The sequence below is a fragment of the Ammospiza caudacuta genome, chromosome 15, assembly GCF_027887145.1.
Source record: "Ammospiza caudacuta isolate bAmmCau1 chromosome 15, bAmmCau1.pri, whole genome shotgun sequence".
Classification (NCBI taxonomy): domain Eukaryota; kingdom Metazoa; phylum Chordata; class Aves; order Passeriformes; family Passerellidae; genus Ammospiza; species Ammospiza caudacuta.
Window position 1 is genome coordinate 16,293,095 of NC_080607.1, and position 288,358 is coordinate 16,581,452.

Genomic DNA, 288,358 nt, shown 5'->3' on the forward strand with positions numbered 1-288,358 from the left:
GGATTTCCAAGATTGTAAGTATTCCCACATATTCCTCTCACTTTTCTTTAAGTGTTGTAATATTTCACAGCTAAGTACATAAAAGAGCCCCCATGGCCTGGGGTGTCAGACAGTGGCTACAGGAAATGCAGATTCAGGCATTTTATCAAGCTGGACTCTGACAGTTTTGATCATACCATCTCATGGCCTTTGATTTTGATTTTTCCTAAATGGAATCTATGACTTTTACATTAGTGGGGATTTTATGGAGTCAGCTTACTTTACAGTTTAAAAAGTTATTAGAGCATACCATGAAAGAAAATACTTTTGTCCCAACTGTGCATGAAGAGTATTCTATTACTTTATTTGCATGGAAGATCCTTGCATTATGTTTCCATTTTAAACTCTCCTATTTGATTAATATTTTTTATTTCTTTTTCTTTTATAGTTTATCCCTTAGGTTGGATGAAATGAACTCATGAGAAGCCCTCAGAAGGCTGTTTGGAAGAGAGAAGGAGAGAGCTATTTTTAGTGGAGCTACAAACAGGAAACCACCAGTGGCCAGATAAGATATTAAAAATTTAAAACTGTCGAAGCACCTCATCCCCAGAAGGACACGGATCATTTCAGGTGCAGTTTTTGACTTCCATGCTTGCTGTTTCCTTGTGACTTGTCAGTCCTGTCCATACATTTCTTCCCAGTTTGGGGCTGGGAATTCCCACTGTCAGGCCCAGATGAGAGGCTGGGACTGAGCCTTAAGTTGCTGTTCCTGTTAAAGATCTGAGGAGAGAGGAGGTTTTGTGTTCTCAGTTGCTGAGACTGCAAAGCAGTAACAAACACAATCCCAGCACTAAGGACAGCAGAAATACTCTGAAATCCAGGATCCACCTGTTCTCTGGCCCACAAAACTTACAAGAAAAACAATTTAATGGCTTGCCTTCACCAGAGCTGTGTGGTCACCTCAGGCACATGAAAGCCTAAGTGCCTCAGGGCTGTTTGGTTTATTATTGATTTGATCATTGTCTTGGTGACAGTTAAGCATTGCCTTGGTGACAGTGAGGATGTCAGCACTGATGACTAAGTGGCCACTTCCATGCGGTACTTTGTGTATGACAGAGTCACAACTTTTATTTTCAGGTTGTGGTTTCTTGAAACCATGTCCAAAGATAGCTGATGGAGCACAAGATTTCTGAAACAAAGAGTTTGACAGAAATTTTGGACAAGGGAACAAGGTCTGAAGACCATGAATTACATTTGTGATTTAATACAGAATTCTGACCATGACCTGTCCTCGTTGCACCCCACAAATATTTGAGAGCACAGTGTTTTTATAGAACTGTTGTCATCTTTTGAATTACACAAGAATGACTGGAAGAGAAACATGATTATCTCCAAACAACACAAAATCATCAGCATTTTCAAAGTCCTTTAGAATTTGTGGTTTTGTCTTTAATTGTGCTGTTACTGTGCTTGCTCATGAGTTGTGGGAGATAACATGTGATTATCATCTGCCTACTTGATCACATGCACATTTGTGATGCTTGCAAGAGCAAACATTATTGGCTGGGATCTGTCACACTCTCAGTTCCAGAGACTGTTTCCCAGACAACAGCACAGTCCCCTTGATCCACGAGCTGTGCACCACTGTGGACCTGTGCTCAGTCTAACACCTGGTGGCAGCTGCTGCTCCCACTCCTGACACAGACAAGATGTTTGTAGAGCCATAATCCAACTGCCTGAATTCTGCAAATCAAGGTAACTGCACAACCTAAATTAAAAAGTCCAAATGAGTCAAACAGCACCTACCTTGTTACAAATTCTGAGTCAGTTTTTAAATTGAAACCAGATCATTCCTTGCCAAAAGCCATTTAAGGGCCATGTACCTGTTTCAGCCCTCTGCTGCCACACATAAAGGCAAGCACAGCTGTGCAAGGTGGTAAATCATTTCTCTGCAGTAATTGGAGAGTGTTAAAACAAAGGAGCCCAGAGGGCAGGTGGAAGAGTGAGTGTCAGAAGCAGCTCAGGCCAGCTGGGTGGGATCCTGTGTGCAGGGCGTTTGCATTTTGGATGTTGTCAGGTGGGGGAGGAAGCTGATAAGAAAAATAATTATTTGCATTCAAATTATATAAACAGTGCCAGAGCCTGGTTAGTGTAGGCAGTGTTAGACAGAGTGTTTCCCAACTGCAGGAGATGTATCACATGCTGGGTAAGGAAGGTATATGAGGCAACAGCACTCTGAAGGTGTGCAGCTCTAAACCTCTTGGCACATTTTATGGCAGAAAAATAGAAAGGATCTGAAAATCAAATGGCTGTCCCAGATCACTCAATTAAAAATGCACATTTTTAATATGACCTAACTTAAACTCTGTGTTCTGAGGCAAAGATAATGTCTGGGTTTGAATTTACTGGGGAAAGGGGGCAGGATACTGGTGGGATTTGGGCAGGGTTCTTCAAGGTGTGCAGGGGATGGGAGAGATGTTAAATGGCAGGTAACAAAATCTCTGTCTCCCCTTGATGTTCTTAGCTCCAATCAGCTAAAACTGAGTGGCTGTAGCAGCATCACCAATCAGCAGTTCAGATCCCAAGCTGTCCTTCCACATCAGGCCACAGGTTTCTGAAGATCTTATAATTAATTCTTTTGTTTTCACTTGTTGAGAACAACTTCAAATGTGAGTGGAGTATTAAATGGATTTTGCCTATTGATCCTGTGATGCTCAGTCTGAATACCCTGTAGGTTTGCAGAGGGGCTCTCTGGGGTGTTCCATTCCCTCTGTGGGCACCATGGGAGATCCACAGGAGGATCTTTGGGAGATTTACCACCTTCTATAGCACTCTTTCATATCCCTTCTGACTGCAACTCTGCTTTCAGAGCTCCTCCAAGAAAAAACAAATTCATGGTCAAGATGAAGAGGCCATTCTCTCTCCAACCAAAGACTGCCTAAAGTTTTTAAACATATCCCTCCCTCACTTTCTCAAGAAGTTGAGAGCTTCTTCAACTGCATTCTGTGAATCATGTCCTTGGCTTTTCCATTAAGTACCAAAGGCTCTTATCTGACACTGAGTGCACAGGTTCACAACAGGACATTTGCACCCTGAATTGTTCTCAGGTTACCTGAGAGCAGCTTGATTGAAATCACATCCCAGAGAGTTGTGCAGTGTAATTGTAGCTGTGATGACCAATATCTGCAAAGGGGAGAAAAGCTGCTAAATCACAGATGAGGACTTGTGCAAACTGAACTCTAAAAGCCTGTTCTCACAGGGACACACAGGGAGTGGAATACACACACAACACATGTGATCCAGCCCCCTCTCGTGGTTTTTCCACACAGAAGGCAGGAATTGACTCCAACTGATTTCTTAGTAGTGATATGAACACCTGCATCTCTTCTCTGAAAGCTGATGGGGTTACTGGCATTTCACTTCTTCTTAGGGAGTGACAGGTATTAGTCTGAAGATAGAAAATTATAATCTGTAAAAATTTTATTTGTATTTCCTAGGCAACTTGATGGCTATTTCTGGTAGAATATGAAGGAGTAAGGGAAGGGGATTTGTTGGCTATTTCTATGAGCTGTTTTTTCTTCACACTGAGGGAGACAGCAAATACTACAGGATAGAAAACAAAATTCTTCTGGTCAACTGCTAAAGTGCAGAAACAAACACAGGCATTTGGTGTCTTGCACTGCTCTGTGTTTTAATTGAATTAAACAGAATTGCATGGTACAAACAAGTCAGTGCTTGTCAGCAGGTGGAGAACAAATGCTCTGAACTGAGAGAACTGCTGCAGGTCTGGCTAAAGCCAAGCTGGTTCCAGAGGGTGTTTTGGGGTGCACAGCACTGGCCAAATCAGCCCTGATCAGTTGTTCTTGCTCTGCAGCACCAGCAGGGCCTTCCTGTCATTTCTCCATGTCATTTATGGCCCACTGTGCAAACAGAAATTTTGGTGCCTTGTTCCTCACATGGCTCATCCTGGCCACGTGAAGAGCTGTCCCAGAGCCACAGCAGCAGCCCAGGACAGAAATAACTGTCCTCAAGTGGCACCAGGGCCAGCTCCCCCAGGGCTGCTCCCCTGCCCGAGGCTGGGAGGTTCATGGAGCTCAGGGCTCCCCAGTGCTCTTTGCTGCATTCTGCTCCTTCCCCTCTGCCCTGGGCCAAAGGAGGGCTCCAGGCCTCAGGATGAGGAATTTGGGACAACATCTGCTCTGAAGGAAGGTGAAGGGCTCTGGGGTGGGAGGGGAGATTGCTGCAGCAGTGGGAGCACTGTCAGGACTCAACATCAGCAGTGAAACTGTTAATGCTTTGCAGAGGAGGTAAAACTGGTAAAAAATGCTGGTTACTTAAATAAAAACACATTTTCAGTATTGAAAGGGAAATATTTTTATTCCATTAATGTTTCTCTGAAGAGACAGAAATGCACCAAAGCATGTTAATCCCTGCTACAGTGTGAGCTCTGTTCTCACCTAATAAATGTCTCATCATGGAAACTCATTTGTGTCTAACACCACTTTTCCAGAATGTTCTGTAGTGGTGGCATTTCCTCATTGGTGTCTTCTTTAGATATTAATCAGAAATCTGGAAGGATCAAAATTACTTGAACAAAATTCCTATTAAATTATGGGCAAAAATGGAGGAGTTGGTACCACCCTGAGGTGTTGCTGTGCTTTCTTTCTGTCAATAAAAGTATTTTTTATTAAAAGCACCATTTGATTGATGTGACCTTGTCATGCAGGGATGCATTATGACTTGCCAGGAATTAATGAGCCAATTCTGGAAGCACTGAAAGGGAGCTGTGGTACCCAACAAAGTTTTCTGTGACAAGTACATTCAGGAAAATACAGCCAAGCATGAGGAGGCTGATCCTGAACTGACAGCTGATGAAAGAGTGTTTGTAGCTGGGCAGCCATGAGGAATTGTACCATGGAAGTCACTGAAGAGGTATGTCTGGAAAAGAAAACATTGACAATTTTCTATCATTACAACTGCCAGATTGACAGAGGGAGTGGGAACTAGTTTTTCCAGCTCAAGAAAAGAGCAAGACTTTTGAATGTTTTTTATTAATATTGCCTGTGAATATCAATATTTCACACCAATAAAAGTTGGATTTTGAAGTTCCAATAAAAAGGAACTGCTGTGTTACTGCAGCACAGCCATATTTTAGAATATGACAAGGGGGAAATACACCACAAAATACAATTTTCTGAAGTGTAAGAAACAGTGAACACCTCAGCTGTCTGTGAGAAGTGCAGAGCTGTGATTCCTGAAGCAGGGCAGCAACCAGAGCCCATGGCAGGGAGCACAGCAGGTGAGCTCAGAGCCTTCCCCTCTCACCCCTCCCTGTACCATCCCTGCAGTGTCACCTCAGCTCTGGTGACCCATGATCAATGGCACTTCAGGCATTCATTTCCCTCACAAGTGCAGCCTGAGTCACTGCCATTGTCACCAAACCCTTCCCAGGGTGGAATTCAGTGACATTTTGTGCTGCAGAGTGCCCTGGTTGATCTCTGGAGCAGGGCTCTAAACCAGAGTGCTGTTTGCCTTCCAAATAGAAACACAATACCTGGATTTTCACATAATAGTGTAGGCTTGATTGGGTTTGACAGTCTGGAGTTGTGGTACCCACTGTGGAGAGCAGGAATGACCTGGATACAATGCTGTAGATAAAGAGACTTTGGGGTTGTGAGTTATTTCCTGATATTTCCGCTTTTTGGTCAAAATTAGGAGATTTTTGTGAGGCTGCTTAAAGGGAACAAGTCTCACCTCCCTTCTGGCAAATGTGGGTCTGGCAATACAAAATCTTCATGCCTCATAGAGCTTGGGACCCCAGAGCACTTTCCCACAGAATTCCCAGAGCAATTTCCAGTATTTCTTAGCCATGCCAAGGGCATTGCTCTGCCAAAATCTGAAACACAGAATCACAAGGCCCATTTCAGGCATCAGTTGCACCTAGCAGCTGTGAGCAAACAGCCCCGGAAAGGCACATGTGGACTAAGGAATCTCATCATGGGTTTCCACAGGTTTTTATGTTCTCTTGTCCACCATCATCATCCTCGGGGATCATTTTGGTACTGCCTGGGACTGGACGAACTCAACTGACAGAATGGTTCATTTTATTTTATTAGTTATTAGACAGATACTGACAACACATAGGGACAAAGCCATTGGATGTTATGGTATATATAATGTAAATAATTCTAATATTTAGGATGTGCCACTTCTTATTCTGCAGTTACAAATGCACATTTCATTTTCCTTAAGTCTGGCTGTTTTATTTATAATTGTGTTATTTCTCTTACAGGACAGGTTTATAAGTAGTTCCACACTTGATATCACTCAGATATAGAAAGCTACTTTAACAAATCTCCTGTTAAAATAGCCTGAAGTTTACATGAGCAAGAACTGCTGAAATCTAGCTCCTAATCTGCACCATATGTTGGCATGACTCCTTCTTGGAGATGACATTTTGCTTTGCTTCCAGTAGATAACTTTTCTTTTAAAGGAAAAAAAACCTGACGAGAGGCTACAGGCAGCCTGATGGATAAGGGGTGGGTATCTGCTGCAGGGTCCCTGCCTGTTCCAGGGTCACTGCCTTCCACAACTGTGTCACACTAATACCTCTCAAAATGCTTTGCACTTTTAACATCCTTTGCAAAAATCACTCGGTGGGCACTCATGCTACAATGGATTTAGAGCTTCCTCATAATCTCCCAGCAGTAACCCTGTCCACTCTGGCAGATCAGCAGAGTTAGCCACGTTCAGGAATAATAAGGTGAAGGAGTCAGGGAATATAGGATCAAGATAGGTATGCCCAGAAAAAATGTATTAGTTAACAGCTCTCAATTAAATATTTGCTACTAGCTGAACTTCGCATATCTCATTGAACAGCAGCCTCTCTGCAGCAGAGCTGCCGGTTCACGTCGGGATGCACAGACAGGGGATATTTACTGCGGGTGAGCGCTCCCAGCCCGGCCGGGGTTCCTGGCACGGCGGCGGTGTCAGCCCTGTGCGATCCGATCTGTGTCGGGGACGTTTCCCCTGTGCTTTTCCACTGGGGCTATTTCTGTGCGGTGAGGGAAGCACAGAGGTCACTCGGTCTCTGTTTGTCACCAAGCCCGCTCGCTCCGAGCCACGGCAGCCCGGCCCTGTGGGGCTTTCAGAAGGAAGCGCTCGGTGGCGCCGAGCACGGCCCGTGGCCGCGTTTGGGGCAGTGCCGAGCACGGCCGGTGCCTGTGGGTGCCTCTGGGGCCGCGCCCGCTGCTTTCCGAGCGCCGCCAGTGCCGCCGCTCCCTGCCCATGACCGGAGGCGCTCGGGGGCAGCCCCAGCGCTGCGGGTTATGAAACCCTTACGAAACCTCTTACAAAACCGCCGGGCCGGGCCGGGCCGGGCCGCGCCGCCGCTCGCGTGACGTCACACCCGCCTGCGCGCCCCCTGCCGGCACATCGCGGTAACGGCCGTGCTGTGACGTCATCGGCCACTTGCGGCAGTGCTGACGTCATCGGCCACCACACCCAGCCCGGGCCCCGCCGCCCCTTGCTGCCTTGCCCTGGCGCGGTGGGGCCGGGCTGGGCCGTACGAGCCCGGCCTGAGCGGAGCGCGGCTCACAGACCGCACCCGCCCGTGTTTGCGCGAAGGGCGGCGGAGCCGGCGGTGCCACCCCCGGGCGCGCCCTTCACGCCCAGCCCAGGCCGGACCGGGCCGGGGGTCACGGGCGGCGCCCGGGGCCGCCCCAACCTCACCCCGAATGTCCCCGGCCGGGCACGGCCCCGGTCACGCGGTACACGCCCCGTGACGTCAGCGCGGCGCCGCGCGGCGATTGGCGGGCGCTGTCCGCGCAGGCGCGCGCCGCCGGCGGCAGAGCCGGGCCCGCGGAGCCGAGCGGCGGCAGCGGCGGCTCCGGAGCGCGGCCGGGCCGGGAGCGGCCCCGCAGCCATGAAGATCTGGACCTCGGAGCACGTGTTCGAGTAGGTGCCTGCGGGGCGGGGGAGGCGGCCGGGCCCGCCCCGAGAGCGGCGGGACTCGTCCGGCGGGCCGGGGGCTGCGGGGACTGCACCGGGCCAGGGCCGCGGCCTCTCGGCTCCCCTGACCTTCCCCCGGGCTGGGGGACGCTCCCGGGGCCGGTGCTCGGGCTGCGGAAGCTCGGCAGGGGCTGAACCTTGCGGGGCCAGCGCGCTGCCCGCCCTGAGCGGTGCCCTTGTGCTGCCCCCGGCTCCCGAGCACCGTGAGGGCCTGCTCGCTCTGGGGCTCGGCTGCTCCGGACTCCTGTGTTAGAAATGATCTGAGGGAGAACTCGTTTGAGGGACGTAGAAACTTTAATGGATCACTCCAGTATTATGAAAATCGGGATAAAGGGCAGTCTTTTGGCATCGTGTCACGGGGGGAAAAATCTTTTCCAGTTATAACAGAACCAGCACACCCAGTTAATCAGGTATGTTGTGTTTTCATGAGCACTGCCCACTCAACGAAATAGAGGTTTTTCTTCGGGGAAGGACACAATCCTATTGCAAACCGAGTGTGCAACTCGGTGTCCTGCTTGTGTTTGTGCAGTCACCCCTGGGAAACTGTGATGACAGCCGCCATGAGGAAATACCCCAACCCCATGAACCCCAGCGTGGTGGGAGTGGATGTCCTGGCCAGGCACGTGGATCCCAGCGGGAAGCTGCACAGCCACCGGCTCCTGAGCACCGAGTGGGGAATCCCGGCCATTGTGAAATCGGTGGGTGTTGTGTCACAGGCCACGAAGGGACACCGCAGGGAGGGGAGGCTCCTGAGCCAGCTGCTGTCATAGATGTATATCGTTTCACAACTGTAATGGTTTAAAAGTTTAATGGCTTAAGCATTTATGTACGGGGAAAGCTTAACAGCACCCTGACAGCCAAATCTGCACCTCAGGCTGCTTCCATCTGGAAAATGAGATCTACCTCAGCTAAATAGCTTTGTTTTAAGCTAAACCCTACCTGTGTTCTCTTGGTGTCTGTTCAATGCAGTAACCACTGCATTTAAAGGCATGAAGAATTGCAGTGGGTTGGTGGAATTGATGCCATCTCTGTTTGCCTGTCCCCAGCTCATTGGCACCTGCAGGACAAGGACATATGTGCAGGAGCATTCTGTTGTTGACCCTGTGAAAAAAACAATGGAGCTTAAATCCTGTAATGTAAGTAGTTGTGTTTATGCCTCTCAAATGGAACACACCTTGTACTTATAAAAAGGAAAATTATCTTGAAAATAACTTGAAAATTGCATTGGAACAGTACAAGTTAAAGGTTTAAGTAACGTGGTTAGAGTTGATCAGTTGTGGTTTTCAGGAAGGAGCTGCTTGGCTTTTGGATCTTGTCACTGCTGAGGCTGTGAACACACTGATGAGCAGGAGGAGTTTTGGGGGAGGGGATGGTGTTAAGAAAAAATGTTTTAAAGCCTCTTGGTGTAGGTACAGTGTGACTGTTTTGTAATCACATGATATTTTGCTCTCTGTAGTATTCTGTTATTTGTATTAAAGGGTAATCCTGTCCTGTGTTCTACAGATTTCATTCACAAACCTCGTGTCAGTAGATGAGAGGCTTGTCTATAAACCACACCCTCAGGAACCACACAAGTGAGTACCCCCCTGCTCTGAGATTGACTGGATTTTGCTTTGAACGTGTCCCTGGTTTCCCTTGATCAGAAGATGAGGGTTACATGGCTTTTATTTACAGTAAATTGTCTAAACCAGGATTAAATGGACTGTCACTTCCTGCAGTGACATTGGTTCTGCAGAGCCCTGGGAGACTTTGGGTCATTCTGTGCTGGAGTCCAGTCCAGTTTAGGGTGTGAATTTGTGCACATCTGCAGTTTTCAGCTCCTTGTTCCACATTTATGTGCTTTTAGCCTCTGATTTTAGAGGTTTGTGTTTTGGTGGTTGCTTGGTGTTTTAACTTAGAGCTTAGTGAGTCTGTCCTGCTGTAAGTGGTGACAGTTCTGAAAGATGGTTCTAGGGATTCTAACATTGGAGATTTTCTGTCACAACAGTCAGAAATGTTCAATCCCTATTGTTGAAGGGGATGTTTTAATACTTTTCCAGTATTCAGTAACTCCATATCTGCTGTTTCCACTCTTAACATGCTGCTGCTAAAGATGGGAATGGCTGAGAGCCCCAAAGGGAGGCTGGGACTTGCCAGGCACCCTTGGGATTTATTTGAGAGGTAGAAGCATAAAGCAGTTACACAGTGTGGCAGTGGGTTGTGTTCAGGGGGCAGGAAGTTCTGTTACAGAGCAAAGCTGATGAGGAATGTTCTTGTGGGGGAGGAGGGGGTTTCTCTTTTAAACTACTCAGAGTAATTCAGTTTCCTGCTCTGTTCCAGAACCATTCTGACACAAGAAGCAATAATATCTGTAAAAGGTGTCAGTCTCAGCAGTTACCTAGAAGGGCTAATGGCAAACACAATTTCTTCCAATGCTAAAAAGGTAAGTATGGCCTTTGTGTGAAATGTGTGATCACTAGCTAAATGTCAGAGGGAATAAAGATCTCTGCTTTACCTTTTGGCTTTGTCAGCAATCTTAGAAAGGAGCCCCATAGTTCTGCTGCCTTTACTGCAGAGACTGAATGCTCAGCATGCTGAACTTACTCTTGTTTTCCTCTTGTGAATGGAGATCAGATAAATTATTATTGGCAAAGCTCTCTGAATCTTCACTGGAGAAAACATCTTCAAGCAGCGTGACACTGTCATTCTTGTGCTGCCCTCTTGATGCCATCTGTTCATTTTTGCAGTCAGAAAGGAATGTATGAATACACACTGAAATAGTCATGTGGGAGCAGTGGAGCAGTGTTTTAGCTGAGTGTGTCCTCTGGCTATCCAAGGATACCTTGAGTTCAGCCTCAAGAATGATAAAGCAGTCTGGATAAAAAGTATTTTATGGATCATAATGTGAGAACTGCTGATATAAGGAATTGTTTTCATGAACTCAAAGGCAGAACATGTTCAGCAGTAGTGCAGTTATTGAAATAACATCAGAGGCATGAACTTCTGTTCTTTCCTTTTTCAACTACTGTGACTTCAGTCATTTGCAGTAAGAATTTAACTGACTGACTTATTCACTGAGATTTGCACTCTAATAAACTTTCCTTTAACTGTAGGGCCGTGAAGCATTGGAATGGGTCATTAAAAGACTGAATGCTGAAATTGAAGAGTTGGCAGCTTCAGCACGAGGAACCATGAGGAATTCCATGGCAGCAGCAGCATTTGTAGAGAAATGATGATAGCTCTTAGACCTGTGTCACTAATGAGGCTGAACGACCTGCAGCCTCTCTCCAGGCCTAGATACATGTATCCTTTGTTATTTAAAGGATGTGTGTATGAGGCATGTTATAAATTTAATTTGGAGAATTTTTCCCAAGGCTGAGGCTCAAAGGCTATTTAATATATTGGGTCAGCTGGACCGATGAAGAAATGAATTTAAGTGTAGTTCCTGTATTTACATGAACACTAACTTATAATGTTTGCAGATGTGAAATAGCCTCATTTAGTGCTGAGGCTGCATATGGTGGAGGACACTGGCATGTTAGGCTAACTTTTATTTTTTTGTGTGACTTATGGACTACCTCTTTTGGGACCAAGCCCAAAATTAAGCAGAATGGTTGTTCCAGCATTGTTCTTTTTGTTGATTTTTGACAGTTGTGTGATACAACTTGGTTTAACAGAAAGCTTATTACTTGATGCTTGAAATATAAAAGAATGTACAAATATTTTTTGATAACCTTTTTAACTTGACTGATTGAACTAACACGGTACTCAAATTGTTTTTCAGGCACTATAGGTAAAACATCAAAGTGTCTCTTACCTACCTATCAAGACCTAAATCCTGCTCCTAAATGCAACTTCAGTGAGCTGGGCATGCAGTACCTTAAAGTCAAATTTTATCTTAAACTTCTGCAATAAATGTCTCCCTTTTGTAAAAGCCCATTACATAAAGGTACAATAAGCACAGAGCCTTAAAATCTTGTAAGCTGCTACAGTAGTGGGTGTCAAAGAACCAATTAAAGACTAAAAAACCTTTGTGAAAGTGGCTGAGGAGATACCTAACCAAAAAAGGAAATAGTATTTAGCAATATACTTAAGTTGATCAGAAATAACCTGTCCCATCCAGTGGCTGTTGTGTTGGGCTTCACTTTAACCGGAGTTCTGAGTTCCAGTTCCCTTCACCCTTTGAGCTGATTTGCTCCCAGTCCAAGGCCCTGTGTGTTCCCAGGGGTGTTTCCTGGTACTCCCTGCAGGTTCCTGGTACTGTCACAGTCACTCCCTGAGGAAGGGAAAGGTCAGCCCTTGGCACGTGCCAGGCTGTGCCATGCAGGCACTCCCGGGCACCTCACGGGACTCTGAGCCCCTTCAGGGGGAGCAGGAAAAGGCAAAGGCCCAGCCCAGGGGGAGCTGATGGGGTATTTTGGTGCCCAAGGCTCTTCCTGGAATTTTGTTTCTAAGCTTACAAGTGATTTCAAGGCTCTCTCAGCCTTTCTGAGCTGTAGTGTCACCCTGCCCAGCATATTTGATTTTGCATGCCATTTCTGTTAGATCAAATTGCCTATTAAGTACTGTCTGCTTACAGAGCTTCTTTTAACAAACAAGAACACTTCCATAAGGTTTGTGCTGGGGGAAGAAAACAGGAATATAGATATGTAACTTTTAAAAATTAACTATTCTAAACAGAATATTTTTCTAAACAGAAATGGCTTGAGACTACCTTACTAATTTAAGTCATTGAAGTTTGCCATACTTTTACAGGAGATTATTACAACTGAAATAACATTTCAATTTTAAAAGTGTATGTGAAACTTCTGCAAAACTGTACCATCATTTCTGATGAAGATGCTTAGCTTGAAATTCATTATATATGTTTGCTCAGCCATTAGCATCGTTTGATATCCTAAAGTCAGTTTTTTCATTTCCAAATTTTTCTGCACTAGGGACTGCATAGTAGAACTCACAGTTTGGCCTTGCACTGAAAAAAACCTTACTGGTTAATTTCTACAGGCATTCAACAACTTCTTAAAAGATAATAAATTTCTTTCTTCTATTTTATTTATATGCCTGCATTCTCATTCTGTCAGAGTATGGCTTTCTGTATGTGGCCATTTTTAAATAAAATTTTGTTTCAATTCTGGCTAATTCCTGAAACTTTCTGGTCTATTTGTGTTTTAGAACTGTGAGGTGAGTAATCTAAAATAAGGAGGCTGAAGGTGAAGAAATCCCTGGAGTGAGTGGCTTTTTTTGAAATGCATACCCTAAAATGCACATTCACAGCTGCTGTGGTCGTTTTTGCTTCTCAATAACTCAGCTTTTCTGCCAATGTGGCTTTAACTAGCAAGCAGATTTCACAGTTTTTTGTGGAGCATCCCTCCTGTGGAGAGATTTTCACGGGCTGAGCTGTGTTCAGCTTTGCTGCAGCCAGTGTGGGTTGCTGTGGGTGGGTGCAGCACCACGGGGAGAGGGCAGGGCAGGGAGGAAATGGGGCTGGAAGGAATGGAGGAAATGGGGGGGAGACAGCAGCTACAGCTGGAGAGCAGAACTGAAGGGCCAGGAGGAAAGAATTTTGAAAAAAGGGGGAAGGGACAGGAAGTGTTAGGACAGAGGTGGAGGGATGTGCTGTGAACAGATCAGTGCTGAGGGCTCTGATGGATCCCTGCCCACCAATGGGCACCGGCCCCTGCTCAGCCACAGCTCTGAACCACAAGTGCCAGCCAGGGTTTGCTTCAAAAATAAACCAGAAAAATTGTAACCACCATTTCCTACAACATTGCTGATCTGTCTCCTGTGGTCTGTACTTGCATTAATATTTCCAATAAATGTCAAATATAGTAAACATGAGCACCCACTGTGTGATAACTGCAGCATTTCCAATCTCCTGGCCCTGACAGAGCATTGGGTCAAAGGGAAGGTCAGCAACCTGCTGAGGTTCATTTTAATGGAAGAACTGAAAAGAACTAAAGAGCTTGTGTGGAAGCAGTGAGTCATTTTAGAATCCTTCCATTTCTTAAGGTGGAGGTTGTTCTTTCATTTGCCACAGGATCTGTTAATTTCTATCTTAAATAACTCCATAGCTTTGCTTTACAGGTTGCTGTAGAAGTGAATTATTCTAAAGGTAAGGCTACATGTTACAACCAAGCTGAACTAATGGCTTACCTTAGGAGGACCATGGGCACCAGCTGTGGACAAAATATCTTACACCATGATGCTGTTTTGTTGTAACCACATTTAAAAAGTAACACAAGTCATTAACCACATGAAAACAGGAAGTAATACACAAAATTTTTTAAACTTGAGTGTACCTGAATTCTGCTCTGCAGATCCTGGGTCCTCCTCAGGCCATTTATGCCAGATTTTGTAGAATGAACAGCTGAGACTTGGATGACAATGCAAAATTATTTTTACTTTGAATCCTGGTGTCCAGAAGTTGAAAATTAACATCTTCATCAAGTAACCTTCAAAATACTGTCCTGTCATAGAAACCAGCACAGAACTGCATCTCCCTCTCAAGATTAGAGCTGATTCCAGTCAGGTGTTTGCTGGCACTGTGTGCAGGGCTGTGCTCAGACAGGAGATTTAGCAGGGGATGACTTTATTGTCATCAGCATGGCATCATTGCCAGGGGCTGTGCAGCAGATTAGGGTCAGCAGCAGAGAGAACAGCAGAGCTTTACCAGCACAGCCCAGAATGGCTTACCCAGGCAGAGAAAGGAGGTAAATCCACAGCTACCCAAGGTAGGAAACGTTGTTACTGACCTCTATGTTTTGTACAAAGGTGACCATAATTCCATGTTTCTTGACAGTGTTATTTCATAGGCAAAAGTGCAATAACTTCATTATTTTAAATTCAGACAGAAAGAACTCAGTGAAGAGCTGATGGAATTTATAGACTGTTGGACACTGGTTTTTTATTGTATTGTAATTTGCCTTTGTTTTTTAATATTTGTTCTCCCCAGTAAAACACACTTGAGAAAACTCTGAGATTAAAGGTAGTCACAAAATTATATTGTTTTTAGATAGCAAGGGATTTTTAAGGGCTTAATTACTTTTATTAAGAATACAGGGCAGCAAGAAAACTTGTTATTTCATTATAAGTTATGCATGTTTGGAAAAAGTCATTTGTTTTGCCTTTTGATCTATAAACATTGTACTCTTGAAAGAATTGCAGCCATGTTGCAACAGCTCTTAAATTGCAGAAGCATTATCTATAAGTGTTAATTATATTCAGGAACTTTTGGGGGTCTCATCAATGGTATAGAAGCAGCTCTGTTTTTAGCATGGCAATTTTTGCATTGTGCTAAACCCCCACAATTTAATGTTTGCACAGTAGGGCACCCCTCAAGCTCAGTGGCTGCTCAGCAGACACTGCCTCAGTCGAGAGGTGACCTGGGTGGGAGTTGCACCCGTGGTGATTAAGTTAAATCCATTACACTCTCATCTGGCCGGGGGTTGTGTAAGAGCAGGGGCAAAGCTGGGGTGTGTTCACTGCAGCCTCCTGTACCTTGCACTTCTGGGTCCATAAAATGTGACTGTGACGAGGGAAGAGCTTTTTGTGCCTCCCTGTGCCTGTCTGGAGAGGCAGCCACGGGTCTGAGTGCTCTGAGCTTTGCAGCACAGTCTGGAGATGAGAGAGGGCAGCTGTGGATCAGCCTCTTGATCTACTCACACTATAATTAGATGCACCTTTTTGAACTGAAATTTAAGCTGTTCTGTTCCCTTTTTAATCATGTCTGCCTTCTATCACAACTTCTCTTTATGATATTTTTATTAAACAATTCAAACTAGCACAAGTAAAAAAATTATTGTTACTATACAGGTTTTCTATCCAGAGGTATGAAAGAAAGGTAACAAAATAAGATCTCTTTTTATCTGATAACAGAACTGCTGTTGCTGAAATGTGTATTTCTCAGACACAGAATCAGTTTAGCAAATTGTTAGCTTCCAAAAGCAAATCCCGCACATGCTACACAGAAAGGTAAATCTGGTTGAACAAGGACAGGCATGTCAGGAGAGAAGATTGTCTGCAACTGTACATGTGATGCTGTACTGGTCCCCTGGAAAGGCACAATGTTCTCAATAATTCTGTGGGCTCCTGTTACTGGAGCTTTTCTGCACCAAAAGAGAAACTACTGAGACCAAGCACAGAGTTTGAATCATTATTTTTAAAAAATTGGAGGGTAATGCTGTCTTTTTGTTTTGGTGTGATGATAGAGATATTTTATTTAAAATATTCCTGATTTAACACCCATCATGTTGGGGATTTATTTGGCTTTTCAGTGTCATCTCTTCAACCTACCTGGACCTACTTGGTCTCACTTTTTTGGCCTCCCTGGACCCCTCCAGTGCCAAGACTTTAGCCTCCTTGGAACTCTTTAAAATCCCCTTTTCAGATTCATTGGATTTATCCAGTCTGAGCTCTTCATCCTCTGTGGAATTCTCCAGTCTCACTTCTTCATCCTCTCTGGACCTTTCAAGTCTCACCTCTTCATTCTCCTCAGACTTCTCCAGTACCTCCTCTTCAATCTCCTTAGAGCTCTCCAGTCTCACCTCTTCAGACTCCTGGGAGCGCTCCAGTTTCTCCTCTTCAGTTTCACTGGACCTATCAAGTGTCACTTCATCAGGCTCTCCAGATCAGTCTGGTGACAGCTCCTCAATCTCTTTAGATCTCTCAAGTGTCACCTCTCTATCCACAGATTTCTCCAGCCCTACTTCTTCACTCTCCCTAGACCTCTCCAGTCTCACTTCTTCGTCCTCCACAGATGTTTCCAGTCACAGCTCCTCAGCTTCCCTGGACTTTTCCTGTACAATCCCTCCATCCTCACCAGGTGTGTCTGAGTACAGCTCCTCCACCTCGTCAGAATCTCTAGACCTGACCGATTTGAACTATTTCATGTTTCAGCGCTCCTCTGGATTATCTTCATCAGCTCCTGGGGATGTTCCCAACCTCATCTCTGCCCCTTTCCTGGATGTCTCCAGCCTCACCTTTCAGGATGCTTCTCCCCTCAGCCCCTCAGTTTCTCTGGACATGTCTAACCTGGCGTCCTTAGTTCCCCCAGACCTGTCCACGCTGACATTCCTGGATGTTGCTAATCGCGCTGCGGCGGCGTCTCTGGATCTGTGCATCTGACCTGCCAACCCTCCCCTCCTCTGCACCTCCCTCTGTCCTGCCAGCTTCTCTCCTTTATCTGCCCTCCCCTTTCTTCTCTCGCTGAAAATTCCTACCTGAGGAAAGTTTAGGGCTTTACAAAATGTCTCCTGGCATCTAAACTGGGCATGAAAACAGGTCATGCAAATCTGTAATGGTGCCTTGGAACAGCTGCATAAACATCAACATTTATTCTGGAATTTTTGTAGAGCACAGTTTCTGTCACTGACTGATATCCAGTCATGGCTGGTGCCTCACCCAAAGGTTTGGCTTTTTCAGTTCATGCTGAATTTTTATCTATCAAGACCAACAAATAGTAAATAGAGCTAAATGTGTAAGTAACAGCATCCAGGTTGTGTATCTCCATTATGGATTTGCATCTGAGTTAATTTCACAGAATTGCAGGCAGAGGCATTTCACAGGGAGATACAGAGAGAGAAAATGTGGTGGGAAAAGAAAAATGTGGAGCAAAAAACAGGTGAGAAATGGGTTAGGGAGAGGAAGCAGAGAAGCTGTGGAGCAGGAATAGAGGGGTACCTAGCTGGGAAAAAATGTCCAACTCTACTGGCATGGTTTTTCTCTGCCAAGCCATCTATGGCGCCTGGGCTGCCCATGAGGCTTAAAATAATCTTAGTGCTAATTATTTTACCTATCAAATAATCAGATGTTCCCATTAAAGAAGCATGTCCCATCTGCATGCTACATCCTCTTTCTCAATATTTGTAAATACTGCAGTTACTTGTCTTGCTGCTTAAGTAGCACAGAGCAGCTTCCCAAAATCTTTGGTGCTCTCTTGTATATTTTTGTTATCATTGTTATGACTGGGGCTTTGAAGCCAAATATATTTCCTTTCAATATCACTGGCACCTTTCTGTGTTAAAAGTGCAGAAACATGTCTGTCATAACAAATATTTTAATTGGAAAGCTTTGCTCCAATATGCCACATCTCTCACAAAATTAAAATGTTTCACACAAAAATAAAGAAAACAAATGTATAATGTAAGAATTGTTTTCTGCCTCATTTACACCAGTTATTTCTTCAAAATTAGGTAGGAACAATTGCAATATGTGTATTTAAGAAATTAACCCAAAATTCTATAGGAGCTGAGTTGTTTAACAGTTAAAAAAAATACTGATCACTGGTGCAGATCTCACTGTTGTATGCTGGTGAACAATTTTTCTTTTTGTTCTGGTGGCTCTTCCCTGACATTACCATGTCATGGGTTGTTAATGGCAAAGGTTCTGGACTAAATGAGATCTCTAATAAAGCTGAAAATTACTCTGTGCTTTAAAAATTGTTTGACTTTGGATAAAAGGAAATAAAAGAGAACAAGACAGAAGTGCAAGGATTTGTTTAATAGCCAGTATTTAATTTCCTTAAGTATTTTTTATTAATTATTTAGATGAACATTAGGTTAGGACCAAATTGCTCACCTATCAAAAATTATTTGAATCTTCGAATAGCTTTTTGCCTATTATAGCTGGGAAACTGACTATTTTTTCTTTGTGTCAATAGCTTCTAGTTTGCTACGTTGTCTTTTATGTGTTTGTTTAGAGGAAATGATTGAATTTCAGGTGTTTGTATCAAGATCCAAAGGAAGCCCATGGCAAGGCACTGTGTCCAACGGGACAGAACTGTCACAGCCACACAGATCAACTCCAAAATTAAAACAGTCTGTTTAAAAAACATCACTGGCTCCACATGCTTGTAAAACGTTTTCTTTTTAATGTCTCATCTAGAAAAAAACAAGAAGCGATGGCACAGAGGGGTAAGAACAGATTTGGATGCAAAAGACACCCATTTAACTTGCTCGGATTCTTCGATTACAAGAGGATTTCTAAGGAAGGAGTTAATGTGTAACTAACAAAGTGCTCTTTAACCAGCAATGAGCCTCACAGAAAACTTGGACTTTAACTTATGTTCTTTAGGTATTTGACATCTCGTGTATTTCTGGCAAATGACCAGCACTGAACCGACTCTGGCTGGTTTTGACAGCCAGGCAGGCCCCGGCCGGCCACAGGCGGAGGCGGGACGCTCCCATGCCGGGAAGGGCGCGCACCTTCCCGCACAGCTTCGGCCGTGAGGAGCCGGAGCCCGGCGCGGACCCGCCATGGCCCCGCGCAGCCCCCTCACGGCCCGCCCGGAGCCGCCATGGCCCCGCCCACCGCCCCTCACGTCCGCGGGGCCGCCCGGGCCGAGGGGAAGGGGCGGGGCGAGCCCGGGGCGCGTCAGGCGGAAAGGGCGGGAGCTGCGCCCCGGAACGGAGCCCTCTGATTGGCCGCTGGCGGAGGCGCGCGCCCGCGACGGCGGCGCGCGTGGGCGGTTCCCGTGCGCTGATTGGCCGGCGGGCACGTCCCCTGCGGCGCGCGCTGACCTTGCCCGCGGAGCCGCAGCCATGGTGGCGTACTGGCGACAGGCCGGGCTCAGGTACGGCCGCGGCGGTGGCTCCGCTGTGAGGGAGCGCCTGGCGGGGTCACGGCGGCGCCGGGGGAACGCGGGGTTGGGGCGGGGGAGGCGGATTTGGGGCCGGGCCCGGATCTCACCGCCCTCTGTCCCCCCGGCCGCAGCTACATCCGCTACTCGCAGATCTGCGCCCAGGCCGTGCGGGCCGCCATGAAGCCGCAGTACAAAGCGGAGGCGGAGAGGGCAGCGGTGGCCACGGTGAAAACGGTGAAGCCCAAAAAGGAGTGAAATGTAAGTGGGTGGGGTGGGCCGGGTGCGTGGCTGGAGCTGTGTAGGGCAAGAGCGGCGTTAGCGGTGACTGTGGCTGCTGAGTCCATTAATCCCCAATACCTGGGGATAATCGGCTCCGTTTCCAGCCGTGGGAGGGATCGCGGCCGGTGCGGGCGGATGTGCGCAGGTGTTTGAGCTGGGTACGGGTGGGACGGGAACAGCCTGATCCCATCCGTGGGGTGAGATGTGCTGGCTGTCAAACCCCGCATTGAACCTCTTGGGGTCTGGTCACACTTGGTATGGGCTTACACAGAACAGCTGCGGCTCTGCAGTGACACTCACAGGGTTCTCTGTGGTTTTCATGTTTCATACTTGCTAGGCCAGCAGGCAGCCTCTCTGAACTGCTCCTTCCCCTGACCAGCAAATTCGTTGTATGGGTTATCTGCTCTGTGTGAGACAGATGCTGCTTGTACCTTTATTTGTGCCATTCCATACATCACAAGCAGCTGAAATATTTTCTGTTCTGGATAGGACAACTTCTATTCCTCATGTGAGATTAAATAAACCTTTTGTTTAAAGTGTATCTTGTACACATTCTTGAATTGAATAATTTGTTTTTTTAATCTCTTGTAGGAGCTGATCTGTGGGGAATAACAGCAAACTGCAAAGGCCAGCTGCAGACTGCAGTAGGCGAGCTCAAGACTGCAGTGTAATGTCACCACATGAGCTGTAGAACTTGCCTGTGTATGTAAATTGACATGCTAATAAATGTAATTTCTGAATGTGTGGAAAGTGTAGTTCCTCTTGAAACAAAGTTTCTGTTCTGCAGAGACATTTACTTTTCAGTTCTGTTAAAATAAAAGGCTGCTTTTAGCACAATCTGGACATTGAGTAGCCACATTGTTTATTTTTAAGCCTTAACTTTTTTTGGGTTTCATGCTGATATTTCAGGTGCATAAATGAGTGAGAGATTTGATTGTTGTTTAAAACTTTTATGCCTATTTTATTTAAATTATTACTTTGGAAAAAATCATGGCTAAAAGCTGTATAAACTGAGAATGTAGCATATGGATTTGAAAACTGGAAGCAGGATAATTGTGCCATGGATGTGCTGCTGGAGATCCAGTCTCCAAGTCTGAGACACTGAGCAGTGAATCAGGAATTGGGAGAGCTGGTGTCATGTAAGAGATGGGGAAGGAGACACTGGAATCTGAATTGTTTATGCTGCATTTTCCTGCTGCTGTGTGTCCTCACAGCAGGGATGACATTGTCCCACTGCACAGGAGGATTGGCTTCAGGTTCCTTCACCAAGACTGAACTCAAACATGAGGCATTACTTTCTTCAGAGTACAACAACCTTTGTTAAACCTTTTCATTTAAGAGTATAACTAATTTAATTCAAAGTTACTTCTTGCAAGAATAAACTATGGGGGTTTGTCTATCAAATGTTTCAAGTATAAAACTTTTCATAGAATGGTATATAATCTTTATTTAAAATAATAATATAAATACATTAAGTAGGCAGCTGTGATGGCAAGAATTTTTTTTAACGAAGGCAAAATAAGATTTTGTTTTAGTGACTGCCATAGAATTTATATTAACAAACTACAAACCATTCTATGTCATTTTTTGTTGTACTGAATGTTAGGAAAAAAATTTACAGTAGTTAGTACCTAGGAAAAAAAATGCCACACCAAAACTTTTACACAATGTCACAACTTAGTGTGCTAATGTAACTCAACCTGTAGTTAGAAACAGAAACAAACCACACCATGATAATGAATACAAGCTCTGCAATAATATAAGCCAGCAATGTGATAAAACAATTAAGAGTACTTATAAAATAAGAATGTGCATATTCAGTCATTTGCCCCCTGTTGTTTCTGCAGATCTACATCAGTCTGTGGAGTGATAAAAGAGTCACTGCCTTTGGAGGCCTCAGAGATGTGCACATGATCCTAAAACAGTAACGAGTTCACAGTCAGCAGGGACTGTGTTTTCCTGACAATAAATACTTGTGATGAGCTGACAGCACATTTTGCTATTGCTTAAGATCCTGATCTATATACACTGGCCCAGTGGCTGTATGGTACATTCAGTATCTGGTGATTGTGTTCCAAAAGTGAATCCATTTATACAGGAAAGGCTGGTGTGAGATGACGTGTCCTCATAATGGATTGGTTTGAGGAGAGATTCCATCTCAACAGTTGTTCAAGACAGTAAAGCAGAGCTGCCATGAATTTCAAAAGCACTGTGTTGTAATATCAGATATACTTGGCCAGATGCACAGAAGTTCTGAAGAGATGTGTTATTTTGGGTATGCAGATGATGACTATTGCTCGTCTCTAGTGAATGTGAACAGGTTCATTTGAAGAATATTTTGATACTTTTTACTCTGCTTCCTTTTCTGGCTTGGCTTCTGCTTCCACTTCTACCTCTTCAAATTCCTCCACGTCTGCAGTGGCATCCTGGTACTGCTGGTACTCGGACACGAGGTCATTGGTGTTACCTTCTGCTTCAGAAAACTCCATCTCATCCATGCCTTCCCCCGTGTACCAGTGGAGAAAGGCTTTCCTCCTGAACATGGCTGAGAACTGCTCGGACACCCTGATGAAGAGCTCCTGGATGGCCGTGTTATTGCCAATAAACGTGGCTGCCATCTTCAGCCCTCGTGGCGGGATGTCACACACGGCCACCTTCACGTTGTTAGGGATCCACTCCACAAAGTAGGAGCTGTTCTTGGTCTGGACAGACAGCAGCTGCTCGTCCACTTCCTTGGTGGACATTCTGCCCCTGAAGATGCAGGCCACGGTGAGGTAGCGCCCGCGGCGGGGGTCGCACGCTGCCATCATGTTCCGGGCGTCGAACATCTGCTGGGTGAGCTCTGGCACCGTCAGGGCCCGGTACTGCTGGCTGCCCCGAGCTGTCAGCGGGGCAAAGCCGGGCATGAAGAAGTGCAGGCGAGGAAAGGGCACCATGTTCACCGCCAGCTTCCGCAGATCCGCGTTCAGCTGGCCGGGGAAGCGCAGCGAGGTGGTGACGCCGCTCATGGTGAGGGACACCAAGTGGTTGAGGTCCCCGTAGGTGGGATTGGTGAGCTTCAATGTCCTGAAGCAAATATCATACAGAGCCTCGTTGTCAATGCAGAAGGTTTCATCGGTGTTCTCTATCAGCTGGTGGATGGAGAGGATGGCGTTGTACGGCTCCACCACCGTGTCCGACACCTTGGGGGAGGGCACGACGCTGAAGGTGTTCATGATCCTGTCGGGATATTCCTCTCTGATCTTGTTGATGAGGAGCGTCCCCATGCCTGAGCCCGTGCCACCACCAAGGGAATGGATGAGCTGGAACCCCTGAAGGCAGTCACAGCTCTCACTCTCGTTCCTGACCACATCCATGACGTTTTCAATCAGTTCAGCACCTTCTGTGTAATGGCCCTTGGCCCAGTTGTTGCCAGCACCTGAATTACCTGTGAACAGAATTACAGGAAGAACAACCACAAAGTTAACAGGAGAATTTTTGAAGGACTTGCAGGGCCCTTTTGGGACAGCTGCCTGCAGTCAGTTTGCTGGCAGTGTGCTGTGCATACCATGGATGAAGTTGTCAGGCCGAAAGAGGGGCCCGATTCTGCTGGAGCGGACACTGTCCATCGTCCCAGGCTCCAGGTCCACCAGGATGGAACGGGGCACGTATTTATGGGCTGGAACAAACAAAATTAATGCAAATAATTACTGCTAGTGGTCAAAGAAACAGGCTTACAATACACTCTGGAAAGTCCAGTCCACCTAGAGTGGTTTAGGCTTTTTGTGGGTTTTTTAATTACTTATTTTAGCCTCCCTGTTGGCTCTGCTGAGCACTTACAATAAGCCTCATTGAAGTACACGTTAATTCGCTCCAGCTGCAGTGGTGAATCCCCACGGTAGTTCCCAGTGATGTCAATGCCATGTTCCTCACCAAGCACCTCCCAGAACTGCAAAAGGAAAGAGGTACAACACACTGAGAATGATTTTTTTATTTTCAGCATGTGTTGAGCACCAGCTCTGGGAACTGTGCCTGAAGCAGGGGATGCTCTGCCATTTATGTACCAGATCAGAACAGGAATCCTTCTCTCTCTCTCCCAAATAAATCTGAGGGAAAAATTTAGCAGACCATTTATGCTGCTTAGCTATGACCCGTGCGCTAATAGGTGGCGGCCCTCAATTTGTTCTCTTTATAGTAAAAGAAAATTGATGTTAGTTTAAAATTTTAAATAACAATTACTACTTGGTATGAGCTTACAAAAACATTGTGAGGGTGTGGATTAGGGAGAGTTGCTCTGAGTCCTCTCATGGCACAACAAAGCTGGCACAGGCAAATTTGTACGTGAGCAAGCCTTTCCTCAAACAGCTGCTGCTCCTAATTGTCCTATCTTGACACTCATATGGATGTGCTCTTGTGCTGGGCTCTTATCTGGGCAGCAGCCACAGCAGTGTTCATGCAGACACACCCACCCACTGCAATGACCAGGCTATTCTAATATTAAAGCTCTCCTGGGTCAGTCCAGTCCCATTTTGAGTGTACAAATACACCACTGTCAACAGGTCCATGTTCCATGGTTCATGTTCCATTAAAAGGAATCAAGGTTAGGCGTGGGAGAAGCGAGGAAGAACAAAACAAAACAATCCCTCAACTATCCCATGTCTTAAAAGACCTCCCAGCCCAAAATAGATAATTTTGGACAACTTCCTACTTATCAATTAAAGAAAAAAAAGAAAGTATGGACATCACACAGCATAGTAATTGAGGGGTAATTTTACTCCTAGCCCAGAAAGTCAGCAATAGTGACTACTCCCTCTGTCACAGCATCCAGTGTTTGAGCTACACAAAAATACTCCGAATGACACCTGTCTCTCACAGGAGGCCAGTGACACTGTGTCATTCTACACTCTAACACAGGTCATGCTGTTGGTTAATATGATCCCATATGATCTTTAAGACCCCTTCCAACACAAACCATTGTATGATTCTTTGATATTGAAGAATAAAATGTGGCAGAGCTGCTGCATGGCTGAGCTAAAGTACCAGCAACACAACTGCACAGCCCTGGAATTACTGGCTCTGTCACTTGTATCTTGCAGGGGATGTGAGTTCCCCTGGGAACAGAGTCCCAGCAGGAATGCTCTGGTGCACCTGCAATCCCTGGGCCATGGTTATTGCAAATGAACATTAACCTTAAAGGAACAAATCCAGCTTTTGGTTTAATACCAAAATATAGTCATGGTTCCCTGCTAACCTGCCATGCTTCCCCCCACTGAGTTACAAGGTAATTGTCCCCCCAGAAGTGCCCATCCACTGATGATGTGTGACCTGCTACCTCTGATCCCTGCCAGTAATCAGTGTTGAAAAGAGACCTTACCTTGGATCCAATTTGGTTCCCACACTGGCCAATCTGCAGGTGCACGATTTCACGCATTTTGTGTGGCTCAGACCTGCCGGTGGCTTCAACCTCACCCAGGCTCTGCAGCTCCCCAGAACGAGCCCTGTGCCTGCTGCTCTATCAGCTACACCCAGCACAGCCCGGCCCAGGGGCCCTTTTATACCCCAGGGAGTGTCACAGCCAGCCAGGGGAGTAGCCAGCCCCAGGCTCTGCACCAGGAGCCCGGGGCCCCTGCCCTGCCTGGGTGCAGGTACGGCAGCACAGGGGCAGCACCTGTGCCTGGGAGAGCAGCACTGTCACCTGCACCCTTCCCCTCTCTGTGCCCCACCTGTGCCTGGGAGAGCAGCACTGTCACCTGCACCCCTTCCCCTCTCTGTGCAGCATATATGTGCATATTCTGTTTGTGGATGTGCACATTCTGTTTGTGGATGTGCATATTCTGTTTGTGGTACATTATTCTATATTAAACATAATATATATACAAATATATGTGCATATGTAGAGATTATAGCCCAAAGTGAGTGATCTTAATTAATTAAGCACATGTGCTTCTGCCACATAATTTAAATTTTAGCATCATATGAGTCATAGAGGACAACACCCATAATAAAAATGGTAACAACTTGAGAGCAGGATTGCAAGGCAAACTCCAGTCACTAACAAGCATAATTCCTGATGTTTGACTGCATGGAGGAGGGAAACAGGAGCAGGAACAAAAGATACTTTGTAACACATAAAAATAATGCTGTACCCTCAGTGATACATGGTCCTTAAATACTTATAGGAATCCATCATATTTAGCCAAAACTTGAATTAACTTGTGATTAACTTGCACAGTTAACTCTCCCTCTCTCCCATTAAGAATACAGCATTTCTAATGTTTCTTAATTTCTTATATTTCAGGTGTGCTTCAGAACTTGCCAGGAACATGCTAGAGGTGAAAACCCCATTTCACTGAAGCTCTCTGAAGTGAACTGTAACATTCACTGAGTGAAACATTTCCCTTGCTAAAGGAAACGCTGTGAGGCAGAACAAAACACAGCACAGTCATGTTTGCCTGCTGATAACCAGCACCAGTATCACTGAGCAGCAGAAACCCAGGCTAAAATGACTTGTGGAAGCCTAGAGCAGTTTCATGACATGTCAAGTGACTGTCGCTGCCTTGCAAGTGTTCCTTTTAAGGATGGGGAAAGGAACTATAATTTGGAAAGCACCTTAAAACTATTCAGCATAAAATGGTGAAAGTGGAAGCCTTGACTCCCTGAATGTCACTACTCAACCACTTTATGGGTTGCTGGAGATAAGGGATTTCTGAGCTTCCATGTGGTTCCAGAAGAAAAATCAGCTTATTCCAGGCTTCCCCTCCACTTGATGACTTCCCCCACCAACCAATGAAGGAACAGACAACTGCTCCTGACACAGAGCTCAGCACCAGAAGTGCATTAAAAAAAAATAGAGAGCAAACATCTGTCATCCTCTGCCATGCTGTGAGCACACTGATTAGGGAGCAATAAAAGGAAGACTTCAAATGCAGGTAGATTCATTTTGTTTCCTTAAAACACAATCATTTTATCATTTTCAAAAGATAAGTGGAAAGCCAGTTTACCCAGCAAGAGACACAATTCCTTCTACAATTCCCTAAGAAAATTCTGAAAAGGTTATTTGGACACTTACTTAAAAAGCATATCTCATTTTATTTATGCACATTTTGTACTTGTTTCCTCCAACCATCCTTAGCTAAGAGCAGCAATGCACATCTGAGTTGTATATTCAACTGCTGCATTCTGAATAGACATTGACACAATGCCAATAACAAATACTAAATAAATATAATATAAAATATGAAAAATATATTAATTTATAAAAATATTAGATAATATAAATTAAGAATATGCAATGTATTCACAATAGGCACAGCTTAGGAAGAGGCTGAAGGTGCTAATTCACTGTCCAGAACATTTAACAAAATAATTTCAGCATTAAATAAATTCACTGAGCACATCTCACAAGGAAAGGCAGAAAAGGGAAGCAAAGAAATAAGCAATCACTCAATAGGGGTTTTTCCTCTTGCTGAAAATAGCTCCCCAGAATCATGTGCCTCCTCTGAAGTGCTTCCTTATAGAGCCTTAAACATTCTGGCAGATGACACCGGGCAGCCGAGATGTTTGTGGGCTTGGGCCTCTTTTCCCTCTCCTCCCCATCTGCATTTCTGTCTGAGTTTATCCACGGCCGGCCTAGGAGGGGCTGTTTCTGTGGAGGTTCAGCTGCAGTCCCTGCTCAGCCCAGCGACCCCCGGGCCTGTTAACACGCGGGGCTCCCAGCAGCGCCACGGCCCATGTGCAGCTGCAGATTAGCGGAGAGAGGCACCGCGGAGAGGGGCTGAGCTGGATGGGCCGGCTCTCAGGCGCTTTGGCACGGGGGAGATTAGGAGCAGCCTGGCACTGGGCACAGCTGGGGCACTGGGCACATTATCAGGCTGCCACTGCTCGCAGATGCCACAGTCCTGCTGTTGGGCTCGAGCTGAGACCACAGAGACACCAGGCTTTTGTGGTTGCTGGGCTATTTGTTGTTGGTTTTGTTTCCTTGGTTGATTTTTGGGTTTTTTAACACTACCCCCAATAAACATGCATGTGCAAGGAGGCATTCTGGGATACTCTTTTTTTATGGTTTGCTTGGGAGGAGCTGGCTTTTCAGAGTAGCAGAGAAGATTGTTGAGAGGAAAGCCTATTCAGTTTGAGATAAGCCTGGCTACAGGGCATCAGATAATTTTACAGAGATCTGTGAATGGCTGCCAGACAAGCTGATGCAAGTCTTAACTACCCTGGGCTAACTGAATCACCCCTAATAATGATACCAAAACCAATGCATTCAACTCACAGGCTCCATTCGTGCTCTGCTGTTCCTTTTCCTGTGTTTGTTCTCTGTGCCTCAGTTTCTCTGCTCATCGTGTGGAGCTAATAAACCTCAGGCCCTCTGCAAAAAGTGCTGAAAGCTAAGGAAGAGAAGCTAGGAGGGGAGAACTGTCTGTGGTTTAGTAAACCTGTTTATCAAACATGAAAACTTCTATCTAATGCATGCAAAAGAGACTGATAATCCACTCACACAGTCACTAGAAGCTTCTGCAGGAAAATTAGAAAACTATTTTTACTATTGACTAAATCTTCTAGCAAATAATAAAGAACCTTCAGATATTCAAGCCCTAAGGAGCAGCCTAGAAAATGGACACCGGCCTGTGTTCCTTTGCTAATTGTAGCATTAAAGGGCTTGAGAAATCCAGAAATTGGGACTAGGAAAAAAAAAACAACAAACAAAAATCCAGTCACAGTTTCTGGCCACAGTCTAGCACAATGCTGAGGTGTTAGGCCAAAGGTGAAGAAACCTGTGACAGGGCCTGTCCCAGACACAATCACAACCCATGTGACCGAATTTTTGAGCTGGAAGCGCCACTGGGGGCTGGGACGGCGGGATTGAGTTGGCTCCTCGTTCCCCAGAGCTCCCTCGGACACGCTGAGGCGGCACCGAGGAGGGCGCGGGGCCGGCCCGCTGTCCCCGCCCGCTGTCCCCGCCCGCTGTCCCGGCCCGCTGTCCCCGCCCGCTGTCCCCGCCCGCTGTCCCCGCCCGCTGTCCCCGCCCGCTGTCCCCGCCCGCCGCAGGTGAGCCCAGCCCAGCCCGGCCCGGCCCCGCCCGTGCCTCCGCTCCTCCCCTCCGCCCTCAAACCCCGGCGCGGTCGCAGCCCGGCAGCCGCCGCTGTCCCAGCATGGCCCCGCCGCTGCCGCCCCTCATCGCGCTCCTGCTGCTCTGCGGCTGCCTCTGCCCGCCCGCCCGCGCCGGGCTGCACTTCAGGGAGGGGCAGCACTGCTACCGCCCGGCCCCGCGCAGGGCGCCCGGCCTCAGGTGCGCTTCGCTGCCGTGTGCCCTCCGGCTCCTCACGGGTGGCACGGCCGGGGCTCGGGAGGGTTCGGGGATTTCGGGGGTGCCCGGAGAGGTCTGGGGGATTTCAGGGGTTCCCGGGGGGTTTCGAGGGTGTCCGGGGCGGTCTGGGGGTGGCCGAGGGGTTCGGGGGTTTCAGGCGTTCCCTGAGGATTTCGGGGGTTCCCGGGGTGTTCGGGGGCTCCCGGGGCCGCTCTGGGGTCCGGGATGGGCCGAAGGGGGGGGGGCGGTCACGAGACCGCGGGGCCGGATCGGTCACGTGACGCCGGCGGCCACTCGCGGGCTCGTTGTGGAACTCGGTGGAATCCGTGGGGTTTGATTTTTTGGTTTTTTTTTTTTTTTTTTTTGTTGCTTGTTTGTTTGTTTTTTGTTTTGCTTTAAATAACACCCGGCCGTCCTGCTCCGGGGGATGCCGGCGCTTCCTCCCCGTCCCGTTCCCCCTTCCCCAGGACCTACCCCCGCCCGCACGAGTACCTGGACGTGTCGGCGCTGCCGCGGAGCTGGGACTGGCGGAACGTGAACGGGGTGAACTACGCCAGCACCACTCGGAACCAGCACATCCCGCAGTACTGCGGCTCCTGCTGGGCCCACGGCAGCACCAGCGCCTTGGCAGGTACCCCCGGGCTCCCCGCTGCAATCGGGAGTGTTTGGAAGCAAAGGAAGTTTAGATTCAGGTTACTGACAGCTGGTGTAAGGTGCTAAATCACTGCAGGGACTAACGCAGCAAAACTGAGGCTGAGGTGCCTGTGAATACACCAGAACAGTGGGAATGCCCAAGCTGAAGGCAAGGAGGGTTGGTTTCAATAGGAAAAGCAACCAGAGTGTGGCTGTGTCCACCTTATCCAAAGGCAGCAAGGGGGGAATGCTGGTATGTGGTTAAAAACCTGTTGGCAGAAGGAATGTGGCCATAGCTCCTCCCAGACTGCTCTTTTGGTCCTGGGGTAAGAGCTGGAGTTTCTGCCCTTCCCTCAGAGGTGTGGTGATGGCAGCCAATGCAAAAGAGTTGTCAGGTCTCCTTCTGGTCCCTCACTAGAGCAGGGGCTCTCCAGCCATGCTGGCAATGAGGAAATGAAACAAAGTGCCTCTTGTGGGATATTTGCTGCAGGAGCCCTGTCACTGCATGAACTGACCCCCCAGCAGACACTAAATCTGATTTCAGCCTTTTTCTTAGTCAAGGGGAAGTAGTGGTTTGCTACAGATGGAGAAGTAGTGGCTCTAGAGAGAATGCATGATTTGCATGCAACAGCTTCGTGCTGGAGAAGCACTATTTGCATAGGGAGGCTGTAGGAAAATTATCTGTGAAGGGGAAACAGCAAACTGGGGAGAAGGGGGCAGACAAGGCAGGTGTGAGCAGACAGCAGGAATCATGCAGCACACAAGGATGTGGACAGGTATGACACCTGCCAGCATGGAGTGAAGGACTGGGACAGTAAAATACAGCAGCTTGCAGGAAGATTAGGCTGGGATGATAGCTCCCTGTTCTGTCGAGTTTATTTGAATGTTGTTGGTACTAATAGGATTTAAAGTAACTACAGTGGCATCAGTTAAAACTGTTAATGCAGAAAAGCAGTTTATAAATACTCGTCAGGAAGCTTTTCTGCCAAGTAAGCTTCTTGTTTCTGACAAAAGAATGCAGCAGGGTGGTGGTGCCTGCCTGAGATGGCAGGATAACAGTGAGATGCTGGTGTAACAGCAAGGAGATAAGTCTGAAAGCTTTCTCCTGCATTTAGACTGTCTCACAGAGCCAGCAGCCTGGCCTCCATGGGCTTATGTTTATGCATGGGCTTATACATAAATCTCTACTCCTCTAAAAGATGATGCTCAGAGCTGTTTTGAGATGTGTATTTGAAAAGTCTTCGCTGTCAAAGTCCGGAAACAGATCTGGAAGTTTTCAGAAGCTGTGTCTTGAATTAAAAGAGGTTTAGGGCTCTTCAAGGCCTTAGACAGATCTTACTCATCTCCATGTTTTTGCTGAGTTTTTAATGGAAAAACCCCTCCTAATGGAAACCCACAACAATAGCTCAGCCTCTGGTTTGAATTAGGTCAGGCTGTGTTCCTCTCTGCAGACAGCAGAGCCTTTCCAACCACAAGTGCTGCAGTCTGCAGCCAGTGGCAGGTTCAATGGAGAGGAGAGAGTTTCAAAAGCAGCTGCAATGTGCAGCCACCCACGAATTCCAGCAGCAAACCCCAGTTTCTTGTCCTTCCAGACCGAATCAACATCAAGAGGAAAGGGGCCTGGCCCTCTGCCTACCTGTCTGTGCAGAATGTCATCGACTGTGCTGATGCTGGCTCCTGCGAGGGCGGGGACCACTCGGGGGTCTGGAAGTACGCGCACGACCACGGCATCCCCGACGAGACCTGCAACAACTACCAGGCCAAGGACCAAAGTAGGGTGCCTCTGCTTTGCTCTAGGGTTTCTTCCCAGCTTTGACAGATCTTAGTGTATTTTAAAAAAATGGTTTGGGTTTTCAGAGTACTGGTTCCTGCTGTTTGACTGATAGAGCAGGTTTTCTTTACCGGCCTGTGTGTGTCTCCTGCTCCAGACAGACAGGGTAGCACTAAATCGTGCTCAGGCAAGTTTGCACAGCTGAATTGTTTTAACTTAATCTCTTAAATCTGTGACACACAATCTCTAATGTACTGAAATATTTACAAGTGTCACCTCAAGCTGAGCAAAGGAGAAACTTAACCTTTGGTCATGTATGACTGGAATGGTTTCTCTATGTCCTCAACAAAGTATTTATACCTGTGAAGTAAAGAGCAGTAAGTGGTGATATAAAGGGACGTTAAATGTGGTTTCCAGAAAACAATTGAGTTCACCAGAGAGAATATGTATTAATAATTACTCTGAAGTTATTAATATCTGCCTCAATTATATTATAAAAGCTCAGTGTCCTACAATCACTTCACTTGAAGAAAACATAAGAAAAATCCTGCAGATTACTTTCAGTGGTAATGTCACCTCTGTTTTGCAGAGTGTAAGAAGTTCAACCAGTGTGGAACTTGTGTCACTTTTGGAGAATGCCATGTGATCAAGAACTACACTCTCTGGAAAGTTGCTGACTATGGGTCTGTCAGTGGAAGAGAAAAAATGATGGCAGAAATCTACACTAATGGACCAATTAGGTAAAAAAAAAAAAAAAGATACATGAAACTCTGTGTACATTTTCACTCTAGCATGTGTCAGCAGCTCTGCTCTAACATGCAGACTCTAGTTTGTCTATAAACTGAGATCAGAATTCAAAATACAAGAAACCCAGCTGGTTTTTAGGCAGGCCCCTGCCCTGATCCCCTTGTGTGAAACCTCCTCTCTCTGTTTTCTTGCAGCTGTGGCATCATGGCTACAGAAAAGCTGGATGCCTACACAGGGGGGCTGTACACAGAGTACAACCCCTCACCCACAGTGAATCACATCGTGTCTGTGGCTGGCTGGGGCGTGGAGAACGGGACAGAATATTGGATAGTTCGGAATTCCTGGGGTGAGCCCTGGGTAAGGAGACACAGCAACACACTTTGGGCTTTGGGGGTGGGGTTTGTCACTTGCTAAACTGCAGCCTGTGGATATAAAACTGAAACTTGCTTTGGACTAGACTGCCAGTTTAAAAATGACGCCCAGCCAATCTGAAGGCAAGGATATTTGGCCAAAGTTATTTGAGTAATAACTTTCAGCTCTATCCCAAATTCTGCCTTTCAAGGACATGCAGCTCCTGTTATGGGCAGCTGGAAATTGCTGTGAGTTGTAGGCAAAAATGCAGTCATGGACCAGGAGTGGGTGAGTGGGATGTAAATTCACCCAGGCAGGTTGCCCCATGACTCCAGGGCTGCACTTCAGCTTGAGTGAATTCTCCATTCACCTCATCACTCATATTTGGCAGAACAGGCTCACCAACACACAATTTTTACAGGTGTTTCCTAATTTACAATGCAAATTCAATCCTTTACAGGGTGAAAGAGGCTGGCTGAGGATTGTGACCAGTGCCTACAAGGGTGGGAGAGGAGCAGACTACAATCTGGCTATTGAAGAGGACTGTGCATATGGGGATCCCATACTGCCTTGATTCTACATGGTACAGCTTTGTGTTTGGGTACTTTGGAAGCTTCCCAGCACAAGCTCCTCTTGTTTAAAGAATAATAGCCCAAGACTCCTTCACAGTTCTGAACAATTAGACCAGATGCAACACACAATGCCTTCAAAAAATACAGAACTGCCCTATTTACACCTTGAAGTAATTCACCCATGAAGGAGTTGTCTGCCTTGATGCACAGTATTAAAATCACACTGACTGGATCACAGAACCTGTACATGTAAATATCTATTTTTTTAAATACAAATCATGTAGATGTACTGGAAAAGTGTACTCAATATTTGGGTCTAGAGCTTCTTTTAAATTCTGTGACAGTACTGACCAAATATGTTGCAATGATGCAAAAGCCATGAAAAGTCTGGACCTGATAAATTAAAAATATTGAACCTTGTTTGCTTGACCTCCTGGTGAAATAGTGGTGTTGGAATTGTTAAATGATGAAGTTGCTTTTATCCACCAAAATTATATAATGGGAATTACTTTAGACTGTCTTTTGGTTAAACACTTCTTACTTGATTAGCCTTGTCTTTGCTCAAATTTCTTGTTTTAATATGTGATTATGCCTTTTTTCTCCTAAAGAGGCAAAACATAAATTACCATAACCCTGAACTACTCACTAATATTACAAATCAGTGCCATATCAGATGTTACTGCCTGACCTTGCTAACTGATTTAATAAACAGACTTTTTCTCTTACATGACTGGGTCTTAAGAGCTTATTAATGCAGGTGTGTGGTTGTCTCTCTCTGGCCTGATGAACAATTTTATACAGCAGTGATGCTGGTTCAAACAGCAACGGGGTATGAACAGGATTGTGGGACAGCACTGATCACAGCTTCACAAAGGGTTTAACAAGTTACAAATCATCTACAGAGGAACTGTTTAGAGGAAGTGATACCAAGCTGAACACAGGAAAGTAAAGATAAATCTTGTTTAAACTGCTGGTAAAGCTGCATGAACACAGAGCAAACTGCTCTTGATTATCACCAAGAGCTTGTATAGGGCTGGATCCTAAATTTATTCTCTGTAAGGTGAATAATTTCTGCTGTTAATTCAACAGTTTACTTAAATTACAAAAACTAGGTCACATGCAAATTTTAAATGGTGAGAGTTAGCTAGAATAACAGTAAATCTTTTATTCAAAGATAAGCAAGGAAGTTCACAACAGCCTCTAGAGAAGCAACTTTTGCCCTTTTCAGGTGATTTCCTTTGTAAATTTACATCCATCTGGACTTAGAGTTTCAGTGTCTTTTAGAAAGCAGCTTCTTCAGAAAACAGATGTACTTGGAGGAGCAAAATGTGCTTGTTTGTTGAAGAAAATTACAGTTTGTTTAAAAGTGAGGGGTGTAAAGAGGAATCCAGCCCAATGAACAGAGAGAACGAGTCATAATGAAACTGAAAGACATCTCTGCAAAAGAACAAACACCTTTATTTAAAGGTAAATTATATTGTTGGGTGTTCTCCCACAGTTTGGCATCAGCCAGGACAGAGTAGAGATCAGTATAAAAACAAAGCCACAACAAGCAGTAATGAAATTTGGGCACACGTTTCATAGTTTGGGACAGTAATGATACGGTAATGAAACTTACCAGTAACATCTGCTGCATCTATTTAGCAAGAAATAGATTCTGAAAGGTAACACACTCAGAATTCCTCTCTTCATACAAAATAACCTTGCCTGTTGCAACTCCTCTTGTGTTACACAAAACACATTTTTGTTTTCATGTAGGACATTTAAAATTCTAATATAATGCAAAAGGGAGGGACAGACATTCGGGCTTCTGTGTTGCAGGCACAGAGCAAATCCAAAAATTCCTATTTTTTACAACTTGCAATATCAAAGCCTAGAGCATTCAGGACCTATTCAGAGAACTATCTGCAAAGTGTTTTTAGTAGGAATTACCTTACCCTTTCTTCATATTTTGTTTATTACACAAAGAATCAGTGACAAATTCTGCAAGTTCTTTCAAATAAATCTGTTTCTTGCTATCCATCCTTTTCAGAACACAGATTTATACTGATTTGTGTAACAAGAGAAAGACCTTTGGTATCATTCCATTTCCCAAATGACATTAACAGTTCTCTGATACGAAACACAAACACTCCTCTGGTTATGAATTTCAGGGTCACCATGCGAGTCAAGCAAATGCCCTTCAGCCTTTTCCTCCTTGTTCAGGTTTCTTGGTTTTGTTGGGGTTTTTTTTCCCAGTTTTAGAACCTCACAGGTGGAGAGCATGGCAAAGCAGTGATCACGAGCTCTGGCCGCATTCTTGATGTTTTCCACTCCTTAGTTCATCATAATAAAGTTAGATTTGCAATGAGCTTAAAAGGAGAGAAAAAAAGACACTCTTCAGTACATTACAATGATTCTGATTTATATATTTGCATATGGATTTCTGCATTATGTAAATAATTAGGCTTTTAGAGTCTGGACAGATGTTTCTGGTTTAGGGTGGAGTATCATATCATGACAGACAACTTTCCTTCCTTCCTTTCCTTGCTGCAGTGATAGTTCCCAAAAAGCAGTATTTATCTTCACTTTCCCCACTACTACCCACAGATTCTTGATCACAGGGAAATTGCTAAACACAGGCCCCTAAAAGGGAAGTTGTCTGTGAAAACAGCTGGCAGGCATTCCTATATTTAGCAATCTTCCTCCTAAACATTATTTGCAAGATGTAACAGACACAAATGGAAGCAGGTATGGAAGGAATAAACGTGACTTACCTATGAACTCTGTGACAGGATCATGTTCACCTTCTGTTTTTATAGTGCCTGCAATGCTTTCATTCTCCAAGATTGGAAGAAAAAGCTGTACAAAGTCTGAGGTATACGGAGGAGCAATCACATCGAGCACCTGAAAGAACAGACAAAAACTGATGATTCTTGCACTTACAGGGGGAGGAGGGACATTTAATTCATATACCAGTCTTGGAAGCATACAAGTAGTTGGATGGAGAACAAGAGGTCTCAAGTGCAAGTAGTCAGTTATGAACTCTCAGGTGCTCTGTGAGTACCTTGTTACTTCCAGAAGTCAGGATCAGCAGGACCAAATCACAGCCTGGTGAACACTGAGACATTGCTCAGACTCTGACCTGAACCTGAAGTATTTCTCAATATCCAAAACACATGGATCTGATTTAAACTTGATCTCTAGCCTTCAGTAAACAGTTTTTGCTGCTGACCTCTGTCACAAAGTATCTGATGAGGGAGATGTCTGTGTCCAGCTTCTCCAGGCATTTGCGGATGTAGCTGACGACGGGCAGGACGTAGCCCCGGCTCAGCGAGTGAACCATCCTGTCCAGGAGAGTCTTCTTCAGCTCCAGCTGAGGGGAAGGGAGGGGAGAGCCAACACTTCAGAACTCGCCCTCAGAGTGTGCTATTTTTATTCATTCAATACCTGCTGTGCTACATTTTAACCACTTCTACATTAACCCTGCTGTGAGAGCAAAAGGAGTGACAGATGTGAAGAAACAAAAACCTGAATCCTCTGAGTATCACCTGCTCCATCACATCCAGCTGAGAATGTTCTGTTTCAAAGAGCTTGACAAGAAGTTGCAGAACTTGGGGATGAAGCAGCTGATGGCATGTACTGATCTGCAAACAACACAGCAAAGTGAGACCCTCAGAACTGCAATTTAAAACACAATGCACCAGACAAGTTTACATTGATGTTCAGTGCCAGACAGAAATTCATTTAGAAAAGCATTCCATCATTTCTTTCTATAATGCCCAAGTTTTCCTGGCATAAATAATGCTGAGCTGACAAAACCAGACAATTTACTCTGGATAGATTCATCTCTGCATATTTACTGCCTTACTGCAAACGACAGGCACTCAGTGTTACACAAGAAGCAGAGCTGTTCCTGCTCTCAGCACAGTTTCCAGACACTCTTACCTCATCCAGCAGGGCCAGGTGAACTGGGGTGTGATCAGTCTGCAGCTGGAAGTACCGTGGCTCTGACACTGTCCAGTCCACCCACTTCAACACCCCCATGGCCACCACTGGGAACCTACAGAGAGACATCACCTTAGCACAGCAGCATGGAAAATAAATGGAAGTTTTGTTAGGAACCCACAGGAATCTGCCATCACTCTCTCCAGTGGCACAGAAAATCATTTCTGCCACCCAAGGAGGACAAGTTGTGTGTGAAAGACAGGATTTATGAGTCATGAGAGATTCCCAGCCTCCCTGCTCACCTGATGCACTGATAGAGAGTGCTCAGTTCTGCAACCAGCTCTGATGCCCCTTTGTTCTCATTGCAACACAGATTGTGAACAGTCTCAATGGCTTTTGAGGTTGACTTGAGCTCATCCTTGTTGATGCTGACTCTCTTGTTCTGTAAAATTATTGCAAAATTGGAATGCAAAAGTTGCAAATGTTTTTGGTTATTTAAGGAAAGGAGCTTGACCTGCAATAAGCCTAGGATTGCACCTGTGTCTCAAAATTCAGACTCACATGCAAGTTTCAGAAGAATTAATTATGAGTGAGCTGAAGTACAGGGATGTTTGCTTTATTTAATTCTCAGTGCACTCAGACTTTTGTTTGATCATCAGGATCTACACTTTTTAATCACCTCAGCTGAAGGCAGAAGCATTTAATATTAAAATAATTAAACTAAGCTGAATGTATTATTTTAAACTGAGTGACTTCACAACCATACATATTCTTCAGCAGAAGCAGGCTGCTGCAGGTAAAAAAGAATATTATTCACAGAAGTGGACATTACCTTTTTCCACATCTCTACAACACTAGCTGCATATGCCAGTATGTGGATATATTTATGTTTGTGGTCCTGGTTGATCTTAGCACCTGGTTTAAACAAGGACTGCATGAAGAGGTCCAGAAATGCAGGCACTCGAATCTGGGAAGTTAAAGAACATTTTATCAGAGCCTGAGAATCATGACAGGTGACTAAGAACGGAGTTTTTGCATTTGATATACCTTGCATAGAACAAGATAAACACATTTTCCTTTTAAAGTACATTAAACAGTTTTCTGAAGAGACACAGACTTTTGAAAGAAAAAAGGGGAAAAAAAAGGAATCAGTTACAGACCGTATTTCTAAAGTATCAAAATCTTGCCTTTTCTTACCAAAACCCATGTTAGAACAATGCAGTGAGAAATGTGAAATGTATAATTTAGGCCTGTTTATAACAAACTGCTAAAGTGGGCAGGGATTTTTTTTTCTGATTTTTTTTTTGGTTTGTTAAAGAATTAATTCCTTGTAATCTTTATATTGTATGGAAAAGTTCTTTAAAAAAACACAACTTGGAATAATTAAAAAAACCCAACAAAAGTATCATGAAGCTGATGCAAACCAGAATGCAAGTAACAGCTTCACTTTACAATTCACTTACTTACAATTACAGAGGGACAAGTGAGTGCTAATTTGATTTTTGTGTCCATACAACACGAAGCACAAGGCACCCCATTTCCGAGTGCTTCTGTAACAGAAACAAGTTTCAGAGGTTACAAACAGGTGAATACTGACCAGTTCTACTGGAGGTGGGTCCATGCTTGTAAACATTTTGAACAGGACCGTGATATCTGCTGGATTCAGAGCTCCTTTGGACAGCATTGCTCCCAGAGCCTGGCAAGCTCGGGGGTAGGAGGCTGCAGTACCCAGTGCTAAGGTGATCTGACTGGCATCGTGGCCTCTGCAGGCAGAGCAAACACACACAGTCACTTATTAATTCAGACATTTCAGATGAAGTCTCACTGAGTCAACAGGGCATATTCTATGGGATGTAATGCCTTGGGGTAATTACAGAAATAGGCCTATGTTTGCCTTGTTTATCTCCAAAAAGTTAACAAAAAATAAAAGTATATTTCTTAATACACAAACATAAAGTCTTTGCTTTTCCAGTTTTAGGTTTCTCTGGTACAGGACACTGAACTTTTCTGCTGTCCCACAGCTTCAAGCCCTGCTAGAAGAACTGCTCTGTTGCAGCTAAAGATTCTCCTTTTGCTGGTGAAAGGTGATGAAGGACGAGCAAAAGCCAGCAGGGCTCGCAGGCTGTGGTGGGCTCCATGTCCCTGCTCCCACAGGGGCACTCACTTCTCGTGGGCGTAGCGCTGAACCTCCTGCGCGATGCGCCGGACGGCGGAGCCGCCCTGCTCCTCCTGCGCCAGGATGGACATCATGGACTGGGCAAAGAGGTACGTGTGTTCCCCGTGGCACACCATCTTCTGTGAAAGCACAGCACAAACCTCACCAGACAGCAAGGAAACAGCCCAGGGGCCTTCTGTCATTGCATTGCCGTGAGAGCAAAGCGGGGGAAAAAAACAAACAGCAAAATCGCAAAGGAAAAAAAACAAAGCACAAATGCCAAGAGGAAAATACAGAAAAGCACTGACACCACACAAGAAGAGATTTCTGATTGAGAACTTCATTTCTCAAATTCCAAAACTGAGAGGAAAATCTGTTCTACTCATGCTCAGTACTTTCTCTGCAGTATTTAAATACTAAGAGAAGTTAAAAGCCAGCTAAAAATAATTTTTGAGTAGTTCTACATTTCTGAAATCAGAGTACAATAATTGTGCCTGTTTCACAACACTGAAATGCTGGGTTGATTTAGATGGCAACTTTCACACTGATGTGGATGATAAGAGAATTATTTTCATTTGCCAGGGGACTGACAATACTGATCTTTAGATCTTGAAGTGCATGTTAATTACAACAGCTCTACCCCCACCTTTTTACAATCCAGTTAATAAATGTAAGAAGTGTCACAGAAGCAACCCAAAGAATTCTTAGTCACAGAATGACCAAAAAGCATAAATTGTTTTAACTCAGATATACCTTCTCTTCATAAGCTTTTGTAGGACATCAAGATTGGCTACAATCCCACAGTGATCTGTACCTCCTAACTGAAAAGCAGAACACTTCTTTTTCTTCATAAAAAAGGGGGGAAAATCCCAAAAAACCAAACTTACAGCAAACTCAGGGAGGTTTTTCTCAAGGTTTTCTTCTCCTCCATCTAAAATTGTTGCCAGAGATGTACGCAGGACTCTGGAAAATACTTCTAGTTGCTGACATGCTGTTGAAACACTGGTTATTTCCCCTTGATACCCAGCATCAGATATAAGCTATAAAAATAAAAACATCAAAGAAATCTTGTGTTATTTACATTTCTATTTCTGATATCCTACCAAATCTAGAAGAACACAGAGAATCTAAATTCCACTTCTGCATACACTGACTGGAATTCACATTTATATTGTGGTCTACAGAAAAGGAAACCAATAAACGTGTACCAAAAAAAAGCACAATAATAAAAAATGTAGCAGAGCATATTCTTTTTAATATAACATTCTTTTCTTGTCACAGAAACATACAAAACTGGCTGAGATGTTCCACTGCACCAGAAATCCAAAATTTTTAAACAGAGATCAAAGGAAAACAAACAAGAAAAAAAAATAAGATGACTCCCACACCTCAACAAAAATTGAAAAAACAGTACTTTAAACTGGGAAATTATATGTACTGCAACTTGTAGCTCAAGTCCTCCCACCAAGGTGTACTTCTACTAATTAGTATTAGCAGGAATACATAAAAGATACAAGCAAGACCACAACTAACATTTGATGCCAGAACAATTAGCCCACTATGGATATTTGGATATTCTTACTGATTAGACTTAAGCATAGTACCTTCACAGTAAAATTAAGCATTAAACAATCAGGATGGGCTTCTGCCAATTTGTAAAAAAGGTCTCTCCACGTGGTATGTGCTATCATTTGCTCAAGCCAGGCTGGAGTCTGAAAAGAAGAAAGAGATTTAAGAATGTCTTGTTGTCAGGACCATCAAAAGCAAGGCTTTTACCTCTCAGCACTCCTGTGAGCTGTTCTACAGAGCTTTATTACAAGGGAGGATGCATTCCAAATTTCCAAGCTCTCTAAACCTCTGAGGACTCCAGTCAGACAGAGCTGGTTTTCTGAAACCAGTTGTTCCTCAGCCAAAGAGCTTTGAAGACTCCATTTCCCTTCCTTCACCACTCCATCAGATGAAGGTGTGCAGGAAGGATCTTGTGTAGGGACGGGAACAGGGACTGCATGCACACCTCTCCCTCCTCTGTGAAGATGGAATCTGCTTTCCGAGGGTCGAAGTGCTTGATCAGTAAACTCTTCAAGTGGTTCTCCACAGTCTCCTGCACCTGCATTGGCTCAACACCTGCACAGAAGGAACAAAACACTCAGCAGATGCAAAGCAGTCCAGTGGAACACAGCAGCAGCATCCCACATTTTCCAATGAGAACAGACACTACTCCAAAATTTATCAGCACAGAGAAGATGAGAGGAGAGCCATCAGTTCTGCTACTGAGCCACACTGATACAGATTTACAGATTTTCCACCTTTTCCCTAAATACTGAACTGTTTAGGATCTCAGGTCACAAGCTTCCTCTTTCTCTCCTCATCAGACACAAATGCAGGAGTGTCTTAACCACAAGAGGGATTACCAGGGCTGAGGCACAAAGCCACATTACTACACACTGAAGTTCATCCTTTTAAATATTGGTTATCAGTAGTTCTGATAATATTCTACAAAATAATACATAAATAACAATGAGTAGTTCTACATTTCTAAAATCAGAGTACAATAATTCTGGTAATGTAATAATGATTACATAATTAATTCCATTATAGGATAAAAGCACTACTTATACTGCCTATATAACAGCACCCTTGCCCTTTGAATGAAATTAAAAAGAAGCTATAATTTATGCAGCTGTTTCAACTATAAAACCTTTTATAACACAGTTTGTTGGCCTTTCCTCAACATATTGCATCATTATTCTCCAAGTGGAATAAACCTATTATTATAAAGGACTTAGCCACATAAAGGATGACAACTCTGTAACAATCCACTTCCTATGTATGAACTAATTTGCCACAAATTCAGATATTTCTGACACAATATGGACCCAAAATACTCTGTATCATACCTGTCTGAATGAGCCACTCTGCCAGCAAATTGACAGTCTGTGCCACTGCAGTGTAGTTTTCAGAGAGGAGCTGAATAACATTCTCTGGAGATCCTCCTGCTTGGAAATATCTGATGAAAGAATTACAAAAGAACTATGTGAGTCATATTAAAGCAAAAAATAAATAGAAATGTAAATTTAAAGGGAAAACAACAGCACCATTTATACATTTGCACACATTTCCATACGAAGTGACACCTCAAACACACCATAACAAACATCAGGTCACACTCACCTCTTTAACGTGTTAAATATAGACGGTTCCATTATATAATCAGGCGTTGAAAATTTCTTCAGGCACTCCTGCTGAACTTCGGCATCATCTTCTCCCTCCCCATCCTCATCATCTTGCTGTTCACAAGCACAGTCAGGTCAGTCTCCCTGTCCCGTCTCCACCCACACCCTCACATTCAGGCTCTTTGTGCCCACAGCAGCACACACACCTGGGCTCAGCACTGCAATGGACCCGCACCCCGACAGGCAGTGAATATTGACGGGGAAGGTACAAAAACCCCGCACCATCTTCTCTGTTTAGCCCCGGGGCCCTGGCCCGGCACAGCCCCGGCCCCTGCCCTCACACCCGCCGCTATCGCCTCAGCCCGGAGCGGTCGAGGGGAACGGGAGGGCCCGAGGGACGCTCCGGGACCCGCCCGGGGGTCGCTCCGGGTCCCTCCCGGGGAATACTCCAGGGCTGTCCCGGAGGATGCTCCGGACCCAGGGGAACGCTCGGAGCCCGTGCCCAGGGGTTGCTCCAGGACACGCGTGGGGCTGCGGTCATCCCTCGCCCCGCTGCCCCCGGCGCTCACCGCGCCCCCGTCCGCCTCGCTGCCCCACTCGGCTGCGCTGCCCTCGAAGTAATCGGCGTCCTCCATGGCTCCGGCCCGGCCTCCCCGCCCGGCCGCCGGAACGGGCGGAGCGCCGCGGAATGGCGGGGGCGGGGCGGGAGCCCGGCATGGCGGCGGCTGAGGGGGCCTGAGGGCGGGCGGGCTCTGAGGGGAGGCGGGCAGTGGGCACACACCCCTCAGGGGGAAAGAACCAGTGGAAATGTAAAACAAACCAGGAAATGTAAAATCAAACTGCCCTGCAAAGCCTCCCAGCCCAGCAGCAATCGTGCGGGAATTGCAAGGGAAGAGGAAAGAAAAGGATATGTTGCTCCAAGGGGTGTGTTCTCCATGGAATGTGTTGTCCATGGGATGTGTTGCCCCAAAGGATATGTTCTCCAAGGGATGTGTTCTCCCTGGGATATGTTCTCCAAGGGATGTGTTCCTTTTCTGGGTGCAGCTGGACAAAAGCGTTTCCCTCCCTCCCTCCCTCCCATGGAAGCATGAGGGGGACGCTGAACAACAGCAAGTTGATAGGAATCATGTTAGGGTGGAATAGAAAAACTGACACGTAGGAAAACAAACCAAAAAACCCCCAAACAAACAAACAAAATATAGGGGTAACTTTGGAGGATGAAAGTGGGCATCTCTGAGCAGAAGAGAGGTGCTGTGGGAGCCACGTCTCCTGTTCTGGGGCGGCTCTGTAAGCAGGCAGGGCAGCCCGGGATGCAGGATTTGCTCCCCATCCTCAAAAGTGGATCCCAGAGCACTGGGGATCACCCTGGGACCTTCCTGGGGATGCTGAGCAAAGATAACAGGTCAAGAGGGTCCCCAAGGAAGGGAGGGGCCCTAGGGAATGAGATGAACAGGGGACAAGTCTACAGTGAAAACTGATCACACAATCAGGCCTCAGCAAGGAGAGGCATTAGTGAGACCATGTGAGAAAGTCCCTTCCCTTTGTCCCTCTTCAGATCCACTCCTGTTCTTCAGTTCTATAAGAGTTTCACTGTGAGAAAGGGGAAGGTAAGGTGTTCTGGGATTTGGAGACCAGCCAGGAGTTTTGCTGATTAATTATTTAAAAGGTCCTTTATTTTCATTCTGTTTCTAACTGAAAAATAGTAAAAAGAAATTACTGTCTTCCATGCATTGCTAGGTATGAAAGGCCAAAAAAAATCCTGTTCAGAAATAAAAGTTATAGGATGTCCAACAGACAAAATCCTTGTTTAAATGTGGTTGCTGTGCTAATCAAGGGATTTGCTGCGTTTCAAAGCTCAGTACAGAGAGTGTACCCAGCACCTGAGCTGCAGCACAGTGGAGTTGTGCTGTTCTGTGCTGCCCTACAGTGGTGAAGCAGCTTTTCCTGGAACACTGCTCCAACAGTCAGGAGAGAAACATTCGAGTCTTTTTGCCAGCAGGAAGGAAAAAAGACTTTTTCAGGATAAACGACACGGATTGAAGCAGAGCCACAAGGGGCAGGTTTTCCACGTTTTCCACTGCAGGCAGGGGGACGGTGAGGGCACCCCGGTGCCTGTGGTCGCTTTTTGTGAGGGACGAACTGGGAGTGAGTGCAGTGACAAGCTGAGGCTGGGAGCCAATGGAAATATCCTTGAGAAAAAGTGTTTGGCTCATCTCCATTTGGTTAGGAGGCAATTTCCATCCCATAGATGTGAGAAATAATAGTGAACTTGGAACAGAGTGATTAACCAGTCAGAGCTTCCTAAGAAAGTACCAGATCTGAATTTAATCCATCCCAAACCAAGAAAGAAAAAGCACTGAGAGTCTCATAAGAAACATCTCTACACCTCCTCTGGAGGTGATTTCAGAGTAACCATTGTAATACTTTAACAGAAGGTTCAGAAAACTTCAAATTGGAGAAAAAGTGAGCCCAGAACTAAACATTCCAATGAAACTGAATGGGAAAACCACAAGTCTGAGACTTCACAAGGCTTTGGAGGAGATCCTGGTTCTTTACAGAAAGTTCAACTAAATACACTTTGCATGACAATTTTTATATAGGCAGGAGAATCTTCCTTCCCACAACCAAAATTTGCTGTGCATCTCCTGGGCGGGACATTGGAATCTGCAGCCCAGAGAATTTCACTGTGCCAGAGCTTATGGCCTGGAACACTCTTAGCCTCAGTAAAGCATTTTCAGAGCAGGTAAAAGTTTTGTCTGGTGACAACAGTTGGACTTGTGGGACTTCAGTGGTAATTATGCTACAAAACTTCCTGCTTAATAGAGTAGAAAATGGGAACAGTCCCCAGCACCAACTGCCATTAAGAGACATAGTGGTATTAGACATTTATTACACAATTTCAGTGCCTGAATCTTAAAACTAGAAGTTTCCATCTTTATATCTTTATTTTGATTGCAGTAACAGAAAAAGATTTTCTTTTTTAATATATAAAGACTGAACAATACTCAAAGCATTTACTTTCAGCTTCCCTTGAGAAGGAAACTAGAGATCTGTAACAGCCAGACATTTGCTGAATAGCCCTTTGGAGAATTGCAATATCCAAACTTGCCTCACTTCAGGTCAATAAACACGAGGTAAAATCAGATTAAACCAAACAGTTTCAAGATATCACTTAAAATGTGATGAAATATTAAACGTACCAGAAATGGATTTTGCTAACTAAACCTCTACAATTTTGAATGGAAACAATGTCGGTCATCTCTCGGGTTTAACTGCATTCCCCCATATGGATTTTTGTTTTACGAAGTATCAGTGAAATGTTTGTGACTAAAAGCACTTAGATTTACCTGAATGTCCCTGAAAGGTTTTATTATGCAGCAACAAATGCAACAAATTTTCCCCTAAATGCATATTTGACTACATTTTATGTGTAAAATATTCTTGGGTGACAATTTCTATCTAATGAGATTTCGATGAGGCAGAGAGCAAATTTTGAGATAAATTTTGAGACAGAAAATTTGGATGCAATAAATATCGAGTGAAGGTCGGCATTGGTGTCTCTGCTGTGTGATTTGAGGAAGCAGTAAAGGCATTCTGGAAAGTGAAAATGTGTGAAGAAGAGCCAGATGTACAGGAACATGGAAAATTGCATTATTTTTTCTTTTTGTACCTTTTTGTTATTATTTAACAGAAAAATAAACAAAGTATCAAATGCACAAGTTTCAATTCCAACTATCAAAACTTGCTTGATTTTTCACCAAATTATTAAACAACTGTACTTCAGGATTTGCTGCCTAAGGGCTGAATGTAATACAGCTGATGAAATCATCCAACTTCATTTGGTTCCTTCCTAAAATATAGAAGAAAAATCCCAAACAGAAGAGCCAACTTCCAACAAAACTGTTTGCCTTTTATTCATATGTTTTTTAAAAATATCCACCCTGGCATTCTCTGTCATTCCCTCTGCTCCTCACCCTCTACAGATCCTTTTAGCATAAATTTGTATTTTTGTAATCGTTAGCCCTTTACAAAGCAGCCAATACATTCAACTAGAGTTAAGGTAATAACTTTCCAATGGAGTAGGAAATTACAGCAGCATCATTAGGCTAATGAGTTTTGGCTAAAGAGTTCTTCCTTCTCAAGCAGAGCCTCAAGACGAAGCATTTCTGTTTGTACCTTGAGTACTGGTAACAGTGATTCCAGACATTGAACACACAACACTTCACCAGGTAACCAAGAATATTCTGAGACAAAACAAGGTGGTTTGGAGGTTGCTGATGTGGTGTCATTCCAGTGTCCCTCAAATGTCAACTTAAAAGTTGGAACTGTATTTTATATACCGAGGATTGCTTTAAACACTGAGCCTCCCAATGCCCCAAGTGCTTCTCAAGATGAGCCTGTGGTGGAAACATTTTCTTGCTTTAAAGCAAGTTCCAGTTGATTTTCATGCTGATCATTAAACTCATCTTCCACTAAATTATCTCCCAGCTCTAATTGTTGTGCCTTTTTTTTTTTTTTTTTCAGTTCCTTAACTGGATAACCCTGGCCTTGTGGGATAGATTCATTCTCTGACCTTGAAAATTTGTATGAGCATGCCAGACTGGGTCACTCACCTGGGGAATGAAGATTTTCCCCCCTAAATCTCTTTTTCAGGGTCCGAGGTGATGGATTTTGAACTCTGAAGTTGTCTCCTATCTTTCTTTCTGCTCTATTCTCTCATCAACCACACTGTTACAGGAGTGAGGGGGATGAGGACAGGAGAAAGCAGCTGAACCCAGAGGCAGCAGGGTTTGGGCCATGCTGCAGGACACAACAACTGGCTTTTAAGTTTCCCAGTTTTAAATCACAATCAGGTTCCCAAAAGCTGCTGCTGGTGGCTGCTCTGGGCTTCCAGACAAACCTCTGTAAGCCAGCAGAGCTTTGCCCTGTGAGAAACAGAACTCGGGGTTAGCACCAAAACTGTCACAATTTGTTACTTCATTTTGGATGTTGTGCCTTCAAACAGTAAAAGAACAGAGATGAAAACTGCTGAGATATTCACCAGCCCTCACAGCCCCCTCAGGACACATCTCCATGGCTCCACCTCAGCACCAGTCTGAAACATTTCTCATTAATACTTTAAGTTCTATCACCCAACCCCTAATTTGTCTTTTTGTGGAAGCTCTTCTGATCCTGCCAGCAGCAAACTGAAAATGTAGCAAAAGAAGAACTGGAATGTGCCCCCCTGATGTGGCAATTCCTAACCCTGACACAGCTGCTCCTTCCTCTTGGCACTCTGGCATTTCAGTTGCAGGAATGATACAGTTCCAAAGTCACATCAAATACCAGAAAACTACAGATAGAAACATTGTACTTCACTGTTAATAATCCACATAAAATTTACAGCCTAAAACAATAGTAGTTTGCATGACAGAACAACAGAACTGAGAGAATTCCCCCAACATTACTGCCTCTGTCCTAGGCTTGTCTTTCTCCAAACTTGCGTAGTAGTAAATTAAAAAAATTAATTAGCCAACTCATTCAATGAAATGACTGGGTAAATTAAAGTGAAGAGATAAATTCACATTTTAATTTTGAATTAGCTCGCATTTGTCTGCTGGTATCCCAGCATTAGAAAGCATGTTACACAAAAATCCCCTCGCCCTTAAAAATTTATCCTTCTCCCTATCTGGGACAATGTTCAAAGGTTTTATTTTGTTCTGTCATTCAATAATTTTGAGTCAGACTTCCTAAGTGCAAAAAAAAAAAAAAAAAAGGAAAATCTGTAAGTTTGTTTTTTGGTGGATTTTTAATTATCTATTACATATTTGGTCAGTTATCAATGTTACAGAGGTATCAATGCTGTTGTTACCCTGGTGAATTCCCTGTTTTCCACAGGACCAGGCTAAATTTATAGGACACAGATGTCAGACAAAAACCTCCACCTTATTATTTTTACATTTAATGCAGTGAGAGATCTTATTTGCCTTCCCACCTCCTCCCATGTTGCTTTTCCAGGTCAGATTTGTGCTTTATACTGCACCCATTTTGCTCAGCTCAGTACACTGAAAGTAACCAGCACAAAAAGAAGTTTGAGCTCTTAATGAGAATCAGGGATCAAAACAATTAAGCACAAAGCCAGTACTTATGGCTCAAATTTTAGCAGTCTGTGCACCACAGTAAAATTCTGAGGCAGTTTTACCTACCCTGACCTGCATCCACTCACAGGACTGAAGCCAGCTGAGTATGACCAGGATTAAAACAGGCTCACTCTTGGAATTTGTCTTGTCAGTCACCAGAGGGATTTTTCAGTGTCAGGCTTTCATCAGCACAGGTTCAGAAATCCCTTTTGTAGCTTATTTTATTTACAAAGATGCTTCAAAGTTTGTCATAGAACAGGAGGATTATTTCCCAACAGATGAATTTTCAGAGATAGCAAGCTGAGGAAAAAGGGCACAGTTTAGTTTTGGACTGCAAACAGATGCTTGCTCATAAATATTTTTACTGTTATACCAACTCAACATGAATTTTAGAGATGAGGACCTGCTCCTGTGTGAGATTTCCACTGATAATAATCTATGGCCCTGATCCTGCCTATTAAATTTAGTAGGAATTTTAACATCTACTTCCATGGAAGAGGTCTTAGGAGTGCCAGCGTTGTTAGGAATACACACAGCACATTAGGTACAGTTGGGAAGAGAATTTACTCTCTTCCACAATGAGTCACAGAATTTTATAACTTAGAACAACTTTATCACTCTTAAGACATTTGTATAGCACCAATCACCAAGAGCATTGTCACTAAGGCACTGGACTGGTACTCAGCTGTCACGGGCTCTGCCTCCAGCTCTGGGGTCAATCTCCTGTGTTTCTGTCTTTTGTTTTTACTGGCACATAACTTTTGACATTGGAAAATAAGATAAATAATACGAAACATCCTCCATCACTTACAGCAACAACACACCACGAGGAATTACAAGGTGCTCAAGTTCTGAAGCCATGAACATGAACAGATCTGTGCGTGGAGGAAATTAGCCTGCAGGTATCAATTCTGTGCAGCACAGTGGAGCAGTGTTAGCTTCCCTTCCTCTGCAGCTAGGACATGCCCTCAGTTAAATCCTGCCCTGATGCCACGAATCAAAACAGTTTTTAGATAAATGAAGAAAAGCCCTCAGGACTCCTGCCTATGACAGCTGATCCAGGATGCCTTCCTAGGCTTTTGCACCAAAGTCTGCTCCTACCAACTTGCAAAGCTTCAGTTTCAGCCTCTGAGAGCAGTTTTTGATGCTTTCAGAGGCAGCTGAATCCTTTTCTAGTCTGCAGTGGATTTATCTCTCCATATTATTAAAAAAGAAAAAAATCTTTAGGAGTTATCCCTACTCTGCTGCACCACACTGAAAGTGTGCTCTGATGCACAAATTACTAAAAGTTCTTGGGTTGAAATAAGTTACTGCAAATGCACAGTAGCTGATTTTGAAACCACAACATCTCTACAATTTATTATTATTTTTACAAAATACCCAAAGTGATCAGACCATATTGTAGGTTACTGGCTTGCCGAAGGTTGTTTTAAAATCAAAACCATTTCTGAGTTACAGAAGTGCCAAAAACAATCTTGAACCAGGTTTGTTTGTTGTTTTTTGTTATTTTCTTTTTAAACCAACCCCCATCCAACAAAACAGTTGAATAACTTAAAACAGAAACAAGAGTTTGTGTTGGAAACTGTTGAAAAACCAACCCACCAAAATCACACTTGAGCAGAAGCCTTGTATGGCAAAGATTCAGCTTAGGGCAGTTTAGTGCCAACCCTCCATAGGTTTACAATGGAAATACTGACACAACCTCAACTACAGTGATGCAAATGTGCCCTAAAAACACTGTATTTGCTTTTATTAATAAAAGTGGTAGTGTTTACATTTGCAGGTATCTTACACTTCAGCATCACGATGAATACTGAGTAGAATGAGTTAAGTTTTGGCTGTAAGGTCAGAAGTTTCCAAACAGATGAATGAGACAGAAGTGACAGTCCTCAATCATGAAAACAAGAAGTTCAAATAAATAAATAAAACAAAACTAAGAAATATGGGTAAGCATTAGGTTGGAATGGTTCAATTAACTGCAAATTATGGCCACTAAATTAGAGACAGAAGAAAACACAGTTACTTATTAAATAGCAAGCATTAAAGCTTTATGGTTTTGTATTTAAAAAAAAAAGAAGAAAGCTGTTAAAAATAAGACTTGCATTTACCAGGCCACCAAACTGCATGGACTAATAAAGAGACTAACAAAGGCAATACTGAGACATTAAGACACACACACGCTCCGTACTTGTGCAACTCAACCATATTCAACACAATTGCCTTTTTCCTCATATAAGAAAAAAAAAAAGCATCCCCTAAACATATCTGTTCATATAAAGCTTTAGGTTTCTTAAACTGTTGCTGTCTTACATAGCTCATTGTTATGATGTGTCCTCCTCATCAGAGGAAGAAGCTTATTTCGTTAATTTTTTAAATGGAGGTGCATTGTTTCTCTCAGACAAGAGATTACATTCCTCACACCACTACAGGTTTTCTCCATTTATAAATTTGGTGTTCACACCAACTCCTCCTAGGCTTAAAAAGATAAGGGTTGGCACTAAAATAAAGATTTTGGCTCCTGTAACTAAAATTAAGGCTCACAATGAATTTCCTTTCCACTACGTGTGTCCCATTTTTACCTAGTGGAAACGCCAGCCCTTCACCTACAGGCACTGGATACATTCTGAATTGGAGGGGCCTATTTTCAGTCATGTTTTCTACAGTTCCACAAAGTTCAGGCGGCAACTGTCTAAACCTGTGAACAGGAGAGATCATTCTTGAAAGGCGAGCAACAACTGCAGCTAACATTTTTTCAGCAATTCAGTGTCTTCTGGAAGTAATTCTGAATTGAGATGGGACAGTAACTCCCTCACATCCCTGCTCTCCTATGAAAATGGACTGTGTGATTCATTTTAAGACTTTAGCCACAAAAGCAAATGAAAAGTCACAATTCTGAACAGTTGCAGTTCTTAGTATTGAAAAGGCATCCGATACCTGAAGCAAATCTAGCTGCACAGACATCACTGACCAGCCTCACTTGGATTTAAACTGCATTTCTTCCCAAACAAAGTCTCTTGGGTGGAGGGAAGCTAGTGTGAAAGGCAAAGAGGCAAGAATTTTGGTGTTTTTGTTTCTTTTCCTTTTAAAGTCACTGCAGTTAAGATCCAGATCAGTTTAGGGGTGTAAATGAAGGGGGAACAGGGGTGTTTGAGTAATATAGGCTAACACTGTTCTAGATGTGTTATTACAGCTGTAATTTCTGACTCTGTACAAATTGTACACGTAGGTTTAGACACATGAAAAAGTAACACACTCACAGAGACATAAAACACCTAGGTATAAAATATAAAGCAGTGTAGTAGTTACTAAAATTACATGCTCTCTTATTGCTACAGTGATTTTTGCTCTTTTTTCTTTTTACTGTACCACATGTTGTTCTAAGCATATAATTTGCATAAATTATTCAAGTTTAAGAAAAAATCCACACATCTTCACTTTTAAGCTACTTATATAGTTAATATAAAACAAAAAAAGGTTCTAAAGTATCTCTTTATTAAAAGAGAAATAAAAATGTCATTTGAAACTGGAATTCAGTGGCCAAATCCAAGGGCAGTGCACACCTTGTCATTCCTTGTCGTTGCCCACGCAGCGCAAGCCGAGGTTGGTGGGTATTTGGCCCAGTCTAGAGATGGTCACCAGACCTGCATGATGCCCTACGTGTCTGTTATTGTTCTGGTTTGTTTGTTTTTGTCTTTAGCAAAAAAAGGACTATGAATGACCAAAGACTAACATTTATAATTTGTAGCAAAATTTGGTTTTATGTAGAAACAAGCCATGTTTTGCATTTGGATAGAGATTTAAATGAATTAAAGCTAAAAATTAAAAAGCACGATGCTGCAACATCTGGTCACTTGTTGAAGACCTCACTTTTAAAGTGGTTAAGTTTGCACAATTTGTACTTTTTTCTTTTTTTTTTTTCCTTTTTTTTCCTTTTTTTTTTTACTAAACAGTATTTTTCCTTCTTTTATAAACCAGAAAAACTAAACTACAGATAAATTTTCCCTACCTTGAGCTAATGCTGCAGATAGGGTTGACAAAGCTGTACAGCGCAATCAAACATACTTACATCTTAGCTCATTGTACAGGTACAGCCATAATCAAGGCACAAAGATCTTCTACAAGTTATTTTCAATAAAGTTGTACAAAATAATACATTTTACAGTCTGTACAAGAATAATAATCCAGCAGTAAAATAAAAAATGAGGGAAGGGAAGAAGAAAAAGAAGGGAAAGACTGTGAGGACTACAGTCTAGATAATGATTTTTAGAGCAGACGGGATCATCAGTGGACAAACTGAAAACAGTGTGTGGTTAACTCTTTCTGCAATCACAGGCCATACGCAGTTCAATTCATAAATGTCCATGGTTGTCTTTAGACCACCAAGACTGGTTTTAAAAATACCCTTCTGAAAGGTAGCAGTTGGTTTTTGCACTGTCTAGGTCTGTTGGAGAATTGTCAGTATTTCCGCCCAAAGCCACATTACAGTCAGAGAACCAAACTCAAGGGTCTGTCTTCAAACTTGGTCTGTGACTTGGCACCTTCGTTACTCGGATGCAGTGAGTGATACAAAGTGGAGATCACGGGTTATAGGATTATGCCCACAGCAGTGCTAAATTACCTAAAGTTTTCTCTCCCCCAATTTTTGTTTCAACGTTTTAATTTTTTCATCCCCAATTCTTTCAGGTGCTCCACATTCAGGGCTTTTAATTAATTAGGTTTTATTTCTTTTTTTTTTGTTTGTTTGCTTGGTTTGGTTTTTTCTCTCTTTTTTGTTAATAACAGTGTTAGGGAATCCTCATGGAAATGGCCTTTTAAGTGTTAGGGGCCATCTCAAACTGTCCGAGGGGTACAGAAGCAAGCTTAGAAGTGCTGCTATTGTCCAGCAAGGAGAAAAAGTTGAGGGGTGCAAATCAATGGGAGATTCAAACAGTTCTCTTCCACCCTATGTGGGCAAGGGTGTTTTTTTCTTTTTTTTTAATAAGGAACAAGGAGTCCAAAACACAGAAAAAAGTGCTCTCCATCACAACAACTCGTATTGGCGAAGGTGCATGCGCTGAATAATGTCCCGACAGTCATTGAAAACCCTCCGGATGTTCTCTGTGTCCACGGCACACGTGAAGTGAGGGTAGCAGTAGTGCCTTCCATCTCCACTTGCTGTGCTGATTCTCTGTGCAGAGCAAGAGAGAGACACTGGGTTAACAACAAAACCCCCTGGGGAACCCCAGCCCGTCCCCAGAGCTCGGCTGAATGAAGGCAAGGTGTGTGTGTGAGCTGTGCCTTCAAAAAGTGCAAAATGCCCACAGAGTTTTTACCTGAAACATGAAATTCAAAATGATCAGAATTATATGGTGAGGTGGTCACTGCAAGCTGGGGAATTTCAGAGAGGAATGAGAACTCAGGAAAATGCCATTATTTATATGCAGCTTTGGAGGATTTAGCAACTCAACTCCTAGTCCATTTGGCCATGAAAAAAAGCAGGATTTTGCCTCCCTGTACAAAGCTTTTATCCCTGTTTTACACTTACAGAAAGCCTCCCTCATCTTTTTGTTTTGCTCCATTTTAAAATGAATCCACAATTTGATTGCCAGGCTGTAACAATATTAAAATAAAAAAATCTATGTCCATTATAGCTTCAGCTGACCAGTATTGGGAAAGATAATATGAAAAGAACATTAATATCTGACAAAGGAGGCATCTCTTGATTAGTCTCTATCTTTAGAAATAATGCATGGAATAAAAACCTGGCCCCATTAATAACAGCAGGACTTCACTCATCTTTCTATTTGGGGTTTCTTAATTCTCACCAATTCTTTTACTATTTACTTATGTACAAACAAATATCCAAAAAGCAGCTAAGAAACAGTAGTAAAGCTCATAAATATAACAGTGGTTGATGCAATGTGGATGTTAAATACAAACAACACAAGAAGTGACAGCACTTTGCAATAGCAGAAGGAGAGCAAGAGCTTGGGTTTGGGAAGAATCACAGAAGAAATAGGCAAAGAAAGGAAATACTTACAAGAAACTCGTCTCTAATAAAATACTTGGCCCTTGTAACTCTGGGATCCTCACCAGGCTCTGGTGTTGCTGATTAATAATAAAAGAAGCATCTTATTAAAACAGGTGTTTTCTGGTAACAGCACCTAAAAATCTCAACTTACTCCTCAAATATGACAGAAATCCCCTTGGCAAAACTGACTGTGAGACAAGACAAACCATGACATTATTTAAAGCAGCGGGACTTCAGGAGAACAAGGGAATATTACAATGGCCACAGTACCAGGCATTTGACAGGTAAGAGAAATGTCCAGAGGCAGGATTAGGAGGAGTCCTGAGGACACATTTGTGACAAAAAGTCAGACTCTGATCTACACCAAAGTAAAAGGATTTTGTCATGATGAAATTATTAATATATTCAATGTTTAAGAGGCAGGAATATCTCATTATTAATACCTTAAATTAAACATTACCATTTGGCTAAAAGACATTGATGATTACATCTGCTTAAGAGTGTTCAAGTCTTAGCTGAAGCTACCAAAATCATCACAAATGTAATTAACAAGGAAATAATAAATTGCAAACAAAGCTTAAAAATCTTACCATCATCTGGTGTAGTGTAGCGAGCAAATTCTGGAAAGTAGTCTTCAATTTTAGATTTCCCTGCCAAAACTTTCTCTGCTAGTAAATCTTGTTTATTCAGGAAAAGGATTACTGAAATGGTCCGTAGCCACCTGTGCAAAATGGAAACCAAACACTGTGAGGAGGCACAGCCCAGATCATACAGAAACTTAAAATAAAGTAAATCACACAACATGCCTGGAAACAAGGCCATATGACACACTGGAATGATTTGGAAAGGTTTTTTATACCTGAATCCCAAGGGTGTAATTCCAGGTGTGCACACCCTGAGGTGCTCCCCACTTTGTGCTGTTAATCCAAACCCATCCCAGGGGAGACTTCCACCTCCCAGAGCACTGCTCCATCACCACTCTAATTACTTCAGCCTCATTATGGCAACCACCAATGAGTGGCTGTGCAGAGCTCTCTGCAATGAGCTGAGATTAATCAACATTACAGGTGGGAGGCTGTGACCAAAGAACCAGCCCAGACTATGCCAGGAGATGGGAACAACAGAGCCCCCTGTGCTGTTAACCCTGGTGGGCAGCTGCTCACTCACCTTCCTCCTCAGGGGGTGGAGGAGGAGGAAAGGGAGAATGAAAGCAAAAATATCTGGGGGTCAAGATAAAATATAAATGATGACTGTTTAATTAGTGAGGGGTAAGTAAAAGCCAGGAGAAGACCAAACAAGTGATGCAAAGGCAATCACTCACCACCTCCTGTGGGCAGACCAATACCCCCAAGCTGGGGAACCTCCCAAAATCCCCTCTTTTCCCCCTTACTGCAGGGAATGATGTTATGTGGCATGGATCACACCTTGGTCAGTCTGGATCTGCCCACCTGTGTCCCTGAGGATTCACTGCAGGGACAGAGTGAGGAACAGAGAGGGCTCTGCACACACTGCTCAGAGCATGAGTGTTATCAGCCTTGTTTTGGGCAAAACCCAAACCATGGCACTCTATGGGCTGTTATGGAGAAAATGAACTCTGTCCCAGCCAGGCCCCTCCACGAGTGGTGACAGGACCAGGAACCTCAGTGAGAAGTGCCTTTCACAGACCTGTTGTTCCAGATACTCTTGAAGAGGTTCAGTGCCTCCTGCAGCCGGTTGGTCTGATTGTCCTCTCGTATCACCATGTTGTAGCTACTGCTGGCCACCACAAATATGATAGCAGTCACATCTAAAGCAAGAAATACCCTTGAGTTAATGCCAAGCTTCTGAAGAAATACCCAGGAATAATGAAGTTCAGTAAGAAGTTGCCAGACTTTCAGCTCCCTGCAGAGAACAGGCTGGGATGCTGCTGCTGACAGCTTTGTAAGTAAAGGAATCAAAAAAGAAAGTGAAGAAACCAAGGAAGACAGGCAAGGCCACAGAACAGAAGCTGACAAAATGACAGAAAATGCAGGAAAGAAAGGAACTGGAGCAAGAGAGAGAAACTGAAGAAAGCCAAGAGGAGAATTTAAAAAAAATATAAAATGTGTAAAGAAAATTGGAAACAACCATGTGCTATCAGAAAAGGACAGGGAGGTCCTTGGGGGAAAACCTCAGGATAAACGGCACTTTTGATTTGTGTAAAGAGCAGTAGTAACAGCAGCAGGCTGCAGGGAATTCATGGTTAATTGCAGTGGTTCCCCTGTACGTGTTTCAGTGCTTGGAGCCCCATCTCCTCCCTGGGAGGCATTCCCAGGATCAGGATCCCTGAGCTGCTCCAGTCCCTCCCTCTGCCAGGCTCATCTACCTCAGCACAGCAGCACAGATGAGTCAGACCATGAGGCAACAGGAAGAGGAAGGAGCAGAGGTAAAACCCAAACAAATCTGTTACTGACAGCACAGAAGGAAATACTGCCCAGTCCTTCCACACACAGAGACAGTGTCCAGGTGATTCTGTGACAGGAACTGTAGCAATTTGCCATGAATTCCAAGTTGCATCTCTAGGATCTCACTGTAACTGTTCTACAAAAAGGTGGACTTTTTTGTGTAACTTCATTGCTATTTCGTCCAAACAACAAAGAAGTCTAGGCTGGCAAATAATGCACAAAGCCACCTCCAAAAATATTTGATTGATGGAAGAGAGGGAAGCCAAAAAAATGGACAAGCTGAAGTTATCGAAATAAAATTCCTCTCCACCTGCATTCTCCTTGAAGATGTTCTGTGTAGTTACAGGAGCTTCCATGTCAAGAAAAAACTCAATGCTGTATGATAGTTATATAACTCCTTATTGAGCTACATGGAAAGATGATGGATTTCATACAGATGAGAAAATGAAGATTAGGCACTACAATTCTGCAGAGAACTATTTTATAAAGCCACCAGAAATTCTAATCCTACCATTAAAACACTGGATCCATTTTCGGCGTTCATCTCGTTGCCCTCCAACATCAAACATACTGAGAAAAAAACATAAATCCAGTCAGTCAGAATCATTTTGTGCTGGGTTTTTTGTTTGTGTCTGCATGCAAACAGAAAAGGTAAGAATAGAACTTCTTAGAACTTCTGCGTTACAGAAGTTAAAGGGAATCTTGGATTACAAGAACCTGAACAGGTAAACAATCCGTGAACACAGGCATGGAGAGAAAATAGATTTAAAACATTTTGTTCTTTGTAATTTAAAATAAAGCATACCATTAGCATTTCATTTTCAAGCCAGACTACTAAATTAGAAAACCATAAAATTCTTCCTTTCTATTAAACACTGATACTTGAGAAATACAGTAGGCTCAATGAATATATGGTAGGCTCTCCTCCCAGTTCACCTTGGTTTTTGTCTGTGTTGTATTAAAAATTATAAAAACATAAAAAGGAAAGAATTATACTTACTGAAAATTTACTTTATCCACCTGAAACTTGGTTTCAAAAATTCCTGATGTCAAAACTCTGCATCTGAGAAGATCCTAAAGCATAAGGGGAAATGCATTGATTCAGCACAGATACTTGGTGAGTTTCCATATATCCAGTAATGGAAATAAACCCCTTTTTGTCCATGCTGTACCACAACACCACTGGAACAGCACTGGAGTGTTCATTGTCACAGAAACATGATGGAAATCTTATAAGTGATGTAACCTTGCACATCATTTATGTGTATAAAAATAATGCAAAGGACAAAGCCATTTTTACTGGAATACTAAATATGTACAATGCATGGCAATACCTGAAATGGTGACTGGAAAATGAATTAATTACCCCAAAGATGAAGGGGCAGATAAATGGTGCAATTTCCTCCCAAAGCCCCACGTACCTGGTCAGACGGGGTGTACTCGTTCTGTTTGACTATGTCAATCTTGTCTAGAAAACTGCAGAGAGGAAAGAAAAAAGAGAAACTCATCACTCTCAAATAAGTCAAAACGTCTGATGCTTTAGTAACTGACAGTTCCCAGGTAAATTCTGGTGCATTTTAATGCTCTCAGGCTCACAGAACGATGAAAACTCACGCTGGAAAGGCAAAATTCGGGATTTTGTACCATTCCCAGCAGCGGCCGGCAGAGGGCTGAGCGCAGCTCAGTGAATCCATCTGGGAACCCCATCCAGCCCCTCCCGCCGGCTCCCCCAAAAACACCCCGGGGTTTAATTTGGGACATTTCTTCACAGGATCCCAACCTGGAACTGCTGCTGTGAACCTGAAACAACCACTCGAGCAAATTGCCCACATGTATTTCCCCGGAAAGTAAAATGAGGATTTTTAAACAACTTATCAACTCTGTAGTTCTTTAGATAAATGGAAGCCCTTAAGCAATTTCAGTACAAGTGAGAGGGGACACTGATTTTTCTGTCAGCTGCTGCTTCAGTGTTTCAGTTACTTTCTGCAGCAGCAGCAGTATTTGGCTAAATGGGTAATAAGAGATATATTTCATTCAAATTCATAGGCACTACCTACAGATCATACTCTGGAGTATTTAACTTTTTTTTTACTAATTAACTATAACCCTATCTTTTACTTCAACTCAAAGATCAAAAATCTCAAGGAATTAGTGAATTCTGCTCTGTTGTGGTGGCAAAGCAGCAGCTCAGGATTCAGATTTATGGTGTTTGCCCCCAGTGCCCCACACCAGGTGCCCCTTGCTCAGCCCCTTCCACTTCAGCAATGCTTCACCCCTACATTAATGATTAATCAGCCTTTAAACCAATAGGCCTTGAGCTCCCTTGGAAATTCCTCTGCATGAATTGTTTCCTCTCTGAGGCAGAGATCACAAAGGAAAGGTGAGTTTTCCCTGCCTCTTTAATGTGCACTAACAACAGCCACAGCTTCTATGGGGGAAAGGGAGCCCTGTCCCAGATTCACAAATCAAAGCCCAAAAAGCTCCAACTAAAGCCACCACTGACACAAGTCAGCTCCAGTTTCGCCTCTCCTGACCTCCTAAAACACCTAATGAGGAGCAGGGAAAGGGGGGAAAAAATCCTGTATTCTGGCTTCAGTACAATGTCCTTTTCTAGATGATCTTGCTTCAGAGACACGTGAAAATTAATTTTTGTTTAGACTGAATTACAGAATTTTAAACACATTAGAATGTATCTTAAGCTAACACGTTACAAAAACACGTGAGACAAAGTGCAAAGATCAATTTCCATCAGGGAACGTGACATGGCCACAGACTCACAAGGATAAAGTGGTGACAAACTGTGCTCTGCAATTTGCAAACTGCATTTTTTCCTCATATCTTCCAAGCTGTTAAGTAATTTTTTTTTTTTTTAATCCAAAGGGAGGATATAAAACTCAGTGTTGAGTACACAGAGGATGTTAAATAAGTACAACAGCCCTGAGTTCCAAGTAGCACGAGTGTTTCCACCCCATCCTCTCCCCTCAGAGCAGTTTCAAAATCACGTGGCAATTTCACAAGTTGGAGGATGCTTGAAAAATGTTCCGAACAGAACATGTTCATCAAGATACAAAGGTGATTACTGCAATCATTCTGCCTTTCTGGATGAATTTATCCAAGCAGAACATTTTATGCTGGGTTCTACAAGAGGTGGGTTTTTGGTTTTGTTTTGGGGGTTTTTTTGTTGGATTTTTTTTTTTTCATTTTATTTTTAACCACTCAGCTAATCAGCTTAATGGATTTTGGAAACTGAAAATTAGAAAATAACAACAAGATATTGCTAAAACCTGGAACTGAAAGTACAAACCTCTTACTGTTGTTTATGCAGACTATTTTTAGGCCCATGATTTCCTTGAAAAACATCAGCCACATAGGAGCAGTAGTACTGTACTAGAGATGAATTCCAACAGCAGTGCTCATGCCAGGTAAAACAAATTCAAATGGAATAAATATTTCTTCTTCCCCCCAAAACAAGCTCTAACATTCAGCAACATCTGATACCCCTAACAATGCTCCCTGGAGAAGGAAGTCTTTCACTGTGTGACAGACACCAGAAAACGCCTCCTGCTTCCAGGGCATTTTGGGGAAAATGGAGCACAGTGATGTGTTCCATGAAGATTTTTCCTTGTGCCTTTCCTCAAAGTCTGCTGCAGCAGCTTTAGAAAGGGCTAAAGGTGTTAAAAAGCAGTTTGATTTTTTTGCTCGCATGTAAAGAGAGGGAATTGTTCTTTTGCTTGGTCAATGTAAAAACAAATATGAGCAGAAAAGGGGAGCAGAAATTTGATCTGCTCTGATACACCTAAAATAAGGAGCAACAGCGGGAGCATGAGAGTTCAGAAAACATCAATACACTGAGTTCAGAGACTTCTCAGTCAATGTTAGTCAAAACCAAACAATTTATCCACTAAATTAAACTAATAATCCAGTCAGATGAGAACAAAGCCCAATTCAAAATAAACACAAATTTGCCATCATTAATTTCTATTTTTAATTCTTGCTATGCTCTACCCAAAACATAAGTGAGGCCACTTGAGTACAACTTTGTGTGCTGAACTCACTGCTGTGAGATTGTTCTGAGCCTCCTGGAGAGGTGCCCACCATCTACTGTGTCAGCAGTGAACTTACAGGGAGAAACACAAGTGACCTTGATGAAATAATTCACATAAAACTGTCAAACCACAAAACCAAATTTTATACTGCGAGCAAGCCTTGAACCAAGTTACAAAGTTAGTGTTGTGTTTTTGTTCTGTAAAATCTTCCCAGAGATTATATGGAAAAGCTATTTTCCAGAAAGCAAATAATTCATTCAGCATTGCTGCCAATTCTCACTTTGGGCCACATTCTGAACATGACTAAATAACAGGATCAGCTACTGCTCTGCAAAATTCTGTCACGTACAAGAGGCTCTTCTGCCTGTGCTATAAAACACTGATACTGCTCTGACACACACTGACAAAAAAACCTCAAAAGACTTCAGGTTATTTATTTGCAGTCAGCAACACTGAGAGGAAGCATCTCTAGGACACCGCCACCTGTGCTCTGAGATATTAAAATAAAAGGTATTAACGAAAAATTAAAACAATCTGAAATAAAAAAAATATGCTGCACTTTTGTGTCCCTTTTTTTAGCTTAGGGAAGGAAAACCACATGTGAAGTGTTCCAAGAAGATCTTTGTGACAGATAAAGTGTCTTCAATTTTAAGGGCAGATTCACAGAGAGCTACACAGAGGCTTTCCTTAGCTCCAGCAGGTCTGAGTAATTAAGCCATACATGTATCCTCAATTCTTTCCAAGTCTTAACTAAAACTATTATATCAAAGCCATGTCCCAATTTTCAGATGAAGATCTATGCCAGTACCTGAGTTATTCTGGAGTTCTTTCATCCAGAGAGAGCTGCTTTATCCCTATGGAGGGATTTCCTGAATGAACAGAGCCAGACAAAACCTGCAGCTTGTTTTCCCTGCTGGAAAGGTGTGTGACACAAAATCCTCCACCTGAGAGCCAGCACAGCCTCGCTGGCTGGGGCAGCACGGGAGGGAACTCGGGCTCCTTCTCCAGCATTTCCTGACAGCCTCCTCAATAAACAGCAACTGAAATGTTTCTCTCTCTCATCTGACAAAATGGTTGGCACACAGGAATTATTTTTTTTTTTCTGCTTTGTGAAGAAGAGCTTTTGTTTTCAGCCTAGAACAACACTGGAAAGGTGTCTTCAAACACACCTATATTTGAGGAGCTTTATTTCCATCAGGTTTTTTTTCTGGTCAAGTCATAACTTGAATTTTCATATAAAATGTCTCCCTTAAAAAAACACAGTAAGATTCATCGTCAGTGTCAGAAAGACATTTCATGAAATCAAGATTTCAATCCCAACTAAAGACAGCACTTATTTATAACTTAAAAGCCTCAACAGTAGCAGTGAAACTCTGCATTTGTGAAGTTCCCTGCCTCTGAAAGCCTCGAGGTATTTTACAGACAGTAAATCAGACTTCCAGCTCCTGCCTGCCTTCACTGAGCTGCATTTCCTGCCTCCACCATCTCACCCCAGAATGCACACATGGCATAACCCTATTTTAAAGGCAGGCACTGAGTAGTTAATTGCCCCAAGTCCCTTGAGTCAGTGGAAATGATTTTCCATTTTTCATTTCCACTGAGTCATGTGTTTCTACCAAGATATTACTAAGAACCCACCAGAATATTACTAAGAATTATCAAGATTTTACTAAGAATTACACTGGCATTTCCCCTGATCACCTCTAAAACAGTCTTTCCAATTCAGGTTTCTATGACCAGAAAGAAATTAATATTTTTTACTGATCACCCTAAAGACCAAACTGCGCAAATGCCCAGCAGATTTGTATTTATCTACACTCCAGCAGAACTACAAAGTACTACTTAAAAGTAGTTTTAAGCTGAAATTTAACTCAACATTAACAGTGTTTATTGTAAACAAGAGTGCATTTTTTATTTTTCAGAACAGACCATGCTTTCCTTCTGCTTTCCTGCCTTTTTAGTCATTGCCATAATCCTTTATGTTATTCAGCAAAGCTTTCTAAAAGCTCTGCAGTTAACTATTTGGTAAATTCTTTCTTCAGCTATGCTGTCTGTGCTGAGCCAGAGACACAGGATGAGCACAAAGATAGAAAACTCCCCTTTAAAATGATATTTGTGTGTGAATGAACTGACTGTCCCTCAACTCTGTCCCTTTCTGCTGCTCAAAGCAAGCAGGGTAGAGGGGGGAATCCTGTTCCTCAAACTGGTGATAAAGATTTCAGCTGGTTTATTTTGCAATAGGAGCAGAGCTGCAGGCAGATTTACAGGAATGATACAAATAAAACAAGCAAATGTTCAATCTGCTGGTATTTAGAGTGTCCTGCAAACATGGGCAGCACATGAAACCAAACTTGTCAGGTTTTCCTCAAATTAAGATACAAATCTAAGCTGGGACATCAATAGGTTTTGACTGTTTTTTACAGATGTACTGGTACTTTCTATTATTTGCAAAGAGGGAGATTTTACTGCTGAGGTGGTCACTAAAAATGTGCCACAAACGTTACTGGAAAACTGAAAATGCTCAGAAAGGTAAAGCTCTATTTTCTCCCTAAATAAAACTAGATAAGGAGAGAGAAAATAAATTACAAAACCTTTGTAATTACTTTAACAACTTTACAATCAGGAAAGAGAAAAAAAATCTTTATAGAGACAGGCACATAGGGACAGTTCTGTACCAAGTATTATTGGTATAATTAGGACAGCTTTATATTGCACCTAAAACCATCCCACATACGATGTCCCTGTAACAACATCCTCCATGTCAGTCCTCAGACATAAGGATCCCATTGAAAACCAGATTTATGTTGGAAATGAACCTCGAAATGTAGCACAAAACATGAACAGAAGTAAACCTAAAGTCTCCAGAAAACTTTCCCAAGAAGCTGCAAACACTTTGATTTCCAGTTTCAAGTCAAAGCATTATTATGATTTCCTTATCGAAATTGTAAGAAAGGTTTTCAAATGTCTAAAGCTCAGAATTTAATTATAGACGGTGTCAATGCACACATATCCCAGAAAAGTGATTTTGAGAGCGGCCCCAGCTGTAATTCCAGAAGAACCTCGAGCATTCCAGCCACTTGGAGGCGGAGGGGCACCATGGGTCTAATTTTGAACAAATAATGAGAAAGCTGAAAAGTATGACTCCATATATTTGGAATCATCTTGTGGTAATCAAGGTTACAGTTCCTTATATGGCGCGGAGAACATGAAGCACACACAAAAAAAAGAGTATTAAAACTATGGGGTACAAAGAACTGCAGCTATCCCAAAAAAACCAGGACGTGCCAGCAAAGCCCCTTTAGTTTTGTGTCTCTGGGAAGTTCAAACTTTGCCCTAAAAACGAGGCTGGTTCCGCAGGCAGCTTTCCCAGATGAAAGCAGCACAACTCCGGGAGGCATGAATGAATTTCAGACAAACCCAGCAGAAGGCAAAGCACCCTTCAAACACTGCCAGCACTCCAAAAGGGAAATGGGGAAAAGGTAGGAGAAAGAGAAAAATCTATTTAAAGAGGGTGTAGTTGTCTCTTTTTTCCTTTTCCCCCCCTCTCTCTCCGCCTGTCTAAAGTTAGTCTGGCTTAGAGGATGCACTAACTTTCCCAATCAGTTTTACATTACAGCACAAGTCCAGAAATAGCTCCCAGCCGCCTTGGCCTCTAGCACGGTTGCCATGACAATGGAACCACAGGGCTATAAATAGCTCATCAGCACCAAATCTTGTGAGACACATCTGGAATGGGGCCAGCCCAGCCCCGGCCTGACAAATAAAAATAGGCACAGGCAGTTTCAAAGGCTGGAAAGGTGCAATGTGGCTCGGGCTGTGCAGAGCAGGGCAGGGAAACGGGTTTGATTGCTTGTTAGCACGAGATTTATTTGATAGGAGATTGGGAGAGGTATAAAAGTCACTTTATTGCATACTAAACAGCCAGCCTTTCTCTAAGGTCTATTTTTCTTTCTTTTCCCCACCCGTCTGCAGCACAACCACCCCGCTTTTGAAACTGTAACAATGCAGCCTTTTGCCCAGGAGACCATTAAAATAAGGAAAAACAGAAGGGAAGAACAGAGATCCTCCAATCTTCCCCCCCACAAGTATTTCTGTACATTTTTGGCTGAAGCGCATGGAGTGCTGCTGCGGGTGTGACAGGGATCCTGGCTGGGATCCTGCCGGGCTGGAGCCTTTGCTCCAGCTCAAATCAGCCTCAGGCAGCCTGGAGAGGGACAGGGCTCCCAAATGCCTGTGCAGAGCTGCTCTCAGCATCGTCCCTTTGCACCACAGCACATCCCACCCCACTGCCCAGAGCCCACTGCTGCCCCACTGCCTCTGGAGCAAGCGCTTTCTCACACTTAGTGGGTGACAAAATGTCATATTTTTAGCACAGGCTCTTGATCAACCCATTCAATTACATCCAAATTATCTGTGTGGGAACAGAATGTTATGTCAAAAATGTTATTCAGTGTATTTGTCAATATTACTCAACAGAAGCCATTTGTATAATGAGGAGATTCAATATTTTCTCCAGCATAGGAAAGCAGCAGCTCAGGAACCAGACTGAAGTTGTGAGATTTTGTTATTTCACAGCCACTGGAAGTAGTAAGTCAGCGTGATACAACACAGAGAACACCACTCCCAAAATATAAAATCCTAGCTGCTCTATCAAAAACCAATAGAGACTACAGATGGTGATCAAGAAACTGCAACTATAATAAGCATTAAGCCACAGTAAAATCTCTTCTGTCTGCCAGAAAGGCACCGTGTGTGCACTCCCTGCAAGCTGCACCATCAGCCCACAGGATTCCTTTAGGTCCCTACATGGATATTTTCATTGCTAAAAATTGTAGAGTTACTTCCACCCAGGCTCTGAGCTGTGTGTAAAGTCCCCTGCCTTTCCCCACATCCAGTTTGCTCCCTGCACCTCAACAAGGCACACCAGGAACAGCAGCTTGCACAGAAGGATTTTGGATAATGCACTTTAATTTATTTTATCGGTTTTTATAAAGATACTCCAAGTTAGTCTAAGAGTGTATCACCAGCTGCAAGTTCTGATTTAAATAATATAAAAATTAATTTTTTTCTTAAGAAAGCAACTCATACATCACTACAAGACAGCCCTTTCTGGCCCACATAAGGGACAAACTTTCTCATTTTATCTGGGGGAAAAGATGAGGGGGAGAGGGCTGTGGAGTAGCACACTACATGAGATGACTATTTTCCTGTTTTAAATCTTTTTTAATTCTAAGCTAAAGTCACAGACCTTATATACTGCAGAAGAGACCAAAAAGTGCATCCCTCCTGTGCTCTGTGGATACTGAATTTAGAGAGAAACTTGAAATTTAATAATTTTTCACAATCTAATATAATTTAAATCTGTCAGGTTCAATAAGGATCTTCTTAGGCTTAAGAATATTTGCTGTTAACTTAGACTAAAGTGTCTGTTTAAGTAAAGTAAAATTCAAAATTAAGAATTTTAAGTGAAATTTGAATATGAATTTGCTTGAAATTCCCCATATTTGATTTCAAATAAGGATATGAAATCTTCCTTCAATCCCATATGCCATTTTTAAAATGGCAACAGCCTATCTATGTTATAGGTGTACATCCTCTATGGTAGGCTGCTCTGAGCAATTAAAACAGGTGAACCTAATTGTGTTCCATCCAACTATTTTTATGAATCTTGTCCTCAAGATCTGTAGCTCCCTCCAGTGCCATCAAATCAGTAAAACTGATTTCAGCTGAAGAATTAATAACATCACTAATAAATTAAAAATTATGTTAACAATTAAAAATATTAATAAAAGTGCATTCAGGTGATAAAAGAATTAACAAGCTTAATACTCCATACTGGTTTCCCTAAACTGAAGAAACAGAGCCATCTGCAAAACCAGATACAATGAAGGTTCAGACAGTTCCCACATTTTTTCAGCTTGTGTGTGGCTTGAAACCCTAAACAGGGAGAACACAGAACCAGGCACTTCCCCAGTCACTGCTGGAAAAATGGGCAGCATCATTTGCAACAGGGATTTTAGGGACAAGGCTCAGTGGAGTGACAGGACCTCACGCGACAGAGCAGGAGTTCTGAACCAGGCCCGAGTTTGCGCAGGAATGAAGGAAGCAGTGACAGCTCGGGGAAGGAATCAGGCCCCAGATGGGCCCAAACAATGGGGAGACAGAGCTCTGCTGGGCCCTGAGCAGGGGGCTGAGGGAGGACTTCCAAACACACTTGTACAAAGATCTTCACAAAAATAGTTTGTGCATATTTAGATGCAAGATAGAAATCCAGTGCTGGAATCTTGTCTGCTTAAGCACCATCCCAGCTGAGATTTTTGTTCAGTTTGGGAAGTTGGGTTCTCTGGCAAAAAGGCAGTGATTGTGACTCTGATGCTGCTGACAGGACACTGAAATGTTCATTTCTGTCCCGTGATGGGGCTGGAAGGGCCTGGGACAGGACTGAGGACCTGGCAGGACCTGCTGGCTGACAGTCCCACACCTCGCAGCGCTCACATTTCAGATTTTGCTCTCCTCAGAGCAATGTGGCTTCCCCCTCTCCTTCTTCTTTAAATGTTCTGCTTTCAACCCAGCAAAACCAACTCCAGACCTCTGAAAAAGCAGAGGCACAAACTGGCACCTGGAGTTGAAAGCATCTGTAAAGAGCACAACTCTCATTTGGAACTGAGTTATAATAATACAGTAATTATTTTTTTCTTTTTCTTGAAAACATTTGCTTGACTATGAAATTTAATACCAGGCAGATTAAAAAAAATATAATTTTAAACCAGGCAAATGACACAGAGCTACAACAGCATTTTATACTGTGAATTTTGAGCAGGGCAGGGACACTCATCTTTGGCTGCAGTGAAAAGCAAATATCTGGTTCTGTGTTCTGCCATACAACAACATGAAGAAGTCAAGTTTAAGTGCTTGTCTGTCCCTGGCACACATTACACTCAGGCAGATAAAAGCAGCAAGAAATCAAACTTGAAGCCAAAATCAAAGGTAAACAATAAAGGTGACCACACTGCTTCTGTGGAAAAGCCATTCAGAGGAGTCACCATGGTTCTGGAATAGTGCAGTCCTCTTTCATTCCCCATGAAAAACCTTTCAGTCACCCAGTTTCATGGTTCTGCTTTTTGTGGAGTGTTTTGCTACTCTTAAAAGGAAAATCTAATACAGACCCTCCATCTTTGCTTACTCGTGTGTCTGTGACAGCATCAACACACACCACTGGCTATGCAGTGTTTCCACAAACTGCATTTGGGTATTTAGTGCTTTTAAGCCTGCAATTAAAATGGACACCACGTAGAATAATGTGGCTTTACAAAGACTCACAAACAGCCCTGATTTAACAAGGGACATGACAAGTCATTTTAGAATCTTTTAAATACAATATTTTGGCCTTCCCTCCTCTTCCCCACTGACCTAACTTGACTCAACTCACTCTGAAGCAGAATTTAAATCATTACAAAAGTATGAACTTTAAATCTCACCTCTGAAAAGACACAGCTGGTTATAAAAGACCTTAAAATAGTACAAAAAGCTCTAGTCATTCAAATGAATGTAAAACACAGTAGGACAGACTTTGTATTTACAAAACATATTCTAACATTTGCAAAATTTGTTTTTTCATGCGGACTTTTCTAAGCTGTGTGCTTTTAGTGCTGGAGTCACAGAGAATTTAGAATGAAGTGTGCACAGGAAAAGTAAAATCCCTGACAAGGCACAACCTCCTCCTGTTTCCTCTCTCAGCCAGAGTCCCAGCGAGGTTTTCCATGGCAGTCCCTGGCTCACAGAGGGGAGTGAGGGGTGCAAAATGTGGAATCCAGACAGGACTGGAGTGAGGGGTGTGGGTGAGGGATGGGGAATTTTGAGACAACTCTTAAATCCCTTATTCTCTTACTGGCTTGTTTTGCAATGTTAAAATGAGGAAGTCGTTCAGCTGCTTTGGGTGGAATTAGCTCTTTTGAACGAGCTTCATTGACTCTATTTATTACTTATATAAAAGTGTTGTAATCAGTTAAACAATTCCTAAATGTATTATTCACAGAACATAAGTATTTCAGCATTACAACCCCAAAAGCCCCTCAGCAGCAGAAGGCACAGTTCTATCTTCAGTTGGAACCTTAGAAGAATGAACTGTGAATTAAGATTCAGGAGGTACCAGGGGTGACACAGACACACCACCCTTCAGCATCCCCACTGGCCTCCCTGCTGGCAGCCTTTACACAGGCCAAGCACCGGCACAGCCTGGGCAGGGCACCTTCCTCCCCAGCCCCATCCCTCTCTCACACAGCTCTCTGGGCTCCCAGGCTGTGCCACAGCCCTCACCACAAACCATCCTTCAGCTGAGGCTGGAGAGAGCCTCTGAGCTGAATTACCCTGGACAGAACTGCTCCATTTCAATTCCTGCCACGTTCTCTGGAAACCTTAACACCAGCCCCACCTTCCCTCTGGGGATGAGGGCAAGGAGTACAACAAAAGAAAGAAAGATTCTACCCACTGAGGTCATGAAGCAAGTATCAAATGTGCAGTGAGCTCTACCTGTGCAGGGAGCATGGAACAAACACCAGGAGGTGGGGAAGAACTTCATCTCAGTGGGCATTAATTCTGAAATTCCACTGATACTGGTTTATGGTTTTTTTTTTTTGTTTATTACACTGAAAAGAAAGTATCACAGAGCTATGAGTAACAACTCAGTTTTGCACCACCAGTGGGTGGACTCCCCATCTCCTGCACTCAGTCACAGCCAGGCAGCAGGGAATCCAAGGGAAGGAAAAGCCAACCTAAAGAGCCCAAGGTATCCACTGAAGTTCCAAAAAATGTCCAAAATCCACTGGATGACTAAAAGCCATGATTCCAGTGGAAAACAAGTACATCTTCACCATCTCTTTGTCTGCAGAGGGCAGTGTCTCATGTTTGCATCTCAAATGGATGAAAACCTAAACCTAAATTACTCATTAACAGACTACAAATTTCCTCTTCTACATGAAAGAAGCATTTAAAGAGTCTCAGGAGAAGAACTGAACTAAAAAAGACACTAAAAGCCATGGGTATAATTGCTGCTGTGGGAAAGACAAGAAGGGGTCTAAAATGGTATTTCTCTTCCCCAAATATTCCCACATCAACATTTGTTAAGTCCCAGCTGGGGCTTCTGGCCGCCCAATATCCAAGCCTGTTATTTTGCAAGAAGACATAAACCCAGCAAGCCTCTTAGAATGTCTAAAGAAGCACTAAATTATGTACAGCACCCTTCAGATTGCAGTCTAGGTTCAAATATATTTCTAAAACTTAGTGGCCATCAATCACAGCCCACAGATCTGGGAATAAATGTGTAATCCAAAGCTGTGCTGGGAAGGGGAGGCATGAGGCAGCTCCAGAGGAACAATCCTGGGCTGGCTCACCTATTGCTCTGATACCTGTAGCTGGCAACTGTGTGATTCCAGAGTGCTGGAGACAATTCCAGGATTTCCATTTGTTCTGCATGACTATAATTAGAGCTTCCGGATCGTGGCTCACACTGACAACAGCAGCAAAGGCTTCAAGGTGGGAGAGACCCAGATCAGATGGGCCAGGAGAAAGTCTGCAGAGAACACTCACAGGTTCTGTGAAAGGGAGGTGTGTTCCTACATTACCTACCTCGTATCAGGTGCTTATTTATCCATACACAGTCTATAAACACCATAAGCATATGTGAAACACAGCTTTTATCACACAACAGCACTTTAACTCCACTTCCTGTCCTCAGCAGCAAATTATTAATTCACCACAAAAAAGGGGTGTCTGAGCACAGCAACTGGTACATTACACACAAGTTAATAATATGTTAACTACTAAATATAGCCACTCCTGCTTTTCTTCTGCATTTTGCTGCCTAAGAGATTTTTGCAGCATCTTGCACACACTGTGCCCTGCCTGGATGGGGATGCTCGGAAGCAGTGGCAGGTGCAGAGCTTTCCAAGCAGCGCTTTTCCCTCACGCCATCCCACCCACGTTCAGCTCCAGCCTGTGGAACTGCACTTTGCTGCTCGGGAGGAACGCACACGCACAGGAAGCCCAAAGAACACACTGCCAACAAGCAGATGAGAACATTAAAAAAGATCTGAGATGCTAATAAACCGTGCCAGAATTACACACTGCATCTAAATACAGGCTTTGAGGGAACACCACTGGAGTACTTCTGCAGATAAGCATATCCCTCATTTTAATTAAGGAAGACAAGTTCCCTCCTTTGAATGAGCTCACTTCCATTAGAGAGACCTGTTTTACTAACACATCTTATGATTTTTCAGTTTCTTTGCTTAAAGATAACAGAGTAGGGAAGAAAAAAAACCTTAATGCCTACATAATTTACATTTGGGTCACTGACTTTCTTGCTTGTGGCTCCAAACATCAAGCCTTTAAAAAACCCCACAAGCCCCACACTGCTCTGCAGCAGAACTTCCTCATGTTACCTACATTCATTTTTATCAGCACAAACTGCATATATTCAGTCGAATTACAGTCAAAAGGTATCCCAAGGGGGGGAAAAAAAACTTTGACTAACATCACAGTCAAAAAATGCAACTTTTTAAAAGCTGTCTGGGCACAACCCTGAGGAAGGTGCTTGAGGGGACCCTGCTTGAGCAGAGGTGGGACTGGGTGGCCTCAGTGGTCCCTTCCAACCAGACCCTTTCTGTCTGATCCAGTGATTACTGGTTTCTAAGAAAGCATGCAGGGAAACTGCTGTACATTTACAGAGACAGACCTAACTCTGCAGAGAAAAATCTGTTTCACCTTTCTGCATTATGGTGCCTTGTGGTGTGCACGTCAGGAATAAACGTGAAACAGCTCAGAACTTAAAAAACCCCCGTTGTTTAAACATGGATATTACAACCTGATTCACCCTGTAAACCACGTATGTATAAAAGCAGCATGTGCTTGTACAGATTCTGGTAATTACAGAGGTTTGTTTCAAAAAACAACCGTGTTTCACACAATACAAACACGGTAATTGTCACATTATCTCACAATCTACATTGTGATTTCAATTATGCACAACAAAGGGACTGCTCGTGAGAACTGAACTGAGAAAGTAAATCACACCCCTCATAATAATAGTAACAAACCTGTGTTCATTAGTGTTTGTTTGTTTTTAAAAGGTATTTGTCCAACTACTACAAACATCTCTTGCAGACTGGTGAAAAAGAAAAATGCACTGGGTGCGGCATCAACCTTCCATTTGTAAGACTTGTCTTGAGGGAAATCAGTTTCATATTCTTCAGTGCCACGTGACTTTATCAGAAAACCACAGTGCACAATTTTGGCATAATTAGCAGGACCTTCTGAAATACAGCCCAGAAGAAAGCTCTGAGGGAAACAAACACATTTCACATCATTAGGGAAAGTTACAGCTGAAATGGAGGTACCAGCCTCTGCACACAACAGCAGAAATCCCACCTATTTTTAGTTCACAATTCCAATAAGAAAACAGTTTGAAGTCTAACGAAATTATCTTGGTGACAAATTTAATGGACTGAACACTAAAGTTACTATTTTTAAGTAGAGTTCCTAATTATCCTTCAAAACAAGAAGCAATTAAGCAGCAGTGGAGCTCCAGCTTCCCAAGCGTCTGCAAGGCTCGGCTCCAATCAGATTGAAACTGGGAAGTGGCTCAACACCTTTCTGATCCTAAAAGTTGGCTGAGGGCCAGGCTTGGGGTTTGGTTGGGTTTTTTTTTTAGTCTAATGAAAGCAGCTCTGCTTTGACCTGTCCAGTCCTGCCTTGTGCTGTTTTTGCTACCTGAGCTCAATTCACAGCATGCCTGAGGAGGGAAATGGAGCAGGGATGTTCTGGAGGGAGCTGGGGATGACACCACTCACCCTGGAATGGTAACACACTGCTGCATCACAGAGCAGCTCAGCTCTGGGGACAGAGCTGCACGGGAGAGAGCTCCAGCAGCAATGGAGAAGGGCCAAGGATCCCACCTAGCAAAGAGCTCTGAGAGAGCACACAGGAATTCTGGTATGTTCAAATTTACTGAAACAGCCACATTAATCACAATAAAGCAAGTTATAGTCTGACATGTTCTTCTCCAAAAAGCTTTTTAAAACTGGCCATTTTAATTAGTGTTTCCCTTGGTAACTGTTCCACTGTGCCACTAATGAGTCTGTTGTACTTGTAACCTCACACAAGGCTATTCCACACTTCATACACACCACACACCTAATTTATGAAACAAATTTTGAACAGCAGAGGTAGAGAATTAGAGTTAGCATTGAAAATACACAGATAACATACTAATATCTGCAGTTTAATGAGACATGGTAAGATCCCAGAGTCTGGAATGCCCATCTGGGGACTGTATCATGGTAAAACAGGAGATTTCTAAACCTGTCCTCTCACCCCTTCCACCAAACCACTCCATGGTGAGATGCAATATCAAGAATCTTGATGACAAGACCTTGATCAAGATTCTTGATGACATCACAATACTTCTTGGCATTGGGACCATGAAAGATTGATCATCCTTCATTCATATGACTTTACTTGAAGCTCCACACTATCCAAAATCACCCAAGGGTTTTTGCAGATGTGAGCTGTAATAATCCTCTTGAAGAAGAGCTGTATCAAAGCATCAGTTTACAAACTGTTTCAGCCAAGCCCTGTCTGGGGTAACAAACTGTGTGTATCCTAAAGCAGTGTCCCACCCTGGGACAGAGGGGAACAAGGAATTCTCCACAATAAACAAGGAGAAGCCATTCCAAGCCAGGGAAGAAAAGGAGTCTGCACACCTTAACTGCAAACTCTGCTCTTCTTCATGGCACACACAGGGATGTTATAGAGAGCTAAAGAAAACACCAAAATAAACAATCAGGAGGCTCAGCTTGATGACAGAATATCCAGAGAACAGCCACACTATGAAGCTGTGTAAGAAAATTGTCTTGCCAGACACAAAGCTTCACAGTCCCTTCACACACCCCCTGATCTTGTAACATCATAAATGTGTAATTAAAGTCCCTCTTAGATACCTTAACAGCAGAAGTGGTGAGCAGTGGGGTCCTCAGAAAATCTGCAAGTATTACCAACACTGGCAATGAACAAACAAGGCAGTTTAACAGTTGTGGGGGTTTTGTATGTGTATTCCTGTTTTCATTCATTTATAAAAATCACTTAGGGTTCAGAAGGATCTTTCTTTCCAAAAACACAAATCTCCAGCCGAGACCCCACAGCAGACCTGGCCACCTGACCTGGGCTGGCTCCTTCCCTCCCCCAGCTGCAGGAGGCTTCCTAAAAATAATCCTTTGCCAGCTTTTCCTGGGCTGCAGTTCACATGAGCCCTCTGGGGGAAGGGGAACCTTGCAGAGCACCCAAGGCACTCACTGAAAATTTACTGGGCAGCCAACACATTTCAAGTGTAAATTATCACCCAAACCCCTCACTTCCATAATGAACACATTACAATTTAGCTTTATTGGTGCATATCCTTCTCAGAGACTTAATTAGTGCACCACAATACAAATATAGTTAACAGAGATTTATATTTAACTACAACAACTTATTTTAACACGTTTCAGCCGCAAAATCAATGTATAATATACTACAGAGTAATCAGTTCAAAATCACAAAACCTATCAATGACATCCTGCTATGAAATTACTCTTAATCACATGTAAAATTAGCTTATTTAGAACTTAGTCACATACTAAAAATACTGCATTTAAAGTTACTTAAACTCAGCTTCAGTTTGAGAACTTCTTCACCTACTATGAGCTTCATCTACTTTTTAATTTCCAGCCTGCCCCTCCTGAAGTCAGGATTTTATGACCATGTTCTCTGCATGCAAGCACATGGTCTCAATAAACTTTTGAGCCTGCTGGTAAATTTATACCAAATGTCCTCCAGACATCTTTGTCAGGGGTCTCTAAAACAGTAACTTCAGCAATACCTGTGATTGCAGGCAAGCACCCAGACAAAAGAAATTTAAACTGAAGTCCCCAGTGAAGGAAAGGCTTTGGCATATCACCCAACAGTGGAGTTCACAGAAGAGGAAAAAGAAAGGGGAGAATGTGCAATGAGCAGCATGCAGTGCTGCCTCTCCCCAGGACTGGCAGTGATGGATCTGCAGAGTTTCAGCCCAGGGAATAATTGGGAATTGAACTTTCACTGCTTTCACACTGTACCAGCAAATGTACAGCCCCATTCCATCCTTGGATCAGGAATTCTCTGTTGCCTTCCATCTTTCGAAACATGGTTGCTTTTACTTTCTTTTTAAAAGCAATTTTAATGAGGTTTTACCATAGCTTTTTAGGTCTTATGTTTGATAAAAGTATTCTCCTAATTGTCATCCTGTAATCTTGAGATGTTCTCTTTCTGCAGCAATGCAGCTGAGCCACGAGAGCTCTCATAAACCCTCTGTGCTCCAAAAGCTGTGTCTGCTCATGGGGAGCACCACAAACAGCAGCTCCCAAGGTCAGGAAAAAAGCTCCAGCACCCACTCACCCAACCCGCCCAGGTGAAAGAACTGCAAAATCCTAAAAATCCTGGTCCCACCTGCTTCAGGAGCGTGGCTATCAGGATGCACATCATTCCTGCAGCCCTGTCCTGCTGCAGCTGCATTTTCTGTGCCTTCCACAGCAGCAGCAGCCAGAGCAGGGGGTGCCCTGCCAGCCCCCAGCCCTGCACCATCCCACAGCAGCTCCCCAAGCCCAGAACCCACCCCGGAGCGATGCTCCAGCCTCACACGGGCCAGGCTAAAGTGATGCAACCAACGCCACGCTCTCCCTTGTTTCCTCGAGGGTTTATTTATAGCTTGCCCTGTATTTTGTGCCTGCAGATCTTCCTGCTGGCAGGAGGGATTCCCAGGAAAGGCTGCTCAGCCCCTGTGCAAGGCTTTTATTCCGCTTGTTTCTGTCTCACACTGAATTGTTTGTTTGAATCACAGCTCAAAACTAACCTCGTTTGGGGTTTTCTGTGTTTGCACAAAGGGACCTTGCAAGAGCCTGGATGGGGAGTGAAAATTCATTCTCAGAACTACTGTGAGTTGTAAGAGTTGTCTGGATTGATTCTCACCATTTGACAGCCACAGCAATCTAACACTGCTATTTCATTAAGTCCAATACTCACAAGTCAAGATGTCATTTGCTCTCCTTTATAATAAGCTTATGGGAATTTTATGGTAAAACTGAGCATATTTTTTGTATTAATGGTTAAAACTTAAGAATAAATAGAGAAGTCTAGTACACCCAGGGTGCATGACAAACTTAGAGAACTTACAGTCACAATTCCTCCTCTCATTTAACTTCTCACCCTAATTCATTCTGACCAATTCATTTTTGACATTCATTCATTCCCAATTTATTTTTGACATTCATTTATTCCCATTTCAGACTGACCACTACCTGTCTGCACAAAAACCAGAGGACTGAAGGATTACTGTGTACACAACTATTTAGTATTTCACTCATTCTAATTCTCTCAAAACATTTGAGCAATGCAGTTACAGAAGTTTCACCTGCAGTAAACTTTTACTTTTAGGGTGAATTTGCTGCACTTTCCTTACCAGAAAAAAAGGCATATTCTCTGCCTGGTGAAAATATGATTAAAAATACAAAAAAACCCAAAGAATATCATTGCAAGATCCATGTACAGCAAAGCCAAACCCAAGGATCTGGAGCTTTCAGCATGTTCACAGCATCTCCTCCAAAAGCCTCAGTGGACAAAATATGTTTTTTCATACATTTCTACCACATTCACTCACATGCCACAACAAAAACTTTTGAGGATGGAAAAAACTACAGTGGGAAGGCATGAGGAACCTGTTGCTATTAAAATGCAGAAATTAGTGAGAGTTTAATTAACCAAAGGCTTTGGCTTATATTCCATCTCCTACTACATTGCATTGCAACCCTTTCCCATCACCCACAAAAAAAATATATTCCACTGCATTTGCATTTGTAGGTTTGCAGAGAACAGAACCACAAAAAACAAAGCAGAAGCCTGAACAGGTATCAGAAATATGTTGACTTAGAAGTCCAGACACTACTGAGCCAAACAGACTTGAAAGCAATTACAAAAATATGCACCTGACATTTATTTTAAAAAAAGTTCAAGATTACATTCTCTTTTGGAAATAGAAATCCCTGGGATTAGACATATTTTGTCACATTTATCTGTATGTTTAAAATCACTTGGTGATGCAAGCATAATACTCTTACCAAACAACAGAGTTTGCCATTTTCACCACTAGTAACAAGGAATCCATTCTTCTCTTTACTGAATTATTTTTAACTCTGTTAATTAACATTATGGGTATAGGCCACCCATCAAGACATTTGGCTAAAGAAGTTTGTCTGCAGAATTCTGGACTGTAGCCAAATACTTTTAGTACAGAATTATCTTTTGAAGATGCATCACTTAGGTTTATGCAGCAGTACTTACTTCTACATTTACATCCTTTGGTAATAACAACTTTGGTTTCAAAGCTGGCTAATAAAGTAAAATATTAATGGAGATACATCCTGAGCAAACTACACCCTGGACTCCACTCCAGCATTCTCCTCCAGAGAACTAAAATGTCAGTAAGTTTGGTATCCAACCCTGCCTTCATTACACTCTCCTGATGTTCCTCCAACATTCAGAATTAAACTCCTCAGTTACAGGAACACAGCAATCCACTGACCAAATCATGTGGGTATCTGCTTCTGATCTCAGAAAAAATTCCTATTTTTAAGACAAATTTTATTTAAATAAAATGCTAACATTCATGCCAAACTTTGCAAAATACTCTTGATCCAGTGCAAGCCTGACCTGAACAAATGTGCATGTGAATTTTGTGTGAAACAAAGAAATAGCTGTTGTGAGAGCAAATCCATTCACACGTGAAAGCAAATATAAAACATCCATTTCCACTGAATCAGGCATCCATGAACACCAGAGCTTATCCTTAACCCTTGCAGGCATTACCAAGTGATGCATTTAAAAGAAAAGGCAAAATCTGAGTATTTGGACACAGAACTCTGTCAGGAAATTGGGGAAGAAGTTCCAACCCAGCTTTTTTGTGCTCTTACAAGCAGGTCTGCCCTGCCTCCAGCTGAAGGCAAACCCTCAGTATTTCCAGCCAGGCAGGGAAAGGAAGCTGCATCTGCAGCCAAAGGCCAGAAAGGAACTGGCACATTCACAGATGTGTGGAACAGAGGAGAAAGAAAAGCAGCAGATGAATGGAGGCAATGAATCCAGGGGGCTGGAAGTAAAAGTGGAGGCAGAAATCAGATTTAACTGTTTGAGTCAAACCTCTTGGCAATAACTCAGGATGATGCAATGGGCATCACACAGACCTCAAAAGGCTGTGGTATGACTTCTGCAGTTATTCTCATTTTGGAGTTGTAAAGGTCTTTCTGCCATTATGGCCCCATCAACTTTGTACCTTCTTTATTGCAGCACCCAATTCCTACCACTCAAGCAACCTATTCCAGGTCACCTTTTGGTTTATCTTGCTTTATACTGGGATGTAATTTATTTTAAAGACAGAGGAGTTTATCTGGGGTTGAATGTAGCTTGAAATGATGAATTTATGATTAGCTGTGACAAGAGTGGGAACATGTGCTGAATTCATAATCCATTTATTGGCTAAATTTAGGTAATCTGGTTTTCAGAGCACTTGCCAGCAGGCACATCCCTCTACTGACAGTCAGCAAGAGAGGGCACACACGTGGAGGAGTTGGGATATTTCAGCTATTATATATTTGACTTGTGTTGTTGGTAGTGACTTCACTGAAGTCATGCAAAGACAGGAGTTACTGTGCTCCCTGTCACACATCTAATACCCCATTGGACTGCAGAAAATGCATAGCCTGGGCTGTATTTCTTTAATTGAAATTTAACCTTGTTTAAAACATGATCTTCTATTCCCTCAAGCTGAAGATGAGCAGAGAAAAGACCCTAATTCAGTTATCTCTAAGCACTCTGGAATAGAATAATGTGGATTTTGTAATCAAGACCAAAAATCAGGAGTTAGATGACCTGGGTCCACTCTTTGGCTTGCCAAGGAATTCACACAGCAGTAGGCTGTGCCAGCTTTATTCCAGTGAAAGGGGACATGAATATTATTCTTCCTCATGGGAATGTTTAACAATGTCATTGTCACTGTTCGTAAGAAGCTCGTGTATGCCAGGAGTAGGGGCCAGGGAAATTCCTGTCCTGCTGAATGTGAGCACTCAGAGAAGATGGAGACAAGAGAAACCACTCTGTCAAAATCACATTGAATGGAAAGAAAGTAAAAGCAAAAAAAAGTAATAAATAATATGGATAAGAAATTAGAGTAACAGTAGTACCCCTGATAAATCCGGCACTGTTTGAAAAGGTGAGACTTTGAGCAAACACACTTTACTACATGTTCCATGAAAGGAACTTTGTCACGAAGAGAAATCAACATGGAAGAAAATCATTAAGTGCACAGATTGGGGCTCTTAACTGCTCTCCGCAAGTCTGCAAATCCAGAAATAAAACACACCATAAATCTTAATAAAAATATAAAGAATTCCCAACATCAGAAATTAAAAAGCCTGTGCGTCCACACGTGCTGATCCTTCAGCAGCCCTGCACAGCAGTCGGCTAATAGCTGCACTCCCTGCCTTTCTTTGATAAGTATTTTAAAAACAAACATCTTAAAAAATACTCCTCATAAAACCCTTCTGGAGGAGCCTGGCACAGTTTCAAGGTATCAGAGAGGCTGTGCTCGTGCTGGAGCTCCAGAAACGTGAGCGTGCACCTCCAGAGCTGCTCCTGGCCCGAAATGGCAGCGCAGAGAGGAGCAGAGGCAGGGGGAGGCAGGAAATCGCGTGAGAAGGCTCCTGGTGCTGCTCCCAGCCCTTCCTGCCATGGCAGCTCCGACAGGGCTGCACTCTCTGCCTGCTCTGGGCTTCCTCTGCCACCCCAGGCACGGCCAGGAAGCGCCGGCGAGGGGATTCGCAGGGAGAGCGCGGCCTAACATGAGGCACAAAATGAAATGAGCGGCCAAGGCTAAATCAAAAGTTCAGGGAGCTGTGGCACAGGCTGATATGAGCTACTCTAGAAAAGCACCAGGAGGTTCTTGCAGTACCCAGGCTTTGCTCCTAAGCTGCTGAATATTTGGCCCAAACACTCCTGACACCAGTGCAGGAGCTCCTCTCCTGCGCTGCCATTTCTGCAGGCTCTGGGTAAGGCCAGGAGAGTGTGGGCACCCTCCATGTCCTCATGCCACAAACAGAACATTCCAGGGGACAGATCCTGCTGGCTCTGACTGCTCTGCTGGGTATTTGTGAGGCTTTAAAGCAGAGCTGCTCAAATGAAACCTGAGGTAGAAGCATTGGCAACAGCAGTGCTTCAGAGAGATCCTGTTTGTTTGTATTTGACAGAAGGCAGATTTAACAAACGGGCTTTGGCATATCACAGTGGAAATGGCTCCTAGATTTTTAATAATAATATATTCTAAATAAAATGTGACCCTGTGCCTCCAGGGAAGACACATGAAGGATGGTAAATAATGTAACACCATTTGGGATTTTCTGTATTCCAGACACTGCTGTGTTATTCTGTTTATTATTAGCCAAGAGCAGGATTACATGGCAGCTTCACACAAACACTCTGTGTACATCCCTGCAAGAGCAATGAAATTTGCTCTCCTCACACATAAAGCTCCCTCCTCACTGCTGAAATACAAACTGGTGACAATGTCACAGCCCGTGTTGTTCTAAAGCAGAATAGAAACTGATTTCTTAGTAAGGCCAGTTAAGAAAAGGGAAACAAGCTTTCTTTCCTTTCTCTGCCTCTCAAGACTGTAAAATATGCCTGGGCAGGAAGTACAGTAAAGCTCATGATGAGCAGAGGCAGCTACTCTTTCAAAATGAGCAGGGCTCCTCCAAAGTGACATTTTCATTCAGCCAGTGAGCTTGAGGGTGCAGGACAGCAGAAGGGCTCTCCAGCAGATGAGGTTACTGGCCTGCCCTCCCAGCTCCACACCTCCAGAAATCACACCTGCAGGAAATGGGAAGCCAGGATGGTACAGCCTTTGCTAAAGCTGTTTTTTCTCCGCCAATACAACCAGAGACTCAACATTTTGCCATTAAAAATCTCCTACTATGCATATTCTGTTATTAAAAACAACACCACTGCATGGTCAAAAATGCAAGAAAGGACAAGAACTGTCAAAATTAACAATTAAAAATTTCCTTCTGTAAGACTATAGTGTCATATATGTTACTATCATATTGAATAAATATTAGAATTATTAAATATTTTTAGAAGAAGACAGCAATTTTTATTTTATTTTCTTTAGGAGAAAAATAAATCTAATTGGTCAGCAATGTTCAAAGTTTATTTCTGGCTCAACAGCCCATGATGTAGAATGAAGTGTTCCACTAGATGGAGCAGGATGGTAAAGCCATCATGAGGGCCACCTCCCCTGCTGATCCATGGAAAAGTCAATGTCCAGGGATGATAAGAATTTCAGCTTTCTTCTGTGCATTCAGGGCAGAAAAAGGGCAACACAAAACCCTCTTAGTGCTCAACAATTTCCTCCTTCTCAGCACAGAAGCTGTTAACAAACAGCAACGAGAAACAACCCAGCTCTCCCTCACTTCTATCAGCTTTACACTAGAAACACAAAAGTTACTGGGTGCTTGTCTGAAAATGAAAATCGTTGTACTTTTTTATTTTGTAGCAAGTGAACTTGCAAAAAGCTCCATGCCAAATGATCAAACATTAGTCACCTAATGCAAAAGACATCGTTACACATCAAACAAATTCACTCTGGAAACAATGGCAAAACTTCAAAGAGGCTCCTGCAAACCTGGAGCTGTGCAAGGCACAGTAAAATTATCTCTCTTGTCTCTTTCAAACAGAGCTAATTGTTGATTTACCTTTAAGTCTTCCTAAACAAACAAACAAAAGAAGAACCTTACAGATTTTATTTCATCAGATGTTCTTTAAGAGATTCAGTATTAGACAAACTGCAGTTGCCATCACCGTGTGAAACAAGAAACCTTCATTTTCTTGACCATTAAACCTTATTTCAGCCCCTCCAAAAGAAGCAGAGAAAATATAAACAAACAAAGAACAGTTTTAACTGTTAATATTTCAAATTTAAGTCGTGCAATTCTTGAGTATGCACAACAAAAGTACCAGGAATGGTCACAATTAACTCGAGCACCTTGCCATAAACAATCCTGAGCCACAGTATATTGCTGGATGTGATAAATAACTGCAAACATGCAGCAGACTCTCAAGACAACACTAATTATCCCAGCAGTATAAATACCAGAAGAGAATGACTCTTTCTCAGATATGTGCATGAAGGCACACAAGCAGAACTCTGGTGACTGATCACAGGCTGCTCCCCAGGACTGTCACTCCCATCTCTTTGTTTCCAGGTAAATAACTGCACTAGAAACCAAAGTGACAAGCAGGATTATTTCCCACCAACATCCTCTCCAACTTACTGCAACTGTGCAGCACCTGAAGGTGACTTCTGGAGAGGATGGGCCAGGTGGAGAGGCAGGAAATTTGGCCTTGCAGACAATAAAACGGATTCCTCACTAAGGTCTTATTAAAACCTTTTGAAAGCACGTGTAGATGCAGACATTGATGTAGGCATTTCAGTGTAGATATTGTCTAACTGAACACCAGTTTGTGCACCTCTCTGAACAGCTGATTACCAGGAATTCATTATGCACCTCACACCCCTTTTCCAGGGGTCAGGGCCAGCAGCAGGACACCAAACCCGCCCCAGCCCCAGCAATACTCACTACTGGGCACAGTCAATCAGCTGGTACTCGTTGGATCTCTCGTAGCAGGCTTTCACACCTTCATCCTGCCACAGGGTTTTTGTGTGTTCATAAAACTCCTGAAATGGGAAAACAGGGTTATGGGAATGGGTTAGAGATGAAGAGAGTCAGCAAATGGTAATGAATAATTTCATTTTACAATGAGCAAGAAATGGAGCAGATTTAACAAAAATCTCTAACCATGCTTTAGAACCTCACCACAAGTTCAGTTGGCTTTCTAAGTTTGACTTCCACACTCTGTAACACTTAAAGAACTGCTTCTCAATCACTGATTGAATCCAACCATCCACTGCAGAAGGGTTAATGTCTCATTAATGTCAATTTCATTGGCAATTTAATAATCAATGCTATTTGGTAACATTTGTTCTTTAACTCATGGTGTCACTATATCTTACATTTATGTGGCTGTTGGGATTTTTTTTCTTCAATGAAACACTACTTCTCTATAATTCCTACATGAATGATAATGATAATTAAGTTTTACATGACTTTGCAAGCAAGTGAGGATCTTCAGGGACTGTACAGACATCAGTATCTTACTTAACTCTGCACCACTTTCATAAACTTATTCTTTTACAGTGTAAAAAGACATTGAACTACAGAAGAAAGACAGTGATACAAGGCTAGATCATGTTTTGTCTCAGCCTTAAAAACTGTAAGCCAAGATATGAAAGGAGACAGTCAAAAATGCAATGCTTCAGTTTTGCTGAACCTGTAACACAAGCTAACAACACAAGCAAAAGCCCTTTGCATTCTGCAGATGAAAGATGCACTTTGGCTCCATCAGTGCGTGTGCAACACAGGATTGACCTCCTGGCCATCAGTGCAAGAGCTCTGAACAGACTCAGAAAGAACAGCAGCAGCCTGGTGACTAAAACACACACGGACACCATTGTGGGCATTCCTCTCATCAACAGCCATGGCTGCTCCTGGGCTATCTCACAGAGCTTTGAAGTGTTTTGGGTTAAATACTTTCATTCTGGTTTTAAGCAGCAAATAATTAATTTTTTTTCATCCAGACCAGTGAAAGACCTTTAAAATAGTTGTTGTATTTATTCTGTGTCTCCCCACCCTTTTTCTTTACAGAAGAAAAGATTTTTCTTCTTAAAGAAGAAAAATGTGTTATTTTTGCTGCTTCAAGGTTCCTCCATCTCTTGGGATATCAGTCTCTCACATTCTTTTACTATCAATGTAGTACAAAGAAAGGGGACACATTCCAAAATTTCCCTTTGAAAAGTTTTTTTAAAAATTCACATTCCTACCAGAATCTTAACTAACACCTGAACTTTAGCAGAATAGTAAATCCTTTAAATTGTATCTTAAAGATATGTAGAGGCATCTTACAGTAAATTTAGTGCTGCTGATTTTCAGAGCACCCTCTTCTTGGCAGGTATAAGATGCATGTGTGTTTTTGTGATCACACAATTACAAATACCAATGGTGGAAGCAGCACATGAGATGCAATTTGATTGTCCTTTTATTGCTATTAAGGATTCCCTAGCTGCACATACACAAAAACGAGAGCAAACACAAAATACACATCTAAATTCTGTTCTGATTTCTTTTAAAGAGATTATGATGTTTATATATGGTATCAATGTCAGCTTGTTCCCTGCTTTTATGAACTGTTCATGAACAAAAAGACATGTTAAATTTCTTTCAGAAGTAGGTAAGAAGATTTTACTTCATTTTTAGTATTTGCAGATTGCACTGTTGACCGTTTGCTTTTGCTATTAAAGGAAATAGAAAATGAATCAAAATCTTCATTCTAGTCCTGTTTTCTGTCTCCCACTGCTGGAATTATGCTCATTGGATACTTTAATTTTGAAGATTTATAATTTCTTGGCAGTTGGGGGACTGTCAGTCACTTTCAACTGTATCAGAGCACAGTGAGGAAAATATATTCCTAAAGGAAAAGGGAGAAGGAAGAGAAAGTGAAGCAGAGAGGAGGAAATATCTGCAATCTCACTGTATCTGCACCAAACCCATTTTGGGGAATGTTTCTATATTTGTTTTTAAAAGTAACAGTTGTTCAATACAGAACATCATATGGTTCACTCAACTTACGACTACAAAGCTGGGAAATTGAAAAATGGAATCAGCAATTGTACAAGATTTTTTTATGAAACAGCAGTTGATTCAGTGGACAAATAACTAGGCAATGATAAGTTTACAGAAAAAGCAGTAAAACATTCTTCATCACCATAAAAATATAGATATAAAGTGAAAAAAGTCATTGTTTTAATAAGAAAAGTCACAGCACAGTAAAACTGCCACAAAAACTCTTCCTCATTACTGTTTCTCACTACATCTATGACACTGTGGTGGAAAGCTGATGTAAAGCAATTATTTCAAAGACATTTCAAACTCCATAATGTCTTACATTTGGAATAGCTTCTGCAATCAGATCTTAAAATGGGGTGAAGACTAAAACCAGTTCCTGGCCTCAGCATAAACATATTGATAATAGGGTTTTGTTTACCAGAACAGTTACATTTTGTTTACAAGAGTCCTCCTTGTGTTCTAAGGGCAGTTCTCACTTCTAAGAAAATACATGAATTACAATAATGGGATAAAGATCAGTGTTTGTGCCTTGTTAAACCAAATTAGCAATAAAATATTGAAAACTGCCTTCATGCCTGTCCTGCTGATTTGAACTATAACCAGCAATACTCAAGCAATCTTCTCAGTATGGTTATTAATTGTCCATCTGGGATGGAAAAAGAATTTAATTCCACATTCTTTGAACTTCTTATTGGGATTTCAAAATCAGGATCAACAACAAGCAAAGAGCAATAGATCATTACACTAAGACACATGGGGTATTTTGGGATGGGTTTTTGCTGTTACTTTTGGTCTTTTTTTTCTTGTGTGTTTGTATTAATTGACTTTTAAAAAGCGAACTACACGACTTGAGATGGTCAAATATGAAGGTCTTTCATTAATACATAACCTTTTGTCTTTAGGCCACATCAAATACATCTTCACACATGCTGGGACTGATGCAGAACCAGCTCCCACAGCTGTGAAGAAGGAAGGTTTCACCCAAGCAGAGTCAGAGCCAGCCTTGCAGAGCTCATCCCCTGCTGTATTGGAAACCTCCTTACTGTAGTGACTGATTTTGGAATTAAGACATAGTAGCTGGCTGCAAAAACCCCAGATTCTCCCTCCTCCCCAGTACACCTACACTAACCACAGCTCTGAAATAATATTTAAGAAAAGGAATAACACAAGAAATCCTCAGCATCCCATTTGAGTCATGGAATGTAGCCTGGGAGCCTGGGGCTGCTCTCAGGGAAGGCAAGTAAAACCACAAGATTTGTTATGTATTTAGGTAAAACAGGGGCTTTAGAGGCCACTAGAAAAAAATCAAGTTACAAAAGGGTTGGGTTGGTGGTGTTTTTTTTTGTTTTTTTTTGTTTTTTTTTTTTTTGTTTTGTTTTGTTTTGTTTTGTTTTTTGTTTTTAGTTAAATAGGTATAATTTGTATGAGAGCTCTAAAAATAATGAGTTAGGAAACAAATTAACCAAAAGTAGCAGGAAAATTTCCTGAAAAGAAATATCCAGAAAACAAGTCCTTACATGTCTGGTTCTTGCTTCCACTACACTGCTTGATTTACTGGCACATTCTAATATGACAGACTCTACAGCAGCACCAACAAAGGTTTTTCTTGCACCAGAAAATGGAACTCCTAACAGCTAAAATGAACAAATACTAAATAACAATTTGGTTTGAGATGACATTCCACAACCAATAGGATTTAAATGTTAGGATCCAAACGATCCAGAATATTTGCAGTCTATGATCATCTTATCCCTTCCTGCCCTATGCATACTTAAAGCTGAAAAAAATTTCCAAATTATGTAATTTTCCATTAAAAAAAATAAAATGCTGCAGTGTCACAATACACACCCAAGATCCTGTTTAAAGTACAGCTGAAGCTGTGTAAAGCAACAAAAGTCAACAGAAGTGGTGACAGGATGGCACCACCAAGGAAGGTGAGGAGTGAATTCCTCCTGAGCTTCATGTCAGGATTGGAGCATTTATATTCACCACCTGAACAGACCTCACACGTCCCAAAACGTTCACAAACCCTAAAGAGGGAGAAATCCTTGAGGAGACCACTCAAGGAAAGGAATGTCAATGTAACAGAGATCTGAGGAGAACAAACAGGGCCTGACTGAATCTGCTCAGGCTGGGCATAGCTGGAATTCCGGGCACAATCCCCAGGAACAGGCTCCACTTCTGGGAAACCATAAAAACCCCTGGGAAAATCCTCTGGGCTGGGGAAACCTGCTCTGGTCTGCTCAGATAACTGAAGGATCAAGGACCATGACTTGGTGCTGCTGAGCAAACCTCATGTCTCATGATACCATAACACCACAATGGTTAAAAAGCCACATTTATGTGAAATGTGTTTCATTATTAATGTTTTATTTATGAGGTGACACTTTCTCCACCTACTGAAAGCTTCCCAATACAATGAGTCAATAGGCAACATTTGTAAATCACTTGCATTCACTTACAGGAATCTCTGCAGACCTCTAGAGGAAAAAAAACCCATCAGTGGAAATGTGGAAGGGATGCTTGGAAAATTGCTCTTTGTTCCAGAAAGATCTTGCTGACACAATTCTGGATTAGAAAAGGGGCAATGCAGAGTCTAATCAAGTTTAAAACCTACTTATATTGGAAAATTTCAGCAAGCTGAATAAATGGCAACAGGTAAATAGTGGTTTTGCTCAAAGTTAAACTACAGAAAGTGTTAAAGAACTTGGGGGCTGAGCACTTTGGTTGTTTAAAAAAATAATCCCCAAGAGGCAAACTCTAGGCCTGGGAAAAAATAAAGGAACCAAGATCTGCTTTTGAGAAGCATTCTAAAAGGATAAAATACCAGTAGAAAATGAAATAATGTAACTGGACATACTGTCTACAAGGCTTTGTTCCCTCCAGATACATAAATACTCAAGAGACTTAAAAAAATGTTTATGAAGCAATGTTTTATAGGCATTTGGATGTTGGCAGGGAAGAACACTGGCACAGTCCATGCCACTGTGACACCAAATGCACAGGAAACTTAGCATGGACATGCAACATTACCTTTTCTTTGTAAAATATAATATAGGGTGGATCCTTCAACAGAACAGTTTATTTACTAATTCCACCAAAAGTCAATGCCATTAAAAAAAAAACATTACCTCCTAAAAGGTGTGTACAATCATTATACAATGTTGTGGTTAAAACTGGGATTCAATTCCTGGGCAAAGTTCACTGTCCCATGGAGCTGCACATTTCATAATAAGAGTTTTAAATAGGTCACCAACTTACAAATCTAATGATTAAAGGTCAAACCAAACCAGCTTCTAACTGTAAAACTGTCTCCTGGAGGACTTTGCTTCCCAATGTGTGCAGCTTTTAAAGGCAGCACAGAGCACTGGTGGAGAGCAGAGCTTTGCTCCCCTCCTGCTGCATTCCACAGGGCAGGCACTGCAGCAAGGCAGGGCAGCACAGAGCATTCCCACAAAACTGCACCAGCTGGGTCTCTCCTGCCAGGATAGGTAAGTACCCAGCAAAGTGATTTATTTCTCACTGCCAGGATAGGTAAGTACCCACCAAACTGATTTATTTCATTTCTCATTGCCAGGATAGGTAAGTACCCACCAAACTGATTTATTTCATTTCTCACTGCCAGGATAGGTAAGTACCCAGCAAAGTGATTTATTTCTCACTGCCATCACTGCTGACTGAGCTCATGGAATTGAACTCATGGCATCTTTTCATTCTCCCCAAGTTTGGGCAAGGATACCAGAACGTGTTAGATTTGTCAAATCAGACAGTTTAATAAGCCACTTAGTTGAATAGGGAAACATCTGCATTCCTGCTGGTGTGAACAAGTGTTAATTATTGCTTGCTATTTTAGGGCAAATACACTGATGATATCACAAAGGAAACACATACCTACAAATAGTTGAAGATATTCTCCAGTTACTGGCACATGTCCAGAGCTGAACACAAAACTCTTTGGGAGAGGCCCAGTGCACTCAGCACTTCCCATAACTGAGTCAGAAATATTTTCAGCAAGGATTTAGTCTCATTATCAATAGTTTTTCATGCTTGGAAAAGAAGAATTATGCTGAAATATTCTGTGTTTCTGCTTGGTAACTTCTAGGAGTACAAATTGAACTGGATGTTGCTGCAAGGACTGGCCAAGGGGAAGTGAATTCTATTTCAGAAACTTCTGTCAAGTCTGAACTCACATTATTCCCCTTTGTTAAGAGTTTCAAAACACCACAGCATTTGAGGAATGTGCCAACACACAAATCCATACCCATAAGCTACTATGTGCCTTTGGTTAGGAGTCCTCCCTAACATAATATCAAATCATTTCTCTCTTATTTCTACTTTCACAAGAAGTTTAATTGCCACAGAAACTTTACCTGTTGATACCACAACACAGCTCCTCATGTTAATTAGGGAGAAAAATTCACTTTGGGTGAGAGCAGCAAGCCTGCTCCTCATATTGTCACAATTCCTCTGCAATTTAAACCAATAATCAGTGTTCCACTTTTCTTCAAAGTGTCATACATAGAAAGAGGCAATTCATCAATGGATCAAACTTCTGATAGCATAAAAGGCACAGAGAATTCTTCTACCCCGTTGCAGGCTAGTTTAGAGTGGTGACAGAGGCAGTTCAACCATCAGCTATTTTTGGAGACTTCAGTCTAAGAAAGAAGGTTTAATAAAACTCAGAGAAATTTCCTCTGAGCCTTAAATCAGGGTTTGGAAAATGTCTTTCATACTACATCATTAGCTGCTTTTTGTTTAATGAATATATAGTAATCTTGAACAGTCAAATCAAATGACTTTACTCCCTTACCTGGTGCCAAGAACAAACACCTGGGACCACACTAAACTCTGCAGCTTCCTTTCACATTGGAAACAAAAAGCCTCTTTTGGCCAGAAACTTCCACCAACAGAAAAAGGTGTAAGATAAATAGTTCTCATTCTAAATTTACACAAATCCCAAGGAGAGCTCACTAATCCTCTTCCAATCTTTCTGAAGCAGCAGCATCTGTACTCACAGAAGTGTTCACAGCCTCACAATAAAGTCTACACAAAAACTTGAAGCTCAAATATACTTAAATTAACTGAAAATTCTGCTTAATTTCTGGCATTTCTTTTCAAGAGTAAATAGACACCCTGTTTCCTGGGAGTTTAAAAAATTCTTAAATTTTACTGGAACACTGAAGAAATATCATGTATTCTCCAAACAGGCAGCTGAGCACAACAGGGGTGTGGCTGGATCCACTGTAACACCAGGGAGGCTCACAGGTATAATTTTATTTCATCTATGCATACACCAGTATTTTGTGATAGTCTCTTACTGTGATTAAAACCAGAAAATGTTTAAGAATTTCCATATTAAATTATGCCTATTTCCTGTTTAATTCAGCTGACAGATCTTGTATTTCAACATAAATTGAATTAATCTGTCCTTGTTCTTTAAGACTGCTCTGAGAGGAAAACAAAGAAGATGTATCAAGAGAAATTAAGTCACGTGAACTTCTGAACCTGTAAATATGGTCTGGTATGGTGGGAATTTACTGGATAAAAATACAAGTTCAGAACAAAGCATCAGCATTTACTTCAAATACTAATCAAATAAATTAGTAATCAAGTAAAATATAGGGGGGGGGTTGTATTATAAAAACAACTGGACTACAGAAAAAGACGTATATAATCCCATTGTCTCAAGTCCTGGGCTGCAGATTCTCCAATTTAAGGAAATTCTTTGTGGGATTTCAACAGAATTATGTGAACACCTCAGTGAAAGCACTGCATAATTCGAAGGGCTGAAAAAAACCCAAACAAAACACTTCCAATAAAAACTAACAAAATATAGCACTAACAAAATTTGCTAGATATTCCTAGTCACAGAAGAGTAAAACATTCCTATCAGACATTTATCCATGCAGACAAAAATCAGAGATTTCAGGAGATTAATTTGCAAATCATTAATAGTTATACGTGTTTCGATGATGAGAAACAGAAATGAAATCAGGTGGCTGCCTGCCTCACAGACCCTCCACTAGAAGAAGGCTTCAGAAGAACTCTTAAATTAATCTGTATTTAAGAATTTATTCTGCTATTAAAGGATAGGAAAACCAGCTTTCCATAAGTTCCTGTTAAACTCTGACCAGGTAAACTCAATTGGATTATCTGGAAGCCCATTGAGAGGGAGCTGCTCTGTGTAGATAAGATAATAGAGATTTAAAAAGAGTAAGTAAGGATTATTTCAGAGGATCTAGCACCACATCTTTGATACTGTCTGTAAGACTTCCCACTCCTTTCTCTGAACAGCATTAACATTTTTGAAGCAAAAATATTTCACATATCCACATTTTCTACTAATTTTGCACCTCAAGATGCATCTCAAAGATATGTATTTATTACTCTTTTACACATAATAGGACAGAGAATACTAAAAAAAGGTAAATAGGAGATTGAGGTGTCTTGCTCAAAATCATAAAAAATCTGGACAAGAAAAAGCTGGAGGCCCTAATCTTCTGTCTGTGGTAAGTATCCAAACTGCACACAATATTGTGCAGACACCCAAGCAATCAGGCTCAGTCTCCCACCTTTCCCAGGGGTATCCTCACCAAAGAAAATGTTTTGCCTCCTTTCACACCCCAAGATCTGTGACATTTGAGATATCCCCATGGGAAGCATCCCCCACTGCAGTGAATATGTTTGTCACTACTTTATAAAGCTAGTGATGCTGTCAAACCAGAACAGCTCTCTTCTTCTGCCATGATGTATTTAGACAGGAATAATAATATATCTATCATTATACCCATCAGGGTGGTTATCTACAGGGACAGATAATTTTGTTCTGTTGCCTACATAATTAAGGAACACTTCTGGCAGCAAAGAGATCCCAGCTCACATCTTTTCTTACTGAGACTCTATCATCTCATTACCATCTTGAGGATTTTGGTGTCAGAACCATTTTAGGGACTCCAAAGCTCCATTCTGACCCTGCTGCAGGTTAAGGGATCCCACTGAGCACCACCTCCACTGCCAGGTTGTAAATCAGACCTCAAAACTGATCCCTGTTAAAAATAATCTCCCCAAAATAGAAGAGAGAAGGAGTAAGGGTTACCAGGGTTATTTTTAAGCTGGGCAGGCTCAATGCTCTGATTGACCCTGGGGAGCCAGAGGAGGTTTGTCTGGCTGGGCTGGGTGGCACAGGGAAGGGGTGGCTGTGGGCACAGGGGATGCTGAGCTGCCTTTGAGGCTCAAGCCAGAGTGTGGGAAAGCTCAAGGACACCACTCAAAAACCATAATAAAACCATTCAGCAGCTGTGGCAGTGGGAGATTCAAAATAACTATAATGGAGCAGTGTAATAAAACTTAAAGTGAAACCAAGAGACCTGCAGACAACATCAGCATCACTTCTGCCACAGGCTGCAGTCATTCCTTTGGTATTTTGCCTTTCAATACCTAATACTCTGATTTTAGTGCTTTCTAAATACCATTTTTCTGAATTTAGTATGGTATTTTCAAGAGGCATCCTCCTCAGCTGAAACCAGATAAATTAAAAATAGGTAGCTGTAAATCCTGCTCAGCTATTTTGAATATTTCATTAAAACCAGAGAATTATAAATGGACTGTGACCCAAAGTAAATAGGTTTTATTTGGTGGCTTGGTTCAATTGGGTTGATCATGGAGTGTGAAATGTTGATAAAATGGGAACATTTCCTTCCCTCTTCTAAAAGTAAAGCAAAAAGAAAGGGATGAGAAGAAGGCCACTATTACTGGGGATGAAGAAAATATCCTAACCACTGTCTGGTATGCAGAACAGGAATAAAAATATCACTTTTATAACCCTGCTAACCCAACATCACCTGACATTTGAGACAGATATACAGTGAGTTTGAATTATTCAAACTACTTCTGATGTTGATTTCTGACACTGAAAACGCACACATACAGTTGTGTTAAGCTAAATGTATCAAAGGACAATAATGATGGAAATACCATTTGGAAGCCTCAACTATAGATCTGATCTACTAGAAATTGCAATATTTTAAAATACCAGCATGATTATGTGGACAGGATTCCTTCCAGTCAGTGCTATGTTTTGCCTTTCTCCATATGCTACTACTTGTATTCAAAAATTTAATTTCTTAATACCAACTGTGCCGAATTAATAATCTCCAACATAGTAAATTTTCAGCTTTAAAGGGATGTTTAACCTAGTATTACACTGTACCAGCATTATTTTTAACTCAAGCTGTTGTTTTTTAGGTTTTTTTAATTCAAAACAATATGGTCTACACAAATGACACACACTTCCTGAAAGTCAAAAACTGCAAAGCAAACAGATGGAGACCCAGACTAAGAAAAGAATTAGAATATCAGAATACAAAAGTTGCTCTTTGAATCCTAATTTACATGTAGAGTCAGATCCCAATATTTATCACACTGTAAAGCTCCTACATTCTTTCTGACTTTATTCTGCCTTCCACATCACACTGAACCTTGCTGTTAGGAGACTTTCATTCCAGCTCCACCTGTTCCACAGAGAATTATAAACACAGATTTTGGCCTCTACTTTAAAATTCATTTCAACTGCTCCTTCATGAAGATGATCTTGTGTAACTGGAGAAGAAATCCCAATCCTTGTGCTGGCCTCTGTCAGTGCTTTCTCTTCAGGAGAGCAACCCAAATTAATGTTTAGGGAAAGGAGAATGGGCATTTGAAGGGAAGCAGAGCAGCTCTGTATTTAAGAGTATAGTCCTAAGAACTCGCAGCCCTCAAAGAACATCCCCTTGGGACATGAGTGCTCCTCCTCCCCACCCTCCTGCTCTCCCTAGGGCAGAAAAGAGCATCAAATACTACACTGAGGAGAGTATGTGCTCAAGACAGCTGAAATGTGATTTCCCATGGAGAAAATGCAGGAGGCAGAAAGTTCTGCAGCTCAAACCAGACAGCTTTACACAGAGCTGCCATTGCTAAAAACTCCCCTCCCTCCTTCCCAGTCAATACTCTGTATAGGAAAAGGTTTATGAAATTCTTCCCCCAGTGCACTGGAGGAGGAAGCAGATGACGGAGATTTCCTTAGATTTAAAGCATAACTAGCATAAGGCTGTCCTTTCTGCTCCCACAAAATTATTTTTTTCTTCAAAGTACTTTTAATTAATCTGTAACAAAATCAAAATTATTTTTACAGTGGTACTCAAGGATTGTGATTTTTGTTCCTATGCACTGAGAGCTGGCATCTAGGGACACTCTAGATCTTAACTTGATTTAAATTATGCAATTAAAATGCAGGTTCAGTTTTTCAGGTACCAAAGGACTACAGTCTACATTCAGACAAACTCAGAAATCAGAGATATATTAACTTATATAATCACTGAGGGCAGAGAGAGCCAACAACAGTCCTTCAACATCTGTGGCTAATGCATCTCCAGTTCAAAACCTCAACTCTACAAAGATTTACATATGAAATAGTTAATCATGCCAATGAAGTAAGCCACCAGTCAAAGTTATGCACACACCTAAACCTCTGTAGACTCAGGGCTTAAAAATTTAAGACAATACCTTTGCTCAGAGAAGAAAAACTAGTTTTATTGGAGCACTGTTATTCCTGAAGTTGTGTGTCACTCAACACCTGAAAGACTCTTCACTGAACTTGGAATTATTTATGGACCTTGTAAGTCACACAATTACACCCTGCTTTCAGTGGAAAAAAGGGAAAAATTAAAAGAAATCACTGCACTCCAATTGAATGGAAGAATAAAAAGACCTCTGAGATAGAAGATACAAGGAAAATCCAGTATTTCAGTACGAGGTAGGTCACAAGAACTTGTTGCAGCATTGTTACAGATCACAAACTGAACTTGCACAAACAATGGCAGCAGGAGAGCTGAGGGCACACAGCCAGTGCAGAAACACAGAGGGTGGAGCAAGGAACCACTGTCTTCTCTCTCAAATATTCTCCTAAAATCACCTCCAAAGCATGAATTTTTCTGTGCCCCCAGCAGGAGAGATCATCCATGAAGAGATGGAGAATTTCTGTGAATAACTCTGACAAATGTCTAAATGACAGAGGTGTGAAGTTAAAAATCTCTAAATCTCAAATTTAGTATGCTTTAAGACAAAATGCCAATGACTACATTTAATGTGCTAGAGGCAATCATACATCCCCCTCCACCAACCTGTCTGTGCCTGTTACACTGAAAATGATTTGAGGATTACAGTGCAGTATTTCCAATTAACTGCTAAAGTCACCTGACTTCTGCCTTGTACACAAAGCATGTGGGTTTGGTTGGTTATTTTTCTTTTGATAAAGACTGACCAAAGCAGAGAAATTCCTAGAAGCAGCAACATTTGGATAAGGTATCAACATTTGGAAAAGGTAACTGTTGTTGGTCCCACAGACCAGCTTGTTCAATAATGTTTACATATCAAGAATTACAAAAAGAATTGCTGTGGTGCGAACTCTCCCACATCTTACTATTATTCACACCTGCACTTTTATTTCAAGCATTTGGGACTGCTGGACATAAAATTCTGGTGTAAACAGATAATGATTTTTGATACATCATCATAATTCCTCCTCTCAGTCTCCTGGAACAGTGCATGGAGAGAGAAATACAAGTTTTGAAACACTCCTGCATTACTGCAAGTAGAAGGTACTTCATGGCAATTAACAAAAATATCTTCTCAGTGTTTAAGTGTTCAGTGTTTGCAAACTGTATTTTCATGGGCTTCTGCTACAAGTCTGGTTCAGATACAGGAGAAATTAATCACCGTGAGTGGGCACAAAGTTGTATCATCAACTAAATAATTATCCTTGATGCATTTACTCTGGGACTGCTGGCACCTCAAATGATTAACCAGGGCTGGGACAGGGACATGTGTGTGGAGCCTCTGCAGAGAGCCTGGCTGGCACAGAGTCTGAATCAGCAAGAAAACTGCACTGCTCTTCCCTAAGAGAGAAATCAGCACCATTAAACAGCAGCTAATAATCACCAGAGAGTGCTGTGTGTATCTCCACTCCTTTTGGGCAGGGCTATTCCCAACAATATCCAAACTTTACACCCAGCACTGTTCATCTTGACTCTGTGGTTAATTATTTCACCAGAGCACAAAAAGCAGGCAAGAGTCTCCATGTTCCTGAAGGATCAGCTGGAATATTCTGGCTGTGTTGCTGTAAATTCGATTAGCACTCATCAAAGGCACCTACTGCAATAATTCCCAGAGAGCAGCTCACTGTTCTGGGGAAATGTTTACTACAGGGCAGTGAAACACAATCATTTGCAGCAAGGCATGGCTGCCTGTGAGTTACTCACCGGAGGGAAATCGAAGTCTATCTGGTTTGCTAAATTTAAGATGTAGTCGATTCGAAACTGGTTCTCTGGATTGGCTAGTTCCACTGGAGGTGCCAAATTGCCCATTGCTGTCACTATTGTCTGCAAAGAAACACAAGTAAAATATTGCAGAGAGTGTCTAAATAGCCACCCGGAATGGTTAAAAAACAATAGCTCCTAAGTTTACCTCTATAGCTTCTTTAATATTGTTTTTAATATCCTGAATTTTCATTTTCTTCTCCCTGTAATAAAAAGGCACATCATTACATTTATAAGCCACAAAAGCAGAATATCTTTTCAAAACAGAACATGAACTTGAAAAATATTCTATTAAAGCTGTATTGCCTAAAGTGCTTTCAGTCACTGAAGACTTTTGTACATAGACTTATTTAAATATCTCAAAACTTTTCTAATTAAGTAGTAACATCTATTTGCATCTATTTTAAGCAGTAACATCTACTTGCATCCAAAAATCAATGTCTAATTATGCTTTAATAAAAACTTACTACAGCCTTAGACTGGAACTAAGACATTCTGCAGAATCAAACAGATTTTGATTCATTTGAATGCAAAATACTAAACATACGTGAAAGTTCTTTAGGAAAGTATACACTGGAAACAAACAGAAAGGAAAAAAGGGTGAGTTACTAAAAGCAGAAATAAATGAAAGGAGACCAAAGAACCTCAAAACATAAAAAAAATTAAATCACAAAAATTATGCTTTAGCAGAACAAACCATAGCAGAGCACTCAACCTGACACAAGACATTGAAACAGTCTGGATGTGAAACAACAGTGAAGGATTAATCAAAGTATAGAGAATTATCCTTGCCTAGAAAACCCACTTGGAATGAGCACTATCATTTGGGATTAAGTGCAGTGACATTAACCAGCCCAGCAGGCTGGAGCAGGACAGTGCAAACCTTTGCCTCTGCTCCTCTGTGCTGCATTTGGTGTCAGATCTGACAGCAGGGAAATTTCAATGCTAAACAGTGCAATCAAACCAAATCATGACCAAACATTTGGTATAACCAGGAATTAGCACCCTAAAAGTACGACTAGCACTGAGCCTGTAAACTGTAACGTAATTGCAAAGACTGTGATAAAAATTTTCACATTATTAATTTCTCGCTGTAAACTGCGTAAAATCACTACTTTGAGGGAAACCAAGTTAGCCATGAAATTACTAAAAAAAGCCAGCTAAACTGTCAAAGTGGCCTTTTAATCTTCATTGAACTGCTTTTACAGGACTCTTTGATTATGGAATATTTATATCAATATTTAAATTTTTTTTCATTTTGAAAACTAACATTTTCCAGCACAGTGTCCCAAGGACTATGAAGTATCAACAGCATTTCCTTTTTTTACCCTTTTAAAGATAGTAACTCACAGTTTCAGCTTACAGACCCCAGCATGAAAACATCATTTTATGGAGTTAATTCACTAAGCATACTGCAAAAGCTTTTTATCACTTTATCCTTTCTATAATTACTCACAGTCAAAAACCAAAATGAAACTAAAAGTGTATTCACCAATCAAGAATGCAGAAGAACAGCAAGGAAAAAAAAAGGACTACTTCAATAACAAGGCAGACACATCCAGGAGTAGTGGGAATTTTGGCTATCAAATGAAAAATGAATGCAACTTTTGTAAAAGACAGTGGAAAGAAAACACCAGCATGCCAAGGATCTGCCTGCACAATGCCCAGCTGTGAGTGCAGTGCCAGCGCTGCTCTGGCAGAGGGGCAGCAACACCAAATCCTGGTGTTCAGGATGACTCTGCTGTGTGGGGAATGGCTCTGAATCAGCAGCACGGCCCAGACATAAATGTGATTATCCCAAAACATCATCCTCACTGACCCCAGGTCCTCAGAAGTTTGGGGCAGGGACAGGAAGGTCAGAGAAGCTTGATGCAGAGAGAAAATGGTATAATCAATACTCAGATGAAAATTCAATGTTTTCCTAGACTTCTTTACCTACCCACAGACCACCTTATTCCTGAAAATTACCCATTTTTGCTACAGAGATGTGGCACTGCTGATGAGAACAAGGCAGTGAGCCAAGAAAGGCCAAAGGCACCGAATCAAGGAAAATAGATTAGACAGGGTAAGAGAGAAAAAACTAAGGGCTTTTCACCCTCCTCCTAACTTGTACAGCCCCAGGTCTTGACAAACTCTCCATTCCACAGCCAGGATGCAGGGTGCACAAATATTCTGTTTTTCAGCAGCGCACATGTGGTTGCAAAGCCACCATCCACTTTCAGCTTTTAAAAATCATGTTTAATAATTAAAATGTAAATAATGGTATGAAAGCAGGAAGTGTTTATCAATGACAGTGTAAGCAATTTGTCTGGCTTTTATTCTGCCTCCAAATTTCAGCTGGATCTTGAACTTAATGAACATGTATCCAGATTTTGCCCTGTTTAGATCAAAAGGGCAACTGATATGATGAAAGCCAAGCAAGATATCGGTACTTTTAAGGAATAAGCACTCATTTTGCTTCGGTTTGGAATATCACTAGAAAAAGAGAAGTTTAGGGAGTTTGCATGGCTTAGAAGCAAACTCTGTTTATCCTCTCTTCCCTGGAACACTTGCTATTAATTGTCTCAAAGCATCAATGAGGTGCACGTTGACTTGACTCTTCCTTGCCATACTGATAAACCTTATTTTAATTAAAGATTTCAGTCAAACTTCCACATTTACACCTCCTGGCTGATCCTCTCTCTACTAAGTGATAATGAACACAGAGAAACGTTAACCTGCAGCAATTAACAAAGTGCCTGATAACCATCATCATCTTTACAACAAGGATACTCATAGTTCCTATTTCTGGTGTTGTTGCCATGGCCCTATAGCCTGCCCAGTAAACAAGGAATCCCATTACACAGCAGTGGATGTATCACTGTGTTTTGTGTTTTGTAATGTTTACTGGACATAAACTTTCCATGACAATCGGACACTTTATTCTTCTGGAACTCAGAATGTTCATCAATCACCCATCCAACAGCAGCTTACAAACAACTCTAACTTCTCACAAAAAGCCCCAAAAAGGTGACACTCATTTTACTCAGGGACTAATGAGGTGAAGCACTCAAAACCAACATCCCATCGCTCTGCCAAATTGTCTTTTTTTTTTTTTTTAGAAACCTGGCCAGGTTGCACCTCAAATTTCCAGAAGTATTAAAACTTTTCTTTTCCACAACCACAAAGACTGAATATTCAACTTAGAATCTTTCCTTTTTAATTTCTTATTCCCAGGTGCTGGCACAAAACCACAAAAGAAAAAAAGAAAAGAAAAAAAAAATCTGGGCTGCCAAAATGTTTTCCTCTGGAACATCCTGAGTAGTTTGGGAATGGCACCAATGCTCTCCTGGCCAAGGAATGACTGATGTCTCTGCAGGCCTGTTCTGTATCTTTAGATGTCATGGGTTAATAAGGTCATATTTTTAATCTTGTTTAAAACTTTTGCTTAGGCTGTGCAAGGTAGGCCAAACAAAGCATTAAACTCTATTAGTTGAGGATTAGAAGAAAAATCTCAAATCCTGCTGTTTTCAATATTTAAATGGGCCAAAGAAAAGCTGCACATAGCTTTCAGGAAAACTAATAAAGTCTATTTTAGGTACTATAAAAAAAGATGACATTTTAATTCAAGTAACATTAAATCAGAATGACATCAAAGGTCAGAAAAATCAAATATTCCTTGAAAACCAACCTAATCAGTATTTAGTAAAGAACTTCTCCACCTGTGGTTGAACTTTACTATGAAAAAGGCAACATTTTTCGACAGACTTTATCAAATCTTATGCAAAGAACACATTAACAAACAGATCATCAGAAAGCAAATTATTTTAATTTTAATGTTCATTTCTGGTTTACTTTACAGAATAATACAAATGACCATTACTTGGAAAAAAAATACTTAAAAGTTTAAAAAGAACATTCCAGAGGATAAAGATTCAGGTCACCCTGAAACCTCTGGCATCTCCCAGGTAGAAAAATAATTTTAAATAAGGGTGCTGAAATTACCTGTCACAACAAAACTTGTTAAACAATTAGTGGTATACAGAGATGGATGGACAGGGATGAAGGGACACCTTTATGCCATTAATCTAATTCCTAAAATCAAAGTTTGAATTTTTTGGTCAGTGCAGACACGTTAGGAAACCTTGGAGATTTCTGCAGCTCAAAGAATATACAGACTATTTAATAGGGCATATTAAAATGTAGTCAGAGAGTGTTAATGCAGAGCCTTTGTCTCCTTTACAAGGCTGTAAACAGCCCAGCCTCTATCACCTTCAGGGACTGGAGTAATGCATAAATTCCCTTTATTTCTGAAGCAAACTCTGCTGACTCTTGAACCTGCAGCAGGGCAAGGCTTCCCTTCCCCAGGCAGGGCACTGCACTAATGAGCCAATGTGCAAGTGGAAGAGCCAGAATGAAAACCTCACAAAGCAATTCATTTGCCTCTGACTTTTTATGGTAGAAAATGACATTGTTGTGTTACACACAGGTGCATCTCCCTGCTTTTTCAGGTATTGCCAACAAATGTGAATGCCCAGGGAAGCAGCCACAGGCTGTCCCCTTCAGAAGCCCATCAATTACACACTGACAGCCAATGAAAACTTAATAGATCCATTTTGTTTTAAAAACACAACTCAGTTCTTTGACAGGCAGTCATGCACTTCACAAGCATGTGGGATTTAAACATGCCTATTCATCTAAATAAAGTGTCTTTGATGCAGTGAAACATGCTGATGGATTTAATAAATATTCCATAAAATCTGCATTAAAATTTATTTACTGAACCTTATGGAAACTAAGAGCACTACCTGCCAATCCAGCTCAGAGAAACAGAGCTGTGCAGTCCAGATCTTCAGACACAAGACCACGAGCAAGGAAATTCAATTAAGGTTTTGCTACCAATCCACGTTACAAAAATCGTGCAGTACTTTACAATTCAACTAAAAGATAAATTTGTTTCAGCCTGGGTTATTTCTAACAGAACATGGCAATTACCTCAAAATATAACAGCTAGAACAGCAAAGAGGGCAGAGGCCAAGTTAAAGGCACTTGAAAATGGGGAAAAACAGTTGCCTAGAGTATTCGGAGTGAAGCTGAAATAATTAATCTTAGACCTGTGACAAAGGACCAATTTTACAGACAAAACTACTAAAATGCAAGAGCAAAACCCACTATGTATCTTCTGCAAACTCAACAGCATTGACATCACACTGCTCAGCGTTCTGCCAACTTCAAAGGGATTTTTCAGCTCTGTGCTGACAAACCCTTGCAGCACCATGGGGCAGTGACTGCACAGCTCAGACCTGGAACAGGATTCACTTGGGTCCTCACCTGCAGTGCAGCTGCAAGAGATTTTCTAACCACATTAATACTTTGTTCTGGGTCAGCACCTGGTAAAATGAAATGGTACCCAAGGCACAGGAAGCTGACACAATGCACCCTAAAAGCACTTTACAGTCAGAGTGTGCTGGTAATTTTGACCACAGAGATTGAGCATCTCTCTCTGGAAGCGTGAGACCCTTCCTGCAGAGCAGTTTCCCCTCTCCAGCACTATGCTCTTCCTCCTACACCACCTTTCCTCCACCCCAACATCTACTTAACTTTGAAAATTCTTTGTTTGGCTTCTCCAAAATTCCAGGTATCAACACACTGTACCATTCAGCTACCAAAGATCTTTCAATATTAAAAAAAGAACAGCTATGAGAATAAACTATTTGCTTTCTCTGTAAATAAGTAACACCTTTTGGAAAAAGAAAAACCCAACAGGCTGAATAATTTTGTAATTATATATTTTGAATTAAAGACACAGTTAAAAATAGATTATGTTGGACAGATCTAACTGTGACCAAAATTATTTGGGAGAACTTAGTTCAATTATCCCCTGAAGCATAATCACTTTCTCACACAATATATGATGCAATGTATGGAGTAGACAATACAAAAAGGGCTTCCACAAGTTCCCTTTTAAAGATTGTGACAAGCACTGCAAATTGCTTTACCACTGCTTGTTTTAATAACTGCAATATTTTTCTCCATGAGTAACATGCACACCTTATTATGCATCCATAAACACGTGAACACATGATAAGAAATACAATCACAAAGAGATACCTTCTGTTAATGGAATGACAGAACCATTCTCCAAGTCAGAAGTCAAGAAACATAAATTACTGAAGTGTTGATTAAAAAACCCACATCACAGCTCTGTGAAAGCAGAAATTGTGTTATTTTTGATGATTATTTACGTTGTTGCAGTGTTAGAGGATGAGATGTGACTTGTTTCCTACCTTTGGGAATGGCACCACAATGAAATTATACCAAACTCTAAAAAAGGCATCCCTGAATATAAATATAATAAACTCCATTTTTAGGTTTATTTTATCTCTGCTCCCTGTGATACCCAAAGTGCAAAGGTTAAAGGGTAACTTTATTCTGCCTCCATGGATATTCTGATGCAAAGACTGGCTGAGGGCAGACTTTGCTCCTGCTGTAGTTCCAGGACTCTGGCACAGGCACGTGGCACCCTGGTCATACCACCTGCCCAGGTGGATGTGGCACAGAGATGCTATTCTGGCTCTCAGCCACCTTGAGGCTCCCCTCAGCTTTGCAAATTCCTACATAAAACCAGTTTAACTGGTTTGCAGTCCCTTTATACCTGTTAGTGGCACAAAGAGACCATCACAGACACAATATTAAGAAGTATAATTCTGCTTATCCTGCTCCATTTACCTCAACTAATTAACTAGCAATAGTTTAGGTAAGGGATGAAAATAGAATTGTTCACAAAGAGCTCTGTGATGTACGAGCCTGACAAAGGCCCTTCAGTTCCTGCTGTGCAATTAAACACCTCTGTAAATTGCAAACCCTGCCTGGAGCTCCCCAGACATTCAGAGGGGAACACACCAGTGTCATTTTCCTGCTCTTGGTACAGGTAATTAAAGCATATTGCAATAAAAGGTGTCCTCAGAAGTTTAGCATTCTCTCTGGACACTTGATACAATAATTAACAAGGCTGGAGAGTCTTCAGAGGACACTGTGGCTCCTTTCTGCTCCGGAAGGACACCTCAGAACCGGCAGGAACGGGAGGACTCAGGCAAATTGCTGAATCATCTTGCCTTGTACAATTCACTACTTCCAGACAATGAAACTGCTGTCAGGAAGCAGAGCCCTTTTTAATTATTTATTTAACTATTGTGAATGTAGCCATTATTAACACAGAATAAAGGAAATGTCCATTGCACATCACTTTTTTTTTTTTAAACACTTCTGCCCAGCTGTGCAGCAGCACTGAAATACAGCACATGGCACCTCTCAGGTTGTCCCCTCTGCTGTTCCAGGCTGTGTTTGTACAGCCTCCCCTCAGAGCAGAACCAGCCTCCTGGGTTCTCCTCCATCTCTGCATGCCCAGAAAAAATACTACTGTGAGAGTACATAGTGCCCAGGCACTGCATCCATGTGGATGAACAGTAGCTGTGTTAAATCTGGACCCTTTGCTGTGCTAAATGTTAAATCTGTGCCATTTCCATCACCTCATCCTTTGCTTTCAAACACAGGCAGGGAACAGCAGCCTTGTGGGGGGTTCCTGTTCTCACCTGAGTTCTCACTTTCAAAGCACTTCTGTCCAACCTTTAAAACATCAATTTGATGAGTGTCCTACGTGTGTCATTTGCTCTAAAGCTGTTTGGGAAATGCCTGCACTCCAGTAACTTCTTCAGCCAGGACTGGGCAGGAAGCTTTGGAAGAGAAGGCAATCACATCCCAGAGCTCTTCAGGGGTTTGTGCACAAGAATGAGAGGAATAGCTCCTATAATGGCTGATGACCTCAGTGCTGCTTAAAACTGAAAAAGTACACAGCTGGCTAAAGGCCAATATTAAATGGAAAGAAGCCCTAAAATAAAAATGGCTGGAACAGTGGATGCCAAGTAAGGGTAAACACAGAGCAGCCAAAGCAGGATGCAATGCAGAAGGCAAGACACTGATGAGACAGGTGGAAAATGGTTGGTCCTGAAAATCCCTTGATATATTTGTTTTTAGTGGTTATGATCTCTGTTATCATCTGAAACACTTCTGGCATGTGATATTGTAGGCAGCTGATCTGGAAGGTGGTTGCCTCAGCAGTGACAAAAGGGAAGGGGTTTTGCCTCACTCAAATAAAAAGCAATTATCTAGCCTGTTTCACCATTTCCCCCCTGGTACTTCTAAAAAATTCCATTAAACTCTCAATGACCCAAACACTTAACATTTTCTAAATGCTGTAGGATTTAGTATTGGTAGCTCATAAGTTCAGAATGACAACCTGAATAGGAAAGCAGTTCAGGCAGGGGATGTGGACCCAAAAAACCAGGGGGAACTATCTGGACAAGAAAAAAACGAACTTTTTTTCAAACTATGCAGCTGTCACTGAAAGTTAGTATTTCAAAGAGATATTAACATTAAATGCTTTGTTCACCACAATTTCTTTCAGCAGTGTTGGACTGCATTCACTGAATCAAGTGTTTCCTTCACAGCTGTTAAATCCAGAATTTTTACCATGGACAAAGTCTGAATGAAGGAAGATTTCCACAGTTATCTTCAAAGATAAAGAGCTGTCAGGTACATGCAACTTTGCTCATAAGCCTTAGAGAATTACAGCCTCAGCATTCTCAGCAGAAACTAGAATAGCCCCTACTGATCTCTGGTTTTGGGAAGTTCAAGTTCACAGTCATTCTTAAGAATGTGCTGTCACACCTAAGTGGTGATTTCCATTGTACTCTTTATTAAAATACAAATTTCAGTAGAAAGACAGTTTTCTGAGAAACATTATAGATGTCATGTTTCCATGTAAAGACTTAGCATAAAGTTTCCTCTGAAACATCCAGAAAAAGATCTTGTGAAATTTGTCACGGCCTGACAGATTTCAAGAGTTGTAGTTGTGTATTTATACTCCCAGACTGTGTAGGAATTTACTATGGCTGTGTACATAGACTGCAATTTGAGGACACAGAGCAGCTAAATATTGGAATAATGAGCAAATCTGCAAATGTGTCCCTTGAAGACCCAGGCCAGGGCATGGAGAGGCAGGTGTAACACAGCACACAACAAAGCAAGGTGCTGACAACTTTGGCTCTAATCCATCAAAGCACTTAAGCACATGTTTAATTTTAAGCACATGAGTAATTCTATCAACTTTAATAGGGCTACTCATGGTTTAAGTACTGTGATGGATGGGGGCCAGAACGCCCAGAACCTTCAAGAATGCTGCATGGCCTATGTTACATGGACAAAATACAGCATTCTCCCACTGAACAATAAAGTTATAAATGCTTTGAGAGCAAAATTTACCCGAAATTGAACTTAGCTATGCTTATGTAAACTCAGAGATGGAACTTCTTCCACAGCCTTTGAAGACAAAATATGATGAGGGTTCTCATGTACAAGAAGTCCACAAATTTTTATTTTGCCTTTTTTTTCTCTGACAGCTATAAGTCACCTCTGTCCATCATGCTTTCCTTTTAAATAGGGAGATTAATTAAGTACACCAAAAATTTAGCCACTAGTAACATTCTTAAATAAGATGCTTCTGGTTGCAGTTTGCAAACATCAGTACTGCAGCCTTCCTTACCTCATACATGTCCAATTGCAACAGGCTTAAAAGTGCAGTAACTCCCGTCTAACATTTATTTTCAATTTTCAAAGCTGTGCACATGCCTCTTCAGTACAGATACAAGGTGCTACAAATTTGTGTCTTTAAGTAAAACTGGGATTTCTTTTCAGTATTTTATACAGCCAATATTAAGGATGTGAAAAAGAAAAAAACCCCCACACCTGCTCTGCAAATTTCTAGCTAGGACAATCTCTCTAAACCAGTGGTGACTTACTCCATCGCTAAACCACTCACTAGAAAATTCTTGATCTTGTTTTATCTTAATATGGCTCCACAACATGTGACCAAGTCTCATAAAATAATTTGCTGAGAAAGGGAAGAATGGAACAATTTGAGAAATCACTTACAGATTATGTTCTTCTTGGTTTGCTGTTTGTTTGTTTTGAGGTTTTTTTACTTGTTGGTAAACAAGCAGCAGAAAGAACACAAAACCAAATATCTTCTGGATTCTGAAATATCTGCAGCAAGGGAATTATATACCACTACTTATGAGATGGATTTTATAGCAAATGAAGTACACTACCAGGGAACTTAAAAATTCCATTAAACACAATTCAAAAGAAAGGAAAAGCTTTGAGACCATGTTACTGCAGTTTCCACTTTTTACCAGAACTGTCACTTTATTAAAAGAGAGACAAAAGCAAACCACAACAAAAAAACTACCACAGACCCTGCTTGCAAAAAAAAAATACATGGCTGTGCTTGTCTCTGAGTGAAACATTCAAGCATCACACACAACACTCAACTAAAGTTGTCTTTATTTCACATTAATATGTCCAATGCTTTTGCCACATTGTGCCATTTTTAAAACAAGGAATGTGCTTTATCTTGAGCATCTCAGTGTCCTTATAGCTTCCAGCAATCCACTGGTTAATCAGGGCTGTTACTCCACATTCAAACACAGACACATTTCAATTCTGTTCCAAACTGGAATTCAAAGCAGTTTCTCTCCATACAGGGTGGTTTAAAAATATTTTTGCAGAGTCCCACTTGCTGTTAATTGATCTTCCCCTACCTCTGGCACAAGTGTCAGTGAGCAGGTAATCCTCAACAGAGAAAAGCTACCAACCAGAAATAAACCAGAAATGAACCATTCAGCTCTGCTACCCCTGATGACAGCTCACATGGAGCTTCACAGATCAATACTCAGCCTCGTGTTTGTTAATGCCACAGTCACACAACTGCTTATTAATACCTGTGTGGTAAGAAGCAAGTATATTATGACACGAGAGAATGAGACTTAAAACAAGTAAAATTTGGTGTGAATTAGTGCCAGTGAAAGAGCACTTGGATGAGAAAATCACAACTCCTGCATAGAGAGTCTCAAGTAACCTGACTGCACTGCTAATTTATTTTACATCTACCATACCACTGATTCTACCACTGAATTTTTGCTGAGACAAGCCTGTGCCAGTCTCAAGGTGGCACGAGCCAGGGGCTGAATGCCCCCCACAGCTGGAGTGCTCAGACCAGCCACGACAAAGCAACGCTGCTGTGGGCACCAAACAAACTCAACACAGGGAATCCAGCAGGGAACATCTTGCACAAGTCTTAGCATCATTCTATAAAAAGATTTCAGCAGTAAAAAGCTTGTTGGTCCAAGGCAACACCTGCTTTTTCTTACGAAAGGTCTCCTCCTGTCCCTGTGAGACACCAAAGCTGCTCCAGCCCCTCCTGAGCGTGGCTGGAAGGGAACACAAAACTCGCCCCTGTAGATTAGCACGTTCCAACCCTAAAGCTCTGAGGTACAGTAACATTGGCTTGGTTACAGCAAAGGTCATTCAGATCAAGTTAAGGCTGCCCTCAATGTGAAAGAAAAAGGAATGGTTTATATCTGTTAAGTGAACAACCAAAGTAGTCACATTTCCCACACAGCTCACGGGAAACTGCTGGGATTATTGTCACAGAAGCACAGACTCCCCTGTCAGTTTTAAAATTTGTTTTCTAATATTTTCAAATGCTTTATTGTTACAAACAACACTTAAGTCTCATGAAACTGTAAAATGACAGGAGGAGGAGTTTTCCATTGCACCTTACTTGTGCAATTGCCGGTGTTTTTGGCCAGTTTTATGTTCTGAAAAAGTTTTCTCTGTTTTAGTCCTTCAAAGTAACAGGAATGAAAAATCACTTCAATAAATTATAATCTTAAGAAAGACAGTCTCTAAGTATAGCCAAATTAAACTTGAAACTCAGCAAAGCTAAACGAAAATTGTAGCTGTTAACATGCATTCCTCATCTGCTCAGTGAAGTTCCAGTGTATTTAAACACAGATACCCTGACACTTAGACAAGCAAAGTTTCTCTCTTAACAGCCCAGAAGTAACACAGAAATTGTTTAGAACCAACTTGCCATGCAAAAGAGATGAACCAGGCTGAATTTTAAAGCCAACACTGGAAAAAGGAAGCGTAAGGCAAAAGCACAAAGAATCAAATTTGTGAGTAAAGAAATTCTCCAAAAGCAACCTGAAACCAAAACCATCAGTCTCAAAGGCTACACCACACTGGTCACAAACCAAACTCAGGTATTTTTGTACTAATTATCTCAAATATCAACAAGTATCAGGCAATAGCTGCCTTTAAAATATCAACACTGATTTCTATAATTGTATTTCATATGATACAAGGTATTTTAATTTATTTTCCAGTTATTAAAAGTTTTGTACTACCAGAAGTGAAGATGATACAAGTATTTGTAAGTAAACACCAAATATTACCAGGCAACAACAACAAAAATACCCTCACTTCCTTCCAAGCACAGACACCGTCAGCACCACATTAAACCCATTAGCAAAATTCTTCAAGCAGTGTCAAGGAATTTTGTTTCAGGCAACAGCATCTACTTGATGTTCTTCTGGCCTGACTTTAGAGACACTGTCAAATGAAAGACATCAAAAATATCAGTTTTTTTCTAGACATCTAGGGCTCTATGTACAGAAAAGCTGAAGTCAATTTATTGAGAGAAACACAAGTTTCTGTACTGTTACTTCTGAAATAATTTTGCTTCAGATTAAGTAGGGGGAAAAAAATCTTCCTTTGATACAGAGGAGCTGTAGAAATGAATCTGAAAACACAATACACAGTTCCTGTACCTAGATACCACACTTGTCCTTATGCTCACTCACTGAAAATGCATACTAAGAGAAAAATACTTTCAGGCCACAATTCTGGTCTTCCAGGGAACCCCACTTTTAGTACCAAAGTGGTTTATTTAAGGAAGGTACCATTTAGAACCTGAACGGTTCATGGATGTTTTGGACAAACAAATTCTGGATCCAAACTAGAGTCTTCCCTAATGCAACATAAATTAAGTGGAAAAATTCCAAACAGCTCTTATTAAATAGTCTGGAAGCCACAATGTGAAGAAACTTTCACTTTATTTAACATCTACATATATTTGAACTCAATCTGTAAGAAGAATGACCTTTTACTGAGCTTAAAATTGCAAATTAATTATACCTGAATAAGCACATTTATTTTCATTTCCCCTGATAAAAGGGAAGTTATATTGTTGTAATTTAAGTCAAACTCTGACAATGGCACAATTATCATGTCCTGGCCCTGACCTGACATTTCTAAATGATAACAAAAAAGTAAAAGACACAGTTCATGCTGACAGTATGTAATGAATGAGAATGTTAGGCCAGAAGTTATGTGAGAAATTACTTGCTGATACTTAGCTCATCAGTTAGAATACACAGCACCTTGCCATAATTGTCCAATTACTTTCACAACATATGGTCCTTTAAATACAAATAATATTGTTTGAATGAGAAACTTACACCCAGCTGAAGAAAACAATCTCAAGAGAGTGTGTACAACACTGCAAATTACTTAAACAGTATTTCTTGGGCACAATTATTGATCCAACCAGCTGCTATCTTGGGTTCAACAAAACCACAGAAAAGCTCTGGGAAGCTGGAGACACCTTGGTTCTACCTGAATCTGACTGACCCTCGTGGCACCCAGCTATTGCAGAGGTATTAAACCAGGCAAAACAACTCTTTCACTGGATTTGCCTTCTATTTGAAACCAAGGAAAACTTGAAACTTCAAAAGGAAAATGAGGATTTTTGAGATTATTCCAGTACTAGGCTTTTTTAAAGAAACATCCAAACATATTCAATGTGACTTCCCTTCAAAACTTGTTATGAATTTCACTTCTTGGACTTTCTGAAGTGGCAGTGGCAGGACTTGAAGAGGAATCACAGAGAATCTCTTCTGCTTTTTCCCTAATCCTCCCCAAGTGCCATATATGACACATAATACTGGACTACACAAACCACTGGTCTAAACTAGTGTTGCATTGATTCTTAGAAATTCTCTTCCTAGAAACTTCAGCAGACCAGATGCCACTATGTTACAGAAAATGTGTGCTTAGTCCCACAGATTTGATTAAAAGAATTTGGTGACTCATCAGTATCTACAACATTCTAAAATATATTATTTATGAGATATATAAAACAGACTACACAGAACATTTTTTCATTTAAGTAAGACAAGCTGCTTCTTAGCCAGGGGGTAATAAGACATTTCCCAGCTACTGGGAGGAGAAAGGGGAGAATGGACCCTGCTGTAGCAATCACTGTCATACCAGAAGGACAAGGCTGTTCCTTCCAAATGTTTAACAGGATGGAAAAACCTCCTTCTCTGTGGGAGGTTACACAGAAAGATAAACCAGGTTTATTCCCATCAGGTACAAGAGTGTATTTTCAACACATGCAAACAATATGCAGAAATGCCCTCCAAATTTACTACCTGGAAATCAGATAACCACACCAATGTACCTACAGAATAATGATATTTTACTGGCACCTCCTCCTGCACTTCTGTGCAGGAATTAAGAGAGACCTTTCAGGAGTTTAGACTTCTAGAACAAAACACAACCAACAGCACATGCTGTGCGTTCCAAACACATTTATGGAATGTTTAACTTATGTATTTTAGTAGGTTATTAACAGTTGGTGTTGGCAGCAAGAGGCTACATTTCTCTAAAAATATTGATGCAAACCTAGTCATAAACATTTTTATGAGTAAGTTTTTTATAAAGCACTGCACTGACATGAGCCAGTCAATCCTTTCCTAAAGGGCAGATTAAGTATTAAAGTACATCCAAGGTGTGGCATGGTATCAGTTTACCTTTAGTGGCGGTTAAACTTACACAATTAGAGAAAATTCTATATCAGCTTCATCATTTGAAACCAGAGGCTTGTGACAATGCTGAATTCTACCAAGTGATTCTGAGGGAAGAAATCCCAGTGGACAACTTACAGCCTGAGCTGTGTAACTACAGATTCAGGCACTAGAGGGGAAAAAATAAAATAACCATTTTCACACTACATGATAATTATGAAATCCACAAGCTACAAAGGTAGTGCAAGTGTTCTGTCTTGAGTATTGTGCCTCAGGAATATTTCAAATATTTGTCTGACCTAGCTCTGCATTTATCTTTTCTGAATTAGCAATCAATTAGAAAAGAGAGGGGAGAGAAGAAGAATCTGGGTGATTATTTCACTGTAGGCAATCAACATTCATATCCAGCATTAATATTCAGGAAATACCCCAAGTCTCAATCATTAATGATTAAGTATCACCACACCCTGGAATATTTTACTACATATCTGTATTGACATCATGAGATCCAAACTTCAAACGAAATTGCTTGCCATTTTAAGGATCTTCTTGGAATTCAGGAACAGTCACTAATCTATAGGAACTCCTGTGCCAAGGCAACAAACAACTGAATTAAAAAAGCTGTAGTCTCACTTCCAACACACTTCAGCAGTCCGAGGAAACTTTAGCATGTTTTAAATAGAAAAAAATCATCTTCTGGAAGACAGAATTTAGAAACCTTAGACTGACTACTTCTATTTAATAAGAAATGATTCTTTATGTTTTATAATTTCACCTCACAGGATAATCCATCTGCAACACAACCTGCCAGCAGCACTCCTGAGTTTACATAGCCCAGCTCCTGGGAACATCCAGCACATGGAAATGGCTCTGGGAATCAGGAACACCCAACAGGGCACAGGAGCTGTGTGTTCCAGTGAAGCAAACATGGCCATGTTTAAATGTTTATCACCTTTCGCAGTACTATTACTTTTAAAGACACTGATGACAAATCTGCAGTCATGTGTTTACTTTCATTTTGCAAAAAGGACATTTATTTTTGCGACAAAGATGTTCTCCTCAAAGTAACTGGGTGTCCTATTTTGCTGATAGATGGATAAAAAGAGAAAAGCAACAAGCAAACTGTGTTATCAAATCAGATGACACATTTGCTTGAAAACTTAAAGTTTAAGGCACTGAGGCCATACTCAGCAACACTGCACATACAGCTACTCACAAAGGGTTAATGTACAACACGCAGCAGTTAATTGTCATAGATAACTATAGTTAGAGTTCAATAAATTGGCAGAAGGATTATAGTGCACTTTTATTACTACCTCCAACACTTTTACTGATGTGCTTATTACATTTTTTATAGCGTGCTGCTCTTGAGCAACCCGTTTATAATATTTACCCTTTTAAAACTAGATATACAGAGAATACACATATATATATATAAAAGGGCAACTTAGTTTACATGGCAATACTGGTGCAGCAACTAACACATCTCACACACACACATATATATGTATACACATATATTAATTACCCACATCTTGCATGGACAAACCTATTTACAAGCCTAGAGGCAAGAGGCAGCTGCCAAAATCCATGTATTTTATGCATGACAAAAAAAGCATGAACTAGGACTGGTCTTCTCTTAGAAGATGAGGATAAAAATACCATCACTACAAACAGTTTTTGTATATGCATCATACACACAAACACACACATACACTATTTTTCTGTGTTACCTCTATTAGCTGCAGAATGTCAAAAGACATTTTAGTCCAACATAAATAATCCTTAGAAGCTGAACGTGGTAAAAATCCTACATAACACTGAGATGTTTTTTCATTTGTGTTTTAACCATTTCACTTGTGTTTTAACCACTTGCAAGTATAGTTCTGTTGTACACCTTAATTCAATTTATCCTTAAACCTAGAATGATCTAGTATTGTCTCTAGTCCTCACTAAAAGCAATAACTTAAATTCACTGCAACTGCAATTGGAGAATAATTCACCACCCCTCACATAGAGCAAAATGCAGCTCCTCTCAGGCAGGCACCCCTTTGGGTCTGTGATTCAGGTGAACACACAGATTGATTCCAAATCTCTACATTATGTTAGCAGCAGCTCCAAGCACCACTGTACCCATAAAACACCTTCCCCTCTGTGGCAGCAGGAGGGCAGGAAGCCACCTTGCAACGATTTGCAAATTGAGCCTCATTTTTTTGTGTTTATCTGCATCACACAGCAAACACCTCCTGAATAACCCTGCCTCATTTTGTTAATTTTATCCTGAATAGTGGAGATGCAGGGTGTAAGCACAGGCCGAGCACAAAGCCTGTAAAAACGTGAGCAGAAAGCCCCTCTGGAGCACATCCAACATGGGATGTGTGTGCACAGCCAGGGAGGGTGGAACTCACAGCACATCCCACTGTACAAACTGACACATCCCCCTTTCTGACACATTGGCAGCACATCCCTGCTTTACTACCCGCTCTGAAATGGAATAAGCATCTTCCCAAGACCACCATCTTCAGGGGAAAAACGAGGGGAAGGAAAGGATGAACTGTGAGTGGGGCTCACAGTCCCCTAGACCAGAGGTGGTAGGGCAGCCCAGTTCTCTGGTGTCTCTTCACAACACACAACTTGGTAATTCCAGGCAGACTGTGACAGGGAAAGTGAGTGTTCAGGGTCAGAACCTGCTGGAAAAACCCCACATTCAAATTAAAACTGCTTTTTAGGAGTTAGTGAAAGGATTTAAAATTACCTTTTTATATAGATAGTCATTGGCAATGGTGTCCAAAATTAAAAAGAACACAAATTATGGTAATCTTAACTCAATACTTTCTAATTTCAGTGTATCCTCAATAACGTTGCTTTGGTCAGTCTACATGAAACACAAAGTTTTCCTTTTGAATAACCTAAAACCAGAATCATTTTCCCAAATCAGCTTTCACTTCTGTTATGATCTCCTTTGAGATGACTGTTTGCTTCTCAGATCACATTCTGCACAGGAGACAGAATATAAAAATAAGTTCTATTTATTGCTTTATAAGCATTACAGCATTAGCAAGTAATAAAGGACCTACACACAATCTTTCATACTTCTAGTTTGGAAGACCTTGCAGGTGATAAATATTTTAACAAAACCCAAACCACTGCAGGTGCATCTGCATGAAATAAATAGAGTGCTGGCTATATATCAGCAAACACACAAAGAAAAACCTTCCCAAACCCTCCAGATAATCTGCAGTCCAACTAGAAACATGGGAAGTCAGTACAGGTCAGAGAAAGAAATACATATACTAAACTCCTTCACTCTTGGGATTAAATCCTGCCCTCTGCTCTAGGAAGCATAAACATAATTGTGCATCACTCACTGAAAGGAAAGAAATAGTCTTTATTTAATAATCTTAGGATTGCTTGATTAGTGTTTGGGAAATAAAAAGCACTACTTAAGTGCTAAATACTATTAGCTTTTTCAGAACATCAGCTCCAAACTTGCCACTCCCCACTTCCTTCCCTCGTAACTCTCTTCATTCATGTCATCAGAAGGCATCTCATTTTCAGCAACAACTACTCACTATTTTTTTAATGCTGCTGGATGTGCAGAACTACTGTTGAGGTTGCTTGGCAACTAGTGAGACATATAAGAGGGAGAGATAAGGTCCAGAATGAATGGAATTGAAGAGAACTATATTTGGTTCTATATTTGGTTTCATTAGGAGATACTAACGTGCTCAAACTATCCTGATTTGAATTACCCACACTAAGGTGAAATTCTGCTGTTTCTGTCAAAGCACAGAAATCCATAATCACAGAGTGGCACTAAACCCAGCCAGCCGCCTCCCCAGCCACATACATAACAGATTCAGAACCAGAGCTTGGACCTGGGCTAGCAGGTTGGAAGAGCACAGAATAGTCAGGAAACACAGATATTTGGTAATTTGTATTTTGCTGAATTTTAGGCCAAAGAGAATAATTGAATATTGCATTTTGCCTTTCAGTGGATCACAAATCACTGTGCTTCTCCATATGCTTTTAGGGTTGAGATGAAATTTCAAATCAAATAATTCTTTCTGAAGGTCACAATTTGAAATGATGTGAGATTGAGCACTCAGGACTCCTGCAAGGACACAGAACTGCTTACAAAAAGTCTGCTCTGATGATCCAGGAGGTGCAGGATAAGGTGGAAACAAGCCTAGCAGTTCCTAATGAAAGAGTTTCTTCTCTCAAGCTCTCCAGCTGACTTTATCTGCATCCCTTGGGTAAGAATGAACCAATCTGGCCCAAAAGAGGATCTTCTGACATCACCTCAGACCCTGCCCAGTCTTTGATGCTTCAGGAGGAAGCGAAAACAGTGACAACAGAACAAGCAGCAAAATTATCTTCAGGGAAAAAACCAAAACCAAAAGTCAGCCCCCACGCTTCCCCACCTCTCTGATGCCCATGGGCTGAAAGGTTTCAAGGCTTCAAACACCACCACAGAATTGCAAATACATAAAAATGCTCAGGGCAGGAAAAGGAAGAATTTGCAGCACGTGCACCAGACTCTGTGCTCCCCAAGGCCGCAGTGAGCACCCTGAGCACACACACCTGCACCAGCAAAGATGAATCTTCAGGTGGATTCAAACAGGGTTTAAAAATAAACCCCTACCTCCCTAAGATTGCTTAAATGAAGCTTCCTCTTTCCCAACATGTTATTCCAAATAAAGTATCTCAGATGCTAAGGAAGTCAGACTCATGCCTGCCCTCGTTTTCAGGCATTTTGCTCACACAGCACCACCTCTACATGGCCATGAAATCACATCTGGACATCTCCCTTCTGGACCTGCGACAACTCCTGTGCCTTCCTTTCAATTTTAAGTCCTTCTCAATAATTCCACACCCTTCATGAAGTGAAGGCACCAGCATGGGATATACTATTTTAATAACACTCTTATCAGATTTGGAAGTACCCCTTTATCATTTATGTTTCACTTTCCCTTTTTTTAGTCATCCAAGCCTCCATTTGTCTTTTTGCCACAAAAACATCCCAAACCATAGTAAGGTAATTTAACTAATTGATTTTCGAGTCCTTTTCCAGTTTTACAGATACAATCTAAACTCTGACTCCTGCGGGACTCTCTCACGTTCGGCTGCACTAAAGCAAATTCCTGAAGTACAACTTATCAGATCAGCCTCCCAGTAATAATTATAAATAAGTTATATAAATTGGTGTTTCCCATAGTTTCTCACAGGATATTCCCTGGGATTTTTCTTCATTGTTTATTGAAAATACCCATATTCTATTTCCATAACAATATCAGAGAATCACACAGAGATGATCCCAAGATTTGCTCTTCTAACAGACACCAAACTTCCTTTTCAGTTTGCAGCATTATCCAGGATGGAAACATATTGTCTTTGGGTATGGAATAATATATATTGAGTATTTCTACTTTCTCTATCTAACTATGCATAACTTTACCTTCTGCATTCAGTTAAAAAAAAAAAAAAAACAAACCAAATCTGTGTCCAAACAGTATTATTAAAAATTAAGTGGGGAAAAAAAAAAATTCCTGTTTTCTTATTGTCTGAAATCATTATCAGAATGGAACCTAGGAAGTTCAGTTAAGAAAACAGAGGCTTAGGTTGAGAAAAAAAATGCATTTAAAAAATGTATTCAGCATGAATAAAGCTGTGAGAAAAAAGTCAGACATTATGCTGCCTACACGATTTCAAAGTGTTTTTTCCAACTCCCTATGATTACACAGAATACAGAAATGTTTTACTAAACTCAATCTTTTCACTCATTTCACGCCCCTTATTTTACAGTGTCAAAGAGATACTTAGGTAACAGAACGTTCCCAAGTTCTTTGGTGATAAACATAAGGAAAGTAAACATTTGATTGCATAAGATACAATTACATAAAGTGAAGACTGTCCAATTATGTGAAAGCAAAACACAGAGGCAGCACGGAGCATCCCAAGTTCCCAAGAGTTAGGGGAAATTAAGAGTGACACAGTTCCAGTTGAAAAAACTAACAGGCAAAATAGTTACATTTCAGATTTTCAAGTGCCCTATGTGTAAGTTACAGAGCATATTTTTATCTACAATGTTCAGCATAAGCAGAATGTGTTCCTATGAGTAACTACTTCGAAACAACATTAATCATTTTGACATAGCATAATTAAAAGGTTGCATCCAATTTCCAGCATCTATTTTAGTGTGCATCAAAACCCAAAACTGAAAATCCAGTAGCTTCCCACAACATAGAAATTTAATAACAAAAAACCCCACACAACCATTAAAGCAAATCTTCCAGAAAGTTGTGTAACAAGCTTGCTGCAAAGACATTGAGACGAAGTACTAGGAAACTTAATTTTTTTACTGACACTGAGCTCTGCAACTGTTTTGTCAAACATTTGGAAGTGTGGAAGTGCTGCTCTGCCTGCCCTGCACATGGGCTTGGGGTTTGTGTGGCAGGTTGGGACCGAGTGGTCGCAGCTTTCCTGAAAACCCCAAGTACTTAAAACTGAGCCCTTCCCCTTTCTGTTTTCTCTCTCATTTAAAGGAAAAATAATTTTCCTAGGCTTTGCATTGTGCTTGTAGTTTTTTTTCCATGAATAATGCAGTGCTGTGATTGCACTCTAATTTCAGAAGATATTCAATAAAATCATTTCAGTGCATGGTTATGTCCTTAGCATTACTATCTTTTAAAAATTATTTTAAAAGTTATTACAACTCCAAGTTTTCATATTTCTCTTAAATAGTCTTACCTGCTAAAAACAGCAAAAAACCACACAAAGCTATGCCAGTCACTAGAGTGTAATTAAATTAAAATTCAAGAAACCAACTAGTTGAATTTTTCCATAGTTAATGCCACATTAAACCAAATTTACCTAGCCTATTTTAATTTAAATTATCAGGGTTAAAACAGGCATTACACAGAGTTCTCTGAGCTTAATGTGCTAAGTGTCCCACTACACATTTTATCTATATTTAAAAAAAATAAAAAACAAAACAAGATTGAAGCAAGGCATTATTTATTACTACAAACTTAAGGAAGAAATTTACTTCACAAACACCCATTTCCTTGCAACATTTTCTAATTAATATGAATAGTTATATTACAGAGATAATTGTACTGTCAAAACAGAATAAAAATGTCTTAACTGGAAGGAACCCAAAGCGTTTGTATGCAGGCAGACCTGCAGAGGAGAAGGGAGTGTTTAAATCCCAGAGATGAAGGAGGCAGCACAAATCCCCCAGCAGGCTCTGAAGGTGCCACTCAAGGATAATGCAGCATCTCCTGGGAGCAGCCCAAGCCCAGAGGGGAGCCCTGCACACCTCTGCCTGCTCCATTAGCTCACCCACCACTCCTGGGAGGCTGCAAGGGTGCACTTGGGAGAGATAATTACTTTCTAGTGCCTTAACTAAAAAGAGAACTGAACACAACGACTTATTGAATAGCCCTGTGGAGAATACAGCCAGCTCAGAGAGAAGGTCACAAGCTTTGCTGCACTTCTGTAACAGCAACACCTTGAAATAAAACATCTCATGAGATATTCCACTACTACATTTTTGAAAAAGTGGATGCTTCTGCCTCTCAGCTGTCAAAAACACCCCTCAATGCACTGCTGTTTCTTAGCAGGCTCAGCTGTAAACAAGTAATCCTAATTAAATGCATGTTTACATTAGAGTACAGTTGTAGAAATAACTATTAAAAGCTGATGCAGCTACCCTTGCACTGTATCCTAAATGGTTGGATTTACTATTAACTCAAGGTTCAACTGTTAAAGTAAAATGTAAGGCATGCTATTTTTAACATCAAGATTCAAGTTAGACTAAAAAAAAAAACCCTCATCAGTGGAAATTCCTTTCTTTCAACTTGAGAGCTCTGAATGACCAAGATTAAGATGAGCAATTTCTGTATCTCAGCTCTTCATCAGAGATGGGACCTGGGCAACCCTAATACACAAACTCATGATATATCTAAAAATAAAGATAGACATAACTTTGCCTGCTGGATTATACTTCAAAGCCTTAGCTCTGCTTGCCTTGATCTGAGACACTGGGGAAGGATGTTCACAAAACTGGAACAAGAGCAGTGTTTGCACTTTTCAGAAAAATGCCTCGAAACGCCCCAAACCTGCTCCCCCAGCCCAAGAGAACAACACAGGAGCTCACAACCCAAAAACAGGAACAAGAAATCCCACTCATATCTAGATTGCTAGAAGGAGCAGGGAAAGGCACAGCTTTTATTAATAATACATTTTATCTTGTGGGACAAAACTACAAGGTTTTAACGTAATGAAATTGAAAAAAAAAATTCCCAGCTGGAATGACTGGCAAGAGATAAAATGTAGCTACAGCATGAAGTAAGGGGAATCTTCAGGGTTTGCAATAATGTGAACAAATAGTTTTAATATCAAAAAGGTAACTGCAATAAGTTTAGGATTATAAGGAACACTCTGTTCCTATATAAACTAATTCAAGTGTCCATCTGGAAAAATTAGTAAAAACATTTTTTTTTGAAAAATCAGAGTACTGCCCAATCTGTCCATTCAAAATATACAGAAAGTAAGAAATTCCATGAGATACTACAGAAGAAAATTCTTCATGTAGTGCTGATTCTGTAGCACTGGCTAGAGAAAAGGTAATCACTCTGCACCATCTAATTAAGAAAAGCTGGTGAGAACCTGAAAAACCCAGGGGAATTTTTCAGAAAGGACATGGAAGTGTGGAATAGAGACATACATTTAATATTCTCCACAGAGAGCTGTATTTTTGAAGTTATCTGAAGTTTTTTTTGCAGTATTTAATACAGTTTGTGATTTATGAAATAACAAGTTAAATAGAACACGACACATCGGTTTATACTACTAGATGTTTGCTTAAGATAAGAAAATGGAGAAAAATACACCACTTCCACTTTAACTCATGAACATGGAAACCAAAAATATTTCAAAAATAAATCTGGAGTGAACTGAGGAAGACTTTCTTTAGCTGTTTTTTCTAAGCCTCATTTTATCTCAGATTCTGCTGTGCAACCAAAGTTGAAGAAGCGTTGTTGCTGCAAAATGAATTTCCAGAAATTAAAATCAGAGGCTGAGCAGGAGACCAAAATTAGCACCCCAGCGAGGAAATGCAGGAAGAATTCATGTACATCTACACCAGCCACAACACATTCTGACTTGGTCCAGGTGGCAGAAAAAACAGAAAAAGGAAGATAAAGGGTGGGCTGATGCAGGAATATTTAGGGATCAGCGTTCCATCAGGGAGAAAAATGAGGAGTGGAGAAAACAGGAGACACTCAGAAAGCCACAGGTCCCAAAGAGGAGCTGCAGATGCTGCAGGGGAGAAAGGATCTGGGAGACAGAACCCAGACTTGACTCACTCAGCTACCCACTGAACGGTTTATTTTCTGTTTGGGAAAATAAAAGGAAACGTGCACATTTGTTTGATTTTACCAAAACTAATGAGTAAAATCCCACATCCACCATCAAAAGTCAAAACCCTTGCAGACCCATTCACAATGTTTTCCACATAGTTAAGCCCTAAGCTCTCTTCCGTCTCTCTCTTTTGCTTCTCAGATTACATCACTCGTGCTTATTCCGCTATTCATAGTTATTGCTCTCCAAGCTCTCTGCAACTATAAAGCTTTCTCCTGGGTTGATAGCTGCATACTTAAAAAGCTTTTGTGAAATTTAAACCTCAAAACAAATAGAACTACTGCCATATTTTTGGCCAGTCCCTTTAGGTGCCAAATCATGTCTGCGACATATGCAAACTTAGCTTGAGGGCTGAGTTTACTACTGGCTTTTTTTTTGTTGCTGGGTTTCTTTTTCAGAAAACTGAAATATTTAACTGAAAGCACAAATGTCAAGTTGCAAGCCAGCAAAAGTAATTCAGAGGATAGAGAGCTCTCAACATGTAACAACATAAAATTGGTAATTTAAATACTGCTTTACTAGGAGAATTCAGCATTTCCCAACCAGTAAATGCAGATAAGATACACATTCTGCTCTGAGCAATACCATGTTTGCTATGAAAATAAAGAAATTATATTCAATTCACCCCTTACTTCTTTTAACTACCTGAAAACAAAGCACAATGTAAAAATGAAAGTCAATGCCTTCTTTGAACACTGTGCTGTCACCTCTCCACCATGGTTAACCTGAGCCTACCACGAGCTCTAAAAGCAGATAAAACCAGCCAGCTTTTTAAACTCTTAGATTCCTTCATGTACTACTTTTCTGTAATATTGCGGGAACCCAAATAACATGATTTTTCACTCTGAAAAAAAAAATTCACTTCCCTTGCACGTGAAAATATTTTAACAGGGTGATTTCAGAAAGCCTCTGAGCAAGGTGAAGGAGTTATTCCAGTGACTATTTGAATTTTCAGTATGTTAATAATCCTTGCCAAACGAGGCCCAGTGAGTGTAGGTATTGTAAACAAGCAAAATTTTCTGAAAACTCATTTTACAGCATTTAAAAAATCACACTTGAGTAGCAGATCTAAATTGCAAAGCATTTGCACAAGTTCTTAATGAACAATATCTCATATCTTCAGGCAAGATCCCATAAGAAACTTGAATAAAAACCTAACCCAGACACGGAAGGTTTTATTTTTTGTTATACGTAAAAAATATTAATGCTGCTTCGCTGAGTTCACTTTTACTCTGTCACAGAAAAGAATTTTCATCCTTGTAAAAAATAAAAGTATTTTCAAAGGAAAGATAATTTCAAGCACATAAAAACTCTCTCAAACATCCTAACAATTAAGAAATTACTTGGTTGCATAGGTGGTTTAACATCACCAGGTATTACCTCCCGTTTCTTTCAAGCTGAAAAAAGTTAAATATAACTTGTATAAACATTTTGCATAAACTTTTACAAACTATAAGCAGTAGTCAGTTATTTTTCATAGTATTAATTAGCTGTTGGGATATCTTTGTCTCTTGACAAAATTCACCTGCACAACTGTGTCAGCTCTCAGGACAAGACCTAAAACTGAGTGAAACACAAATCCTGCTCCCCCTCTTTGACCACACCTCCACTTCATGTTCTGCAGCCCAAATTTTGATCTGACACCATAAGCAGTTGTTCAGATAGAATTGAACACACACGTACACACAAATTTTCCACCACCTCACTGGTGTCCTCGAGCAGGAGCAGAGGAAAAAACCCCAAAAGTTTGTGCCTCAAAGCTGCAGAAACCTCTTGACAGACAACGCGATGCAAAGAAAGGAAGAAAGGGGGCGAGGGGAATCACACACCCCAAGCCTCCCCCACTCCAATTTTCAATTTTACTCAAAAACACCAGGAAAAAGTTACTTTTGTTACCAGTCAAGTAAAACACAACAAAGTCTGTTTGTTTCTTGGCAAGGAACTGGAGTGACCATTCTGAAAACATGGGATTGGTACACAAATGTAAAGGAACTATAAAAACACAGCAATCATAATTGTGTACACAAGCTAAGATTAGCCATTAGGAGGGAATTCATTATTTTGGAAGAACTTAGTTATAAATATTATACTTTTCCCTCGCTCATAGCATTAGCTTCTCTTCCATAAGATCACATGGCTAAAAAGACAAAAGTTAGAAAAAAACCCACATTATCAGACAACTGAAAAGTAAAGTTACTGAACCAGAAGTTGTTTCACTTACAAGATAGACTGACACTGACTAAAGTGATTAGATAATATTATTTACTGCTTTATGTGACATAATGCTGGTAATGGATGTATTAAGAGAAAATTAGAAACTATCAATGACTACTTTTCTTTACTCACAAACTCCTAAATCTTGGTGAGAAAAAAGAAAATGTCTGAAATCTTTAGGAGGGCGACTTGGATTTCTTAGCTTTCTCACTGAGAGAAAGTAATTTTTAAAAGTACAACAGAAATGCAAATATATTTGTCATTTAAGTCTTGAAAACAAAGCTATTCAGCTCTGCTTATGCCATCAACACTAACATATTTAATAAATACACAAACTCCCATTCAGCACTTCAACATACTAGTTCAAGAAAGTGTCAACATTTTACATCATTTGGGAAAGTGAGGCTGAAAAGTATTACCTGAAATTTCCTGTAACCTCAAGACTTCCTGAATCCTAAACACTATCCAAACTTAATAATCACAAAGGCATATTCCCCTTATTTGTCAGTCTTTGTAGTGGATTTCGTAAGTCACATTTCAACCATTTATTTCTATTTAAATAGTTCTGCTTGTCCCAGTTTTTCCCATGACACTTCAAAATTGTCTCTTGCCCGTGCCAGTTATTCCCCGCTTTCTAAAATTGTGCATGACAATGACCCTCTCCTCAGAGTCTGTCAGCCAAAGACACAGTGATCACAGAGGGGAAAGATGACAAAGAAATCAGAAGTAAGTGAAAGGCCATGTGTTTTTAGAAGCAAAGAACCCCAGTCTCTAGACAGCACAAAAAGCAGCTGTTTTTCTTTTCCTCCTCAACCTGAACTACACATTTAATTCTTCCAACTATATTCCTTAATTCCTCCTATCCTCCCTTTTCCATTTTTCATCCTCAGAAAGATTGCCATCTAAACTTCTGCACAGTCAAAAGGAGAAGGTTTTGGCTCCACCTTATCAGTGGATGCTCACAAAATACTGTTTGCAGATACCTACTCCTCTGGAACTGCCTCATGAAAAGACAGCTGAAGTGTTGAGGAGGGAGGGAAGGAAAGGAAGGGAAGTCGCAGGCTTCCTGCTATTAAAAGCCAAATTTAAACCCTTTCTACATCAAAAGGGCCTCTGTTGTTGGCAGTAATGCAAAGAGTAGAAAATTTGGTTGATACGGCTTCTGCATTACGCTTACAAGGCAGCTCTTCCATGGAACCAGGGACACTGGAAAAACCCTATGGGGAGGCCCTTTTTCATGGAGTTGCTGCAGGAAGATATCAGATGATAGCACAGCCACCTGAAGCCATTCTGCAAGAGCTGAAAGTGGGCTAAGCCCTTCCAGAAAAAGTGCATGCAGAAAAGCCTGTGCTGCAGAACATGCCTTGCTTCTCCAATACTCTACTTCCCAATGCCACAGCACTCTTACATCCCACACACCACCTTCACTACAGCAACAGAAAAAATATATTTCTGTCTCTAATTCATCTAAGGATTATAAAAGGAACATTGAAAAAAAAATAGTCTTTACTGTAGTTAACTTGCCTACAACTTTAACTACCATCACATTAATGTTAGCTTTAGCTATTCAACACATTAATTACCTGGAGCACTTGATTCCACACAGTTCCTCAAATAATTAATTAGCTAAAGGGATTGAGAATTGGAGTCCCAGAGGAAATTCTAGTTTCATAGAACTACACAGATTTCACCTTGCAAAATGCTACAACAATCACCTAAAGGCATGGGACAACTTCAGCTATTTAGGGGCAGAATCCTAAAACCAAACCAAATAAAATCCCTTCACATTCACTGAAGTAGGCCAGCACTTTTAGCACTGGATATCCTGCTTAGTCACCAGAAAGAAGAGTAACACTAAATAAAAACTTTTGATTCGTTCATTCACAGCGTTAGACATTTTTCCTAGCAGGTAACCTCTCTCTGCTTCAAATATCCATTGCCAAAGGGCAACCAAACCAGGGCAAACAACTCTAAGACAGGACTTTAAACTGGATTTCTTTCAAAACACAAGAATAAGCTGTACCAACAGAAATAATTCAAATCTAGTTATGTACAAGTACACTACAATTAATGAAAATTTATCATCTGCAGCATATTACTATTTTCACCCCCTCTCTCCTGCTATTCATCACATCAGCTGCGGTTTATGTGTGTTTTATGCAAACATGTTTATGTTCCAGAGCAACTGATCAGGACATGATGAGAAGCAATGCTCTGCTCTTCCTACCCTTCCAAAAAAATCTCCATGCTATTTCTCTCATTAGCTGAATCCCACATCATCTTTCCACAAGGTAAGCAGGGCAGAAGGGGAATGAATCAGGCAAAAAGGGTAATGGAAAGCGAGACAACACAGAGAGCAGTTAGTTATTTGGAAGAAAATGCAAGTTATTTAAGGACAGATGTGTAACTTGCAAGAATTTCAAAACACTGAAAAACAGCCTTTTCCCTGCTGTAAAGTGCATGTTATGATCTACTGATTATTTTTGGCAGCAGAACCCTAAAAACGATGCGTTTTAACTTACTCCCTGCACACTTTAAATATACCACACTTCTGCATTGGGTTTTTATGCAGCCCAGTGTTCCAACAGGTATTACCCACCAAAGGACAAGCACAGGGGACAGAATGCCATGGGGGACAGCCCCGGTGCCACCCCCTGGCCGGGCTGTGCCCCGTGACTGGCAGCAGCTGTGCTGGCACAGCCCTGCCCCGTAACCCAAACCCCCTGCTCTGAGCAGCCAGAAGCCAGCAGAGCCTCCTGAGGCCAAATTTACCATGTTGTCCTGGATTCCAGGTGCAGGCTCAGCTCTGCCCAAAGCTCCAATGCAAAGGGAGGCACTGGACGAAGCCCCTGCCGCTGCAAATCCCAGTGTGTCCCAGTCCCCACCAATTCTGCACAGGTTTCTGGGCTCCCAGTCCCACACAGGTTTGGGTGTGCAGCTGGCAGGGTTGGGGTTACCCACCCACATCATACACCACCCACTACACAGCACTGTTACCCTTTAAGAGAATCCACGTGCTTAAAAACCTAGAAAAGCCTTGTTGCTTAAATGGATTGACACTTTCAAAGGTACCAGGTTCCACTTTCATTTATGAACTTTTTACTCAGCACCCAATAGTGATACCTACTCAAACAAGTCAACTCATGCAAGTCTTTTAAGTCACACAAGTCTTTTAAGAGGTCTCTGCAGCAGCCCAAAGGACAGAGACAGCTCAGCAGTGACAGGATGCAGCACTAGGCACTTATGAAAAAGTTATTTTGGAAATAGAAAATATTCCTTATTAAGAGGAGCTAAAAACATGTAGCACATAATGTATTTCTTATGAATCAGTCTGAACTTTCATCCAAAAGACTGTGTACCTTATCTGAGCTATCATTTGCTGATTAGGAAGAAGTACTGTCCAGACTCCTTGGCTAAACTTTCAGCTCAGATATTCTTATTAAAGAATTAACTACTGGAAGACTAATAAAAGCTTAGCCTTCTCAAAAATGGAGGATTCACAAAATAGATACCACTTAAAGCTAAAGGGTAGCAGTACAAAACTGTTATGTTTGAAAACAAGCATTACAAAACCAATAATACAATCTAAAAAAAAAAAAAAAAAAGCCCAGAAAATAAGCTTTGAAATTTCAACACTTTGAATCAATTAGTATTAATTTAGCAGCTATTGGTATACACACACACACAACTGCGAGCATAAATTAACATGCAGAAGAATCTCTTCCTACTCTCTAGCAAAGTTAGTCAAAAATTTAGTAAACAAAAATCTTTCTCAGACAAACAATTAATTTTCCCATCTTAATGCCATTCTTCTCTTCAAAACTGCCAAATAACAGGTATTAGATGCAAAAAATAAAAACTTTTAGAAAGATAACTTAACACAAACATCTGGGCAAGCAAATACAACAAAATCCCCAAAATTCAGAGTATGACTTCATTCTGTGAGGACACAGAAAATAAAGCCTTTCTTGCTCCAAATATAAAGAAAACTGTGCTCATTTTGTACGATGACACAAGACATGTTTACAGCAATATGAACCAATGTGCTATAGTTGAGGTAAATCAGTGTCAGCCATGTTGTGAAAGAAACTGCAATTAACAGACCTACAAAATTCAAAACTTAAATCAGCTCTGCCTTGATATAAATAATTTTATACTGCTGATCTTACTTATGATTGGTGCCTGACTTCTTCAGGTTAATGTCTATTAATCTCATCTAAAAATACACACCCAAATTTTAGAGACAGTGAAACAGCAGCAGGAGGAAAATACACAAGATATAAACCAGGAGCACAGACTGCAGCACAAAGGAGGAAGGTACAATGTAAAGTGAAAAAGCAAATGCACTTACTCAGCATTAAATCCATTCACGTGCAGGATCCTCATCTGCTTGACTATTGTGCTTTTACCGGATTCACCAGCACCTAGAAAATGAAAGTAAGTCAATTTCAGAAGGAAGCATAAGTGATTAAGGCACACAGTAGAATTTTTTTCTTCGGGCTAAAATCGAGAAAGTTGGGTTTCTCAGCGTAAGAGTGAAAAGTGAAAGAAATAATTGCCACTGGAAACTTCAGTTGTAGCTAAAAATAAATGCCCAGCTCAAGTCATGTGTCAGATCTGAATCTTGGATCATTTCACTGTCCATTTTTCCAGTGTCAATGTTAAAAGCAGACTGCAGTATTTGGAAAGAAAATGGACAACTTCAAGATTTTACAGAGAAGACGACAGGGAACATCACAGCTGGCTGCCTTGTCACTACTATCCGACAGAGGGAAAGGCTGACTGAAGTCCCTATTAAACCAAAGAAATTCTGTTGTATCCTTAAAGAACTCTAAGTTTGACTGGGTGATGATGAACTGCAGCCAAACTCCGTAACTTAAATCACAAGGAATAAAATATGTAGATACTCACATTTGAAAAAGGAAGGCATCCCTTTAAGCCTCCACCCACAAAGCTACCAAAAACCTCCCCTTATTTGTGTCTTGTAAGCAGCCTCCCACCCTCCCTACATGTTCCAAAACCAACCCTACGCACAAGGAGAGGCAGAGACCACCTTTTGTGGCTGCTGCTCTCCCCTCCTGTACCTGCAGCACAAAAGCCCCACTCCACTTTACTCCAGTTTCCATAAGTAGATGGATGCTATTTCTGCTGGTCTGCTCGGATGCCAGAGCACAGGGCAGCCCATCTGCCTATAGTACCCGTTTTTCCATGCACGCTGAACAACTCCAACAGCAGCATTTAATTGAGCTGCTCCACGCTGCCAGATCGGCAGCTTTCTATATAAAGCAAACATATTTTTGCAGGAGTAGTATCGTAACGTGGCAGAATTTAGAAAGATTCCCCTTAGCATCTCCTGGCTACTGGTTTATTCCCCTCCCCAGCCTGTGTCTCAGCCACAGGAACTGTATGTCTGTGGCAGAACGGGCAGGGAGGTACAGTTTGTATTTATAGGATGTCAGGCCTCTCTGCTAGCACACACTGACAGCACAAGCCTCCATTTTGAGCCTCATGTTCAAAACTGTATTTTAGCAGTTACATTTCAAGGTTCATTTTCTCACAAATGCTTTCCCCCTCTGCTTTCTACCTTCCTTTCCTTCTCCCTCACGAATTCCCAAAAGTCCTCTTCTGCTCTCCATAAAACCTGGTTGCATGTTTTGCCACTTTAATCCCAGAGCCTTACTCTTTTTCTCTCTCCTTGCTCACTGCTGTTCTGTAAGCATTTAGAGAGCAGTTTTTATCTACAACTCCTTATGCACACGCCACTTCTTCACTAAGCTGCTATTTTATACCATACACCCTCTATCTGATCAGGCAGACTGCCCCATGCAATAAACACAGGTGGCTAAACCAACCAAGAATTAGTATCTTGGGATAAAATAGACTGGGTTATCTTCACAACTAAGCATTATTCACGAAGGCAGTATCTGCTATAGTCATATGTCCATTTAAATATTAATAACAACTAAATTTAAGCTGTAACACTAAATCACATTTTATATTTATAAGCATTGGGAGCCAAAATCTTTACTTCACTTGGTCCAAGAAGGAGGCTGGACAGTTGTTGCATTTGCTATAAACACATTCGGCTTGATATTGACACACCTGGGTTCTCTGGATGGGATACAACACCAGTGAACCAAAATAATGTATTACATGTACATTTCTCCATAAGTCTAGCTCTATATTTGGCTGCTTGTTAAGGCAATATTCTCAACAACAATTACACACACACGTTTAAGTTCACCACCAAGGAGAGTTCCATTAATTTCAGGGAGACCGCTCCTGGCAGCGGGGCAAGCACGTGTACAGCAATGGGGCCTACGAGCAGCAGCATAAACTCACTAGAATATTCAGCAGCTGCTCTTTGTTGTTATTTGAATATGATTTGAAAAGATTAAGAACACTTTCCAAGTGCCTGGCTTCTTATTTCATGTGTCTTATAGAGGAAACATAACATAATAATAGGGAGGTGAGCGTCTATATTTTTGACCAGTGAGTTACAGATTATCCACAATTCATGGCAGAAACTGTAACAGCTGAGCTATCACTTCAAACACACTCACAGATGACTTTACTGCCATCGCTAAACACAAGCAAATTTTTATTTGCAAGTATCTGAACTATTTTTCAGTCACCAAAACTAAAGAAAACAGAAAGAAAGCCCATCATGTTTCTGTTTGCTGAAATTTTGCCTCTTACGAAAGCAACCCCTCTGATGACAAATAGTTTCTATGTATCTACGTAATGTTCAGCCTGAAATCTGGAAGTCCAAGACATTTCCCAAGAGCTGAAGTCCAAATTATCCTGTTAAAAGATTTCTACTGAAGCCCTGGCAGGCTCCTCGGTGCTGCAGGTGCTGCTGTAGTCCCAGTCACTCTCCATTTATTTTGTCTCTCTTCAAACGAGTATTTGAAAGATTTTACTGGTGATAGTACACTTCCAAATTCACCGCCTTCAAAAGTTCTTTTTTTTCCCCTCCTTCCATTAGGGTTTTTCCCCCCAAAACGGAGACAGCTCGGCGAGGCCTAGCCTGTGCTCCACGCTTCAGCCCTGCAGAACGTGCACAGGCAGTCCCTCGGCGTGACCAAAACAACCCACGGCTCGTAACTGCATCCGATCCTACAACACTACTCCAGAATACTCTGAAATATCGAGCCTGACAAACATTTGCTTGCCCTCTCCGATATCGATATTTGGACTCTTCCGTTCCCTGGAAGCCACAGCCCACATTTGTAAACGTCTGCCCTGAAAAACAGGAGCAGGTAACCCAGCGGAGCCGCTGGAGCAGCACCTGGAGCCCGGCTCTGCCAGCGCTCCAAGGCGCGGTACCTCAATTCCTGGTGCGACAGCGGCGGGTGCCGAGCCCGCCGGGGCCGGGGCCGTGCCCGCCGGCCCTGCGCTGCTCCGCGGCCCCAACGCGGCCGCGCTTCCCTCCGGGACCGACATCCTCCCTCCGTTTCCCCCAAACGATTCCCCGACTTCCTCCCTTCCTCTTCCTCCTCTCCCCGGCCTGGCCGCACGTCCCTCGGCACCCCGGCCCCGGCGCGGGGAGCGGTGTCCGGCCCTGCCGCGCCGCTCGCCCGCGGCCGCTGTCAGTGCCCTGCCCTGTTTATCTGTCCGGCTCCCCGCGGGCCCCTCGCCGCGGCATCCCCGGCCCCCTCCCCACGCCCGCCCGAGGCCCGCGGCCGCCCCGGCGCTGCCCCGCGGGCGGAGAGCGGCCCCGCGCCGCCGCTCCGTACCTGCCCCGGCCCCTCCCGCGGCGCCCCGGGCGCTGCCCGAGCCCTCCCCGCCGCTCCCCCGCACCGCGCCGGTCCCCGCGGCGGCCCCGGCCCCGCCGCCCCGGGCGCTGCTATAGCGGATCCCCGCGGCCCCGGGTGGGCCCTGCGGCTCCGTGCCCCCCCCCGGGCCCCACCTCTCTCCCCCGGCCTCGCCGTGCCCGGGCTGGGGCCGCTGCCCCGGCGGGGAGGGGACGGCCCGCGACCCCTTACCCAGCAGGAGGAGCCGGTGCGTGGCCCTATAGACCTGCTTGTCCTTCTGCAGCTGCTTCTCGATCTTCTTGTTGGCCTCCCGCTGCGCCTTCTCCTCGTTGCGCTGATCCTCCGTCTTGCTGTTCCCTAAACAGCCCATCTTGGGGAGGGGAAGGCAGGGACGCGGGGCGAGGGGACGGGAGGCGGCCGGGGCTGCCGGGGGGAGGGAGGGAGGGAGGGAGGCACTCCCGGGCTCCCTTCTTCTTCCTCCTCCTCCTCCTCCTCCTCCCCCCCTACTCGCTGCTGTGGCGGCCGCTGCCCAGAGCCAGAGACATGGAGAGCGCCGAGCCCGAAGCCAGCCGAGGGGGGGCCGATAGCGATGACTTTGCTGCCGCTCCGCCGGGCCTCCTCCCCGGCAGCTGCAGCTGCCTCTCCTCCCCCGCCCCCCGCCGATCCCCTCGGCGCACCTTTCCCAGGGGGTGCGGAGCGATCCGCGGGGATCTCCGCGCCCCGGCCGGGCCGCCGGCTCCTCTAGAGGCAGCAGAAATGCCCCCCCCCGCGCCGCACGCACAGGAACAAATCCAGCTTCAGTGCCACCCCCAAAAAATAATAATCCTCTTTAGATCCAAAGGCACGGGCTCCAGGCGCGGAAACCTCCCCAAATGCTCGGCGGGGAGGATCGGGAAACGTCTCTTCCTCGCCTCTCCCCCCGCGCCGCGGGGGTCACGCAGCCCCGGTCCCTTCCCTCGCCGGCCGCCGCAGCTCCTCGCCCTCCGGCCGCCGCGGGTCCTTCCTCCCGCACTGGGGCGGGGGGGTCCAAGCCAAATCCCCCCTTTTTCTTTTTCCTCCCCTCTCCTTGCTGCTGCTCTTTTCACATGCGCTTTCCAGGCGGCTGAATCCTCTCGGCGAGAAGAAAATACAAAATATAATGTGTGTAAAAAAAAAAAAAAAAAAGGCAAGGGAAAAAAACAAAAAGGCAAGCCCGTTTGCTCTGTGCCACGAGCAGAACCTGTCCCCTCACGGTCGGATTTTTCCCCGTCTTATTTTGCCTGCTCTCTCCCGCATTTTTTTTTTTCCTCCTTTTTTTTTTTTTTTTTTTCCTCCCCCCCCCCCCTTTTTTTTTTTTTTTCCCTTCCCCTATTGAGCGGCTCCGCGGCGGCGGAGCGCGGGGTGGGGCGAGCGGGCCCACACTGCACGCTGGGAGCGAGCGGGGCCGCTCACATGATGCCCGCGTCACCCCGCGCCGCCGCCGGCGCCCTCTTCGAACCGGGCCCGCCGCCGCTCGGGGCCGCCCCGGTGCCTCGGGCCCGCAGCACGCCCGACCCCCGCCCCGCGGGACGGAGGCGCCCGGAGCTGCGCTGGCACTGTTCACAGGAGCCTGAGTAAATTGTAAGGGAGTCGTGCCCCGCGACTCCTCGTGTTACGCTTGGAAATAATTAATGTGGGAGTTGTGGTGCTGAAGGGTTTGTGTCTGGTTTTTTGGGTGGATGCTCGCTCGCACCCCGCCATTCGCTGGGGTCCATCCCTGCCCATCCCTGCGGCTTCTGTACCAGCAGAGAACCGCTGGATGCACACATTGGGTTTTTTTTTTCCTTGCTTCTACCCTGTCTAGCTCCATTTTCTTCCCTAAAATACGTTTTGAAAACCTCATTGCAAAAATTACACAACTTATCAGTTACAGCTGGAAAACAAAGGTTGGTGCTTTGCCCATTGTATAACCCGGATCGCTAAAATACACAGGTAGTTTTTCTCCATGCACACACCCCCACACATGAGTTAGTGAAATGTCCTTTACAAATATTATTTACCCTCATTTGCAAAATTCGATTATCTACCACATTGTTCCCACGAACACACCTTCTTACATAATCCAGTTGCTATATTTAGAAACACCCACAGTAAAATAATTATGTGAATAGAGCAAACAACTAGGAGGTCACAGCTAATGTCATCAAATACATCTGTTGAGCTGCCCTTGCTGAATGAGGGGGGGACCTCAGGAGAAATAGGGAACATCACAGTCACTATTTTTTAAATGCACTGGAGAGACTTTTACTGGGGTCTCTAGGTGTTAGTTTTGGCTAAGAGCAGTTTTAAAAGATCTTAGAGAAACTTGGCTCAGCAATGCCCAGATTCATCTGAAGCAAATATGGAATAATTCCTTCTATCTTTTATAGGTTATTTATTTGTATAGTTTTCATGTAATACTCAATATTAAAATATATTTTAACTGTGGAGTTTACAAGGCATAAAAGGACTCAGAAAAGCAGAATTTGGACTGAAAATTAAAGAACCTCATACTTTTTTTATGGTTATGAAGAGACTGCAGAAGTGCCAGTACCTGCCACCTCACACGGGGCAAAATCTGCCCCAGCCTCCAGGCTTTGCTTCCCTCTGGGGGGAAGGGAACCCATCTCAAGCTCCAAACAAGAAGAAATACACAAACAAGATAGAAGTTGTTGTTGGAAATATACAAAACGCTAAAATCTCGGTGAATGGTAGAAGATAGAAGTTATTGTTGGAAATATACAAAACGCTAAAATCTCGGTGAATGGTAGAAGATAGAAGTTATTGTTGGAAATATACAAAAGGCTAAAATCTTGGTGAATGGTGTCGGTACAGGGAAATGGGATGGGTAAATACACCAAAGCATCCAGGGACAAGGAGTCACGGCTGTGTGGATGCTGTTGTCCAGCAGTGCACACCCATCCCTTCCCAAAGAGAAACCAGGAGGTTAAACTCCCCAGGAATCCCTGCCCTCCTGCTGTAGGTACCTTGTGCCTCTGTCTTTAGGCTGAGCAGAGCATGAGGTAGCTGAAAAGAAAAACACACTCAGCTAATTCACAAAGCTCCCAGTTACTTACAACAGAATTAAGAATTAGCTCCTTGTATTACAAGTGTTACTGAAGTGTGAAAGTGTCAAAAGCTACATGAAACAAAAAGAAAACTCCCACATTGTGTAACCTATCAGCAATAACAGATTGTTTTTGTCTTCCTGAAATCTGACAGGACTCAGGACCTCAGGCACTTCACAAACCCAGTGGACTGCCAGGAGTTTTTTCAGAGCTGTCCTGATTAGGTGCCCATCGTTTGAAGAGTGAGCATACCAACACATTAACTGTTCTCACTCTTTTTTATTTGTTTAAATAACATAAGGCTGCTAATGTGTCTTTAGAATAAATTGTGTTTCTTATTGGATCTAGTTCCATTAGCTTCCATCTTGTAAAAATCCGCGAACTTGAGTTTCACGAGACTCCTGCCATCAGAAGGGTAAGTGCAGGCACAATCTGACCCCTGACTCACCATAAAATTAAATCTCACTTCTGAAGAATCTGCAGCCTTGGGAACAAATAATGCAAAGATAAAATAACTATATGTATGGGCATAGTGCCTCTGTGATAAAAGTCTATTTGAAACTTGAAAATAGGGTGTTAAAGGACACTGCTGCACGTTAAATGAAAATGTTTTCTAAAAAGGTAAAGTAACAAGAATGTGGAAATGGCTGTAAAAGGACATCAGGAGACTTATGGCTACTGACTCAACCCTGCACTATCTAAATTAAAGGGAAATACAAGGTTATACACAGAAGACTGTGAGCATTGCACACTTACAGATTAAATTCAGATTCACCGACATTCCTTCTGTGCTTGAATATAACACTTTGAGTAGAATAGAGGCTGTTGTTTTTATTTTTCAGTCTAAATGAAATGCAAAGTTTCTGATGCACCAGCACACATCTCAGGGCAAGGATTTCACAACAAGAACAGGGGGGTTGGCAGCATGAAACGATATTCTGCTGTTTTCACTTCTCAAACCAGAAAAGATCGCACAAGGAGAGGTAGCAGGATAATTAAAAGCAGTAATATTTCAGTGGAATATTTGGGAGAAAAGGAGAGTGTGTCTATAATCCATTTCAGTTCACTTGATCACTTTAGTTAACGGATTTTTAGTCCTATTGACCTAATTTCTATTACATCCTAATGAAAATCATCAGGTCTCCTAATTTTGTTAATTTCTTTTCTGAAAGAGGAATTTTATTGCAATTATTTTCTCCACTTTCCCTCCACAGCTTTTGCCCCAAAATATACTCTCTGGTGCCTAAAACTAAAGAAGGATTTGTAACAATATCCTAATCCTGTAAATAAACCTGAACTTTACTCAGTTGAGCAGTCCTACCGAAGTGCATAACTTTACTCTTCCCAGCTAGGACAACTATATTAGCTTGATTTAAAAATGGATAAAAAGATTTAAAGTAGAAGCAAACTATCAGTAGCAGTAGGAGAGAGAACTTGTTGAAAAGTTCACATCTTTTATGCTTCCCCCACCCTATACACATGAACTTCTGTCCTTTTAAGATTTACATATAATACCTGCTGATATAATCACTCGAGAAGACCTCAAGAAAAATACTATCTTTTTCCTATTTTAATATATTTACTTTACATCTGACAGACTGTTACAAGTATTTAAATGCATTTTCCTTGTGGTAGTCTCCCTTCTTGTGCATGAGGATATTCACAATTGTACAAGTAAAAGACAAATAAATACTGCTGTAAAATTCACAAACATTGGCTGGAAATGTAGATGCAAGACTTGGTTTTGGAGAAACTATTGCCTTAACAGAGTAGATGCTGAGCCTGTTGAAAAAAGGCTTTTCAGATATGTATTTAATGTTGTTCTTTTATATTTTTAACTAAATGGATGAAACTTTCTGCTTACAGTTCTGATGTTGCGTCAGTTTTATTCGAAATTGACCAGAGTCAGGTTCTGAATTTATTTGAGTTATTCTTTGTATTTAAAGCTAATTATAAGACCCAGATCAGATGCCCTCTTACCCCACAGCTTCCTCCCAAACCCTCCAGGTGACAAACACCCTTATTTCCTACTGCAATTAATTCACATTTGTTAGTGAGCTGAGGGCACTGAGCACTTGGGTGCCTCCAAGAAAGAAGAAATGGTTAACTGATTTTCAGAAGGGATATTTGTGCAGCTCCTTATGGGCTCTTGCTGTCCACAGTGGATGTGACCTCGTCAGCTTCTGGCTGTGAACTGTGGGGTGGAGCTGTGACCAAGCCAAAGTGCTGGTTTGGAAGAGAAGACACAGAGACATCTCGCTCCAGCATCCCTTAGCAATGGGCTGAAATGGCACTGCAGCCCCTGAGGAGGCTGGCAGCCTTCCTGGCCTCTGGAATATTCTGTGCTCCAGTGCCTGGCACGGCTCAGGAGACACAGCACAGGGGACAACGTTTGGAGCTCAACAAGTAAAAGTGACAGTGCTGATCTAATTGTAGTTTCCTTTGTTTCTGTTTGTAGGAAATAGCATATTTTCAGCAAGTCTTTTCCATGGAAGGACACAGAGCTCAATGAACCTGGGGGACTCATGAAACAAATCATTCTTACAGCAACACCTGGATTTTTGTTAAGGACCCCACATTGCCCCATGCTTCATTTTGCTGTCCTACAAATCCACAGTGCTGAGCAGTTGGAACTGACCTTCCTCCTTTAAAAGCAGGGATTAACTCTGGAACAGATTGACTCTTTCAGTTAAAGGACATTTTTTAATAGCACACACTGTATATTTTTGTATATGGGTACCTCTCTGACTTGAAATTAGTTAAATTTAGGGTCTCCATCCTGGGCTGGTAGTTGAGTATCAAACCTATCAACCTCAATGCATTTAATCCCCAATAAACTTAATCTTTTAGTTACAGATAAGCATTAATTAAGGTTCTGATTTAGACTTAGATCAGTGGGGATTTTTCATCTAAGAACAACTGCCATGGCTTCTTGCAGTGAGTCAGGTCTGCTCTCATGTTTTCCTTAGATGGAGCCATCCTCCACGAGCTATCAAGCTATCGTCCTGAAAATCCTTTGGACTCTGCAAAGAACGAAACGTGGTGATAAAAAGGGAGACGGTTTCAAAGTCTCCAAATTACCCTTTGACCTGCTGAACAAGGAACCCTTGAGTAATCTCAAGCCCGTTTAAAGGAGAAACAAACAAATTTAAGCCAAACAATAATCTAAAAAGGAAAACCAAAGCAAACAGATTGGAATTGGAGCAAGAATTCAATGTGGGTTTTTTTTTTTTTCATCTCTTTCCTTTGTAGGGACAAAAATCACTTTTAAAAGCATTCAGAGGTAAAGAAGGTAGGAAATTACCAATCAAACCCTGGGAGGGCAAAGCAGGATCATCATGTGAAGGGACAAGTTTGTCTGTCAGATGGGAAGGAGTGAAACAAGCATTGTCAGGGAGGAATTAATGCACCACTAATGTATTCAATAAAGAACAAACACAAAACACTTAACTACAGCTACTCCAAAACAAACAGAATGAAAAGGAGATACTTCCCTCTCTGGCAAAGAAGAAGAATTTTTCCATACAGAAATTCTAAACTTGAGAGGGATTTTTGTTTTGTTTTTAAATAAAAGCAAGCCCAAAGTCTACTAATAGAATTAACTAAGATCTTCCTTTAAACCAAAGGAAAAAAAACCTTGCCTCCCTCCTTTCACTTCGAGGCTTTCCCTCAGAAACATTAAAAAGAGACTTTAAGGAACTCAGGGAATTATGGAAATAACACACTGAGTAAGAGCTTTTCACTTAGTAGCTTTTCTTATTTTCATGTAGTTCTTTTTCTTGATATTCCTTCTCACTTCTCATGCATTCTGCACTGCACTTTATTAAAAAAGAAAAAAACCCTCTTATGTAACAGAAGTAGCAGCACATCCTAGCTCTCCACATAACACATATGGAATGCCGATAAAAAAAAATTGGAACAAGTCTTTTCTCATATTTAGTTTCAGTATTTGTCAACATTCACTGCAGACTTACCCCTGACTGCAAACTTTTTTTTATATAAAGAAATATTCTGCTTTAATCCTTGTTAAGTTTGGGTCACAAAGCCCAGGGAGGCAGTTGTGGCAGAGGCTGTTTTTTCTCAATACTGGTTGTAGTTAATTCCTGCAAAGAAGCACGAAAGCCCCAAGCTTTTCTCCTGCCCGGGGTCAGCCGAGGAGAGGAGGCTCTGCCTTCACCTCCCACCAGAGCAGGGGGCTGAGCTGACCCAGCCTGACTCCAGGAGCACGGTGAGCCATCCCTCCATGCCAATATTATTTATTACTGACACTGCATTCTCATTTTATGGTGCACAACAGGAAAGGGAATAAGAGGATTGTTAAAATAGTTCTTGCTAAGTTGTCACACAGGTTTTAATGTGCTGTAAACATTCCTCTCCTTCTTTAAGGTTTTTTTTTAAAATAGGATGACGTCCAGGCTTTCATGCTCAAAATAACTTTACATTTTAGTGCTAGCAAACCACAATACTCTCAATACCAGGAGCTATTAGAAACGATCTGCAAGGAAAACAGAGCTGTGATTTTGCTACTCTGTCTCTGCATTGCTAAAGGCCTAAAAGTATTCCTTTTGAAAAAGGGTATTTTCTCCAATCTTTTTCTTTAGATGAAAAAACGTTAAGTCTAGGTCCTAAGATTACATACTGACACAGTTACAGAATAGGGGTCTTTTGTACCCTGTTTTCCTGGAAGAATCTGTCTGTCTGGCAAACTCACAGCATCATTACGTCTTAAGTGCCTTGATGTTAAATTAGAGTGCCCCACACGCCCCAGGGCAGTTGCAGAATTTAGACCCTTTTTGCAGTGAAAAAGTCTTTTTGGTGGTTTGGGGGTTTTTTATGTCTGTTGGATTTTATAAATGTATATGAACCAAGTGATTGTCTCCAAGGCTTTAGGTGCACAGTGAAAGGTTTCCCTTGTTGCTCTATCTCAGGCAAAGCCAGGAAAGACATCCATGGCCAGGGCTGTGGGAAGCAGGCAGGAGCTGGGTCAGAACCTGAGGTCCAACACTGGATTTTGCCTCTGCCACAACAGAACCAGCAGAGGTGAAGGACTATCCCCTCCTGTGGGTGCAGCTGGGGGATGATCAGACCTGTGTGAACACTCACAAACTGTGAATGGAGACAAGATGAGCGTGGGGATCAAACAGGGGGACAGGATCCAGGAGACCTGATCTACTGCAGATGGTTCAGCCCTGCACAGGCACCGATCCGTGGGTGACCTTGGACGAGCCACTTCCCTTTTTTGTGCCTCTTTGTCCAGCTATCTTTTATCTGCCTCTCTCTTACAGGTTGTGAGCTGTTTGCTTCCGACATGTCTGCACAGCTCTGAGCACCAAGGGGCCCTGGTCTCACTGCTGACCTTTAAGCCCTTCTGCTACACGTCTCATCATAAAATAATTACTCAAAAAGGAAGCAAGATTTTTTAATAGTCTGTCTTCCTTTTCTTAACACCTCTTAAACTCAGACATTTTCAGCAACATTTCATGACAAAAAAAGATAGGCTCTATTCAAAATCTTAATGCTGTTTTTCTTAAATGAAAATGGTGAGAAAGCTGCTACTACTCTGTTAAATCCTTCTCCCACAGGCCCTCCAGCAAAACCAGGAAAAGCTAGAACCAGTATGCTTGCTACATTCAAAGTACCAGACAAAGATACTTTTTATTTTGAAAACGGGGGAAAAAAAAAAAAAAAGAAAAAAAGCCTGCACACTTCTCAGTCTTTCTTTGCCCACCATGAAGCACCCACCAGGACAGAAACCCGGTGCCGTGTTCTTCCACAGGTCACTCCCAGTTTGCTTTATGCTCTCTGGTGTTACAATAACGAATTTGTTTTTCCATTGCTGCCTTGTCTAACTGTGACCTATTCCCTTCTGAAGCAATCGGCTTTTTACAGCTCCATCTCTGCTGTGCAAACAGAGAACGAGCAGGGCTGAGCCCCCGGAGCTCGGGGCCAGGAGCTCCGTCTGGACCCCATGCCCAGGTGTCACCCTAGAGAATGAGCTCCCCAAAATCTCCCAATGCCCTTGGTGAGCCCCTTCCTCTCTGCCCAGCAGGATCACAGCCACGTCAGCACTCCCATGTTGGATGGAAAGCCCTTGGAACATGCAGGGAGCCAAGGATGCTGCAAGGGGCAGGGACCTGATGGCTTTGAGCTGCCACCACCTCTGCAGCCCCACAGAACACAGAGGGGCTGGTGACCCCCTCTGCCCAGTGGGATCACAGCCACGTCAGCACTCCCACGTTGGATGGAAAGCCCTTGGAACATCCAGGATGCTGCAAGGGGCAGGGACCTGATGGCGTTGAGCCTGCTGCCACCGCCTCTGCAGCCCCACAGAACACAAGAGGGGCTGGTGACCTGCCCTGCCCTCAGCCCAGCCCTGGGGTGACAGCCAGGGACTCGTGTCCCCTCCAGCTCTGTGCCATGGGGTACCTGGAAGATGCTGGATCCCCCCAGCCCTGGCTGTCCCAAAAGGCCAATCCCTCCCCTCCTGTGGGGCTGCACTTCACAGCCTATGTATAAAATGCACAGCTGTTCAGAGAGCCTGGAACATCCTCTCTATGTGTTCCTGGAGGATATATACACTAACTCCATGCATGTGAGAGTTAAGGAAGATTTGTCCAAGGAAATACTTCCAGAGGAAGTGCTGGGCAGCCACATTATTTGTTTTATTTAAAATGATTTCAGGCTTGATAATGTCTCTTTATCAAAACTACACATGTGCTGAGCATGCACAGTGCTGTGTTGTGAGCCGTACAGGAAGGGGTGGATTTAATTTATTTCTTTATTATGAATATTGTGGTGCTGTAAGGAGAATCCTGGCCAACAGTGTGAAATAAAGCAAAACTTTCAGAGATTATTTTGGGAGCTGAAGTTCCTGTGCTGCCTTTTCAAATTTAGCATTAAATTCTGTATTCCTAATCCTCTGTTCTGTCTGGACCATCTCATAAATGGACATGTATATTATTACAGAGCAGAGCAAGAACCTCCTTACATTTGCCATGAATATTCATTTGAAAGAAAAATGGAGTTTCAGTTTCCTGGTTTTCCTTCCCTCCAGTGAGAAGACCAGTGAAGGAGTTTATAAATTCACAATTCTGGCAGGCAAAAGGGACCAAGGCAATCGTGACACACCAAAAACAGTTCTCCACCAAAATGATATCAAAATGATACCCACGTTTTATTTTGCAAACGTAATTTAGGCTATGAGGTCTGTTTACAATTATTTGGTGCCATACCCTCCCTGGTGGATCAAAGTACTCTGTACCCAGCTGAGTGACAATGCTCAAAGCAGCAAGAACCACCAGGAACTGCACAGACCATCTTTCAGTATAGAAATAAAAATAATTAATTCTTCTCTACCCTAAAAGCTGGTTTAGAGGGAAGAAAGTGGGCTAGAAAGAATTGACTTTTGACTGTCTATGGGTCAGTGTGGGCTGCACTGGAGGGAAGGCAGGAAGAGCTGCTGCATGTAGGGACAGTGACCCAACCCAAGACACACCAGCCACGAGATCAAACTGTGCAGCAGCAACTTGCAAGAATGCTTTTTTCAGTGATGTATATGTGCTTACAACTACTCAAGAGTAAAGTTAAAAAGGCTAAGAAATTCCCTGCCCAAGGATGAATAAAAGATTTCCTGTTACCAGAGAGTTGGAACTGAGATTAATTACACCATGGAATTAAGAATGTGAAGTGCTGAAGCAGTGCTTCCACCAGCTAAGAAATGGACTAAGAAATAAGGCTGGATCTCACTGCCCCAAAGAGTGCCCTCAAGCAGGTCTCTTTATGGAAGCATCAATATGAAGTCTGCAAAGACCAGGTAAGAGGTGGCAGAAGGACAGAGGTTCACTGGCAAACACCCCAAACTGATCTGCATAAAGAAGAGGTGGGACAAGACATGACAGAAATAACCTACCTTGGCTTGAGACCTCCTGCCCCAACAACGATTATGTAATTGTTACAGTCTCTTAATACCCAAGTAAGAAACTTTTTTATTGCATCAAGTTCTCATGTCTAGACAGATACACATCACAGAATGAATCACTGCCTTTGAAGACCCGAGCTAAGAGCACTCCACGATGGAAAGCCACTATCTGGGCACATCAACACTTGGGGAACAATTTTCTGGAGACAGGTTTTGCAGTACGTGTCAGTAAGGTTTACTATCTGTGAGAAACTCTGGCTTTCCAACAGTGTCCTTAAAGGGCTGATAAGAAAGCAGTACAGGCTTAGTAAAGGAGCCTCTTAAACACAGAGTCCAAAGTCTTCAAAAATACCCCAACTCTGCCCTCCCAAAACAATTAAAAAGCTAACAAAAATGCATAAGCAAGGCAAAAAATACCTTGGAAATGGAATGGAAATGGAAAAAAATTAAACAGGCTCAAATTCACCTCTTAGCCTGATTATGCCTCTCCTAGCAATGATTCTGCCTCCTCTCTGTCTAGAATAGAAAGTTTCACTTTGTGAGACAGCACCTATTGCCTAAGTAATTGGAATAATTGGAACCCCTCTTCTGCCTTTTTGCTTTGCCTTCCAAGGTTCTTTTTTTGTTGTTGTTTTTTTGCTCCTATCCAGAATTGCCAATCAGCTTCTCTTCAAAATGGCCACATCTTATAAAATTCTTTTCCTCAGCTGTTCTGGATGATCCCCAGCTTTCTCATTTGTCCTCTTGGAGGTGCTCCTCTCCCTGGCAAGGACACAGGGCATCTCCAACATTAAACCTGTATTTTAATTCAGCACAGATGTTACAGCACAGGGCAAAGGATCTGGTGAAGGTGTTCTCAAAAATTGTGCTCTCAAAACCACAGTTTGACTCACATATGCCCCCAAACAATCATACATTAGCAATTATAATGATCTTTAATTAAAAAAAGAAATATGTTGCTGCTCTTACAGATAAGGATCTACAGAAATACTTGTATAAGTGCCATGAATGTCTATTTTTCAAACTACATTTCAGTGAAGGAATTTTTAACTACCTTACCTGCATTACTCAAATTCTACTCTAAAACAAACTTCTTTGAAGTTTTCTTATTAAAAAAGCTTTAAAAATAAGCAGTTTGAATTATTTTTCAATGAACTACCTAATCTTCTTAAATAGTAAAAAGTTAACTTCAGCTCAAGTCATTCCACTTGGAAAAAAGCAATAAAAAGCAGCAGATTCACCCGCCTCACCCTACATTTTCTCTGAATTTCAACTAACCTCTGTTACAATTTTTCATGGTAAAGCCTTCTGAGTGTTTTTAGCCAGTAGACTTTGGCTTTTATACTGGAAAATCTGTACATAAATGTCACTTTCATTTATATCTTCAGATGTAACAAAGTCATTAATGCAGCTGATTCCTAAGAAAACTTATATTTTAGAAACTTCTAACTCTGCTACTGCATAAACATGTCTAATGCAGAGCATGAGAAAATGATACCTTGGAGATGCTACACATGTTAAATCAGGAGTAGAAGCTAAATTCTCACTCTTCTTGATATGAATATCAGTTGTCAATGATACATTTTGTTCCCAGAGAGCCATGAGCTCCTAACCTCATTTTGTAGCTGCACTCACATTATTCTGTAGAGAGCTGTGGCTTGGATCCTAAGGTCTCACAAGATGAGAATCTGGGGTTGGATGCCATGGCACTAAAATTGCCCTTCAGGAGATTCCATCGCTGTAAAAACCAGAACCCAAAAACCCCTCCCCTCCTGGTTTTTAATCCTGCTAAACACCAAATATTGGAAGCAGGTTAAGATTTACAAATAACAGATCTGGCCTCTTGCCACATGGCATATTAAGATTCCATATTTAGCTCCTGATTCCCTAATAATCAGACATTTACCCTGCTCCCTCCAGCCCTTTCATCTACTTCCAGTATGCTGCTAACCAAGATGTCTTTCACTCTGCTCTTTCTCCCATTTCTCGTTGCTGTTTTACACACAGTCAGCGCTGTCCCATGGCGCTGGAAAAGGGACTGTTGTGCTCCCTCTGCTGCCTGCTGGGCTCTGCAGCAGCACGGCAAGAGGTGCTGAGGAATCCAGAGTTCTCCTCGGCAGAAGGAATCCCCATAATGTGAAAACTCACGCCGTTACATGTAGGAAACCCAAAATCACCAAGCAGGGAAACCTCCTCCCTATATCCTCCATGGACCTCTTGTGTGGCGAGCAAGGAGCCAAGAGCCTCTCAGGAGAGCGGGAACACCAAGAGCAGGGAGTAAAGCACACACATGGATGGGACGACCCTGTCTAGCTCTGGTTTTGGGCATTCCTGGTGGGAAGAGGGCCAGGCAGTTTCTCAGGGCTGGCTGCAGTGCCCACGTCCCGCAGTCCCAGAGCTGCTGGGGCAAGGCTGGCTCCCAGCTGATCACGGCCATGGCAGCACAAACTCCTCTCCATTCCCTTGAGGAGGCCGCTGTCAGGGCTAAGAGTGTGCAGAAGGACTTTGGACAGCCAGTTATCTAAAGAATTTTCCTGGAGCCTTAACAACATGGAGCACTCTGTCCCTCTGTTCAGTGCCCGCAGCCCCGGTGCCGGGCCTGTCCTTCCCAGGGTGATTCAGCAGCAAAGAATATTCACTGGTATTTAACGATGCAGTGGTCTACAGACACAACTTATGACTCAATAGAAAACACACTGGCTGCAGACCTTCTAAAGAAATGATCAACAGATTGTGTCTTGTGTTAAAAAAAAAAAAAAAGGAAATATTTTATGTATTTGAGGATCATACGAGAATAAAATGGATGGAGTAGAAGATACCTTCATGCTGTTTTTAGAAATTACAGTCTTGGTTGAATATTTTTAGAAATAATTAATATTTAGGGTACTACGAATTAAGTGAAAGGTTCACTGGATTCTGTCTGAAACTTCTAAAAAATAAGCCTTCAAGTCTTGTTTATGTTGGCAAGTAACCCGGCTGGGTATGAAAGCCAAAGGTATGATTGACTACCTCACATATTTTACAACTGTTACACTAAATAGGTATTTCAGAATCAGAAGGATCCTTAAATAGACTTTCTTACAGCACTTAAAACAAATATACTTTAGGACATACTTCCTGTTTTATTACAGTATTTAATATATTTTTTAAAAAAAAGTCTACTTTTCCTTCAACAAAGATCCAAAAATTCAACTTTAAAGCTACAAAGATCACAGAAACCTATCTTACTGTTTTTAATGTACTGAAATTGTTTAATGAATACCCACAAATCCTTAAAAGAAAAAGCATCAGAAGTAGTGAAGCCTTTCAAACATGTTAGTATGTGTGCATTTAGCACTTAAACACAAAAGTCACGTCTGCATATTGCTCAGAACAGAAAACTCCTACAATTGAAACTCAAATAATAATTTGAGTTTCAAAACTGAAACTCAAATAATAATTAAACCTCAGATCATTGATTAGATGTGCCTGTTACAGACACTGAAAAAGATGATACTGACAGTTCCCCCCACTTTCTTTAGCTTTTAGTGGGAAAAGTTCACAGCACCAATTCAAGAAAAGCGATGCAAACTTGATTTTTTGGTAGTGTCTAATATTCACCACCAGCTTTCAGCCTTGATAAATAGCTTTTATATGTCCTGTAGTTAGAGTTGTGTATCAGTCTGGCACTGGGAACATCAGTGACAGTGAGTGAGGCAGCTTTTAATGACACGAGTTACTTTACAGAGATTTTCCAAGTTTCCAAGTGAGCAAACCAATGTCCCACCACTGCTCACCATTCCCATTTATTTTCAGCATTGCTGCCAGTCACTCACCTCCTTAATCCTCCACAGGGGCTTTGCAACAGCTCTAAAACTCTCTTATTGTTTCTTAGCAAGAACATGGATGTTCCTCCTCCTCCCCACTAACAGCACTTTTCATTTACAGAGGGAAAATAAAGCAGGTTTCTGCAGAAAAGGAAAAACAAGGATACAGTCTTGCAAACCCTCAGCAGTGAAAGCAATCTCCCCCAGCACTTAATTTGGGAGGAAAGGCTCGGAATTGCAGAACTGGTCAGAGCAAGAGAGGCTGGTGGCATCCTGCAGGAGCCCAGCTCTGCACAACTGAAGAATTAATTGTATTTTAATCAGAAGCCAGTCACAGCTTCTGCTTTAACTTGATACACTCAAAGGTTCTTACAGTTCTGGGAACTAAGTTCAGCTTATTAAACAAACCATTTTTCTGCCCTCTTTTCTTCCCCTCCTGTGATGTGTGATATAACTTCTTCAGACACAGTTTTGGGAAGGAACCAGATAAAAGTTGATACTCAGGATGTCGGGGGAATAGTTTCCAAAAGCACAAGGAGACCAGATTTCAGAAGATATAGATGCAGGTATATCTCAACAAAGAAATCCAGCTGAACCCCTGAGGTGAGACTATTTGCCACACGTACAACAGTAGGCTCCCACCGGGAACTTTGCTGTATTTTTAGATAATTCTAATAAAATACACAACATTTTACTTTAAAACAAGGCACATGTGACTCTGGAACACAAGGCTATGGATGCACCATGTGAATTCAGTCCCTGCTGCCTGTGCTGCAGCAGCCACCAGATTTTTGGAGTTGTACTTCAGCCTTGCAAGCTCCTTCCCTGGATTCAGAGAGGGGAGGCTGAGTGTTTAGGATTGTTCCTCCTTTTGTTTGTGCATTTCGGACAAGCACCCACAAACATTTTAACCCAAAGCCTGTGAGCAGTCAGCTGTGTCTTACTTCTCTCTACAAATTTTCTAACTCAAGTAGTAGAGAATACATCTCATGTTGCAGGGGGTATTTTTACATTTGTCAGGAGAAGATTCTAATAAAAATTCCATGTATATGAATTTATCTAAGCTTGGAATAATGATTTCTCTACAACTGTGAGCACACAGAGTCCATCCAGAGGGGATTCAGTGCTCCCCCAGCCATCCAGGGAATACACACCAAGGTTCACACCCAGGCCTGTGTAAGAAACTACAGAAATCTGCTTTATTCACAAGTATTCTTCTGTTTTAGTTGTTACCTCACGTGAAAACATTCTTTCTGTGGCCCTCATAATTTTCAGAATAAAGAACCCAAAATTAATTGCAAAACCTTCGATCATTCACTGTAAATCAACAAACTATGTACAACTTAGCCTATACAGTGTCCAGCCCAAAAACCACAAACTGCTCTGAACCTTTTTATTTTTTCTTTTTTTTTTTTTTGCCATCTATCTTTTGCAAAGCTGTCTTCTGCTTTCTTGCAAATTCATGCTTTTCAGGGGGTTCTTGTTTCTGCTGCCTTCTCAGATTACAATTTCTTTTGTGTTAATTAAGCTGAAAAATTGAAAGAATGTCGCTGACTCTACAAAGAACACAAAACAGGCTTGCTTGAGAAGCTAAAAATAGATCGCTCTGTTCGGAAGACAGACGACTCAGTCTCCAAACTATTTGTACAATGTGAATTAATTGCAGATGGCCAATTCATTTATTTAGACCTCTGTGACAGAAATGAAAGTGCTACTGCCATGGCTCTCCATCTGCAGAAAGCTCCTTTCAGGTGCTGGGCACTGATGGCAAAGCGGGAGCGGCGCTTTGTTGTTTTCTGCGAGTCAGTTTGTCAGAAAATTTCCTGATGAGATTCTCCCCCTGCAGCCTCGGCCCCTCTCCCAAGAGCTCAGATTTAGGACGTGACACTGATGTACACAAACGAAAGTTACAATGGCCTGCTCACATGTACTCCCAGCACTCACAGGGCATGCTGTAAATCAGTTACATTCCTTCGATTAAAATCACGTTTTATGATGTAAATGTTGTAACAAAACCCACCCTGATTATTTAACTTATCTGAAATTAATAGCATTTTTCTTTTTTTAGATGTCTCAGTATTTGTTTTAAATAGATTTTTCTTTTTTTTTTTTTTTCCCTTCTTAGCCTTTCTCCTTAAAAGCAAAAGAAAGCTTAATCTAAAAAAATAATGTTATTGATTTAATGGGAGAGAATTCAGGAAAATCTAAGTGGAAACTGATATTCCATCCTGGCTCTTATTGTTAGATAAACGGGAGGTTTCCAAAAATACCAGCTATTAGACTAGGGCCTATAAACTGTAGCTGTGAAATAAAAATATCATTTAACTAGATAAATTGTTTGGGATACAGAATGATCTGTACTAGAACTTTACAGCAGATCCTGAACAGCATGAAGCCTCCTTTGTGCTAGAAAACTAGAAACGTTGTCATTTGGGAGTCTAAATAATGCCAAGAAAAAGAAACTAAATATCAGAGTCCCTTTTCTCTAACGCCACTGTCTCTCCTTTGCAATTTCACTACTTTACAGTCTCTAAATCCTTGTTTGCAGCCTTGCTGACTTGAAAAATGTGCAAAAGTTGATCCATGCAGGGTCTCAGCTACCAGGGCTGTAAGAAAACCTCCCAAGAAGTTTCAGGTGATATGATATCTGCCATGCTGATAGTATCACAAAGATTACATCTTTCTGTTACTTTTTAAAAATAAATTAATGTTGCTGCTTGCATTTCAAAGTATTTATATTACATCTTACAGCTTTTAAATCAAGACTGGAGTTTTTAAAAGGCATTAGGTTTTATAAGCCAAAAATAAAGCTTGATGAAGGAATGAATTAAATTTTCTGCCTAGACAAACGATTGTAATCTATTAAAATTAAAATACCAGTCCTTGCCACTGTTCAGGCTCCTTACAAAATACCTTTTAGGAAGTTTCTTAAGCTTAGTGGTTATCACAGATTTGGAAGGGGGCAGGCATAACCCTCTCCCCTATATTTTAAGCTATATTCCTTTGCTGTGACTTCATCCTATCTCCTACCAAGGTCAAGGGAAACAATTTGTTTCCAAGCAATACAAAGCAGGCTGTGCAGTCAGACTACAGCATCCTCCTCCTGCCTTTATGGACTACAAAAAGAAAAGCTTCAATAGAGATTCTTAACAAGAAAAAAACCCTTTCCTCAGGAAAGAAACTTCCTGGGATGCCTCTGAAAGATGACCTCTGTCCTGCAGGCTTCAAAATGTTTTCATCAACTTCCTGAAAATCCAGGTGATCCCCGAGGTGGAGCAGAGGACAATAAAGCTGCTGAGTAACAAAGGTCACCTGCCTTCAACTGCATCAATAAAAAATGTTGAGAGATGCCCTTGGCTCAGAGCAGGGCAGGGGGACACTCAGCACTCTGCCACACAACCTGCTCCTGTCATGAGCACACGTGCCCACACCTCATTCTGGGGGAAAACTGAAATTCTGTGGCCACAAATGCAGAGGAGGAATGTGCTGCTGTGCCTCAGGAAGAGGCAGTGAGGAAACTGCTGCTGGGAAGCAGCACCCAGCACACACCAACTGTCCTGATGATGGGACACTCCACAAGCAAGAGCAACAAACCTCCTGATTTTTTTTATTTTTATTTATTTTCCACTGTAGATTTTTTTTCCTTTTATTTATACTCTGTGGTAGGGCAGACTCCATAGGGACCATGTCCTTACACAGACACATCTACCTCCTCGCAGAAGAGAAACATCTTTGTTTACTTAAACTATTTTAGTTAGACCTAGTTTTTGCTGGTTCTAAAGAGTTTTGTCTTGCTTGTAAAGTAAACACCAACATCTCTGACAAAAGTACCACCTTTGAGTGCCCACTCTTTGTAGACCTCATAAAGATGACATAAAAAAATACATATATTTATATATTTATATTTTTCACTGCTTTTCGAGATGAATCATGTCAGCCAAGGTCTTTAAAATAAATAAAATTATCTCAAAGCATTATCTATTAAAGATAGAGGAGAGCAGAAGTGGAAAATCTTTGCACAGACCCAGAGCAGAGTCTGGTGATATAAAGCAATACACTTATCAAACATCAGGGCTGCAAAAGAGGACGGCTGGACCCAAATAATGCAGTCAAGGGCTGGGTGTCCTCTCAGTGCTTCCCAGCCCTGCTGGATGTGCAAAACCTCCAGCATAACACACACAGAACCCCATGCAGAGCTGGAAAAGCATTTTTTACAGACACTGATAAAGCCTGACACAACACAAATAACCAGAGCCCATGGGGTGATTTCACTTCGGGCGCATCTGCTCCACTGAAATTCAGGGGCTGAAAATTTAAGACAAAGCATAAAATGCTGTAAAATGCATGTGGAATACCCCCCACCTCCACTAAATACCCCAGAGGTGAACGAACCACTCTGTCCCTACTGTGGTAAGACCAAAACAGTGAGGAAAGTAAATGGATTGTTGGAATAATAATGTCATTTATTAATTTCTTGCCAGGATCCCACAAGAAGGCACAGCTCACTTGCAAACTGACAGCTCAAAAGAAAGCTCCCAATTCACTTTTCAGCAGTGACATCTTTGTTATAAAGTGCTTTTTTTGTTGTTGAAGTAGCCTTTAATGGGTAAAGATGAAAATTCAGTGTCTGTGTGCTCCATGGGGTGGGGGAGCACTGGACAGAGAGAGTATGTAAGTAATGCTTTAGCATTTTTTCCCCAAATTCATAAGGAATTGTAGTCCATCCCCTCTCTAGCACTTTGACTACATTTTCCTAAATTTTTGAACCTGGAGGAGTTAAAAACTAGAATAGAACTTAACATCTTCCCAGCTGAGAGCACAAATGGGGAAGTGTAAACCCAGCACAGCCTGATTGGGTTTGTCCCCTTTTCCGGTGCCCCACTTTGGTTTCTTGGAAGCATCCCTGAGGCTCTTGCTGAAGGAGGATGAAGTCAGAGAGTTTACATTAGTTCTTGCATCTCTGCAGCCCCTGTCCCAGCAGAAACTTCTCTCTCTGGATGTAATTAGAGCTCAAGGAATAGTCTGTCTTCAAGATGACAGAAATCAGATTCCACTATAAAAAACCAAGAGCAAAACCTTCATTGTACAGACTGCAAGATTTCCTAAGTATTGAAAAACCAAGATATCCCACTGTTTTTCAGGATGACTGAGAAGCTGCAACATTCCTGTCTTCAAAGGTCGCTGTCATGTTTTTATTTCCTCATCAAGTTGCATGAAAGAAGCACTTTCTTTCACTTTGTTGAAAATCCAAACCATCACATAAATATCAACATGGTTAAACTAAAATAAATCCATCATCCTGTAAATTTTGAAATAAATCAATATACTGTTAGGGTTTGAAATGCTACAAGACAAATTTTCCCCCCTCTATAATTCAAAACCAGCCTTAACCAATTACTCCAAACTTTTCCCCAGACACATCTCCTTTGGCTACACATTTCACATGAGAATTTCCAAGCCAAAAAGAGTTTTCTTCCACAGACAAAATTGGAAATGAGAGATTGAAATCACCCTAATTATAGGTACTGGGTTATGCCTTTCAACTATGGATGCATGCCCGTATCTCTACAATTGTGACAATATTTTTCCAAGCAGAGTATCGTGCTGTATGTAACACTGAAACTTCCTGGTCTCTCTCCCTCTCTGCTGCATGGTTACCATCTTATTTTTATAAGCATTCCATTCTGGGGCTGGCCCTTCAGCTTTGGCAGAGCAAGGCAGCTTCTGCTTTAAAGCGGCTATTTTGCAACTAGCTGCTGCTTGCTGCATCCCTCTCTCCCAGCCAGGAAGAACCTGCAATGTTTTCCTCTGCAGCTCCTGAGAAAATGGCACATTCCCACAGGTGCTGCCCCTAAAACACCAGGGCACGTGCTGGCAATAACTGGAGCCCACCAAGAATGGCCAGGGTGGGTTCATGGCTGGGGTTTTGGACCGGCTGCAAAATGGCTGGTTTTGAACAAGTTCAGGGGAAAAGTTTCTAGATTCACATCCTGCTCGTGGCTGGCACTTCTGCTACTGGAGTAGGCAGGCTGGCATCAAAGGAGAATTTTCACTGCCACCCCAAATCAAGGGATGAACACCAGGAGCCACAAACAGCACCACCAGGCACTTCTGAACATTGCTGGCTCAAAAACAGCGGTCAGCAGGGCAAGGGTAGCAAACTTCACTCTGTATTCTGAGTGAAGTAACTACTGTATGAATTAACTTTACTTGAGCTGTTCAGTAGTGAGAATCCAGCCCTTTACAAATAACAATTAATGTTCTATTTTTACCATAAAGGCAAACAAACATAAAACCCCAAATGAGTGGATTTAGAGCACCCAAAATGCTGAGTAGTGCCTAGAGGGGAGCTCTGCCCATCTTGTTCATAAACAGCTACCTTGTCCTAGAGGTGACATGGTTGTGTCCTCCCCATTTTCCTCAGCCTTTTAATTGCTGTAGTTAAGAGTCTCACACACAGGTGAACTGCAAGCAAGAGAAAAATTCAACCCTGGTCATAGTCCCAGAGGCATCTCAGCCTCCTGATATATCCAGGAGCTCTCAGGGCATTTTTGGCTGATCTTTACTCCAGATCAGACATGTGCATCAAGGCAGTAAGTACATAATGGATTTTTAGCAGTAGTTCCTCGCTGCTCTGGCAGGCAGTAATTAGATTACGAGAATTACAGAAACGACAGGCTGCTTGTCTACTCTCTGTATGGGCAGCCAGCAACAGCTTGGAGAAGAGTAAAACACTCAGATTAGTAAAGGGATGAGCTCAGTGTAAATCCAAGTAATACCAAAATAATATGTATTAACAAACAAGGCCCCTGAACCAGCATATTTACTGCTGCCATGCTCAACCTTATCCTCTCCTGCCTCTCCCACCAAACTACTGATGTAAAATGTCCCATGTACGAGTCCCTCCGGTCATTTGCCTTTCTAGAGCATCTCAGCATCATGCCTTCCCCTGGGCCATATCCAGTGTTCACACAGCTGTTAGAAAATCCTAAAGAGGTGGGAAAACACTGGGAACCTGCTTTCACAAAGACTGCAAGCACACGTTGGCAACCGCGGTGACAGCGTGCCAGATGCTGGCATCCAGATGAACATAACAAGCATTCAGCTTTGCTTATAAAATTCCCATATTCAGCACTGCCACAACACACAGCTTTAAAAATTAGAGCAGGGTTTTCCCATATATGGGAACGCTGACCTGCTGCTGCTGCACCAGCTCGCCAGGCACAGCGGGAGCTGAGCTGTGCAGACCCTGCCTCCTGCTCTGCCTGGGCTGCTCTGGGGGCATGCTGCACTGCAAGAAGCCTGCAGCCACATTATTCCTCTACTGGGCTCACTTGCCAGCTTGACTAAACCCGTTTCAATAAAACTACTACATTTATCCAACCCTTCCATCCAGTTGTGTTTGTCCATCCAATATTTCCGCACCCAAAGCTGAGGTCGAGCAGCAGCATCAACCTCTGGGCTTGGGCTGCATGAGAATACGGCCCATGGAGTCTCCCTGGGCTAAGGAGCTCCCCTTGAGACCCCTGGGACAGGTCAAGGGATCCCTTTGGGCCAAGTTTTAACCCTCCTGTGTGATCCATGAGCCCCCAGGGGCGGCTGCTTTTAGGATGAGCACTACGAGACATCTCCTTTGGCTATGGGAGAGCATCTGAGCAAACCCACTGCTGCAGAGCCCTGGACGGAGGGTGAAGGAGCACACCCCTGAACCCCTGGTGGCAGCTGCCCGTGCTTTGCTGGGAATTCTCTGCAGTTTTGAATGTATAGGAAGCACAGGAAGCCGTGCCAGGAGCGCAGCGCAGCTGGAGACTCCTGGCTGGGAGCGGCTCTGGTGCGGGTTTGGGAACGCACGGAGCCCTCTGGACTCCAGCAGCCCACAGAATCCTGACCCCGGCTAACTGCACGAGCAGCAGTGTGTATTTATAAACTCCTTACACAAACCAGCAGGATGAGCAGGGCTGGGACTATCCAGCTGCAGCTCTGGCTATGCCAGACAGCTGCTCAGTCAAAGCGCTGGGAGAAGCCGCGTTTCCTTGCAGGGGACGCCCTTTGATAGTCGGCAGGAGCCTGCTCTGGCAGCTCGGGGCTGCCCAGGGGAGAGATCTGCGACAGGAGATGTCTGAGCAAACCAGCGGTGAGCCCTGAATACCTGCCCGTGCTCCTGACTGCAAGGGATTTGCGGAGGTGAAATAAAAAGAAGAAATCCAGAGCGAGCGCTATTAATCACTGCACAACCACGACTACGTTTTCTTTCCCCCCACAGTTGTTAAAAATCAAGCAAATCAATCACACATGACTCCGGAGCTTCTTGGCACACGTTTCATGCTCTGCAGGTTTCCAGGGGGGCTGTCCATGGGAAGGAGACCCAGCAGCAGCAGCTCTCGCTCACCCTCACTGCCTGAGCAGCAGGAATGGAGCTGCAGAGCTCAGGAGCAAGAGGAAAGGCTCCAAGAAGGAGAACTCTGCTCAAAACACTAACAGAACTGGAACAATCCAACAAAAGAAATTAAAACTGCACGTCTGCGTCTCTCTTGGTTTTGTTATGAGCACGGAAACGTCTATTTAGCGTTGCATCACTTTAAGAAATGTTAATTACATCAGTGGTTTTACTGTAAAAAGTTTATTTTTCCTTTCCAGTTTTCTAAAGCCTTAGAGGTATTTCAAAGGGAATCCTTCCCAAATATGCAAACAGCAAGTCAATACTCTGAGTTTTTCTGCCAAGGTTCCTTTTCTCCACATCTCTCACTCACAAAAATACAATTCAAAATACATGCAAATAAATAGAGATTAGAGCTGAGCAGGTCCAGTATTGCCAAAAATTACAGATAATCACAATCATCACTAAACAAGTCCCTTTTAATATTTAAATTGTGCCAGGAGTAAGCTGAGTTCTTCTTCCCCCAAAAACCCTCAGCATTTTCATTGTTTTAATTAACTAACTTTCCCTAAGGGGTAAAAAACCCACTAAGGATTAATAACAAATGTCATAATTAGTACCTCACTAATTGCATTCATTTATTTAGAAATGCTATGCTACACCTTCCCAGAACATAAGTTTTCCTTGTGTTCATTTTTTAAGTATTTAGAAAAATGCAACAAAATTTATTTTCACCAGATTTAGGAATTTTACAAGTGGCAAAACAAATTATTTGGTACTACTTTCATCATTTAAGATACCCAAATTTCTAATCATGGTTGCTGCCATCAATTTCCCTACTTTCCCTTAAAATTTAGATGTTGCAATTGCATGTCTAACACTATGGTTACAGTTCACATTTAGGACAAAGGTGACTTAGCACTGAGCCAGTATAAAAGTACAGAATAATCTTCAATGTAAAGCAGTTTCATATGTCTCCATGCCTTTTAGCATGGAGTTTGTAGAAATGCTAATAAAATTAAGTATATTTATCTGATAATAATGTAATACTATTTATATGAAAAAGTGGACCAACCTCAAACTGAAAAACAATATATCAAAATTCTGAAAACTATCAACTCTATCCATCTTATTAATCTATGTACAAATGAAGAAGAAAATATTATACAACATTTAAAATTAAAAAAATTTATTTATCCCCCTCAAACTAAATGCATTTAGGTTAAGGGAAGGGGAGGTAGGTTCCAAGGAAAAATACAAATATCAAAAAAAGTTGATTAAACCCCTCTCCCTTATGCCCTAACTGTGATACCACACAACAGGAAAAGTTCACCAGGAAAAATGGTAACAATCTTCTTTTTAGAGATTTTTGGCTTTGCATTTACTGTCTGTTTTTTTCTAACAAAATAAAATTCTTCTGTTAAGTTTCTAGAAAACAGTATTGAATTCCCTACCATGCATTCAAAAATTCTAGTTCTGTAAAAATCATTCTGAACAAGAAAGGGCTGCAAGATCTCAGCTGTGACTTTGCAGAGATGTTCCTTTTATGTTGTCGAAAAATTGCTAATTTTTCACTTGTTCTCAAAATTCTCCAATATATTCTCTTTAAAATAAATAGCTTATCTAATATTTTAATATGTTATCACTTTCAAATAAAATGCTACATTATCAATGCACTCTAGATTCTGATACATATACACAAATATTTTAAAAAAAATTTTTCTAGAGGGTAGTAAAATACCCATGGAGAATTTTAAGTACTGACTATATATGTTTGGGGAGGATATTGAACAAACAATATCCTCCCCATCAAAGTATTAGCATAAAGGGGGTTAAATTTTTTTACTTACAAGGACTGATTTCTTTAAAGCTCAGGCAAATGAAAAAATCCAAATGTAGAATTCTGTTATTTAAAACAACCTAATGCCTAAATCTCAGCTGGCTGTTATCAATTACTAAGATGCCACCTGTGCTCTCCAAGTGGGGAAAACATAACAAAGTGTTAAAGTAGTTACAAACAGGAGCAAAAAAACTCAACAGGCAACGCTAACAATTGAATAACTAACAAGTTAGCAGAGCCATATGTAGAAATACAGGAATTTCATATGCTACAGGTTGGCACATTTATACTGCAGTAGTGAGAAAAAATTCACTTTTTTTTTTACTTTCACTCCTGTGCCACCAATGCAACTTGGAATTAGATGTGTAAAATTCAAAAATCCATTGACATAAAACCAATAAATGACACATCAACACATCACAATTTCTGAGAATCCAACTCTTTTCTACCTATGCAAGGCAATAAAATAATACACTTGCAAAATAACTATTTTGTGCTCACTCCTCTTAAATTCCTTCACATGATTTACCATCTCAGTTTAATTTCTTTGCATACTTCCAGAGGATTAATTTCTACTACATTTGAGCTTTTTTCCCCCTAGATATGACTTCATAAGTTATGAAAGGCAGCAAGTATTAAGTATGTAAAAAGGTAACAATTTTAAAATTACAATCCCTGGAAAAAGAAAAACACTCTTTAAGCTTTAAATTCCCTAAAGAATAGAAACGGACAAGATGTATTTCAGGCATATGACTATTAGTCAACCATTGTTGAAGTGATCCAATTATTAAATAGTCAGGAATTATTTATTTTACTTATATAAACTATCCCTCTTTTCTGGGTCTGGAATAAATTAATACATCCACATGTTTCTTTGTTTACTATGCCAAGAAGAATGACTAATATTTTTTGATAATAATATTTTGATAAGAAAATGAATGTTCAGTTTAGATTCATAACAGGAGTTTCTGCATCATTTTTGTGTGCTGAATCAAATTTGAAATGATCAAATTAGAAGGATTGGAACAACCTAATTTAAAAACAAAACAGCTTTGCTCAAATACAAAAAGGGTTTTTCTAGGTACTCTATCAAATGAAAGCATACTTGTGCTTTCAAAAATATACTGGTTTAAAGATTTAGACAGGCTTCATATGAAATATATTTAAACATCAAAACTAATTTAAAATGATCTAGAGAAACAAGCTGCGGAATGTCCAATCCTTAAAAAAAAAAAAAAAGTAATTAAATGTTCAGGGCTTAGCCTGCTAAATACAATTAAGGACATTTTCCTCCTTTCTCGTTTGACCAGATAAACGCCCTCCCTTTCACCTCCAAGACTGGCACACCCTGGAGGGCTGCACTAAAAACAAGGGGACATCAACTCTCATCGATCTGAGAACCACTTGCAGATGCACCGGTAAAGCCTGGATACAAAACCCCTGCCATCACTCTGGTCACCTCTGGGTTCCCAGTTTGTCACCAGGAATCCCACAGGCACAGCTGGTCCAGCCCTGCCAGGGCATCTCCTCCATCCACAGCCAGAGCAGTGAGGAGGTGTTAAAAATGCACCCCTGAAACACCCACCCCTTCAACCCGGGCAACAAAAAGCCAGGTGGAGACTTTCAGCTGCTTGGCTGGGAGGAAAAAAAAAAAAAAAATCTGATTAAACACGTGATTGCCTCTGAACTGCAGGGCCTCCAGTTTGTCCCTGTCCTGTGGCGGGGCAGCTTCAGGACCAGGTCTGCCCTGTCTGTCACAACAATTGTTTCTGCCTCAGTTACCCGGTCCAGCCAAAACAGGCACATTTACAGCCAGAGCTGTAAAAGATCTCGAAGGAGATTTCTACCAGCCCTTCCCAGCGAGTCCCCTGCCCACCCTGCTCCTCCCTGACCCCCTCAACGCCTCCAGAGAAGGGACCAGCCAAGCCTTTGCTCCACAGAGCAAGCTCCTCAAGGTCTCTCCATCCTTTCCTGTCGCCCTTTTGCTGTCCCCTCCTTCTGTCACCCCGCCGCGCCTGGAGAACAGCCTGCACCTTCCTCATGTGAGGGGAGGGCCAGGGCAGGGCGACAGCACCCAGCTCTGCACCCCTAGAAGCGACAACACGGACTGAAACACCACAGCAAAAACAGCACCAGGAAAAGGGAAAAAAGAAAACAAAAAAAAAAAAAAAAAAAAAAAAAAAAAAAAAAAAAAAAAGGAAGAAAAAAACCCCCAAAACAACACAAAAAAGGTGAAAGGAAGGGGGGGGAAAAAAGTGAGAAACAACCCCAAGGACCTTCTAACTTCTCTGTCCCAGGACCGCGTGAGAGTGTCAGAGAAAGAGGGATTTGTCTCCCCTTTCAGCGCGAAGTTTCAGCAAGCAAAATAACAACACAAAACAAAACAAATCCATAAAAATCCCTCCCAAAAAGTGCCCAAAGCCCGTCCTCTGCGGAGTGCAGGGTCTGCTTTGATGGTTTCAGCTTGCTGAGGGGGTTTGCTTCGGGGTTCCTGACTGGAGCGCAGCGGGGCGCAGGGCAGGGGCGGATCGGCAGGGAGCAGTTCCCAGGAGGGTTTCAGGAGTTACTGCACGTTTATTTCACCAGATGCTATTTTTAACCCCGCTGTTACTATTTTTACCCATGTCAGTGTTTTCCATTTGCTGAACTCTGTCCCCAAGCCGGCCCCGCTCCCCCCAGCCCGCCCCGGGTCCCCCCGCTCTCCCTCCCAGCGCTTCCATCTCATTTCAGGCTGCACTTTTGGAGCTCTTCAAACAGCCCCAGAGAAAGAAAGAAGCGCGTTCCCTTCCCCGCCCGGCGATACAGATCTATATATCTCTGTCTATAGAAGCAAAGTCCACGGGCAAAGCTCCTGCTCTAACTTCATTCCTCTCCTAACACATTCCTGCCAACGGGGAGGGGAAGAAAAAAAAGAAAAAAAAAAAAAAAAGAAAAAAGCAAACAAACGCCACTGTTGCTAAGTTTTGCACTTTATACCCTTTTATATTTACAATCCTCTCTCGGCTAAAAATAGCAACACACGATCCATTTATAACTGGCCGGACATGCCCCGCAGCCGCCGGCGGGGCCCTGGCTGATGAAAGGAGCTCTCTGCGTTCCTTCTACCTGAGCTCATCTCCCGCTTAAAGGGCTCAGACAGCTCAGCTTCCACAAAGCGCTCATTGAAATCACTGCTGCTTCCCGGCGAGAGCGGCAAAAGTGACGGGAAAAAAAACAAGAACAAGAAAAAGCCGCAGCAGTGAGCCGTGCTGGCTGCCCCGTGCCCTCCTGGCCCCCGTGCCCGGTGTCCGGGGACAGGCAGGGGCACGGCGGAGGTGCTGGGGCTGGCACAGACAGCACAGGGGGCTCCGCAGGCAGCTCCAGCTCGGCTCCATGTGTGCACAACACAGTAACGGAGCAGCGCTGGGAGCCGCTGCAGCCCCTGACCCAGGGGCAAGTTCAAAGCTTCTTCTATAAATCACCTGAGAGCTGGAAATTACTCTAGACATGGCTTTAGAGGTGGCTCTAGAAATTATGCTGGAAACAGCTACTTGATTGACTCCAGACAAGTCCAGATGTTGTTTTGGGTTTGGGTGTGGAGAGGGGCTGGAGGGCAATGTTGGAGTCAGCTCTAGAAATTGCTTGAGAAATAGCACCACAACTGGCAAAGGCATAAACACTTGGTGCTATCTGCAGTAATTACACATCCAGGGGATTTTAACAATGTGGGATTTATTCCTTCACTAATACCTTCTGAATTTGTTGTCAGAAATTCCCGCGAGCATGTGCAGGACTCAGAGGCTGCACGTGCAGCTGGAGGAGCTGCGTGACTGAACAGAGTCCCAAGGGCACAGCCCAGCACCCAGTTCAGTGAAAGCCACTCCTTACCACGAGAAGGTCCAGGTGCCACACTAATGCCACCTCCTATCTCACATGGACATGGTTTTTGTGTGTATTTTAAAATGTCCTCTCTTTGGAAACACAGGTTTCCTCATTTTCTCCTCATTGCTAAAACAAAGAATCCCAGCTCAAGAGAAGGAGAGTAGCTCTCACATCACTGAATAGTGGCAACACACACCACACCACACACAACAGTATTTTAGAGAAATTGATCACAAATGTGCAAATCCCAGCCACTTAAAATAAGGGGTCAAACCCTCCCAAAGTTTTGAGACTTTAAAGGAAAAATACACCTTCCAGTTATGAGCCTTTTGGGAACACTTGAAACATTTCTTAGAACTCTTAGCTAGAAAACGTGGCTTGTTTGGACTGACAGCAGAAGTTCAGTGCCAGTGCTCCATGGATTGTAGCTGAGGGGAAAAAAAGCAATAACCATGGTGAGACCCAGAGAAAAAAATGATTGTAACAGTTGGCAACATCATTACCTACATCTATTCCTCCTAATAGCCCCATTTCAGTTGCTTTTCTGATACTCTTCTTGATTGGCTTTTCAGTGGGAAGTCACATCACCTCCTGTCCTGCCTGCACAAGAGTTTTCAGGCTGTATTTTCCCTCTATAGCTCAACCACGTATGCACTCACATGCTTTGTTTATACAGGAACAAAAACTGTCCATGTGTACCACTGCCTGTCCAAAATTTTACATATCACCAAACCAGACATGCAGCAGGCTGGTCAGAATTCTTGGAGCTGTGCTCCTTGTACGCATTATAATTTTTTATTATAATATACAGATTTTTACCAATTTCCATTAGCTTTTAGATGCCTGCTACAGGCAGGGGTTCAGACTAACCACCTCCCATGATGTGACATTAGCAATCAAGTGCCATTTGCAGGCTGCTTTCAGAAAGGCTAGAAGCAAAAATCACTGAAAACCATGATCCTGAAAGTCATTAATAGGAGAATGCAGCAGTGGTTCTGCAAATGCTTTTCTGGGAGCAGATGCTTTAAGCAGGGAAACGGAAACTTTGCTGCCACATTGCTATCAGTGTTGGAACTCTGTGTTTGAAAGAAATCCTGACTATCCTCCCTTTTAGCCATCACCAAGCTGCTGCAGAGTGACAGCCAAACATGCATGCAGAGGCACAGGAAGATGGAAGAATCCCTGGACAAACCTGCCTTGCCACGGCTGCTCTGCAAAATATTTTTCTGAGCAAGAGAGAGAGCTCAGCCCAGGGGCTGGGGGTACTTTCCAACCAGGCAGAGAGTGCAAATCTCTCCAAAAGACCTGAATTAGCCATGGAAGTGCTGTGCCCTGGGTTTGAAAAGCAGAAGCAAGACAGAGACAAAAAAGTACAACTTCACCTAAGCTATGAATAAATGCCTGCACAGTAACATTATAGAAATTGATGTTATTAATAAAGGAAAATATAGTTCAACACACCTTTTTCCCCCCAAATAATAACCCAGTGCAGGTGTCAAAACTGTGACCAGGGCAGTGGCAGCTGTAGCCCAGGCTGGGCAGGCACAGCCGTGGGCAGGCTGACCCCAGTCTCACACCCACAGCCCTGCTTGGGAGAGGCTTCTCCCAACCACCCGGAGTGCTCAGCCCTTCACTCTGCTCCTCCACTTCCCTGACTCCTTCCCATTGTCACCCTGTTCCTTTTTTAACCTGAAACCCACCTTCAGTCCTTGCAGCTTTGGCCCCCTCTTCTGTCAGCAAAACCTAACTCCCTGGTCAAGTTCCCCTTGAAGCTTTGCCAAATAATGCCACTTCCTTTTTCTTCTCACGTTCTGGTTTTGCATTTTGGGTTGGGTTTTTTTTCCCCTTACTTCTCCCCCTCCTTTTTGGAGGGCTATGGTAGAGGTGTAAAGAGAACAAAGGGATAATGCAAGTTGTCCCTGCAATATTGTAATACAGGGGGTGACGTATCTAAAATACAGTATTTCACACATTGCCCCTGTGTTCTGGTCCAAAATACCTGAGGAGCCTGCTGGATGTCTGACCTGGAGAGGGGTGTACCTTCAGTAAATCTCCTCCAGCCTGCAGCAGGGAGACTGAGGGAGCTGTAAGTGAATCCAGTCACCAGCTCTTCACAGCACTGCTGTGGAGTGATAAAACTCCCAGCAAAAGAAAAGCCACACTTTTCCCTTTGTGCCAATCAAAACCAGCCCGAGGTCACCTAAGGAAGGAGCTGTGTGAAACTCCCCACGTGCAACAGAGAGAAGCACTTGGGCCAAAGGCTCTAGCACTTCCTTGTTTAAATGGCCAAAAAAAGCCCTGGGCTACTGAATTTCTGGCCACTGACCTTTATATTTGTTTATTTAAAAGATGTGTCACTATTTTTCTCATAAGTCAAACAATTGAATGATTTCTAAATTCTCTTCCCTCTGACCTCTTCCTTTCTTCCTGTTTTATTCTAGAAAGAATCATTCAGGACTAAAATATAAGGAGTGGGTATGGCCCAAATGTTGCAATTCCTCATTCCACAGATTGCTATCACTATTGCAATTGCTATTCCCTCTGAATCCAGAGAAACCCACACAAAAGGACACTACAGAACACACATTTGAATACTATATAAATATGAAATAAAGACTTTGAAGTATCTTTACAAAAATACTCCTTAATAATTAGGAGGAAAGGGCATTACTTTTACACAGGGAGAGTTGCAAGTGATGCCTTCTGCTCTGAGCAATGCCTCAGATGTTCATTTTGTGGATACAGGTAATTATCAGGTTCTGTGACTGCATTACCCCCATGGAATCATTCCCTCAGGCTGAATTTGCTTCTCCAGACACAGCAGCATCACTTGGCAATTCTGCTTTTGAACAAAGCTGACTTGACCTACTTTGATCAGAGTGCTGGGAGACAAGAGATGGAGAGCTCAAGAGAAGGGAATTCTGGAGAATGGAGGAAATCACACAGACAGCTTTGTCAGACAGCTGAGAGAGAGATGCTGCAATTCCAGGAGCCACTGGGGCTTCATTGCTCACAAGCTGAGGAGTGAGTGCAACCAGGGCTCCCTCCAGCAGCTGCCGCAAGGAGAGCTGCAGTTCTGCTGGCAAAGACACAGTCCACTGAGTCCAGGGCCTACAGGCTCCTTGCACAGCCATAATAATTTATGTTTAGGATGTGTAACACCTCTAGCAGACCACAGTTGTTTTACACTGCCATTGTTCTGTCCATGCAGTTTATACCATACACCAATAGTGTGCTGGTTAAATCCACAGCCTACCAGACACAGTTCCCTCAGTAGCAAAGGAGAGTGGTTACTATGCCTAAATCCTAAATTTTCTTTTTAGGTAATGAGTCACACCAGAGAAAATTCTGCTCTCTGTCTCTGCAGCCTAGACTAAGAAAAGGCCATGAAAGCTGCAGAGAAGTTGATAAAGCTGTGCACTGGGCTCTGCTGGCACCGAGCATCCCAGACTCCAGATCAGCATCCTGCAGGACCTGGCCCATGGCTGATCTGTCCAAAGAAAGCTCCTCTGCTCAGGTCTCCTTCCACCATCACTCCCAACCAAGCTGGTCCTGAAAGCACCTTTCTTACCACAGCACAATTAAAGGGGAACCTCCCAAACCAGCATCCTTCCTTTCACTCAGGTTTTAATTTAAATAGTCTCACAGATTTGTGTGAGCACTCAAAATCCCACCATAACAATTTACAGGCTCTTACTGGGCTAAATGTGCTGAAGAATCAAGCCCCAGCACATGACTGTGCCCCATGGGACAGGCACCATCAGGCCTAGGAAGTGTCACAGCACTTGAGGGCGCTGCTGCAGTAAATTTAACTCACCCTAAAAACCTTGACTTGGTTTTATTATGAACTCAAGTCTTCTGTTCAAATGTCAGCGCCTGGTGTTGACACTGACTTGCATTATTGCTGGTACACAGTGGCCCTGTTTTGGTAAACAATGAGCAGAAATTAGTCCTAACATTAAACATTCAAGGTTAGCACCTAGTTATGCCTTCAAATATTTGCACGAAATGATAAAGTGGAAGGACGACACAAAAACAGTTTCATTTGGAATTTTTGAAATTATAATTTCCTTGCTTTAGGTTAAATGAGAACACATATGCTCCGTAAGCAAGCATATATGTTCATGGAACTAAACAAAATTTGGGACGAAGATGTAAGTGCCCATTTCACTTGGAAGGGATACATGAGCTGCTGTAGTTCTTCAGGGGCATGTTGATTACCCTGTTTTGCTCTATTTTCCCTGGTCTTTCATGGCATCCTCCCTGCAAGGGCTTCTTGGTCCTCACAAATAAACCCACATCCCTCCTGCACCTTCCACCTGCTGCATTCTCCATGCATCCTTCCTTCCCACAGTCTTTGATATTTTTCCCAAGGAAACTTTGGTGTGATTTTCCCCTACATCTCTCTGGTGGGGGATTTCTCCTTTGTGCTAAGAGAGAGTAATAGAACCTGGAGCTAAAGCCAGGGTTAACAAAGCCAGGATCCAGGGCTAAACAAGTGCCAAAACAAAAATCTCCAATGGGACCAGTTACCCACCAGGACATGTCCATTTGGCAGGGCTGGAAATCTTTCAATCTCATCTCTTTTCCTGCCGACCCAGCACTAGCTGGAATCTTCTGTTAACAGCCAGCGAGCAAACTGCTGAGCTTCAGATTTAGCATTTTACCACGATATATGAAAACCTCACACATCTGCAAAGTTCAGACCTTCTAGGAACAATTCCAATAAGATGCTTCATGTTTCCTGCTCCATGCAAAAATAGAAAAAAAAAAATCTCATCTATAATTGACCTTGACAGATATTGAGATCATTTGGTACCTATTAAAACTCCTTTAAGATGAAACCCTCTAAACTATAATAGGAAACGTAAATCTGAACTTTACACCACATTCTGTTCACTGGAAACATTACCATGGTAGGTTTAGTCACTTATCTTCCATTGAAAAGCTATCTTGAAATATGTACAGAACTAACTTTTTAAACATTTATTGTGCAAATAGGACCCTTCTATGAGGGTCTGCTTTTTCACAAAGACTAAAATTAGCTTGGAGATCTGCATAACTTTGTCACCGTTTTTCTGTCTGGTCCACATATATGCACAGGGAACAGTTGGAGAAATGCAAAAATCCACTGAATTGAATTTTCTACTGAGAATTATCCCTACTTACAGCTTGGGAGACCATTAGAACCTCTATCTGACCACATCTAGGAAGCAGAGACAAAGCCAGAAACTATTAACAGTGAGCAGCTCTGCCTTGGTTAACACAAGGGCTGCTGTCATCAGAACCACAACCCACTGAAGTGTCAACAAACAAGTCCTTAATCAAAGGACGGGAGGAGAAAAAATTTTGGCAGTTTTAGAGTGTCCAGGGACACTACTCCCACTTGAGAAATAAGAAGGTCCAGCTTGGAAATAGGGCCAAGCCAGTCAAACCAAAGTGTTTGACTGTCCCCTGAGTTAATCCAAGGAAAAGCTCTCTTCCCCCAGCACTGTCCTCACTGCTGTGATCAGCTCCTGAGTGTGAGGGTCCCTCCAGAACTCGCTGTGCTGAGACGCACTGTTTGCCATAAGCATCTGAGTCAGATCTGACATAATCCCTTTCTGGAGGAAATTTTGGGAAGCACTGGAAAATTGCTGCTTCCCAAGTCACAGAAGCAAGACTTTCTCTATGCATAGTAGGATGCAGGTGTAGGATAAAATTAAAAAAAATAAAATAGGAATCTCTTCTAATAATGCAGTGTGGACAAATTCCTAATGGCCAAGGCATTCACTCTTGTGACATCTTCACAGGAGAGCTCCACTGAACCAAACTACCCCCACAGACCTAACAAATTCATGCCCTCCCAGCCCTGTTCCCATGGGGAGCTGGCAGGGGTCTCTCCCACCCTCCAGCACAGCTTCAGCTCTTTGGCTGTACAAAAATCCCACTTTCTCTGCCCAAACACAAAAGCTCCAGCAGCATCTCCCAGGCGTCGGGTGGGAAGGGATGAGCCAGTTCCGTGCTCCAGCACAAACCGTGCTCGTCCCAAATGCACAAACACAAAGGGCTGCTCTTGCTCACACCCAGGCCTTGCCCAGTGCCCTTTGCTGTCCCTTCTGCACCTTTTCCAGTGCCAGGCTGTTCATGGAACGTGGCAGTGGCTGCCCACCCTCAAAAGCACAGAGGCTGCAACGCGCCGGGGCAAGGCCTGAAGGTGGTTCAGGGCCTTTCACGTGATGGAACTGTAAGAAAATTGCAACAGTCCTTGTGGTTTTGGCATTTTAAAAAATCCTGCCTAGCACAAGGAATGATTGAGTGTGCTGGTAGCTCAAGAGAACCAGGAGGGGCAATGAGCTACAAAAAGAATATGGGACTGAATTACAAACTCTCTATCTCAAAAGCAATTACAGATCCTGTAATCTTAAAAGACTTAGAAACAGCACAGTTTAAATTTAATCATTTACTATTAGCTATGCTAATGATATTAGCTGAATAACCAACAAAAATATTAGAATTTCTCTGGAATAAATTCAACTATTCAGAAACTGATATTCTGAAAAGTATCTGTGATCCTAAGGCTTGTATTATGTCCTGGTGGATTTTTCATTATTTCCGGCATTTTCCATGTTTTCTGTGACAAGAACTCAAGGAAATGATCCTGAGTCCACTCATGTCCTGCCAGAGCAGCCACCACCAAGGATTTCAAAAGTCCACATCACATTTTGTTTGTGTAAGAATCCTCTCCACAAAGTTTCAAGTGAACAGAAGCAAGCTGTTAATGTTAAATTGCAATATCAAATGATTATTTTAAAATGACAGAAGATTAACCAGTCTGAAGTGAAGCTTTACAAGTATCTCTGGAGGCAGAGAACTGGGCTTTTTGCTCTTCATGCAAGGAAATATTCCAGTTGTTTCAAAATACATTTGCCATATTTTAACCCTTACATTAATAAGGTATCCTCCATGAAAATGCTGTTCTTTGAGATTAATATACCAGATAATATTCAGATTTTCCATCTAATTCTAAAGGCACAACTGCAACATGAAAGCACAACACGCTAGCAAACTCGTTACAACTGTACAAATACTTTAAAAAAAATTATTTCTGGAAGCCCAGCAAAAGCTGGGTTTGAAATCTCTCAGTGGAATTACATTTTCGTTCAAGCAACACCACACAGTTTGGAAGCCACGGAAAATATCTATTAAGGCAGTTGCTAATTTAGAGAAAAAATGACCCCATCTGGAACAGCGTCTGCAGCACTGCTCATTGCACCACAAGAAAAATATTATTGTACTGCAGTGTGTGAAGCCTTGTAACAAAGATGACGCCAGGTCAAAAGAATCTAACTTAGAAAGAGAAGTTGAGGTTAAGGTCTTGCTTTTACTGTAAAAGATAAAGTCCAAAAGGAAGTTTAACATGAAGGGAAGGGGTGGAAAAGAGATGAGCTGAACTTACAGTTAACAATTTTTTTCCCCACCTTAATAAAGGTTTCCAGCTCCAACAATATGTCCTCCAAGAATGTAAATTAAGAAAAGTAACTTAGGAAGCATTTTTATATGTAAAGAAATTTAAGCATAGCAAGTGTTAAAGGGCAGATTGCTCAAGTAACACTCAAGTAAATTAAGAGATCCCAAAGAGAAATTATGGGAATTACATGCCTGAGTTGGAAACTTTGGTGCCTTAAACAGCAGTGAGGGTAAGTCAGGTATTTATTGACAACAGCTCAAAGTCAGGGTAAGGGGGTACCAAAACTACCAAAATGTGTAACCCAGGGCCTTTTATTTTTACATCAGGTGCTTGCCCATGCAGCAGCATTGAGTCTGAGCAATCCTCTCCTCAACTGCAGCATCATTTGCCATAGAGATCTATCAGAAACTCATCTTCTCAAGAAACCCCAGATGCACCCTGCCCATGCAGGAGCAGCAGGGTGGTGCCCAGTGCCATCCTGGGTTGCCCAAGGAGATCCCTGCAGCTTCCCCAGCACTCCCTGGCCCTTGGCTAACTCCAGCTGCTGGCACTGCCGTGAGCCATCTCCCTCATTCTCCAGCCCAATTTCACATCAGATTACTGCAGCAGCATTGCTAAGGAAGAGATGACCTGTACTGGGTGAGATCAGTGGGAAATGAAGATAGCAAGCATTCCAATACCATGCCAGGCCTGTTGTTGAGTAATCCAGACTTTGGACAAACAAAATAGCAAGCAGTTATACAGGACTACAAACATCTGTTTCCAAGAGGTGTCCAGATCATTAGCAGCTAATTCTATCTCTCTGTTACATTCCCTGCCATATGCTGGGGGATAATCTCAGCAAGCCACAGGGATTTTCATCTCAAATCCCAACAAATCTGCTCTAGAAGGCTTCATAGTTTTTCTTATGTCACTTATGAGATAATACCTCTAAGCTGCTCCTCTCTGCTCTTTCTATGCCTTGTGTATACTCCATCACAGCAACCTGCCCAGTAAAACCTGACAATTTCTCTGTGCCATCCTGGGAAAAAATCCCCTCCCTTGTCAAGAGTGAATATAAAATTTATCTCTTGGATAAACTCACACTCGGGCTGTCCCCCTCACCCTACGAGCGCCATCCTCCAGATGAATGATGGCAGTGGATTTGAAACAATCTCCAATAAACCGTGGCACACCAAGCTCAGGGTGGTGAGGATTTGGTGGTCCTGCCTCCTGCCAGCCCCCAAAGTGATGAGAAGTTCCTGCAATCCCAGAGTTTCCCCCAAAGCCACAGCGGTGCCGCTGCTGGCGCAGAGGGACGTGCGGACAGGATATTTTTATCTCCCCTTCATTCCCATCCCTGCCAGTCCAAAACAAACTTGAACTAGTGGGAAAGATCGTTCATGATGAGAAAAGGATTCCCTGGCTCGCCCTGCCTGTCACCACTGGATACATGGATCCCTGCCACTGCAGTGGCACAGCTGCACCAGCCCTGGCTTCCCAGCTCTCAGCAACCTTCCCAGACAAAACCAGCAAACCTACTGCTGGAATTGTAGCAGCTGAAAAGCAGCACCAAACCACATAAGTATTATGTAAAATGATCTTTTTCTAAGTATATATTTATTGTGCACAGAAGAAGTGGATTTAATTACAAACAACTGGAAGTTTTTAACAGGCTGGATTGCCCCCTACTCCCTTTCTAAAAACTAAGGTTTGGCAGCAGCTTTTGGGTTTCATTGCAAGTCTTCTAAGTATTTCCTTGGAAAGACTTTACACTTGGTCCCAGGCAAGAAGTCAAAATCAACATTTAAAAAGCATGCCCTGCATAATTTCCAGGATTCAACAGCATTAAGGTATACTTATGGAGGCCAGGAGGAGAACTGCTTTTTGTGCTTTTTGACTCCGTGCATAAAGCTGGTCTTCAGACAAGGAAGTTTATATTCCAAATAATATTTTTAACTACATGTGGTCAAGTACATAACTTATCAGGCCTTTCCTCAGCCCCCTCCCAAAATAATCCTGAACACTAAATACCTTTGCAGTATGTAGATTTTGCTTAGACCTCGACTAGAAGCAACAGATCCTCAAACCCCCTAATGCAGAATAACTCAACAGCAAACAAAGTATCAAATAACATTTTCGTAAATTCCTTTGTACCATAAAAGTCCCATTTGGGCTTGACAGTGATACTCAGGTTGCATTAGCTGGTTCTGCACTCAGGTGGTTACACCAGTTTCAAGGTGTGTCCCTGTGCCTTGCCCAGGGGATAGAGTGTCCAGGTGGGATGGGAGCACACAGTGACTCTGAGGGGACACTGCCCTTGCTCACATGAATAATCCCACTGGAATCACAAGGATACATACATGTTTGAGAACTAGCCACTCAAATTTCATGTTTATTTTTGTTTGGCAAAAACAGATGAGAAGAAGAATTTTCCTTGTGAATATCTGAAGTTAAAAACAAATACATATTCTTCTGAAACATGAGCAAGTGAAGTCCTGCATCACTCACTACCTAAACCCACAAAATGCTACAGATGAGGCTGAACTTCACAGAAGCTGGGAGAAATGAGAGCCCAGGTAGTGTTAAGGGATCAGGGGAGAAAATATCTTTCAGCTTGTACAGTCTAAAAGGAATTTGTTCCATGCTTTTCATCAGCAGAGAAAAATCAGTTGTATCAAATTGTGAATTTCCTGTGTGGAGGTAAGGTAGGGAAAGCATCAAGGCAGAATTTCACAGAGTATTTCTCTTCCAAGCAGACAGTTTTAACTGGTATTTATAAAAACCTAAAACATGTGAACGCAGATTTCCAGCTCACAGCCATGCCCTTCTCCTCAGTATCCACATTTCCTCCCCATGTTAAGTCCCACTCACACAAATGCCCCCATGCTCTAGAAAACCTCCCAGCTAACCAGTGATCCTGAGACTTCAGCATGAAAAGCAACCAGGAAAAATGCAAACCCAAACAAATACAGCCCACAAACTAAAAATTGTGTTCAGTTGGGGGTGGAGTAGGAAAGAGGAAGAGGTGGTGTACGTGCAATGAGGATGACACAGAGAAAGAGGAGGTCAAACTCTAAAAAGTGCCTTTTTTCCCTCATTTCTGCAGCAGCGTCTCCCCATCGGAGAGGCACAGCCCAAGTGCTGAAGCAGAGCACCCAGACTGGTTTCCACCCCAGGCTCTCTGCTCTCCAGGGCACCACTCCACAAAAAGCCAGCACAGCTCATCACCTGCAGCAAGGAGCCTGACAGCACTGCCCAGCTGCTGGTGCCCCACTCCAACTGCTGCAACCAAAACTGGAAAGCCAGAAAGGACCAAAGCCTGGAGAGCCCCTTCCTGCAGCCTTTGGTCCCTGCAGGGCTGGCACACAACAACATTCACCAGCAGCAGGCCCATGATCCAAACTATTCCAGGGCATCAGTGAGATGTAAAATCTCTGCAATGTGACGGGAACAATTTACAGCTGAGGCTCGGGTTTCTGTGCAGCACACACCTCACAAGCTGCTCTGCAAGGTAGCCTCAGCAGTCAGAGTGTGACTGACTCCAAAGTCAAAGGAATGCTCTCAAAATGCAAGCATTACATTCTAAAAGCAACTTATTTGGGTTCAAGCCTCCTGTAACATAATGCAGAGGAAGCACAGCTGTGATAGTGCTTGTTCCCTCTTCCCAAACCCTGAGGCAGAAGTGGCTTAACAGAGCAAAACTGGAGATTATAAAACTGCATCTTACTCCATGCTAGGAACCTACCCATCCTCCTCAGCATCCCCTTCCTTCACTTGGCAAAATAAAAACATCAACTTTCTGACATCTGTGTGACACCTGCTGCCATCCCTCAATGCAGAGAATACCCACCAACTTTTCTGCCCTTTAGTGACATACAGATCTTTTAAAATGCTGCCCAGACACAGACACTGTGGGTTTTCTTTGCAGAGGGAACACATTAGAGGAAGTAAAGAAAACTTTGGCTGAGCTATTTATAAAGCTTGCATGGCTTGGTTCTCAAATGCTTCACTGAGCAGGGGAACAATAAGAATAAGTCATGGAGTTCAACTTCTCTTCTCAAGACACATTCTTCAGGTCTGAATATTGAAACCATCATGGATTTCTATGCCTGGTAACTGAGCTTTCTCATGAAAAGCATCTGAGTTGTCCTCACACCAGGGAATTGCCAAGCTTTTTTCCTGACATTTTTAAATTGTTGCAATTAGAAGGAAATTCAATGAAATCATGCATATTTGTGAATAAGGACACTCCCAAATTTAAGGGAGCCAGGGAAGAACTGCATGTAATTAACTGCACTCCTCGAGGTTTTCCCTCCAGGGAGGCCCTTGCACAGGGGACAGCTGAATTTAAGATGTCCCAGTGGAGAGCACTGCCAACAGTTGCACAGAAGCAAGCAAGACATTTTGCCTGCTCTGGAAGCAGATGGTGCTGACCAAGCAACAGGATCACAAGGTCAGAAAAGTAAAGTCAAAAAGAGAGCTCTGTTGGGGTGGAGTTTGAGCTTTAAAAATAAAAATTCTCAGATAACTCTGAAATTGGCTCCATGGCTACAGATGAATGCAGCCTCTCTGGAGTGATGGATGATGATCTTTTTGCCACCAGGCATTTAATGAGTGAAAAAACCAGATTACCACCACACAGAGATGGCATCTCTGCTGGGGAAAGGGAGAACTCTGTACATTTATGCTGCTGTGTGACTGCACAGGCATGGCTGGTCCTGGGGATCCTTCAGACTCCTCACCCCCTCCCCACAAAAATTCGTGCTTACACATGCACAGAGCATCCCTTCAGCATGAACTACGACTGTGAAAGTCATCAGTTTGCAGTTCAGATCCCTGTAGGGAACATTCACCTTGCCTCACACAGAATTGCCATCCATTAGCAGCCCTCCATCCTCACTCACTCAGAGCAGTGCAGCTCCAGCTTTTCAGACACCTTCCACTGCCAGACCCTGTTTGAAGCAGCTCAAACTTTGCCAGACTTCAGATATGCTGGCTGGAGCTCCCCACACCATGTGTCTGCCCGAGGCTAATGATCTTTTTGTTTATGTGGAGGAAAGTCACTATCAGGAGCTCTCAAGGAAAAAAAAACAAATGAAAACAAAACCAACCAAAACAAAACAGAACAAAACAAAACACGACATGAGAAGTAGCTTGCCTCTCCCCTTCCTATGAAATTTAAAATGAGAGCAGGAGAGAAATTACTTTACCAAGTGATCTAAAGCATAGAGGTGCCACTGCTGAGGACATTGAGTTGTTCTGAGATTCAGCAAACAACCACAAATCACATCACAGCTGCAGCCAGCATTGCCTGCACACTGGGTAAACCTTTCTTAAATTTTGCAAAGCTTCCCAGTTATTTTTGTTTGTGGTGAACCTATTCCAAACCAGAAGATCTCCATTTACTGACTGAAAAGGCATTACATTTTGGATGCAGCAGTGGGAACTGAGCAGGACTCCTCATGCAGAGGCTCCTCATAAGGAAGATCCATAATTAGCATTCCACCTCCTTGCTGTCCCCAGCAGGATTGTCATGTCTGCACTAGGAAGTACTGGGCAGATGGAAACCACAGAGATATTCCCATGTCCAAATGTTCTTGTAGTATCTGGTAATTATTGGGAGCCCTATTGGAAAATATTGTAATTCCTTCACCACTACAGACAGCCCGTTTGGGGAAGTGCACACTGCTGCCTCTCCAGCTGGTATCACAGTGTGCTACAAGATACACACATCACAGGCATTCCCTAGGATTTATTTTGTCCTATTCCTGCTTTTCTTAAAGGGGAAGTTTGGTATAAAATGTTTAGCATGAAAAATCTTGTTCTTGAGAATTAGGAAGCACCAGGATAAAGACTCCCTCTATATTTTTAGTCTATTTTATCCTGTACATCTTTTACATGATCTTCTGATAAGGATAACATGCTTTTCAGCAGGGTGTGTGCCCTCTTTTGCAGCTCATAATACATGGGGCACAAGAAACAAACTGGTTGCAAGTGAATGAAAATCTTGTCAACAAGATGGAATTTTGTCAAGTGCTTGAGCACATGCTTGTCTTTATAACTGGGTGTCTTCCTCTCCCACACCATCCTGAGAGAAGCACTGCCAAGATAACCACCTCCCTGTGAGCTAGCAAGAGAGGGAATCACCAGGAGAGAAGGGATATTTTGTGGAATTTGCCATTACCCGCTGCCCTGGAGAACCAGGCCAGCTTCAGTCTGCTACAGAGCTTCCACCAGGGATAACCAGCTGTGCTTCTCACTCCTGGGTGCTTAGAGCTCCTAAAACTCCCTCTGCAAAAGTGCTGAGTGTTCACAACAATGAGGTCCATGATCTAAATACAGAAAGTATTTACTAAAAAAACCAAAAAAACCCACAAAAAAAAGTTGTGTACTATGGATGAAAATTAGAGACAGGGCTGATATAAAATCCGTGGTGCCTTTGGACAATTTCAGCTTTAGCCTTTGGTGGCATTTCCCCCTCCAGCATCCACAAAAGGAGGAGGGTACCACCTCATGTCTCAGCAGTGCCATGCACTGACATTTGTGGGGCATTCAGTCCCTGCAGTGATCAGTGCTGGAGCATGAAGAATTCAACAGTTCTTTATTCAGCACAGGGTATGATGGAGATAGGGCACAGGGTGACACATTGTATGAGGAGGATAAGAATATTGAATAGCTGCTCATTCACTACACAACATCCATCTTGTGCCCTGAATGGAGTACCAGCCCTGGGGAAGAAAATACAATGTAAACCATACAAAACAGTCCTTAATTATATGGCAGGCAGGGGCTCACCATGCAGCACACACAGAGAGGGTGACTGTGGCCAGTCTTCACACTGATATTTCCCAACTTTTTAAAGTGTGTTTTTCTTCTCTATAATATATTTCCCCAGAAAAACTTCCCATTTGCATACCCTATATTCATATTTGCACCAGCATAAATCTTTCTGTTAAAACAATTTTTACTTAAGCACTGATGTAGGGAACATTCAGAATGGTTGTTATTTTATAAGTTGTAGTTTAATATAAATATTTAGGGTGACAAGTGCATATTTCTCTATTAATATATTGGTATCTGCAGTTCCTTTTCAAGATGGGAATAAGCTGCAAGTACTTTTTACATAGGCAAGAATTCAGCCTGGGACAGTGTAAAATCCAAGTACCCAGAGATTTGCAAAGCACTGAGAGGGGACCAGCCCAAGTTCACTCTCTTACAGCAAACCAGATTCATACCTTCCAGTCTTTAAAATAAAAAAAAATATATAGAGGGGAAAACCCACATTAGTGTCACAAGTAAGAAAGCACATCGGTAATAGAATTGTTTTATGACAAAGTATAAAATCTGTTCCCCCATAACCACAGACTTTCACTTTTAGAGCCAGGATTATTCTCTAACAAAAAAAAACAACTCCATGCAATGAAAAATCACCTCCTATTCCCAGTAGTATCCCTGAACTCACACTATGCTGCCAACAAAACAGTGATTGTAATCTTGAAGTTGTGACTTGTAGAGTTCACTAAACAAAATCCAGAAAGATTACACCTGGTGGAGCATTTCACAAAAACAAAGCAAAAAACCTCCCACTGCTCTGCTGCAAGTACAGAGTCAGATTATTGCCTCCAAAACACCGCAGATGCAAGATCTTCGCTCTGTTGAAATTAAGAGAAGTTGCAGGGATTGGGATTTTATCTCATACAGAAGTGGTGATGAAAAACTACTGAAAAATTATTAAAGAAACCTAAGTCAATTAATGGCATAAAGCTGTCCATTGAGTAACTACACCACACATCCCTGAGCATCTCAATAAAATGATGAACTTGTCCTTCCAAAAAAAAGGAACTACAACATGGGAACATAGGTATAAGGTGAGCTGAAGAGCCTAAGTGAGTGATACTCTGAGTAACAGCTGTGTAAGTTACACACACACCACAACACCAAACCACAGAGATCTCACAGTGACTGTGCACTCCCTGTCCTGCACAGCCCGGCCATAGGAAGGAACACTCCACATCCCCAGCACAGCCCTTGGAAGCCCAGCTACTGCAGCCACATGATACAAATAATTCAGCCCTGGAGCATCAGAGCAGTTTTCATCTAAAATCTGTTACAGAGAGAGCTGGCACCCCAGTGTCCCTTGCTGTCCCTGTCAGCAATGCTCTCCTACAGGAGCACATCAGCCTAAAAATTGGGAACACAAGTGAGAAACTCCAAGTATCTACTGCAGCTTTTGCCATTGAGCTTCAGCCCAAATGAGGAGACACTCCTGGCTCTGCACTTGTTCCCCACCCTAACTCCATTCCTTAGAGGAAGATTCAGCTGCAGCTTTAAATCCCAGCTGGACACTTCTGCCCCCGGCATTCATCATCACCCTCCTGCTCAATTGGTGTGTGCAATCCCAGCACAGACACACTCAGCTGTGGCAGCAATACCTGCTGATGTACATGTAGGATCACCAAATGTACCCCAAACTTCATATTCCAGTTTAGAAACAGAGAATTCTCAAAGCAACAGTGAGAGTGGGATGCAGGGGAGAAGCAGCAGGGGAAGGAAACTGGAAAACTGACAGTCCCTGTGCAAGGAGCAGGGAAATGGGTCTCTTAGGCATCCCAAGATTTACAAGAGGGCCAAAAAGTGACTTCCTGCTATTCAAGTCCAGACTGAAATATAATAAACGACTGCCAGCATAACACTGACTCATATCCATCAGATTTATAAATCAGTATTTTGACAAAGAAAGCTCTGTTGGCTTCACCATAGACAACTCTAAACCACTCAGATGTGTTGTTTAACCCACTCAGTGTTCAATGTCATTGCAGCAAAACCCAGCTCTTTATTAAAAACCAGGCAACTGAAGTACTGCCTACAGAAGCCTGTATCATAGCCTTTATGACTTAAAGGCTTGTAGATTAACATCAAAACTAGCCCTGCTGTTGGATTTTTTTCTTATTTAATCTACAAAGAGAGAAAAGTTCTCACGGCTCCCCCTTCACACACTTGTTCACTACAGAACAAACTGGAAATACATTAAAACACCAAATGGTAACACACCTACAGGTATGGGGTGCTTGAAAGGAATGCACGGTGGGTAGAGGTGTGATTTCTTACCAACAGTCACAGCACATGATGCTTTACTCTTCCCACAAGTGTTGCTCAACTCCCTTCCCATGAGAGGGAGGGACACCTTTATGAGCAGATTTGCATCAGTATAGCTGCAACCACATCAAAAGAAGTTCTGCTTCAGTAGAAACTTTTACCACCAAGATGCAGAAAACTAGGTCCAATATCATCTTCTAAAGCTCCTTAAAATTCTGCTCTTCTATTACAGGCTGCAAACACACACCGATAAGATGAAGGCCAAGTTTTGCTGTTTATGCCCTGCAGAACCACACACGCTCCAAGGGCAAGAGGCGCTTAAGTTATTTGTGAACATTCGAAAATATTCTCTATTATTTCAAGGTGCTCAGGGTAACCTGTAGTCCACCTGCATTGCACTGAGGGGCGGAGGAGTGGAAACATTTCCAGCCTCCTTGGACTTACCTGAAGGCCAATACATGACTTTCTAAGCCTGTTTGGGTTGGGGTCGTGTACTACACAAGCTCAGACATCACACAATTGCATAATTAAAGCGCCTTTCCATAGGGCACCCTCGGGAAGGCGATGCCGGTGCTGTCACCGTGCAGGAGCATCCCTGCGCAGTCCGGGGCAGGGACGAGCTGCGATGCAGGGAACGAGGGCTGGTGCACGGGACTGGATGGAACCGCACAGCCCGAGAGGCTGCATCTGCCCGCTGTGCATTCGGGGAGGCGGAGCGGACCACGGCAAATCGCACACGGAAACCCGGGCTTCCTCCTTACGGGAGAGCCGCCCCCGCTGCTGCTGCTGCCGCGGTCCCGCTGCATGGCTCGGTGTGAGCCGCCAGCGTGGGGACAGCGTGGGGACAGCGGCCGCGGCCCCGTTCTGGCCGAGCATCACCTGGGCTGCGGCTGCTCCTTCCATCGGAGCATCGGCTCCTACCGCACACTGCAGAGGGCGCGGCCGGGCTCAGAGCCCCCCAGCGCCGGTACCCCGGGCCGGGCACGGCGAACCCCGGCCCCGCTGCCCCCGCGCTGCCGCAGCCCCGCCGAGCCTCCGGAGCCCCCGCCCGGCGCCGCCGCCACGTGCGCGCCCCGCCCCGCCCCGGTGCCCCCGCGGCCGCCGCCCCCTCCGCCCGCCCGGGCACCGGCAGCGGCCTCGGGCCCCGCACCTGCCGGGCCGAACCGCGCCGCCCCGCTCACCCAGCAGCAGCAGCCGGTGCGTCTGCTTGTACTCGCGCTTCTCCGCCTTCAGCGTCTTGTCGATGCTCTTGCTCCGCTTCTTGTCCGCCCGCTCCTTGGCCACCAGGTCCTGCCGCAGCCGGTGCCGCACCTGCGGGTCCCCGTGCTCGGCCGCCGCGGGGGTGTCCGGCTCGCCGCGGCTGCCGTAGGGCGCGGAGGGGTGCGCGGCGGCCAGGCGGGAGCGCAGGCTGTAGCACAGCCCCATGGTGCCGGAGCCTCCCGCCCTACGGCGCCGCGGGCATCGCTCTCCGCCGGGGCGGGCAGGGCGAGGCGGCGGCGCCCGGCGGCCTCTTAAAGCGGCCCCGCTCGGCCGGCGGAGCGCGGGTCCCGTCCCGTCCCGCCCTCCCGGCCGGTCCCGCGCCGCGGCCGGCGGGAGCGGCCGCACGTGATGCGAACATGTTTACCGTATTCTCTGGAAAGCGGCCCCCGCCGCAGCCCGGCCCCGCGGGGGAGCGGCCCCCGCGCCCCCCTCCTGACCCCCCCCGGCGGCGGGGGGCGCGTCCCGGGACCCGCGGGATCAATGCGGGGACAGCCGGGGGGCAGCGCTGCACCAACGCCGCGGAGCTAGCGCCGGTTTCACGTTTCACCCTGGCTTTTGCCGGGTCGGGACCTCAGCCGACATCCCATGGTGAGGATGCTGCGGTGCCAGGGAGAGCCCGTGTCTGGTTTGGACACTGCACCTGAGGTCCTCGACACAACACCTCAGCCCACTGGAGAGCAGGACTCTGTAAGATCTGTGCCATTTTCGTGCCCCATTTTTAATTCACTTCCTGCCACATACATGTTTGTCAGTGACTTCTTGTTATTTTCTACCGATGCCGTCATCCAGTGGAGAAGTAACTGATGAACTTCCTCTGGAGGCACCACATCTGCCTTCTGACAGCAAACTTCACGTTTAACTTCTCAGTTCTCTCGATTTACCTGGCCTGGGGTGGTGATGCTGATTGTGGCTGTGCCCCCTTCCCTGGCAGCACGGGCTGTGCACAGCACTGCCAGCTTTGTCATGCTGTATTTTGTACTCATCTCCGGCCAGCTCTGAGCATTTACTTATGAGATGACTAATGCTCTCTGGGGCCTGGCCACACATCCTGCACTCTGGAATTGAAGCTTTCCAATCAGCTCTCTGTGCTGTAGCCTGTCCTCTGCAAATAGCCCATGTGGTTCTCACTGAAATCTCCATTTCCCCTCTCGGTGCTTGCTCACAAGTTAGGTGTCTTCTTGATGCGAATTTCTCTTTCAAAATCAACTGCAAGTGGTACAGTAATTAGTATGTGTAAGAATGAAATCACAGCACAGCAGGGAAGTTCACTTTGCCCATCACTGCTAGCCCAGGGTTTGACAGCATTTGCTGCCTGTTGCAGAATAAATCCATCTCACATCAGGCTCAAGATGCCCACATGACTCATTCTGCCTCCACTGTTGTAATGCCTTTTCCTCTGGGACCCAGAGCTCGTTCTTCTGATGAACACACCCCTGAGAATGTAATATAACAAGAAAATGTAAAGGTCAGCCTAGAAGATTATTAATAGTTTTCTTTCTCTTCCTGTGCTTTTTGGAGAGACACTGAGATGAGACAAATCTTTTACTTACAGACAGGACAGCTCTTTGAAACAGGCTGGTTTGTGGGGATCTGTCCATGTGGCACCTGCCAAAAGGAAAGTCCTCTCTTGAGGACTGTGAAGAAAACAAACAAACCCAAAAACTAAAATGACAAACTAGTAGGAACATTCAGCCTATAAATTTGTTCTCTTGGCTCTGGGGGTAGGCAAGCAGAGTTTTCCTGCTGGTGCAATTCACAGCAAGACAAGTTTAAGGTCAGCCTGTCTTGGTTTGGTTACAATGAAACTTTGCCAGTGCAGGTGACAAGTTCAGCAAAGCACACCAAGCCCACCTTGGCTGTAATGTCCATCCTCTGAAGAAATCTGAAAATAAAGTAAGATTCCAAAGTGGAAAACAGGCTTTCCCTCGTCCTATTATTCCAAACCCCAAGAACAACTGATGAAACTTACAAATCACTTGTTTCAGGAAATCAGAAATTTCACATCCTGCTGTAGCCCTGGCTGTGGCCCTGCCCATGGTTACAGCATGGATGTAGTTACTTGAATTCCAGCTGTTCATCACTTCCCTGCTTACACCAGTATTAATTAGTGGCAAAAAGTGACAGCAAGTCACATGTTTCACCTGGATGAAGGCTGCATGACACAGACTGACAGCTTTTTGAAATCACACACAGGTTCAAAGACAGAAGAGGAAATTACCTTCAAGATCTGCCTTTCTCTGACTCTCAGGAGGGAGGAAGGGGATAGAAAATTGTCTTTTCCTGAGCACTGGGCTGTAGATCTGTGCTTGTTTATTCTGTTTTTTCTTCCACCTGCAACGGTGGGAAAAAGATGGAGAGGTTGAAAAGCAGAATAGGCCATCTGATAATACAAAAAATATTAAGGAAGAAAAGAGGCAACAACTGTGAGACTGCAGTGTTAAAAGAAGAGACATTGACACACAAGCAAAAAATTTGGACCAACACTAGGAAACACGACAGCAAGAGAAATGTAGATGAGTAAAATTTGCATTTATTTGTGCCTTGGGAGGGAAAATAACTGATTGAACTGAGACTCCCACTGCTGTTAGAGTGAGTGATCCATATGTACAAGCCCCATTTCTTTCTTGGTGCAAAGCAGCACATGTCAGCCCTGCTGCTGGCACTGCCCTGCCCTGGCACGGCTCTCTGGGGCCCAGGCTGCACTCAGCTTTTCCAGTGTGGGTGGCTGTAGCCTGGCACGGTGGTTAAAGACATCTGAGTAAAGGTTTAGCTCTTGGAATGGGCCCTGAGACTGCTGTGCAGTCTGGCTGGAGCAACAAAGGGGGCTGAGCACCCCTGAAAACAAATCCTGCCACCCGTTACATAACAAGGCTTTTAGGGCATAAGGAGAGGACTCTACATTTGTGGGATTTGCTCAGTTTACAAGGTTGAACGCCCACTACAAACTGTGAGAGTTTTCCATTAATTTTAGCTGAAGAATTAATTTTCCATTCATTTTATCTTGTCTTTGCTTTTAGTTCTTTCCTTCACTTAACTCTTATTTTGCTGTCATTTCTCTGTTTCCTGCATTGTAGTTTAGGTCAAAAATGGTGACTAAGTACCTAATTTCAATCATGGACTCCTAAATTCTTGTTGAAGTATCAATCTAAGCTTTTAATTTTTTGCCTTCTTTCTGAAAAAGTCTGAAAATCAAGAGCTCCTGATACCTATAACCACAGAGCCACCATTACTGGCCTCATCACATCTCTTAACCTAAAAGGTGGCTCATCTGTAAAGTAAACACCATGGTGCACAGATAAGGCACGATAGTAGAATCAGCTCCATCTGAAATGTATTTCAGATATAAAATAACAAGAGGTCATGGCAGAGTGACTGAAGATATGGTCAGCAAACTGTGCTGCTGTTGCTGCTCAGCAGCTTTCAGCTTCCACCTGTGCTCATGGGGCATGGGCTGAGCAAAACCACCTCCATGTGGGACACTGAAGACCATTCCAGGTACAAAAAAGGCAAAGTCTTTGTTTGGAGAGACTGGACCATGTAGATACAGCTGGGGAGGGGACAATGGTCTAAATGCCAGCTCTGACTGACACCCTTCAGTCCATCCTGGTGCACATCAGCCACAGGGGGAAGTCCAGGGCTGCAGGAGCAAAGCTCTGCACTTTACTCTGTGTGGTGTGTAGCTGAGTAGATAAGCATCCAACTTACTAATATCCTAATTTTCTTTGTGTAGATGTGAGATTTCCATGAGATCTTTCAGCCCCTGATCCAGCATTTGTCTTCTCTCTGGTTCTGACACTGCAGTGAGGCACAGAACCAGCCACTGCCACCATCCAAACTCCAAAGTACAAATGTTTCACTCTCAAATACAATAAAGCTTGCTACCTTTCCCCTTGGCTATCTTAATGGTTGGTTTTCCCCTATCTTGGTTTGTGGTTTCATGTCCCAGTTGCCTTCAGGAATATCAAAATACTTTCACTTTTTTTCCCCCCAGTAACAGACCATGTCTGAGTTTCCCCAGAGAGGCCTTGTCTGTCCTAGAGCTGTCACCTGGAAACATATTTATGGCAAAAAGAGAAAACCACATTGTTAAATTTCCTCAATTCAGACATCGTAAATTTCCTCAATTCAGACATCACTTAAGCAGATGATGGAGCCAATCCCACTGATTTTACTGGGGTTTATACACAAATCTGACACAGACTTTCCACAGAAGAGGTGCCCTGAGCTGGGCTAGAAAGCCACTGGGATTGCACTTGTGAAAACAGCAAAGCAATATTTTGATAAAGCAGCTTATTTCCATTTCTTAACTGCTTTTTCTACAGCCTGCAGATACTTCCTGCTGCCCCCCTGTCCCTCTCCATGAGATAAAGGGACACATTTGTTGTTGAGATCATTGTGGCACCCTCAGCAAGCCGAGGTTGTCATGGGACTCCCTGCACAAACAGAGCAGGTTTTCAAGGATAATACACAGCATAAATGAGCAGTCTTGTTCTGTCAACAAAACCCCGTGTGTTTATAAGGACCCTCGAACGTGTTTTTAAAAATACTTGGCGGTATTTTTAGCCGTGCAGCCTGCCCTGGCAGATCGGGCCTGCTCCGGGCGCCGCTCTCCCCCTCGCTGTCCCGGGACACAGCTCCCATCCCACCGGGCATGTTCTGCAGGGGCTGAGCCCCGGGCAGAGCACGGCCCGTGTTGTTCGGGCTGCACTGACATCTGTTGGCTCTTATCTAGCCGGGTAGGAAAAAACAAGCCCGTGTGGTTTCACACAGGGAGATAGCGGCAGGAGCGAGGGACGGGCGGCGATAAGGACGGACAGACAGCGCCGGCCGGAGCAAGGGCGAGCAGCCGCAAAGCTCGGCTGGCAATGACCGTGTTCCCTGCGAAACAGGCAGGGATGCCCATCCCGTCCTTCCAGCTCCTGGATAGATTAAAGCCAGCCCGTGTTGCTCCAGTTCCTTGCTCCGTGTGAGCAATTAAAGCAGAGGGACACGAACACTCATTTCTGAATCAGTGTCTGCAAACATCACACACACAGCCTTTTGGAAAAAGCAAGTAAGCCCTGAGCACAGCGTTTCGGTTGAAGTAGCAAACTCTTACTCAGATGTACAATTTGGATAACATCGCTGCAATGTTTGGTGTAATAAGCAGAGAACAACTGCATGTGCTGGAGTTCAGCCAGCATCCTGCTTTGGTTATGTGCTGCAAACCCTGTGTCGTGTGTCAGGCTCTCATTCACGGAATTAACACCAGGCTGAGCTGCAGTGGGTGACAGGGCTACAGGCTGCTCTGCCAGCCTTGGGCATGGAGAGTTACAGAGCTCTGCTTGGGCTGACTAAAACCTGAAGTGTGGCAAGTCCCAGGCCTGACTCTGCAGCCTGAGGGGTTTTCTGAGAAACACTCTGCAAATGTGGGGCCCAGCTGGTTTGGTCCCCACAGACCTTTGTGAACAAGAGAAAGGGCAAACCAGTGGCAGGGAGGTGTTGTGGGCATGGGAGGATGTCATGTGGAAGAGGAATTCTAGAAGGCTTGAGAGAAAAGGAGACTACCATCAATTTTCTCTTTGAGTGGAAACAATCCCAGAAATCCTTGTCCCTGCTCTTCCTCACAAATACTTGTTATATGATTGGGTCAACAGCATTTAATTTTGGCCACAATGTATAATCTCATTTTTTGATGTCAAATTTGCCCTTTGATTTTAAAGACAGCTTGTGCTGTTCAGGTTCTGAAATAATTTAAAACAGAATTAGCTGATTTTACAGCTTTATAAATCTCTCCTGGTTGGCTCCAGTGTAAGTAGGTTGTTAAATCCTACCAGTAGAGACTTCATCATTTCTCTGAGTGCTGCAGTTTAATATTTGCCGATGAAGCACTGGGTCAGGCTGACTTTGCCTGCTAGTCTTCACTGTTCTCATGCAGCTTTAAAGGAGAAAATGTCAGAGAAACAAGAGATCTACTTTCCTGGTAAAAAAAGCACAGGACATGAGAGCACCTCTGGCTGCACAGGACAGGGGATGTGGGCAGGGCTGGTGTCCCCTCTGCCAGCAAGCCCTGGAGCAGCCCTGCCACTGATGCTCTGTGCCAGCACACTCCTGAGCCAAGGGACAGCGGGAGCTGCCAGCACCACGGAGGCTGAGCAAGCCCAGGCTCTCAGGAAGGCACTGCAGTGACATTCCCACAGGAGCTGGGAGCAGCAGCCCTGCAGAGCACTGGGAGCTCCCGCTCGCACCTTCTCTGTTGTGTGACACCTGCCTGTCATTGGCACTGCAGGAAACAGAGGCATCCATGCACTGCAGCTGCAGCCATAATTCTGATTATTTGTGCGCTGCTCCCAGGGCAGGATACCATCAGTGACTGGGAGGGGAACAGGGGAGATGCTCCCAGGGCTCAGCAGCTGCTCTGTGTCACACTCTGTCACGGTCTGGGGACAGTGTCAGAGCTTCCCCAGGCTCCTGGTAAGTCAGTCACAGCAGGGAAGGAGCAGTTTTGCTCTATTCCTTGCTTGCAGCAGTGCAGTTCACACCCTCGGTTGGTCACTCTGCAGCTGCAGCAGAGCGTTTCCTCTGGCAGGCACACACGGAGCCGATTTTGGCACTCTCCTCTCTCTGCCCCAGCACGGCGGGATGGGCTCAGCTGGCAGCAGGAGATGCCCATGGGCAGCCCTTCCTTCCCTTCCTCCCGAGCTGTGGCGGTGCCGGAGCCGCAGTGCCATCCTCTAGATGTCACCAGTGCCACGGGCTGTGCCTCTCTGCGGTCCCAGTCCCTCGGTGTCCCCCAGGAACAGAGGCAGAGCCTGGGGTGGCAGCTCCAGGCCCTCTGTGAGCTGCTGATAAGGCTCAGGGTGCTCACAGCAGCCTCATTAAAAGGTGAAAAAAGAACGACGCTGCTTCGTTTCTTGCTCAGCGTTTTGGCTGTTGTTTCCTTCCACACTTTCTCACATCTGGTGTCTCATCCATTCAGATCTCTGCCTCTTCTTCCTCCTTGCCGATTCTGCGGTGCTCAGGTGCAGGCACAAAAGGGAGCGATCAGGAATTTATCACCTTTCCTCTTCTGGTTCACAGCAGAAAAACCCTTGGCAAATACAATGTTCCTTCTCATCCTCCTTCCGTGATGAATTTTGCTGTTACTTCACTGTCGTATTTTTCAACATCCCAATGGTTCCTGTAGAGTAAGGATTAACTCTTTGCCTGGACAGAGCCAAATCACATCAGGTTGGAGTGTCCAAGGAAAAGACTTGTGTTTTTTAGGACTGACTGACAGTGCCCTTCACTCAGGAGGGTCCTTCTGTGCTGACCTGGAGCCCTGCAGCCTCCTCTGAACCAATGGAAAGGCTCAAGAGAAAGAACAGTGCTGCCAAGGAAAAAGCACCTTGAAGTCTCTCATTTATAAGGCCCTCCTGGAAGTGGAAAGCATTCATGATTCCCCTTGCTGTTATTAGTACTGAGGAAATTACAAGAGAATTGACCAATGAAGGCAATGAAGTCTTTTCATAGTAAGAAACAATTCCATGTGGCCAAAAAGACACCTTTGCTTACATGATACAAGATACTTTGGTTTCTCTTCCATTTAAAAATGTGCTTTTCTGTATCTCAAGGAGTGTTTTTCTCTGGGCAGCTAAGGAGGATTTGATGAGCTTTATTAATTTTTGCTGAGGACATCTGTGCTCCCATTATGAAATAGTTCTTCCTACAGCCAGCACCAGCCAGTCTGCAGTCTTTCCAACAAGATTTTAGGTGCAGAATGCAAAATTGACCCTCACCCAGCCTTCACATGGACTGAATTAAATTCCACTGAGAGCAGCAGTACCCTGGAGTTGGAGCAGAGGAGCAGATGAGTGTGTGGAGCCTGCAGTTGTAGTCATAATTCTGAATATTTGTGCCCTGCTTCCAGTGTCACTCCTTAACTCACGCTGGGGGCTGGAGAGGGGCTCATTCCTCTGCAGCACTGACACTGCACAGACACAAACTCCCCTTGCCAGGCTGTAATTAACAGTCCCTGGGATAATTCCCTTTCCTGTGTGGGAGCAGCAGCAGCTGCCAGGGCAGGGGAAGCCCTGGGTGTGATGCAGGGCACAGCCTGACCACCTGCATTGCTTCAAGTGAACATTTCCACCCATGTGCTGAGGGGTGCAAACACATTCCAGCATCCTGACTGAGCTCTGGATGGCAGCTCTGCTTCCCCCTCTGATTAATTCCCTTTAAAGCTAACAATAACATAGAAGGAGACTGCACACAAGTACCAGCCTCCAAGCAGCTGTAATTGCATTTTTGGCAAATAATCGTAAAGGGCTCTGTGTTTTCAGAGCTGCAAAGTTCATTTGCAGATACATTTGGCAAAAGAAACTACAGACCCACCATACACTCTCTGCTGGATTATCTACTACAAAATCCTTAGCCAAAGGTTAAAAGGAGAAATCACAGATGCATTTCAGCTTTCACAGTTTAAGTAGCAAATGGCTTCAGCAAATAATTAAGATGACAGAAGGAGGATTTGCTGAATAAGGCAACATTACCAATATTACTAGATCAACTCAATTATGTTCTGCCTTGCTAGTTAACCCTGCCCTGAGCCTTACTAAGGACATAAACCAGGAGTCTTGTGCTGTTGTGCCTCTGCTGTCCCAGCCTCCAGCCTGTTTGCTCTGAGCTGGGTTGGTACAGGATGAATAGGTGGAAATCTTTAACACTGTAGCCACTCCTCAAAAGCATTTGAGTTATTTTAGGTGGATCATGCAGGCCTCTGTGATGCTTGGGTTGCTACTTACAATGTTCTTTCAAGTCTCCTCACTTGGCCTGTTAAGCATTTAAGGATACATTGCATAGAGACTGTGTGCATTCATCTTAACTGGAGGACTAGATTTTTAAATATTAATAAAAAAATAAGCACTTCTGTTCTGACTAGTTGTTTGTATCAGGAAAGAAACCAAGCAGAGAAACTCTAATTTAGAAAGGATGATCCTACAGCCACATTTCAAAGTACTTGTTCAGCAATAAAGAGTCTGGATTAAAGTGAAGCATAAGGGATCAATAGTTCCCATTTCAGAGAAAATGAGCATTATTGGACAGAAAGCAAATCCCAGCCTTTGGTTTGATGATTGGAAATGTATACAGTAAATGTACCTGCAGAGCAATCAATGGACACAGTTTGTGCTTTCCCTCAGAGCTGCAGGGCAAGGAACAGGAGCAGCTCCCTGTGAGCTTGTGCCCCCTTCCTGAAGCAGGGAGAACAATTCTGCAGCACAGGGACACTCCTTGCACCTCATCCTCATCAGCAGCTGGATTTCTGTTTTCATAAATGGTTTCTCCTAACTCATAAAACATGCATGGTTGAAATTGTAGTCTATCATATATAACTTCATTTATCCTGCTGAAACTGTAGCATTCTTACAATTCTCATACATGAGTGCAATTTAGCATGGAAAGCTCTCCTGGAAAAGAAGGATAATTTTTTCCCCTCTTCTATTAAAAAAAAAAATTACTTTAATTTCTATTAGCTGAGTTTTTAATAACTGATATGAACTTTCTTTCCTGTGTTTATTATTTTTGGAAACTTGTTTTGAAGAATAGTCTGTACAATATACCTTTGGTTATTCTTTACCCTTAAAGAAAATACTCAGTAAACTTGGTACATTAAACAATTGGACAACATGAATATATGACCTAATTTATGAGTGTTGCTTTTTTTGGCACAACTCACCCCTCATTGAAAGCAGCACCCTGTGACTGCATTATTAGCTTGGCAATACCCACTGCAATGAAGAGGCAGCTGAAATCTGTGCTTCTCCATCCCATTAACAATCCAGATTTTACAGCCCCACACTTTGAGGGAATAAATTGGCAATAAAAAATTGTTGACTTACAAAACATGCCAGTTGTTCTTTTATTTTGTTTTAAACTGGCTTTTGGTCTGTTTTCTGTCTGGAGAAACAAAATCAACAATTTTGTTGATTTTCAACAAACTTGAAAATCAATTTTTCAAACAAATTGAAAACAATTTCAGGGTTTTTCCATGTGCTATTGATTAATTTAAAATAGAGATTTTGTTCATCAAAGGTTATTAATTCTACTTTCATTGGTTATGCAACAACTACTCTGATTTCAATAAAAGATGTTTTACATTTGGGGTAGAAGAGAAATCAGGAAAATGTGCTTCTTTGTACTTTAAAAAACAAACCAATCAATTTCTCATTATCTAAAAGTCAAAGTTTACCCAAAACTTCTTGCTGATAGATTTTATTTGCATTCATATCAACCTCCCGCTACCTCCAAACCTTTCACCTCTTATCAGAGCATTTCCCCTTCAAAATGCACCAACAAGCCACATTCCCTTCAAGCTGCAGGGAGAGGGTCTAGGACACTCTGATTACAGCAATTTTCATAAAGAGATAAAATGCTGTGATCACAAGCAAAGCTGAGCAGCGCAGGAGCCGAGCTGGTGCTCAGGGCTGTCCCAGAGAGCCCTGTGCTGGTGGGGAGGTGGCTTTGCTGAAATACCCCATCCCCAGTGTCAGCAGCACTGCCAAACAAGTGTGGGGTTTCCTGTAATGCCATCGAGGTTCCCAGCTGGACTCAGCTGCTGTTTCAGAGCTGCCCACCCCACACAATGCCCTTTGTTTCCCTCTCAGGTTCCCATTTGATGGCTCGTGACCAGAGGCGCTCTGGCCTTGCGTAGTTCCCCATTCCTTCCTGCTCAGGGAACATCCTGCTTGTCCCAGGTTTCTCTGCAGGGCTAAATACCTCAATACCTCCCCAGAGGGATTCTTCCCTCCAATCACACAATCAGCTCTCATCAGCTTTGGCTCCAAACCAGAGTGACTGCCCAGCACTGGCACACAGAGGAATTCCACGTTTTCTCACTCCCTGCTCAGGTGAGCCAGCCTCCCAGAGAAAAGTAAAACTGTGTTTTCATTCTGGTGCTGTATTGTACTCTCTCTCAACCTGAAACATGTGAGGAATGATGTGAGGACAAACCAGAATTACTTGGCAAAGGCTCTGATGGGATCTCTGCAGTTTGGAGTGTTCACTGTCAGCTCTCAAGGCAGCCATACACAAAACACAGCTCTCATTTTTAAATCCTGGGAGCTTGTCCCAGCCCTGCCAGTTTATCATAGCCCAAGAATTTGGCTTTTTGGGAGAGCCTGGAGCAGGGAGTGGCCCGTGCTGGAGGCTGCACAGGAGAGCTCTGGTGTTGGGAACATTTGTCATTTGGTTTGTCCACAGCACTTCAGCACTGGACGTGGAATCCAGAGGGGAGGGCTCTTTATAGCCAAGTGAAACTTTCTTCTTCCTATGCTGACTTAATTAACTGCTGGAGAAAAGAGTCATTTGCTGATACTGAAGAAAAGTGCAGCAATTAGACTTCACCTCCATTTTCTGATAGTGCTCAGACCCCACAGCGTGCTGTGCAATGCCCACACAAAGCCTTTGTGACCTGTACTCCCTGATTTACACCTGTAAAAGCTGTGGCCACTGGGACAGACACCCTCTCCAAACCAGGCTGCCTTTTCGACTTGTGTAGTTTGTAATGTTCTAAATCTCTCTCAACACCACACCAAGAAAGGTGTTGCTTGTGTATCTCTAAAATTTCTGTGGGGAAAATAAGGTGCAAGTGTGGTTTAATTGCAGCTCCTCTATGCACTCACAGCCTGACTGTTGCTAAGGCAACTTGTGATTGAGAGACACAAGATAAACAAGAATTTCTCCAAAAGTGACAGGGAATGGGCACAGTAAGGAAACAACACAAGCTTCTCCTGGTGTGGTGCTCTGAGCTTCTCTTCAGCAGCACAGTTACACGTTGTGCTAAGCAAAGTCTGTAACCTGTGACCAAAATGTCCTGAGGACAGTTTTACTAAATGTCACTTGAGCATCTGATGTGTGCACACAGGACCCAGCTTGGCTGGGATCTCCAGGTGTGCTCCTGCAAACCCTCAGCTGTGCTTTGCTTTGGGCTGGGATGGGAACAGGCTTTGGGTACCCCAAAACAGCACATGGAACAGGGGTGGAGAGGGCTCCTGCTCACAGACCTTCCAGCCTAGCTGGAGGAACACAGAGGATTGCCAGGACCATGCCTGGCTCCTGAAGCAAAAGTTTCTGCTGCCCAAAATGTTCCTTTGGTTTCACCAGTTCAGCTTTCACTGGTTGCTGTTTGAGAAAGGCAAGTGATGCCATGGAAGGTAGAAGAGAACACATTACATGAGTTCAGGAGCAGCAACTGCTGTTCAGGACACCAGTCTCTGCATTTTTGACCTCAGTTGCTAAGTGACAATGTTTAAGGCAAGATAAATCACCTGCTCCAGGGGCGTTTGCAGCCACACACGGGGATAATTATAGAAAAGGTGTCGAATCAGAGTGGTGAGAGCATCACACCCAGCAGATTTGTTTTCTTCTCATTACAGGAGGGGACAAACACATCATCTTCTTTTGGAAATCCTTGGCTTGCTGCTTAAGGGAGCAGTAGTTAAATAATGGGGATATTTCTGTGCTGCCCCACTGTCAGTTCCAATGGCAGCACGGTGGCATTTGGGATAAATACACTCTGCTCCTTTGGTCCTGCCTGAATCAGCACCAGGGAAGCAGGGAAACCAAACCAAGAGCACACATTAGCACAGATTTTCAGAGGGAGGAAAAGCTGTCACTTCTCTATTGAATTTAGTTGGGGAAAAGGAAAAAGAAAGGTTTTGTGAGCTGCAGCTTCCCTTACACCACTGAGCTCCTGCTGATCCCCAGGCTGGTGCTGAGGCCCCAGGAGCAGCAGGGCTGACCCTGCCCTGGGGTTGGAGGCTTATTTAATCACTGAGAGGTTGCTGGGACAGTGTCACAGGAGAGCCAAGCACTACAAGCTCTGCTGTGGTGCTCACCAGGAGCAGAAAAACCTCTCAGTGTGAGCAGGCCTAGCACTGAGTGGTTTTGGGGTTTTTCTTTTGCACTAACTTCCATCCTTCTATTTTTGTTTGGCTTTCTCTGTTAAAGAGAGCTGGAATGTATTTGCCAGTCAGCTAGAAATCATTTCAATGGTTTCTGCTTCAGTCAGTAAGCTAAATAATCCATTAGCCTGCATGGGATAAACAGGGTGTAAAAGTTCTTTAAAACAAAAATCCTGTTTAGATATTTGTGAGAGCCAGTGGAGAGGAGACGGATGAAGGAAATGGTGAGGGGACTCCAGCAAGGTGATGCAAAGAGCTCAGGTCACCCAGGCTATCCCCACATGGGCACACTGACTCTGCGGTGGAGCCTTTCCCAGTGCCTCTCGAGGTAGGATTGATCAAACACTCTGTGTTATCTGCAGCAGAATCTCACAGATGTTTCCTGGCAGAAACCTTAAGCTGAACACCAAATGTTTCAACATCACATACAAAGCTGGTCCAGGGCCAGCCCTGTACGTGGTGCTTTGTGTTTGCCCACAGTGCTGCATGTGCCTGTCAAATCCTCTTCCTGTTTTGGAGATCAGATCTGGGGAGGGAGAGCTTCCAAAGGCTGGCCAGCTCCAAAGTAAGCTGTGCTCCACAAAAATAAAAACAATCATATCAGAGGCAGTATTAATACTCGGATGAATAATTGTCTCTCTATTATTTCCTGCCTTGCAAGCTCACATGTGTTCTAGGAGGGGGCAGTTTTAAAAGGCAAAGGCTCAATTCCTGCTGGCCAAAGGGATTGAAGCCTCCTGCTCTCACAGCCTTTACATCTCACATGCCAAAGTGAAATCCAACAAAATACACCTTAAGAACCATCCTCATCCCTTCTGACATTCACACAAAGGGCTCTGGGTCAGGTTTGGGGGCTTGCCCATTGCTCAGTCTGCTGAAGACAAAGGAATGCTATTTTGCTCTCAGGGAAGGGTTTCAGGCAGATGGCAGGAGTGGTGAAGTGCTGTGGAATTCCTTGTGAAGGATGATTCAGGAAGAAGAACGTTGGTGGGATATCCAGTCTTAGGAGACAAATGCGACAGCCAGATGGAAAACAAAGTTGTGTGTGAGTGTGGATGCCCCTAACAAACAAATGGCTGGTGGTTTAAACACCGGGCCTACAGCCAGTGTCTCCTTGGCTTTGGTTTAACCTTACGTCTTCAGGAAGAATATTTCCCAATTTGCAATCTGGATTTATTCATTAGGGCTGGTCTGACAGGAAATTAAAAAAAAAATACAATAGAATAAAATAAAAGTATGTGGCTAGTTGAAAAAAGTTCAGACATAAAAAGATTAACATGTTTCATTTCTTAAGTACTTTCTGAATAAAATCTGAGTTTTCTGGTGACTTCTATATCACTGCAGTTACAGGTTTATGTCATGAGGACATTGAGTTCAGATGAAATGCACACCTAATTTAGAGCAGCCATTGCCTTAAAGCCTTTGCTTTCTACCAGTTGGATGAAACTAATCCAAATAAGACAGAAGAAATGTGAGGATTTGAAGCAAACCAAGAGCCCACTGGGGGAAGAGCAGCATCTCCAGGATGCAGGTGAAGCAGCAGCCTCTCTGTGTCTGTGCAGAAAATGACAAAATGCAAAAGGAGAGGGTGGCAGCCCCAGCTCGGGGCAGGGAAGAGCCAAGGAGCCATTTCCAGCAGGAAGGATGATGTGGGAGGTGAAACAGCCCAGCAGGATGGGGATGAGCCATTCCTGTGGGGACCTGCAGCAATGAAACTCTGCCCCAGGAGCTGCACCCAGAGCTGCCCTCACCAAAGGGACCGAGTGCATTTCAGCCAAACATTTCCCACTCTGTCCCTCCCAATCACTGCTCCTGCCCAGCACGCTTCAGTGCACATGGAAAATTATTTTCTTCCAGATGTTCCTACTTAGAGCTCAATAACTGCCTTCAAATATATGAGCATCACATTAAAAACAGTAATAAAGGACTAAAACCATGGACTTCCATTATGCTATGGTTAACTGGTGCTAAAAATCTAATCATGCACTGAGAGCAGCACACACAGCATTTACAGCACAGTTCCCTCAGATTTTGTCTTTCTAAATCGTCCACAAAGCTCTGGACTCCTCTGATTTTTAGATTGCTTTAGTGATTAAACTGGTGGTTACCCCTTTTTGGGGCTGAGCATGAAGAGCAAGACCTGGCCACAGGAAAACTCAGGAAAGCACAGGTGAAATATTTGCCACTGGGCAAGAACCTTCTTCTTTGGCACCTTCTGTGCCCAAAATTATCATTATCTATTAATTTTCCTTTTCTGATAGGCTCAGAGAACTTCAAACCCCCACATTTGCACCACAGGCTGAAGAATTCAGTGGAGCTGAAGCAGCAGAAAAGGTGAAAGGCAGGAGCCAAGGGCAGCACAAGGGTGAGATCCAGGGATGGATCCCTCACCTGCTCCCTGCTCTGTTCCAGCCTGAGGAATCTCTCATCAGGGACAGATCACATCCCTTCCCCATCAGTGCAGCAGGGAAGGAGCAGGCAGGAGCTAAATGAAGTTCTCATTATGGTCACTGCCCTGGGATCTGTTTCTGAGCAGGCCATGAAAACCCAAAAGCCAAATTGCCTGTCCAGCATGCACGTGATCAGAGTGGAAAAAAAATCTAAAAAAATTAAATATAGTAATACTTAATAGTTTTTAGGTTTTAAAGGATGTGAATCCTGTGTGGACTGAAAAGGGGATGTCAGTTGTCCTCAGTGGGCAGTGCTGCCCTGGCAGGGGCTGCTCCATGGGCTGTGTGTGTCTGCCCCTGTGCCACGCTCATTTTCACACTGTGCATCCTCTCTGTGGCCTTTTAGGGAAAATTCAGCTTCTGACAAAATAATCTGGCAACAGTTTGGTGCCCTGAGTGATGGATAAGTGCAAACACACCCTGAAATTCAGAGGGGTTGGGGAAGGGGTGCAATTTGGGTGATTTAACTCACATCATTCCTTTAGTGCCCATAAATCAGGCCAAGTATCCCAGACTTGGATTATCAGTGACTGAGTCAGCAAAAGCTTTCAAGAAAGACTTGGTCAATTTTCTGTCACCACCTCACACCTGCAGTGGTTAAAAGTTCCATTATCCCCTGCCCTGATTAATTTATTTATTCATCTGAGCTGAAAACACTCTTTAGCAATCTCACCCTCTTGTTCCTAGAAAACAGAAATGATTCATTTAAACTCTTTTTTTTTCCTCCCACCCCAATGTCTCAGGATATTTCATGGCAATGAAATGGAGGAGTCAGAGGTGTTTTATCTGTCTGCCTTGTGCTTTGTTTTGTGTGTCCAAGCCAGAAGGAATTTCTATTTCGTGATCATTCTGAATCACAGAAATTTCTACCTCAACTCTCGCTTGGCTCTGCCCTTTATTCTTTTTTTGTGTCATTTTATCGGTTCCAAGGCCAACAAAATCCTTCTGGATGACATTACTTCTCAGGTAGGTTTTTCTTACCACTGATTAAGTTTTTCTTAGTATTGAAATGAGGAACTTTACAAATGAGACATTTTTGAAGTACAATGAATGTCCTTCATTCCAATGTTAGAGTGGATTAGCAAGGAGAGAAGTCTTGAAACATTTTGTTCATGAACTGTAGACAATTCATGGACTTGAAAATGAGAACTAAATTGAGTAAAAAGAAAAAAAATATTTATTCATCCTAAAGTTTCACTGGCTTTCAAAGCAAGATTTGCTTCCAGAGTTCCAAGCCATTAAGAATGTCTGTTGGAACCATCCCCTATACTTAAAAATCTGTAGATTCCTCTGAGAATAATTATAGGCCAAAATTCCAGCTAATTTGGTTTCTAGAGAACAGTAGCTGTCAAATATTTTCACAGTTTGGATTTTTTCCCTGGGCCACTAAATTACATTGTGCCTTCAGTGCAGGAGAATCAATTGTTCTGCCAAATATTGTTGGGATTGAGGGAGGTTGGCTCTGTGCACTTTGATCTTATCCAGTTGCTGCTTTATTACTGCACAGGTCAATCCTGAAGGTAAATTTCCATTTATGCAGAGAGGAATGTTTTCCCCTCCAACTGTGATGCACGTTTGCAGTTGAGTGATGCTGAATTGATTTTTGTCTTAATTTTTGTAATTAAAAATTTTTTTAAAAAATTCGGATTTATTAAGGGATATGACCTCAGCATCCAAACTGTGATTTGAGGGTTTCTCTCAGCTTTGCAAAGGCTCAATCACACAGCTCAGGACCATTGTCCTGCTCCTCCTGCCACAGCACACAGAGACCAAAATGAGAGAGACATTTCACAGAATCACAGAATCACAGAATTTTCAAGACTGGAAGAGACCTATAAGATCATCTAGTCCAGCCGATGTTCTAACTGTTCAACTAGATCATGGCAGCAAGTGCCACATCCAGTCTTTTTTTAAATTCTTCAAGGGATGATGCCTCTACCACCTCACTGGGTAAATGATTCCAGTTTCATTCATTCCCTTCAGCTGAGGGCTTTGCTCCACCTCTGCAGGCATGAAGGGAATTCCCTCTGATCCCCAGACATGGATGAGCTGCAGCAGGTCCAGAGGAGGCCCTAGAGGTGCTCAGAGGGCTGGAGCTCCTCTCCTGTGAGCACAGGCTGAGAGAGCTGGGGTTGCTCAGCCAGGAGAAGAAGCGGCTCCAGAGAGAGCCCAGAGCCCCTTCCAGGGCCTGAAGGGTTCCAGGAGAGCTGGAGAGGGACTGGGGACAAGGGGAAATGGCTTCAAGCTGAAAAAGGGCAGATTTGTTTAGGTATTGGGAAGAAATTCCTCCCTGTGAGGGGAGCACCTCACACCTGGGTTGGTTTCCCAGTGGATCTGTGGCTGCTCCATCCCTGCAGAGTCCCAGGCCAGGCTGGGCAGGGCTGGGAGCAGCCTGGGATGGTGGAAGCTGTCCCTGCCCCGGCAGCAGGTTTGGAGCTAGGCAGTCTTTAAAGTCCCTTCCAACCCAAACCATTCCACGATTCCTTCATGGAGGACTGGGCCAATCCTAAATAATTCCTCCACGAGTGTTTCAGACTCACGGTCTCATGGCTGGCAGCCTCCCCTACACTAAATTCTCTCTGGTGCCCGGAGCAGCTGCTTATTCCTCCAACTTGGGCCTTTGAGATGTAAATAGTGTAATCCGACTTCAAGAGGCAAGGAAATATTAGCAGAATTTAATGTAAATATTGTATAAATCATCCCAAAATAGCACGGCCACGGGATCAGCCAAAGACACTAACTGAAAGTTAAACAGACTAAGTAAATATAGACTAAATATATTCCCCTCCTGGAATTGCCACTGGAATGGATCCAGACAGGAAATAGGTTAAAATACAGTCTTGTGGCAGTGATATTAAAAAGCCATTGGCCCGTTTGGTGACATTTATAATGAATTTTATATACTCCATACATTTTTAATACATGCCGAGTTAAATATTATCAAATCTATAAAAAGATTGTGGAAAAAAAATGTCTGGTTTCATATGGATGGACGCTGCCTGGAACTCTCTCTGTGGGTTTTGTGTAAGAGAAGTGTTTGAAAGAAAACATGAAAGGGAAAAATAAAAATCCCTGCACAGCAGTTTTGGAAAACTATTGCTTTCCCATCCAGAGCCCAGGAGACATCACATACCAAGGCAACAGAATTTCCAAGACACAAACCACAATGGGGACAGAGGAGGGAGATGTACTAATTCCAGCCCTTACATGTGAAAATGGAGAAAAATCAATTTAATTGCCTGGTGAGCCCTTGTGCAGCTTCAGAGTGAGTGGAGTGCAATGCAGGAGGGTCCTGTGCTGTATGGATGCTGTTCCAGCTGCAGCAAATGGGGTCAGTGGCAGCTTTGTGCACAGGTCACTAGAAAATAAAACATGCCCTGACATTCATGTGCACAGGTAATGAGAAAATAAAACATGCCCTGACCCACCTGGAACAACCTTGGAACACAGGTCCCTGTCTTGATGTCCCAAAGACAATTTTCCAAAAAAACTGCTTTGTGCAGGAGTTTGTCACACAGGATGGGATTTCTGTGCTCCCTCTCTCACAGCCCCAGGGACAGCAGGGCTGGGTGATGTCTCCACACCCAGCTCCAATCCAGAGGCCACAGGTAAGGTCCAACACACCCAGAGGGAGCCCAGATCCCTACTGCACCTCCCAGGGTCAGAACTGCCCAGCACAAGTTAATTCCTAAATATTGTTGTGCCCAAATCCATCTTTCTGGAGCAGCAGGTAACACTCTGGTACCGTGTCTATTGCCAGTTCCCAGTTCAGACTGCCAAAATAGGATAAAACACACTCTTGGCTGAATTTCCTCAGGCAAAACACAGCAAAGGCAGCAAAGGCCCTCCCTGCAGTAAGGTTTACAGGCTGAACACATCACTGACAGGTTTTTCCCTGACTGAGCACCAACTTCACTTCAACAAGCAAACCAGATCAGCCTTGTGCTCCCAAGTCTGTCACACATTTCAGCAAACTGCTGCCCACAGGGATGCTCTGCACCATGGCAGAGAAAATTCTCCACTCACCTGCTGCCTGTGCCAGCTCCCACCGGGCCAGCCTGGGAACAGCAGCACAGCCCCAAGGAGGAAATGAGGAGATCTCCTGAAGAGCTGCAGGAGCTCGTGCTTACCATCCTCCTTTTAAATGTGCTGGGCTCCCAGCTGCAGAGATTTAAGCTCTGAGACGCACAGAACACCCCCAGGAGGCACCTCCCTGTCTCTGTGATCCTGTGCTGCTCAGGAGGTGGCTGAGGAGGGGAGGACACCCGGGACCCCGGGGTTTGGGGTGCCCAGGTTGGCACTGAGGCGCCTGTGAATGCCTGCCCAGGGCTGCAGAGCTCTGCAGGTGCTCCCTGCCCAGCGTGGGAGTGCTGCTGTTTAAAGTTGCTAAAGCGGGGCCAGAACACACTTCAAGCGCAGATCTAAACCCAGAGGTCGAAGCCCTGGTGCCTGGAAGTGTTTCCTGTAAATAATTGCTGCTCTTCCCCAGCAGGGGATTTTCTGTGTCAGAGATGCTGGGACACAGGGTCAGGGGGGCTTCTGGAACCTGCTCACCCCAGGGGCTGGCACTGGTGGCAGCTGCAGGGACAAATTCCAGCTCTGCTGCTCAGCATGGGCTTATTCTTATTGTGGTAATGACCCCACACATCAATTTCTATGTATTTGCTATTTGTAAGGCAGCTTTGGGATCTCCCCTGTTGAAGATTCCTTCCAGGTCTAACACCAGGATACTCCGGGGCAAACCCTGGAGTTAAAAGTGCCCAGCACCCAGAAACAGGTGAGGAAATGAAAGGAACTGAAATTCCACTCGTTAGGGGTTAAGAAACATTGTGAGCTTAATGGGAGTGATCCCAGGGCAAGCTCTGTCAAACACAGAGCAAAGAATAATTTATTTGGCAAATACAGCTCACAAATCACTGTCTTGGGTAGGCCCAAACTTGTGCTCTGGAGAATACACCTTTTATCAAAACAGAAGGCAATAATAATGTACATGAGGAACAGCAAGAGATTTTATTACAGATTTGAAAGAGCCTTGATTTTTATTTTGTATCCCTGATACACAGGAAGCATCAGACTTTTTTATTATTAGGTGTTGAATTCATTTATTTTACTGTCCTTTGGCAAACTTCATCTGGTATTCAGGTTTTGATTTCCCAAACATTTAATGTGTTTTTCAGGTTTTTCTTAATAGATTTCTTTAATATGAGGCACTTAGTTTTAAAAACAGCTTCTATTAAGTGCCTTCCAAATTAAATCCAGCAGAATTATATGCCTTGAGACACAGCAAAATTGAAGAATATGTTAATCAGCCACGAAAATCAAACTTCTCTTATCATTCAGTGAATAACATCAGAATTGAGCCTCGTGCCACAAAGCCACAGGCCACTTTTTATGAAAAAACCTGGCAAAACACCACATTTCAAAATGAGAATTGATTAATTTGAAGAATACTTCTACAAAATGGAGATTGAAGATGATCTGAGCACTGAAAGTAGAACATGTTGCTATTTGCTTCAATGCTGAGTCTGTAATAAAAATAATTTCATCAACACCTTTCCCATGGCAGTTTCTGGTACCAGGGAGTGCTTTACACAAAGTGTTAAGAATTACCAAGGGCAGAACTCATTCAGATACAGATTTCTTAAAACCCAGGTGGACCAGGGAGCCAGAACAGCAAGGGAGAAACAAATACAGCAAGTAAGGAAGTTCTGGGCTTGCAGGTCTTTTTTTAAGTCACATTTTGTCTATCAAACATGGCCACACAATCAGGATGAAACACATTCCTTCTCCCTTCTGCATTAAGTTTTCCAAGAAGTCTTTTATCAAAAAGGCTCTTGGTGTCCCTCAGAGTTGGAACTCAGCTAAAACCAACCCCAGAGATCCCAACAGGGGAAGGGACAATCCCTCACAGCTCAGCTTGATCTGCAGCGCAGCCAAGGGGTGCAGGGGGGATTTCTCAGCACTGAGCTGCTGGAGCAGGAAATGCTTCCAGAGGCTGCTCTGGAGCCCAGGACAGGACTGGGGTTCTGTTCCCTGCCCTGTCACTGCCATGACATCAGCTGGGACCAGTCACTTCCCGTGGGTGTCCCTGTGGCTGTACAGAAACTCACACTGAGCACACTGAGCACCCTGACTGCTGCTGAGTCAAACGAGGGGATCAGAAAGTTCTGCAGGACTGCCCCAAAGCACTTGCTGCAGGCTGTTCCCCTCTCAGCTCTGAGTGCTGGGAAAAGGAATGTGAGCAGGGTGATGATGCTGTACACAAAGTTTTGGAGCACTCAGTGTTCTCAGAAATGTAAATAACACCACAAAACACCACATGGGATATGTAAGCTTCTTTAATAATAATAAATTTATTAAGTGGCAAGAAGCCACTCTGCTTTGTAAACTGATTTTACTCAATCACAGTCCCTCTATTGTTTTCCTCATTTAACATGAATACATTCTGTAATTTGTATGTGAAACAATTACATAGACATATGTTCTGAACCCTTCTCGCTGATTTTACTGGTCAGAAGAACATTAAAACATGCAGAAACAGCACCTATAGGCCTTTTCTCATTACATCTCCTTTGCTGCTAAGCTAAACTGTCTCTGAATAAGCCAAGTCTACAGAGTTTTTTCCTTGTCCTGTGTTCTGAGATGCAATGGGGCCTGCCTGCAGAAATGTCTGATAAAACCTCACATATAATAATTAATTCAGAAGGCTTTGTAAGCAATAGCTGCAGTTGCTTCTTCAGACTAGAGAGAGCTTCTCATGCATTAATGCACTTAGTTAGGTTTTGTGAGGAGCTCAGAGGAGGACGTGGCCTCTTCCTGATACAGTTAGTTGAGCCTGGACTCTGCACCACTGATATTGTTCAGCAACTGTGTGCACCAATAATTTAAAAAAAAACCAAACTAAACAATACATCAGGCTGTTTTCATCAGAAACAAGTAATAAATCTTATAATGATAATTAAAAAAAAAAAAAGGGAATTTCTGACGTGTGACATTTCATTGCTTGAGAGCAGATCAGTGCAAAGTGAGGTAAGCCCAGGGCTGGGGCTGTGTCAAACCAGGCGCCGTCTCTTGGAGTCCCTCTCCATGTCCTCAGGGGGACAGTCCCCATTGCAGCCCAGGGGGGACACCAGGTTCAGCAGAGGGTCCTCAGAGGCCCCTCCAAACAGGGACAGCAACAAAGCCACACCATAGCCAGTAGCTCGTTCACCCTGGAACAAAAGCAGAACCACACAGTTCACACTTGGAGGAGCTGGATCAGTTGTAATTTGGCTGCTGATGCAAGGAGAGCTGTGGTGGTCAGCAGCCACTGCCAGCCCCTGTCTGTGCTGCTGGATCCTCACCACCCCTGGAATCTGTCCCAGCTGGATTAAACCAACACATGGGAACAGAGCTCCCACTCACTTGTGGGTGGAGGGAGGCCAGCATTGCTCAGGGCAGGGGATCTCCCACCCAGCCTGAGCCTGGATTTGGAATATGAGCTGAATAAACTGGGTGTAAAGAAAAAAAGAAGCAACTGGAGTGAATTGGCTTGGTTTTTAGGGAAAAAAAATAATATACACAAGTTCCACCAAAGGGAACATATTTTTGGAAGGATGATAAATTCTGGTCAATCATCTTAAAACAACATGGTTGAAAATGGAAAGCTGGGATTACTGCCATGAACAGAGACCAGGCAAGTTGTCAATGCTCACAATGATAAAGATGTCACTGATTAAAGTGGCTGTTAAAATATCTTAAAACCAAAACGAAAAACACAGACAGATGAAACCACCAAACCAAGAAACTCAGAAGAGAGAAGAGTCAGTGCTTTTCTAAAGGACCCTTCTCCACCTATTTCTGTCCCTCTGAGCTGGATGGACCCAACACAGCAGCAGCAGCTGTGTTTCCCCAGGTGTGCTCCCCCAGGTGTGTTTGATTCCCAGCTGTGATTCCCCAGCTGTATTTCCCAGGTGTGTTTCCCCAGGTGTGTTTGATTCCCAGCTGTGTTCCCCAGGTGCATTTCCCCAGATCTGTTCCCAGCTGTGTTTCCCAGCTGTTCCCCCAACTGTGTTGCCCAGGTCAGTTCCCAGCTGTTCCCCCAGGTGTGTTTGATTCCCAGCTGTGTTCCCCAGCTGTTCCCAGCTGTTCCCCATCAGGGCAGGACACTCACGGCGTGCACGGGAGCAGCGATGTCGATGTGCACCCACACCCCCGGCCAGTCGAAGCCGATGTGGGAGGCAATGAAGAGCCCAGCACAGGAGCTGGGGGTGTTGTCTCTGTCCTGTGGGGGCAATAAAAACAGAGTTGGTCTCACCAGCAGAGAAAATGTAAATGGTTCATTCTGCCTAGATGAAAGACAGATAAACAAATTTCATATAAAGCTTAACGAATGGCCCCAGAACAGTCTTACCAACCAACTTTACTGTAAATCCTTGACTTAGTCCCCAGCAGCAGAGTGGCCCCGCTCAATTCCTCTCCTGTCTACAAAACACATATGTTTATGTAATAGAGAAAGAAATCTTACTGCTACAGAGTTCTTCATATCAGCTACAGCAGAGGTAAATTCACTGAAGTGGAGCTCAGGGCAGTACACCAGAGGATGGACCAAGTCTCCACAATTCCTGCCAGCTTTAACACAAGCCTTTTCCCACTCTTCATTATTGGTAAGGACAGCAGCATGGTATTTTCCTGTAGCAATTCCCTGGTGAGGTAAAGGACAAAATCAGGAAGAAGTTACTTTCCACCACTGCTCATCAATATAACCTTGTATGAAACAGAACAGGTGCTTGAAAATAATGGTGTTAAATTAGTAGCTGCATACCACTCTGTGTATGACTTGAAATGAAAGCTATTTCATGGACAAGAAAATCATGATCACTATTAACAAACCAGTTCTGGTAATTATAAATTGAACTACAAACATGAAGCACTGACCTGCTTACATCAGCTGCTGATGTCATCACTTTTAATTTAAGTATGCAAAAGCAGAAAAGTTGCATGAAGAAGAGAAGCCGAGCTGTGGATGAGGAGTGCTGTACCTGAGCTCCAGTGAGAGTGGCCATGTCCAGAATGATGTCAGCCCCGAGGTCCTTGCAGGCGTAAGCGACTCCATCAGCCAGGATCAGGCGCCCCTCTGCATCAGTGTTATTGATTTCCACAGTTCTGGGGGAAAACAGGGCATGTCAGGACTCACCTGGCTGGACTGGAACACTTCAGACAGCAGCCTCAGACCTCATGTGCTTCTCTTATTTGACTCTGTAGGGCTGCTATTCCCCAGCTCCAAGCATGCAGACAGAGCACACAAGGAAAAGGGAAATGACAGTGCTGCCCTCATGGCAGGCTCTACTTGTTGGGCCTGTGTGATGCTGGGATTCTACAAATCACTGCCAAAGAAGTAACATCTGTTCTTAAAACAGATTCTGATCCATTGGTGGCCTGTCTTTGCTGCCACAGTGCAGCTGCAGATGGACAAAGAAAACTGGTTCTACCACAAGGAACACCTAAATTCTGAGTGCTTTAAGGGAAGTGCAGCTCATGATATCCATGTATTTTGATGTATCTCTACATTCCCCACAGGAAAATCTAAGCACACTTAAAACTTGCTACTATGGATGTCTGAAATGCAATTATTAGTATTTAGGGAAGCTGATTTATAGACAGCTTCACAATCTGCATGGCTCTCAGATTAACAGAAAAATGATTGATTTCTGTTCTGTTTATGAGAAAGGGATAGACACAATCTTACTTTCCAGAGTAAAGAACATGAATGTCATCAGGTCTCGTTGCACGTGGTCCCACTGCGTTCTCAGCCAGACAAAAAACAGCATGAAGATTGTCCTTAAACCCCTGTAACAACCAGAGGGGAGAAAAGGCTTTGATCCACATCAAGCTGATTTATTGGAACTGAAGTCAGTGAGGGGTTAAAACTCCTTGACAGCAATGCTACAATTTTCAAAGGAATTCTGGTGGGGTTTTTGGTGGGTGGGTGTTAGTTGGGTTTTTTAAAATGTGCCACTCTTTCTGGGAAGCACAGAGCATTTTTAACCTGTTTTGTTGTGGTTTTTTTTTTTTTTTTCCCTTAGCCTCCTCTTTTCTAGTTTATCTCATAATGTTTTAATTTTTGTCAGGTGCTTATGTGGTTATGGATGGTATTTTAAAATGGATGGATGGTGATTCTGTTATTTATACAGAAGTTGTATTGTGTGGAGGGATTCTAGGAACAGAAAGGGAGTCAGCAGCATTTAACAAATGAAAACATTGTTCCTCCTTAACAACACCAAATTCTGGGGGAAAACCTGGCTCTTAATCTCTTGATAAAAGTCTGTGGCTGAAGAAATCTGGGCTTGCTGAATCAGCTCATGTTCTGAAGTCTAAAGGGCAAAGGCATCAATCAAAACCTTTCAAAATAACAGGCAGCATTTACAAGCCAGAAAGTAATCCCAGTTTCTAGCCCAGCTGGTGGGCAAACAGCACTGCTGGAGATGGACCTTTCCTCCATGACCCAACTATTCACAGCCTCACTGCACTGCACTGCATTTTCCTCCTCCAAGAGAGACATGTTGTTAATCTACTGTCAAAAAGTGAAAATCCTTTTCCAGTATCAGCTGCCTTTTCCTGAAGCTCATTCTGCCTGCAGCTCCTCAAAAGCAGGATTCACTATGCTAACATGCAGGATCATGATAACAATAAAGAAATCAAAAATTGAAGTAAATCTTTTTCTCTTCTCCCTTGTGTTTGAAAGCTCACAATGGAAGAAATGCATCTTTCTAGGAAAAAATCACTTGTTTAATTTTGCCATCCAAAGCCTTTTAAAATCAGGTTGTATAACTGCTGAACAGCATGCAGGCAGATATTTTATGAAGATGGAAAATAACCTCTGCCCCTCTTCCCACTGAGCTTTCTATCCAACACACATTTCCCACTTCAGTCTCTGTGACAAAGCACAGCTCAGTGAAGCCTCTTCCCCTCTTCCCCCTTTCTTTGATTCTTAAAAGCATTAAAAAAAAAAAAAAAAAGACTTGAAACAGTAACAACAACTTCTTCCCAGTGCCTCTCTGAACATATTTTCTGCAGGGATGTCATTTACAGGTCTTCTCACACGAGACTGTAAAATGAGGCACTGAGTTCATTCCTTTGTTTTTCCATATAAAGATTTCTCCAGGCTCAGTCAGTCCAAACACATCTCTGGCAGTTTATTCCCTGCTGCAGTTATTGTGTATGAACTGACAGATCACTGGTGCTCACATCTCCTGTGACTGTGAATGGAACTTCTCTCAGGGCAGGCAATCACACACAAAACTACTCTGGAAATAAGGACTGAAAGGATGTCCCCCAGCCCTGGCTATCCCAAAGCTCTACATTCCAGCTCCTGTCCCCTGCAGACCTCTGACAGAACTTTCTGAAGGATTTGGTTGTGCAAGGTCGTTATTCTGCCTGAGATGCAGCTACAAATCTGTTTTCAATTTTAATTCTCAGCAGATAACTGTGAAGTTTACAATCTTTCCACATCAAACATGCTGTTAGGGCCAAGGTACAGAGCTAGACTATTGAGAAATGGGAATTTGGCACTGATCAGCCCCTGGACAAAGCATCCATCAGATCTATGCATTAATCTGCAGCAGTAAATATTTTTTGAACTTTGGATACTCCTTGGAGGCAATAGCTGCTCTGTCAGCAAGACTCAATCACTGGATTTGTGGAGAGGGCAGAGTTTTATTGGCAGCAGCCACTTTTCCCCAGCTTGCATTGTTAAAGTGCAAAAGGAATATTTGTAATTCTTCATATTTCAATACCTGGCTTCTTCTCAGATCCCCCACTACTTTCTGACCACAGAAGCAAACCAACAAGCAGCTCCTGATGACACCAGAGCTGCTATTGACCCACTAGGTTAATATTAGACCTGGCACAGGACTTGGATATAGAAAGACTTCACATCCCAGAGTCACTCATCCCCTTCTTTGCTAAGGTGACAACAGCTGCCCCAAATCCCACAGCTTAAACAAAATCAGCACTGGATAACTCAAGTATAGACCTGATTCAAGGAACCAGAAACCACTCAGTCCACAGAACAAACTTAGAAATTCAAGGAAGACCCTTAAAATAAAAAAATCAGCACTCAAGGAATTTCTCACAATTCTCGAGATCCCAGTAAAGATGTGAAATATTTTCCTGAAAAAGCAGAAAGAGCAGAGTGGCTCAAGCTCACTAAGAGCAGTGGCAGGTCAGAACTTCAGGATTAGACAGGCCTCTGTCTCTGGGAATATATCCAAGCTCCTTGGCAGGGCTGGGATACATGATATCAATTAACACATTTTACTTACTTGCTTTACAGTGGCTTTGAAGGCACCCAAAATAGCAGCTGCTCCACCACAGTCTCTCTTCATTCCAGGCATAGTAGTCTGTTTAAAGAGAACCACAGAATTTTTTTTTTGTCTTTGAAGGAGAATTTCACAGTAATGCCTGCTAGAACCAGTGTTTCTGTTGCTTCTGAGACTCTGGTTTTGACAGTGCTCAGCTGTCATCAACACAAATAAGGAACATGTGCCTCTGCTTATTGGTGGTGTTGGAAGTGAAAAATACTAAACCTGGGCTGCTAAACTGTTAAAGAAAACATTGTTTACAAGTTTCACACTTGCAAGGCCAACTCCAATGGGTTTTGCTTCTATCTTTGAAACCAGAAATGAAACATCTTTGTTCCTCCTTTCTGCCTTTCAGCAGGAAATATTTAAAGGGCAAAATATCATGTTGCTATTGAATTGTTCTGCAGTGGTCCTTGAATCCCATTCGGTCTTCTCCCGATAGGTTGTATCCATATGGACGACAACAGAGCAAGCATTTAACTCAATAAAAAGGTACTTTTGTTTCCTACAGACATTATCTGAACTGCTTCCATCAGAAAACAGCAGTGTAAGCAAAGGCAGCAGCAGAACAAGGGTTTCTGTACCTTCCCCTTGATGCTGAGTCCTCCAGTGTCATACACAATACCTTTGCCCACCCAGGCAATGGTCTGTGTGGCACCATCTGGAGTGTGGCTGAGAACTGCCAGGGCTGGAGGATGCAGAGCTGCCTTTCCAACTCCATAGATACCTGAAAACAGAGAATTTAACCTGTGGGGAACAAAGACTGCAAGGAGCCCCTGTGGGTATTTTTTTGGAATACTACAGGCAATAAAACAGTTAAAAAATGTGCAAATGAAACGTCACAATGGCAAAACATTCCAGTCATCTGCTAAGAAAAAAGTGTAAAACTCAACAAGTTGTACCTCCAAAGCCTCTCTCCTTCAGCTCCTCATCTCGGATAATGGTAGGGGTAATCCCAAGGTCCTTGCCAACTTTTTTTATTTCCTTAATAATTCAGAAAAAAGGACATTGTCAGTCAATCATCAGGACACATTTGTGCTGTGTTAAGGGGGTACCCAGTTAAGGGGTTTTTGTGATTTTGCATGCATACACATACAAACATCCACAATTTTGGGAGTGGTGCTGCTTTTCCAATGGCCCAACTCCACTGACACATCCTTGACTTACTATGGCATGAAATATAAATTTGACCTTTAGACACTGCCAGTAAAACAAATCTTCTGAGGTAAAGGACAACTGTTCACTCTAGTGAATCATGATGTAATAGGACAGGAATAATTTCATTCTCAACAGCTTTCCAGATCTTTACGATAAAACTCATTTGGAAATCTGTCAGCTGTCCCATGATTTCAGCAACTCTGGTCACCATCAGGTTAAGACAAGAATCCAGTGCTGTGACCAAATGAGGAACTCATTTTTACAGCTTCCCAGTGCCCTACTCCAAGCTGTAAACTCTGCCTCCTTCCAACTCTGCACAGTTCTAGAAAATGTGAAAGGCCAAAGGCAGAGCCTGAGCACCCCTGGCTGGATTTTCTTCCCCCTGCTAACACACAGCTTGCACCGAGAGACAGCAGGGCTTGATTACAGCAGTGTGGAGCTCCAATTAGCAACTGTCACTCATCAGGGGCATGACCAACCTCCAGGAAGGTGTCAGTGTTCATCTCGCTGCACGGGGTGTCCACGATGCGCGCGGCCAGCCGGACGCCCTCGGTGGCACTGGCCAGGCACTGAAACACAAGGGAGGTCACTGAGAGGGGCTGGGCCTTGGCACAGCTTTGCATTCATCCCCCTGCAGCCAGCACCACATCTGTGCCTCCTCTGGAGTAAGTTAATGCTTAACTGCCACCACCACAGGCAGGCTGACCATTATTTTTGTATGTGTCCAGCTTATTTTACGATGTGCTTTAATTTCTAAGCAACTGTATTCTTCTGCTGAGCAAACTGGCGTTGCAAAATTAGTATCTTTCTCCATTACCAAAGGGACATCAAGAAGGCAAAGTGAAATGGAGGAAAGAAAGATAAGAGGCAGCTAATTCAGGAAGTCACAATGAGCTTATGGGCTGCTGGGGTTGGAAACCTGCAGAGATTGTGTAATCTGCAATATAGGAAACTGCAGAGTTTGTACAGGGCAGCAGAGTGGCTGAAGGAAATAAAGATTACTGTGTGAGACATTCTATATGGCAGCCCATAGGGAAACTGGAATATTCCATGTTTGTGTAAAACATGCACTGTTCCCTGATTTCTGAGGCAAAATGGACTGACCCTCGCTGGACTGAGCAAAAACTTATCTCAGCAAGAGTGGACAGAATCAAAATGGTCAAGGCTGTTTCCTTACAGAAGGATCTCCTGGCAAAAGGACCATGAAGACACCAGACACCAAAATTAAACTTTTAACTCCCATGAACTAACAACTTGAAGCCCTAAGACCTGGGGGAAGGAAACTTTGTGCAAGCTTTCCAGGAGCCACACTACACTGAGGACCACACACAGCACAAGGGTGAGTCAAGATGGGTTTCACAGGAGTCTGAGGTGTTGGACACTCACTCACTCATGCTGAGCTATCTGAAGTTTGGCTTGGCCAGACCAGCCTAAGGACTCCATACCTTTGTATCCCAGCACACTCCTAAACCTTGGCTTGCTTTGGAAAGGTGCCCAATTCCCTGCAATTACTTCTGATTGCTTTACTGTCCCTGAAGGGGCAAGGACCTCCTCAGGAGCCAAGCTCTGTCTGGAGTGATTCCCTGTTAGGGCCAGGCAGGTAAAAGGAGGTGCTCTAACCCCAAGGCTAAGCCCCAGGGGAGCAGCATGACTTCCAGAAATAAGCTGTGCCTGTGTTTGTGTTTCCAGAGTGCTCCAGAGAGCCTGGATAATGGCAGCCTTTAATCTTGCAAAGCTCTGACAATCCCTGCTAGTCCTCACCATAAAATACCCTGTACAATGCACTAGGTGTAAAATACAACATGCCAAGGGAGAGGTTTAGATAAAAATGTCTTACCACATGCCTCTTCCATGCTCTGCATTAGCTGTCTGGTGCTGGCTGAATTTAAGGGGTGCAAACTCAGCTAAGAGGAAGCCAGTAATATTTTTGGCATTGACATCAAGGGGAAAAATGGGAGGTAGAAATAATTGCAGCTTTGTTTTTAAGTTAAAAATAACCCAAGTGGTTTGGAATCTACCTATCTGAAGGAACTATTTTTGACACCAGCTATGCTTTTTCTGATTTGGGGCATGGAAAAATGGAGTGATCAAGAGTTGTGCTCTCAGCACGCCTGTCTTTGCCACCTTGCTGAAAACTGGGCTGGCACCATTTTCTGGGGCCAGATCAGTTCACAGAGTAAAGACCAAGCACAGAGGAAAAGACACTGAAAAAACCCAAACCCCTAAAGCTGTAATTCTGTGAATTTCAAATGCAGCAACACCATACCCTTTGTCAAATCCACTGCCAAAACTTTGAAGGGATTTCTGGAACCTCACTGACTGATCAGCTAAGGAAGTATCCATCTGTACCAAAGCACAGAACCTGGAGCACTGAACAGGGAGTTCCCTAACAGATTAACTGCAAATCTTGGAAGAGCTTTTAAGTTTATGGATCTTGAGGAGGAATGACCTGGCATGCCAACAGTTACTTGATGTGGAATTTCCTCTCTGCAACAGTCAAACAAGGGAAACAGTCTTTGATTTGATTTGCTGCCATTGAAAGATGATTTGGACATATTTCACTGTCATGTACAGCTCATCTCCAAGCTGTTTTGTTTCTTAGGGTCTTGTTTTTGGCCACAGTTCTACCAGAAAAACTCAGCCAAAGAGGTACATCAGACAGAAATAGCAGAGGCCATGTGTGATCCCTGTTAAGTGACTTTTAGTGACTTCACTGTGATATTCACCTGCAGAGTCACACACAGCTTTTGCCTGGGTAGAAAAAAGTGAGAGCCCACATACCAAAAGCAGTGTAATATTAAAGGCTAAAACCAGAGTCTGCATCTGTGATACACGTGAGAGAGGAGACATTTTCTCTGTGCTGTTTGTTTGGTGATTTCCACCCTGAAATGTAAATTCTGAGTAACATCCTCAGCATCTGCTGCAATTATCTGTTCAGTATTTCCACTCACAGATGCTGTGAACTGATCAAGGAACCCTAAACTAAGATAATTACACAACACCTATTCCAGAGGCAGCTGAAGACAGATGTGTTTGCACATGCAACAAACTGAAGGAAAAGGTGACAGAAAACCCCCAAAATCTTACTTTGAGTGTTGCCACCTCCATTGGTCCGTTGTTTTGGCCAACCAGGAAGAATTCCACAGTCACAGTTTTCTTCTCTGTGCGTCTGGAGGCGCTGGAGCGATGTGTGAACAGGGGGAAGGCCCTGGCCAGGGCACAGGCGGAGGCGAAGACCTCGGAGCGCTCACACACCATCTGCAACAGCAGCAAACACGTCACCAAGGCTGCACTGACAGGATCTGGGCTCTTACTGGGGAAAAAGGAGCTGGGTGGGAAATAACATTGCCCAAGAGAAGCTCATTCATGGTGCTCTGCATGGACAGAGGCAGCGTGAAAGCCACCCAGTGAACTGGTCCAGTTCATTTCCCGTATGGAATGAGTTACACTGTTGCAATTAGTTCATCCTTCTACAGGAGCTGGACTGCTGTAATTATATCAGTGCAATTAACACAGGTTAGCCTACGGATCAGGATCAGAAAAGGCACAGGAATCACCAAAATGTGCTCAAAACAAAAGTGAAAGTGACAGAAATTCTATGAGAATGTGAAGGCAGAAATTGTATGAGAATGTGGCCAGTATTAACCCAAAAGTTTATTAACAGGTAGATTATTTTTCAGAAGTTCATTATAGAAATTACCAATGGAAAGCAGCTTCAGTTAAACATTTTCAAAGGGTAAAAGTTACGTAGAGTTATTACTCTTGCAAATAAGTTTTCCAAGTGAAGAGCACTACTAAATTTTGTCACTGACACTGACTGTATGAGTCTTCAACAACTCACAAATCTGATATTAATTGTAGAACCCACAGAAACAAATAAATTCATCGAGCTTGCATAGAACATGACCAAAGAAGTCCAAGAGCTAGAGGGGGCAAAGGACTCACATTGGGGCATTATTTGCATCAAGACTTTTGAAACTCACTGAACAATACAAGCAGAGCACCTCTCATGGGTTCTGTGATACAGACATAACACCCTCCACTCCTGAAGCATGTGCTGACATCCCAAATCCTAGCTTGAAAAAAGCCACTAATAGTTCATTTTGCATGGGCATTCCTGGCTGAAGATGTTCCATACGAATCCAGCCTTAATTTCCTCCTCCTAATGTGCTTGAGCATGCACAAACCATTACAGTCAGGTCTTGCCTACATGCCAGTGCAAAACCACTCATGTCAGTGCAATTATATCAGTCAAACTTGTCCACCTCCAGTCTCCTTGGAGACAGCTACAACCCGGAAAAGTCGAGAAACCACTCGCCAGACGTTTCACCAGCAGCATTTCAAGAGGCACTTACAACAATGCATCTGTGGACACCCCCGGGCAGGCAGTTCCTGACCAGGCGGGTGACGAACTGTGCCGCGGACGGGCTGTTGTGCCGGCTGACCCGGGACGGCAGCGCGGCCACCGTGGCATAGTTCAGGTACAGGGGACAGCTGTCCGTGGGGTTGGGGTTCAGCGTGCCCAGAGCAGACTGCCAGATCTGGGGAGAAAAGAAGCGTTTAGAGACAAAGAACTGAGCCAGACTTTCCTTCCCACCTCACTCCTGCTGGATATAGGCACTTTTTAATGACAGGGGTTTAGGTGTTGGAAACAAAGAAATTGTGCACAACAAGCTCTGGAGTGAAGAGAAACAGGAAATTTGACAAACCTGTTCATTAACCAGGAAATATAAACGTACTTTCCATTACAAGCATTTGCTTTAAGCCGTATGAATTACAATCTAAAACCACACTGTTTAGTGCACAGGCTGGTTCAGAGCTTTCTTAACTTGAGACAGTTTTCCTAGTGATAAATACGAGGAATGATTTACTAGCTCCGAATTATTATTTCACATAGCAATTTAATTAAAAACAAATAAAACCAAGAAGGGTAAATATTGTCTTAAGACACTGAGGAGCCCTGTATAAAAACCCCTGCCAAACATCTAGCGACCTAAAAGCCGCAATGCAAAACGTTTATCATTCTACCACAAGCCATCACCGCCACTAAACAAACAGGTCCGCACTCCCACCGCAGTGGCGGCGGGCGGGGAGGGGGCTCCCAGCGCTCACTGCAGCCGCCCCCTGATCCCTCAGAGAGGGCAAAGCGCCTTTCCCCGCCGGGGTGGGCACAAGGGCTGCGGCAGCGGCTGCCCGGGCGGCCCCGCCGCAGCAACAGGCTCGGCTCGGCCCGGCCCGGCCCGGGGGGTGCCCGGGGCACGGCGGCGCTCAGGGCCGGGCTCGGGGCCGCGGCCGCGCAGCCCCCGCGAGGCCGCTGGGCCGGGCGGACACGCGGCGCGGGAGCCCCGCGGGCGCTGCCGGGCTCTGAGGGGGCGCGGACCCGCGGCGCGGCCTCACCTCCTCGGTGACCCGCGGCTGCAGCTTCCCCCGCAGCTGCGCCCAGGGCAGGCGGTGCAGGTTGTGCAGCTGCCCCAGCACGAGCAGCGGGCGGCTCTGCGGGTCCGCCTCGCCCGCGCTGGCCTGGAACTCCAGCTGCACGTTCGCCATCTTCCTGCCCGGCCCGGCCCCGCCGCCCCGCCCCGGGCCCGGCCCCGGCTCCGCGGGGCGGGGACGCGCCGGTGTCGCGGCAGCGCCGGGCACGGCCCGGGCAGGCTCCGGGCACAGCGCTCAGCCAACAGGGCTTTCCGAGTGCCTTTCCACAGTGCACGTACGTGGTGGGTTGAAGTAGAGTAAAATGATTATTCTGACTTTTAGTAGTTGCCAAGCGCGTCCTATTAATGTTTGGTTAGCGGACAATTATCAGAATATGCTGATTGGGAAGGATAGAGATCATCGAGTCCAGCTCCTGCCCTGCACAGACACCCCGACAGTCCCAGCCTGTCCCTGGGAGCGTGGTCCGAACGCTCCCGGGGCTCAGACAGGTTTGGGGCTCTGACCGTTCCATGGGGAAGCTGATGCTCATTGATCTGCAGCCAGGAAAGCCGGGAAGGTCTGCGCAATCTTCCACCTACGCGGGAAAAGTGAATTCTGATGCATATAATGGACATACACTTAAAAGAAAAACAAAAAAACCCCAAACCCAGGCTGAATTCCAGAAGAAAAAATTCCCTAGAGTAAGGTCTTTGAAGGGACATTGCAGAAACTTTATTGAAAATAAAAGTTGTAGGAACATCTGTTGCAGAGGTCGGTGGTGCATCCTCACAGATGGGAGAGTAACTCAATACACAGACTCCAGCTTTAACCAGTCTCTTACCTGAGCCACAGAAAATACATTGCTCAGGGTCCACTGGTGTGCCAACACATAAGATCAGCGTGGGAGTGAGAGGACACACAGCAATTACTTCAGATTGAGACATTCCAAAGATTCCTCCAGGCAGTAAGCTCCCAATCATTGAGTTCAAACTCTGCTGTTCTGATGCTCTGAGAGTCCAAAACTGGCACATTCCCTGAATCCAAAGCATCTGAAAAGCAAATAAAACATGGGAAACACTCACCTAAGCCACGATCCTTTGTGGCAGTTAAGGGCAGCAGAGGAGAGTCCTCGTGAAGATAATGGATTTCCATAAAATGGAAATCAATTTTATCTACAGAAATTCCCTGTGAATGTCCCACCAGCAGCAGCTGCAAATATTTCTATTTGTCTGAGCTTCAGCAGAAGCTGCAGCAAGGACCTGTCTTCCAGTTATTGAGCCTCTACAAGTATTCATGGAATTAAGCCAGTAAAATATAACTTACATGACCCATCGTAATTAATATGCAAAATTATAATGAATTCCCTGTTTTAATGAGTTTTGTTTAAGGTGACTGTTTGGTTTGGGTTTTTTCAATACTAAGCATATTTTTTTCCAACAAAATCAGTTTCATTGTAACCTATCTAAGGACTTAAGTTTTGCAAGGCTGTACCAAAAGCAGTTTCCAAACACCTAAGCAAGAGTTAAGACTCCTTTGTGTTGTGGTTCATAAAAGCAAACCTTAAATCAATGCAATCTAGGCAGTGAACACAGCATTAAGGATAGATATCCAATTTTTAGCACATTCCAAAAATCAGCAAGAGAAAAACCAATTCTTCCACATTACTTTTCAGTTTCTAGAGAAAACTTGCAGTAAAAATAAATTTGCTATTATAGTGCTTTTAATACTGTCCTTTTGGCATGTAATTAATTTCTGATACCAAGTTGCAGCTCATTTTTTGCACGCTCACATGCATTTTAACGGAGAAACTGTGTACTAGCAACAGCTTTCCAGGCCATTCCCACCAGGTGAGGACACAAATCCTTGGGAGTTGCTTTAGCAATGCTGTTCTGTTACTTTGTAGGGAATCTGAGCTTCCATCCAGGCTGAGAAGAATCCAGCACCCATGAAGCAGCCCCAGGCTGAGAGAGGGTCCCAGCTCGGCTGCAGCAGCACACAGAGATTGCCAGGGCTGGGCAGAAGCGAGGGCAGGAGCTCAGGCAGCTCCTGAACACCTGAGGAGCAGAGGCTGCTGTGGCTTTTCTGGGCTTTCACTGCCCAAGGCACAGACAGACTCCCACAGAGCACAGCATCAGGATGGGCTGACCTGCTGACAGTTATTCACACTGACTCAGGACAAGGCACACACCAGCAATTATACAGAATCCAGCCTGTCCTTCCTTAATAGAATCAAGCTTCAATAAATTCCAGCTCAAGTTACATAGAACACTTGACATCTAAATTTAACCTCATCAAAAATGCATTTCCTCATACAGAATTTGGGTAGAAAATACCTAGACAGTGGGCATAACTCATGGGAAATAACTCTTGACAATGCAAATGATATTGTGCTACAGAGAGTTACTTTTTAAAAAAAAAAGATATTTCACATCACTGCCACTTTCATTTATTATGAAGAACAGAAATATGTTAACATCACAAAAGTATGTTTCAGTTTATAATTTAAATAAAAAAAAAAGAATAATTGCCCAATTAGGTTGGAAGTGTTTTATTACTTCTTTGAAACCATCTGCCATGATAAAATGTCAAAAGCACCGGTCAAGACAGAAATAAATAACACGATCTCATGTTAGAGAGAAAGTTGCAAATACAGTATATTAAATTATAGCCATTTGCTGCCTCACACCAAGTGATGCAGCAAGCACGAGGGACAGTAGTTTTACTCACGATCATTGAAAGATCTATCACCAGAACAGGGGAGCTGCACACCCAACACAAGCCTCATTCTTCCTTTCACCCATTTACTTCATGAAATCCATGAAGAGTTTGAACTGGCAGTTTTGGTGGTTCAACATCCCCTTTCTCTAGAGGTAACAAGAGTGGTACAAAGCTTTTCATCAGCCCCACAAAAAGCCAAGGCTTTCATGTTTTTGCAGTCTTTGCTTTCAGGTCCATCCCTGAAAATGGTCAGGTTAAAGCCATGTCTCAATTCCTCTTTAGCACAGAGTAAAGAAACTCAGGGCAGGCAAGAGTTGCAACTTCAGTATCACATAGTGTTGTGAACCTGCACTGCTGGGGCTTGAGCAGAGCAGCTCTGCAGGTCTGTGGGGAGCACTTGTATCAGCCAGAAAATGAAGGAAGTTACAGTCCCTTTGGGGAAATAAAAAAACAACCAAACATATAAAAAAAAAAAATAAAAAGCAATATTAAAAATATTAAGACAAGGCCTCTACAATTGCACATCACTTCAGGCCTGAATTAAATTAAGAGTATTCTATTACATATATGGTGCCTTAATTTCTGTTGTACGGCCTGCAGCAAAGTTCTCCACTGAAAAAAGCAGTGAAAACCCCAAACTCTCCACTGAAGGCCTTGTAACATGTCACGTGCATGACACCTCTCATGGTCAGTAAAAGACCACAAACATGTCCTCTCCCAGGAAGACATTTGAAAGAGAATTTTCTGTCAGGGAAAATGGATGTAATATCTACTGTAGTGAAGCCACTCCTTATACAAAAACATAACCCATATGGACAAATGCATTGTAAAATAAACAATTTATACAGCAGCTATAGTTTGAAACATCCAAGACCCACTGCAGCAGGCCACAGAGATTCTCTTTTTGGGTTTCTACTCCATTTTTTCAGCTTAACTACCCTGCTTCAACGTAATGTTTGTACTTTAACTAAAAAAAAAATAATGCATGAAAAAAAATATGATCATCCCAATGAAGGAAAATCATTCCCATGATTACTCAAGCTCAGAAAATTTTTTAATTAACTAAACATGTTAAATTATGCCAGTGATTACATCTTGTTATTTACAAGATCAAGTACCACTGATTCTTAGTAATGGTGCAGTATCTAAATTAAGATCACAGGGGTTGGATTATGTTCTGATTGCTAAAAGCTTTCCTTTTTAGCTGCCTATCCAGTTCTTTGGAGTTTTTGAGTCTGAAAGAATGGGCATTCAATCAAACAATTTTGTGTCTCAACAAATTTTACATTAAGATCAATTTTTGACATCCAGTCCCATTGAATCAGTAACATGGTTTAAATTTGAAGTCTGTAACAATTATGACATAAGAATATAGAAGACAACACATTTTTGTTCACAGTAACACACTAATTACTGTAGTCACTGGTAAACTTCAATTTTTAATTATTCTGTGTTTCAAAATACCTCTGCATAGAGCACCGAATTTTTTTGTGTGGGAGCATCAAATTTCCTGACATTTTCCATGTAACCCTTACAAACACCTCACAGACCACCAAACTTGTACTTTGAAGAATTCTACAGAAACATTGCACAGACGTTGCACCACAAGGGCTCGTACATTCAAAGGCAGCTTTCTGGAATGCAGGTCCATCCATTCACATTGGGAAAAAAGTTCACAGAAACTCCAAAAATGAGAAAATGAAGCGAAACCTAGTGTGACTTTACACCAATAAGAACAACAATAAGGACAATTACTATAACAAACAAAATTAAAATAACGAGCATCTTCCGATTCTTCTTTTGATATTGCTCTGCCTGTAAAACAGAGAGGAAAGAGTTAATAATTACATTTCTGCAAGGCTGAGGTACAGACTCCTGTTTAGTGTAAGTGTAATGTATATTGCAGGCAATTCCCACACAGTAACTCTGATCTACCAGAAGCTCCAGGGAAGGTAAATGCACTGAAGGTAAATGTGACTGAAGTCACATCCACCCATGTTAAAGACTCAGTTTGCTGAGATAAGATTCCTTCCTTCATGTTTGAAGGACATTAAAATTCACAGCAAAATTTCTTTTTTAGTAGGCACATTTGTTGTACCTGGCCAGCTGTGCATTTTCATTTAATTTAGTTAGAACTGAAAGCTTGATTTTTGAGTTGGTTCTTAAGTTTTCTGCTTCATTCCTTCTTTCTTCTAACCATATTTTCTCATCCTTCCTTTTTGCAGGGGAATTAATAGGATACAACATAGAGGAAATTCTCCAAAAGCCAAATTAAAGTCTATTAATAGAAACTAAACAAAACAAAGCTTGTATTTTGTTTTTAATTAAGAAGCCTTCAAAATAAAACCAAAACAAAATGACCACAGAACTCTGATCTGCTGAGATAAATGTTTATAAAACTTTTCAGGTGTTCATAGCAAAACTTCACATTAAAGCAAGAGGTTGGATCTAACAAGTGTCAGATGGTAAGAGAAAACATTAATAATTATTCCTTCTGCTCACATGACTGAGATAATGTTTTCAAACTAAAGTCTGCAGTGAGGAACCCAATAACCAGCCCTTTTCCCAAGTGCCTGGCTTTTCAAAGAGAGAAGGAATTGCAGATAGGTCCCACCAGGTCAGCAATATAAATATCAAAGCACATTGGTTGGATGCCCAGAAAGTCTTTGAAGAAATCAACTCGAGGCACCAAGCATGACATTAACAGAAGTTACAAGGGAAGCTCCTCTTACAGTACAGCTGTAATTAGAAAAGCTTGTTAGACATGCAAAATGGCTGAAGTATTCCATCAGCTTACCTTATGCAGTTGTTTTAGACCCTCTTCAGTTTTCATACATGACTGTTCAATATTATAGTCAATTCTATCTAGAACTGTTCCCTAAATAAAATGGAGAAAACAAGCACCAGATTGAACCTAAATGAGCTTCATAAAGCAAATGTTATCATAAGCAGCAGAGTAATTAACAACACTCACAGCAAACAGCTCATGAGCTATGTAAACAATGAATTTTTACAGAACTAGCTGGGACTTCATTAAGCAAATTCCTTGCTCAGCTCCTAATAGCAGCTCCATCACCATCTCACATCACATCCCTTACAATCATCTTCATTCCACACCAGCTGCTTTTGGCTGACAAACTCAACATAAACTGATCTAATAATAACCAAGTGAACTGTGGCTTTCTGTGTTTTTTGGTTTTTAGTCTAACCCACAATACGAGTTGAATTTTTATTCATTTATTTTCATTAACTCAACTTGTGGCAGATTTCAAGCAGAGGAAACCTAAGCACGAAGAAGCAAATTAGGAAAAGTGAGTCTGGAAGCCTTCAGACTACATGGAATGTCCCATTTCTCACCAACACTGTGCTGTCCATGTACCTGTTCTACTATCATTGCTCCCAGGTCCCTAAATATCTCGTTGAGATCAGAGATTGACTGCACAATCTGACGGATTTCTCGCTCCCTCTCTTCCACCATCAGCGTGTTCTGCTCCACCAATGCCAGCTGGTCATCTGTAAAACCCTGTTGAAACAGTTACATGCTGAACTAATATTAATGACATGGAAATAATTAAAAGCATAAAAAGATTTCCTAGCTCAGATATTTACAATCTGAGAAGAGAAAATGCAATTAATATTGAATTTGTGTAATAACTTCTTAACTTACTCTATCATAAAGTGTATCATCCTCCCCATCATCCATCAGTGGGACTGAGGTGTCAAAGAAGTGTTTGGACCTTTCTTCTCTATTCTTCATACCTGTAAAAGACAAACTATGTTTCAGCATGATATTTGAGCACACTATAACCAGGGTAAGGTCTGAAGCACCAAACAGAAAAGCACAAAAAAGAAAATCTGGGTAGTAAATTACATAAATCACAATATTTCAATTTTAACTGTCAGGCTTACTATTTAAGAAAAGCATAACAAATTCAACTAGACTTGCAAGACTGATTTAATCAGTGATTTTTAAGTTGTTCTGTTCCATGAAGTTAAAAAATTTAGGAAGGTTAAGAACTTTAAAGTGTGATCACTCCAGGCTATTTTGTAACAAATTCTCTTGGGAACAATCCTTGCCTGAACTGTGATCTTCAGTTCCACCTGTGCCATTTATATCACAGGAGGAAGAAATATCAATGTTAAATTTAAAAATACAGTTTTTGTGGCTTTCTTTCAAGATTTAAAAAATCCATCTCAGCTTAAAACAGAATAGAACAAAATTTTACTTCTAAACAGAAATTATTCCATTTTTAATCTGTTTATGGATACAGAATTTTAATTTATCACAGACTATCTCTTAAGCTTTATCTATCAGAGCCTGCCATCTGCAGCAGGTGTGATGGCTGAAGACCAGGGGCTGCCTCACCAGTGTAACAGATGCAGCTCTGCAATCCACAATTTGAGAAGCAAAGTGCATTAAAATTGTGGATGGATTAAATATGGTTTTGTTGATACACTCAACTATAACATTTTTTCTTTATCAACAAGAAAAAGAAGTAGACCAAAGCAGTTTGAACATGGGCTGTGAACCACAGACTCTGCAATTCCAGCTCCAGTTAGTCCTGTGTGCATCATTTAACCCTTGTGTGCTTCAGTTTCCCCAGCCAGGACAAGAAGCACAGCTCAGTGAGTGCTGCCCACAAAGGGGCCCGTGCATTGCTGTTCCCCTCTAATGCTTACGTTTGAGATAGTCAGACTGTGCATGCCTAAAGTTGGTGGAGAGGTCCTGCAGGGCCTGTGCTAAGGAAGACACCACATTCCTGAGAACTCGTGCTTCTTGCTCTGTGCAGGTGCGTGACCTGCTCTGCAGCACCTGCACTGCCCTCTGACACCTGTGGAATAACTGAGAGAACAATTCCATCAGTGCAAATCACACAGCAGCACACACTGTAAACTGCACTTTGAACACTAATATTTTGATTTCTACATTTTTTCAAGTAATTTTTTAATTTGCCCCGTGCAATGTTTAAAAAGACATGGAAACAGAACATAAATGAACAAATAACTTTGAGCTAGCAAGGCAGCAGAGTAACACAACTCCCTCTGACCAAAGACATTTGCTTCATTATAATTGGACTGCAAGCCTCAGAATAGACATCAGCAGATACAGATTTCTCTGAGATAATTGTAAATTTGATTTGATAATCTCCCAATCCTGTTCCAAGTAGAAAATCAAACAAGCAAGGGAAAGAACAGGGAGGTTGAAGTGACTTGTTGGGAAGTTCAGAGCAGAGCCCAGGGTTTCTGGCTCACTCCAACACTGATCACAAAATAAATCCTTTGCTCAGAGCAAACCACTGCCTCATCCTAAAGCATTGAAGATGTGCCAGACTGGAGGTGTAGGACCCAAAGCCCTCTGTACCTGTGTGATCTCCTGGGTTGTGATTTCTATTGCCCGTTCCTCTTCACTGCTGTCATCCAGTGTGGGTCTGTTTAGATGTTTATCATGAAGACTGGCTAATTCTTTCATTTTCTGTTTAACCCTGGCAATATCATACTGAATCTAAAACAGAAAGCCCAACAGGAAGAAAGGGAATTAATTAATGCTTCAGGGGAAAAGGTTCTGACAAATGTTAGACAAAAATCATTGAGAGAAATCTGTAACATAAAAGGCAAACCAAATATTATTAAAAGCCACATAAAAAGCTGACTAAGAAACTGATACTCTTAATAGACTTTGAGTTTGCTACTTTTTAAAACCTACTCATTAATCTTAGACAAGACTGCTGCTTTCAAATGTGCTTCATTAAGTTAGAATAATATTTTTATAATTATACAGCATCACAGCTAGAAGATTTAGCCAACTTGCAAAAAAATAAATGGAAATTATTTAGAGTCACACCTCTAACTCTGTCAGAAATTGAATAGCCTCAACTCAACAGCAGAAGTTAAATGCCATGCTTTCAACCAAGTAATTAAAAATAAATCTGTAAGGACGATTATGCTGTAAAAGGAGACTAAGCATCTTTCTGCACAATGGGCTCTGTCCACACAAACTGATGAGCCAACATGTGTTCTGAGTGTGCATTTAAAAAAAGGGATTTTCTGAAAGTCAAGAATAGCTTCACACTCCAAATACTGGAAAAGGTTTTTAATTAGATGCTTCCAGAATCACTCCCTTGCATTTGTCCAAATATTTCCAAAACTTGCAAGGCATATAGATTGAAGAGGCAGAAAAATTCTCCTGCTAGGAAACACCAACATTTCCTGTTTTCAAACACTGAACTGCTCATCTCTGCCATTTTAGGGTCTATTCAACTGGATGTCTCACCAGCTTCAAACAAAAATTTAAACTAAATTCTTTATTTGAATCTTTCTTCCAATACTATTTCAGCTAGGAAACGGACAGAACGTGAATGCAGGTCCAGCTGGATGTGCCAGGGCTCACACCCACCTCGTCTGCCCCATCCACCCACTTGGGCGGGAGGCGCTTGGTGACGCCGATGGCGGCCTCGGGGTCCAGGCTGATCCCTGACACCAGGGCCATGCGGTCATCAGCCAGCTGCACAGGGAAACAGACAGCAATTAGCTGGGCTCGTTACCTCCCAACCCCTGAGCACCACAAAGGGGCATCTGTGCTTCCCACAGAAACGAACCTCAGAGATGTGGTCAAACATCTGTCCCTGCTTTGGCTCTCTGCGCTAATGACCCACACCCTCCCTCGTGTGCAGCATCTGAAAGCTCGGAGTTACTCCTAGAATAAATTCTTAGCAAATTTCCCAGGAGGAAAGCTGGTATTGCAGTGAGAATTCGAGTAACTCTCATGTTGGTGCATTTCTATCAGACAACAATTTACAGCCAGTGTTGCAGCACAGTTCATATTGGGCTGGCAAGTTTGAAAATTGCATTTAGGAAAATCTCATTAAAAATATTTATTGCAACTCCTTGTTCTCAAACAATGTTATTCTGAAGAACAAACACTCTTGCAAACTGACATGCATCTCAAATGGTTAAATTACTTAGTGATAATTAAATTGTGCTAAACACAAATAGCCAAGGAAGTACTGCAGATGATCATCAATGATACCTCTTATAACATTAACTAATTACTTGGCAAGGCTTTCATACAAACATTTCCCTATTTTCTCCCAGATTTGTAATTTTCCTTTATCAGGCCTGGAAAGTTTTGTGGTTCCCTACCCCATCCCTTTTTAAAAAACAATCCCCCTTCCTTCCTGAGCAACTCTTTCTTGAAAGCCATTTCTTTATCCCTGACCTTATTCCTGATCAATAAAGTTTGCATAATTTATGCAAAGCATGAAGAATAGTTAATGGCCTCACTGTGCAAAGTCACTCTACCCCACGGGCCCACAATAAGTCAGATTGGTTCATACATTTACCTATTTATAACATAACATCACAAAATGTTTGATTTCTCTATGCAAAGACACTGCATCATATACAATGAAATTCTATAAACCAGCAGAATAAAGAAGGACAATTTTATCTCAGTGATGTTGGCTTGATGCACCACGGCAGAATAAAATGTGAAAACAATACCTCATCCAGCTCCTGAAGTGATTTGTGGATGCCATCAGCCCCATCCAGTTAGAGACAGCAAAAGATAAAAGGGAAAAAAGAGACATAGGACAGATATAGGGCATGGTCAGTTGAGAAAATACTGATTTATTTTTAAAGCATGATGGTTTACCAAGAACAAACAAACTGGCTTTTAAGACACGGTTAATCAATAAATACATCATTATATTGCATTTTAAGTCATCATTTTGCTTAACACACCAACTTTTAAAAAAACATTTCAGTTCCTTGGTAAACAACAAGAACATGAGAGATCAAGTGCAGAGCTTGGTTTGTTCTACAAAGTAATTGCACAGTGAAGTTTCTAAATGCTGAAATGTCAGGCAGAAAAGCTGCAATAGAATCCAGTGAAGAATGACAGCAAGGGCAGTCTGAGTGCAGCACTCAGCATCCTCTGCCTTTGGTTGTGATTGTACATTTATTGAGGAGCTTTTGTACATTTATTGACATTTATTGACATTTATTGACAAGCACCCCAATTCTCACAGGATCAAAGACAGCAAAGGACAAAAGGCAGAAGCAAATGTTCAGTCACTTCTGTACACACTTGAGCTGTGCTCTGCTTCCAGGGAACATTAACCCTGCAGGGACCTGGAAAAATACACCAGGACATGAATCTGCACCTTCTGTTCACCAGTCTCTGTGAGCAGAAGGATATTTCACTCCAAGATTAACAAAGTCAGACCTACAATTGGACAGAATCCTCGTGGTCTAACAAAGCAGCAGCAGCTGATGATCTCTTAGGAGATTGCCCAAGCTTTTGGAACAGGACTCCACTGGTAAAGATTGATTGAGTTTAGGAATGAAATTCCTGACAGAATTCTCACAGCAAAGGGTTTCTCAAGGGGAGAGCTGGAGATGAGCTCAGGGAAGCTGAGGTGCTGTGGGCTGGAATTTCCCCCCTGGCCTGGTGGCACAGAGCAGCTCTGCCTGGGGACAGCACCCAGGGAAACACAGCAGCAGCACCAAAGCACGAGAGACAAACAGCTCACAGCACCTCCACACCTCTGCTGAGACAGCACCTGGGGGCCTCTGAGATGCCACAGGGCCAGGAATGGCTCCTTTCACCCCTGCACACAGGGACAGCTCCCAGTCACTGCCAGCCCCACTGCAGTGGGCAGCCCAGCCAAAACCTTCCATTAATGTTAACAAACACTGCAAATAAATATTTGATGCAGGTGCTCAATGTTATTGCACTGTCTGCTGAGTAAAGTGCAATTTCATTGCTCAGGAGAAGTGAGTTCAAAATATTTAGGAATATTTTTCTAGGTGATATTTTTAAAATATAATTCACTTTTTCTAGGTGATATTTTAAAAAACCCAAGGATCTACAGAAGTGACATTAAAAATGAACAAGGACTAAATGCAGAGCCAAAGTGCACATGAAAAATACAAATTGCTGTTGACATTTCCTGTTCTGCAAATGCAATTTCATCCACAGCTTCTTAGACAAGTTAGCAATGAACAAAGACCATTGGCAGCAACAGGAAGCACTGGTTTTCCCAACAAAAATCATCAATGTAAAGCTATTTAGAGTGATGAGACTGCCAGCAGATGTTTACTGGTGGCTGTGACAAATGAATGATGAGTTTAAACAGAAAGTGTGAAAACCTGAGCAGAGCTGAGCTGCCAAGCAGCCCATCACAGCCTGACTAGCTGAAAACCCAGAAAAAGTTACAGAAACTCCTCTGAAGCAGTCACTTTTGGTATTTCTGTAAGGAGGAGTTACACTAGACCCCAGAATCCCCTTTCTACCAGATGTGATTGAGTATTATTTGTATTTAGGGATAAATAAAGGGCAATGAACATCAGAGCAACTCAAGGAGAAATTTAAGCAATGGGACTAAACTACACCAGTGTATTTAACAGTGCCCACAGTGAGGTGAATAGAAGAGTTCTGCTGTATGAATTTATTTCTTTTTGGAGGTGAGGAGGCCTCAAACCCCTCCTGCCAATGCCAGCACGAGGCTGCCAGAACAGAAACTGATTTATTACACACGGAGCGAGCAGCACACACAGATCTCTTCTATTCCTTTAACGTGAAGGAGCGGGAAAACAGGACCCACCAGGGTGGGGAGGGCCGGGCAGAGGGAGGAAGGTCGGGGAAGGAGGGAGGGGTGGGTTTGAGGAGAGGGTTCGGGGCACAGGGGCAGGGCCGGGCCCGGCAGCGCGGGGCGCGGCGAGTACAGAAGGATGAAGGGAGGAGACTCACCGCAGCAGCCATGCTACGTGAATTCAGAGGGCTGGAGGAGCCGAAACTACTCACTTGCTCGGCCAGCAGCTGCCGGCTCTGCACCGCGTTGTTCCGCAACAACAAGAACGCGTCCGTGAGACGCCGGGTGGCCATGGCCCCCCGCCCCGCCGGGCCCGAGCCCGGCCCGGGGCCCGCGGCAGACGCGGCGGCCGCCCCTCACAGGGTCGGGGCGCAGACCCGTCAGAAGGCCGTGAGCGGCAGCGCTCAGAGGGCCGGGGCCGGGACGGCCCTGGGCGGGACCGGGACCCCCCAGCCCGGGCCCCCGCGGCCGCCGGGCGCCGCCATCGCCCCGGCCCGCACCGGCACTTCCGCGTTGTGCAGCGCCCGCCGCCTTCCGGCCGCGCGCTCGCGCCGCTCCGCCCGGCACCGCGGCCGCCACAACACAGTTCCGGTGCTCCGGGGCCCGGGGCAGCAGCAGCGCCCGTGTCCGTGTCCGTGTCCGTGTCCGTGTCCGTGTCCGTGTCCGTGTCCGTGTCTGTGTCCACCCCGATGTCCGTGTCCATCCCCGTGTCCATCCCTCTGTCCGTGTTCATGGCCCTGTCCCTGTCCATCCCCGTGTCCATCCCTGTGTCTGTGTCCGTGTCCATCCCCGTGTCCGTGTCCATCCCTTTGTCCATGTCCATCCCCGTGTCCATGATCGTGGCCATGTCCGTGTCCATCCCCACGTCCATCTTCACATTCTTCTCCTGTACATCCCCGCATCCATCCCCTGTCCAGCCCCATGTTCATCTCCATGTCCATGTCCGTGTCCATGTCCAGCCCCACATCAGCCCCATGCTCATTCCCATGTCCATCTTCACATCCATCCCCATGTCCATGTCTCATCCATCCTCAGGTCCATCCCCAGTCCAACTCTTCATCCATCCCCAAGGCCATGCCCACATCCCATTTAGTTTTTTTCTTCCGAGTCCCTCTCATCCCTTCCTTGCCATTCCCTTCACCTCCAGTCAATTTTCTGTTTGCCAAACAATGACAAGTAGCTTTATTTTTCTTCCCCCAATTCCCAACAATCCAGGATGTTCTCTGAAAGGGAACAAGCCATTTAAAATGACAATATGATGTTTGACTTTTCAGAAGAGACTTTTCAACCTGGTGACTGAAATGACTTTTCCCAGCTGCTCTGTCAGTCCCATGTGGGGCAGATGTGACAGAGGCTTGGGCTCACTCCAGTGCATCCCATGCCTTTATTCCAGGGCACATCTGACAGATCCCATGGGAACAGCAGTGCCCACTGCCCAGCACTGCCAGGGGAGTGCTGCCCACGGATCAGCAGGAGACTCCCTGGCTCAAACCCTCCCAGACCAGGCAGTGTTTGCACTGTGGTGGAACAGGGACTGTAATCACAACCCCGTTTTCTGGAAATGTTATCTCATTTATTGAACTGCCTGGGCAAACTTGGACCGTGAAAAATGAGGGGGAAATTCCCTCTGCTAATTTAAGATATTTGGGGAGTTTTCTTGAGCAGCCCTTCTGCCTCAGTGGGAGAGACCTGAAAGTTGGAATTTAGCAAGGAAATCAGCTCCAGCCACGCAAGGCCTAACGCACGCAGCTCATTCTTCGTGGTCTGCTGAAATCTGCTTTCACTTTGGCTGCCTGACAGAGCCTTTAAAATATATGTGTGTGCTTCATTTCTTCATGCTAATTTTTAATCTACTGTAACAATTTTTATACTATGAGAACAGCTAATGACCTTCCTGCCTTCTCTTGGCACTGCTGCTGTGGCTGCAGGTCAGGAGAAATTTCTCCTGCCTTCAGTGGTCTCTCCATGATCTTTCAGAAAAAACCTTTTGGAATATCTCATTTGGATGGAGAACATGAACCCAGTAGGAACCCCAATGTGCTGGAAGTTGGTACACAGCAGCAATTAACATATTTTGCTTTCTGATTTTTGCCAACTTAAAAAAAATTTTGGATGTTGGGCAGGCTTGGAATTTATGCAGGGGCTATAAAAGTATTTGGGACTTGTACACAGAGGGATAAAACTCTGCAAGGAATGGGTCCAGACTTGGTGAATAACTACTTCAAAGGGGATATTAGGAATAAGCAAAGGGAGTGGAAGGAATGGAAAAAAGGATTAATCAAAGAAAACTACATCTTAGAAGTTAGGAAGTGTAGGCATAAAGGGAAAGGTGCCAGAAGGAAAGCTAAGGTAGATCTAGCAAAGGAAATTAAAACAAATAGCAAAATGTTCTTCAGGCATACATAGCAGGGGAGGAAGGAGAGGAGGGGGAGAGGTGGTGAAAGGGAGGGAGGCAGGACACAAATGAATGTATAATATGTAGTGGAAATGTACACAGAGGAAATGAATGCATGGAGACAGAAATTACCTCATGCAAGTGGAACAAATCATCAGGATCATAATGCAACCATGATTTGGGCTAAATGATCGTTACAGTCACCTTTCAGCTGGAATATTCTGATTTCTGCCTCAGACATCCAAGAGCACTTTCTATCTGGCTGTGGAACAGCATCCCTGCATGAGCAACACAACACAGATTGAGAACAGGAAAAATTCTTCCAGCTTTTAAAAAGAGGGGAAACGATTGAAGTCTGATCCAAATAAAATACAAGACTTTGGGATAAATTTAGCAAGAAAGAATAATAGCAGACATGATGGCAGAGAGAACTGGGCTAAAGGGGAACATGGATTTATTTACTGGAGGTGGACAGTGCTGGACTAACCTGGTGACTTTGGAAGGTTTTCATTGCAGATAAGAGCTGGTAGTTCTGTTCTGCCTGGTCATGAATAAATATAGGCTGGAAATGAGAGAATATGTTCAACCATCAGAGGAATTGGGTCCTGGTGTGTCCTCCTTACAGGCATGGCAAGGGCAAACAACCACATCAGAATGCTGGACTTGATCTGATAATAAAAAACCCAGATCATATTTTCCCCTCTAAGGCAGCAGACATCCCTAGATCCATCTCCTCGGTGTGTCCTGGCAATGCTCAGGGCTGTTGCATGCCTGTGCCTAAGCCCACTGCCCCAGGTTTGGAGCCTGTGTCTTCCTCTGCCCTTTTATCTCTTTTTTCATGCCTGTTCCCTGCTGCTGCTCCCAGCGAGGCAGGAGACAGCAGTGCTGCCTGCACTGGCACATTCCTGCACCCACCTCCTCCCACAGCCAGGGCCTGGTGGGGAACTTTCCAGTTGCTACTGTGGCATTTGGATCTGGCTTCTGGTGGAAAAAACCACTCCATATTCAGAAGAACATTCTATTTCGAGGTGAATAGATAAGCATCCTTTTTTTTTTTTTTTTTTTAAATGGCAAGTTAATCAGAGACATATTTCAAACTCCAGCTTTTAAACTGCAAACTCCTTTGCTTGTGCTTAAAAACTCCTTCACTGTGCTCCTGTCCCTGTATCACTGTTTGGGTGCCCAGGCCATGTGAAGGGCAAGCAGACCTCATGCTCCAGTGACCAGATGAAGGTCAATCCCCACGATGTTTTATCTTGTGTAATTGAGTAGATACACAGAGGAGGTGAAATATTGCACTCTTTTGAAGCCTGAGCAATCAGTTTTGCCAAATTCAGGATTAATGGACCATGAAGTGCATTTTGCCCTGAAAAATCCCACCATCCTTTTGCAGATGGAACACTTCTCTGCCAGAGAAGTTCTGCAGGAAAGTTTCTGGAAAAAAAACCAGCCAAGTGTCTGGGTTACCCCTGTCATTGCTGGAGGTGCATTCTCTGCACAGAGATTGATCCTGGGAAAATTGATCATGTTCTTGCCTTTATCTTGCTGCAGAAGGATTTCAGGTTTTAGGGCTGTCAAACTCTCAGTTTCCTGAGCAGGTCAATCACTGAGCCAGGTTTGTCTGTGCAGGGAACTGGAGCTTGCCGAGGTTTGCAGTGGGTGTGATTCTGACAGCATCTCTGTAGATGGTGCTGCAGGGCAGGGAGATGGGAGCAAGAACTGCCTGTGCTGATTTTAAAACTCAGTCCCTTCGTTTCTCAACCAGCTCTTGGTATTCCAGCTTCCTTACAAGAAAATGAGACGTAGTTACCCATAATATCTTCATTTTGATGAGCTATAATCTGAATGCACCCATTGGAAGCATAAACAGAGGAGAGCTTTTATTTTCTCTGGGTTCAAACAGCTGACATTCTGTAACTCTGCCTGGAAAACTGCTGTTGAACAAACTGGCTTTTCATATTGATCTAAATGTACCAGCATTTTAACAGCAGATTGTGGAATCTCGGGAATTCCAGAAAAACATCTGAAAAAGAATAATAATGTGGTCATGCAGAGACACTAAATAATGGATGTTTAATAAAGAGAAAGAAATTCACATCTCTAAGGGGGCTCTGTCCTTTTTTGCTCAACATCAAGTGTTGCCTTGAGTCCAGCTGCTCTTCTGCACACTGAAAAATGGAAGAATGGATCCTGCAAATGTGTCTGTACTCCTCCCCTGCTACTGAAATGCAATCAATCCAGGTGGAATCAGGTCTTACTTAGAGCTGGGTAGGCAGTGAAGACTGATGTGTCTGCTTGGAGGGTTGGGAGGAATTTTTTAATCAAAATTCAGCTGCATGAATTTGGTGTTTACAGGCAGACATACTTCACATACATAATTACACAGGCAACCTTGTTCAAAGGCAGATGTGAGAGGCACAGCCTGTGAGTTTGTACCCCAGTCTTGTGACAGACTAATAATGCCTGTGGTACTTAAACAATGGAACAACTCTGTCATCTAATATTGTGCAAAATTCCTTCCCTCGGCTGGGCACTGTATTAAATCTTCTGTGTCACCACAGTGTAGGTCACCTCTGCAGCAAAGATAAAAGGTTGCTCATTGTAGACATTTATATCTCTCCTTACCCTAATTCTCTCTCCAGCAGTCATGTGAGGATATTCTGGTTTAAACTGAGCTATCAAATATAAAAGTGTGTTAGTGGTCTCTTCCTTGTAAGGTGTGTATAATTTTAGATCCAGGTGGGACTCCTAGCATCATGGATGTGGTTTTCAGCTGAGCAAAAGTTGTGGGGCTGGAGGTATGGCAGTAATTAGATGTTGATGAGCAGAAGTAGTGTGAATTCAAGATGTTCTGTCCCCTAAATGTTTGCTGCTGACCATAGTGAGGATGTTACCCTGCAATTTATCTGCCACAGTGCACTCTGTGAGTGCCTCCCTCGTGCTGCAGTGCAAGTCAGTCAGTTCAGTCACTGACAGAGCAGCTTTCCCTGACAGGTCAAAGCGCCACAGACAACACAGCAGACACTCAAGGGTCAAACAGTTCCCTGCCTGCAGTAAGAGAAGAGAAATGTGCTAAATGTGCTGTTTGCATCTTGGGGCAGACTCCCACAGTACTTCCAGTACATCCAAACATGAACAAAATGTAGTCAAAATAAGTAGACAAGAGAAATATTATTATTCCCCTTTTAGGGATGAGGCGCCAAGGCATGAGGAGATTCAGTGAGCAGCTCTCTGCAGATATGTGTAATGCAGGAGCTGGCAATAAAACACAGGATTCATCGTTACTGCCATTTTACAGATGGAAAAACTAAGTCACAGGACAGCAGTGCCTTGCTCAAGGTCGTGCAGGGTATTTGTAGCAAATCCAGAACCTGAATCTGGAGCTGCTGAATCCTGGTCAGCATTTTTCCTAAGGGAATCATGGATAAAGAGATTAATGTCAATAATTTCCCTCAAAGCAGCAGAATTTCAGTAGGAGAAGAAAGACTGTTCCAGGAAAATATGCCTCTTCTTGTGTTAGAAAAAGAAGCTTAGACTCCAACTCATACCTATGTTCTTGTTATCCTAATTAGTGGCAATGTTCCACTTCCAGAAGGTTTTATCTCTTTAAATGAGGTGGGTTTTTTTTCAACTAATAAAATTAGAGAAGGCAATTCAGAAAGATGTATTACAGCAGATCATGGTCTGACATTCATTCCAGCAATAACAACTCTTATCAAAGAAAGATCTTTTCCATAAATGTAGGAAACAAGTCAGGCTAATAAAGACATGAATAGGTTTTTGCACATTACAATGTAAAAATAATCAATGAAACAGCGAAAAAATCGAGTCAGAAAGTCTGCCTAATGAGTGTTATCTTGCACAGAAGTAGTCTGGTTCTGCTTTATAATGAGAGCATTTAGCCATAAATCATCTGAAAAGAGGGAATTTCAATGCCAGTTGGGAGCAGCAGAGGGCATGTAAGAGTGGGGTCCTGCTTAACAAATCTTCACTTTTTTTGGCCTAGATCTTCCTGTAGGGTGAAGAACTGTACATACTGATTTTCTTAATGAACTGGCGCCCAGTTATTACCAAGTGAGTGTCCTGTGGTGAAGAAATGTCAGATTTCCAGGCTGGTTTTCTGTCACTTAGAAGCACTGCCTGCAGCTGCTGTGTCATGCTGTTCATGGTGTTTATTGCTGTTCTCAGGGGTGCTTGGAAATAGGAAATGATAGAACCTGAGATAAGCACAGAGGTGATGTAAGAGATAATGTGCAAGGAAGGAAACTGGACCAAGCAAAAAAAGTTTATTAGAGCAAGGGGAGCAGGGCAGGGAGGGGGGCAAGAGCAGCTGCTGAGAATGGCCATGGGGAGAGGATGAAATCCCCTTTCTGCCATAAATAGCATCACAGTGAGGAAAAAGACCAAAAACCCAGAGCAGACCATACATCTGAAATCAAAACAGAGGGATTGCAAGGAACATCAGAAGAGCAGTTCCAAGAAATTAATGTTTTTATGTCTTTCTCTTTTCTTCCTGTTGCCCAGATAAAAGAATTACAGTGTCTCCACTATCTGAGAACTTCCACTCCCCAGAGCCTCTTGAGAATACATCCTATTGTCTCCAGTTTGAAGAAACTGAGGCAAGGGATTGTGATGCTGATTTGACAACATCCTGGTTTCACCTGGAGGAAGGTTATTTTTTTCTGCCTAGTAGCTGCTACAGATTTGGGATGAGAATAATGTTAATGTTTTAGTTGTTGCTGAGCAGGGGCTAAGGACTTTTCATCCTCTCATGCTGCCCTGCCAGCAAGGAGGCTGGAGGGGGCACAAGAAGCTGGGAGGGGACACAGCCAGGCCAGCTGATCCCACAGACCAAAGGGATATTCCAGACCATGTGGCAGCATGCTGGACAAGAAAAATGGGGAGAGTTAGCTGGGGGTGGTGAGTGCTGCTTGGGGGCTGACTGGACATTGCTCAGTGAGTGGCAATTGCTCTGTGCATCACTTGTTTTGTGTATCCTTTTGTCTTTATTATTTTCCTTCCTTTTCTGTCCTAGTAAACTGTCTTTGTCTCAACCCATGGGTTTTGCCTTTTTTCCAATCATCTTCCCCATTCCACCATGGGGGATTGAGTGAGGGCTGGGTGGCGCTTTGCTGCCTGCTGGATTGAAACACAACAATTGGTTTTTCTCCAAGCTACCCTCGTTCTATCCCTCTGGAGTCATGGATGTCTGATCTTGGATGGCTCATGCAGCCCAGACTCCTCTGCTCACCTCCCACTGATGTCCCCATGCCTGGCTTTGGGCCAGGACCCCTCAGCTGCTGTCTGTGGCTCCAGCTGCTCTGCAGTGACAGTGAATGCCCCCTTCAATGACCCTGCTCTGAGCTCCCCAGCCATCCCCACTGCTCAGAGAGGACCAGGATGTGAGTGATGTCAGGATGTGGGTGATGGCAGCAGTGGGCAGAGTGGGCAGAGGGTTATTTTGGGTTATTTTGACCCCACAGCTCCTTGCTGCTGTGTTTAGGCTGTTCTAGGTGGCTCTGTGCTCTTCAGGGTGTGTGCCCCATCTCTGTGCTGTGCTGCCCTTGTTGTATCCCTGCTGGGAAAGATGGTCCAGGGCATGTTGGCCTTGCTTTTCAGAGGTGGCCACATCTGCCCACAGAGGGCTCAGGGCTCTCGAAACCCTGAGCTGAGTTGCAGGAAAAAACCAAACACCCGTGGCTGAATTGTTGCTCCCAAGGGAGGGCTGGATCCAGTCTGTGCCAGTTCCTCTGACACAGCCACCTAATTTTCCTTGCATGGGAATGTTCACCTTGGCTTCTCTCCACTGCGTCCCTCTTAAAACCCATAGAGGAGGCTGTCAGAATCACTCAGCAGCAGGAAACACTGGGCACAAGGAACGTGGAATCTGGGATCTGCCTGAATCTGCTGTTCTTGGTGCCTCAGTGTCCCAGCTCCCAGCAGTGGCTTTCCCCACCACTGAGAGCATGTGAGAGCCCAGGAGCTGTTCCATAGCAGGGGCCAAGGAAAAGGTCCCAGTGCTGCCCTCACTTCCCTGCAGCAGAGCTGTGGAAGGTGTTGGGCTGGGAGAAGTTAGCAAGACATAATTTGGCTCTGCATATTTTCTTGAGGTATTCTGTCTAAGTAGGCTCAGCAGCTTTGCCTATCCCCATCTCAGTTTCCTGACCAAAGATGAGGTGCGAGGAACTGAACCACATTCCCTGGGAAGAGCTGATAGAGCCTCCCTCGCTTCTCCCCCTCCTCTGGTGTTTCAAACCAAAACAGCTGGAAACTTCTTGTGGCTGGAGATGTGCTGAGTGGCCTGGCTGGAGTTCAGGGAGAGGTAAAGCAATCCCACCCACCAGTAGCAAGGGCTCTGTGCCACCACCAGCCCTTGCGTGCCCTAAACCCTGGCTTCCTGCTAATGGCTATCTCCAGAAATACCAGCAGCCCTGCAAGAGAAGGGACTCACATCGCTGGGCTGTGTTTTATCCTGTGAAATATGAGGTGTGACACAACACACTGGCATGAGGTGAAGCAGTTGTGTGCTGATGTGGTGACACACTTGAGGCAAAAGTGGAAAATTTGATCCCTTCCTGCCCACGGTCTCCCAGGCTCTGTGGTGAGGCCTGACTGGATTTGCTGGGGATGTCGAGGGAAAACGGGACCCGGGGCCAGCCCCAGCTGCAGTTCATGAACTCAGGCCTGTCAGGCTGGCAAGTGCCCACCAGGCTGAGGGGTTTGCTGGGCTTGGGCCCTGCCCCAGCTGGGTGAGCCAGGCTGAGCACAGCCCAGCCAGGTTTGTCCCTGCCGGAGCTCCAGGGAGCTGAAGAACACTGAGCTGGGCTTGGCACTGTTCTATCACAGATGACTTTGGCCAGTTGTTATTCTGGCTCCAGATCCAGCTCAGAAGGTCTCCCTGCTGCACCAGTCACCCTGTTCTCCTCCCTGTGGGACCAGGATTCATTCCTGTTGAATTTAAGACAACAGAGCTGCTGAAGAACAGCAGAGCAACAGTTGAGTTTGATTCTCCTGAGCAGTCTGAGAGCGACAGGGACCCCTGAACACATTTCTGTGCTCTCTGCATTTGCTTTTTCATCTTTCTCTTCCTCATTTCTGTTTCTGGATAACTTTTCTCCCATGTTAAGCATGATGGCAGCTGTGTTACAGAGATCAAACCCCTGGACAAGGAGAATTTGCCCTCTGCTGCAGCATAGTTGTTAGTGTCTTCCTGTTTCCCTGGCTCAGGGATAGAATGATGCTGTCCATTAATGATCATGAAACCATATCACAAAACAGTATCAAAACTGTGGTCAGTGCAGTTGTAGAACCAGAACTGAATATCTAATCTTCATGAGGTCTGACAGCAGAACAAACACAGGGGGGTGACAGCAGGCACAAAATGCTGGGGGATGACAGGAGGGATCTCCTCAGTGAGGTGCCTCCTGTAGCTCCAAGCAGTCCTGCAGATCCATCTCCCTACAAGTGCCACTCCTGAGAGTGTTCCATGCAATTATCTTGGGGTTCCCATGTGGATTTTGTAAAACCAATGTCAAAACCAGCCCAACAAAGCCACACAACAGATGCTAATTTCTGTCAGCTCTAGCACAGCACTTGCACAGGGAAATGAGGACCAGCAGTGCTCCTTTGGGTGAATGTGTACATACACACTCATCCAGAAGGGTTTCTGGCTTTTTATGTAATACAGGTGTCTTGAAACAGATCTGTTTGCTCAGAAGAGCAAAGGATTAATGAATAATGTGCAATTAAAGCCTGTACAGGAGGCAGCAAGTAAGAACAGCTCCAGCTTTGCTCCCTTCCCAGTATTTGTTTCATGTGCACATTGAGGAGCTCTTGTTTAAACTAATACCTCTCTTTCTGTTCTTTGGGACAGATTTCTGGTGTTGACTGCAGAGAGGAGCAAACCCCAGGATGTTTGGAGCCTGTTTTTCCAGGTTGGGTTATTGCCCAAATGGTGAGCACATGGATGTGGACTTTGTTTCTGTTTTGCTGTTGGCAAACCTGGGCACAGGGTTTTCCATGCAGAGAGCAATGGAGAAGCAAACCTTTGGCTGAGAGTGACATGAATAACACTTGAGTCTGAACCCTCACCAGCAGATCAAGACCTCCATATCACTAGAAAAATGTGCTGAAGTATTCATTGCACATACTGTTCTCCCTCAAAGGAACAGAAGTGTGCACATCATTAAAAGGAAATATTTTATGCTGATCATTCCCACATGCCTGCTCTGTATCTATCTGGGTTCTTAAGCAGCACCCATTCTGCACATAATGTCATGCATTTACATCTCACAAAGAAGATCAGACCACCTCAGGCTAAGGAATTGTGTTCTGGGTCCTGATAAAACCATTTTATGGAGATGAATAACTTGTGTGGTTTCATGCTTCCTTTCCCTGAAATGCCATTAGATGAACATCAAGTGCTTTTGTATTTATTTGAGGGAATTTCCTTTTAGACTTTGCAGGCAGAGAAAAAAAATGGGCACTGGAAGGAGCTGGGGCTTAGTTATGCCTGTGAGTGGCAGTGCCTCAGCGAGAGCCCAGGAGCTCGGCTTGCTGCCTCATTTATATCCATCAGAGGTGCCCTGAGCTGCAGACTGGGATAAGTTACCTCGTCTGAAGGACTGAAATACCACATCAAAGCACCATGTGGATCAAAGGTGAAAGCAACAGGCATTCCCATCTGGCTCATCTTTCAGACCTTCCTCTCTCTTTGGTTTCCACTTTGGATCTGATAATGCGGCTGAGCGCAGCCTTTCATGCGCCTCCGTTCCTCGGGGCACGGCTGGGATGGAGCGTGGATTTCCTTGTCAGCAGGCTCTGTGGGGCTTGGGGTTTGCAGGGCTTAGCTCTCAGGCATCACTGATGGGAAAGATCCATCATTTTCAACAAGGCAGAGAAGACTGATGGAGTCAGAGCAGCAGAGCAGAGCTCTCCTGCCCCAGGTGCACAGTGGGGTGCAGATCCACAGAGAGCAGCTCAAGAGTGAAGCACCAAAATTCATCTGCAGCACGTGCCCTCCCAGGGAATCAACTCTGTCATTCAAGACTTCATATGAAGAGTCACTAAAGCATCCTTGAGCCTTGGAGGGGACACACACAGGGTAAAACTGAGAAGGCCATGTCCACTGATACACAGGTCCCAGTGGCGCTTGGAAGCACCCTGAAAATTTTTATGCTAAATGAAGTAAATGTAGAAGCAAATGGCTTCAGAAACTCAGAAAACAGCCTTTCACCCCACTGCAGTGTGATTTCTGCCACAGGAAGCAGATGAAGCTGTGTTGCTCAGTCCCTATGAAAATCTGGATGTTAATTCTTCTGTACTGTAGGCTTATCCTGCAGTATTTCTTGTCAGTGGGAATCAGAGTCAGCACAGCATGAAGGAAAGGCCTCATGACCTGAAAAAAATCTTGATTCTGACATTTTCCATCATTCAGACCCTTTCACTCATGTCACCAAACTCTTAGTGAGTCCCTAGTGGCTGTCTCTGGGTGGAAATCTCTCTTTGATAGATGTTCTCAGCTGTGGATTCCTGCTGCACTTTGGTGTCAGAATCAATAGATGTGCTTAAGTGGGATTTGTGGAGATGCCTCCTGGATTCAGAGCTCAGTGCTACTGTGTAGGGCCTCAGCTAGCAGCTTTTGAATTCTAGACCCTCCAATATCTGTGGGTTCATTTAAAATGAAATATCACATTATGTTCAAGCTGAGCTGGATTCCTACATGTCAGGGTTGATCCCCAAGGTTTATAAAGCTGTTCAGACTGGCAGCAAGATGAACAAGGCAATTGTATGGTTCTTTCTCCTGCTCCAATCTGCAAAAGGAAAACATTGTGACTCACCAGCCAGAGAAGTTGTACTTTCTTCAGCAGGAAGCTTTGCAGATTCTCTGCTCCCAGATCTCGTTACACTCTTCCATCCCACCACTCTGGAAAAACTCCCACGGAAAGACAGGCAGATATTTTAATCAAGAAATGGCCCTTATTTCCATTAGCAACAGCTGTTTTCCTTTTAATTCAATTCTCCATTCTGCAGTCTGTTTATGAAAGCTGCCATTAATTACGTTTTTCATCAGTCAATGTTCAGAGATGGCTAATGGCCCAGCACACCTAATTAGTCCTTCATGTATGATAATGTTTCATCAAGTCTATAGTTATGTGCAGGGCAGATATCCGCTGTGCAGTGGGGCGGGAGTGGGGCTGCCCGGGCTGGGACGGATCCAGTTACAGCCGTTCCTGCTGCTGCCAGCGCGGGGAGCTGGGGCTGTGACAGCAGCGACTGCCAGCAGTGGCTTCCAATGTCTCTGCGAGCATGCCAGCATCGGGGTGAAGAATTCAAGCTGCCTTTGGAAGCTCTTTGAAGGCAGGGAGTGCAGAGATTGAAATTACAGCTACCTTGGGTTTTTTCGTAGTGATGCACTCAATAAGTGATGGCTAAATTCACTGTGTTAGAGTGCCTTCCTTGAGCTTTTTCTGTGCAGAAGCCTTCTGGTCATCCTTGCCTAGGATTCCCAGTTGATCCATCCCTCTCAAGCCACAAAGCTGGCTCCTTGTGACGCCTTCTTTAATGTCACTGTGGCACAAGTTACCACTGGCTTTAGGCAGGTCTTTGGTTAGGTATAACCAAAGGTTTGACACAATTGTCCAGAAACTATGAGCATGAAAACAACTCATCTTTGTTCAACAAGATGCAAGAGTAGGTTGAATGAATTCTTCACATACCTTAACACTGGAGCTGGAGTCTGAACATCACACTCAGCTGGAACTTTGCCTTTATTTTGAAGGTGTTTGCAGCTGCAAAGAATAGCAGTAGTTATTGGCAGGTAGCCTCAGGTAAGAAACATTTCAAATCCCGTGGTACAGAGATCGTTTTTGAAAATGATCCCCACCTGTCACAATCGTGTATTGCATTCCCATCAGTGTGTGTGCAGAGCTGTCTCTGTTCCCTTGCTCAGGCTGTCACCTGCAGAGTTCAGGGCATTGTAGAAAATTGCACAAACTGAGTAGGGACATGTTTTGTTTATCTTGGTAGGAAGGTGGCAAACGACCAGAGCAGGATTTGCAGTCCTGTGTTGCATAAGGCAGTCACTCACCTTCAGCCCTTCCTGTGCCTGAGGCACTCTGGACCCACGATCCCTCTTTGCTCTCTTCATTTGCCTTTGCTGTGAGCCCCACAGGAGGCTGCAGGAAAGTCAAACTGATGCAGCAGCATTTGCTGTTTGTAATAATAACAGTGTTGAGCAGTGAGACCACCTCACTGTGTCTGAGTAATGAGAGATGCTCTAGAATTCTACCTGATGCTGCAGGTACTTCTCTGTCCTGTAGAATCACATCAGGCTGAAGCAGAGGTTCTCTGGTGAGTGCTCAATTGGCCAATTTCTGACTGTGTGACCTCACTAAATTAAAGCCTTTTGACTGTTGGAGGAATGAATCTGCCATGCTGCTAAACAGACAGAAGCTTTTTCACGAGACATCTGCTCCCAAAGCAAATGAAATCTGCTTTGATTTTCATGGCCTGTCGAGGGATGAGAGCAGCACTGCAAGGAAGCGTACAGGATTGGCTCAGAAACAGTTTAAAGGAGGATACAAGAGCAGCCCAGGGGCTGGCATTTGAGAGGAGAAAGAGAAAATGCAAGTGACCTGTTAAAGAATATGTCCTACTCACAAAGCCTCCAGGTCTCATGCTGCAAAGGGGTATAATTGAAGGGTTTAGACACAAAATAACTCTGCATTTAGCATTACTCTGACCTAACAGGTTTTTTTGGCAGGGGAAGGAAGGCAAGTGTCCTACTGCTGTTCTTTGTTTGGTCACCTCTTTGCTGGCTGTTTGATCACCTCAACTCTGAGCTCTCCTCTGAAATGTCTCAGCTGGAAAGTGCTGGATTTATGGAGCTCTTGCAATGGTGATATAAGGAATGTTCTTGCAGGGTGTTATGGTCCTGCTGTCAAGTCCTTCACTGGAATCCCAGAGTAACTCCAGTGCAGCTGATGGGTTACTGTCGTGTAAGTGAAGGCAGCATTCATCTCCTGGACATCACCTTTTGGCCTCTTCTGTTGGCAAATGAACCTGATGTAATATTGCAAAAACACATCCTTTGAGTGAAAGTGATAAGAAAGACAAATGTTTGACTTTAGCCAGGGAATTTAAAACTCAGAGTCCTTTGAAGATTGCTGAGTTCTGCGCTGTGTTAGTCGTCCATATCTATCTAAGAAAACACTCATTTCATCACAACTGGTGACATAAATTCAGACTTGTGAGCAAATGGCTAGGTTGAGTTAAATCACCTCTCTATCTGCTAATGGCATTTTTGCTTTTGCTTCATGATGAAGGTTATCTCCCTGTTTGGAAATTATAACCTACAACTGTTAGACAGCATTATCTGCAGACTTGGGTGAGATAATTTGTATGAAAAATCCAGGGAATCTGGAGCTTATTGGCTTCCATTCACATGAAACTGAAACTCTTTGGGTCTCTGGTCACCCTCACATATTCCTGCTGCTATACAGTGGGGAAGGAATAGCAGCTGGCAGATGATGGATAGCAAGGCTGCAGCCCAAACTAAGGTTAGCAGTGACATCACTGATAGAAAGGGAAGCAGCTTGAGTTGTTTATAAAACTCCAGTTGGGAAGTTTGCCCCAGACTGCATTAGCCTCTGTTCGCTGCCTACCCTGCTTTTCCCCACTCAAATTCCAAGCTCCTTCAAGGGAAACAAACATCTGCAGAGACACAATGTTAATTGTTCTGCTTAGGGCTGCTGTTTACATTTTTGGTGCAAGCAAGTCAAAGCATGTCAAGGCTATCCTGATGGCTAAAACAAGCCAGAAATTTTGTTCCGGCTGAAATAACACGGGGTTGGATTCTGATCTTTCCTTCCAAACCTTTTGGGATTGGCCATGAAGGGTGGAAATCAGAACCTGTACAAATCAGAGGGTGCAAAAAAAGTAGCAGAGAGGTAGAGGGGGAATATGCTGGAGCCACCAGGGAAACATCACAAGGTTAATGCAGTTTCCCATTATCTGAAAACAGGGGGATTACTCTGCATTTGTAAGCTTAAAATTGCCAGCTTCCCCGGGTTCTGCTCCCGTCACAGTCCAGCCTAATGGCTTCTTATCAGGGATGATGAATCGCTCTTGAGCCTACACTTCGGTCCCTAATTTCCACTTTCCTTGCATCTGCTTTAAGTCCTTTTTAATTTTAACACGTACAGCAGCCGCTGAGCCAAGCGTGGCCCTGGTGCTCACAGTCATCCTGGTAATTACCGTGCTCACCAGGTCCCTTTAGGATGCAATTTCAATGGGGTGTGACTTTCACAATATTTTTTTTCTTGTTGTTGCTTGAGCCACTCCAGGAAGGAACTGTTAAACACGAGTCTCAGCAGGATCCATCATGACTGAGGACAGAACAGAATGTAATGAAACAGGGTGAATACGTGTCTCACTGAGCAGGATATGTTCTCTTATTTATATGGTTGATAAAGCTTTGGCTGAGGTTCAAAAAGGTGTTCAGCTTTCATCTCTCTGTCTTCCTTCCTCCACTCCCTTAAATATTAATGCTGCGCTCATACCTCCCGTATTAGTGGCTACTTTAATTGTTTACAAGTTTTTTTAATAAAGGCTCTGACCTTTAGCCTGTGCAGTTGCACAGGCCCCTCTCTGTGCTCACGCCCGTGCTCCCTCCATCGCTGCTGTCCTTGCCTTCCCTGCGGCCCCGCGGGCTCGCTCCGAGGCGCCGCAGGAACAGAGACCCCAAATCACCGGAGCTCCGGGAGCAATGTCCTTTCTGGGGACAGGGAGGGACCCTGGTGGCACTGCAGGAGCTCCGGGAGCAATGTCCTTTCTGGGGACAGGGAGGGACCCTGGTGGCACTGCAGGAGCTCTGGGAGCAGTGTCCTTGCTGGGGACAGGGAGGGACCCTGGTGGCACTGCAGGAGCTCTGGGAGCAGTGTCCTTGCTGGGGACAGGGAGGGACTGCGGTGTCTCCTCTCGGGCTGTGACCCCGCTGGCACTGGGCAGTGGCATGTTGATGTCCCCTGTGCCAGGGCGTTTGGCACCCTGGGCTTGTTTGAAATCATGCTGTGATCCTCTCCTTTGGGCCTGGGGAATGTGACGAGGCTGTGTGGGAAGCTGAGGTTGTGCAGGAAGTGTGTGCCAGCGCTGGGAACTGAAGTCACATCTCCTGAGTCCCACCTGGTCCATTAACCATAAACCATTTCCCTCAGTAAGTGAGTACAAGAACAGCTTCTTTAACATTATTTACATGCTGGGAGAGCAGGGGCAGCTCTTGGAGGGTGTAATGTGGCAAACAAAGGGCAGCAGGATTGTGAAATGCCAGCTGACAGTGGGAGGAAGGTTCTGTGGGGTCAGGGTGTGCCTGTTGAACCCCGAGGTCCTCAGTAAGCACCGTTTAACAGCTGGGTTCCCAGATCAGCAGGGAACAGGGCATCCAGTGATTGTCTTTCCACAGGGATCCCTATGCCAGGAGCAGTGGAAGGACATAGCTCCTGCAAAGCTGACTGCTTCTTCCTGGCACCAATTGCTCCCTTCATGGGATCCCTTGTCTTGAGACACATTTCACAAAAATTGCAGCAGCTGAGAGTAAATCAATCACACTGCTCTGCTTTGATCCTGTGCTCTGCTGTTTCTGTAGCAGCCAACATACAGATCGTGAAATTCTCCTTTATCACCTTTTTGGCTATGTTTGCAGTGTAAAATTATGGTACTTGAATTAGGGCCTGTGTTTATGAAAAGAGACAAGAATGATTGATATTTATGTGAGCATGAATTAAACCAGTATTTTTAATTCTATGGCAATTAATTAAATCAGGGCAATGACAAATAAGAGCATAGACATCCAATTAGGGGCTGTTGCACAGGCATATGGAGAAAATAAGGAAATTTTTCTGATGTAATGTGATTTGGATCAGGCCCTCAAGAAGGAATAGACTTTCTGCTCCAAATAATTATTCATTCGATTGCTATCAGAACAGGAATTTACTACAGTGTCTCTGGCCAGCCTGTCCTCTCCATCTCAAGAGGCTTGGGTTCCTGTCCTCCCAGAAAAGACTGGCTATATACAAAAAGCTGTGAATGAAAAACTGTTACAACACCACTAATAGTAGCTGGGAAGGAGTTTGTAAGTGATGCAATTTAATGTTTATTTTCCCTCAGAGTTAAGCACTTTTAGGGACACCCCCAACGTGCAGGGAGATGAGCTGGCTGGTGATCTGACCCTGCTCTGCAAGGGACCAGGCAGCACAGAGAGTCTGTGAGCAGCCTCTGCTCCTGGTCCCACCACTCAGCTCAGGAGGCACTTGAATTAGGGATTATTGTGCTTTCCCTTCACTCATCTCACACCACGCAGAGGATGATCGGTTCCAGCAGCCGCTGCAGGGCAGGAGGGCAGCGATGCTGTTGGGGCTGGGCAGGGGACCCGGCAGCGGCGGGCCGGGGCTGGGCAGAGGTGGCTCAGAGGCCCGGCAGCAGCGGGCCGGGGCTGGGCAGAGGTGGCTGAGCAGAGCCCGGCAGCGGCGGGCCGGGGCTGGGCAGAGGTGGCTCCGAGGCCCGGCAGCGGCGGGCCGGGGCTGGGCAGAGGTGGCTCAGAGGCCCGGCAGCGGCGGGCCGGGGCTGGGCAGAGGTGGCTGAGCAGAGCCCGGCAGCAGCGGGCCGGGGCTGGGCAGAGGTGGCTGAGCAGAGCCCGGCAGCGGCGGGCCGGGGCTGGGCAGAGGTGGCTGAGCAGAGCCCGGCAGCGGCGGGCCGGGGCTGGGCAGAGGTGGCTCAGAGGCCCGGCAGCGGCGGGCCGGGGCTGGGCAGAGGTGGCTCAGAGGCCCGGCAGCAGCGGGCCGGGGCTGGGCAGAGGTGGCTCCGAGGCCCGGCAGCGGCGGGCCGGGGCTGGAGCTCGGAGCGAGCGCAGCGCAGGGGCCCCGCGGGGGGACGGAGCGCGGCTGCCAGCGAGCCCTGGCACAGCCCCGGCTGTGGGCAGAGCTCCGCATCCCCGCCTGCCCCGGGCAGCCCATCAGCGCTGACTGTACCCGCAAAGTATTCAGGAAAATAAAAGGAAACCATGCTTACGTTTGGGTTTTCATGGCTGGCTTTTTATGGATGGGTTTTTTACATCTCTCTTTCTTTTTCTTGGTCATGAAAGCAGTCGGGCTGCCCAGCAATCCAGATCTGAATTCCTTAACCTGGGAGGCATTTTGTGCAGTCTAACAGCCTAAGACCAAGTGAAGCATCATGCACCAGTGATCTTCATTTTCCAGGCTTGTAATTCTGGCTTTACTGGAATGAAGGACAAAGGCACTGAATAAGTAAAAGAAATAGGGGAGGGGGACAAATCCATATGGAATGGACGCATTGGTTGAAACATCCCATTTCCTGAAAAATTGATTTTGAGGTGTCTGTCAAAGCAATCCCTGTATTTCTTATGATTATTATATCACATGGCCTTGGCGTGGATTTTGGGTATTTTGGGAGGACCACCCAGAAGTGGGCCAGGTTTGGTTATTGGATTTACTAAACAGAACAAGAAGCACAGAGCTCCTGCCTGCTGTTCAAAAATAATATCGCAAGGGAAGCAAACCACAGGGAGACCACAGGGAGGTGAAGCCCATTTTCCACTTGCTGAGGGAACTGCCTTTGCTTGCTGCAGAATGCAGTCTCCATATGCTGGGAATGATTCCCAAAAGTACTCCATCCCTGCCGACTCTGCTTCCTTTCAGAAGCTGCATCCACTGGGATGTAGGATGAGGAAGTGGCTCTGAACAGGATACTCTGGGGTGTTTTCTCTGTGCAGTGAGGTGGAGAGAACAGCCTGTAAGAGAAAACACCAAATGGTGTTGGAGTAGAACAGAGAAAGCCTGTTTCTCCCTGTCAGTGGTTCTCAAGTTATGGATCCTGGACCACCCGATGGCCAGAGAGAGCTTTCTGGGCACAGCACACAGCAAAAGGGCTGCTGCTGTGCCAGACATGCCTCAGGGCTCACTTGGCTCCTGCTCCCTTCTTGCCTCAGCCAGTGGGATGGGGAAGAGAAAGACAATGTGCTGATGGAGAGAAGGGAAAGAATTTTCTTCTCCCTAGGAAGCCATTGAAATGGAACTGTAGTGGCTAAGCTGTGGCACACAGGTGGATGAGCTGTGTTGGTGGAACAAACCCCAAGGGATCTGGAGGATCTGCTGACTGTGTCGTGTGTGGGCAAGGTTTCACCATTACTTAAGGCATCAGCTGAATTAAATCATGCATGGACTGATAGAGGTGCAATGCTGCCACAGCTCTGCTGCACAGTATGGCTCAGGGGCAGGAGCCAAAGCTGAGACCAACAAGCCAGAATATGCCAGAATCTGTGGGCACAAGTGCAGTGATTCTTGCCTACACCAAGTCACAACAGGTTGTGCCGGATCAGCATTGTTAGGGGCTGGTATGGATGGGAAGGAAAGAGACAATGCAGATCTTTAACTCTCTGTGCATTGACTAAGTGTCTACTCTTTTCGGGTTCTCAGAAGTTAAAGGGTTAATGAGAAAAGCTCCCTCCCCTACCTCTCTCCCCCAATGCTCTTGTTGATTTCTCCTCCTCCTAGGCATGATTTTTGTTTGGGAATGAAATGTGCTTACTCATTCATATGCATTTATTACATGGGCACGGTGTTTGGGTACATCATCCATCAGTGCAAATGTCACACTGCACAAAGGCCCTGGGTCCAGAGTGACAGCCTGTGCTCTGGGGCAGCCCCCTCGCCAAGATTCTGCAGCTGGATGGTTTTAGACAGAACTCAGCTATGAAAAGATCCACCAAAAAAGAATCTGTGGTCACAAGTTGCTCTTGGGGAAGCTGCCAGCTCCTATGGGCCACAGAAGGATTGGGATCACAAGTGTTCCCAGCTGATCGGTTTTTGACTTCTCCTGCACAATGACTCATCACTGTCCTTCTGCCGGATTGATTTGAAGGGTGCTGGTGCTAACTCTGCTGCCGGGCTCAGGGCTGAGGATAAATGGCACAGAAACCTCATCACTGTCACTTCTGCTGTTGGCTGGAGCCCAGTTTGGAGGAGCAGCCTTTGGTGCACAGCACTGATGGCATACTTGCTTAGGCAGATTCATTTCTCAGTGTGCTACTTCTGTCTTTATTCTGCTGCACAGGCATCTGTGGTTTTCTTTTTTTTTACAATGATTTGGGGTTTTCATGGCAACAGCTGTGAAAGCCAATGGCACTCATACAAGTCAAACTTCAAGCAACACTCTGCAGAATACACAGAATACTCTATTTTAGTGCACCACATCATTAATTAGGAGAGACAGACTGGGCAGGTTTGGAAAATATGATCTCTAGTGTTCAATTTTTAAATAGGGTTTTGAAATGGCCATTGAGATTCTCTGCAGTTTCTGCACATAGAGGAAAATACAGCTAGAAAAATTAGGTCATATATTGATTAATCTCAGAACTGAAATAAATTATTTGTATTAGTTACCAGCTGACTCTGTTTGTGATAGTTCTCCTGGCTATGATCTTATTAACTTTATGTGGTAATAACAGGAGGAAAGAGAGGGATTGATGGTGTAGGAACCCTGAAAATCTGAAGAGCTGCTAAATTTATCCCAGTAATTTTGTGCTTAGAGCAATCAGGATTTTCAATTTTCATCCATGTAATTTATAAAATGCAGGTATTGTGCCTGACAGGAATAATTTCCTTAACTGGTGTGGTGAGACATTCACATTGAGAACCCCCGTGTGTCACCAGACAGTGTCACCAGTGATGGAGCTGCAGTGGTACAGGTGACAACATGATGGGCTCCCACATTTAAAGGCTGATGCCTATTTAAAACCTGTGCTTTTATAAATAAAATGTGATCCTATAATTATTGATTTAGAAGCTTATTTTTCTCCAATCATGCTCCTTTTTTCCTTTTTTTTTCAGGCTGTGTTCTTCTAAAATTTTTAACTAAACCTTTTCTGCTTACATTTTTTTTTTCACTTGAAATGTTGGGTGGGTGATTTCTAAAGGTAACCAAATGTCAACGTTATATCTGCTTCAAGTGAAAATGCAATTAATACAAAAATCTGCAGATTTCTAATATATCTTTTTAAATATTAGAAACCCAGTATTTTCCCAAAATTGTATTGGATCCAACTCCCATTTTGGTTTTGGAAATGCTTTCAGTGAAAAGATTCTAACCAGCCTGATTTATTTTTAAAACAGCAATGATGTTTGCAGTAGGCTGTAATTATCTTTTGTTCCAAGATCTTTGATCACAGTGTGTTCACATCTAAATCTGAGTTGGGATCTAGATCTCTCTTTTTTATGCCTCAGGCTATAATTTGTGGGGCTTCTCTGGCAAAAGAATTTCTTTTATGAGATACACACACACCACAGCAGCACCACGTTTGCCCTGGCTGTGTGGGAGTATACAAACTTATAAAAAATGGATTGTGATGCCCTTTAGTGGGAAGGGAGAAGGGAGAGGGGAGAATTCTAGCCCTGGGATTTTGATAATGTTGGAAGCAGCATCAGGTGAGCAGCAGATATTTGAGGTTAATAACTGCCTTGTGGAAATCAGTGTGCTATGGAATTTGATTCTTGCATAAAAGAATAATATAGACATAAAACTGGGAATTCAGAGATAGGAGTGGTCTGAGAGCAGTGCTCAGGGCAGACCAGGGGGGATGGATGCCTCATGTATTTGTTTAACCCCACTGCAAAACCACTGAGGCTCTACAAGATCTGGCTGAAAAATACGCAGAAATAATTGCAGAAATGGTCCAGTTGTTCAGCCGCTCTTTTGCAAGAGATTTCTGTGTCTGTAGGAGTATCCTCTCCTGTTTAGCTTTAATTTGAGTCCCTAAAATAGACAGCTCCTCTTGCCAGACTCCCACGGAGGGAGCTGGGGCTGCTGCACAGGCTGAGTCAGGAGGACAGAGCAGTGCCTGCCTGTGGATCCACAGCACCCACAGCGTGTTCTGAGCAGCCCCCATCCCTTCTGTGCAGCCCTCAGAAATGGAAATAAACCTCATCTCCTTTCCACTGGCAAAGCCATGAGATTCCCAGTGGAAACTGTTTATTTGAGGGCAGCTGGGACTGGGATTGCTGGTCTCAGTAAGAATCTCAGATTTCTCTGAAATGTTGGGTACATCTGTATTGCCCCACATCAGCTACAGAGTGTAATGTGAAAACCTTTATTTATGTCTTCCCAAATTTGATTATAAGACTTCCATATGAAAACATACTTTTACAAATAAAGAACTTAAGCATGGCTAATATGTCGTTTCCTGATCACCATTATTGTGATAATGAATGATGAGAACAACTGTGTTCCTGAATTGCTAAATCTTGGGAAAATAAGGAAGCAAATTTTAGCTGCATGTGTATTTTCATGTTAAATCTGTATAATCAAGATTGCACAGCCTCAGAGCTTACCATCCTCTATCAGGCAAAATTATTTAATTTCTGCTGAAATCTTAAATCATTGTCTGTTTATAGAAAAATGCCAGATGACAGGAGCAGCGAGAGGTAAATGGGAGGATGCTGGATGCTATCAGTTTTGACTGAGAAGGCACAATAAATCTATTTCTAGCAAGAAGAGAACTGTGCTGCTGGTGAAATGCCATTATCCTGCCTCTTCCAATATGTTTTCACCTGATGGATCAGAGGAGAAAATATCGGTATTAGCACACAACAGATTTCCCCTCTGAGTGAAAGTGACTTTATATCAGAAACATGTGCTAAAGATGTCTTTTGCATTCCTGCTAATTTCTCAGATCCAGCCTTGGGCATATGCTCCTTATCTAATCTTGACTGCTGCATTAAACCAATGTCTGCTATTCTACTTTATCCTTTGTGTCATTGCAGACATGGTTTCTATTTTCTTAGCACTTCACCAAGGTAACATGTAACTGCTTGGAAAATGTTAACATCTGCGAAGGAGAAAAAGAACCAAAGGAAAGGAATTAATCAAAGCCTTGAGATTTATGGGCTAAATCCTTGGACTTTGGGCCAGGTAGTAGGTTTGTTTCTCTGCAGCTTATATGCAGATGCCTGAGCTACTTCTGGTGAGGTAAAAGGAGACTGATAAATCTGATTTGAAACCCTGAAGGCAGGGATTTCTGCCAAAGGTACAATGGATGGGTCACTTGGTGGGAAGGCAGAAAATGGTGGCATAGAAAAAAGTGGGAAAACCTCTGGAACATTCAAGGGCTAAAATCAAAATTGCTTTTTGATGTTATCTATGGTTTAGTCATCAAATCTTTGATAATTTTAGACAGGAGGAGTTGCTGTGCCACATAGAGAAATGTAGTTGGGCACTGGTGCATTACTGCAAGACACTTCACAGTTACTCTGCCACTGACCATTACTGTTATTATAATTATGATTGTTGTTATTATTGTGTACTTTGGAGGAATAACAAGAAATTAAGATTTGGAATGGAAAAGTCAAAGTTCCTGGAAATGTTTCACTATTCACAGATTACCTGCATAGCTGTGGTTTCACAAGTACCACTGGTGCTTTGACAGTCGTGCTGTTAAATCTGCTGGAGACATACATTCAGACTGGATTGCCATTACTGGGAATGATAGTGGGTGTCTGGAATGGAAATTGTATGTTCTTCTGAAAGTTTCAGTTGTCACTATACATTACTTGCAGCATTAATATTGCAAATTGCAATCCAATGTAGAAACATAAAGGGATTTACTACTTTAGGGCTGGATGTGTTATGTGATGTAGTGCTGTGATATTAGACAATGTGACATCTCATGAATAAAACAAAAGATCTTACAGCACTCCTTATTAAGGGGAAAAAGTGCTTGAAGACGGTCACATTTACAGGGCAACTCTCTGAGGACTATTTCAAATGCTAGAAATTTTATGATGGCTCTTAAAAACCTAATTATATACTGATAGAAATTAATAAAATCCACAGGAGCAAAGATAAGAATTAATGAAATAAGATTAGTGAAGCTATAATGCTAATCAACAGGATTTATATTAACATCTAAAAATCATAATAAAACACCATCTAAAGGCACACAAAATCTGGTGAATGGAAGCTGAAAGAAAAATGTTGCCACAAAATAATAAAGATATTTCTTTTCCTAAGGTTAAGCATATTCTATCAGCCCAAACACTTGCTCAGCACAGTGCAGAGAGGGAAGGGAGCAGTAAATAGCTACCACCACACTGACATGGGGAATGCATGGAGAAAAAGCAAGATGTGCTGGTAAAAATGCATCAGATGCAGGTGCACTGGGGGGATGAATTAAAATTACAAAAAAAAAGATATTCTGGAATCTTCCCATTTCAATTCTTCATGCTGCAATAAAATGTTTCTTAGAAAATGCTTGGGCTTGCTTTCAGAAGCAGGTGAGCAGCAGAGCTGGCCTGGAGCCCAGCCTGGAGTTTGTTTTTCTGTAGATGCAACCACTGTCCTCGTTTGCCACTCCCCATGCAGCCCTGGGCATCATCCTGCCCATTATTTCATTACCAGAGAACTGTGGCTCTCCATGGAGGGAATATTCTCATGACTGAGCTTAGACTCAAAAATATTCTCATGGCTAAGCTCAGACTCATTTTGGCTTTTTAAATTTGCAGTAGTGTTGACATAGAATAATTTTCCCCTTATTAAAACTCTGGGATTCTGCATGTGGAAGACATTAAACAAGGCAGCCCACCTGTGATTTCTTTTATTTATTTTTTTGTTTAGGAAAGTATTTACCAACATTCCTCTGAAGGCACCTGTTCAGCTGTGGACACAGAAATTGCACATTAAAATTTGTGCGGGCTGTCCTGAGGCACACAAGACTAGGCACAACTAGTAGCTCATGGCTGATATGTGATTGATATTATAGTTATTATTATTATTATTATGTACTAGAAAATTAATTATTAATAAGTTACATCATAAATATGATCAGCTTTCAGCATTATCAGCATTGAAGCCTAATATCATGAAGATGCTATTCATCTTAAATACTTGCACTCATTTCAGCCTTTCTTTACTAATTACCTGAAGACTTTCTACACTCAGAGTATTTGGCATTACCACAGAGATCATGTCCAATGCAGGCTCTAGCCCCAGATCACGAGCTGTGCTGAGGAGGATGCATTCAAGGACACATGTGCCAGACCAACTCCTATGCACACCAATTGCTTGTACTCAACTAAAAGTTGACATAATTTCATTTTCAAAGAGAAAACAAGTTCTGTTTTCATTTACCTGCTTTTATTATCATCTCATAATCCAAGATACTTCAGTTCACTGCACTGGGTGCTTCGAGAGCATTTGTTGGGACCTGCAAATACTCCTCATGCTTGCACTGCACACCTAAAGCCCCATGGTAATGAATGTTTTCCTTCCCAGCGTAAGTGCTGCAAGCACTGGCACTGAGAATATGATTAATGTGGCACATGTTTGCAAAACTGGGATTCCTCCAGCCCCCTCTGCTCTCAGTGAGCTGTGGAGATGGAATGTGTGGAGAGTGAGTAAAGCAGCAAGAGCAGAGCTGGAGGAGCCCTCAGGCTTTGGCATCAGAAAAGCTCCGTATGGCCCCGGGTTCCACTTTGGAAGCTTGCTGCACATTGAAATATAATTAATGGGACATCTACTCAGTCTTGATCTTGAAGTTCATTTTAACCATGCTCAGCATTTAAGAGTTGAGACAATGAACACTTGATGTTGCAGAACGGTGTCAAAAATCTAAGTCTGGAGCATTCCTACTCTTGATTTGTTTTGACAGACATTTCATTTTGTGAAGCTGCAGTTAGAGCAATAAAAACAAAATTCACCACAGAAAAACAAACACCAGCTCCCCTTCCAGCAAAACTGATACATTTTTCAAATCCTGGAAAATCGTGCAGCTAGAGCCCATTGAGTTTCCACAGGAGGTAAAGCTCATTAGCAAACACATGAAAGACAACAAGCAGATGATTGTGAAAAAGATATTTGTACAGTTATTTCAGCAAGAAATTTAAAGTTTCTGGTTGCTGGCACTTAGACTGTGTGTGACCTTGGCTAGGAAATGCTTATTGCTGAAAAACAGACACTCCAAGCACCCTTAGAGACAGCAGGAGAGCTGGAGCAATGGAATTCACTGAAAAGGAGGCAAAGCTGACATTTCTCCTTTTATTCCACCAACAGATCATCTGTTCAAGGAGGTGTACGGAAGAGGAAAAGCATCCCTGGAGTGGGCAAAGGGGGGATGGAATGGGGCATGGCCAGGATTGTGTGCTGCTGAGGGAGGATCTCTGCTTTGCCCCCAATCAAAGGGGATTTGTGCTGAGCCGAGGGACGCCGGGCGCCCTGAGCCTCTGGAGCACAGAGGAGCTTTCTGTTCGAGCTTCCTGTGCTTTGTTCCACCAAATTCATTCACAGGAGGAAGAGAACTCTCACTACAACCCTGATTACTATTTCCTTTAATTCCATCAAAATGACTTCTTCCCAGCACAGCCTCCCCAGCCAGATGCTCTCCTGGACTGCAGAGGGTTCCGGACCTTCATCTGCACTGCTGGAAATGTTTTGCAGATTTCAGCAGGACTCCTGGGCTGGGTGTATGAAAGCACAGCTTAAGCAGTGACAAATAGAAAGCACATGCTTAGTAAAGCTGCATTACACAACTCCAGCCCACTTCAATGTCATCCATCCCTAAAACAACAAACCTGTGGGGACTTGTGCCTCCGTGTGTGTCTTGGAAAAGGGAGCTAGGGCTGAGGTTATGGTGACTTGTGAGGACAAGCTGGTGGGGAGATTTGGGTCCGCACAGGACCACCATTAGCTTGAGGACCCTGGGGGCTTGATCACCACCTGATTAACACACACACGAGTAGTTCTTTCATGTGACAGGACAGCCCCTGGCTTGTCTAAACACACAACAACGCCCTCAGCATGAAAACTGAGGCAGAAGCGCAGTCAGAGAATCAATAGCTTGGAAAATACCTCTAAGAGCACTGAGTCCAACTGCTGAGCCAGCAGCATCATGTTCACCACCAAACCATAGTCCCAAGTGCCACATCCAACACTTCCAGGGATGGTGAGTGCACCACTGCCCTGGGCAGCTGGTCCCAGTGCCTGACCACCCTTCCAGTGAAGATATTTTTGCTAATAACTGATCTAAACCTGCCCTTGCTCAGCCTGGGGCCCCCTGCTCTGGTGCAGCCCCCCAGGTCTGGCAGGGGGTGCCTGAGTGGCTCCTCATGCTGGAGCTCAGGGTGAAGCTGGGTCAGATCTGCCCCCCAGGCTCTGCAGTCAGGTTCACCCTTGATCAATATCTGCCTTCACAGTGAGCTGTGTCCTGCTGCTGGAGGGTCCTTCCAGGATCCACTTCCAGGGCAGAGCAGAATTAACCCCAGGGTAGAAGATCCTCCTCTGCTTTCATCCCTGACACCATCCTCCTCCCTCTGCTTCTTCCCCCAGGTTTCTCAGTGGGTGCTGAGCAGTCCTTGAATCTTTTCATCCATCTAATTTTGTTTTACTCAGTCTGAGCAGCCTTCACAGGACAAAATTGTAATCGTTCCAATTTCAGCCCCTGTGTGCTCAGCAGCCCCAGCAGAGCACTGGTAGCATTTGACTAAGACCAATGTTCTCTGTGTGAACTCAGAGTCTGTGTCTTATTTAATTTTGTCTTTTTCAATTAAGTTTTTCCTGTCCTTCCATTGCTTTTTTGAGCACTGCTTAGCATTAATGTTGAATAAACATGCATTTCTAAGTGTTCTATTTATTTCAGCTGCTTATCTCACACATCCTTTCAAAGATGAAAATAACATTTGGTTTCATGGTTTTGATTTTTTCTGTAACTTTTGTTGCTACAGAAATGTTGATGGTTTGGTTCAATTATCACTATATCAGTATTTTCATATATTTGGAATGGGAAGGGAGGAGGACAGAAAAACAGGCAGTGAAGGCACTGAACACTGCTACAAGTAAAGCTAACAGAAGGAAAGTGAAATAACATGGGATATTATCACAATTTTTTTCAAAAATGCTTTCTGAAGTTATCTGTATATTTTAAGTTTCCCACAGTGATACACTTCAAGTTTTTAAAACAACATAAACATTTGCCTTGGCTAACAGCCTAGTGTAAAGAATAAAAATTATCAACACAACTAAATGGCTTAAAAAGACAAGGTATTGTCCCTGAGGAGAAGCAGAGAATGTAAAAGTAATCTGTACAGGCACAATGCTATTCTCGTGTGGCCAGCAAAAACAAATGGGCTGAGTCAGTTGTCTCCCTTAAATGAAGATATTTTGTTCTTTACTTGTCCATCATCTCTCTAGGATGCACATGTACCATCTGACTGGACTACTTTGAGTACAATTAATATTTGTTCTGTGTCTCATACGTGCTTTTTTGGTAATGACAGGACATTTATTTATTGCTCTTCATCAAAAATTAATAAAGAAGCCAGAGGGACTATAGATCTCATGATTCCCTGGCAGAGAGTTGTGAGCAGGTTGTCTGAACTCTACAACCCTGAAAAGGTCATTTTTTTTCATGGTTTGAGCCATACTGCATTCACAAAGGTCATTGAAGTCCATTTTTTCCATCTTTATTGTTTGCTCTTCAGCCTTTTTATTTTTTGGTGGAAATAGAAATTAAGGTCAAACTTCTGCTGCACTGAATTTTTTGGCAGCTTTTTAAAGCTGCCAGAAACCATTGTGAAAACTTCTCTAATCAGATAGTGACTGATATACAGTGAGTGCCGATAGAAGTGTTTGAAAATAAAATGCAGGGTGCTATAAACCAGCTTCACTAGATAGTAAATAACATTTCAAATATGCAAGGAAATCACATTCCAGCCCTGCTTTTCCCCTCCAGGATCTGTTCTTGCTGTGGGAAGTCCTCTCCATATGGGATGGGATTTAGGCTTTCAGAGGAGATGGGGAGAGAGGGGCTGACTTGGGTTTCCCATCTGCCCCATCAGTCACTGAGCACTGAAAAGCCCCAAAGAGCAGCAGGGGATGCAGGGCAGGGAGATCCAGGTCCTTCTGCTGCTGCTGTCCTCTGTGCCCTCACAGAAAATGGGACAGAGAGCCTGGAGAGTGGTGCCCAGCCCATGGGATCCTGCTCTACCTCCTCAGCTCTTGGCCTGACAAATACCAAGTGATCTGAGAGAGCTTGGTCTTAATGAAAGATGGGTGTGTGAACTCACTGTCAAAGGTCTTGAGAGAGGCTGCCAAAAGGGAAAAGCCCAAACTAATATACACAGTAAAAAATCAATGTCTGACCAAAATGAAGCTGTGAGAGCGACCCTGCAAATGAAAAGAAATTGTTTGCATGGAGTTACAGCTGAGTGAATGACCAGTCAGGGGAAAATATTATTTTCCTGGGAAAGCTTAACATTTGAATAAGGAAAAAAGACTGCTGCTTATCTGTGGCAGATTACTGTGCCCTATTGAAAACACTGCCCTGAATTTTTCTCTCTTTCTGAAGCTGTTCTTTTTCAGATCAGGCAAAAGGGAAACAAATGTGTAATTGTCTCATACATAATCTCTAATCTCAGTTTTGGCACAAATGTGTAGCAGCCCTTAACAGAGGAAGAGAAAAATGTGCTTGTTTGGAATGAATGTTTGGTTGTCTCTGAGCACAGACACTGTGACATACTGTTCACATCTTGGGCAATGGATCCTTGTGACTTTTAACTTGTTCACAACACTGGCTTTAAATGGGTTTTAGCCAGAAATGAAAATGTATGGGGTCATCTTAGAGACTGGAGCATTAGACAAAGAGAACAAATGCTGTGGGATTTTTTCAAGGAGATGCAGAGAGTGACTGTAAAGTGCTGGCGTAGGTATGAGTTCATCAAGGTGCTCATTTCTGTCTATACCACATGAAAAAATCAATTTAATTTAATGAGAATACTCTAAGCTTCAAAATGGAAACATGCTGAAGTACCTTCCTGGAGCATTAAACAGCCACCCCAATGTTGTCTGAGTCACCAGTGTCAAAGTCAGCCTGTTTGATGAGTTTTGCCCTCTTAGTGTGAAATCACATGTAGTTTGCAGCAGAATTTTGTGAGTGCCTTTGAATGCAAAATCCGGGCTGGAGATGTGTGGATGAAAGGCTCTGTATAAATGTCAGCCTTTATTATTGTTACAGATTTCCGGCTTCTGTTATTAAGACATTTTATATGGATCTTTGCGTGTCTCTCCGTCTGTGAGTTTGGATTAAATGCCTGCCACAAATCTCCCTGGCATCCCGTGGAGGGGATTGCTTTAACTTGGTGCTCTTCTAACCTTTCCTTCTGTTCAGGGAATAAACCTGCTTTAAAAAAAATGACCTCATAAAAATGGAGTAAACTCTGAGCTCTTTGTTTTCCTCAGGTCTAACCTCCAGGAAGACTATAAATTCATTTATTCCATAAAACACAAAGAAGTAAATCTTCAGCATAATGTGTGGGGAATTAGCCACTTAACTCCCATTAACATTAATGGGAACTGAATATTTATTTGCCCCACAGCACATAAATCCTTGCCTTGTAACTTCTACAGTTTCTAACTAAAATGTTTCCATTGTTCTAAGGATCATGGTTATCCTGCTGGAGTGTTTACTGGGTTGTCAGACTGTGGGAGATATATTGGATGTTTCAGCCCTTTTCCTTCAAGTAAGCTGTAAAATGCATTGGGGCTCTGTAATGTGAACTTTGTGAAACCTCTGTGTGATAAGCTCAGATGGTTCAAACCTCCTCTGCTTGGTGCTGGTCCCGTGGTTCCTGCTGGGAGCAGGAATCATTTGACAGGAATAAACTGCTGTGACTGATGGGCTTTTGGTCTGTGCCTGGGGTGAGGGATGGATGGGGCTGAGGCTTTTGGTGTTCTGCCATGAGTCTTCACCTCTTCTACAATCACTATTTCTGCATTTCTTCCTCCAAGCCTGTGTTATCATTGTAAGAGTTACACTCTCAGCTCTTTATTCTCTATTTAAAGTCAAGATCAGGCTAATCAATCAAGCCCCAAAGAAACCTGCTTTGAGGAGATCTCTTGTCTCTGCCCTGGAGGGAGTGACGGGGCCACAGCTCAGTGAGACCTATTGGAGGCTCCACAGTTTTTATGTGTATTTACCTGGAAGACACTGAGTCTCTCTCAGGATGGATGGGCCAGTGGAGCCTCACAAATACATGAACATGAAATCTGCCACTCACTGGCTGAAATCCAGGCTCTGTTTTACTCCATGGCAAAACTTCCCATGACTTCAGCACACCAGGTTCAAGTAGTGCATGAAACTACTTTTCCCTGAAGCATTCCATAGAAACCTATTGCTCTTCTGCGTGGTTTATTTGAATCACTCTGAGGAAGTTAATAAATCCTCCAAATTTCTGGTTAAAAGTAAATAAGTAACAATGGAAGCAGAAAAACTCCATCTTACCTCCTATCGATTTATGAAGTATTTTACAAATAAAGCCTTCCTCTGCACCCAAGTGCATTGGAAAAAGCAAGAGGCTTAAACTAAAGCTGGAGAGTTTTAGGCAAACCATCAGAAAAGGCTTCCCAGGGGTGAGGGTTGGGAAGCACAGCTGCAGACTGTGCAGGCTGCTGTCTCCAGGAGCAGCTAGACAAATTGTGGAGAGGGACCTAGGTGGTCTTGTTGAAGAGGGAAAGAAGGGTTATTGCTTTTTACACTCCCTTTCAGCTCTGCCACTCTGCTGGAGCAAGAGGGGATGCATGGATTTGTCGGATCTAGTTTGTTTAGTTCTTTTCAATGAACCAATAATATCATCTTCTGATTTCACTTGTCCCTGTGATCTTGGGGAGTCCCAGGTGGTGGAGAACTTGCCTTCCATCCCTGTTCTCTGGCTTTTTTCTCAGCAGAGAGCTGAACACACGTGAGCCCTGCACACTGCAGCAGTGCAGGACTCTCCTCTCATGGCAGTGAGACACAGACTCACTCAGCTGAGCTCAGTGTGCAGAAAGCCTTTTTAGCTGTGCCTGAACCTCTGGGTTTGTTATCCAGACCAGCTCTGTCTCTGCACCTGTCAGGTTCCTCTCGAGACTGAAACGAGAGCAGTCTCCATGTCTGTTTTCACAGCTCCAAAGCAGAGGCAGGCATTTGTGAGGAAACCATTAAGCAATTCTACACCATTTGTTGTGGATCCATTTTCTTTCCTGAAGCCAAAGGATTTGTTTTCAAGGTTTAGGGAACAGGATTCTGGTGTGACTTAGGCCAATATAAATGCACAGGACCCCTCCAGGCAGTGAGTACAAACACTTTTGATTCTCACACTTTGCTGCACTCGAGGCACAGGGATGAGAACCACAGGGATGAGAACCACAGGGATGAGAACTACATCTGCCTCTGGAGCTCTCAAGCCTCAGAGACTGACTCAGGGATGGGGCATCTATGAAATATTAAAACATCAAGTTGTTGCTATTATAAGGTTTTCAGAGCACCATAATCATAAACAATGGGCAAACAGGAAGCCTCACCTGCAACATGCTACTGGCATGTTCAGCACATCTCTGGAGCCAGCTTTGATTTCAGGTTTAATTCCTGTGAAAAATGTTTAATCAGGAAATCTTTACTCGAGTTTTATTTAGTTTTGTTTTCTCAAATGTGGCACTATTCATCAAATCTTTGAAAATATCTAATCAATTTTAGCTGTGAACACATAAGATTAATGTAAGCCTCACTGTACCTCACACTTAGCATATTCCTTCCTGAATGAGCCATTAGCAGACTCTGCACTCGGCATCAGTTACTGAATGTAAATATCTGAAACAAAAGCTGCTTAACAATGTTCAGGATCTCCTCTCAAGAAAGGAGGATAGGAAATGATCAAAGAGAGCAGAAAACTAGAGAGGAAATTGCAATTACACAATCTGAAGTTAAGTGTTTCCTACGGAAAAGAACGTGGTGCCTTTAATCATGAGAGATGAAATTCCCATTAACTGTTTTCTGTCACCCACATTGCAGTGCCACAAAGGTGCCATCCCAGGAGACACTTCCAGCTGCATTGATCAGGATCCATTGGCACCACCCATGCCCTTGAGGAAAGGATTCTGCAGCTGGACTGAGCCACCAGAGCATCTCCCTGGAGCAGCCAGGCTCACATGGACACCTGATTTACACTGGTTCTGTCCTGGCTGAGGGTGGCACGGCCACAGCAGCTCTGTGGCACTGTAGGGCACAGACACAGTGTTGGGCAATGCCATGGACCAGGCAGGATGATTTATGCTCAGCCATGTTTGGAGAAGCAAATCCATGTATCAGACAAAACCATATTTATCTCTTTCCCCCCCTTCTTTTTGTTCTAAAGTGCTGGAGGGGTTTCCAGTAATAGATAAAATCATTTTCACAAAACTGAAATGCAAAGTTTGTTCCAGAGCTTGTTAGGTCCTGAAATCTGTAGGTGGGGTTGGGAAAATGGCATTCCCAGCTCTTCCCCAACAACAAAGCTATTAGAGCCTTGATAAATGTGATCCAGTGCTGCTGTTTGTGCCATATTCCCAACAGCAAATGCAAGATTCTTCAGGATCCAACAGGCTCCCAAGGATAAGCCTAGCAATTCAACTAAAAATAAATATAATTAACCCATAAAAAGAAAAATGTCTGTAAGATTATCATCCTTGCAGCTGGTTGGAATGTGCTTGGGAAATATTTTTGTAGCTAGTTGCAAATCAAATATGTTTTACATGGAGACAGTGTTGCCAAAATAACACAAAACAGATTTATTAAATAAAAGATGTAAATGGAAAAAAGATAAAATAAAAAGAGAGAAAAAATATTTTCACATGTTTGGACAAGTTGCTCATAAATATTCTCCCCTTCTCTTAGAATCAAGGAGTTGGTTTCTGGCCTAAGGTTGTGTTTTGTAACCTGTCAGACTGCAACCTGCAAGAGTGAATAGCAAACATCAGATGAGTGATCCAAGGGATTTACTCCTTTTTAATGGCTAATCCTTCATTCTTATGATGTTTTAATAATTCATGACCTTTATAATAATCCTTCTCCTCCTAAAATTTCCATTGCTGGGAATTTGTTCAGATTAACTACCAGATACATTGAATAAAGTGCCTAAATCACGTTGTCTTGTCTCTGTTACGTGTCTGGCTAAGTGAGGCTTTCCAATCAGGACAGTAATGAGCATCACAAAGAGAATATTTATCACCTCCCCCAGGTTCTTAAACAACTGATCTTGGAGAATCAGCACTAATTGGTTTACAGCATTTTGGAAAAGTGAAAAAGTTTTCATGAATAGATCATCTAACATTGTCTGAAGAGTGATAAATTAATAATTTCATGTAACACTCACAAATAACTTCAAAAGAAAATGAGTCAGTGCTCAAATTCTGAAGGATAGAGCCTTGTGGCAGAGCCTCTAATCTTCTTAAAGATTCCTTTCTCAGACTGCCACGAGATGCTGTGTGGACACACTCTCACAGCCTGACAGATCAGTTCCTGTCTCTTCAGAACTAATTAATTCTCTTGACTTTCAGCAAAGGGAATGGTGGCACTAAACACCTCTTAGGAGCTATCAAACCCCTCACAGGTCTGGGCTCATTAGCAGGGCCTGTAATTAGTGCTCCCATTGATGCATTTGTTACACTATCACCTAGAAAGCTTCCAGATAAATTTCCCAGTGTCCAATATATTCCCAGTATATTGAATTATTTGCTTGCTGAGAGTGAAGGGTTGTGGGGAAGTGAACACATCAGGCAAGGTTTGATTGCACAAAACTGCCAAAGAAAAAGCAAACTATTGTCAAGTTTGCTGGGCAGCTGAATGGGAATCTGAGAGGGAAATCATTAAAAATCCCGTCACATACACCTAGTGCAGAGCCACGACTGGCAATTGGCTTTGCTGGAACTAAAAGGCTGAGCCCAAACTTTTCTGGAAAACTCCCTAAGGCCATTTCATTTACAAAAAGACCAAGCTTTTGAGAGCATATAATTATCCTTCATCCCTGCCATCTTATCCTGCATTAAATTTAATTGCTCACAAAACTTGGCAACATTCTCAAATCCATTTAAAGAAATTAAGTGGTTCTGTCATTTTTTAGTACTCTTGATATGAAAGTGTTTCAACTTTCACTCTTGTGAAAGTGACAAGAACCTCTGTCTCCCCCCCTTCCCCCAAAATATACATTCTTCCTGAGAGCACTGAGCTCAGAGGGAACAGATGGGCTAAAAATAGTTGATTTTGGCCAAGACTATCAAAAGTCATCAGTGATTTTCAGTGCCTCTATTTTTAGAGGTGAGTGCTGACCACTTACTGGAAATCACATTCCTTCAAGCTTGCAGAGCTGGGCACCCAAGTCTTGCTCTGTTATTTCCAAGGTAACATCAGCATCAGGGCTGTGACGGAGTCACCCCCTGTGCCTTGTTCTGTTATCCCAGCACAGGAGAAGCTCCCCAGGGCTGCTGTGCCCAGGGCTGACCCACTGAGCCCCTGACCCATGGAATCACTGACTCACTGAGCCCCTGACCCACTGAATCACTGACCCACTGAGCCCCTGCCCACTGAATCACTGACCCACTGAGCCCCTGCCCACTGAGCCCCTGCCCACTGAGCCCCTGCCCACTGAATCACTGACCCACTGAATCACTGACCCACTGAGCCCCTGCCCACTGAATCACTGACCCACTGAATCACTGACCCACTGAGCCCCTGACTCACTGAATCACTGACCCACTGAGCCCCTGACCCACTGAGCCCCTGACCCACTGAATCACTGACCCACTGAGCCCCTGACCCACTGAATCAATGACCCACTGAGCCCCTGACCCACTGAATCACTGACCCACTGAGCCCCTGACCCACTGAGCCCCTGACCCACTGAGCCCCTGACCATTGAATCACTGACCCACTGAATCACTGACCCACTGAGCCCCTGACCCACCACGAATGCACCCAGTGCCATTTGAATTTCCTGTCTACCCTTCACTGTTAGTTGGCAGAGTCAAACCTGTCACCTGCAAATGAGACTCGTAAAATAGGAACCAAAGGCACTTCCTATCCTTGCCCAGTCTTTGCTGCTGGCACCTGTACTAGTTCTTTCAATCTTACATGAAAAACTGTTTTGATATTTACCTGCCTAGTATATAAAGGTGCTTTTTTTTTACAGGTCATGAAGGGGACAAGGCATTTAAATATATTTCAAAGATAAAAGATGAATGCTCCTCACTCCTTTCCATAAATGCAGTGTGCAAAAACGGTGTCAGCACAATTAGAGATGGGGTGGAAATTTTGAGCTCACTGAGTGAATATCTGTTAACATTGGCCTTTTGTCTACAGGGCTCTTTTCAACTGTGAAATGCCGTTAATCCATCATGAAGTCTTGTCATGTGCCTGCTAATTATATGTTTTGTTGTTCTTCAAATGAAAACAAATGAATTTGGGCTCGGGGTGGTAGGGGAAATTCCTGATGATCAAGTAAAAATATACTAGCAGCACATGTGACGATTAAAACCCCTAATTAGGTTTGTTAGAGGAATATTTTCAAACATTCTGAGCACCTACAGCTTCTATTTGCAGTGTTACGTGCTGAACTCCACTGGACCCAGCACAGCACTACATTAAATAAATGTCACATTTTATGAACAGTGTGAAAGACAATTATCTGTGAAGCAAAGGTCAATGAAGTCAGATTTTCTGCTGTGTTTATTGGTGATAAACATCTCGAGAGAGAATGTGAGCATCTCCAAACACGGGGTTCCAATGCTAATACAGTCCCTTATCTCTATATAAACGATCTGTGTCCTGACACGGGAAGTGAGCTCCAGTCCTCGATGAATTACGAATGAGTGACTCCCTAATATAAATAAAGCAGGACGATGGGCCCTGTGAACAGCCTGAGCACAAGAGCAGGAAATAGGAGCCAGGGATTTATCTCAGCTTTGGAGAGGGAGCTGCTTTGGAGTCTGGTCCAAAGCTCTGGTAATTAAGTGGGAGTCATTCTAGCCCTATCAGAGGACTTTATCACTCTTTATTAGGCCTACCATATGGCCACTTTTTCCCCTTACATTTGTCTTCTTTTTCTTTTCCACTGGGTTTCTGAAAGGTGCATCTCACACCCAGGTGTCTCCAAACCCTGAAGTGTGTGTGTGTGTAGGTGTGGATTTGGTTTGTCCCAGTGGGCAGATGTTGGATGTCAGTGGATGGACGCAGAGATGATGGAGGGTCAGGGTATCCCAGGCTGGCAGAAGGACCTGTGCTGGGGAGGCTGAAGGGGAAAAAGGCGATTTTGGAGTGAGGAAATGAGGAAGGAAAAAGGCAGTCAGGGAGGGATAAGCAAGAAAATATTTCCTTGGAATAAGAGGCTCTGTGATGCAAAGAAGGATATAGGGTTGGGGGTCCTGGGGTCATTGCCTTGCCATTCAACCCTTAACTGGGACTCTGAGGGTGGATTCCCACAGACTTGTCCAAGCTGTCATGTCAGCTTCTCTGGCCCCGTGTGCTGCCAGTGCCTGCCTGGGCTGGGGCAGAGGGTGGCTCTACCTGTGGCCTTGGAAATGTCACAAACTTCCTTGCTTCAATGCCCCTCCTGCATGGCAGGGTGAGTGCCACAGTCACCTTCCAACAACAGAATAAATGTCTGAAGTCTTAAATTTGAGGGGAAAGCTGTGGGAATAAAATAGCTTAATGAAATTATATTTGGAAGTGAAGGTCTTTCTTTTCATAGCAGTGCAGGTGGCTGAGTATGATGGTTCATGTCCAGCCCCTCCTGCTCCTCAGGATGTCTGGCTGGGGTGGAACACATCCACTGCACAGTGGGACATGTCCAGGTGAGCCTTAGGTGGCTTCACCTGGCTCTGGATTCACCCCAGCTGGCTCACAGCCACTTCTCTGCCACCAGATGTGTCTCTCCTCTCCTGCACTTTGAGTCTCAGACAAGACATCCTGTGACTTCATCCCTCCTCAAGGATTTCCAGTGTCCTGGTTGCAGCTGAACTCCAAATGCACACATGTCTGGAGCTGGGGCTATTCTTTCCTCTGACAAATTTTTCAGACCTCACACCTCTACAGCTAAACAAATGTAATCCAAGCATCAGATCATAAAATTTTGGAAAAAAATTACTTGAACTGCTGGCATGGCTTCTAGCAGTGCACTGGGGGCAGCTCTCCTTTCACGTGTCCCCTGAGGCAAGTAAAGCATTTCACTCCTGGTAACTGAGCTATAACTGAAGGTCTCAAGCAGCCCATGTTCCATATTACAATGTGAGAAACCTGAGGGCTTTTGCTTTTTGTGCAGGAGATTATCAAAGCACCTTTAAAAGGAGCCAGATTTCCTGCCTCACCTTTCCTCTCCCCTTGCTCCCACATTCACTCCTCGAGAAACAAAAAGGTGTCAAACACTCTTCCACACGTCCAAATGAGCCACACTGCCCGGGCAAGAGGGGAGCAAAGGCTTTGGCCTCCTGAGTGCTCCTTGCTGGCAGCTCCCAGGCAGGACCAGCTCTTGGTGCACTTACAGTAATGCAGGGACAAAGGCAGCTGATAACCACGGGCACACAGCTTTATTTCCCCAGCCTGCTTCCACTCTGTCTCTACCAAACCCAACGTGCTGCAGCAAACAAGTCCCTTCGTGTTTGAGGGAAAAGAATGTGATTTTGCAATTCACTGTTCTGCTCTTTCCTCTGTGGTCCACACTTGGCTTTGAAGGAATAAAAGCTCAGGGAAGTCAGGATAAGACATACGGGGCTGATCCTCACTCCTCCCCCAGGTCTCCCAATTACCTGAACTGGTATTAATTACAAGAAGATGTTTATTAAAAAGAAAATTTTATCTTGTCCTTACAAATGACCTTGGAGTTTCAGATGTGCCAGGACTGGTGGAGTGTTAGTGTCAGGGGCCTGCAGGAGGTGGTGGGTACAAATATGGGTCACCACACCACTCAAAACGCCAGGGATAAGAGAAACGCAGTTATCTTTTGTGAAACAGACAGGTGTCAACATTTGCTTTGTTTTGCAAAGGAATGAAATTGAAAACTTCTAATGTTGGGGTTTTTTTTCCCCCAGAAAAAATAAGGTAATTGTTTTATTCTGGAAGAATGCCTGAGGCACCAGGGCAGAGCATCCATCTCTCATGGTGTAGAAATCAGTGATTTCTCTGCTCCCTCACCCATTGTTTGGCACACCAAGTGAAAGATTTTGCACCATTGTGTTAAAAAGACTTGAAAATAACTTTCCACAGTGCAGGTGAGGGGCCTGGACACCAGATTCTCTCCTGGATGATGGAGGCAGGAGAGACAGAAAGGGGTACACTCCTGCTCTGCCTCCTCGCTCGGCAGTTTCACACCTTGTCTGGAGTTAAATTTAGCAGAACAAATACATTTGCACCGAAAACCTCGGTTCTAATTAACTGCCATTTTCCAACAACACAAACCCCAATTCACTGCAAACTTCCTGGTGACTTGGGTAGAACTGCCACTGGTTTGATGGTGCTCCTGACAAAAGGCAGGATCAACCTCAGCACTGGAAGGATAAATAATCAATTTTCACATGCTGGAGGAGCAAAACTGAAAGCTTTTGATGTGAAAAAGCACCTGAACAATCAAATGCTGACATTCATGGCTCTGGAAAATTCGACTCTGAGAGTGGGCACTGAGCTTGAAGGAGCAAAGAGAGGTCACATGTATTTTTTTGTGGGAAGACAGTGGCTGCACCTGCCAGCTCATCCTAAGAGCTCTGCTGAGGGGGGAGGAAGGACCTTAAGAATGTGCCAGTTCTTTTCTGTGAGGTGGCTCTGTGCCACTGCAATTATGGAGGGAGGAAAACAGCAGTTTTGTGAATAAAGCTGGCAGCTGCCCAACACAGCCCCAAGAAATAACCGTACCTTGGAGAACTCTTCCTTTTTCTCTCTGGGCTGGGCCAAGCTCTTTAAAGGAGTTTAGCACTCATGTAAGCATCTTCAATTCAAGATGCTCATTACTGATAAAACCTATCCTGGTCTCTGAGCAGTCTCCAGCCTGTGCTGGTATGAAATGTCTTCGATGCTGGTGTGGGAGGTTTCCCTGCTTTAGACACTTCTGAATCTGCAACGAGTGAAAGTTCGTTTCAGCTCAGAAGCATTAGCTTTAAAAATACTTCTAGGGTTTAACAGTAACCATTATAGCTCTGGACAAGTTTATTATCCTATATGGTTGCTGAACAAGCTTAATTCTCAACCACAAAGTCTTCCTCTGGTACTTTTAATCAGGTTTCACATGGGAAAAAACCATCCCTGGATCAGTTCTGACCGCACTCCATTTTTGCTGTGGTTGGATGCAGTGTGACATTGTTTTCCCAATATGAGACATCGCACACAGAGCTCCTCAGCTCTGTGGCTCATGTTGGTTTAAAAGCATTGGTTCTGAGCCTGCCTGTGTCCTTACAATCCTCCTCAGGCCTCCCCTGGATTGCAGAGCTCTGCTCAAGTCTCTCTGCAGCCATCCTTGGGGTTACAAACTAAGCCCATACACTTTGAGCTCCTCTCCATCATGTGTTTCAGCAAGTTATTCTGCAGAGTGATGAGGCCATTTCCCACATCCCACACATCTCCTTAGGCTGGGGAAGTGAAGGAAAACACTGTAAAGGAGTAATAATCCCTCTTCATGCTGAGGCTGGAGGGAGAGGAGCAGCCCTGCAGTTATTACTGAGTATTGGCAGCCTCCTGGTAACAGCAAAGCCTCCTCCAATGGGTGTCCCAATAAATCAAATGCATGAACATTAACACCATGTGGTTTTTTAAAGTGGATCTTTGTTCATATGGTGAGAAGCTGTATTACCAAAGTTTTACAAACAGAAAAGACACAAATTTAGTCTTCTGGACTATGAGCTTCGGCTCATGCTGAGCAAAAGCCAACATTACTTTGCTGATCTGTCCTAGTGGTTTTATCTCTAGAAAAATAAGAGGAAAAAGGATTCAACAATGGCAGAGGAGTCATCAAGAAAAGGAGATGAAATGAGAAATAATGTGGAAAATTAGAAAGAGTCTGCTAGAAACAAAAATTGCATCAAGGTTAAAGCAGAACTGCACTCAATGAAATGTGAGTTTCTTGCAAACCCTTTTCTGCAATTATGGCAGAAAGGCTAACATGAAGAAGAACTATACAAAGAAAATAAATATCATAGAGACAAGAAAGGTGAATCCAGGTTAAGGCAATGTAAATAGCTTTCTGATATACACACACCCTCCATGTCCTTCATCCCTTCTGAAGAAAAGTATTACATTTTAAAGTCAATAGGTGTGTTTATCCAAGTCACTCCTAGCTCACTTCACAAGGAAGGTTTTGGGGTTTTTACTTTTTGGTTCCAGACAAAGTAATTTTTCTTTGTCTTATTTTTTTTCTTTTAGAAAAATGCAATACATTTTTCATATTAACAAAACAAGAGATTGAAAGATTAGTTTTGGCACTTCCATTCCATGACCCATTTGCTGCTTATGTGAGGGAAAAAAGGCAGAAGATGGTCTTTGCTGGGACTACAGCCCCTGCAAATACCAGGTTTTTTCCTTTGGAATATCTTTCCCCATGCAATTTTTGAACAAAACTGCACTGCATTGATGACAGAATTGATGATGTGTCCAGATGAGGGGAGCAGTTATCTCCTCTGCTTTGGAACCCCAGCTCTCACTATCCCCAGCCCTGGCCGATTGCTTTGCAGCTACTGCTGCCAGCAGGACTGTTTCCCCTTTGGTTTCCTCATGAACATTTCCATCCAAAATATATTTTGCATTTTTATTGGTCATCCCCAGACGTGTGGCCTTTCATCTCTTGGCATTGGATCCATATGTGGATCTCAGCGGGGCGTACAGGCTGCGGCCGCTTCCCATGCCACGCCTTCCACGCATCGCTGCCGCGTTCCAGGTCACATCCCATCCCCATCCCGTGTTTCACAACTTCAGCATCCTCTCCAGGTCTGTGCTGCACACCATGCAGCTGGCCCAGACCCTCCCTTCCACACTCCTGCTGCCACAGCACTGCAACGAGCCTCTCTGTGCTTTCCTTCCAGAAAATACCTCTCCTTTACCTGGTGATCACTCCTGCCCAGTAACCCAAAATATGAGTGACCCCACTGGCACCCACAGTGGGGATGAAGCACCCTGGGGATGTTCAGTCACTGGGGTATTGTTCCAACCCCACCAAAATCCACAGAGCTGTTGTTAAACTGTGTGGTTGGTGCTCTCCATCAGCTTCTCCACTCAGCAGCTGTGGGAAGGGGATCACAAAGGGCTGGAGGCAATGCCCAAGAGCCCCAACTTTTTCCACAGTGTGAATGAACTCTCCCAGGCTTTTCATTGGCCCTGAGCCAGCTCTGATGATCTGTTCTGGCCAAGATTTTGGTTAAACAATCAAACAAAGCGAGGAGTGCTGGAGAGATGGCGGAGGTGTGGGAAGAGCTCAGCCTTGACGCTGTGCCTTGGATGTACCTGAGGCATGACGGAGTCTGGAAACACACAGGCCTGGTCCTGGGTTAGCATCTGCTCCTCCTGCCTGGCATCAGCTCCAGCTGATGGTGACAGGAGTCCCATGTGTGTCTGGACACAAGAGCTGCAGGGCCTGAAGCAGAGCCACGGTGCTCTCACCATCTCACACCTGGTTCTTCCTCATGCACTACAAAGCAGAAAAATCCCTCCTGCTTGTTCTGGTTTGATCTTTTTCACAGATCCTGACACAGCAGGCAGCCTCAGAGCTGCCCCCAGAAAGGGTTTCTGCTCGGTTTGGAACGTGAACGAGTTGTCAAAGAAAATTATGCAGTAATCCTGGGAGATCCAATAAAACTGTCCCACAGGTTAGGGCCTTGCCAGTTGGAGGCAGTTCTTAATGCAGATTTCACTCTGCGTGTGTCACATTTGCTAATTTTCCATGAATGATTCCTGATTTTCAATCGACCTTGGTCTTTAGGTTCATAAAACTTTGTTCTGCATTGAAGTCTTTTGGCAATGTGAAGTTTTGCCTGAAATAAAGCAGGAAAGAGACATCCTGAAATATAAATTCAGTCCAGTTTTGCACAAGGAGCAGCATTACTGTCAAATGGGATATTTTGTGCTGCTTCTACTGAATGAGGAGAAGGTCCTGTAGAGAAGGTGATAGGATTTAAGGAATACAGATTCAGCCTGTACTTCTGAAAGACTTTAGACTGAGTTTGTAAATGCTTTGGCACTCAGCTTTTCCCCTGGAAATACAGTCTCTGTTTTTCCTGTTGTGTTTCCTGCAGTTTTCAAAGGGGCCCAGTGGAATTGCTGTACAAGTCCCATGGAATAATCCATCTGTTCCAGTTTCATCAAATGCCTCAGTGATGCCCTTTCCTGGGAGAGTAGATCATTCCCCCTGATCTCCAGTCTGGCCCTATTTACATGAGCTGACAGACTACCTGATGGAGCCATTATTCTCTTCTCATATATAGTCTAAGCTATTTCCTCTTGCTGGGCACAGAGCAGTTTTAAATCAAGACGTCTTAGTTCATGGAGGTTAGGAACAGTCCTATAAAATGCCTTATTTCTTCCTTGCTTCTATGTAAATCTATTTTATTGGACAATTGGAAAACATAACACTTTGCTTGTGTGGATAACCCCCTATGTGCTTCCAAATACAATATACAGTGGTTTTTTTCAGAATAAGCTTTTCATGAAAGCCTGTTTTTCCCTGCATCCAGACTTTTGGAGAGCAACCTGCCCTCCTGCCTGAAATAACACCCCAACCCAGCCCTTGGCTGGGAACTCTGCACAAAAAGACATTTCAGGGCTGACATTCAGGTCATTTTGAGGTGGTTTGTGCGTGATTTAAGCCTGAGAATACAGGTTGGAGCAGTGCGGGAATCAATGGAAAAACCTCCAAGGGGCTTTAATTCTCTACCACCTGGTCTGCCTGGTAGAAAAAGGTGCGCAAAATTAACCCATGAATCCCCTTTGCCCATTGCTCTGCCAGGCAGCCTCTCATCCCTGCCATCCCTCCCAAATGTGTTCTGGCAGGCAGAGTTTGTTCTGGCCAGGAATTGGGTTTACAGAGATTAAAGAGACGCTGTGTGGTGGGCAGCGAGCCTCGGCAAGCCGGCAGATAAAGGCGGCATTGGAGGCGGAATGGCACGGGGTGCACGGGGGCGCTGGGGGAATGGGCCAGCCAGGGACATGGGGGGAGGCTCCACATCCAGAATACACATGGATTAGTGATAAATACTCAGCCTCCACACTTGGAGCAAGAAGTGCTGGCCTGCTGGAAGCCCTGTCCCTCCTATCGCAAGGCCTGGCTCCCTCTCGGCTCTGGGGTGATACAGTGCAGCCGTTATGCTCTGCAGGGCTTCTTGTCAGCTGCCCAGCACTGTACAAACACGGCAGAAAAACACCAGCTGAATATTTAAAACCGTCAACAGGCTCCTTCAATGCCTCTGCTCGACATTTAATGCTCTGCATTGAGGAAGAAATAGTTAACTGGAGCACCAACTTACTTTTGCAGTCAGGCAATATCTCGCACTTATTGTCACCGTCAAAAATACTTTCCCTTAAACCATGCTACTGCAGCACAGGGCACAAAAAAAGGAGAGGATTTACTGCTGAATGCTAAGTCATACTTCATTTTGCTATTTAAGGAGCTAATACAGGAATGGAATAGAGCACAGGCCCAAATAAAAGTTCATATGTTACTGCCAACTCCAAGCAATTTAATTTTGTGACTCAGGCAGCCTAATTGTGAAATTGGCTTAGTGCTCATCACGTTGTTTTATTTTTATCTATTTGTATGTTTAAATGCATGCTTGAGGTTCATTACGACCCAAACGTTCATCTCAGTTACAGATTGAGGATTTTCAGGGTAATTGTATGGGTTATGAGGCTGTTTTTTATGTCTGAGAGCAGAGATCCTCTCACAATTGTCTGCAAGATTTGGACTGTAAGTGAAATACTAAATGCACCAAAACACAATAAAGCAAAGAGGACATGGGAAGCCCTAGCATTGACGCACTGTGGTTCTGTGCCATCTGGCCACCCACCTACCCTGCTCACCCACAGGGTGCAGGGATCAGGGAGAAAGGGATGAGCAACATACCTCAATGCATTTCCTGAAAGGGCACCGAGTATGGGTTTGACTCCAAACCCAGAGATTAAAAAAAAAGTGAAATTCTAAAACACTGATTATAAAGAGAGGGTGACAGCATTGTTTCATGTCAGGGTGCTTTTCAGAAGGCAGTCTGAGGCTGTGTGCGGGTGCTGAGTGTTTTCAAATGTAAATCTGATGGCAGGGTGCAGTCTGGGGTAGATAAACAAGCTGTATTTTTAAACGCAGTGTGAAATGTGGGGGCTGACGTGACCATTATCAGAGCCTCACACATGAATTATGAGGCATCATAAAATACTTTCATATTGCAACAATGAAAGCTGAAGCTGCTCTGTGGTAGGTTTGTTTCATCTGATAGTTCACCCGGCTCCCCTCACTGGGTCTAGGAGGAGGCAGAAATGTTTTCCAAGAGCTGAACTTCTGAATGCCAAGCTGTTCTCTCATAGATTTTTACAAAGAAAAAATAAATTCTTGTTGAATGACTGATGAGGAGCTGACTATTAATACAGTACAGGTAACATTTGCAGGGTCTTAAGGACTTTCCAGCCTGCCCATGAATCAGCTTAACTAATTACCTGAATCAGGGTTGTGATACAAATGTAAAGAATTAGCTTGCCTCCTTTTATTAAATAGTTCATTAATGTATTTTATCTGAAAATTAGCATTCTTGAGGGTTTTTCAGGCTAGTGGCACATAGCTGGATGGACATAAATGCAGTAATTTCATCTTTTTACAAATAAACAGTCTGCAGAAAACTTGGAGATCGATCCTCTAAAACCTTAATGCCACAAATTTCCTTTTCCTTTGATAACTTCTTTCATCTTAATTTATTATATTGCATTGATTATGTGAGTGATTATTCTCAGCCTTATTTGCAAAGCTGGGTGATATTTTACAGAATACCTGCCAGCTGTATATTGCTTCTTTATGCTAGTGTTAAAGTTTAGCTGTAGAGGTCTCAGGTGCTGCATTTTATTCCTCCCAGTGATGTTGGCTTCCTGCGTGATCTTGAATGAATCATCTGATTTCGCTGTTTCACCGCTGCTGCTGCAGTTAATCTGCAAATGCAGGAGACACAGCTGTCTCTGAATTTTGTGAGAATCCTCCTGCGAAAATGCTCGGCCGGGTCACTCCTCCCAGCAGATGCAAATGGGAGGAGTGCAATGCAAATTTCATCAAGCGACAAGCGGGAGACAGTCCAGCGGTGCCACAGCTGCGGGGCTGAGATGCCCTGGCAGCCACAGCAGAAGGAGGGATCGTGTCCCAGCAGTGTCCCAGGGCAGGTCCCGCTCCGGCCAGCCCCGGGCAGGCAGCGCCGAGCGGGCTTGGCCGGGATCCGAGCGCTGGGAGCCGCTGGGGCCGCCGTGCCCGCCCGAGCAGCGCGCCCAGCCCTGCGGTCTCTGGCACTGCAGCAGCGACTTCAATGGCGCGACCCCACGGGCAGAGCTGGACCTTGGAGAGTATTGCAGGGAGTCTAATTTGTCTTCCTGTCATGGGCATGAGGTTCAATTACCTTTTCCCCTCTCGTTCTATTTATTGAAGAATATGATGAAAATGTATGTAAGCGGTCAAATATTCAGAACTGTTTCAGCTTGGCAGAATACCCTTCTCTTCTTGTTTTCACACCATTCTACTTTGGGGACATGCAGACACACTGAATTCATGGCTGTGGTGCTTTTGCACTGAGCTGATTCCAGTCAGCCTAATCACAAAGCTGGGCAAAGGAAAAACTGAATTTTCAAACCGATGACACATTTATACCAGAATTGTAACTTTATGATATTAATGTATCATTTAACTTACATGTGTACTTTGGAATGTTTATAACTACTGTAAATCACAGGCAAGAGGGGCCAAGAGAGTGCCACGCAGCATTCCTAGTGCAACTCATAAAATAAATACAATTGCAGGAGAACAACATTCCCGTTTCAAAAGAGAAAACGTAGCTGCTCTGCTGCAGAGGGGAGATGTGCTAGAACTTCATCAGGAACAAGCAGAGGCTGTGCTGTGGCCTTTTCTCTGTGACCACACTGGCATTGGGCAGGGATTTCTAAGGATGAAGTGCCATCGAGCCAGCACTGACCAGGAGCTGTGTCCCTGCAAAAGGACAGCGGGCAGCTGCTGCTGGCATCATTGTTCTCTGCAGTATGACAGCCCACATTTTGGGATGTGATTGTTCTCTTCAGTATGACAGCCCACATTTTGGGATGTGATTGTTCTCTTCAGTATGACAGCCCACACTTTGGAATATGATCTTCCTCCCTTTGCTGCATGGTGACTGCCCAAGAGCCATCCCCACGTTTCAGAGTGTGAAACTCTCTGACCTCCATCCACCTTGTCTTGCAGGGCACCTTGGAAAGAATAAAACCTGCTGTTCCCTGACCGGTAAAATTCTGTGGCTGATTTCTGACCTAGTAACTTTCAGTTTGTCCTTTAAGATTTAACTGTAATTTTATGACTTGACCGGTGGACTGTAAAATACACATTTAAATGCATTCAACTCAGATAAGGATCTCATCATTAGACCAACCTAACTTCTTTGTTTCAAGTTAATCACTCTCAGATTCTACTGGATTCATCAGCACAATTACCATTTTTCTCCCTGTAGCTGGAAATGCAACTGGACACAAAGGCTGTAATTTCTTCAAAGACAGTAAAAAATATGGCAAATCTTATTGAAAATCCCCCTCAACTTAAAAGACAAATATACAGAAAACTCAAATGCCAGTCTGAATCCAGGACAGCTTTAAATATTAAAAATGAATTTGTTTCTGCAACTTAGGCGAAAGGATGACTTTTTTCCTAGTTTTATTATGCTAAAAACACTGTTGAGCAGCAAGCACAATGTGGCAACATTGCACGGGCAGCAAAATACCAAAATAACACCAAGGACAGGAGACTGTTTTAATGTACTTTCTGGTAAGTTATTTAACATGCTTTTGTTGGCAGGGCAGATGGTTTGGGGCTTTGGATCAGGCCTGGATTACTTAGAACAGGCAGTAGGCAGTGCCTCTCACGTAATGGTTGTTCCCAAATACAGCTGAAAGCCGCTGTAATGGGACACTCAGTTCTGTTTCTCTTCCCTAACACTGACACCACAAGTATCCCGGCTTGTCCTTAGGTTTGAAAGGAAAAAACTTCTCCATTTCACTGTGCCTGCAGATGCTGGAGTCCTCATCTTACCAAGAAGTCCCAACTGCCCCTTCCTGGCAGGAAGGACAGGACCCAGAGCTCTCCCCTGGCCGCACAAGTCAGTGAGTTATGTGGAGAGCAAAGCTGATGTCAGAAATGGGTTGGCAGAGCCCAGGGCGGGTTTTTGGCACCGCTGTCTGCCAAGGGCAGGTGGAGAAGAAGAGCTGTGTACAGCAGTCAGCCCCTCTGCCTGTTTGATGTTTCTGCACAGTAACTTCATCCTGGAAACATTCTGACAGGTTAACGATCCAAAAAAAGTGTTTCCTTTTCTCCCCTATTGGATCGTTTCTTGTTACAGTCAACAATTAAAAGTTTTATTTTAATACATTGCCTAATTTATAATGGGTCCTGTTCATCATACACAGAAATGCCCATTATTTTAGTCAAATATAACTCTGCCTGTGTTCATCCACTTTCTCCATGCAATCCTTGGCCTCTGCATTTCAGAAATGTGACCCTGTGAGGTGTTTATAGAAGGCTAAATATAGGTTTATCTGTTCTAGTCTTTCCATGAAAGATCTTTTTCCTTCAACACATGGAGATTAAACACGTGGAGCAATATTAATTAACACTTAAGTAATGCCATGCTGCAAAAAACACCAGGAAATTCCATTTTGAAGTTGACGTTCCAGCCTGAACTTCTGTTGATTTTATATTTCTTTTCTCCCAGAGGCAGGAACTGAGGATAGGGTGTTGCTGGAAGTTGAGTGACACTGCTGCAGACGGGTGTTTGGAGACACACCTCACACTAAGCTCTCTAGGTGCACTCTAAGGGTTCATTAGGGCCATGGTGGGAAGCAAGAGTAAAAATCCCACTGTTCTCAGCAGCCCAGAACTATTGAAAGCAATATCTGGAAGTCCAGTGTATTAACTCTGAGTTAAATAAAAGAAAATGACCCAAACTTGAGGGAATTTGTGTCAGGGCAGCTGTTTGCGTGCATCTTCTGCTGGTCTTAACCCTCACACGTTGGGCTTTCCTGTTAGCTTTTACAATAACATCATTGCATCACAGTCCTAGTGTTTAATATTCCCTCTTTCAAAATATGAAGTTGCAGCTGACTCCTTGTATCCTTTTGGGATAAATGGAGAAAAAGCTTTCCTTAACAGCTGCTATATATTATTATTATTACCTATTACATCATATCTTATTACAGCTCTATTACAAGTTTCCCTTAAAATCTAATCACATTCTGAAATTGTTTACAGCAAAGCTAGAAAAGGGCTCGAGACAGAAAGTTCACATCCCAGCATGGGCCTGAACTTTCTTGCAGTTCATATTTGCTCAGACACAGCATTTAACTCTCTTGTTCCTGAAAATGGGAGCAGCTGTTCCTGAAAGATGGAAGAGCAGAACCATGGCCATGAATGTATGTTGGGACACCTGAGAGGTCTCTGGAGTGGTGGCAGCTGAGACAGGGTTTTACCTTCTGGTGTGTCAGGCTGAAAAGCAGAGAGATGAGGAGTGAAATTGTGCTCCCATATGTGTGAATAGCAAAACTTCCATTGACTTCAGCAGAGCCAGAATTCCACTCCAGCTGAAGAGATGGGTGGCAGACAGAGACACAGATATTGATTAATTAGCTCATTTGAGCTGAGCTAGGCTTATTTCTCTGCCAATGAGCTCTGACAGAAGTGTGTCATTGTCTCCATCCTGAGCTCCTTATGGCACATGTCTGGGAGTCCTGCAAGGGGAAGGAAGGAGGATTGGGAGTGGCTTGAGGCTCTCAGGATGTAGAGAAAAGCTGTTCTGCACTCAGGTGAAAAGAATCCAGACCCCACCTGAACCTTCAGGGACCTGGTCCAGCCCTTCAGGAGCTTCACCATGATGCCCAAACCTCTCTTGCCTCCATCTCCCACCCTCCAGCCTCATGCAGAGCAAGGCAGCAATGGTGCTGCTGCAGGGAAACACCTCCAGCCTCTCCTGCAGGAGCAGCTCCTGCTACTGTGGGCAAAGCTTCCAGGATGGTCCCTGAGCAGAAGCACAGGCTCATAACCCTGGAATGAAGCCAGGTCACCAGTCTCATCCACACTCTGACATTTCCATAGGTCTTTGCTTTACAGCTCTGATATTAAGTAGTTTGGCTAACTTTGTAGAAATGTTACTATTTTCTCGACAAAATGTCAAGTAAGTTTTCAGGGGGGAATACTTCATAACTGAAGTATGTTTTCCTAAGGGCAATAAACCGCTAAGAAATGTACTTTTTTCCCACCCAGCCTTTGAGCCAAAAGTTTCACATGTTTTTCAAAGAAATAAAATTATAGGTGTTTTTCTGTAGTAAGGTGAAGTACCACCTGGGTGGCAGTGGTAGAAAGCTGGGCAAACTTTATAAATCTAGAAGGGGGAGACTGTTTTGGCATGACTTAGGGTTACAGCCTGGGTTTCCTATGCATAATTTTAAAAGGAATTGCTCAAAGCATCAGGAAACTATGCCCAGTGTACAATTCCTACCTCTTCAGACTCATGGAAGATTGCCATGGCCAGAGAGGACTTTTTCAGTGGAATGAACAGTGGAGTCAAGAGGCAGATGTTTATTTCTTTATCTGAAAAGCCCACACCCCTGCACATGCTGGTTTAAGAATGTAGAGCCAGTTGAAAACAGAGTTGGTCAAGAGGGTTTAATTGGGCTCCCCTTTTGGGATCACATTGGGTTCCCATCATCTGCTGGCCATGAGGACAGCTCTGAACTGGTGTCTGGGACACCTCCAGTCTAATCTCAGCTCCACAAGAGTGTGGGGGAGTTTATAGTTAGTGGTAAAGAGCTAAGGGGCCAGAAATGCACTTTGGGTTTGGTCATTTTAATCTCTGACATCACAGAGCTCAGAATGTGATGAATGTACCAACAATGTAGCTCTTCTGATTTGAGTAACAGAGAAAATGAGCATCAGTTCATCCATGGTGACTTTATATTAATAGGGAAGGTGAGGAGAGATGAAGGACAAAGAGACTTTTGCTGAACTCTCTGACAGTGATGCAAGAGCTTTAAGGGTTAAGAAATGTCTTGCAGGGCTGTCAGGCACCCTGAGTAATTTATTTAAAATCAGGCAATATAAAATCCCTCTCCTGGAAATCAAACAGGAGGAAAAGTAAAGTAAAACTACAAAGGAGTTCTCGTTCTCTGGCCTGCTCTGCATGCTGGCTTCCTACGTGCTGGGCTGAGGAAACTCTGAATCCTGGGGAAGAAATCCATGGAGAGGAAGCAACAGCCATCACACAGTATAAAAGATGTGGCTGGTTTTAATCAGGGCTGAGTCTTCACAAATAACAAATGGGAAGGAGAGGTTGAAATGGGGCATAAGGCTAAGCCAATAAAGCCTTTTCTGAGACAAAATAAGAAGGGTGTATTTCAATATGCCACCGAGGGGAGAGCTGAACAAAGAAATGTGTCCAGGAGGTACAAACCCTGTCTGACTCCAGCTCACAGTGCTGCCCAGCTCATGGCCAGCAGCAGGCTCCTAATTTAGGAATTCTGAGTAACCCCCGTTGGAAGGCGTGTCTTTTTGACTGTGTAACCAGTCCAGACCTTAATTGAATTAGACATCTAAAATTAGACAGTGTGAACATCCACACTCCCCTATCCCCTCCCCAACCCCTCAACATCCACATGAATCACTTGCCTGGGAGCGTCCTGGCATTTTTCAAACTTTATTGCGGGAAAAAATTTCATTTTTGGAACACCAAGTTAGTGAGAAATGTGTGAACAAGAGCAGCATTTGGCTCTGCCTGCATCCAGGATGCAGAGAGCTTTCCTGCCCCGGTGGGAGCCGGGGTGTCCTGCTGGGATGGAGTGGGGAAAGGGCAACTGGTGCTGCTGGGGAACACACACTGAGCATTCCCAGTGGGATATGCAGCCAGGGCACAGTTTTGAACAGTTCTCCTGTAGCTCACATCTAACAACAGCCCTTAAATTGTCCTGCTCCTTTTCCTGAAATTCGGTGAGACTGGATAACTCAGCTGGAATCAGGAGAGTGCTGGTGGCAAAAGGCAGCATTTCAGAAGATCTTGGTCTGGTACCCATGGAGGGGTTGGCACCAAATCAGTTGGTGATGGGGCACTGAGGCTAAATAACAATTCTATCCTTGGGTTCCAGCTGATGTGAGGGCCGAGGGAAAATACAGCTTTCTGGATTTATGGAACAGATATCGGCAACACCTTGGAGCAGAATCTTCCAAGACCACAACAAAATTTTCAGTGCTTACTGGATTTTTTTCAGCATAAAGCTGTGGTTTGTGTGGGTTGCTCCTTAGTGTCTTTCAAGTAACCAGCCTGCTGCTATGCAAACATTTGGGGTATGCAGTGGCTTGTGTGGATGCTGCCTTGATTTATAGTAAACCTTGGGAAGAACTCCTACAGCACCTGAAAGCAATCTTTCAGCAGCTCAAGGAAGCAGAGTTGACTTTTAATTCCCCAGTGTTCAGTAAGAAAGCAGGAAGCCATTTATAAATATATATATATATATATATATATATATATATATATATTCTATCTCATACATATAAATAAATATAAATATGAGATATAGAAGGGAAAGGAAGTTATGAAACCAGAGGTACATAAAATGCAAGCTATTCAAATGCACCTATTACTGACTGCTAAATTGCAGGTGAGACCTTTCCTGGGTATTGCGGTATAGTATTGGAAATTTATTCCACATTTTGCAACACTGGCTGCTCCATCAACTGATCTCACTAGGAAAAAATCATCTCATAAAATAAATATTACCCCATGGCATGTGCTTGCCTTTCAAGGATTGAAATCAGTTCCTAGAGATCAAATAGTTTTCATGAGCCTGGAATTTTGAGGTCCGTAGAGGGCAAATCTCAATGTTAATAATCTTAAATCAGGGTCAAAATTAGCACACCATTTAAAAAGAGGATAAAAAAAAATTGCTTGATAAATTATCTGAAAGAAGATGAATTCCCTAGGTATGCAGAAGTTTTAATGAAGTGGATCACTGCATTTCCTTGCAATGAATTACATGCCACACTAAGGCATAGGCGGTTAAACAACAGGAAATCCATAAAGCCAAGCAGAACCTTAGTGATCACACAAGTTTACATGATCAGTTTAGTAACTTCCATTTGTATTGGACCAAATCTACCAAAGAATGTATTTCTCCCAGAGGGACTGAGGATAGAGGGATCAGTTTCTCATAATGGAATTGCTCTTTGCTGAGGTGATTTGGAACAGGTCTTCCCAAGTATAAATCTTTTATTGAAAAAAAGAAATCATTAAAAAATGATCAAATATAAACTAAGATCCTTGCAGTAAGGCAGTGTTGGGCTGTGATTCCCAGGACATCAGAGATCACCCTGGTCTCGTTCTCTCCAGATTGCCTGACTCAGAGAGCAACAAATGTGGGATGCAAACAAATATTCATGCAGAAAACTCACTGTTGTAAGACTGTTTCCTCCAAAGAAAATAACTTTTCTGAGTCTGGGTTTCATGATTCTTCAGTCCTGGAGCAAACAATATTCAGCAATAAAGGAAGGGAAAACCCAGCAGGTCTGGAATATAATTTTTATTCCTAGGAGTGAAGGGTGGTTTTGGCCAAAAGAAAAAAGACTAAATCTGTCCTGAAGGTGGGAGGAAAGTGTGCAAGTGACACAAGCCAGTGCCTCACCTGCTCTCTGGCAGCGTGTGCATTGCTGTGGAGAGAGAAACTGCAGACACAGAGAGCCCACCCTGCACATGGTGGCTCCCAGAGCCCTCCAGGACTCCTCTGAGCCTGTGCTTCAGTGCAGCAGAACCAAGCCATGTCCTCAGTCTGAGAACCGCACTCCATCCAGTCCTCTCATTAATCTTTCTCTACATCTCATGTCTTAAGTGGTTTCTGAGGAGGTTTGAGTTGTTTTCCTTTTCCCAAAGAATACAGCTTTGCACAGCATGAAGGGAAACATCCATCCAGCAACACCAGTAATTGCAATAGTGCCTCATCCAACTCCAGTCCTTCCAGCCCTGCTGCTACACAGAGGGAAGTGATATTTCCCTGAAGGCAGTGGCTCTCCTCAGTGTTACAGGTGCTCCTCTTCACCTGGCTGAGAAACCTGCAGCACAGTCACTGAGACATGGCTATTAAATGAAGTCTTTGGTTTTTTGTGAGCTCAGGTGTTCAGCTCACATCTGAGCCCAGGTTCCCTCCATGGAGAGCTGACTGGGGTCTGCAAGAGGGAGAGGAAGGAAATGGAAGTTCAGGGAACTGACCCCACACTTGGTGAATAAATTTGCCCATTTATTCACCAAGTAACTCTCCCTGCAGCTCTGAGGGCTCCCTGCAGGACAGCAGTGGTTCAAATAAAGTGCTGTTGAAGAAGGGACACTATTTGCTTTTACCCTTTGGGTATTTGCACTTAAAGGATTTTTTAGAAATGCCATGGAAAACATCTAATCCCTACACCCTGACTAAAACATCCTCACACTGCCTCCCTCTGTGAAACATGACATGTGCCCCGGTCATTTCATTTTCCATCCAAAACCCCTGACCTTGAGTTCTATTTTCTTAGGCAGGCTTACATTTAATTAAAAGGAAACTATCAAGAGTAAAAGTCCCTCTGAGATATGCTGCATCCAGTCCCAGGTTAGGCCTGCTCAGGACTTCTCCATGTAAAATTTCTTCCAGGATTCCAACCTATCCCAGCACCCACTGTGATGCAACAGCAGTTTCAGCACAGCAGATAGGGTAATGCTGGCCTGACAAGTGAAATTCATTATTGCATTCCATTAATTTTGAGTCATGCACCCAGCCCATGGAAGTTGGGAGAACCTTGTGAAAAACAAACTCACTACATTGTGCTCTGATGTTATTCTTGGCTGGGGTTTGAGGCAGCCTGCTGGGGTCCTCCAGAGCGGCTGAGCATCCGTAGAGCAGCTGCTGTCTTCAGAGAGAGGGATAGAGGCTCATTCTTCATCTGGGACTACAATAGGGACAGCAAGGGCCTCCCTGGGATCTTTAAACACAGGCATGACTTGGGAGGGTGGTGATGTTGGCTCCTGACACTTTGGAGTGTTGAGCTCCAATTACATATTTACTTGCAATTGCTAAGTGAGCGTTTCCTGTGCAAAGCTGAGCCCCTGGAGCATGCTGTAGGAATGGCTGGGGCAGGCAGGGGACTTTGATACTCCTGAGAACAATGTGACCTCCATAAAGGCCCCGTGACGACTGCATGAAATCCTCTGCAGTGCAGCTCTGGGCTAGGACCCCGCAGGAGCATCCTCCCAGCCACACAGAACGGCTCAGTGTGACTCAGAGCACAAACACTGCCCATCCCAAATGTTGTACGAAAGTTCTGAGCGTGAGTCAGCCCAGTCCCCTCTGGGGATCACAATTACTGTCAGCGAGTGTCTGCTAAGCCAGGCCCTGCTCAGGGATCACATCCAGGGGTTTCTCCCATGGGAATCTGTGCTGGAGACACCAGGGCACGGTGCTGGGCTGGCCGCTCTGTGACTCATGGCAGTGTCTGCCTTGCAGTGCTGACTCCATCAAACCTGGAGTGCTGATGGACGACTACAGGAAAATGGGATAAAGCAGCACTTCCCAGGCTCCTCCATGTGTTGACCTGGTCCCACAACGAAAAGACAGTCTGACTCCTTCTTCTTCAGTAAGAACAGTGGCTAAGGCCTGAGGAGACAAAACTAATGGACAAGCCTTTTGCATCATCACAGCAGGGAGCAGACACCATGTCCACAGCCTGCAGGCCAGGACAACAGTCCCATCCCAATCCCAGCTCTTTTCTCTTTTTTCCTGGCAGACTGAACTGGGTTGGGTCTCTGTATTAAATGACTTCTTTCACTTTGGTAAACAAAGCAAACCTTCTGCCCTGGCTGCACGACAGCTTGTGCTCAGCACTGCTCTGGGTCACTTCTGTACGTGCTGCTGGGCTGAGGAGGCACAAGCCTTGCCCCTCTCAGAGAGCCTGGATCTGCCTCCACGGCTTCCCCAAGGCCACCCAGGAGCCTCCGCACTCACTTCTTCCCTACCAATGTCAACAGAGCGCTTCCCACCACACCTCTTTTCCTTATCACCCCTTTTCCATCTCTGTCTGACAGATCATGGAGTGTATAAGTGCTGTCTTGTCTCAGGTATCTGTCTGGGACATCAAAAGCTGTGCCCTGCAGTGAGTGGAGGTGCTGTGACCCAGTTCAGGCTGTTTGCATGCACCGCTGCTCCTGATGAGCTGCTGCTGCTGCCAGGCCGCTCGTTTGGTGTGCCAAGAGAAGTGAGGAGCTAAAATTACCTGTGCAGGCAACCTGAAACACCTTTGGCTGAGCACAAGGACAAAGTGAGGGTGTATCAAATGGAAGGCAGCAAGTCAGGAGACACAGCAGAGAGCCAGAGCATCTCCTTGTGCCCCAGAGCAGCCTCTGAGTTTTTGGGATGAGAGGAGAGCATGAGGAGGAGCTCCATCTCCCCACTACAGCCTGGTCTTGGCTCCATCTCCACTGTGCCTTCTTCAGTCCGGGGGCTCCTCAAGCCAGGAAAAAGGAGATACTGACCCAGGATGCGGGTGATTTGGAAGAGATCTTGGTGCATTGGTTTTCAGCTGAGAAATTTTCAGTTAGTAGAATAATCTTAAGGAGAAAAGCTCTTTTCTCAATAGAGTCGCACCTTTTCGAAGGCTGAAAGATCCTGAGTTGCACTTCTTCATTTTTTTGAAATATGAAAATTCTTTTTTTTTGAGTATGAAAATTCTCTGCAAAAATATTCCTTGGAAATCACTTTTTTTGTGACTTTGTCTGATTTCATCAGCTTGTCCTTGGAGGAAGAATGAGGAAGGACAACTAGCAGAAAAAGAGCTGCCCTTCAGGAGAGCACAGGAGGTTCCATTTGCTTTCAGTGTCCCAACAGTTCTGTCTGCAGAAGATGCTGTGTTTTCGTGCTGGCTCACACCCTGCTGCTCAGAAACAGCTGGAGAACCATGGTGAAGACAATTAAGTGCACCCAGATGTCAATGCCACACCAGCAGGATGCACAGCCAATCAGACTCTATCCTTTGCAGACAAACCTCTTGTTGTACCAGGGCAATTGTACCAAAGTCATCCTAATTTTCATCTGAGCATCTCAAAGGAAATTTCCCTTGTGGATAAGTAAAATGGCAAACATTGGCTCCCACTTCACAGACAAGATTCTGAAGATGATGAACCCGAACACGTGGAAGACTAAAGCCTGGCTATTCCCCTTCCTGTGCTAACCATGATAGGAAATTCAAAGTTATAGTAGCTCGCTAACAGTAGGGAGCAACTTATTCCTCCAGGTGTGAAAATATGGGTAATAAATATTAATAGAGCAAGGCTCTGAAAATAGCCAGGGAAAACAAGTCAGAAACACTTTGCAGAATCTCACTGATTAAAGTGAAATCTCATTTAAAATTGTCAAAAGCAGCAGTTCTGCCTTTACCATTTCTTTTTTGTCACATCCAAGTGTTTCAGTTTGGTAAGAAAAAGCAGCTTTGTTTTAACAGTCTCAGTTGGATTACTTCTGATTTATGTTGCACATTAATCTTAGAATAGGTGGTTTGTTGGTTTTATTTTAGGAAGAATTGCAGTTTTCAATCTGATATGAAAAACGTCATTTTTGACCCAGGACTTTGCAAGCTCCTGCTTTGTCCAGGGAGGAGCCAGGACCACATTGGTAATTACAGCCCCACGCCCGTCCTGGCTGGGGCTGGAGTGGGGTTTTGCAGAATGTGCTGATAGATTTGGGAGACATTTCCCCACATTCTGTCTGTGCAAACCGCTGCAGAAAACAAACCCAGGGACAACTGTGATGGAGTGACTGCCTGTCCTTTGAGGACTCCATAGAAATCTGCAGCCCCAGTAACCACTGACCCAGATGGTGCCCAGCTCTAATTTAGGCCTTGGAAACCTTCTTGGGGCGTACAGTGGGATGTCCCTTAATGGTTCCTGCAGCAAAACCCCAGCTCTGTTTTGCCAACCTCCCACACTCAGCTGCCCACTGGAGTCAGCAGGAATTTAGAATGCAGAGGTCTTTTAAGGTCAAGCCTTGTATGGACTTCAATCCATCCTGGTCCCAGTTTTCAGGATGCAGGAGTCCAGCAATAATTCACTGTCTGGGCTGTTGAACACACAGGTATGAGACACCACTTTACCCCAAAAGGTTTATAGATGCACCCACAGTGATTTGCTGCTGATTTTTTATGGAATATAATCACATTACCCTGTAGTGCAGCTGCAACTGATGGCAATAAAACTTGATGTATGGGGAAGACAAACAATTTTGCAATGGGCCATGAAAAATCAGTTTTAGAATGGCACAGATTTTACCAAAAGACTCATTCTTGCTAAATAATGCAGAGCTAAATGAGTGGTTACAAAGGCTCTGAAATGAATGGAGCATCCTGTGTAATTTTATAAAGGAAGACAATAATAAAGGACATTTTTTAACTTATCACTTCACCATCATCCTTGGTGCCAAATGCCATGTTCTATTCATTAGCAGGTAGTTCCTGGGATCACTCACACTGGGACTGGGTATTTGATGCAGTCTTTGGCTGTAACAGACTGTCTCTCAGACTCCTTCCTTATGTATAGCAAGCTTGAAACAGAGCTAATGAAGGCCAGATGGCTGCAGGCTCCTTCTCACACCCATAATATTGATGGGAACATTCTGGAGGGAGTGGATTCTGCCCCGGTCTTTTCCTTGTGCCTGACATGATGATAACCACATTGCAGCCTCTGTACTGTTTGGTCCTAACTTGATTCAAATGTTTCCTGGATTTCCAGCAAATGAATGAAGTGCAGCTCAAAAGGAAATATATGCAGGCCTTATTAGAAAAGGTTGTACTCATCACGAATCAGCTAAATACCTCATTTCTGACAGCAGGGAAATCCTTTTAAAACTGAGTTTGTTTGGAAACATTTTGAATAGTTCATTATAAAAATGCATTCATCTCTGCCAGAATACAGAGAAGCAGCCAAAGTACAAAATCTGGCCCCAGTCAAGTCCATGGGATTTGGCATAAACTGGCAGAACTACTGGGCAGAATACTTTGTTCTGGATTAAAGTAGTACATCTTATGTGCTAATGGAACCCACTGAGTGTGCTGCCAGCCTGAGAAGGCCTTGCAGTTAGGCTCTGTCTGACTACGCTAATTAAGAAGAATAATTAATGCCCAAATATAATTCTCTGGAATGCTGCAGATATCCCAGATATTTCACGATTGCACAGGATATTGCACAGGATTAGATACTGTCTCTGTTGGTAAATTCCTCGTGGTTAGTAATCTCATCTTTTATATTTCTTTTTTAATAAGGAGCTGCCTTCATGCTGAAGCCAGCTCTGTTTAAAGCTGCAAGAAAAAAGTAATTAAATCTGACAGGACTTGCTTTCATGACATATATTGCAGGCTATCTCATGACACACAGACCTGGTCATATTTTTGTTATAAGGAGTTGATTTATTTTCAACAAGTATCTCTTTTAGAATCAGAGTTTTCCTGAATTCTGTATTTCTTTGGCTAAACAAGCCCTGCTGCCTGTCTGAGGCTCTGTGCTCTGCAGCAGTGCTGGCTGCACACCCTGGCTATGTTGACATGTAATGGTTTGAACATTTGACATTTATATGTGGCTGGCATTCGTTTTGTTGCCTTGCAACCATCTGGTTCCAGAAGAAACTCATAAACTGCTCCTGAATCATGCAACCACCAGACAGCAAACAGATAGAGCTGTAGGACTCTGACAGCACATTTATCACCCTCCTGTGATAGCTGACACAAACTGCACTGCACTGTCTTCTCTCTGTCATACAGAGAAGCCAGGGCAGCACTTGAAAAAGAGGATTTGATTCCTCCCAGCAGTGGGAGTTTATTGTTCACCCTGCCTGTGGCCCATCCTGTGTACAGGCTCTCTGTGTGCCCCCAAATCTCTGCATGCACCAGCACTGGGTCCCTGCATCCAACACATGGGAACAAACCACCCCGAGCTGGAGGGAACCACTCCAAAGCCCAGATTTTGGGCTGAATTTTTCCAAACTACAGAAATGCCAGGGGACACATTTCAAGTCAGAGCCTTTCATGCTTGTGCATGAAAAGAAAATTACAAATGTACAGCCTCTGCTGATCCTGGTGGTGTTGGCACAGCTGAGGACAGGCGACTGGCAGTGAAGTGCTGTCCTTTTCTGGCTCCATCACCCAGGCCAGCAGCAGCAGGGAACAGCAGCCTGTTCTAACAGAGAGAATTTTGTCCCTAATATTTTGCTACAAAATCTTTATTTTTTATTGTCAAGTGTTTTTCTCAGTAGATTAACTGATACAGGAATGAAAAGTTTCTAGGAGCAAAGTGCATTCTTTAAAATAGAGCAAGGGGAGTGCAGTTGCATTTTCCTTGGCTGTGGTTTATTTAGGAGGACAGCAGCTCCCCTGTCATTTCATTTGATTGTCCTCTCCTTTTTACTTTCAGTTTCTAAATTTTTGACACGGGTCCCATGTCCATGAAGCAAAGAGATCACCTTTCTCAATAAACAGGAAAACTGAAAAATGCAGGAAGATCAGATTATTAAACCTAAAGAACTCTCACTCACACATTATGTAATACCAATTTAACAAGAATTTTGCTCTGTAATCAAATCCACATAACTCATTCTATAACTGGAACCATCTCTTTCCAAATTAAACAGTGCTTTTTTTTTTAATAATTGGATAATGCGAGAGTACTACAGCAATTTGGGTTAAGGTTTCATTATTGGAAACCATTCTTATTTTCAGCTTCCATAGATGTGTACACAAACACACACTACACTAATCCAAAAGAATGACTTTTACATTACAAAATTCAGCAAATAATAGTAGCAGACACTGGAGGGCACCTGCCTCAAATTCTCACCTACTTAAGTATGCCAGAAAGGAAAAGTGAATACTTATGGTGACTGGAATGGCTTCCTTTTCAATTTCAATTCAAAAGGCCTGCAAAAATGTTTTATTAGGTTCACACTGAATCTTTAAGATATATGTGTGTGTATCAGAGATGGAACCAGACAGGGAGTCTGAGTGTGCAGCTGGGAAACCAGGTACAGACCTGACCAAAGCCAGCCAGGTCAGCAGCATTTAGCATTTGCTCTGTTCATAATTCTTACCTTACAAAAACCCCAAATATGGGCCATAGTGATGCCATTCCTGTGCCAGGGATCCTTATATGTCTATGGACAAGGCAGAAAAGGCAGGGAGGGAGGCACAGGCACTTAGGGATGCAAAGCAGGAGCAGAACTTTGTTATCAAGACTGGTCTGAACTTGACAGAGGCGGGGATTCCCAGCGCCCTTTAATGGTATTGGCTCTTCAGGGAAGGCTTAAAATCTTATTCATGAAAACTGCATCTCCGTAAGTGGCAGATAAAAAGAGAGGCTTTGCAAAGAGCCAGAGAGCTGCATCCAAATCCCTTGCATTATTTTCAACAGCCCACAGGAATTTCTTTGCAATCCTTCAGAGCATCTGCCTCCTACTTGGGCCAGCAGATGGAACAGATTTTAGTGCTTTTACATTTTTACATTCTATACTAAAGCAGTGCAGGGCACAGCATCCCTTACTGATGTTCAGATTGCAAAGGTTGAAATACTGATCTGTGTAAATGTTCAGTGGGTGTTGGACATGGAAACTGCCCCAAGCCCAGATCTTGTCTGATACACCCTGTCTCTCCATAAACCTGAGTTCATTGCACTGAGCATCAATACACTTCAATAAACAGATACAAAAAGTCAAAAGGATTTCACAGAAAGTATTTTTGCAGGGAAAGAAAGACTACTTCAACTGAAAGAAAGATTACTTCAACTCAATTAAAATTGAGTTATTTGAATTTTATTTAAAACAATTGATTATTCAAATTCTTCTAGCACAGCAAAAAGTGCACTTTGTTCTGTGCACATACATTGGACAGAAACCTTATTAAAAGTCAGTGGAGGTTTCCAATAAGCGGGGCCATTTGATAGACTAAGCTATCTTTAGAGAAAACCAGGTTTGCTGTGTTAAGATTAAAAATCCTGCATTAGTGTCTGGGATATTGTACAGAAGGCATTGCTTGTGTTTCCACACAACATAAAGTGCTCTTTAGGCAGAGGAGTTCTGCCTGAACTGAGACTGGACTTTGCATGAGTTTAAGAAAGAAAAGCACTAAGAAACAGAATGGGCAAGTAAATTAGGATAATATCTGAGTGTCTGCTCCCATGTGAGCATAGCTCCTGGTGTCTTTATTGCAGCTATGCACACTAAAGCAACAGGAGATTGGAGCCTGGCTTTTCCCAACACCAAACCAAAGCCTGGATTCCTCTTGCACCACAGTTAGGTGCTCCTATCTTTTTCTTCATCAGGTGATGTTGTACAACATAATTGTACAACTTCAGTTTTTCCATGTGACAGAGCACACAGCTGAACCCCCCTCCACTGCCTCAGTTGTTTTCCCACTTAGGCTGCACTGAATATCCTGACACCAGGTGTATTGTAATTTTTTTTTCCTGGCCTCTCAATTTACTGAAAAGCACGAAGAAATGCAATGACATTCCTCACCACAGAGAAATTCTCCCTCTTTATAAAACAAACTGAAAGGAAGAAGTTTTGTCAAATTAAGCCCTGGGAACTATTCACAGGCTACAGCTGTCCTAGGGCTGGTGTGTTGAAATATCTGTGAGTGGTATGACAGGTAAGAGCAACCAGGAGAGAGGAGAATTACCCTGGCCCATTTTCCTCTGATTGCTGAAACTCAGTTGCTCACAAGGAGAAAACCACAGAAATGGCCACGTTTTAGATTGCTGTGTATTGGAAACCTACACAAACGGGCACGTTGTGTAAGCTTTGCTCTGAGAGCCATTATTGTCACTACCAATATGTCTTAGAAGCCGGGACAAGCCTGGAATGATGGCAGATGATGATTTAGGGCATGGCAGCGAGGGGCTCAGGAGGGAGCCTGTTTCTGAGAGCCGATGGCAGGAGCAGCCTCAGTAACGCACGGCAGGCTGCAGAAACAGCGAGCCCCAAGGGCAGAGGGTGCAGGGAGGGAAAGGGAGGATGGCTGCGAACCTTCTGCCCGGAGCGAGCCCTGGCACAGCCGCCCTGGCAGCGATGCCCATTGCTCAGGAACTCTTGCTCGCTGATGGAGTTCAGTGATTCCCCTGGGAATTGCCCCGGTCTTTTCCAGCGCAGCCTGGCACGGATCTTTCGGCAGCAGTGCAGCGTGGCTGGCATTTAGAAGCACAAATGGTGCGAGAGGATTCCTTGCTGTTCGCCCCCATGATATGGCACAAACCCCGAGGTCCTTTTCCAAAGAGGATGGAGCATTTCCAAGCTATTTCAATCTAGTGGAACACATCTCTGCCCTGACTCCTGCTGCAGATGCCTCTCTGTGGGTACACAGGCAGCACCACAACCGGAGGGGAGCGCTGGGGGCGAGGAGAGGAAAATGAAATGTTTTGCAGGCTGTGGTGCAGGGAGGCTCTGCCAAAAGTGCCTGTGCTGGGTGCCTGTCCCCCGGCCAGGACGGGGCACCTCCTGCACCTCCAAGGTGGGCTCTGGGCGGAGCTGGGACACGCGGGTGGCACCTGGTGACAATTCCCCAGCTCACACTGGGTGTGTGTGGGCTCTGTGCCTGCCCAGACAGGTGAGTGTGCCAGTGCTGAAGCACAACGTGCCCGTCACAGCACGCCTGTCACACCATCCCTGTCCCTGTCCCCAGAGAACAGGTCCTGTGACATCTGAGCAGCAGAGCAAGGAACAGCCTGCCCCAGTTGCTGCCAGTTCAAAAGAAAAGTGGGATACCAGCTGCCAGTTGGGACAGAAATCTTATGTGTACATCTTTATATATGCCTCATCCCTTAGCCTTCATGCAAGAAAAATATTTATGGGTAAATTGTGTCGACCCTTCCAACACAGCTATGTTACTGCCGAGGCCTTGCTATGGCCACATATCCTTGGTATCAGAAGCATTTTATTTTATTATCATCTCTGAGCAACTACTTTGTCTTATCAGTTTTCTCTCCTGCATTTTTGTTCATTTTCCTACTTTTTTTCCTGGTTTTATACTGAAGGTGAAAAGCTGAATGTCTGTTTAATCTCCAGTACCAGAATAAAAGGCCTATCAATGCAAACAAAGGAGAAGTAAGTTCCAGATTTTTTTTCATCATCCTTGCAAAAGGCAAGACTGCAGTAACTTACAGAAAGGGTTTTTTTGCTGGATTTTTGAGATTTTTTTGCATTTGAACCAGACAGCA

The 288,358-nt window shown here is 43.5% G+C and overlaps 8 protein-coding genes across 15 annotated transcripts; 3 read left to right on the forward strand and 5 right to left on the reverse strand.

The window, feature by feature from the left end:
• Positions 1-7,821: 7,821 nt before the first annotated feature.
• PRELID3B (PRELI domain containing 3B) lies at positions 7,822-13,363 on the forward strand. 3 transcript variants are annotated; one of them, XM_058814437.1, is made up of 6 exons: positions 7,822-7,935; positions 8,519-8,687; positions 9,036-9,125; positions 9,493-9,563; positions 10,309-10,411; positions 11,082-13,363. In XM_058814437.1, the coding sequence occupies exons 1-6, from the start codon at positions 7,904-7,906 to the stop codon at positions 11,199-11,201; spliced, it is 585 nt and encodes a 194-aa protein (XP_058670420.1). In that variant the 5' UTR covers positions 7,822-7,903; the 3' UTR covers positions 11,202-13,363. The 3 variants fall into 3 exon arrangements, with proteins under 3 accessions (XP_058670420.1, XP_058670422.1, XP_058670421.1); XM_058814439.1 differs by having other exon boundaries at positions 11,753-13,363; XM_058814438.1 differs by lacking the exon at positions 7,822-7,935 and adding an exon at positions 8,030-8,399.
• A 6,045-nt stretch (positions 13,364-19,408) lies between these two features.
• ATP5F1E (ATP synthase F1 subunit epsilon) lies at positions 19,409-20,569 on the forward strand. Its single transcript, XM_058814441.1, has 3 exons — positions 19,409-19,537; positions 19,678-19,804; positions 20,417-20,569. The coding sequence occupies exons 1-2, from the start codon at positions 19,506-19,508 to the stop codon at positions 19,799-19,801; spliced, it is 156 nt and encodes a 51-aa protein (XP_058670424.1). The 5' UTR covers positions 19,409-19,505; the 3' UTR covers positions 19,802-19,804; positions 20,417-20,569.
• Positions 20,443-25,327, reverse strand: TUBB1 (tubulin beta 1 class VI). The gene is made up of 4 exons (XM_058814440.1): positions 25,179-25,327; positions 23,645-23,753; positions 23,373-23,483; positions 20,443-23,252 (listed from the first exon to the last, which is right to left on the reverse strand). The coding sequence occupies exons 1-4, from the start codon at positions 25,233-25,235 to the stop codon at positions 22,174-22,176; spliced, it is 1,356 nt and encodes a 451-aa protein (XP_058670423.1). The 5' UTR covers positions 25,236-25,327; the 3' UTR covers positions 20,443-22,173.
• Positions 25,328-28,858: 3,531 nt separating this feature from the next.
• CTSZ (cathepsin Z) lies at positions 28,859-33,910 on the forward strand. The gene is made up of 6 exons (XM_058814711.1): positions 28,859-29,093; positions 29,579-29,742; positions 31,337-31,516; positions 32,105-32,255; positions 32,457-32,619; positions 33,074-33,910. The coding sequence occupies exons 1-6, from the start codon at positions 28,957-28,959 to the stop codon at positions 33,185-33,187; spliced, it is 909 nt and encodes a 302-aa protein (XP_058670694.1). The 5' UTR covers positions 28,859-28,956; the 3' UTR covers positions 33,188-33,910.
• Positions 33,911-34,623: 713 nt separating this feature from the next.
• Positions 34,624-43,075, reverse strand: NELFCD (negative elongation factor complex member C/D). Of its 3 annotated transcripts, none has more exons than XM_058814543.1 (15): positions 43,010-43,075; positions 42,439-42,554; positions 42,165-42,274; positions 41,282-41,391; positions 40,872-40,979; positions 40,155-40,307; positions 39,277-39,407; positions 38,710-38,875; positions 37,945-38,079; positions 37,415-37,554; positions 37,113-37,227; positions 36,716-36,811; positions 36,400-36,540; positions 35,942-36,071; positions 34,624-35,536 (listed from the first exon to the last, which is right to left on the reverse strand). In XM_058814543.1, exons 1-15 carry the CDS (start codon positions 43,073-43,075, stop codon positions 35,502-35,504), a joined length of 1,752 nt encoding a protein of 583 aa, XP_058670526.1. In that variant the 3' UTR covers positions 34,624-35,501. The 3 variants fall into 3 exon arrangements, with proteins under 3 accessions (XP_058670526.1, XP_058670527.1, XP_058670524.1); XM_058814544.1 differs by lacking the exon at positions 43,010-43,075 and adding an exon at positions 42,647-42,808; XM_058814541.1 differs by lacking the exon at positions 34,624-35,536 and having other exon boundaries at positions 35,880-36,071.
• A 7,208-nt stretch (positions 43,076-50,283) lies between these two features.
• GNAS (GNAS complex locus) lies at positions 50,284-177,205 on the reverse strand. Of its 2 annotated transcripts, none has more exons than XM_058814878.1 (12): positions 176,962-177,205; positions 126,980-127,052; positions 96,387-96,441; positions 96,182-96,301; positions 82,785-82,882; positions 58,414-58,468; positions 57,993-58,066; positions 57,504-57,562; positions 56,235-56,355; positions 55,160-55,290; positions 54,579-54,646; positions 50,284-53,726 (listed from the first exon to the last, which is right to left on the reverse strand). In XM_058814878.1, the coding sequence occupies exons 1-12, from the start codon at positions 177,203-177,205 to the stop codon at positions 53,580-53,582; spliced, it is 1,245 nt and encodes a 414-aa protein (XP_058670861.1). In that variant the 3' UTR covers positions 50,284-53,579. The 2 variants fall into 2 exon arrangements, with proteins under 2 accessions (XP_058670861.1, XP_058670862.1); XM_058814879.1 differs by lacking the exon at positions 176,962-177,205 and adding an exon at positions 130,617-131,488.
• A 21,525-nt stretch (positions 177,206-198,730) lies between these two features.
• On the reverse strand, positions 198,731-211,478 carry NPEPL1 (aminopeptidase like 1). The gene is made up of 12 exons (XM_058814527.1): positions 211,307-211,478; positions 210,265-210,450; positions 208,997-209,167; positions 206,389-206,478; positions 205,654-205,735; positions 205,336-205,478; positions 204,713-204,790; positions 202,138-202,238; positions 201,431-201,554; positions 200,917-201,093; positions 200,563-200,673; positions 198,731-199,621 (listed from the first exon to the last, which is right to left on the reverse strand). Exons 1-12 carry the CDS (start codon positions 211,454-211,456, stop codon positions 199,463-199,465), a joined length of 1,572 nt encoding a protein of 523 aa, XP_058670510.1. The 5' UTR covers positions 211,457-211,478; the 3' UTR covers positions 198,731-199,462.
• A 2,375-nt stretch (positions 211,479-213,853) lies between these two features.
• On the reverse strand, positions 213,854-224,120 carry STX16 (syntaxin 16). Of its 3 annotated transcripts, none has more exons than XM_058814529.1 (8): positions 223,845-224,120; positions 220,434-220,541; positions 219,402-219,542; positions 218,720-218,882; positions 217,707-217,798; positions 217,419-217,562; positions 216,837-216,917; positions 213,854-215,854 (listed from the first exon to the last, which is right to left on the reverse strand). In XM_058814529.1, exons 1-8 carry the CDS (start codon positions 223,923-223,925, stop codon positions 215,750-215,752), a joined length of 915 nt encoding a protein of 304 aa, XP_058670512.1. In that variant the 5' UTR covers positions 223,926-224,120; the 3' UTR covers positions 213,854-215,749. The 3 variants fall into 3 exon arrangements, with proteins under 3 accessions (XP_058670512.1, XP_058670511.1, XP_058670513.1); XM_058814528.1 differs by having other exon boundaries at positions 223,791-224,120; XM_058814530.1 differs by lacking the exon at positions 223,845-224,120 and adding an exon at positions 221,540-221,676.
• Between the last annotated feature and the right edge of the window lie 64,238 nt (positions 224,121-288,358).

Excerpts from the sequence above, each read along its gene's own strand:
- ATP5F1E (XM_058814441.1), top strand. The coding sequence starts at position 19,506 with ATGGTGGCGTACTGGCGACAGGCCGGGCTCAG. Across the intron at positions 19,538-19,677 it reads TGGCGACAGGCCGGGCTCAG|CTACATCCGCTACTCGCAGA; the intron begins GTACGGCCGCGG and ends CCCCGGCCGCAG.
- TUBB1 (XM_058814440.1), bottom strand. The coding sequence starts at position 25,235 with ATGCGTGAAATCGTGCACCTGCAGATTGGCCAGTGTGGGAACCAAATT. Across the intron at positions 23,484-23,644 it reads GTACTTCAATGAGGCTTATT|CCCATAAATACGTGCCCCGT; the intron begins GTAAGTGCTCAG and ends TGTTTGTTCCAG. Across the intron at positions 23,253-23,372 it reads GCCTGACAACTTCATCCATG|GTAATTCAGGTGCTGGCAAC; the intron begins GTATGCACAGCA and ends TTCTGTTCACAG.
- PRELID3B (XM_058814437.1), top strand. The coding sequence starts at position 7,904 with ATGAAGATCTGGACCTCGGAGCACGTGTTCGA. Across the intron at positions 8,688-9,035 it reads TCCCGGCCATTGTGAAATCG|CTCATTGGCACCTGCAGGAC; the intron begins GTGGGTGTTGTG and ends GCCTGTCCCCAG. Across the intron at positions 9,126-9,492 it reads TGGAGCTTAAATCCTGTAAT|ATTTCATTCACAAACCTCGT; the intron begins GTAAGTAGTTGT and ends TGTGTTCTACAG.
- NELFCD (XM_058814541.1), bottom strand. The coding sequence starts at position 43,075 with ATGGAGGACGCCGATTACTTCGAGGGCAGCGCAGCCGAGTGGGGCAGC. Across the intron at positions 37,555-37,944 it reads TTGTAGAGATGTGGAAAAAG|AACAAGAGAGTCAGCATCAA; the intron begins GTAATGTCCACT and ends ATAATTTTACAG. Across the intron at positions 36,541-36,715 it reads AGCTGGATGTGATGGAGCAG|CTGGAGCTGAAGAAGACTCT; the intron begins GTGATACTCAGA and ends CCTTCCCCTCAG.
- GNAS (XM_058814878.1), bottom strand. The coding sequence starts at position 177,205 with ATGGGGCTGTGCTACAGCCTGCGCTCCCGCCTGGCCGCCGCGCACCCC. Across the intron at positions 58,469-82,784 it reads CTGATTGACTGTGCCCAGTA|TTTTCTAGACAAGATTGACA; the intron begins GTGAGTATTGCT and ends TCCTCTCTGCAG. Across the intron at positions 53,727-54,578 it reads TTATTAGAGACGAGTTTCTT|AGAATCAGCACAGCAAGTGG; the intron begins GTAAGTATTTCC and ends TGCTCTGCACAG.
- NPEPL1 (XM_058814527.1), bottom strand. The coding sequence starts at position 211,456 with ATGGCGAACGTGCAGCTGGAGTTCCAGGCCAGCGCGGGCGAGGCGGAC. Across the intron at positions 202,239-204,712 it reads TCAAAGCCACTGTAAAGCAA|GGGTTTAAGGACAATCTTCA; the intron begins GTAAGTAAAATG and ends TGGTTGTTACAG. Across the intron at positions 199,622-200,562 it reads TCGCTGCTCCCGTGCACGCC|GGTGAACGAGCTACTGGCTA; the intron begins GTGAGTGTCCTG and ends CTTTTGTTCCAG.
- CTSZ (XM_058814711.1), top strand. The coding sequence starts at position 28,957 with ATGGCCCCGCCGCTGCCGCCCCTCATCGCGCTCCTGCTGCTCTGCGGC. Across the intron at positions 29,743-31,336 it reads CAGCACCAGCGCCTTGGCAG|ACCGAATCAACATCAAGAGG; the intron begins GTACCCCCGGGC and ends TTGTCCTTCCAG. Across the intron at positions 32,620-33,073 it reads ATTCCTGGGGTGAGCCCTGG|GGTGAAAGAGGCTGGCTGAG; the intron begins GTAAGGAGACAC and ends AATCCTTTACAG.
- STX16 (XM_058814528.1), bottom strand. The coding sequence starts at position 223,925 with ATGGCCACCCGGCGTCTCACGGACGCGTTCTTGTTGTTGCGGAACAAC. Across the intron at positions 217,799-218,719 it reads ACAGTCTGACTATCTCAAAC|GTATGAAGAATAGAGAAGAA; the intron begins GTAAGCATTAGA and ends TGTCTTTTACAG. Across the intron at positions 215,855-216,836 it reads GTCTAAAACAACTGCATAAG|GCAGAGCAATATCAAAAGAA; the intron begins GTAAGCTGATGG and ends TCTGTTTTACAG.